Here is a 280,516-nt window from a genome sequence, read left to right as displayed (position 1 = left end):
TTTCTTAAAATCTACCCTTTAAATGTTTTAATAATCGAGAAATACCTACACTTTGCTGCAGATTTTTCATTTATTATTGCTTTCGTCAAAATGAAAAGCAGAAAACTTTTTAATGAAAACCCGCATCGGAGGAAACCGGGAAAACTTAAGTGGGTTCTTCGCTAGAAAGACATGGGGAAAGGGCACACAGGCACACAAGCACACTCACACTTTGACAATTCCATCATGGCCGACGACGACTGACGGAGAACGGAGAACGACGAAAATGACGATGAAGAAGCGACAGGCTGTCAGCCAGAGTATCGAAGGACATAAGAGACAGAGCAATGGCCACGCAGCATGTTCGAGCTCGACTCGCTCTCTATCCCTGTCTCTCTTTCTGTCGCCTTCCGTCTCCCAGTTTTTCCTCTCGGTCTTCTCCTGGGGCCTTGGCTGTGAATTTCATCCACCATTCAAACTCGAGTTTTTGGCAAACACTTCCTTCGGGGTTCGAGAAAACGACCCTTATTCCCCCGGTCGGCCGGGTAGTCATAATTCTTTTTTTACTTTCTGACACGTATAAATCACTCAATTGTATAAAATTAAACGCAAAAAGGACGTCGCCGCCACTGCCAAAACCCAGAAAAAGGGCGGAGGGCCAAAATGGCAGTCAGTTAAGTAAGGCTCTCAGTTATTTAGGGCTGTTCGCTTTGAATAAAATAGTTCCGATTCGTGCGATCGAATAAATCAGTAGATTGGACACAGATATCTTAAAAATAATATCCTGTTCTCTCCTGCTCTTTTTTTCACAACGCCTGAATGTCCTTCGTTGCTGCTTTAGATATGGCAGCTTGTATCCACATTTCTTGGCAGTTTGGCATCAAATCGCAACCGAAATTTTGCAAGTTATTGGGTGGGCATCGAGATGAGCACACATCAAAATAACACTTTATTCGTTTTACTTCTGGTTCTATCAATGACAGAATATTTTTTAAAATTGTGCCAAACAAACAAAATAAATTCGATTTCTGAACACAACCGCACACAACCCTAACTAATATTATTGAAATCATTCAGTATTTTTTTTTTTTTGTTTTTTGAAACCATCAAGCTGCAGCAAATTCGCATTAAGATTAAATCAACCAAAAGCAAGGAAGTTCATTCAAAATAAAACTTGGTTATAACGAAATAAAAAAATTTGACAATATAAAACAACCATACTATGTGACACCATTCTACACGATATAATCGTCCTATTTTGATTAATTCCAAATCGAAATAACATGTAGTCAAGAAACTGGTGAACCACATTATGAATAAAGACAACATAAGTACATTTTATTTTCCATTTATTTTCCGATTATTTCTATGGCAACGATATCCAGTTGTCCGATTCGATCATTTGCGACTTACATATTACACTTCCATGCAATAAAAAGTAGATATTTTATGCGTTAGAGTATTAGTGAACAAATAGTTTTTGCGTATTAATAGAAACTAGCGAGATTATTATCAATTTTTAAAGAAAAACAAGAGAGAATGCTATGATCCAGTTCCCCGACTATCAGATACCAGTTACTCAGCTAGTGAAAATTTTAACGCAAAATTTTATTACATTTCTGTGGCAGTTGAAACTTTGTTTCCACACACGTAAACAAATAATTTGGATGGTTAAACTTGTAAATTAATTTAGTCTATATCACAAGATCATTTCGATATTCCCCAGTCTTTTTTGAGTATTTGTAAGTCTCATAATTCAGGCATACCATATTTAGTAATTTTAGACATTTCTTGCACTTCCGTCTGCTGGGTGGTTGCTGCTTAACAGCCATTCCATCCAATATACATAGATAGACTAAATACCGCTATGCCGGGGCCATCACACGGTATAATAATTTGATTTGTGATCTTTGATAGCGAGCATGAAATATGGAAACGGGGCATGAGTTTTGGGGGGAAGGGAATGTCCTTACTGCTGCGCTGGCGTCGTGTCATCGTCATCAGCATTAAAACGAGCGCTGGGTGTTTTCGTTCATTTCCAACTCCAATCCGCAACCACCTCCTGATGTCGCATTTACAACCCTTAGCGCGCATAAATTACTTTTATTACCTGTCAGGGGTATTTGTACTCTCCGCCACTTCGTTCCACCGCTCTCCTCTGGCCCTTGTTTTTTCTCATTTGGTTTTTAGCCATATTTTAATTGCGTATCGTACCATAACTATTTTGCACTTTGTGACAGCAGATTGAAGATATTTATTAATATTAGATGCGACAGGCACACACATACATATATACCATTGGACACTGTCCTGTCCCGATCCCATTCCAAATCTGTCTGTCTGTGAATGTTGCCCCAAAAGAGTCGCATAATTCCGGTTCCATTAATTCTATTTTATTGCGTCACAGATTTTTAGATGATTCTGCCGCTGTGAACGCGACTATCTTTCGGCTTCCCCTTTTTGCCATTATTATTTTACTGGCCGTTGTTTTTGCCCGTTCCGGGTTTTGTTTTGTTTGCTGCACTTCCATATTTCATGTCATTTAAAGATGTGTAACCAAATTAAGCCATTTTTTCTGGCCCTTTTCACAGACGTCATCACTTGCATGGCTTACGCATAACGGCAGGTCGAAGGGCGAAAGGGACGTCGATGCTAGTTGAACTCTTAGTTACAATCATTAATAAAATATCATTATAAAATATCTTTTCCAAAAATTCTTGACCTCTCGAAAATTATTCGGTTGCCTAATCTGAGAAACTTTGATGTATCCAAGGGATGGACCCTCTGAATGAGATATAGATCCTACACAAGGCCCAGCAACTCCACTTAAACTGGCAACGGTAAGGAAAAAATGGTCTCCCTTTTATCGCTGATTTAATATAGCTATTAATAAGTCTTTTGTAGCATCTCGCTATCGAAAAGTTAACCTTCAGCGAAAAGATGGGGACGGGCAAAGATGCCAGATACAAATGAAAATCCTTTACACATAAAAGGAACTGATTTACCTGCGATCACAGTGACAAGTTAATTTTATCTGGAACTCCCCGGCAGCGGCAGGTTGCAAGTCCCATTGGGATTTTCTGAATCTTCGATGTTTCCTTTCTCTGGCGCACCTCCATCTTCAGCTTCATCTTCATCTCGTGGGCTCTGCACATGGCGCGGTCTGGGGAGGACTTTGATAAATACCATGACAAATTCAAAACTGTCAGACGTCGTTTTTCAAATCGTAATTGCATTATTATCGAAGGCCGACGATGGAGAGGAGAAAGGAACGAAATAGAGGATGAGTTGAAGGAGGGAGAATGGAAATGAAATGATGATGGGAACAATTGCCGTATTAATCTCACAAAATGTCGCCCAGAAGAACCTGGTAAGGAAGATGTCGATCCAACATGTGTTTGGCATAGGACTTTCTGAGCCTTCTCTGTTTTCCCGTTTGAATAATTGAAATGTCAGATGTCGTCATGGTAAAACTATTAGGGGAGCTAGATATGGAGTAAGGGCAAAAAGTCGCTTGAGTGTTCACTCAATGGGGCGGAAACAGGTAGAAGTATTTCCTCTACCGTTTATTCAGTACGAAGATAACTATATTTCCCGAAAATTGATATACATTCAACGACAGAATTTGATTTAAAAAAATTTTAACTAAAAAACCTTCAAATTATCTCACTAAAAAGAATTTTAAAAAAATTCTTACACAATTCTCGCAATTCGAAACCTAAATAAAAATCGTGGTTCTTCCCCCGCATAAACGAAAGTCCTCATCTCCTGCGATGTTGCTTCGAAAGAAATCATATCATATCAGGGATATCGTGTCAGGGACAACTTGTCACCCCCTGCTAACGATGTTTTGGTAAGGTCGAGTTTTCAAGTTTTGACTCTTCTGAAAAATTGTTTCTTCATGTGACTCAATTGTGGAGGGAAAGTTGAAAAGGTAGAAAGACAAAAAGGTCCCAAAACGCAGATACTCGAGTTCAGATGCAAATATACCTACAGCTTCGTACATGTACATGATGCAAGCAGCCGAGCTAGATGGTTGCCATTTTGTGTGAGCGAGGTTGCAAGTGGAAATCCTTTTGGCCGAAAGGAGGCAGCAACCGACCTGATTGGTCTTTGCTCTGGCCAGATTCCGTCAGCAGCACAACAACAGCTTCCAAGAGGCAACAACTTCGGGGCAAACGAAACCGAAAAGTTGCTGAGACATGAAGTTGACAGCTCAATGCGCTCGAAAAAAAAAACTGAAACTCAAGCCAGAGACCAAACACAGCAAACGAAGAGGGACACCAGCACCCAGTGCGAAAGGGAGAGCAGGAGGTGCACTAGCACACATGGACACGAGCATTACTAAGCGAACTGCATAAAGTGCGGGTATCGGAGTTGAAACAATTGAGGACAGTGCTATAGGTCCACCTGCTGGGTTCAGATGGTTTCCCATGCATACATATGTACTTTCACATATCCATACACGCAAAGGTGGATCCTCGCTGTATATAAGAAGCAAGTTTGTTAATGGGACGGAAATAGTCTGAATCGAAATATTTAATTTGATATATTGTGCCGGTCGCAGGAAAGGAGGTCACAATAAAAGAGAGTAAAACTCCTCGCTACTGAAAAACGGCATTTACGTCAAGGCAGGCAAAAATACTGGTACCGGAGTGTGTACATATGTATGAACATACATATGTATATAGTAGCTCTTATTCATTTAAAGCCAGTTGTTTCAGCTCACAAAGCTAAACGAATCGCAAAACGAGCTTTCTTCCCTCCCCTCCAACAAACCACACCCATGCCCTATGCCAATCCAATCGACCCCGAACCACCCTCTTCCCAACCAACATCCCCTTCACTCAGTGTTGAAGAAGAATCCATCAATTTTTATGTTGCCCTCGGTCGACATTTTTGTCAATTTCGTTTTGCTGTGTGCTCTGTGCCTCTTTTTCTGTCTCTCTCCCCCCCCCCCCAACCCTCTTTGCCCAAGCTCTCTTTAAATGCAAATCGAAGCCAGTGTCTCACACACGCACACAAAGAGGGTGTGCTTGTGTGCGTTGGTTCAATGATTCCACCCCTTTTCCCATTGTTCTGTCCATCAAGAAGAGCAAAAAGAAGATGAAGAAGAAGCAGAAGATGCTGCCCGGCAGCAACAACAAAATGCCGTACACTTGAGATAATGCTGCTGTTTTGGATAGTTTCTTTTATTATTGCTCCCTCTGTCTCCGATGCATTTGTTGCTGTTGCTGCAGCTTTCCTCATTGTTGTATTTTCTATTAATGTTGTTGCTATTGCTATTCTGCTTCGTTCACGCTATTGTTGTTGCTATAAGTAATGTTCCTTTTTCCTAACTGTGGTGCACGAAAAGAAAAGTCTTATGAAATCAAAATATGTATGTATGTATGTATTTCTGTGCCGAATTATATCATTTGTACGTTGTTCACGTGGGCCACTTTACCATAGAATGAGAGATCAAAAGATGTTTATTCCATATGTTCTGAAAACGGATGATACATAGTAATTTTTTTCGGTGCAGCTATCGTTGTCTCCGCTTCGGCTTGGTGACATTTGCGTCTGCTGCTCCCCCTCATCATTGATCCCTCTTTGCTGCTGATTCGTTGCTGCTACTTCTCGAAAGCGTCGCTACGCCTTCACTCAAATTGTTGCTGTTTCGCTATCCGTTGCCCGTGCCCTTGTTGCCTGCGTCCTTTACTTGCCTTCACTTCACTGGCGTCCAGTCCCCTCCTCCAGTCGTAGGTGCCGACCGCCATCCGCCCTTTTTTCCAGAGCCATGGCAGTCGGCAGAAGCACCTAGCTAAGTGGCCAAGACCCCTACAGCCCCTACAGCACCCGATCCCACGCCCACCACTCGCCATGACCTCTGACCCACAGCAACCCTTCCCACCCAAGGCCAGTCTCGTGAGCTGTATCTTCAAATTTTTGATTGATGTTTCTTTGCGGCTGAAGACGAAGCACCGATGGAGATTGTTCTAAAAATGAAGTCAAGCTAAAAAAATTGTTAAATTTTCTCATTTTTAAATAAGCCAAGGATTTGGTGCGGCTTGGTGAAAACTCGTCTCAACTATTGAATAATCCTTGCAGTTAAAACGGGCCATATCATTACACTTGATTAATGGAAAAATGTGGCTTTGGTAAAATTGTATTTCATGCATAATAAGCAATTCCGTGGCATCTGGACGTCAGTTTCAGCCGCGTACTGTACTTGCAGCATTAGAGCAGTATAGCTAATTGAGTTGCCGCATAAACCACGCCATGCGTTTGGCTAATTTTCAAACACAATTTTCACTTAACTACACTTAACATAAATTAACTGGAAATCATTTCTTTCAAAATAATTCCGAGTTGCATTCGCGCATGAGACGAGGCGGAGGACGGGGAAGGGCATCGCAGCAGGACCAAAGCACTGCAGCCGGGGCATACATAAGTGGTAATTGCCATTAACGCGGAATAATTTTTCGAAAAGGCAATAACAGCGACAATTTCCAGCACGCACGCATCGGGCAGCAAAGTGGCCCCACAACACCCGCGTCACCCGAACTCCGTGCCCCCATTCCCCCATTCCTGCATCCCAAGTCCCCAAGCCGGGCAGTTCGATTCGGTCAGGACACAAATTGCAGGACAATCATCAGCGTCGGCGGCATAGAGCGTTGCCCATTAGCTGGCGCAACGCATAAAATGCACTGCAAAGAGGACCAAAAGGATTTGCGGGCACGGCGCGGGGCAGCGTGGTAGAGTGGTCGCGGGGTAGCGGTGGTGTCGCAGTTGAAATCCACTCAAATGAATTTGTATTTGTTTTAGGAATAATTTTCACGCCGCGCTTGCTCACACAGAAAGGCAATCAAAAATTGTTGACCCAGGCAAGTGGACGGAAGGAGTCAGGTCCTTTTGCTGGATTTTTATGTGGTAATCAACATCGGATTGTGTCGGATGTTTGGAGTGCTGATATGCGTGTGGTTTCGATGTGGAGAACCGTGACTGAGGGGTGTTCATCTGCCACCACCCACTGCCAGATCCCGCGACACAGCAGTTTATGTTCCGTCCTGAGGCTTATGCAATTTGGTCGAAATGTTTTTCAACGCCTGTTAATTGGCGGCATCAATTTCGATAGCCAGTCCTTGTTGTAGACGGAAAGTGGAGGCAGCCATTGGGGGTATACAATAGATGGATGGAAGGGTATTAAAGTAAGTTGGAGCCACATGAATTATGCAGCGAGCTGGATTATATGAGGGCGATACGCGTGGCAACTTTAATAGTTTCATATAATTGACTTCCCCACAGAGAGTGGAAGCGATAATACAGTGGTAATTCAAATATTTGTAATATGTAGTGTAGGGAGGGGTTCTAGAGTAAACGTAATTTAACTAAAAGAACTTGCATTAATTATGTTTTAATTTTGAAAATGAACTTGGGCAGGATTACCACAAGAGCACATGTAGTTAGAGATGAGTCAGAGTCAAATGTAATTCAGTTCATCAAGTTTCGGATCGAAGGGCAAGGCTTGGTCATGGCCAGTAGATAGGAACATACATATATACATAGTACCACATATGTACATATACATACATATACTCATGTATGCTTGATGTGCTGTGCAATAGGTATTTCACAGTCGATGCATTTAACTATATTATATTTATATTATATTATATTTACCTTTTTCCGTAATTGGATATACTGTTTCACATCGTCATAGAGTCCACTTGGTGAACCGCCATCTCCAACATTCCTTCCTTCATTTGCGCTTATACGTAGCCATTTACAACAGTTTTCTTATATTTTTTGGGTTCAGGGAGATCGAAAATGTTTGAATTTACTGGAACTCATCATGAGGGCGAGCATTATTATTGCGCCGTTCATAGGAAATAACCCAAAAGCAAGATCGGCAGCACAGTAAAACAAAATAGCTCTGAGGAATGAATTATGACAGTTCTAATTGACTGAAATATGGTGCGATGGCTGTTTTCCGTCATCTTGAACTGCTTGGGTCTGGTTGAGTGGCGGGAGGGTTGGAATCTTTTGGATTGAAGTGAGCAAACGAGCATCTTACCAGATACTTTGGTGCACTTTCAGTTCAGTTGCGTTTCAGCTCGAGTTGATTGGATGGATGGGTTTTCTTCTCGTCTTCGTAGTTCGGAAAAATCATACTGGGTGGAGGAAAGTCTGCTGGCTCAAGTGGATCTTTTGAAAACAGAACCCAAAAGAGACGGCGACAGGCGGACACTATTTCATTTTCTTTTCCCTCTGCCCGTTTTTGAAGTGCCAGTTTGTGTATCTGAAAGATACGCTTAGCAAGCAGGCGCGCTCACACAATAAAGGCAAGGAAACGCCAGGCGGTGCTGCTTTTGGGATAAAATGAAAGAAATGGATTTTTGACAGATTTATGACTATCGAGCCGTCTTCATATTTTGAATTATTGCCATCGAAATAGACGAAAAATTCGTTTTTCTCTCGCTTCACTTCGCTGCGGTGTGCCTTCGTTTGGCGTCGCTTTCCGTTTTGGAAAACAGCCTCCTGCCGTTCTGAAACAATTCACCGCACACACATTCGGATTGGGTTTTGGCAGCTCTCAGCCGTCGACTGTCCTCGAGCGCAGGACAGGAAGAAAGGATGTTTTGGCCTTCCTTTCGGTTATATTTTTTGATTATTTTTCGTCCTTGTCGTTTTTTGTTCGCTAACATATCTGAGACACTTGAAGGTTCCGTACGTTACAGTTGCAGCTGGTTTTTATGCTTTCTGTACTAAATGGGGTCGAAAAATACCCGCCGATATTGCCGCGAAATGAAATTTTAACGTCCAGAGATAGTCCCTTGTTCCAATTATATAACTTATTAAGGGGAAAAATCTGTCATTGCGTTGTAATTTTACACCTTATGCGGTTCTGTCAGATTTTGCTTTGCATTCCTGGCACAAATGCAAACAAGTCTCTCGAGCAATACTTTCACCAGCTTCCCAATTTGTAATGAATGTATGTACATAAATGCTTATCCCTGGCCATTTTACTATCTCTCCTTGTTGCGCTAACTATCGGCGATCGAGCGTATCGACAACTCCTTCTGTTCGTGACGATCTCAAAAAACAACTTGCAATGCTTGTTCGGCTCCAGAAACACACAATACAATTTCGTTAGAACCGTAACACAAACATCTAATCAAAGAATCCAAATCAAAATGGGATTGATAAGCTTTCGGCTGCAATTCGTACCTGCCGGCTGGCGATTGAGAACCGAGAATTAAGTAGCGCTAAGAAATTAACCCGCAGGTCCTTTAGTTCCACGATACAACAATACCATAAACAAAGCCAATTTGGAGGCGGTCAGAGATCGAACAAAAATGCAATCCACGCGGAAAGGGGATAACGCCAGCACAGAAGCAGCTACTTTAAATGAACAATTTTATTTTTATCCCGCTAACAAATCTTGCAAGCGAATATTTTACAATTGGTGCCCCCGCCAACTGGGTCCCACTGTACCGCCTCACCCCTTTCACAGTGCGCCCCCGATTCAAAGTAAGCAGACGGAGTTGCGGCTGCAGTTGCAGTTGCAGTCCGAATAGCGAGCGCATTTAAGCAACGTTATTGGTAAATCGTGACTGTAGTTCCATGAAACTGATATCGAGCAGCAGCCTTTGAGGCGGCGGCCGTGGCTGCCACGCCCCCAGCGGCCAGTGCGCTTGATGTGGCGCCCCCACATCCCGTTTCCGCAACCCCACATATAACTCCCTCTCCCCACCACCGCTCAAACAACCCCCTTCCACTTTCTGCTTAGGCTACAGTTTGTTTGCCTTACAAATTAAATGAAGTGCAAAATGCTTGAACGAACAGTGGGGTCCATAACGGTCCACCATGGCCCCCCTCTTATGTATGCATTTCGCCCCCAAACCTCCCCGTTTCGAATGCACTCCCCTCCCCACCAAGTCAATGCATCGATTGCGCGATCATAAATTGCCCGCTTATAATGTCAATACTTATGGATTATTGTCTTAGCTCGCTGGTTGCCTATGGAATGCTTCTCCCAGGCTCCCAAAAGAACTAAGCAATTGTTTATTTTCTAACAGTAGACGGAAGTGGAGTACCTTCACTTTGCAGCTTGCGGTTGTGTATATATGTATATGTATGTTGCTAATTCCAACTCGGATTAATTCGAATTACAGTTATGCAAGCAGGCCAAAACAAGTTGCATGTGCCTACATACAAATGGGGATGGATATCCCAGATCCATGGTGCCCATGCACAGATATGGCTAGAATTCATATTCGATTACGACGATCAGTAAGTCTGCGGCTGAATGTCAGTGGTTGTACGAGCAGTCGCGGCCCGGATTGGCCTTTTGCCGGTTAAATAAACATGGCCAAGATCTGTCGCTGCTCTCTTGTCGTCGCCAGTTGACCTGTAGCTGCTTCTGTTGCAAATGTTCCTATCGTCACACACTCTTGCTAGCTGAGTTTCGTTTTTGATCACCGGACCCGGGTGCAGCAGGAATTTCGCTTATTCTCGTAGTCCTCGTCGTCTGCACGGCCCAAATGGCCCTGATCCCCGGCTCCCGACTATCGACTCCCGACTCCCACCTTCGCCTGGCCCGTCCCACTGCCCCGCCCAGGGACTGATTTACGAGCCGAACTGGCAACTACTGCTGCGATGCCAGTAACGATGCCTTGGTCATGATCGCGGGGCAGGTCAGTACCATTACTTTCTGGCCAATTCGCCATTGTTACAAATGCTAATTTTGATATTTTTGTATTTAAATGCACGGGAAGCAGGCGCTGAGACCAACTCGGCTTCAGCATCAGCAGCTGTTTCTGCCAGAAGAAGCGTGGATAAAACTCTATCTTTTATCATAACCTGTACGCCGGAGTTTCAAGTGCTGTTGTTAGAATATCCATTTGAATACAACTCCGCCTAAGGTTTTTATTTTTTGCTGCATTGATATTTCTGTTTGTGTACTTTCCTGAGAATGTTTCGTGAAATCTGTTGTTACTTATATGTGTATCTATCTATCTATTGATACCTTTTTAATGCCTAAAAACTTTAATACATTTCGGAACTAAACGCTTTTTCTTAAATTATCACCCCAGGAAGAGTATCCAGTTATCATCGATTGAACGAACACCTTGCCAAACGCTTCAGTATTTTCTAGTTCATGGGGCAAATGGGGCATTGAATTTCATATCGCAGCTCCAGCCCAATGCTTGGACCCTGGCAGGAGCGATCTCCAAATTGCATTCACAATCGTATGCGTCCTCGTCGCTGGTCCGCTTCTGCAGTCGATTGCTGTGTAATGGATGTTATGTTCTTGGCGGCGATCGCATGACAGGCGCATGTTGCAGCCGCTGGCATCCGCGCCATTATGGCCAAGAGTCGCGAGCTGGGAGTAGCCCACCGTGGCCCAATGCAATGCACATTCCCCAAAAGCGTGTAATCAATAAACAACGAGAGCCATCGCCATCGGAGCTTCTCTCTCTGTCGCACTATCTGGGCGTCTGGCTTCTTCGGGATCTTTGGACAGGATAGGATGGCCTGGACCTATGGCATCTCCCATCTGGCCGTGTAACCTATGGGAATGCCGTGGCGATTGCGCTCGATTGTATCTGCTTCGCCTTTGGTTTTATTTTAGTATTCGTGCGCGGATAATGATCCATTGTTTTCATCCTGAACTTGTTTAAAATGCACCCAGTCCGCGGAACCGCGCGAGTATTCACTCCGCTCCATCTCGTTTTTTGGCTGCCTCATCATCGTCAACGCGTCGACCATATCTGGAGCTCCTAGTGGCCGAAATGAGATCCGAAATACTTGGCCTTTACCTCAGATCGGTTAATGAAAAGTTTTTTCTGTGCGGAATACATTACCTGCGCCGCGATCAGATGATGTCTGCAAATGTCCTGCTAAGGAATACTATACAATTATCGAACTATTTCAAGAAATCCGATCTGGGTGAAGTATTGATGGTCATCGTCCCATTTAAATTTGTCCCAGTCAAAATCAGCATAAAAGCCTTTGCCTTTGCGGTTGAACTTTCTTTGAAATGATCTTTCACGGAAGACCGAAATGTGTTAGGACATGTAGGGATAAGTCATCACGACCAGAGCTAAAACAATTTTGCAGTTGGGGGCCAATAATTTCAGGAATGGATACAAACTAAATAAATCACTCAGAAGGACAACACCCCCAGGTGCCAGAGGGGATCCACCCCGTATTCGGAATCGGATTCGGATTCGCATTCGCATGTGGGGATCGTGCAATACTTGTTGGCTGTCATGATGGGCAACGTTTTCGGTTAGCCAAGCAAAAGAGGCAGGAGCAAGAGTGAGTCCGGCCTAAATGACCCATTGTGTGGAGCTGCCTCGCTGGCCCCTGAACAATTGTTCTGCCTGACTGACATGGGGCTGGGATGCTGTCGTTGTTCTGTTTCGATTTGGGAAGAAACAATCGATCGTTGGGTCTGAAAGCGATCCTGTCGCTGCGACAAATATCACGCATGAATATTTAAAAGTATCTTTGTTCCGCATAAAACACAAAGGTTCTTTTAAATTTATGGGCGTCAGTAGGACCCGATTTTGTGGAATGAATTGTGTGGTCAGCAGGGCACGTAACAATTCCTAGCAAATCAGTTATGAAGGGTCTTCAGGGAAGCGTGCACCCGAGGTCATTTGCTTGAAAATTCGGCACGTTCGTTGTGATTTACTGCAGATAGAAATCCCGCTCTATTGATTAAGGTGCAGTAAGTCTCGATGTCCTATCGGCGACGAAGTCGTTAATCGATTATCTTGCAATCGCTAAAATTGTTTTACTGTCCAAAGCTCTTCCAGTCAATACGTAGGCCCATTTGGCGATACGGATAAGGATTAGCCAGTTTTATGTCATTCCACAATTCTTCCTTCTGTTAGCGACAATAATGATGTTGATAATAATTGCGCATGCGGATTTACGGCACAGACATGAGTCTTACATCGTAAATCAGTCATTAGCTATCAATTCCTATGATTGATTTACACATTGTTTTTGATCGTTATTGATCACATTGTGTTCGTCTTTTTTTTCATATAGATTAGATTAATATTATTTATAGAACTTAGAAGAAATATTGATAAAAGCTTTATATTAGATCTGGTTAGTTTCACTTCGTCAGCTAATCAGTAAATTTAGTATGAATTTCATAATCGGAACATTAGGCTGCAGAAAGGCCTTGCGGAAGGTCGTCTTTGAATAAAGAATAAGATGAAACTCATACTTGAACCGCACATCGGATTTTTTGTTTTTTTTTTTTGGGATTCTGAGAGTTTTTAGGCTTTCTTTTAAGCATTTGGACTTAATAATATAAAAAATTAATTTTTTTGAAGCTCGATAGCAAGCAATCCCACGTCACACCCTGTTGAGATCTTCTTCCAATCAGGGGCAGCGCTATGTTCTTCCGTATCACTTTGATTTTGAAGTAATTATAGCGTCTTAATCAGAATCAACCGAGCTTCTGGAAGCTCCCCAGTCCCGATCGCGATCGCGTTATAATACACATGGTTAAAGTCGTAGCAAACTATAATTTAAATGTTCATGCGCATGCGCTGTCAATTCAGCGCAGTCAGGAGCAGCAACATCAAGATCACAACAGCAACAAGTCTTTTTAATGGCAACCACAAAGATCCAAGTCCAGGGAAAAGAAGATCGGGCGGTACGGAAATTTAAATACAACAAATGCGACGGGGGCATACGAAAGCGATGCAATGGCGCTAAATCAAGCGATGAACACGAAATTGCCATAATGACGACACCAGCGGCATTGCTGCGCGGGATCTGGATTTGGGAGTCCTATGGGCCGACTCAAATTATATTGGTAAATTGCTAGCGCACGCTCCAAGCCGATGAACATTTGTTGAGGACTCGCGGGCTACTTGCAAAATTACCATCTAAAGTTATTGCACATGCTTGCCGTGATTGGAGCGGCACAGAAGCCGAAAACGTTCATCACAAGTGCAAATTTGTGGGAGCACTTGGCCAAGTGGCTTGGCTCTTGCAGCTAAGGAGTTACGACCAAGCTGAGAATCGATGTGTCCACATATGCGGCAACTGATGGCCGAACAAAGGTCTCTAAGGTCACGATTATGAAGCTTTCATTCAGAAAAGGAACATGAATGAAAGTTTCGTTTTCTTCAAGACCTAGATTATTAGAAGTCTAGATTATTAGAGACTGCAGTTCGACTTCTGTGTCATTATAACGTTCATTTGCCGGCGGCATTTCCAATTTTGCCTTCATCCGGCAATTTAAGTACTGGAGAATTTTCAACACATGGAAATACCCTTTGCAATTACTATTGATTTACCAATTAATATGTTGGTGTTTTATGATCCGTGATAAACGCGTTTCAATTAACTAATCTACATTTAAATAGAAAATCATAATATTTAAACTTTAATATTTCAGGCTCGAAATATGTAAAATATTATTGTTATTCTATCAAAAATGTGTTTGATTGAGGACATAGGTACACAGAAACTAGTAAGTTGGAACACGCTCTGATTTGCAATATTAAGAGAAGAATCTTGGTACGCGATATAAAACTGAACCCAAAAAGGGCGATATATAACACTGTAGATCAACAACGTAAGTATCAAGAGATTTGTGCGTTTTTTGATATCTGGGATGCCCAACGGGAGGCACATATGGCACCCGGATATTATTTTTCAGCCAGTGAATGTGGAAATAGCACATGAGGAAATGGACCGGGCCAGCAATGTAGACTACATTCAGCCATCACTGATCAATCAAGCAGCCTTTCCACTGCGTCTTCAACCCCTCAACCGTCGAAAGTAATTCAGAAAGCGGCAATAATGGCGATGTTCTTTCTATCCCCTGGTTGTGATTGTGGTAGTTCCGCTTTAGCTTATGCTGGTAATTCCAAAAATTGCCAAAGACCCCAAAGCGAAGGAGGAGAACTGTTTCCATTTATCTAACTGTCCCGTTTTGCCCCACCAATACATAATCTCTTAATAGTTGCATAAAAACTTTTATCTTGTATTTGATCACAATGTTTTCTTATCCAATTTTATATCTTTTCGCCTTGGCATGTGACATCCCCAACAAGGACTCGTGTTTTCGGGTGTAGGGTTCGTCCAGTTTCCGTTCAATCTCCGATCAGCAGATAGAACCAGTCTTTCAAGGAATTCAAATGGCGCTTTCTGATTTCTATCCTAAAATGGTAAAACAAAAAAACAGAAGGGAATTCTTAGTAAATCGTTTTTATAGAGCACAAATCTCTGTCTAATTTTGACTTATTTTAGATTTCAAACTCCCAATACAAATCTACGAACACTAAAACCATAATTAAAATTAAACAACTACCATTAAATCTTTCGTAAAACTTACCTTGAAAAAGTAGGCCTAAGGGCTTGCTGAAGGGCCAGTGGAACTGAACGTGGCAGGAATCATGCTGGGCCAAGATAGCACCCTCACTGTATCGAGTATTATACCATTCTGTACAGTCGTTAACACAATCGTCACAATCATCGCAAAATTTCCCAGTTTCCAAGGCGGATTCTTCTGTTTATACTTGTTCCTTTGTCCAGTTAAAACAAATCATGCCCGCCATACTTTTAAAGACAGATGCATCCAGTGGCTCTATCCGTGGCACTTTGACTTGAATCTCGGTTCACCAGGCCAAAGCCACCCTGAACTCAAAACCCCGACTGGCGCTGGGGGAGGGTGTTTAGATTCGGGGCGAAGGCAAGGCGCTGACAAACCAAAAAATGTTGAAAATGCGTTTTGCTCGAAACAACGAAAACAAGGCAAATGATTCGGTTTCTCTTTTCGTCTCAGCTCGCGGACTTAGGCGGTCTTCTCCTTCTTCACGCAGAATTGTCGCAAGGCCGCCAAGGAGTTCCCCCCGGCGGTGAGGTTCTCTGGAGATTCTGATCCTCCAGCAGCAGCTGCGGCTGCTAGCTTAGCTCTGGAGTTAGCACCGGCCCCACTGCTACCCAAGGAATCAAACATAGATGACAATGCGTTGAGGGAATCACTTGGAAACTTCTTTGTGCCTTCCGAACTCCCATCGTACGATTTGTGGCTCGAAGCGGGTGATTTAGGAGTAACTGATCTCTGACTCTCGGCAGGGCTTCGGGGAGGTAGCAACCTTGTCTGAGGACTTGCTGCCGAAGACGGTGTTTTTGGGGAACTCCTTTCCACAATATTATTGTTATTATTGGTGGCACTTCCATTTACCACAGCTGCCTCCATTTTGGATGTCTCCTCGGCTTCATTTGGCTCATCAACAAACTCAGACTTGATCTCCATTTTAACAGGTTTCGACTCCGCTTCCCTTTCTTGTTTTATTGCTGGCTTTGAAGATTCCTCGTCATGCCCTCCTCCTTGCTGCTGTTTTTCGGGAGTCGGTGCATCTAATCTAGGCCTGGCTTCTGCACTGCACTCACTGCCACTCCTTTCGCTGCTTGTATATCTATAGTGCTGATAATAGGGATCATTGGTATCAATCAATGGCTTGTTGTAGTCCACAGTTTCATCGATCCCCAATCGTTTCAGTATGCTGGAGGCCACGGGCGAAGTGTTTTTGGTGGATGAGTTGGATGGACTACTAGCTGGCAGGCTGGCGTGTCTGGGTGGCGTGTCAAAGCTGGTTGTAAACATCTGCTCAATGGCACTTAAAACAGACGAGGCACCGGCAGCCTTTGCGCTGCCGCCGTTCTTCTGCTCCACTAACTCTGGGGACTTGTTTTTCGCTAGGAGTTGGGCAGCAGCTACTTTGGCAATTTCTTCTGGAGCTTTTACCCCTGTAATATACTGTCGCATGCGTTCGGCAAAAAGGGCAGCATCGTTTTTATCGCCTCCACCAGGTCCCAAGCCTGGTTTTCCTTGCACCGAGGTTTTTTCGTTTGAATGATCTTCTTGCGTCGTTCCTGATCCGCCCTTCATTTCCAAAAGTTTGCGTACTGGCAAGGACTTCTCGCGCTTTTTAGGAGCTGGTCGCTTTCGTGCTCCCGCAGACTGTAGGAGCGGTTCTGCATAGTGGTTGTTCTTGGCCATGTGGTTGCTTAAATCACCCAAAGAATTAAAAGCCTTGTCGCACACTTTACATGTGAGGACAGCACTGAGAGTGCGACTTTCTTCGGAACTCAGACTGTTGTGGCTCTCCTTGGCATCTGAGTTGGCATTGGCATTCCCTGATTTGATAGATATACTCTGCTCCTGGGATAGGATATTCGTGTAGTGCTGGGTCTCCTGCATGTGCTTTGTCATTTCGCCAAGAGATCGGAAGCTCTCTCCACACCGCATGCACTTAAGGATCTGCATGGCCTGTTCCACACCCTTGCCAAGCCAAACGTTCTGGCCTCTAACCAATTTTCGTGGTAGTGGCGTGGGTGGATCCCCTCGATATTGGAATGCATTCTTGACATTTGCCGATGGTGAGTGATTGGAAGCGCTTCCTGAACTATGCTTTCGGAGGTTATGATTCTGCGGCGGTGGAGGTGGAGTTGGATGGTGGTGCTGCGGCTGAGGATTGTTGCTTGGCAGATTACCAAAAGGTGGTACATTCACGCCGCAATGCTTGCTGTCCTTCATGTGGGTGGTCAGGGCTTCCAGGGTAGGGAAACTCTGCTTGCACCACACACATCTGAACACCGAACTGGCCACACCCTTGTTTTGCCAGTGCGATTGCCAAATGTTATGCCTCGCTTTGGTCACTGCGCCACTACCAGCAGCACCGCCTCCGGACCCTCCTCCGGATTCGGAATTTTGGTTGGGTGTTGGTTGAACCGGACTTTTTGGCGGCTGAGATGCTGCCTGTGGTGTTGTGGCCTTGGAGGAGTGCATTTTTTCCTTGGTACCCATTCCACTCGCTCCACCCTTTACAATATCAGACATCTTTTCCAGCGGATCCACAACCAAATCATTTTTGCTATTCCAGTCAGGGAATTGACCCGCTCGAAAAATATTGGCGGCTGCCACAGCGGCAAGATAAGGATTAACTCCTGGCAACAGTTGACTGGCTGAGGGTGAAGCCACGGAATTCGCGGGTGGGCTGTCTGACTTGAACATCTTCTTAACCTGAATGTGACCAAGTTGAGGCTCCGATTCGTGACCCCGTTTCCGGGTACCTACAGAGAGATCGAGTGGATTGTTGGCACCGTCATCGAATTCCTCCTCCTCGCCCTCAGAGGCAGGTGGCTCAGCCGATTCCGCCCTTCCATAAAGATTGGTGCGAAAGTCTAGAGCCTCCGAGTTATTACTCGATGCAGTGGGCGAAGCCTGTGGGGGAAGCTTAAATGGAGCCGCCGCCTCATTAGCGAGTGGGAGTGGCAGCCGTGGACCCGCCCCAGCCGCTGCAGCAGCGGCCAAAGGGAATCCATACTGCTGAGCGGCTGCTGCCACCATGTGCAGGTACGCCTCCATTGAGGGCGGCTGGGAGGGCAGGGACTGCGGAACTGCTGGAAATGATGAGTGCAGAGTGGTGGGCCCTTCTCCGGGCATCACCCCGGTTGATAGAGCGGCTGCGTCCAACCGATGACCTACTCCGCCGCTGCCAGCACCACCACCATGTTCCGAGGAGTTTGAGTCGTGTGACGGACACCGCTCGCTGGAATTCGCCGACTCAGTGGAACGTGGTCGAGCTGTGGGCAGAGCTCTGCAAATAAAATAATGGTGATTAATGATTTTAATAATTAATTTGAAGTTCAGTTATTAAATTTTACTTTAAAAATATAACTCAAAATAAATAACTCAAATAAGTTGCAATAACTCAATATTGCAATAGCAATTGCTTAAATAAAAGCTTAAGACTATAGTACGGATCTAAGTCCGCGCACCCAGGATTGATTATGCCAACATAAGAACTCCTAAGAACAATAGATGCTTATTATTGCAGTAAGTGGCATGATATTTGTTGCACTATAGGAAGTATTGATTAATATGGAATTCAAAATGAAATTACTGATGGGGGGAATAATACCAAACAGAAGAATAGCCATCGAACGAAAAAAAAAACGAACGTGTAACGCATCAATAGGGGGTTTTACTTTTCATTTTATTATTCGCATTCGCCGCATTCAGACAATTAAGCTAATCGTTTAGACCTAATCAGCAATCTATCACCTCTGAATATCTGAATTAGAAAACAATTTAAACGACAGAGCTATCTCGCCCCTTTTCGCCAACCGCCTTTGACTTTCGCAGGCCAAACATTTCTCCGGATGAGACCGGTAGATAAGCAATCAAAAGCATTGGAAATCGTTATAGTGCGGTTTACTATTTATTTGGCTTCGCTCTGTGCTAAATCATTCGCCGGCAAGGGGAACCTACAATGCCATCAATGGCAAACATATGTCAACATTTCGATTTGTTATTCAAATTTCTGAGCGCCATAAGGCAAACCCGAATAGAAAAAATAAAACTCTTGCGCACGCAGATGTGTTTTAGTCGGCAACACACACACACCCCCCTCCAACATGGGTAGTAAAAATCCAAATGAAACAATGGCGATTAATTCGAGACTTTAGGCGTGCGTTATGAGCAATGCCGATCATAATCAAAAATCGGAATCCGAGAAGAGATTCAAGTATTTGACAAACTTGGAGGCAATTATCGTTTGGCTGACCGACCACAAATTCCTCATGGTTTGAATAAATTAATTGGGCTGTTGAAAAATGTGCATAAATAGAGATGGAATAAACAAATTTTATTGCCCTCATAGCAGAGAAAACAAAAAAAAGAATAAGGAAAATAATTTGCCATCAGAGAAACCGAATCTTTAAACTTTATTTCCTACATTTGTTCAAGTGTGTAACATTCAAATCAAAACCACTTATAATTTTTATAGCACCGATTGTTTGCTTAGAAAATATTTCACAGAAACATAATTCAGCGGATTCCGTTTAGCTTATTTTGAATGATTGTCTGATTAACTTTGAAGTATATGCAAAGGTTATAAATTTTTGATGATAGCTCTATATAATAACTTTGTATTTGTGTGTGGGTGCGCATTGTGCTTTGCTGATTGGGTTTGCATTTGAAACGGACGGAAATAACCAAACTTAATCAATATTTGAACGTGAAAATCAGCCTGTAAAATCTGCCTAAGTTGGTCGAAGCGTCGAATATCAAGTAATTGTCATGTGCTATTGTGTGACGAGCGATCGTTCACCGAAAAATGAAATTCTTAACCGGCATTAAGTTGTTTGATTCGGAGGAGTTTTGTCACTGGGCCCTATCAGAAAGTCAGTGTTTAATTGATGGATTGTTTACTAACAAATCCGGCCTAGCGCAATATTGATGATATCTTAAGGAACGTCGGAACAAAATCTGATTCATGTGCAGCTTATTTTGAACTCAGTCACCTGCCAGGTGACAGTTTATCAAAGATAGTTATTACACACACCGCGCAATCACTCACCGCTAATTAGCTATCCAGATTGCAAGGGGCGATTGAGCCCGCAAACAACCCATTTAGCGGCTCGTTTCTCCATTATTTTGCTTGACTAGTATAAAATACTTGGCAACGAGTTTTCTCCGCCAGCATATCATAATCTGAAATCTCGTTATTCGATTAGGCTTAAATCAAAATGATTTATACGCAACTCCAGCAAGTGCAGTTAATTACAAGTTGAAATGTCTCATTAATAATCGAGAGAGTTGCATATTGATATGCACCCGTAACGCTCAGGCTAACTAAAATAGTGGGAGTACACCCATTGGTGTGATATGGGAGAGTTGGTTGGACCTCAGGTGAGAATATAAATAAATATGAGTTGACCGATCTGAATTTTTTTATAGTAGAATTATTGTTTAAAATGTTTATTCCCTAGTATATTTTTACTATATACTGCGAAATGAAGGTTATTAATAACAGTATATCTATTTGTGCCGAATACAACACACTGTCCCTGTTAAAGCAAATCTAAGGCACGACAAATCCGTTAAGGTAGCAGAGTAAATATTACTAAACATACACATGCACCCGGAGATACAGCCACACGCACACGCACACGCCAGCGGCAAATTGTGAACATAAATCTCTCCGGTAATAGGCGCACACGGGGAAATTGGAGGGGGTGGAGAATGGAAAAGATGGCAAGCAGAGCGTAGCGTATTTTGAGTTTTTCACTTTTTCGCATGATTTATTCAATTCGACTACGTCATCGCCTTGGAAAATCTTGAAAATTCGTGTGTATCTGCATGCAAATCAAACGAGAGCGAGACAATTTGTCGCACTTTATTATTAATACTCCAGATGCACCCCCGAATACCCTCGCCCCCGCAAATATAGTGTCATAAAACCCGTTTTTAGCCTTCAGTTAATTTGCTCAGACTCAGGCTCACTCGAGTGACTGTTCGAGAGCGAGTTCGAAAAATATCTTGAACTTGTTTAATCATAATTTCAGAGAAACCCAGATACAGATACACAAACGCTTACCCCAAGTTAGTATCCCATCATCGAACTATGGCGATTTTTCTGTTATTTTCGGATTTCCCCTGCCAGCCACCCTTTTCAAATCAAGTTCTGCTTTTCCCGATCCGAGGGTCTGGACTCGTAGTCGTGAACTCAGTACTCTTGGTTCTGCGGGTGGGTGTTGTGATATATGGGCGCGCTATTGGCGAGGCGCTGAATTTATAACGACAGGTGTGCGACTACGCCGAACCGCCAATGCCAATCATCAAATGCCATGAAATCATAGTTTCTTGATATATTTATTTGGCCGATTTGTGGTTGAGAGTCTGCAATACTATTTCAACAAGTTCGGCTATCAGTTCACAATGACAATGGTTTTTGATTTTGATTGAAAACGTTCTATATTCAATATATGTCGTATATACTTGGTATATATAATATTCTATTTAACCAGATACTTGAACGCACATAAAAAGCAATTGCAAAAAAATAATATTAACTGAATGAGATGAATGTAATTATTTTATATGTGAATATTTTGAGTATGGCCACTTTTAGTTAAGAATTCAATATTTCACTATTTCATAATGAAAAACACTTTGATGCACTTTGGTAGTAAAATCTCAGTTCGTTTATCCTTCATACCCAGAGTAGTCACATTTTTGAATCCCCCGAATAAGGCCATGTGAATCTTTTTCTTAATTCTACATCTTTCACTGTTCTATGGAAATAATCTTCCATATAACACTTACCCGGCATTTAGCGCCTGTCTGTAGATCTCGAGCATCAGAGCCTCGTGTAACATTTTTAAATTTTGCTGAATTTTGACGGTTTGCTGGAACTTGGATGGTTTGCTCTTTTTGGAGCAAACAACGAGGATTTTAGTTGGATTTTGGAACTTAACTTTAGTTTGACACAATGATCATATAATCTATTGTTTTGCACTTGGTACGTTGTAGTATAACTTGTTGTTGTTGCAGCGTATAACTGATTAATTTATATTTTTTGGATTTTGTAATTTATAAACTTTCGTATGTCAGACAAAAAATGACGTTTCGAGGCGTTTGTATTTTTAATTCCTAATTTGTGTTGATTTAAATTTAATTTATTAATTGCATTGAATCGTATACTTCGTTAAGGTTTGTTGATTTAAGTAACTGGCTTTACATTATGTATGTAGTGTAATTTTGGTGAATTAAATACCGTTTAATGTAAATATTTGCAATAGTTTATCTTTAGTTTTGGTAATAAATATATTTTTGTGGTATATTTTGTTTAGCTTGTGGTAGTTTTACGTATACTTTGTTGAACCATTTGTAGTTGTATGTTTCTCGTATGTTTCAGTCTTGATCGAGCATTTGCGTTCGAGAGTATCAAACCTCTGCTTCTTTGACTAGATATGATGGCGGCCTGGAAAACACTCGTTCTATCCTCCCCCAAAAACGCGTTTTAAACTGAGAATTCACTGTTCTGGCGGAACCGCGGGTCGCGATGCGTGCGTCTTCTCATCCGGATTCGTCGTCACTACTCGAACGAAAGTCCAAAGGCGATTGAATCCCGCTGGCCGGGTTCCTTCGTCACTAGCCTCTGCTGCGGTGCTCTGCCGGTGCGCTGCTGCTGCGCTGCCGTCGCTGTCAAGCTGACAAACAACAACAACGGGGCGCTGCTGCTCTGCCTTCACTGATTGATACGGATGAAAAAATGAAGCGACGCGACGGACGCGCAGCGATTGGAAGCTGCGCTGCTGTTGACGAGCAAACACGAAGCCCGCGTTTTGGCGACGGCAATTTCTGATTCGATTTTGCGTTCTGGCGACGGCTGCGCACTTGTGTGTGTGTTGTGTGTGCCGTGTGTGCCACCCACACCCTTGCAGGACAAGCTGGCTGTCAGCGTGATTAAATGTGCTACTCTCTCGCTCGCACTCGCCGGCACTCGGCTAACTAATTACCGTACGATTTTTCCAAGTGCGCCGAGCTTTTTCGCACGATCGTACGCAGTAACGGTTTCTTGTCGACTGACTGACTCTTGGCGAAAAGAACCCGAAACCGATGGGTAGCCAAAAGAGAGCGCGAGAGAGAAGAGAGAGAGAGAGCGACAAGAGCGCAGACTTTCCCCTGTGCTGGCAAGTGAACGCTTGGAACTGAAACAGGGGAAATCGCTAGGGAAAGAGATAGCGTTGTGGGACCGCTCCGTCTCGCTTGCTCCGAAAGTGTGTGAAATCTGTTTTGTCGTTTCGTCACCCTTCTTTTGTCCTATTCCGAATCCGATTCCATCACAATTAAGATTTATGACAGTTTAACAAAAATGCTCTCACTCGCATGCGCCGTCCTGCTCGCAGCCACTCAAACTGTGTCGGTCCCTGCTCTGTTTTTATTTCTTTTCAAAATAAACAGTAGTTGTTGCTCTCTGAGCTTTTCGCCCTCGTCACTTTTAGCCTCTTCCCTCTCGCTCACCTTCCTTCATACCCTCTGCTGTCAACTTTTGTTCGCCTTTCTGCAGCTTCTTCGTGGATCTCGCTTCTTTTGTTTCGTTGCATTGCTGTGCGAGCGAGTAGGAGAGTGAAAAAGTGGAAAAGTGGTTTGGGGCAATTTTCACTTGAAATCAACCCATTCCACTTTTCTTTTTGGCTGCGAAAACAATTGAATTAGCGACACTCCGGCCGTTCTTTCCTCTGAAAATGTGCCAAAATGCCGCGATTTTATTAGTTTTCATGGCAAGGTGTCAATGTTTGTGAATGCGTGAATGTAAGGCTGTGTAAGAACATTGATGTACATATGAAAGTATAAAGCCGAATGAAGTACAAATTTGGTTTAATAAGTGCCTTTATACAGTCTAAAAGATGACAGCATTGAATACTATTTAAATACTAGTATCATTAATACTCAAGATCACGTCTAATAAGTGCATCTACAATATTTTTCTTTGTGCCGACCCTGGTTACCTTAAGTTTATATATTGCATGTACTTTTTCACATAAATTGACAAACGTATAAAATAGTAACTTTCGATACATTATAATACATTACATTATAAAACATTATATACATTATTCTATAAAATTATCAACCGGTAACCGAGCATTGCCTTGATTCCTATGCATATTTACGGAGACGACTACTGAATCAAAATTTAGTTGCGAGGAGTCCACGAAAGGTGCCCCTACTTAGCCCAAGGCATTTTAAGCCAAGGTTAAACTTCGCTAAAACCCACCTAAACTGGCCAGTCTCCAAATGGCGTAATATCCCCTGGACTGATGTGTTAAAAATAGTGCTATTTGGTGGAACTGGTTCATATGGTTATATCTGACGACCTCCAAACACCGAGTACCACCCAAAACACCCACTGAAGACTTTCAATCACGGTGGACCTGCAATACTGGTATGGGCTTGTTTATTTTTTACAATGGTATGAGTCCATAACATATGATTTATGGTATTATAGACCAAAACGCATGTGTAAATATACTAAGGGATGTCTTACTGTCATATTCTTATTATAATATGCCCTTAAAATGGAAATTCCAACAGAATAATGATCCGAATGGCAGAAGCAAATCGGTTAAGAAAAGGTTCACCCAAAATAGAATAGATGCAATGCCGTGGCAAGCACCATCTTCCGATTTAATCCCGATTGAAAACCTGTGGGGGGACATTATACAATATGTGACGAATAATTCCCCGACGTCTAAGGCTCAGATTTGGCAAGTTGTGCAGGATGCATTGGCAAAAATTCCCCCCAAACGTTGCCAGGACCTGGTGGACTCCAAGCCGCGTAGGTGGTGGCTAACAGAGGCTATCCAACACATTAATAAGAAAAACTGTTAGTTTTAAGTCAAATTGAATTTTGTTAATATTTTTTTATTGCACTGCTCTTTCAGTGAACACCAGAATATCTGCCTATTATGTTGTTTTGATCTATATTTTAGAAAACTATTAAAGAAATAAGTGTGAAATTTTTGTTGAATTGTTGGAAATTAAATACCTAATGATATTATAAAAAAAAGCCCATCAAAACTGTAAATCATAGGATTTTTCTATATTAAACTCGCAGGTGCAAAGCACTGCTATTTTTTATGAACACAGCTGTATATTGATTTAAGTCAGAAGTTAGCATCACAATAAGGGAGACATGCGTTAGTGTAAAGTACATGTACATACATACATACATATGTACAAATAATATCTCTTTAATTTTTTGCCAGTTTTTATCGATATTTATAACTTTGGTATGCAATTAAATTCCTTGAGGCTAATTAAATTTCGTTTTGCATATACAATATTTAACCATACCAATTTTTGTTTCGACATATGACTCCTATTATAAAGGGTGTTCATTCTATTCTTTGATTTAATGATGACATGATGATTTGGTTTGCATATTTGCGCGTAAGTTTCATTAGTGGACGAAAAACCCACACTATCAAAATCCGAACTTAAAATCTACCAATATTTGACGAATGCCTGGTGGAGCCATAAAACTCGAAAATGGCGAAAAACTCGCTCGTTTTTTTCTGCTTTTGCCGCTGTTTTTATTGTTTACTGAGTCTTCATCCAATGGGAATCCTCGCTGCACTTGTTGCTCCCAGAACGGGCTCCGTTAAAGGCTGAGAAACGAATCGTAAAAGATTTAACGATCCACCAATTAACCGATAATAATCAAATCACGTGGATCCACTCAAACCTAAAGAAGAGGTGCTGGGGCGGGAGCATTGCTTTTGGGGCTCCAGTATCATCCCCATCTGAGTCCTCTTGGTCTCCGTGGTAATAAATACTTTTACGATTCTATAATTTGATTTGGGAATTTTTATTAAATATTCTTTCTCCTGCCTTCACTGTGAGAGAGATCTCTTCGCGATGGGTCATCTATTGATTTTGCTGCGCCCCATTAATTTTTTATGCTTTCGATCATTAAAATTCGTTTGATAAATTATTATGTGGAATTCGAATTCACTAAAGCTACAACAGCATTCGAGACTATTGTCACGCAGAATGTCCTGCAGTATGTGCTTCCTATGCATTTTTCTCATTTGCACTATGCTAATCGTATAGGGACAATTAGTTATTAGTGATTTTATTTTTATTATTTGCCTTTTTATTATTGGCCACTCCTCCCTCTAACGTCAACAAAACACCCAAATGCTGTCACGCCATCAATGTTAGAAATTGTTTGGATTTTCAATATTTTTTAATCTGACCGTTTTTTTTTTGGCATTTTATCCATATGCCAAGAAAATTTTTAAATATTTTCCTGAACGATTCCTACTGACTTATGAATAATAATAAATGATATAAACTCTAAAAAAAAACAATTTTCATCGCTTTCCTATCTAATAGTCGAGGAAATCGACCATATCATTTTCCACTGTTAATTGAACACTATGACGCAATCCAAAAGTGGCAAAACGTCAAATCAAATAATGGACAATTAATTAGAGGAGCGTGAACAGGCTATCATCTGCTTAACCACTCAATAAGTATGCTCTGAATGGTGTAAGGAAAGCTTAAAACTGCAAATATTATATTATGAATATTTTTATAAATTATCAAAGTAGGTGGCGAGCTGCAGTCATCAGTGTCCGAGTGTCAACGTTTTTGTTTCCGTTCATTTCGGTGGCTGAGCGAGCGGATGACAACTCAGCAGATGATCCCAAATACACCTACGGACCTACAAGATATATGTACATACATATGTACAACTGCACAAAGATATAAGACAATTCGCCCACGAATAGCGTCATGATTTATTTGCAGCGGGTACGATTCTGCTTAAGATTTTGATCGCCGCAGTGCCTCGGATTTATTTTTATAGGCAGATTTCATGGTGCAGAGGGATTAACTCTTTCAGCCAACGCCATCCAATTTTGAATTATTAAGAGTTGTAAATCTCGACCAAGAAATATCAGCTTAAGCTTGAATATTACTTCGATGAGCTACGAAATATTCGGAAAAATTCACACATATAATATTATAATCATCCATAGAGCGATCCACGTGTTGAATGGACGAAAACATTTTCGGTCACTTGATAAACTTATGTATGTCTCCGTTTTATTGCGAAACTCGTCTGCGATTGGCTGTGGCAATATTTATTCATTCCATAAATCAATCAAATAAATTACAATTAGCAAAGATCATAAAACTGAATAGCACAAAGAGCGGGGCAACGAATAAATTCAATACGAATGTGAGAAATCAAAAAGCGCAAGCAAGAAGAAGACAATCGAAAGAGAAACACATTAAAGCTTCAGAAGTTGTTAATTATAAATGTGAAATTTATAGCGCCACTCTCTGCCAGAAAAATTCCACAAATTGATCATTAGAGATCTTAGAGCGACTCTTGATGTCAATTTGAAACCGAAATCTGGTTTCTCCTCCCGGTTCGTCTTAATCAAAATTTTGAATGGAACAAAAACAAAATAACAACATTTACTCCGTTATACATTTGTTTGGATTCCTATCAGTGTCATCAATAGGTAATTAAACAATATGTGTAAAATATGTTAAAAAAAAAAAACAATGGATAGAAGAGGGAATCAATCGAAACATCGAAAGCAGATGTAACGACTAGAATGTCGGCTGATGTGACATTGCATAGAATGCACAATTTAGCTTTAACTGGCCTCTAAATAATCGGCACAACATCAGCCAATACTGCCACGAGTTGCGACAAAAAATTAAGGATAAAATAGTACGGCCCTGTTCATATATTTAACAGCTTGGATTAACGGCTCTACAGCAAAATATGGTATCGACGCTTCCGGAAAATAGTTAAGCCGAAGTCAACAAAAAACCAGGCGCTGCAAACTTATGAGCGGTTCTGTTAAGCTCTACTGGATCAATCGACAAACTGGGCGGTAAATTAAACGGCATCAAAGCCGATGGCTCTTACAGGGCGAGGTCACCGCACCAGGGAAATGGAGTTTAGGACATTCCGACGTTTCATTTAAAAGTGGACTTGAAAGTTATCGACTCGCTGTTGAGCCTGGCAATGCCAAGACAACAATTTTTACTTGATGGAAACGATCTGTGGTAAGGTAAAAGCATGATTATTATTTTTAATTGTATGCTTTCGTGCGGAAGTATATATTGTGCAGGTTAAAATGCTAATGTGCAGCTAGGGCTAGTGAAAATCTTACTTAGTTACAATATTCTATTACAATATTATAATATCTTAGGTTACATTGTGAGATATCAACACAATGGTATGTTCGCCAAAACTGTATTTCCACTCCTATGCCAGAACTCACACGCAGCTCCAAGAGCCCGATCACTATCCGCATCAGTAGTCGCCAATCAAAACGACAGCATCCCGTCCCAATCGGCATCCACATCCTCGATGCCAAGCGTCGATGGGATGATGATGTCGGCTGCGTGCTGCGCCTGCGCCTTTCTTCGAGGTCTTCGAGTAAGTTGGCTTTCAGTCAGGTTTCTTTCGGGACTCGATTTGGATGGCATTGTTATTGGGCCAAGCGTTATTTATGAGCTTCATTATAAAGTCGCCCATTTTATTGGGTCGCCCTCGAATAAATAAGGTTCAATAAAGTTGTTACTTTATATTGACACTCGCAGGCGGCAATCGCTCGTCACATTCTGCGATCGAGCCCTTCCTGTGCATCTTCGGCCTGCTGTTTATTTATGTGAAAGTCTTGGGAAAGTATTTCCCCCTCGATTCTGATGCTGCCCGATGTCGTGTTTAGTGTGGTCGTAAAATCTCAAAATGTCTCCAATATGTTTGGCTTTTTATCAAAGCCCATCTGGTTACGCCCCAGAATCGGGCTTGCTACGCATGTACAAATGATCATCGACACATGCAGGTCCGATCTTTACGATCGCGTTCAATCTGCTTGGACAAGCCAGAAATAAAAATTGTGATATGATTTTATTTAGTGCTCGCTCGGCTTTATGATGTGTTCCCTCCTCCGAACTGAGTATGTTTTTATGCGATAACCGTCTTGGCCCGGTTCGTTGACCAAAGTTACTAAACACGCAGAATGAAACATAATGATTTTATGGTAGATAGATCAGCAGCATTAAAAAAGTTAGCTGTCAATGCCTAAGACATTGAAAACCATAATAAAACATATAAAGGGGCTACTTATGAATGTATAGTGTGGGCTATTTAGTATGATATAAATAAATATTTAAAAAGTTCAAAAACTTGAAAAAATGTATACAATTTTGTAGCACGAAGTTGGTAAGAGCTACGGATTGCTTTCATTGCCTTTTGTGATTTAAGGATTGTAATGATAGATAGATCAATAGATCGTTGCAATAAATAAAAAATATTTAATTGGTTTTATGGGTATATTAACTATGTGCTGAGTTCACAATTTTTGTTGTACTGTTGTTTGTAAAGGGAATCAAATTAACAAATTCTATCAAGACATAACTGTTTCACAATACGCCTTTCTTTCCGATGTCGAAACGTGCTATATGATCCAATAATACACCAGACTTAGTGGATGTAATTTTGACGCCTCCAGTCGTGGAGAAGTCGGGGATTGTCCATCCATCCAATCCCCCAATAGCGCCGCCAATTATCGATACGACGATGTCGAGCAAGGGAAAAACCATCAGGCTTGGGACCCGATACCGTCGTTTATAACTATGACCTCAGCCAGTGCGATTCGGCTTTTGGGCTGTTCGGTCAATGTGCTAATAGCGCCAGATGCAAATCCAGTGGCGTGGAGCGATGGCTGCCGGATCGAAGGTCGGATTGGATAGAAAGAGTAAAGGTGGCCACCCCATTTTCCCAATTCCTCGAGCGCTGGGTGGGTGCGTGGTGGGCGGTGGGTTGTGGGCGCCAGCGGAACGGCAACGGCTCAAATGTGAAAGCGGCGTGAAACCCTTTGATCACCGCTGACTGGCCTGACTGCCCTGACTGGCTAATTGGTCCGATTGTGGGCGCTGCCTCTTTGTAATTGATAACATGCACAGGTATATCTTTATATGGCATTTGCCAGCGGCACATCCATCAACGGTCTTAGCGCCTTAAACCACTTAATTTGCCTCGTTTGTTTTGGGGCTCCGCTCCTCAGCTGTTTCTTTGCCTTTACTGACCAGTGGCCAAAGCCTGGCGAAGGTTTACCGCTGCTGACCGCGCTTTGCCGCCAGCAAAGGCCCATTGATCAATTGTGAATTTGGCAATGTGCCGCGCGCAGGCCGGTTTTGACGGATTAATTCTCGATTCGGGCCTAACTCGCATTATGATGGATGGTAGATGGATGGATCACCGACGATCGCTCTTTCATTCAACAAGCTTTGGTTTTCGTCCGCTCGGAAAATTGATTGAGCCACGCGTTCTCCTTTTCGCAGGTGATATTCTGGGCTTCCATAAAAAACGGCGCTAGTATTTCGATTTCTCCGGCCGGCGTTCCCCTGCTTCCTGCTTGATTGATGTCTCCACAAAGAAGGCAAGTGCCGAGGCAGGTGAGTTTATAAAACAAAATTAAGCAAATAAACTGTCTCGCTGTGACGCTGATGTATGAATGGGTTATTGTTTTAAGGTTATGCCTTGATTTGTGGGCGCACATATAAACAACACGGAGCTCTAAGTGGGTGGTGGTGGTGGCAGTGATCAATTGACCTGGGCCATTCAAATACAATTGAAATCGGAGGTATTAACCAGTGGTGTTATTTACTGCTGTACCCGTGCTGGCATTCTCCATAGATTTATGCGTTCTTTCCTTTTCAGATTTCCGCTTTGAATAATAAAATGCTTAACTAAAACAAGCAATTTAAAGATTTAAATATATGGTCAAGCACATTCACCAAAATATACCTAATTACCGATATAACGCATAAAAAACAAGAGAGAATGCTATACATAAAGGAAAGACGGAAGAGTTTCCGAATACATAGGTATATATGTATGTACATATATTCTTGATCAGGATCACTATTCGAATACTCCAAGACAATAAGTTTGTGTAAACGATTTTTTATTTTGCTATTTGACTTGGTTATTTCTGTAAATAAGCCAATAAAAAGCCGCAAACAGCAGGCATGCTCCCAATTTTTAAAAATGTTTTCACTTTTACCCTTTCCTTAATTTTATTGGCAATTTATATCAATGTGCGACCGGCTGAGTAATAGGTATCTGATAGACGAGGTAATCGACTATATCTAAAAACAAACTTAAAAGGGCGAAGAGAGTGATTTTCTATTTCGGAATCTAATAGTTTCTGAAATTCAACGCTCATGTGATACATCAGCTCGTAATGGGATTTTCCTACCTCAAATCGTTTGCGGGCATTATGAAAAACGCCTTTCAAATTCATGCAGATTGCTATGCGGCATTTCAATTGGCTGCTCCCAAATGGATCGCGATGGGTGTTCGACGATTTGATGGCGTTAATTGGCCAGGCAGAATCCCAATCTTATCCGGAGAGTGCCCGCCAGGTATTGATTGCTGATCTGATATATTTATTTTCACCCGCTTGCGAAAACAACAAACATGCAAGTGTTTAACGTTTTAGTTAGCTTCGTGTTTTATGCGCTTTTAATGGGCTTGAGCTCTAGTGACTCCCAAGCGAGTGGCCCCATCCTTTCTGGGGATGGAATTCAAGAGTGGGCCATAAATACCAGGAGCATTGCTCATAAATCTCTCACTGATTCCGCTGGCTAGCGGTTTAATTGGGTGCTTGGCATCTTTCGATATTTGTTTTGATTTCAAGAGGCACTGCTGCGCATCTCGGGGATATTATATACCAGCTAGCATTCACCATTTACCGCATACAAATACACTTCATTCGCATACCAAGAAATGGGGCAAATGTGTTCTTGGCCCCCACAAATCAAAACATCTGTCAGTCAGCGCTCGCAGCCTGACAACAATGTTGAGATACAAATTATCTAAATTGTATCTGTGCAGAGCAAATGCATCTGGTGGATTTGTTTGTTTGTTTCTACTTGGATTTGCTTGGATTTTCTTCTCCCGTCTTCTCCCCTACCACTTCCCCACACAGACGTTGACTTCTTGATTGGCCCAGCGCTGAATTTGCTGTGCCCCGTCGCGTGGCTTTCCATTTTCCTCTCTAACTTCCCGATCTCCAGCAATTACTCAGTGCTGGCATTTCAAGCCGAAACGATCTCGTGGTGAGAGATTTCAATTTAAACATTAAACTGACAGATTTATCAGGTATTAGACGATACATGCGTCAACACTGAGCTATCGTACTCTCGGCCCTGAAACCTCGATTTAATTCTTATTTGGTTCTAATTCCAGTTCTTAGTTCCAGGCCCAGCAACTATTTAACTAATATGTAAGTAGTCACACTGTTAAATGGACGAGAGTGCGAATGAAAAGTATTCGGTGTTGTGATTGCTAATCGCATCAAAATGTAAAATTCTGTTATAGATATGTTGCATTTCTTTTTAACTTAAAGTTGATTAATATCTAAAAATTCAACGAAAAAAGATGTGCACGATGTGGCAATGGTAACGTTGATTTTCAGTTCTAGGACTCACTATGTGTGAAGTAATAATTTGAAACCTCTACCACTCCAAATCAAATCATCGCAGTTAACGAGTGATAGTCTTTACTGGTATGCAGATAAGGACACTGACCGTTTCACGTTTTGATCGACGATTTGAGGAGCACGACTTTGTTTTTGGCAAATGATCGAGGCAAAAAATAGGCAACTGGACTCAACAAGCTTACTCACGTTGTTGTTGTTAAAGCGCCTTAGAACTGGCCACTTTCTTATATAATATAAGGAAACTAATAAAATCGTAACTTTAAAAATCGATCCGCTAAAGGAAATGACATAAACGAGCATTCGAAAATTGCTCTAACACTAACCCCATCACAAATCCCCAAATACCCTGTTGGCACACTGCCTCTTGATTTCTGTGATGAAGTGGTTTGCCGACCCACTTAGGTGGCTATCTGAATCTGTGGGTCGGTGAGCGGTGAGCGCTTAGCCGCAATCGTCACCATCCATCAATCAAAAGTGCTGCCGCATTTCCAAGTGACTGACTGGTTAGCTGGCTCCTTTCCCGTTGCGTGTGTTTGGATGACGCAGCGCAGTTGCCGGCCCCCTTCAGGCGTAGGTTCGCGGCATAATCAGTCGGAGGCCCTCCGACATTTGGCCAACTGTCGACCGATCGATCAATCACCCCTCCATCAGTTGAAACATCAAAAAAGAGAGCTGAGTTCTTTTTTTAACGCGTCTTACTTTTTTCCGTGATGTGGTGGAGAGTGTGGCGTAAAAGTTTTAGCTCAGTCCGTTTTTCAATGTACTCGTTGTCGAGTATTCTGAATTATTTTACAGAATGCTGTGAAACGTAATTAAAATTATGCAAGGAATTGGCCTAGTCCTCCTGTCTCCCGCATGAAAGTCTAGGTCTTTAGACTTTAAAAAAGCTAGTATGTTGTGATTAGGCACTAATTTCACAATCCGCCACAATCCGATAACTTTCATGCCTACAACTTTGAAAAATGTTCTAATCTCTTTCATTTAATTATTCGTATTGCCCAATGGGAACAACTATCTATTTATATCATCAAGTCTCAAGGGGTGGTATAATTTTAGTCAACAGTTTCACTCACAGCAATTCGCGTTTAAGCTAACATAGTGTAACACAGTGTCACTGGTAAATTAAAGGTTAATGTCAAGCCTTTAAGTGCCCCTCAAAATAAATGAATCGGAAAATGTTGAATACATATTTGAAACGGCGTTTGAGGCCAATGAGAATAATTTCCCATGTTGCACACATAAAATAAAAAATTATTTCATTCATTTTTTGTTTCGGCCTGCTCTGTACCACTTAAAATGCAAAGGAACAATTTATGAAAGTATAGGAGAAAGTGGAGAGGAAACAAGGACTAAACACACGCACACCACCTGACTGATGGAATAAATAAATGAGCAGGGAGGGCTTGCGCACCAAGAAGGAGCATAATTTTAAATTTGTATTACCACCCAGAGCCCAATGAGGAGCAGCAACAAAGGAAACCTGAATATTTTTCACGCTTTCCAACTCCCAAGCTCCCCAATCCGGCGTACCGCCACCTTCCACAGCTCCCATTTGCTCTCTAAATGAAATGCTCAAGTGTGCAAGGAATTCTGATTTTTGCCAAATATCCTCCCTCACGTCGCAATAGGAATTTTCCCCTCCACAATTCCGTTCGTCATGTAGATCGCTTGCAAATCAATTTAATGCCAGTCATTTCGCCGCTAAGTGGGAATTTTTTGAAATTTCATCAAAACCCGCTCCTTCCACACGGACTCTTTCCCCATTTGCCGCATTTCTCAAACATATGCTGCTCCGGGGAATTGGCTGCACTAAGGTACTTTTCCAGCGACGAGGAGACGCTTTTCGCATCTGAGCGTAACACATTTGAATGTAAATTTGCTCAGACGCCGTTGCATGTCCATGAATTCTATCCGGCCCGCCCGTCCTGCCACAGGACCTCTAACTTGCCCTTCGCTGTGTTCGGGCATGGAGGAAAACAAATATTGTATTAAAATGCTGGAAGGCAGCTAAAACGCATAATAGTAAAATTTTACGATATTGCCGGCGTGAGGAAAACACGTCAGGCAGTTAGTCAAATAACGTAGCAAGAATATGTAGCTGCTGCCCGGAAAACGCGAAGAAAAGCGCACACAGAAGGACAATGAAAGTTTATATGACGACTGACTGGAACTGACAGCACGATCCGAGCAGAGAGTTAAGGTCGGACATAATACATATGTATGTATGTATTGTATATGCACACGTTTTCGGATTGCAGAGCTCAACAGAAATCAATAAAATAGAAACTCTTATTTTCTGCTAATAGAAATACCAATAAGATAGGGTTTGTTTGAGAATTAAAAAAATGTAGCATCTCTAGATATTAGGTATAAAAACCCGTCTTCTTTGACCATGGCTTCACCATAAGCTAATAAACTATCGAAATTTGGCTTTGGGATATGTTTGCTGACACTTCAATCTTACACATAGAAATTGGGGATCGGTTGGCAAAGTCCGGGGCATATGTTTAATTCCCATATTATATGCGTTTCACTTAACAGGGTGGTTGCCACCGTCCGTGCAACTGGGAAAATTGAAAAAAGGTTCGCTTCTGGAAAGAAAATCGAATAAAATCAAACGCAAAACAGGCGAGAAAACATTGTTTTTGATAGAAAAAAAATCGAACATATCGTCGTCGGTGGGGGAGTGGCCGCCAATTCAGGCGAAACGCATTACCACACTCCAGCCCTATAAGAAAGTCCAACTACAGGAACTGGACCCCAACCATTTCAGCTGGGGCGTTAGAGCTGCACAGTATTTTATTGGGCGAAAATGATTTTTTATTTTCAATTTTCTGCTCAGTTTGAAAGTGGAAGTAAGTGTATCGTGTTGGACGAATGGCGAAGGCAATTTGATTTTGAATACGTTATGAGGCGCAAAAATAAAAAGAACAAAGTGCAAACAATTCGGAAGAACCGTAAAAATAAAGCCGAAATCGAACATGGCTTGAAAGCAACAATTCCGCAACCGGATCGCCGGGATAAAAGGGTTCTCCTCCCCTCCCAGTGGCAATTTTCTGATTGTTTGGCAGCCGCACTAAAAACTAATGATTTTTTATATGTTTGTTCAATGAATCGTGCAAGCAAGCATCAAAGCCCTTTCGAAACCATTCAAAACAGGATCTCTCTGATGATAGTGCACCTATTGGGAGGAGAATTACGAGTGCATATAAATTGGGGAAAATTAAAACGTTTGCTGGAACCAACAACCCTTTTAATCTAAGTACAGCCAGTTTTTTACAACAGAGTCGTTGGGCTGAAAAGTTGTCATACTGAGACGGCAAATGTTAACTGTTTAGCGTCATTAAATCCAATCCTAGTTTTCGATATCAGCTGATGCTATCGACATATGTAAATAGCTCCCCCTTTGCTTGCTTGTACAGATAGATGGTTTTAGTAAATTTAGTAGATTACCGTTTCGTCAGCATCGGCCCACTCACTAATGCCTGGAATCTGTAGTTGTCGATGCTAAGGCTTTTGGTTTTGCCGCTTCTGAAAAGGAACACAAATCACACGAAATGGCGAGCTCTTCGCGAAAAACATCTGACGCGATGGCGAAGGACTGAGTGGGGGAAATAATGGTATTTTTGAAATGGCCCCATATTGCACTTTACCAATAAAAGGGTGGTGCGGGGCACTGAGGGCAGAAGGGTCGACTGACAGTCGACTGACTGCGTTCGATATTTTAATGGGCCAGACGTCATTTTGGGGCCCGCCATTCGGATCCTGGCCGCCACCAAAGCGCAAAATTTATGACAACATAACGAGCCAGACGTTGGTCGGCGGGGGTGTGGCAAATCGGTGGGAAAGGGGAGAGGTGGTGAGAGATTCAGCTTGCATTAAATGCGACGTTTGGAGTCGAAAATAACAATAATCATAATTAAGGATATGCATATGCACATTCCAGGACATCCAACTCCAGTGTCCTGCTGCACGCAGAAAAAATCGAATTGGGTATGAAAAAATTAACTTTTTCTGTACAACTTCCTTAATATTAAGTAAAAATCAAATATAAATTAGTATCACTTTTTTGACACGAAACTATAAAAGTCATCCGAGATATAAGGCTATTCTAGCATTAATATCGAATTTCTAGTATCAAAACTTTTCTTTACACACTTAACTCTGTTTAATTAGGCAGCATTACAAACTAAGGAGACTAATAAGATCAGCGGGGATCTGGTAGTAGAGTCACTCAAGTAAATAGTTCATCCGCACTTGTCTTCCTTTTCTCCAGTGTCTGTTGATCCTCTCGTGGAACGGTGGTTGGCCAGGGGTGGGTGGTAAATCGATCCATTTACAACTGCGAATGCGAATCCGAATCCGAATCCGAACATTCCGCACGAATGATGATGTCCCTGTCCTGCAGTGTCCGCAGTCAGATATCATTGAATAATGACTGTTAATACCCTTCAATGTGCGCGGGCTCTGTGCATGTCCCTCCTTCCGTCTCTTTCGCCCATCCATTTCCCGTCTCCCTCTCCGACCGAGGCAGTCACTCTGATTTTGCCCATTTCCAATCTGATCTGCCATCGCACCGAAATGAAGTGGATTTCAATGCACTGCACAGCCAAGTCAGCATGGCCTGCGAAGAGGCTGAAACTGAGATGGTCCGTGGACAGCGGGCGGAGGGGAAAGGGCGAAGTTCGTGAATAATATGCGAATTGGGCGAAAAGTTCGATTAAGCATAACCCGTCTGTTTACGGTATTGCAGCTCTGTTAAAAAAAAAACTACTCTTATTGTGGGTACGGTACCCGGAGTGCGTCGTAGAAATTTCAAATGTTAATTTAAAAAGTGTGTTTGTCATATTGTTAAATAAAATAAGTAAAATATCTAAAGCAATAAGCAACATATTACAAGACAATAAAATGAAAAAATTAAAAGCTTGTTAAAGAGTTTCTGCGTGACAGTTGCGGGAGGCTAGTGGGCGATAGAGTGGGCGTGGCAACGTTCTAAAACAAAAATGCGCAGGCTAGATATTATTATTCTGCATGATTTTTTTTTTCGACTCGGATCGACTCGGCTATTGATCGTGATCAAGAATATATATACTTTATATGGTCGGAAATGCTCAATGGCCGAGTCGATCTAGCCATGTCCGTATGAACGTCGAGATCTCAGAAACTTTAAAAGCAAAAAGGTTGAGATTCAGCATACAGATTCTAGAGAGAAAGACGCAGAAGTTTATTGACCAATCTTGCCACGCCCACTCTAACTCCCACAAAACTGCCACGCCCACACTTTTGAAAAACGTTCTGATATTTTTTCACATTTTTATTTGTCTTGTAAATTTTCAAAAAAAAAAGAAAAACAAGATTTTTCAATATCTTTTGTGCATTCCCACTAGTACGGTTAGGTGAGTTAAGGTGTCTGATAACCGTTCAAAAAGACTATATAAATGTTAAGTAATTTCGCGTGCTTCAGTTTTTTTTTTTAGATATGTAGATCAAGTAATGTGGAAAAGTGGTTGTAAACAAATTGAATATTTTAAAGCATTTATTGGGAAAGTAAAACAATACAACGAACTCTATTTGATGATATTTTGTGTGTGTACATTTGTCGTGAGTATATTTGAAATTATTTAGCTATACAACATTGGTATGAGAAATAGCATATCTAAAGACTTTGAACATAAATGAGCTATCACGGAGTAAGATTTTTCCGAAATTTCCCGGAAGAGACATTTTGCTTGCATTTTAATCGGTCACTCTTAAAATAACCCTTTATTGTCGTTGGTTGATGAAAGTTTCTAGACACGTTTCATCGACTTAATCATTCTGACTAATAAAGGCGTTTGCTTCCTGGATCGTCTTTGCATAGCAAAAAACCCAGGATTTGGTTAAATCAACATATATCAGTATGTAAAACATTTTATTTTTATCCGGAACAAACAACGAAGTGCAATGCCGACAGCTTGCACAGAAACGAATCCGGGCTCAACTGCTGTTGGGTCCATTGGCAACGACAATACAGAGTCACAGGAGTCACTATCGACTGGAGTTAATAATCAATCAATTTAATTTAAAAATGCACTCAAAACACCGCTTAGTAAAAGCATCAGTTGCGAGCCTTTTAATAATACATCAATAAAAAAGCGTTTAGGGTTCCAGACTGATAGAGTCAATAAGCGTATCTGGTAGTCTTCGTATAAAGCCAACCCTAGGTAAGGAGTGCTCAAAGTTGAAAATTGGTTTTAATTAAATCGAATTCAGTTTTTTCCGTTTTTCGTTTGCTACTCCCTCCACGCTGCACTTTCTGTCGTTGGCGTGGCTGCTCTTCATTCGCACCCGCCTTTGCATGCGAATGAGGCAGGACTGAAATGAAGTGAGTGAGTGAATCGCAACTGATGGCGGATGGGGAAGTGGACGTCGACATGGCCATGGACAGGATGTGGACACAAACGCATGTTACGCTGACGCTGCGAATTGGATGCTCCACAGTGGGCGCCACAAGCCCCATCGCCGCCCCTTTGATTGAAATGTTGTCTGGCACTGCAGCAGTGCAGCAGTGCAGCAATGATGCGAGAAAGCGGGAAAGGGGTCTTCAAAACAGTTGAAATGTCGGCTGTTTGGCATTCTGTTTTTTGTGCTCATTGCAACAGAAAATGTTGCACCAACCACGACCCACGTTGGTGGGTGATGTATGGTCGGTCAGTTTGCGGACATATAGTGGACACTTGGATTAACATGACGTAATTGATGCGGGAAGTGTTGAGTGCGTGGCAGCTGACAGGGCTTCTTCCTTTTTTCGCCGCGGACACGTGGAATGGCTGGAAAAGCTCTTTGACAAAATTGAAAAATAAAAATTGAATTGTAAAATTGTAGATAGCGTTTTTTACTCTGTACTAAAACAATTGTCACAATATAAGCATTTATTTCATGCTGAATGCCATTGTTCAGCGAACTAATTCTTTTAAGAGTCCAGTCCTGTTTTTCGACCGACGGTTCCACTTTTTTCCCATTCCCTCCTTCACCGGCTTTCAACTTCCAAGGCAACATTTCGTGCGGTCGTGTGCACTCATCATACTTGCAACCGTCGAGCTGGGGTTTTATCGATGCCCACCTGACCGGGGGATGGCTGCATTGCAAATTTTTGCAGCCGAACACGCAACGTGCATTTGGCAGTCGGAACAGTACGATGGAAAGGACGACGGCCAGGATGTCCTGAGAGGGGCAGCCAGACGCTGCCAATATTGACTGAGCCAGAGTTCTCGCTTCAGTTCCCTCCTTTCTTCTCCACATATAGCGGTGTGAGTGGGCGTGTGTGTTATCCTTGCATTGCGATGCGATGCGAGAGTATTTTTAATAAAATAAACCCAGAAATGTAATCAACATAAAGGATTTCACAGAGCATACATGAAATTTTCTGCTGCTGATGCTAGCATGGAAACGCTTAACGAGATACCACGTAGATATCATTGAAGATGTCCACCCCGTCTTCATCTTACTGAACTGCACAGTGGAACAAGCTAATTCCAAAAAGCAATTGCCTAATTTTTTAAATTTTCCGCCAAGGAATACAATTTTAAAAAATTTCAGATGCTGCCTGCCATTCAAATAAAACATATCCCTTTACCATGGTTGTGCGCTATCTGCAGAGGAAACACAATATAATTTGTTGTCCAAACCAATAGTCAATGTAAATAGTCATAACTCGTCGGATACAATAGTGTATTTGTCTGTAGAATAAGTATAACTAGCCGATTTAATCTTGGGAACTTTTGAAACCAGAACTTTTAAAACCGAATTGAGCATTTGATTTAAAAGTTCATAAAAATACCAACAGATGATGGTATTTCCAAGCAGAGAACCATTTACTTTCAGATGGGTATAATGGGTATCAGATTGTCTAGCTGTTCGACCTTTGTGAAATACATGTGCAATTATCGTGACTTGAGATGACCTGACCGAGGACCAGACAAGCGGTAATACAATATTGCCGGGTGGATCGCATGCTGATGACAGTTTATTAAATCGATTACTTTCGGTTTTTGATATTCTAAATAAACATACTTTTTCTCTGAAATCTCAAAGTGGGTGCGCTGGAACGGATTCGTCCTGGCGACTGACCACACACTGGGCAATCATCGTTGTTACCATTGTTGTAGCTGGCCATTGATAGGATTCTGTGGTAAAAAATATACAGACTCGTATTAACGAATCCTTCTGAATAGCCTTCCTTCCGTTGCTCCCCATTGTCATGCCAGCGTCAGCTGCAGCACAGGAAGCATCGTCGAGAAGATTAGCTTAGTGCTAATCAAAAAAGATGGAAAACATTTCACATTTTGCATTAAATTGACTTTGCAATTGACGGCGTTAGGCAAGTTGCATCGTGAGATAAAATTTACCTCTGCGTAATTCATGCATGGCGAGAGTTGGAGGTAGAGGTTTAAGGTATGTTGTCCAGATTTCCAAGCGTGTGCCCAATTCGAATCCATGTTTGGCCTTCTGATTTTGACAACTGGTAAACTGAGTCATACAGATAAATGGTATAATGGATATCCAGGCTCGTGAATGCTCGTATTAATTTGACATGTATGTCGACCGTTTATGTTTTGGTTAGGTATTTTATTGTCGTTATTCAAGAAGTTCCATTTGAATAAATACTGTATAGAAGACCCCTTATTGGTGTGTCGTAGAACCAAACCCAAAACCAAAATCGAACGCTGCTGTCTTTCTGATCTAGTGCCAAGGATTCATATGCGCGGATCTGCACCGAGCCCTTTGCCCAAGTGGCCACATGTGGTGCATTCTGGTATTCGCATTGCATGTGGCTGACATTGTATGGCGGCACTGCGATTGCGTGCTCATGATGTGAAGGTGGCTTCACTGCACCTCTGGATCTCTCTGATGGTAAAACGCTTCTGGGTTGAAACTGCAACAGCTAAAACAAGAGCCACAACAACCTCATCAGCAGGGGTACAAAACCTACAAGCGCACAAACTAGAAAACAACACGTACAACAAAGTCCGGCCAATGTGAGTGCCGATAATTTAAACGATATTATGAGTAATTGCAACAGTCGCGGGAGCTGGGCAATAGCTGCAGGAACTGAATGAACTGCAGATATTTCTTCAGCTGGCGGCTACTCGACAGTCATGCTACATTTGCCTTTCTCGTCGAGAGTAAGACCAGCGCGAATTCATCTATCCGCATCAAAATGACCCGCGCAGAATACCCATAAATTGTCCAGCCTTATATGCTTTGAATTGTGAAACGCAACTGGCAGTTTGATGAAACTCATGAACTGCACGTTAATCATAAACATCTTGGCAAAATTAAAGGTAAACGAAGAGGGTGCAGTAGGTGGTCTTTTTTTCACATTCCGTTGACTTCAGGATGATTTTTAAAGATCTTTTCATTCAGGTCCAGGAGCAATCACATGTTTATGAAATTAGGGCCTAACTAGTATCTATTTTTGAGGATCCAAGTGACGTTGCGTATTCCATAAACAGATAAATACCCTTTTTTCCCCTTAACAAGTGTGTTTAAAATACTCTTCTTTGTCGAAACCAATATCAATAACATCAAAAAATAATATGATAATATAATAAGCGATACTTGAGTCCGAGGATAGTTATATTAAGTAATTACATTTTTCTGCTTGTGTATTATGTTGGTACTCCTTCACAGTGTGTTCTATCACAGCGCCACCAAGCCTCTTAAATGTATTCATCTGCGCAAATATGAATAATTGCACACTCGTATTTATATCTGCAGGGGTAGTGCCTACCCCTGACATGTGTTTCTATCGGGCATATAGACGTCTAATTGATTGTGTTTTGCAATTGTCTGGGGTCCAGTACTGCAGTTAAGCGGAATGTCAATGCTAATAACAATAATCGTCATGTAAATTGCTTTCATCTGGCTTGTGCCCCCACTTATTTCCTTGGACATTTACAATACATCAGTAGACTAAACAATTTGACTTTGTCGTATTTATGAGCTCTTTTGGGCACCGAACTGGTTCTGGAATCGATGTTCCGATTGCTGGAGCCTTTTTGGCGAGGCTTGAGGAAGGTAAATTCTACGGCTTCACTGCCACTTGACATCCCCTTGCTGCATATATTTTTTTAAAGTGCCCGTTTTTCAACATGGTATGATCAATTTTAATTTTACTAGATCCGTATTTAAACCCCAAAACCACTATTCCGAAATTGCAGTTTCTCTTCTTCTATTTGTATTAATTTGCAGTCCGACTTAATGTCGGATTACTCTGCGACAGGCGTTTGACTGCGCTTAATAGCTTTCGGCACATGTGTAGGTATGTATTTGATGTAAGAGATACTCGGGCCAAGCGAAAAGTACCGTGAACAAATATATACATACATAAATCACAAGAAGAGCAGGCCACGAAGTGGGGTAAGGGATAATTCATTGAAGACAACATTCCCAGTTGACGGTAAATCACTCAAGATGACATCTATCGATGGGCCCCGCCAGATAAGAAGTGTTTCGTCTCGTTTTCGCACTTTTTACAATCAACCCGGGCCTGCAAGCCAACCAAAGGAAACGACGACGAAGCCCAAGAAGATGAGCAGTGATACTTTCAGTGAGGCAACAGTGAAAGAGACACAATCATGAAAGCTGCCAACTTGACGTCAGTGCAATTTAAGGCACAACTTCTGCCGAAATGTCGAAATCGAAACGAATCTCCGGAGACCGAACGAACCCCAAACCCCTCTAATCCAATTTGATTCTCTAGCTGGACTGGGCCGCTTACAGAAGTCCAATGACGTACTGCGGCCCACATCGATGCTGGGACTAACTTCGACATGGCCACAGTGAGTGTGAGGTATTAAAATAAAAAGTATATATAGAAGTAAATTCTAAAAATTAGGACTACATATTAGTCCTAGCTCATCTGAAAAACTTGGTTTTCATAAACAATTTCAGTCATAGAACAAAAAATGTCTATGGTTTAAAGTTTTTATAGGTGAATAGACATATTTAAGCAGTCACAAATGGCTGCCGAAATAGCACCCTTTTGTTGGGTGACCGAATAACTTAAGAGGGTAGGTGAACTATAATGAAACCATTTCACCCAAAGACAATTAAATGACAAAACTCAATAGTTATACACTACGTTTTCTGTTTTAAATGCTTATAACTTTTTTAATCGGAATGCAAATTTATGATTGTAGTTCACTCAATAGAGGAACAGAAAACGCGTTTAAAATGCTTGAATGCTTAAAATTGTTCTGCGAACCTTCGGGACGTCTTCCTATTTAATTATTATTATTTGGATTTGGATTTTTGTAGTCTTTAAACGAAACTGTTCTCCTGCCCTCAGATATAATAATTATTTACATTTTTATATACTTCCGACGCACATGACATGTGTGAAACTTTTAGCTGAACTTGAGATAGGTGATTTATTGGCTGCGAAAAATGAATCGAAGTTGATGGCAAAGACTGAAATTCGGAGTGAGGGTGAAGAAGAAGTCATTTGGAGAGTGAATACGATGTGTAAAAGCTGACTGAGTGCCAAGGTGATGCCATCTCAACAGATGTAGATGTGGGGATAATGCAAAAAAATTGAAACGCCAAAGTGGAAGAAGAGGGAACCGATCCAGGCCTAAAGAGCAACTTCGATAAGCGTGAAGTAGAGCCAAGATGTCGAGGGGACCGTGATATATCACACGCAACATTAAATCAATCCCGAGGAATTGCCGATGCCAATGCCAATGCCGAGGACTACAACAAACCGATGATGGTCGAAAATCGCCTTATTTCTTTTTTCTTTTCCCGCGCTTATCTCGTAGCTGTCGCTTCGACAATTTACTGGCCGAAACGCCGAGGGAGTGGTACAACAGAGAGGGAAGGCCTCTGTACAGTTGACTCTCACTTATCTGACGGATTCCTCGATATTTTCCTCACATGCTCAGTCGACAACATAACTAACTTTTCGTGCCTTTCCACTTTTGAAAGCTCAGCAATCCATGTGGGGTGTTGGGCTGTAGAGGCCGTTTGGGGCCCGCAGCACCACAACCCTAGAAAAACTGAACGAGAGCATGAATAATATTTATGAGGATGAAATGTTCCCAAATGCGACATAAATATGTCCGCAACACCCGCACATGAGACGAGTGCCAGCCAGAAATGCGTTGAGCTGCCGAGAATCGGGGTTTCAGGTTTTTAGGATTGGACCATCGCCAGTGAATCCGGGGATGTCTTCCCAGGGGTGGGCCAACGAGGAGCGTTCTGAAAGCAATGGCAAGTTGTAAAGCTTTGCCAGCGGGTTCAGCGGGACTAAGTGACAGTGCTGGGAATGAGGCGCATCACATGTGCAGTAATTAGGAACTGGATACGGGGCGATATGGTCCTCATAAATTTGGATTTGGGTTCATAATGGGTTTCAACATTTTATTCCACATTATTGAGGCACCCATACTTACTCCTGTCCTTAAGTCAACACGTTTTCATTTTTAATTGCTGCAGTAGAGAGACACGGGGTTTGCACAAAATTTCCAAAAAAAAAAAGCAAAATGTCTGTTTGCTATGGGCTGAAAACAAACACTTCTGTTCTACTGGCAGACAACAATCAATAACTTTTTAAGGGTTGCTATAGAAAAAACCTCGACCTCGGGTAAAACAACCCCCAAAAGTTGATGGATTGCTGTCACCAGAAAGAGGAGAGATGCAGCATAATATGGATGAACACAATATAGAATTAGCCCAGAGTTTTAGCCTTTTGGAAAATGGCGTTTTTAACAACATACCAACAGCAGAAAATTCTTATAGATAAGCAAAAAACGAATTCGGTAATAGAAATGTTAATAAAAAAACAAAAACATAATTATTTTTGTTATCGTTATCCATTTTTTTATAATCGTTTAAAATTAGAACGCACGTTTTTGTGTACCTCGTGGTACATGTGCTAAGATAAATGTTAATACAAAATCAAATTCACTTCTTAACGTTCATTCTTCGTTAGAATACATTATTTGCCCGAAAACCCCGATTTTATGCAGCAACAAAATACTTTCAGAGATGCGTTTGCAAGTCACAGCTGGCGTAGAACCACTGCATTTATAAATTGTCTCGTTTAAGAGATTGATAGCCAGTAGCCGAAGACTGAAGGCTAGAAAGCTAGGCTTATGTGAAAGGAAATGCAGCGATCTGTCCGTCTGAATGTTCGTTCATATACGCAAATTAGAGTGTGTGTGCGAAATAAAAAAGCGGGCAAACATAAATCATAACGATATCGACCAAAAGTGGCAGTCCCACCGCACGCAACGAAGACGCTTGACATGGAGTTCTATGGAGCTCATGGGGCGGCTGCGTTTACATCAATTAATGGATCTGTCGTACCGGGCGTAAATTTGTCGCCAGTCGGGCCAGTATTCCTATCGACTGATCCCCACGACCATGTCGGATCGGAAGTCTTAATGCCGATCCCAGATTGACTTGACCTCCTTGTCAATCAAGTCCGATCACTTTGGCAGACATCGGAATTCGCTTCAGCACCGACTTCGACTTCAACTTCTGATTCCACATGACTGGGCACACCTGTCATAATCAATCACAGCTCGCACCGCGATTTGAATGCATCAATTATCATTTCGAGCTGGACCGTGTGAACAATCTCTTGATTTACACTCCGCTTCAACTTGTCTCGTCCGGAATTCGAGTTGTAACTATTGATGGACTCCGTCTCCGAACAGGTATCAAGCAAATTTAAAACCTGAACCAGTTGGAGTATATTGGCTTACAGTAAGATTCAGCCAGGCGATAAATCTTAAATCTGAACAATGAAACGAAGAAAATATATATATTTTTTTTATTTGCTAATTTGAGCAATCGTAATTTGTCAATTTGTCAATTTATTTGTGATATCCAAATTATAATATTTCTTCTTTTATCTTTAATATCCCAATAGTTGCAGGAACCTTTCAATAAGAACGGGTTTGTCTGCGTGAAGGTACATAACTACTGGGTGTTATTCAATGCATATTTGGGCTGTAATTTGTTAAACAAAAAGTAAAACTTTTAATTTATTGCGGTGATTGATTGTTCCCTCTGTCAACTTGTACTTGACTCGTCTTCAAATCTTCTGCCATTACAGATACAAGAGGATGAATACATAGAACTGTTGTACAGTTCTTTGGTCCTTCTCTGCTCAATTCTTTTTTCGCAGCTGGTTGACAAGAAATTTATATTAATTTATTACAGTTCAGATGACAGAGAATTAAGCGTCAGACAATTTATGGCCTTGATGCCAGCGTATTAAGCGGGCCAAAATGTGGGTATGGGACAGAGAATCATTTATGTAAATATCCATATCAAGTGCGCCTCCTTCCCCGACCCATCATTTGGTTAACGCTGAGTGAATTTATTTATTTTGCCAGGCCACACCACAGCCATAAAGCCTATCAGTCAAGATGTGATCTATCCTAAGCGACAAGGACAAGAGCTACCCGGTTCCGGAGACAGAGAAAGCGTGAGGAAGCCATTCAGAGACGGCAACATTTGTTGCGACAACTTCTTTCTTTCTTTTTCGTCAGCGACTGTCGCCAACTGTTGGCACTCGTTCCGAACAGTCCTCTCATTCCACCACGCTCTGGCATAAAGTTGTCGCTTTATTTCGGTACAGTCAAACGCCACTCAAAAGACACGGACTCACACACGCGGTGGTGCTGGTGTTGGTAGCATCATCATTAGCAAAAGAGCTGTTGGCAGCTTTGTCGCAGCCTCAGCTGTCAAAAATTGATTTACCGTTTTAATTTCAAGTTAAAAACCTGTCAAAAATAAATCATTCAATCCACTCGTCTCCATTGCCAGCCATCCCGCTCTTCCGTCTAGCTCTCGGTGGTGATTCCCTCTCTTTCTTTGCATTTTAACTCATAAGGCAGTGACCCAGTTGGCAGACTCTCCCCATCTCCCGTCTTTTTGCGCAGATAGTTTGCGCAATTCATTAAGAAGAATCCGAAAATGGGGATCGGCGGGGGCTTGTTAATGTAGAGCATTCTCATTCATGAAACGGTCGAGTGGTCCGCCTATCTAATTGAAGTCATAGACGACTCTGACACTTTTTAATTATGTCACTTACTCTGCAGCCTCGGTCACAGGGGGTGAGTATTTTGACTCACATGCTAGAGCTTTTAAAATTGCGGGTCAGGATACACCTTACTTAAAAGGATGCAACTAAGTTGGCGGCGCATCCAGTAAATAATAATATAAAAATAAAATAATAATAATAATCTTAAATAAAAAAATTTAAGAAAATTAAAATTTCTATTTTCATATGGTATATCAACAATGAAATAGATGAATGGCAAGAAAAATAGAATATAATTAAGTATATATATAATATATATATATATACATATAAGAATAAAAATAAAATATAATATATAATAATAATAATTGTTATTCAAGAAATATAATTGATGGCAGCTCAGAGCTCAGGCTGAACACCAAGAAATTAACCATAGTTTTGCATCGATCCGAAACACAAAACTGAGACTTCTACAGCGATCCACAGGGAATAATCTTAATTTGAAATCAAAAGTCACGATACAGGCACTTGCAGAGACTCGCTTTTAAATTGGATTAGAAGTATTCATGCGATCTTTTGGCACTGGGAGCTTGAAAAAGAGCTGGTAGAGCTGGAAGCACGCATAAAGGGACAACTAGCGTCATCCAACAATGAAACTTCAACAAGCAACAACCGAGAAACCACAAGCAGCGACAACTACGACAACAATCGAAAAATGGATGAGCAGCCGAGGTAAATAAATCAAACTGATTTATAGTCACTCGAGGAGTCCAACGGGCTCGAAACAATGGCAGTATTGAAAAAAAGGGGTGTCAATGTGGTGGGAAGTCCACGCGTGACAAATCAAATGAGAGGTGGACGGACAGCGAAGTAACGTCACTAGGGGACCTGCCAAGCCAACTGCAGGATGCACTTGCCGAATTGGTTGGCAAAAATAAGCACGGTGACTGATTAAATTGCTTCGAAGTCCGGCAGCTTGATGGTGACACATCTACAACCACTAAATGGTGGAGTTGAACTGAACTGACTGACGTTGGTTGGACAACTGACAAATGCGACTGAAAAGTGATTTACATATAGTAGGTGAGCGAACCAAAACGTTTCGAAAAGTCATCGGCTCCATACATTTGGGGTTGATTGCTCCTGGGGCAGCTATATATATATATACATATATATTTATATATTGTATACTAGATTCGTCCAAAACAATTAAAGTATATACATAGATTCTTGATCAGGATCAATAGCCAAGTCGCTCTGGCCCTGCATCTCCGTCCGTATGAACGTCTCAGGAACTATTAAAGCTAGAAGGTTGATTTTAAGCAAATAGACGTTTTTGAAAAATGTTTTTATATTTTTATTAGTCTTGTAAATTTCTATGGTTTTGCCAAAATAATTGTTTTGCACGTGGCACTTCAACGCCCACAAACCACCAACACCTGCTAGCTTTTGTACATAGCTCCTGTGATCTGGACGATTATATGAATGGACAGTTCCATCGACCCGGCTATTGATCCTAATCAAGAAAATATATATGGTGGGAAACGCTATTTTCTACCTGTTACATACTTTTCAACGAATCTAGTATATTCATTACTTTAGCGTATATATAAAAACGGAAATGCAATTAACCATACAGAAACATCAAAACCTTTCACGATGCTTAGTCTAATCTTTCTAGCATTTAAAGTGTTAGAGATCTGACAGGCAGTCTATGTAGGTTTGGAAACTATTCCGCTATATCCTTGCACTCCGTTGTTCAATATCAGTTTCAATATCAGTCAGAAGACAGTTCCTATGGCTGCTCGGTAAAACCGTGAGTAAATTTTTTGTACCTAACTATACTCCCAAGGTATAAAAAGAATGCACATCTTAATGTCACGTAGAAAGAAAAGTTGATCTATAAAAAAAAAATTTTTTTGTGACCATCACATAAAAATGTGATCTTTTCTCAAATTACTTCCTGTGCATGGGCACATTTTTAGGTGCGGAAATTAAAAATTACGAAATATTACCGTAGTTAAATCTACAATATTTGTTCCTTTGCCAAAATGCGCTACATTTTGTTCGTCTTCTCTGGTGCTCGTCGTATCTTTGTTGCTGTGGCATTTATGGGAAAATCATGAGGTTCCCTGCTGCACTTGCTCAGAAGCCAGAATTGTTCCGCAGTAAATGGTCTGTTTGGATGTGGTTCCCAAAAAGTCCAAACACACAGATACCACTCATGGCCATTCCGCAAAACGCATTGGGGGTGTGTCATTGGTGCATCCGTGGCTTGGTAGAGGAGCGTTTTGTTTTTGGCATTTATGCATGCCACTAAATCTTGCTCACTCACTCAAATGTGTTTCGGTCTGGTTTTTCGGTCCGTGCCCAAAGGATGCTGCCGAAATTAGCTTAAAAGCCGACTACAGAGACTTTGGAGCTCCCAATGGCATCCGCATAAATTCTCCCCGCATACCCCAACCTTTGACCAAAAAATCAAAATCGAGTGCAACGCTTTACCAACTCAATCACCCTGGCTCTGGTAATTATTTTGTGACGCCAAATGGGAGGCTTACGGCCACGGACTCCCTCCTGAAGCCCCCGGCCTCCTGGCCACAGGACTATGTTCAGTCCTTTGACCGGCAATCGAGTTTTTGGTGCAGCTGATGCCGCCGCAGTCGACTCGTAAATATGCACGCATGTCCGGGTCCAAGTTCCAGGGGGGTTGGGCGTCTTTCGGTGGACTGGAGTGGTGTTGGAGCGCGCAGGCCGTACCGGGTGCAGCTATTTATGCGCTTTATGCATCGTGCGTGTCCTGCCCATTTGGTCGCCGTTGTGAAATCTGTGCGCCAGATAAATTCCAAGCCCAAAAGGTTCATGAAAATGCAATTTTATTTTCTAAAAACATAGACGCACATTCCAGCGCACTCGGACGGCCGAACACATGCCGCCCACAGTGTACAGAAGGTGTCCTCCTGGCGGGGAGTGGGAATCGGATCGGATGCAGAATTGGATTGGATTGAGTTGGGTGGCTCAGTTGTTGTGTTGACCAACGCCGCTGTTGTCCAATCGGGTATGAAATGATGCGTTTTAAACCAGGACGACTAATCGGCAAAGTCGGATTGGCTTGGTACGGTGGGTGTATTCAAGAACTTGTCAAGTGGAATTTGAAGAAATACTGTTATATACAACTGAATCGAAGCTCACAGTACACGAATCAGTTCATTAGATCTTTATTTATTTATTCAAAATTTTATATTTATATAAATAGCTTAAATACCTTATATCCTAGAGCTTAATGGCTTGCATAATTCCCGATCCACCGTGCTTCATTTGCTGTGGTCTCCGCAAAGTCACCAATTGAGTGCAGCTGGCCGGCGCGCTACACGATTGACGATTGGAACAATCCTGTGAGCCACAACACACACATGGGGTAGGCCAGGACACTCCTCTGGTCATCATGGCGGCTGCGTTGCCGGGCTCCTAAATATCGACAATCAATGACAGTCACTTGTCCTGCAAAATTAGATTTACGCCATGGAGCATTTTCAGCGCTTTATGGGCCAGTGCAGTGGAGTGCGGCGGAGGCGAGCGACAACAGAAGAGGACAATTCCCAAGCGAGGAAATTGGAAAAACTGCTAAAGGATCTGGTCCTAATTTCATCCTGGTCCGCAGTATAGTTGCAGCATTTGCGAATTGAATTCGATTGGTCGAAAGTCCGGGAAGGAAGAGTATGAACAACGGGCTCGGACCCTTTTGCGACGGGGAATTGCCGGGTGCGTTAAATTGAATTTGAATTGAATCCAGCTAGCGGAAGACAAAGCATATTTCGTTTAATTTTGCCAGACAAAAGTCCTTTGTAACGTTATGATTTCGTTATATCTCTTCCTTTGCTATTTTGGCTGAGAAAATTGCACATATAGTTGGAAAGCATCTTATTTCTAGTGTCTTTGCTTGTACCACTATCAAGTGTCCTTGTTTTGTGTGGAATCCTAGAGCTCTATTTAAGGTATTAGCCAGAGTTATGAAACCGCAATACAAAATGTGGTTCTTGTGCTTATTCCATTGAAAAGATCAATTCGTAAATCAATAATGTTGTTGATGCGTATACTGTTTACAGTCTCAATTTCATGTTTTGTATTATAAAATTGCTTACAGATATTACAGATTATTACAGATAATTTACAGATAAGCCTGTATAATTATCCACACATGATAAAGACGTAAAACTAATCTGGGTTTATCGTAGCCGTAAATTAATACATATCCCTTTTTTTCTGTCTTTGCTACTCTTTTCAATTAACTGTGTTCTCCAATCGCATGGAAAAGTTAACCATGTGGCTGCACTTTGTTTTCTTTTTAGACAACGTGTTTTAATGGCCCGGCAACGGCAGCTCACCCAGTATGCCGAGCTCCCATGGACAACATCCCGAGAACGACTACATCAACAGAGCTTTGACGGCCTGTGACTCCGGATTCATGGTTTCAGAGCTTCGGTGATTCGGTGTTTCAGTGTTTTGGTGTATGGGTCCCATTTAAAATCACTTTGCGGCTTCGCCCATCCCGCGCGCTCTGCATAAATAAGCGGCATTTGGGTTGAGGTGGGTCTTGCCCCTTACATCCCGCCACCTGGCACCTGTCGTCCCTTTGGAGGACTCACTTGCATCCCGTCATTTGCTTATCCTTTGGACGGACTTTCCGCGTTGATTGATGGCAACTTTTGGAGCCTGGCGAAGACTAAGTGGCCCGATGGTTTCCTCCCTCGATAACCTTTATGGCTGCGGTTGGTGCTAAGTTATGACGTGTTAATAATGGCGCATAAGCACAGAAGTTGTGGGCGTCACCTGTCTGAATTTAAGTGACGCATGCGAGGCCGAAAGTCGATTCATTCATCGGAGCAGCAGTAGATGGCGCACGCGAAATTGATTGATTGTTAATCAGAAACTGAGTAAGCCACACAACTGAAAATTGACAGAATTTAAAAAAATATTACCAACTTCAATTGTCTATATAATTCATATTTCAAAAATATATGATAAATGATATAGGAAATGAACGCTTTAGTAATTATCAGGCCCTTTTTGCGAAGTAAGTCAGCGATTTTCGCTTGCATGCTACAGCTAGTCGCTCCACGCCCACCAATTCTCATCTTTTTAGAAGCCTGCACAATGAAGATCCGAGATGCGATCACTAAATAGTGATCCTCTGGTGCTGTTCGAGCATTTCAAAATATTTTAATCGTGGATTTCAGTGGATGTGAAGATTTATGAACATAATAATAACAAATTTGCTAATTGATTTATTGTCGAGTGTATAAACACCATTCGCTTAATTTATGCCGCTGCCGTCTGAGTATTCCTTCCTTTTGTACTTCCTTTGAACCAGCTCGGAGTCAGCGAATTTATGCACTGGAGGAGCAACCAGTGAGCTAAAGCAATCAGGCCGGGCATCGAACGACGAGCACTGGGCGCGCATTTTGGGATGGGATGATGTACGACGAATGTCCTGCTACAGTCGCAAGCACACACACTCACACTGGTGCACAAACCGTTCATTATAAAGGAGTCAGGTCGTCAGGTGAGCTGAGCGAGAGACAACGCAACCGCAGGCAATCACTGGCAACAGGCAACACAAATTAATTATTAATCAACGGGAGAAGAAGCATCTGAAGGAAGTGGGGACCGTAACCCTCCCCTTCAACGCTCGATCCGCGATCGTCCAGCCACGAGAGTGATTTATGCCCTCAAGTCTCTGCTCCCAGAGCTAACGAATCTCAGAAAGCCAGCCCCTATCCAAGCCCCAATGCCAGACCGAAACCAACTGACAATGTTCCGGCCAAGATGGACGATGCCGATGGACGGCGATGGAGATGAAGACTAAGCCCAAAACCAAGACGAAGACGAAGGCCATGCAATCAAGCCCGGCCAACACTCAGCGGTAGATCGCACACAAGGTCAAGCACTCAAGCAAAAATGCCGGTGCTTGATTTTTAATTTAGTTTTAATTTTTTTTATATATTTTTTAAATACTTGGCTTTAAACAACATATGAAGCGATTAAATTAAACAGATTAACTTACATATAGCATTTGGGTATGGGAAAAACTTTTATTGTTATTATTTGCCATTGACTTATGGATTACCCAGATTTTTTAGAATGTAGGGAACTTTCATATTCTTAAAACGGGGATTTTCTTTAGTTTTATTATTGCGTTTTATTAGCAGATATCAATTTAATTCAATACAAGAGAGAAGGCTATAGTCGAGTTCCCCGACTATCAGATACCCGTTACTCAGCTAGTGTGAATCCAAACGCGAAATTTTATAATTTTTCTGGAATATCGGTATCGATATTGGGAAATAAAATGAGAACAAATTATAAAATTGTTCAAAAGTGTAGGCGTGAGCGGATCGGCGGCTTTTGGGCGTTAAAGCCATGGCAAACATTTTTTGCAAATCGATAGAAATTTTTAAGACTTATAAATTTATGGAAAAATTTCGAATTTCGAAATTTCGTTTTGTGCGGCTTGTGGGCGTAAGCCACTAACATGGGTCAACAAACTTGCGCTGCGGCTTTGGGTCTAGAATCTGTATGCTCTCTCTTTTATAGTTCCTGAGATCTCGACGTTCATACGGATAGACGGACATAACTATATCGACTCGGCTATTGATCCTGATCAATAATTTATATACTTTATATAGTCGAAAATGCTTTCTTCATCCAACGAATCTTTTGTAGTATACCCTTTTACTGTACAAGAGCGAACGCTGTAGTCGTGCTCCACGGGGTGTACGAAGGGCACAAGATATACTTCATTTGATTAAAACTGATTCTACATTCTTATCTAGTACACTTACAATCTAGTATACTTACATATATTTACTGTCCTGATGTAGGGTAGCGATGACTCGTTTTTCTCGCTTGGTTTCGGAATCTGACTAAAATATTGAGAAACTGTAATATATAACCAATATTTTTCGTTGGCTATAATGTCTGCTGCAGGGCGTCCAGCAAGAAGACTTCGCCGCTCTGTGAGCCTTTTGGTTCCACCCATATCAGTCAGCCCCCAAGTACGTCAGTCAGTCAGCGAATGGATGTTGTCCGTTGGTCCGGAGTCAGTCCGCCCGTCCGACTCTGACTGCCCATCGCACATGCAATGGCCGCAGCATTATCATTTGGGATACTCAGATCTTGGCGTGTCGAATTCAGCTTGCGGTGTCCGGGGTCCGCGCGGCGGATTGTGGAGATGGTATGGGAGGGCCTCAAGTTGCAACACAGACACTGGGCGAATCAGAAATGCCAGAATTGAAATCGCAGTTTAAATCATTTCTCGGTGGAACTGCTGCTTCTTCAGCGCCTCCTCGCCTACATGGTGCCCAGTCACAATCGCCTCAAATCTCGAATAACAAATCGCATAATTACGGGGAAGCGGCTGTCCATTGCGTACCCTCTCGCTCCCACTCTCTGCCATCAGTGCGTCCCGCTCTAGTCTTCTGCCTGGCAGCCAAACGAAGACGAAGGAGCGAAGGCTCGAGACGGCGATGCAATTCGGATATGAAATATTTTAGCTAAATGGCAGCCGAAGAAACAAAAATGTGGGATTGAAGCGTATAAATCAGCGGGTATTCGCTCCGTTGCCCTCTGGAGCCCACCTCTCATTTCGGTCCTTTGGATGCTGCATCAATATGTGGATGTGCAGCGGCTGTGTGGTGTCTATGTGAAGCATAAAATCAACCTGAGGCGATAAATCGAAAAGATTTTGCGCTGAACACGCAATTAGTTCACCTCTAGTGGAGGATTCCAATGACATGGAAAAATGGTTTTGATTTCGCAATATAAATGGATTTGCCTTGTGTCCCCGATTTCTATGGACACAACTGAAGGCAGAATATGTGTGAAATGTTTTCTTTGATTGGTGAATTAACATTCTTTTCTTTCTCTATCTACTATAATATACAATATTTTTTATTTATTTTTTTTTTAATTATTGCTCTTTTAAATATACGAACCAAACACACGTTAGAAAATATTGATATTTTCGGGACTTTACGTTGGACAAAACCAGACACTGCTATTCTTATGAACAGCATAAAAGTTGTGAATTTGCTCAAGAATTTAAGCAGAAAAGGATAACATGAAAAACTATTGGGATTTTCTTTTTATTCCTATATACACATTCCATTTTACAAAAATAAGTGAAATAAAAAGTCGATTCCAAAAAGGGAAAATACCTTTGTATTTCTTAGTTTCCCTCGCACTGCTATTTTATTGAACACAGCTGTAAATACATACATATCTGGGACACAAACGATGAGACACAACTGCGAAACATATTCTACACCTTAAAATATTTAAATAAGAAGTAAAAAAGAGTTGAGTAAAAAAACTAGACAGAACCGATCCAAATATTCTTTATTAAGATCAATAGCCATCTCAATCTATCCGTTCGTATTAACCTCGAGACCCCAATAGACCTTAACCGTTAGGAATTATAGCTCGATAAATGTATATATGAAAAAGATCACGAAGTCCAATCAAAAAAAATTGTAAGTAAATTACCCCCTAATCAGAAATCTCTGGTGTTTTTCGAACTTAAAAACCACTCAAATATTCGAACTTCTCTCTCTCAGTTGCACAAACGATTTCGAATTTCGAACTTCTTGTGGGAGAAGCAACTCGTCGCGTGCGTCGTACGCTTGCTGGTGAAAAGTGCGCTGTGAATTATGTTTTATTATCTGTGTTTTACAGTTTGTTCTATCGAATTTAAATGAAAATACGCATCAGCAACAGTGTTTAAGCTCTGCTTTGATGAGAAAAAACTATTTCCTCTAATCCAACCTTGCTACTTGCACTCCGATCCACAGGTTCGTAATATACATATGTATACCCCAAAATTATAAAATAAAATGAACATATTTATGTTTCGACTTGAACTAAGGTAAATACTATGGAATTATTGTTTGGTAAATACATTTTGGTTGCTTTTGGCCATTAAATTGTCATTAATTAAAGGTTTGCTTGCATACCGACAAAAATCAGCTGTTTTGCGGTTTGTAGGGTCAGTGGCGTACATCTCAAGAGGGGGTTAAAACATTTTCGTGTAAGCTAACAACTTGAAAGAATCTATTAGTGGTTGATATGGTACCTATGTTTTGTGAGTACGTTTAAGAACTAATAAATAAATATTTCGTTGTTTATTATTAGCGAAATGTTACCATATATTTTGTAACAATTTCCTAGTTCGAGACCCTCATCCGAACGCCTCTGTCCACAGACTGTTTTCGAAAATTCGACAAGCGAAAGAGCAAGAACAGTTATTGTCTCGTGAGCACAAGAGCGCGACCGGTTTCTGTTTCGCTCTCGCATGTTTGAGTGATTTCGAAAGATGGATGAGTTACTTCGAATTTTATGGGAGAAACAAATTTAATTCCATTTGTCGCCATTTCTGAAAAAATTAATCATTTTACAAATTAAATCGGAAGAAAATAAAATGAAATAAAAAATAAAGGTAAACCAACAATGCGTCGACGAATACATAGTAACGAAAAAATTCACTTTTGTTAAGTTTTTTCAAACATTTAACGTACATGTACATGATTTAAAATATTATTCTTTGCTATTCAAAAAATGTTACTAGGATTGCATCTCCCTAGGATAATATATTATTAAATAAACAATTACACGGAAAACTTGTTTTTTTCTACACCTATTACTTGTTGTTTAAAAAGGACATAGAGAGAAGAGTTGGTCCGTTTGATGGTCGAGACTTCGGAAACTAAAAAAGCCGAAATTTTTAGCTATCAAGGTTTTTGCAGAATGTTGCCGAGCCCACGTCAACGTCCACAAAACCGCCAAAAAATTTACTCCCACACTTTTACAAAATGTTTTCAGTTTTCTGCCCTTATAGTAAAATGGTATACTAGATTCGTTGAAAGAATATATGTACATATTCATAAGTAGATATTATTATAGATGATACTTATGTAGTAGCTCATTTTCATTATGTGTTATCTATAGGAGCTGTATTTGCTATTATATCAGGTTTAATTCATTGATACATATGTATCAATATATGTACATATGTATCATTCATTGATAGCCCAGTCGATCTGGCCATATACATATGCCCGTCGTTATAAACGTCGAGATCAGGAGACTAAGCATACAGATTCTAGAGACATTGTAATAGAAATGTCAATTGCCAATTTTTATAGATTCTTTGTACCAAAAACATTTTGTTTACGCCCCTCCTAACTACCTACAAAACGCACAAAACGGCCAGGACAACATATTAGAACAATTTTGTCATATCTTCTCATTTTATTTGCCAAAATCGATATAATAAATATCGCTATGACAAAAAAATGATGACATTTAATCTGATAGTAGTGGAACTTGACTATAGCATTTTCTTTTGTTCTTATTTTCCCTTTTTCTTTCTCCAACTTTTATCAATATGCAAAAACAATTTTTTTATGTATGTAAAAGCTATAAAACATAAAAAACAAAATTTTTTAAGGAATTTCCTTGTTTCAAAATGTTTTCATATATCCAAACTATTTCTAAAAGGAGCCCTAAACATAAACGCAAACATATATCCTCTTTGGTCTATTTGGAAATTAATAAAACGGACTTTTGCATGGAACGAATTTAAGCCAGCCTATAGTCAAGGTACAAAGCTGGTAAAAGTGCGAATTAGAATTTTCAACATTTTTCTGACATATCGATCGAAAGAAATATAAACTAAGTAGTAACGGGTAAAAATATTAACCAAAGATCGGATGGAAAATAGTTTGGCCATAAATACATACATACGTATATACAAATTGGAAGGTAAGGTGCCCTGTAAGCCGATGAACATTTGAGGAGCTCATAAAAAATGACTTAAAATTAATGTATTGAAATGTATTCGATTGGTAATCGAAAACATTTAAATTCTAAATTGCAAAATTTGTCGCTGATTTATTGTTTTGTAGAGCAGCATTTTTACGAAACTTCTGCGCAGGGCCAGTTTCCGAACCAAAGTGAATACAACAATGAAGAAATGGCTATTCCTTGTCTCACTCACTCACCAAACTCCATTGAAATGTCACTCAATTCCGTGTCAGATTGGCCACGCTCACTGGCCATCGTTCCTCTCAGAAGTTAGGAGTTAGTTAATTCAAGTTCTGAAATTTTTAGAAATGGAAGATATAAGATAACATCTTAGTTAGTTGAAAAAAATAACAACATAATATAAAATAATTAGTTGAAAAATATAAAAGAAAATTAATAAAAATAAAAATAAAAATTAATAGAATTTTATTTCTACCAAGACGTTATCTTCCATGTACTTTCGCAAAGGACATATCTGTTTAAACGACCCTGTCAACCATGTCCTTCATGCTCTTTTCTATTTTCAAAATGTATCCTATGCCCAAGACATTGACAATAGCAAGGACGAAAAGCGGACAACAAAGCAGAAGCGAATCAGAAACGCAAATAATATAGGATAACAGGAGAGCTGCGAATCCTGGAAATGCCTACAAGAAGGGTGGTGTTTTTAGACGGGTGGATGAGGGCGCCCCTCGGTAGACAATTAAAAATATATTTAAGCTGCCAGAGGTCTTGGGTCTAAACTTACTAAATGACTGACAAGTCCGTTGCCTTCGAAGCAAAACACTGCCCCGAAAAAGCGGGGCTGTTAAAAACAAGACAAAGGGAATTTTAAGAAAACTTCCCTCGCTTTTGTTTTTCCCTCCAAAGCACTCGTGTTTTTTTTTTTTCACCCACTCCAACTTCTCCAATCCGTAGCAAAATCAGTTTGAGTTGTGTGATTGTGTACGTGAGCATAACGGTTAAGGTGGCCAAGACTGGGTGCAGTCCACCCCAATGGCCACCCCCTGTCAGAATTGATTGATTGAATTGCCACTTTATGAAATTTGTGAGTCTTCGGAGATGTGCGTGGAAATTCGTGTTCTCGTCTTCGCCTTTCCTCTGGGGTGGATCCGTACGGTGGGTGGGTAGGGGTTTTTCTTGGGCTGGGTGGCTCTCCGAGGGTTGTTCCTTCTGATTTGTGTTTGTGTGCGCGCTGGCTAACAATTTGCAGCATAAAATACATAAAATTATGTGCAGCGCTGAGGCGGCCATTAAACTTGATAGATTTATGACGGACAGCAGCAAGGGAGCCGTACAAAAACAAAGCGAAAGTGTCTGAATGGGGTCTTGTCTTTCAGGCCAACCCCCGTGCAGATATAAAGATAGCTGATTAAAATTGCAAAATTGTCCAAATGAGATTTGGCGCCCAGCGGATATTCTGGAAAATGTCAGCGATTTATATATTTTGTTGCCTTATACATTTTAATACTTTTATATATTTACGATTAGCTTTAAGATTATAATTATATCTTGATTTAAACAGAATTAATATGAAAGCATATCAAAGCATATTACTCAATTATACACCAAGATTTTTTTTTAGAGAACGTGCAGATACTGGTAATGCTACACCGATTCTCACACTTACAAATCCATGCTCATTTTCTTGCGGTCAATTGTTGCCTTAGCCACAACATTGATTTAAATAAAATCAAAACATAATCTAAACAAGCCTCTAGACATGGGATTTGTATTTTCGGAAGAGTAGTGGGTATTTAACAGCCGACTCACTTGTTTCTTATTTTATACAAGGCAAGTGAAAACTCTACAGTCGAGTCTCTCGACTCTCAGATACCCGTTTCTCAAATAGTGGGAGTCAAAGCGAAAAAATTTAAAATTGGCCAAGTAAAATAAAAAAAATGCACACATTTTTTCAATGATGGAAATTGACAAGACAAACAATAAAAGATAAGACACAACAAAGTATGGTCGTGACAGTTTAGTTTAGTTTCTAAAACGCGGTTGCACAACGTGGGCGCCACTAGAATTTGGATGCTTTTGGCTTTAATAGTTCCCGAGATCTCGGTTACTGATCCTGATCAATAATTATGGACACCTTACAGGGAATCGCTCCAATTCAACAAATCTAGTATACCCTTTAACTCTACGAGTAACAGGTATTAAAATCAATGAACTTGAATCTCCTTGGGCTACTTCTTGAATAACCGTAATGAAAAAGCATCCAATTTAAATGCAAAATGAAATGGAGTGAAAGGCTTATTAGAACAGATGGGCGAAATTAAGAACTGGCCCAAATAAATGAAGTAAGATATCTAGAACCTATTTCTTTTTTTTTCTGGAGCTGGCAATTACAAAATGATTGAATGGTAATTTCGGAGGAAATGTTGGTTTTTGCCTTTTCTGTTTCAGGTCTATGAGGCTGTTCGGGTGCGTATGTTTGGAACTGGCATAAATTCCCATTATTTATGGAGGCTGCCCCTGTTTGTGATATTTTATTTCGCGCAAGGCAAGCGGAGTATAATTTGCGCCCAAAACAAACAACACTACAAAAAATGCCGAAACTTAACAAAGAAAAAGCGTCCTGAATGTTTGGAATTAATTGCCCAAGCTCCTCCAATCACAAACAGAAAAAGAAGCTAAGAGAAAGGGAGAAAAAATTGTTTTAATTAATAAAATTGAATGTGTGCGAAAATTGAAAGGATTTTTCCGGCCCCTTGGTGGTGCTGTTGTTGTTTCTGCGGCATTCATCTTCGACGCTCATTCGCAGGCTTTCCTCATTGGTCTCATTTTGAATGCAAATGATTTATGCCAGAAAGTGTCCTGGCCGAAGAGTCGGGGCCAAAAACTGGATTAGAGGGTGCCAGCGTCGGCTCGTTTTGCTTCACACCCCCTAAACTTTTTCGCCCATCGCAAAAGAGCGGGCACAGCCGGCAAAGTTTTAGCCCCAAACTTTGGAGGTCGCCTACGATTCCTCAATAGCCCGAGGGGTATGTGCCGTTAGAACCGAGTGGGCGAGGGGAGTTTTTAAATATTTACTCAACATCCTATTATCCCCATGCGGACTGGGCTAAGGACAGGCAGCGGACCACAACCCGGGCTTGTATCAACATTTAAAACGATAAACTTACCACATACACAGACACCCGACAGAGAAAAATGCAAAAAGGACGAAGGACACGTCTTGTCTGTCACACCAAAATGTCACCGCGGGGTGAATTACTGGCAAACCAAGGGATAAAAATGCTGAACAACAAAAATGTGCGAATGTCGGAAAAATACTGTTGGGCTTGTAAATACCCTTAAGTTTCCCTTAAAAATTTTTTAATAATATTTGAGCGAAGTAAGCTTACATTTAAACAGTAATAATATCATCATACATAATATCAACCCTACATAATCTACCTGACTTTATTTTCAGTGTATTCAAGTTTTTAATCGCTGGAAAGATTCCACTAAAAAAAGGCACTACGTCTATGTGTAAGCAGGACGACATCAGAGCGGGGCACGCGCCTCTCACATACAAACGCACAAAAACACACTGGGACACAAAACAAACAACAATGTGATAGACAGAGCAGGCCAGAAAAAGACACACATAGCGGGTGAAAGGGACAGAGCGACAGGGGGAAATGGGCCAAGCGTGTGAGTGATTTATGGCGCTGCAAGTGACGAGGACGAACCAGAATTCTTCAGGATAATGCCGACATAACGAGATTGTTGTATGTACACATTTTCTCCTTGTTTGCGCCGTCGGTTCGTTGCCGTTGTTGGCTTTCGGATCCGGATGTTCTGGAAGGAGGAGTTTTTGTAGGTGGAGTCGTTTTACGTTGTGTGTACACATAATGACACTTTTCGCTGAATATTCCCGCTCTGTTGTTGGCGTTGCGCACTGCAAATAGGGGCGAGATATATGTATGTATTTATATGTACACATGTGTATATATGAATGTTTCCAGCCAGTGGCGATGTGTGTAACTTGTCAGTTTATTTAACCTGACTGCGTCTGTGGGCGTACTTGAGCCCAAAGGACCTTCAATCAAATCCGTAATCCGTACTCAGTACGTTAATGAGCTTCTCATTAATTTGTCGTCCACAAAGGCTCACCTGATATTTTGTTTATGTCCCCAAGCCCATCGAATTGTGCAAGCCCATCGGAATCTGTTGTTTAAGCTGGATCCGCGCGGGTAAATAAATGTAGGTTTTGCGACATTGAATTCTTTGAATAGGGCGTCATTTGGTAAGCGAGGCAATAATTATTTATCGCATTATTTATGAAAGAAAACCACTTCTTAAATAGGTATGATATACTAAAGTATATCAATTCAATGAATTGCAATCTTTTAAAGAACGTTAATCTTGCGGAAAAAATGACCCATCCTATTGTCCGGAAACCTGTCCTTTTTCTTATTTTCCAACACTGTTATAAAGCTTTACAAAATACTGTTTAGTTTTAGGCCAAAGTAATAATACAATTACAATATAATTTAAATTTTCAACTATACCGCTCCTTACATTCCCCAACTATGATTGATAACACATAGTTCATTCGAACTGTTTTCAGTTATAGCATTAAGAAGTTTAGATAACAATTTGAAATTAATTTTAACTTCTGATATCAGACAAATACATCTTTTAATGAGATAAAAAAAGAGTCGATAGCACATTTACATAAGAATGTTTTGATATCACCTTTTGTAACGAAAAATTATATTGCTCTTATTCCATAAATACAATATATTAAACTTAATCATTCCCAACGCTACAATAGAAAACTAGACAGAATGCTATAGCCGAGTTCCCCGACTATCAGATACTATCCTGAGATAGTGTGAATGTAAACGAGAAATTGCATAATTTTTCTGGGATATCGACAGACATTGTGGAATAAAATGAAAAAAAATTTTAAAATTGCTAAAAAGTGTGGGCGTGACGGTTTGGCGGCTAAGGGCGTTAGATTACTCGTAGAGTTAAAGGGTATATTAGATTAGTTGAAAATTATGTAACAGACAGAAGGAAGCGTTTCCGACTATATAAAGTATATATGTTCTAGATCCGATCCACTCTTGAACCAATTTTCGAAATTTTTTTGTCTTGTAAATAAATTTTTTCTCATTTTATTTCCCAATATCTATCGATATTCCAGAAAAATGATCAAATTTCGCGTTTGGATTCACACATATCTGATAGTCGGGAAACTCGACTATAGCATTCTCTATTGTATTGAATTAAATTGATATCTGCTAATAAAAGCCAATAATAAAACTAAAGAAAGTCCCCGTTTTAAAAATATGAAAGTACCCTACATTCTACAAAATCTGGGTAATCCATAAGTCAATGGCGAATAATAACAATGGACGTTTTTCATATGATTTTTGAAGCCGTATATATATATTCATATGTTTTTAAGTATTTAATAAATATATAAAAAAAATTAAAATTAAATTAAAAATTTAATATCTCGGGTGTGCCTCTCGTTAAATAAAATGGTACATGCACTAGATTCGTTGAAAATGAAAATGGTACGGAAAGCACAAAAGTGTCCTAATCAGATGATATATGAAAGTATTTGTATACATAGTAACACGGCATAGATACGTTATTCATTTCACTGTTTTTGGGACTCCGCCAGTGTCCTTCTTGTCCTGTGTGATATATTTTTCATAATTCCTAATATCCGGCTGAAAATAATTCTAAATGTTAAGTAGAAATTATTTGCAAAACTTTTAGCTCCAACTGCTTGTTGTTGTAAATTTACAACTAAGCTGAGCAGGCGGGCCATCGGAAACCCGAAGCAGGAAAGGAATACCCTGCCGACCACCACCTACCACCCCAACACTCTTCAACCCCCACCGACCGCCGACTTACGTCGATACAAACAAATTCTCATTAATGGCGAGAGAAGGCTGCTGTAGATGAAAACTGAACTGAGGTCTGAGCTCACCCAAAAACAATACACTGAAACTCTGAAAGGGTTTTAATGTAAATGTAAAAGTTTAATTATTTAAGGTGCAATATAATTGCAATTAAATTCCTCGAAATACATATATCTTTCTGCGAAGCCTACCATAGCCCCAATTCGAAAATCTATTTTGCTGACAGCTCAAACTGATTTCTTTCAGTCTGCCCCCAGCGAAATTTTCGGTATTCAAATGAGTCGGACTTGGGTTAGCCAGAGAGTGTGGGAGTGGTTGGTGGTGAAGAAAATATGATTTTGACAGAAAACAACAAAACAAAATCCATAATTCAGGATAAAACATAATTCCGCTCAGAAAGAGAAAGGGAGAGAGAGAGAGCCTGAGCGTGAGTGGGATGGACATATCCCACGCAGATGCACAAGAAAAAGGAAAAGTCTGCATGAAAAGCGTCGAAAAAACAACATTTTGAATTACGGTACAATGGCGGGAAAAGGCAAATGAGCACCCTTGAAAGGGGGTAGCGGGGTCGGGCGACGAAAGGGCGGGGGCGGAGCAGAAACAGTTATTTATTAAATCCCTTTACGCGTTTTTATAACATTTCGAAAATGTTTAAAATGTGGAGACGTGGACGGGGGTATCCATTCGTATTTGCAAGCATCCCTCTCCGGGAAGCGATGTCTGCCTGCCATCGGTTGATTCATGTCGGTGCCAGAGTGTTTGTATCATTAAATTTTTTTGCAAGAAAGCAAGACAATTTATACAGGAGCAGCAGAAAACAACACGCATGATAAGCGCGACAAACGAGCGCGGTCTTAATCCCTTTTGGCAGAAAGATCTCATATTTTTCTAGTTCGTAGAAAACTCAGGAGAGAACTCTATAGTCGAGTTCTCCGACTATCAGATACCCGTTACCTAGATAGCGGAAATGCGAACGATAAATTTCAACTTTTATAGATAGATATCTAATTGGTAATCTAATTGGAAAGAAAGAAAAATAATAATATGAAAAAAAAAACCGAATTTTTGAAAAGAGTGGCCGTGACAGTTTTGGAAGATTTGTGGACGTTAGAGTAGACGTGGCCAAAATGTTTTTGGTATACCGAAAACAATTGGTTGGATAAGCAAAAAAATAGTACAAAAATCAAAACATTTGTTAAAGTGTGGGCTCGGAAGTTTCGCGCCAATTTCCGAAATTACAGCGTATGTACATGCGGACAGACAGACAGACGGACGCTAGTGATCCTGATCAATAATATAATAATATTTCCTTTATAGAGTCGGAAGTTCGGAAGTTTTTAATTGTCATCAAAGTCTTTAGTTAGCAATCCTTTTGATCTAGAAAAGATTTTCATATATTAGTAAATATGTAATAGTCTAGTTTTGATATTCATTCATATTTTTATTAGTCTTGTAAATTTATATCGATTTGCCAAAAAAAATTTTGCCACGCCCACTCTAACGTGCAATATTTTCACGCCCACACTTTGGAAAAATGTTTCGAAATTTCTTCGCCAATTTCTATCGGCATAACACAAACACTTTGGACACGCCCCTTCTCACACCTATATAACGCCTAAAACGGTCACGCCCACAGTTTTAAACAATTTTTCTCATGTTAACCTTTTTTATAATTTTCTCATTCCCCCATATCTATCGATACCCAATAAAAATGATACAATTTCGTGTTCGCGTTCCCACTAGCTGAGTACCGGGTATCTGATAGTCGGGGAACTCGACTATAGCATTCTCTCTTGTTAAATCTGTATATACATATATATAATTTACATATGGTTGTATTAATATTTTAAATATCTGAATTTAGAATTTAACGGTATTCAAGTCTCGCCTTGTTTCCAGATTTTAAAGCCTAATGATACCTATTAAGAGAACTCCGAGATGAAATGGGTAGAAGTTGGAGTAAAATGAAAATGACAGCACGGAAAATAATTCTAATCTGCTCATGAATATTCCGTTTGCATTTTCATTTTCCAAAAAGGACTGGCCAAAGCGTAAGCCATCAACAAAAAGGACAATAACAGGAGCGGAGTAGCAGAGACGGTGTAGGGGTGTGGTTTTTGAGCTGATGCGTAAGCCAAAGAAATACGACGACGTCACTGAGGGAAAAGCGTGCTGGGGTTGTGAGGTCGGAAAAACAGACGCAGGGTGAAGCAGTCGACTAAGTGTACAATGGGAAAAAATATATATATCCCGGCAATCGTTTGTTATTTTATTTTATTGGAGTTGGGCCCACTACACTGTAAAAAAGGCATTAAAAAAGGCATTATACATAATTTGGGTTTTTCACTTGCTCAGTTCTGTTGTTGGTCGTATACAAAAAGTAACTAGGAAAGGAAAGTAAATCCAGGCTTTCCTGTTAAACCAATCTTAGACATATAATGCTTTTTTGGTTACTTATTCACGAATTAAATATTAATAATAAAAGTCGTCAAAGTCTTTTCCATATTTTTATTGCTTTTGTAAATCTGAAATGTGACATTTCTTAAAGCTGTATGGTCTAGTTCCTTAAGCCACAAGCTTTCATTGTCCTCGAGAACGCCTTTGCTTTGCTGGCCATGTTGTTTCTCTCAGTGCCCCGCTCCACGTCCCCCCTCCGGAACTTCGCTGATGGGCAGTCGTCGTTGAAGTGCCGCAGTTGCCAGCTTCATCGTCATTCTCGCTTTGGCCGGCCCTGGACGCCATCGAAATTATAAACTTGGCTGTTAAAGAAGGTTAAGTGATAAATTAACGCCACTGCCCCGGTCTCCGCCAGCAATGTTTTTTGCTTTCTGCTAGGATTGGATTGGAGTGGACTGTAGCTTAGAATGCGAAGGGGAATGCCTTTTGCACGAGTGCACTTTTAAGTTTATTGTTCTTTTTAAAAAGAAACGGGTGACCAAAATGAAGCTCATCTTGAATCGAATAATTACGAAAAGAAGCTATGACATAAAACCAAAGTAAGGTAATACGTTCTATTAATGGCTGTACCTATTGTCCGAGCCTAAGGAATATTTGAAAAAGTGTCCCTAAAAAACATTCATCACAAAATGAGGATTTTGCATATAATACATACAACTAATATAAACTGAACTATCAGATATCCGCTTCTCAGCGTGTGGGAGTGCAAACGAGAAAGTTTAAGTTTAGCTTTTGCGTTTTAATACAAGTTAGCAAGAACAATGTTAAAATGGAAAAAATAAAAAACATTTGAAAAGAGTAGGCATGGCCAGAACAAATATTTCCTAAAAACTAGCTTCACACGAAAAATTATGGCAACTCTGATTTGTTGTCGATAGAATAAGCGAAATGTGCTCCTGCAGTATACGTTGCTGCTTCTTGTATAGCTTGATTATCTTCTCCTTCGTTTATTACTACAACGATGTAGTGGTCGACAACATAATCTTCGAGGAGCACCATCTTGTGGAAAAATACTCTGTGGACACGAAGGGCTGTCGTATGTTGACTATGGTTCCCAATGAATACGACGTAATGTTCCTGTGGCGCGGCCTTCGTAGAGACTTTTGCGCCAGCAACCTAAACCTGACGTCCTTCAGCAATTGCACCTACAACTACCTGAGGACGGAAGTGAACATGGAGTTGGCTAAAGCGAGGTTCGGCGTCGAGACTTTGGAAAGTTTTAAGTGCATGTATTATGCCATGGAGCGACACACCGATTTCGACAATCGCTACTTGTATAGTCGGGAATTCGAGTTGCTAACGGATGGTAATAATACAATTGAGCCCCATGCGGATATCATAAGGGCTGAGTGCTTTATCAACGCTACGAGCATCTACAACGGAGTTCATTTTTACGTTCATCCGACCGACGAATGGCTGCGCACCGCCCAGGGTCTCCCACCTCTGAAGCTGGCTTCCGACGTCGGCAGTTTGTCAGTGTTGATCGTGGGCCTAGATTCTATTTCCCAAATGCATTTCCACAGGAGCATGGCTCGCACAGCCAACTTTCTGCTATCACTTCCGCACGTGGAACTTAAGGGGTTCAATCGGTTGGGTGAGGACGGCTTCGATAGTCTGATGCCGTTGCTTAGCGGTCTAAGTGGGCAGGAATTGAAGGACGTTTCGTCGAACCTCAGCAGTCTGGACAGCTGTCCTTTTATCTGGAAGGTTTTCCAAAAAGCCGGCTACGAAACGGGCCTGGGAGAGGACAACATAGACAAGAGTCTGTTCGTGAAGGGGTTTCGTAAGCCGCCAACAGACTTTTACTTACGGCCTGCTCTTCTAGAGATGTGGCTGAAAACGAGAACGGACGGATTATTTGGCACACACTGCAACGAGAAGGACAATTACGCAATGGTGCTTAGGGAGTTCTTATTCAAGATGCTTCCTCATCATACATCGCACAGGTTCTTTACGTTCCTTTGGTGGACCCAGGGCATCGATCACTTGTTTAACTATGGACGGAAACTGGACCAACCATTCCTGAAAATGTTCAAAGCCATAGGACGGAGTGGTCTGCTTAAGAACACGGTGCTTTTGGTGGTTTCCAACCATGGGTTAAATAAAGGCCGATTTTACAAAACCGTGCAGGGCAAAGTGGAGGAGAGTCAACCCCTGGCGATACTTTGCTACCCCAGGTGGCTGGAAGAACGATATCCGCAGGCCATAGGCAATTTAAAGAGTAACAATCGTCGTCTGGTCACCGCCTTTGATTTACATGCCACTCTCCAGAACTTACCTAACCTGACCTCCCTGGAAGATGAGCAACTGCAGCAGCGCAGAGTGGATTTATGGGCAATGGGGAAAGACATTCCGCGAGGAATAAGTCTTTTCTTGCCCATTCCAGACCATAGAGACTGTTTCTTGGCCGCCATACCCACGGCGAACTGCCTGTGTCAGCAGCCTAGAAATGTCTCGACTTCAGATGGCTATGTTCAGCGGGCAGCCCGTCTCATTATTCGAAACCTCAATAAGATGATCCACACACACACTCCGCCTTGCAAGACTTTATACCTGGATCGGGTATTGACTGCCGATAAGTGGAGACGCATCGCAGATGAGCATCAGTCGGAATTTAGGGTGCGACTGATAGCCACTCCTGGCGAGGGTCAGTTTGAAGGAATCGTTAGGTATACAGGATATAAGCTAGCTGTAGACGGGCATATATCACGCGTTAATGACTATAGAAATGGCTCGCAGTGCATTAGGAACTACTTGATTGAAATGTATTGCTTTTGTCCTTAAGCCAACACTTATCTCATTTCAAATTCTTTTATTTATAACTTGTAAACTAATATTACATTAATAGTTTTTGGCAATATATTCGAGTTCAGATATAAAATAAATCGCCAATAGATCGAACGTTTATGCTTTATTGTTCCTTGGCGTCAAAGTCGGCGTTGTTAAGGTTGAATATATTTCAATTTAAATTTGCGTTAGTCGACTCTGCATGTGTAATCCAAAATCAATTGCTCTGTTGTTTTCCCAAATCTTAGTTTCAGAATGGGAAATTCGTAGAGTGGAGGGTGGTTGCCAAGGCTGTGGAAACTACAATATATAGCCATTTCCCAATTTTTAGTTTTTGAGCCAGCAAAACAATTAAGGCCGGCCGATAGTGCAGGGCTCATTTTTGAGAACTCTCGGCTATTTACATCGATTGTTTTTACAGAGAATTAATACATACAATATAAAAATGCCATCAACATAGATCTTTCTAATGTTTGAATACATATATATATGTATATATATTTATATATTTATATATTTATATACATATATTATATTTATATACATATATTAATGATATTCTTGACCGTGCCATCTGTCCGCTTGAATGTTGAGATTAAGCAGGTTTGTTTTCAACTTTAACGCCTACAAACCGCCCAAAACTGCCACGCCCACTTTAGAAAGAATTGGTTTGCCCTACACTTTTGAACAATTTTTAAATTTTTCGCATTTTCACTAGCAGAGTAATGGGTATCTGAAAGCCGGGGAAATCGACTATTCCCTAACGTGTTTACGCATTAAAATCGATTGAAATTGTCTTATTATGGCTTTGCTTTTGGTCCTAACTCCTTTCTGTCTTATTTATCCCCATTAACATTATCCTCTTCCTTAGAATGACATCATTAGCCCATCTGGGTGAACATGCGGGAAAGCTCAGTCAAATTTCCGATACAGAGAATTTCCCAACATCTGTTCCTTACAGAAACCATGAATACTAGGCATTGGTTTTAATCTGATGATTTATACAAAATTAAGGTCGCCATATAGTCGCATTAATTACGCCTCATAATGAGTGATTTATGCGAGAGCTCAGCCTTGTGCGGCGTCTAGCATCAGCGTGCATTATTCCCTTTCCAGACCGCCACGTCCTTCCTCACATCACAACCTACCGCCGTGATAAGAAGTGTTCTGCCAACGCCTGCGGCCAGAGAGTCACATTAGCACAAATGCCCGTAATTATGCTTTTTATGATGGCACCCACGCCCCTCTCCACCCAGGTCAGTATCCTCTTCGGCCTAGTTGTATTTGTGGTGCTGACTCTCTCTAAAAAAAATGGGTAAAGATTTTACGCCGTTTTAATTCCTCTTTTATGTGCAGCCGGCGTCAATTAAACAAATATTTATAGAATCTTTAAAATGTTTTTGGGACTGATTTATAGCCCTTTTGGCCAGTACGCAAACCAGCCATAAGTTTCTGCACTTGACTTTCGATGATTACCTTATGAACATTTGCATAAGCTAACATATAAAGTGTTATATTTTAATATATAGTGTTAACTATTTAATTAGGATAATTTAGAACGCCTTTATTTACAAAAATTTGCGAAAAGTTTTATTTTGGTAATCAAACAACAAAAGCCTCTTCAAAAAAGTCTAAAGCTGTCTATCAAAGTCTTTAAGTAAAAATTCGGTGAATGCTAAAAGTACCTGCAATAGAAAGGAAATGTTTTCTTCAGATAGCTTTAAAAATGGGAGAATAGTTTCCGTAAGAACGTGCTTGACTATCGATACTGATAAGGTGTGTACTTGTAGCTTTTTATGGTCGCAACAGCCTCCTTTAGTTCGTTGCAATCTACTGGCTGATATCGGTATACCCTCAGCGAGGGTATAAAAATAAGGACATTCCTTATTTTAACGTCTCTAAATCATATTTATAGGTCTCTAAGAGCTGTCAGGTCGTAAAAACGGAAACGATCCCCACCCAATCCTAAAAGTCGCCATTGAGTCGTAAATTTGGTAAACGCGCTTAAGTGATTTTCTTACTAAAAGCCAGCGGGTCACTGCGAAACGATAAAAATTTACAAGATTATTAAAAATATGAAAAAATATCAAAAAAATTATTTTTAATGTTTCTGGAAACTTTATGTTGAACTTATTTTTCTAAATTTTATAGTTCCTGAGACCTCGACATTCATACGGACAGACGGACGGACAGGGCCAGATCGACTTGGCTATTGATCCTGATCAAAATATATATATATATACTTTATATGGTCGGAAACGCTTTCTTTTGCCTTTTACATACTTTTCAACGAATCTAGCATAAACTTTTACTCTACTACTAACGGGTATAAGAAGTAGTCGTAAGCTACACCTTTATTCAGTAGTACTAATAATCTGTAGTATTCTTGGGCTCATCTCATGAATTAATCTCATGGTTAATCTACAGCGATTACAAATATGCCATGCGTCCATTAAATAATTACATCCTTTACAATTTCACCGCCATGCCATTGACATTTAATATAATGCATTTCCTGACTGTCTCCAAAACATTCGGCTGATGAGCCACGCCGACAGATTAGGGAAGAGAATAATAACAAATTCCATATCATATTTACGGCCAATATCAGTCGGACTCACAGGCAGATAAAGAAGAGGCAAAAGCAATCAGAACTCTAAATCTGATGTACACCGCTAATTGCGCATAGATTACGAGATCCCTGTGCGATACTACAGGCCAAGCCGCCCCATTGCAAGACAAAGTATCCGAGCAACTTGGCCAGGAAGGGAGCGCGGTTGAGTGTTGGCCAGGAATCAGCTCAATGAAAAATTGCGACAGAGACAACTCTATTTGGCCAATTCGCAGAGGCGCGTTCGAGAGACTAGGGATCGCCAAGACCATTGCATATTTATTTCGAATTGACCCATTTGGTAATATTCATAATTTAAATACATACGTACGAAGGCCGCTTCGTCCAAGCCGCCTTGGTTGTTCAGCACCAAAAGCTAGATAACTTCTCGCTGCCAAGATCAGTTTTTAGTGTGGTGCCATTTGAGTTTATTTGCGACGGGTTTTCTGTCATAAGTTGCCGCCAAATTGTTGCATTGTACCTGCTGCGAGACGCAGGGAAATCAGATTTAAAGATCCCACTCGGCCAGCTTGTAACTCAGAAACCATTAAAAGCGTAAGATACTTTATGAATTCGTCGTGGGCCGAGATCAGAGTTTCTGCTTCGCACAGATCGAGCGGCTTGAAATATGGCCGTTTAAATGTACGATCATTCTTGCCTTAAATGCAAACTAGCCCGATCCCCCGCTAAATTATTGTTAACGATTTGCACTTAATTCCAGTCGTACATTTGGTTCAATTTCGTTGTTTGCCTGGCCTTGACATCGCCAATGGCTCGCTCGTTCGAGGATAGATTCGATATGTGTATCAGGATGATATTGACGCGATTGAATTGTTTTTCTACTCGATTGATCGAAAATGGTTTTTATTCTATAATATTCAGTAATTTCCGTTTTTTTTTTTTTTGGAATTTCTTTTAATATATAAAAAGAGCCAAAGACTCCTCTGCGACCGAAACAAAGAACTAATTACCGTCATTATCGGATTAATGCAATCGATTAGCATATTCTCGTTTACGATGTGCCATAATTTACGACGCCGAATTTATTATTATTGGCATCTCCGTATTTCTCCTCGTCAGCTGCCAGGCATTTTTAATTTCCAATTGAGTTCCCCCCTCGCTGTTTTACAGTCGCCGGCAAGGAGATGCGACATCATCGCAGATGCCATGAGGACTCGGGATCTGGAACCAGGTATCATGAGTCTGGGTTGGTCGGGCGGTACCTGTTGAGTGCATAGCGATTCGCTGGACGGTCATCAGGCTTATGTGGCATATAATTTTTTTATTTGGTCCGTTCATGAAAGAGTGGTCGTAAAATTTTTTGATGACGTTTGTCAAGCAGCAAGGCTGCCTGTATGGTAATGAATTTTTGCATTTTGTACCATTAAATCGATATATTTATGACACTCCACTTAAGCTCCATCAAATTAAGTATTTTTGACCTGTTTTCGTTTTGTGGTTTATTTTTAGACTTCGGTTAAGTGACGCCGAAGAGAATCATTTGGAGTAAGGACCGTAAATTTGTATTTGCAAGCAGTCATACTATACATTTGAGTTAAACAAATTGACAAAGACGTTCACTTTCCTCATCTATTCGATTTGCAAAAAAGATATGCCACGTTCTTAATGTACACAGCGTGTTTAGAATTGAATTATACGATTTTTAAATACTTTAAAGCGCAAGGCGTATCATTTTACCGGATAGCGTTTACATCAAGAAGGAATACATGTTTGAAGAAAACTGTTTCAATCCATCACGATTTGTATGCCAATACTCATACTTTTAATTAAAGACTTTGGTATCCACTCAAAAGGAACGTCCCTATCAAGTCCACCAGCCCACTTGGTCCACCAACTTGTCCACTCACGGTGCAGACTGTTTGGATTTGACAGCAAACGCTGTTGTACAGTATGTCTACATTTTTGTCGTTCCAACTGACATCGACGGCTTGTTCATTCAAACAGCCATTTGCTCCCCCCCGTTTCGTACATATGTGTGCGTTATTTCGGGCTTGTGGTACCAAATTGGGTGATAACTCCTTTTTAATGGTTGCGCTTTGCCTTGCTGGCTTGTTGCTGTTGTTCAACGTTCTTTTCTATTTTTATTTTTATTTGTTCCGCTTAAACTCAATTTTCGAATCAAACAACCACGAGGATTCCTCGTGGCTCCCATTGGCATCGTCGCGTACGATTTTCTTCCTCAATTGTGTTGTGCAGTGTTTGCCGATGATGTCCTCGAACAACAACAGCATTAGTGTAACAACAGCAACAATATTGTCATGTTATTTGTTGTTTTGCTATTTCCCCATTGCTTTTATTGTTGTTGATGACGCAGAGGCTGGCGATGTTTCTGGTGCGGATTTCCTTGGATATGGTTTGGTTTTGGGCTTGGGTTTGGGTTAGCGTTAGGGCTGGCGCTTGAATTGGCGTCGCCCGTGTTGAACGTTGTCACAAATGCAAATAATGGGAAATTGTTGCTATTCAGCACTGAAACTGCTTTTACGATTTAATTCCTAAATAAAGCCATGGCGACTACCACCATTATCGATATCGCTTAGAGGATCCAATCTACTCTCCGCTAAAAAATATCAATTTAAACACAAAATGCTTAACACACGATTAACCACCAAATATTTGCCGTTAGAAGTTTCCCGGGCGCCACACCTTCAACTAATTAACGCCATAAAATTGCCACTGCTGTCAGAGCTACATAGGCAATATTTTTGGGCGCCTCATGTGCTGCTGCCAGCATGTTAATTGTTAAGCAAATGTTCGCTTATCACTCACAGCACCATCATGTGGGGTGGTGGATGTGGCCAATATGGCCCTTTCTTGCTAGACGGATGAGGGCGACAATCGCGGATGTTCGGTATGGCCCACCCCCATATAAGCCCTATCGTATGTCCCGCATTCCCACATGGATCCATATCGCCCGGCCGTAGAAACGGTAATGGGAACGAGGCTCTGCGTCGGAATTGTTATGTTTTTCGTATTTAACCTCAGACATGGGCCTCGTTTGGATAAATTCCCGCCAACTGCTGCCAGCGATTGGTGTCGCTGCAATTGTGCGCTAAAATTATTAACAACCGAGACGACAACACAGCAGCAGCACAGCGGCAACATTGGAGTTCCGTTCCTGGCGTCAACGTCGACTTCGACGCATCGTTCATCGCGCTCACATGTGGCGGAAATGACACTTTTACATTTAGCATCTCTGAAGGGCCGGAAAGGGACAGCAGGACACGGAGAGAGAGAGAGAGAGAGAGACAGCAGCGACAGAGCGCTTACACGGATGCAGCACAGACGCCATAAACTTCGTTTCTGACAGGCCGCAACACACAGGACACGCGGACGACTGTCGGATACGTAACCTGAAGCTCGCAGAACAGGACGTGAGTTACGGACACGGCCATGTCAACGCTGCGGTGGCCATGACTGTTGTTGTGACGCACGGTCTGAGGACTGCTGGAGCGAATCTCGAGCCAATAAATGAAGCGGAATTAAAATACTGCGAGTTCATTTAATGCTCCCTTGAAGAGGAGTTGGGTAGAAGGCGTATGACAGGACTGGATCACTGCAAATCGGTCGAAATTTTTAGGCGTAATCGAAAAGCATAAAAGCTTCCACAAAAACACATATTTGTATAAAGCATGTAGTATAAACCCGTTACTCGTAGAGTAAAAGGGTATAATAGATTCGTTAGAAACTATTTATCAGGCATAATGGATCATATATATGTATATATATATTCTTGGTCAGGATCAATAGCCGAGTCAATACGGCCCTGTCCGTCCGTATGGACGTCGACATCTCAGGAACTATAAGAGATTGTATTGTTGCCACGCCCACACTTTTAAAAAAATTAAAAATGTTTTCCCCTTTTATTCCCCAATATCTATCGATACTCCAAAAAATATATATATGAAACTTCGTGTTCGCATTCCCACTAGCTGAGTAATAGGTATCTGATAGTCGTGGAACTCGGCTATAGCATTCTCGCTTGTTTTGTTTTGGTGTGCAGATTTTTGATTCCGAATTTTGTATTTTGTTTCCGCAGATAACCATGAACGAAGACCATCTCGAGGACACTCATCTGTGCATCAGGTGCAACGCAACTATACTTGGACTCTCAAAATATATTGATCATCGAAAACGGAACTGTCTTATAACAGGAAAGCAAAATGCTTCGCCAAAAACCGATGGACGAACAAGAATCTCTGCTGACACTCATGTTTCGGCGACGCTTATCAGTAGCAGTAATTTGGATCATTCATATGATGGCTTCCATTTCACGGAACCGGAGGCTCCAAGTAGTTACCTTCGCAAAACTGCCGCCAGTCATGGCGGTAAGACCTCAAAGTCCTTGACTGAAGCCTATGATCTCCCATACGAACTTGGAGCCGATCTCTTCTTTTCGTCCCTACAACTGCAGAGCGTCGCCACGGGTGGGAAAATAGGATCGGTACCCCGTCAAGAGCGAAGCAAAGATGAGTCCTGGTCCGCGCCAGCTGGCGATCCCCTACTGAAAGCAGTGAGGGAGAACGATGAAACTGTCTTTAAGCCGCTTCACTTTGACCATGAGTACCCAGAAGCGAGTGATGAGGAGGATGATGAGGATGAACACGAGGAATTTGATGCGGAAGAAGATGAGGAAGAGTACGATGCAAGGCGTCACTCACCGCCCATTGTGCCCGCCAGTCACACAGGTGGTAAGTGGAAACCAGAACAGCGGCCGCAGCTACGACATCCGCATATAGAACGCCTCTCGCCAAGTTGGGATGAGCCCCCCGAAGAAAACTACACTCACCCTCCAGCGGACCATACCAAGGGCAAATGGGTTCCGGGTAGCAAGCAGTTGGAGTACCGCGAAAATTTGGATCTTACCAAGCTGGACCAACCGGGAGCTAGTTATTGGTGCAACATTTGCTGCAGGCGGCTGAAAAGTCGCTTATATTATAACCAACATTTGAGGAGTGGCTATCACATCAAAAGAGCTGAAGCAGAGTGCGAATTAGAGCAGGCTACTCTGGGCAGGGAACTTACCCTAAGCAAGGACTTCTCAATAAAAGACGATGCGGACAAAAATGAACCAAAGCCACCGAAACGACAGAGGAGAGCAAATCTTCTGCGATGCGATCTATGCCGGCACACAATGGCAAGGCATTTGATTGGCAAACATTTAATTTCCCATTATCATTTCAGAAGACTCCAACAGCAGAGTCGAATTAGAAGACAAGCTTGCTTGCAGGAAATACTTAAGCACATGGGAAGCATAGTGAGGCAATCTCCATTTCAATGCATGCCTTGTCGATTCTATGCCAACACTGAGGAGACCTTTCTTTATCATTGGAAATCCCACGAGCACTTGGAGTTGACCAAGAGACTGGGGGGGACTTTTTGGTGTTCCTTTTGCCAGTTTAACTCGAACACCAATAATTCCATGTTGCTGCATTTGTTGGATTCCTCCCATAAGGAGGTGCTTTTAGCCCTTAATAGATCAGTTCCCATATGTATCGCCCAAAGAAGACGGATCCAGTGCTCTAGGTGTGGAATGGAATTTTTGTACAACATCCAACTACGTCAACACTCGATCACTGAGCATCCAGGACTTGCTCTTACAGGGACTGCAGCCGATGAATACCAGAGTAGGTTTCGATGCAATTTGTGTGGATCCTCACAGAAATCTCGCTTAGCTCTTCAACGCCATAAAAAGCACAAACACCACTTAGCAAGGTATTTTTGTGCCATTTGCCGTTTGGAATTCGACAACTCTTTGGATGCGCGTCGTCATAGAAGCTTGGTGATACATAAGCAAAAAGCCCGACCCCAAACGTCTATTCCACAACCCGAAAACGAAATAGAACATATGCTAAGAGAAGTCCTAGAGGAGACAGTTCCTAGTCCACCCGCCAAAAGAAGTGCGGATGTTAACGCAAAGTGCTCGAACAGCAGAAAAACGATTGAATCGTCCCAAAGATTAGCCCAACATCAAGCAGAAGTTCATTCCTCGGATAATCATTTGTGTTTGAGCTGTGGAATAAGCTTTGAGTCAGCTCAGGCACTCGGACGACACACCCGCAGCTGTCAACCCCTGGCCAGCACATCAACCCCCGCTGATCTATCACAAGCTCAAAAGAAATCAATGTACTCCTGCGATCAATGTCGCTTCCAATCTCAATATGAGTCCGATCTAGTTTATCACCGCATTTTTCACACACGATCCGGAACAATAGGGAAAAACGAGGTTCTTCAGTGCCCTTTGTGCCCGAAGAATTTCAAAAAGCACTCGCTTAGGGCTCACCTAAGGAACCATACAAATGAAAAAATTTTTGAATGCACTGAGTGCCTTCAGAAATTTGCTAGAAGACACAACCTTAAGAACCACGTAATCACAAAGCATGCCAAAGTAGGCGACAAGGAGAAGAAAAAATATGCTGCGAAAGATGTTGAACAATCAAAACCCAAATATCAGTGTGGGACATGTGGAAAATTACTGGCCAAAAAGTGAGTAGTATAACATAATGTTCAATAATGTGGCTACACTTTAACTTAACTTAAACTATTCGCCAATTTATTGGTATATTCCTGCACTTTGGCAACCCAAACAAAGACCGCTAATTAGAAATTCATAAGAGCCGCAGGCTTGTGACAAGCTGCAGCGGAAATTGCTGGTCATATGTATGAAAATGTCACAAATTGTAGTATTTTCCAAAACCCGCCCAAATAGTTTGCATTCGAATAAGTCTTAAATAAGCAACAAGAAAGTCGAGAAGAGTGCCGTTAGTAAAAGCCTGCAAATGAAAACCCTGCTAGCGAATGGGTTGCGTTGGAGTAATTAAAAATTCCTTGTTGCAGTATGTGAGAGTAAGTATCCGAAATAATACAACAAAATATAACTCATTAAGTGCTGGGCATTCCGGTCAAAAAGCGCGAGGACACCCCCATGCGTGGAGAGCAGCCACATGGTATTGGTATGCCCTGCGCTTGCAAATCAAGCTTGCGGCTATTTCACCAAAAACTGCAATATCCCCACTCCAAGAAATGAATATTTGTACGGGTAAGGAAATAAGGAAGCGGAAGGAAAAACATTTTTGGTCGGTTGTAATCCCGTACTAATCCCCTAGGGCGCTCAAACAACATTATTAGAATGGCTGCATCTGCGTGTCATTTGAATACCTAAGTTTGGATTTGTTAATTGTTAAATTTCGTAATAAGCATGACGGTGTTTGAACTCATCAACGCGTATCTGAAAGTCGACCAAATGATTATAGCGTTCTCTCTGTTTTTTTTTTACTAGTATTACCAAAGACCCTAGTTATTCTAGTGTCTTTGGTATTACCGTGTTTACGTTATCCTTATACGCACTAATTAATTCATATTATGATTAATGTTAGGACGTGTTTTTTAGAATTATATATCTGTTATTATATATCTAATGACATTTGCCCTTAACATTCTCATCAAACGTGTATTCTGTCCTCCTTATGTTTTTTAAGAGCGGTTTCAGATTGTACCACAACATCGGAAAACATAATGCTATCCCTTTTAGTTCTCGCATACACTTATTTTTCCCTCTCGTAATGAGATCTCAAAGGAACCTATTAGCACTGGCGGATCCTAATCGCATCGTCGAATTCCGCTGCTCTTCATAACTACTCATAACTTTCGAAGTTGTTCACTTCGCCTTTGCCAACTAATTCCTTAAGCAAACATTAAGTTGAAGTGCAATCGGGACCAAGATGGAAACGGGAGACCAACCTCTCCGCTGGGGTTGAGAATTTTCCACTTTTCAAGCGATTATTTGAAAAATTTATTAAAATGCTCATTTGAAGTTATTGTTGTGCTCGCTTGATGTAGATACTTTGCTTTTACGACTAACGAGACCAAGTGGCCAGCAAAGCTGCCGGATGGTGTCGCGGAGTGGAGTCTCTGAGCTCTGCATCTTTCAGTACGCCTCAGTACGCCAGTGCCGAATGCGATGGGAGGCCACGGGGACAGGAAGGACGACGACATCGTCAGTCATGTCAACAGCGGAGCGCTACACACGCTTCCGGAATTTCAGACTCCAGCTAACTCAACTTTTACGGTCGTTCCTTTTAGCTGGCAACTCTTGGAGATAAAAGTCCTAAGGATGGGATATCACAATTCTAAATAGACTGACAATACGACTTCGAATTTCAATTTTCCAAGTTACTTCTTGCTCTTACATATTAGAGTATAAGCACATTTCAATTTCATAATAATGTACTAAAATGTAATTTGTTCATTTTGTAAATAGCCCCGCTTCCAACTTGGATTGTTTTCTAATTGCTCAAAGATTTTCAAATGCGATTAGTTGAAAACTTGTACTCTATTATTAAAATATGCACCTATGTTGTGCAAGGACAAGTGAGAAACACAATTCCTCCTCGTGTCACGTTTCCATCGCCGGTTGATATCCTTTGCGACTTCTTTCTCCAGTGCCGAGTTGGGATGGTCCTCCAGGAGGCGGCGGCTGAAGTTTGAGGCGTCCGCTGACGACGTCGTCGCCATCGCCGCGTCGGGCAATTCACTTTTATTGAAATAGCGTGCAATGTTCTGTTGGCTGCCTCTGTGAGTCGGACTCGAATTCGGATTTGAAGTCGGATTTGGAGTCGGTTTCTTCCCTCTCCCTCATCGTCGTGTCCCTTGCCGCTCTGCCCGCTTCCTTCTTTCTCAGTGTGCGCTTTTCTTCAGTTCTTCAGTCCGTCCTCCTTTTTCCATTCGGTTTATTTTTGTATTTTACGTCATTCCTATGGTGCATCATTCGTTTGCCGGCAGTTGATTCTGTTGATGGCACAAAGTGCAGTGCAATTCATTTTAATGGTCGCCGTCGTCCTCCAGTGATCCCAACCGCCACCACCCACGTCCCGTACTCTCCCCAAGTTCCATCACTTGAGAGTCAATTTCACAAACTTGATTTTCCATTTCCAATGACGCCAGACCGCTCCATCCGAGGATTTAGGGATTCTGCTGCCACATTGCATTCATTCATTTTTATGAATCTGCGAAATTGAGTCGGACATTGTTCGGTTTGCGGTCGGAACGTGTTGGCACTGGAACGTGTTGTTCGAGTCCTCGGTTTGATGTCTCAGTCCCAATCACCCACCTTACTGTGGATTCCATCTGGTTGTTGATGGCCATTGGCAAGTGTTGTGAGCTGGCTCTTTCAGCAGTTGTTTTTAGTCCTAACTGATTGTTGGTGCTAGCCAACGAGTCATTTTGGAATTTAACACTTCAGAGCGTGCTAAGTCCTAACTGAAAGAGAAGTAACTAAGAATCCACCATACATTTTCATAACGCTCACAAAAAAGCCTCTTTATACGATTAAAATAATTAAAATAAGTATCTGAGTACGAGTATAGTAACGTCATAGAATGTCATGCCCACATTTTTTACAAATGTTTGAAACATTTGATTCCACTTATATACGAAAAGAATATTAAAACTTGACTACAGGGGTTTCTTTTGAATTATATTACATTACAATAAATCAAGTTGGCGAGGCATTCCTTTATACAGTTCTCTCTTAGTAGCATTAGCTAAACCCGTTACTAGTAGAATAAAAGTGTATACTAGATTCGTTGAAGTGTAGAAGGAAGCGTTTCAGACCATATAAAGTATATGTGAATATTCGTTATCATGATCAATAGATCTCGGGAACAATAAAAGCTAGAAGGTTGAGGTTAATCATACAGATTCTATAGATTTGTTGACCCATGTTGCCACGCCCACTCTAACGCCCAAAAACCGCACGAAACTGCCACGCCCACACTTTTGAAAAATGTGTTGATATTTTTTCACATTCTTATTAGGCTTGTAAATTTCTATCGATTTCAAGAAATCTTTTTCCCATGCCCACTCTATCGCCCTAAAACTGCCATTTGAGAAAAAATTGTTGGGATTTTTTTCATAATTTAATTAGTCTCTTACATTTCTATCGATTTGACAAAAAACTTATTGCCAGACCCACTCTAACGCCCCCTATCCGCCAAGCCGGTCACGCCCAAACTTTTTAAAAATTTTAAAATTTTTTCTCATTTTATTCCTCAATTTTTATCGATATCCCCGAAAAGTTATGAAATTTCGCGTTCGCATTCACACTAGCTGAGTAACGGGTATCCGATAATTTGGGATATCGACTATAGCATTCTCTCATGTTTAAACTGAGAGTATGCGGTTAGTGATACTGACCAAAAATGTATAAGCTTTGTAGGATCACTGTGATTAGTTAATTAGAAGTCATAAAAAGGTATCACTGAATAGTCAGTATATCTAAGCAGTTATCCCGTTTATTGCCGACAATCCGCAAATACATAACCATTGCCCGTGCCGCAATACTAATCCAAACAGACGAACAAAATGAACATTTAAAACTTCGAGGCTTAAAAACAAGGCAATAATAAAGCCAAAGAAAGTCAAGAAAATACACACACGTATCGCTAAAAAGGGGTTAATACGGAGCCGGCAGTGTGGTGCTAGACAAGTGCAAGGGTGACATTTAACGCTAATTTCCTGCAACGATTTTTGTTTCGCTCAAGTTTGCCAGATAAGCGCCGAAGGGTCTTCCAAATGAGGGAATAGAAAGGAAAGCACTTCCCTAATTACACATGGTATATATGTACATGTTGCCACGCCCTCAGGAGTGTGCTGGGGGTGCAACGTGGCAACTAATTCCACATGCAGCACGGGCCGAGGCATCAAATCCGGCTAATATCGCGCCAGCGAGAAACAACTCTCAGCTTCAGTGGGCCAGGACAAGAGGCAAGACAAGGACTTACGTACACATTACATGAGAAGAACAGCTAAGAAAGGTTATGGTGGGCGTGGGTGGCCGTCTGCCAGTGATGCTTGGTGCTTATTTAAGGAAAATTGCAAATAAATGCACAAATACAACATGGCTCAAAAGGTTCTGGTTTCACGTAAGCCTTTGATAAAAACTTTATTTTTATTCTTAGCAAAGTATCCAGTATGATGTTAAGATACCGTTTTTAATAAAAACTGAAAACTTTTGGTTTAAGAAATGTTGCATTTTCTAAACCCTTGGTATTTGTTTTTTGACGAAAATGCCATGTGGCCACAACTAGTGTGTGCCCACTTCTCGGTGACTGACACCGGAAGCCTTCACCCCATGGCTTGACTAACGCCCCGCGGCCCCGAAGTTTTCGCCCAAAAGACAAGACAAGACAAGAAAGACGCTGTCATAAATATTTATGCGAGTTTGGGGAACAACAATGCGAGCGCGCCTGGGCAAACATTCAGCTGCGCCAAACTACACATGCGATTGTCTAAGACAGCCAAAGACAGGAGTCCTTCTTGGAGCTGTGGCTCCACCGCACTCCACCTGCCAGCCCCGAACATCCTGCATCTTCGTGCAGCCGACAATGAGGAGCAGGATACATTTCGCACCTGCCGCACCCGTGACATGTTGGCTCAGCGATTTCGTTGGCGACGAGAGGAGCATCCGCTGAGGGCATGAGCATCTCTCTAATGGATGGCGTGCAAAAGTTGACACAACACCCGGACAGAGCTAACGCTTTGTCCTAGCTTGCAGATGCTGCGCTCCTCCTCGGCACATGGCGGGGGTGTTGATGACAGCTCCACCCTAGCCCGTGCCACGCCTGGAAAGGAGCGTTGAAAAGGGCAAAGTTTTCATCGCAAGACGTTCTCGTCAACTAATCGGCAACGAAGGTGCAGGATATGGCGTCCTATCTCAGGGAGATTCGCCTTTGAACAGCTTTTGGAAATTAAGCCTGGCAACGAAGCTGGCTTGGGAATATATGCGAATTATATGTGCACGCCAAACTGCAGGCATTTAATGTGTAAACTATTTTAAGGGACTGCTTGAGTTAAGGTTTCATTGGATGGACGGGGGAAATATTTAGAAACTTAGATTACATATGTAATATACGAGTATCTAACGATTTATATGTTTTTCGCTCCGATGGTAGCCTGATATGTGGAGTAAGCTATAATTGAATTGTTTCGAGAACAATGAGCTAATCCAAATGCTGCAATCCAGTTGAAACCGTAATGTTGAGCGGTCTGGACCCGAGAACATTTCTTCTGTTTTTCTGTGGGCGGACACACGTATTAACGAGACAGACGGTTATGGCTAGGGAAACTCAAGAACTTCCCGAGAAGAAAATGCATTTGAGGAAATAAAAGTTAATGTCGGAGGTGAAAATACAAATGGAAGCTGGGAAAACGAACCCAGCAAAAGATAATTTTGTTCGTTCAGCATTATGTTGGGGCTATTCCCTCCCCGAGTCCGTTTTGCTGGTCCCATTATCCCTGCAGCGGTAGCAACAGAAACAAGACCAATTTACGGCTAACCGTGCAGGTGAAATGGCATCCTTTTGTCAAGTCTGGCACAACCTTCAAGGAGTAGCGGCCTCCCACCATCTGACATCCCCTCCAACTCCACAACCGAGCTCCACAGCTCTGCCTCCTTGCCATGCTGTTGTGCCAGAGTCGTTGTCATTGTCGTTGCTATTCAAACTCCATACAAAGTGACATTTCACATATCAACGACGCCCCTGTCTTTCCCTTCCTTTCAAACTCGCGATGGCATCATTACAAATGCATGACAATGTTGTCTCTCCCCCTTCAAGAGAATGCCGCATACACCCAAATCCGTTGCTCGGGTTTGTCTCGAAACGAGAACTTAGATTAAAGATTGAAACTTTGTTAATGTCGCGCGTTATTAAGAGAAATCTGTTTCCTCCTTGAATACGAAATGATCTAAGCAAATTACTACGATGCATGCCGAGAGGAGGCAACACAGTTGAAAAAATACATTTTAATATTTTTATACTAGTAATAGCTAAAAGTGGCGATTTTAAAGCACTTTAAAGCACAGCTTTTTAAAAATGGAACCACTACAGCCACTTTAATCACCCAAAAATTCTGTGCCGGCTTATTTGAATCCTGATGTTGCTCCATTTCGAAGCGCTAACTAGGAACCAGGACTACCCTCAGCTGTTTCGATTAATTAGACGTAATTGATGTGCAGAAACTTTTGCCTACGAAAGTTTGCATTTTTGTTTTGCGGATCCTTTTGACTTGGCTGCGGCTGGACAATCGTGGACGTGGCATGAAACTCGTCTGGTAGCTTTTGGATTTGGATACGAACGTGCCTTTTGTCTTTGCCGTCCATAAAACGTGACTTTGGTGCGAATTACTTTTCCTTGATTTAATGTAATTAAAAAATTTACGGTTTCTACAAAACAGTGGGAAGGGCCTACAAATCTGACAAACTACTTACTACTCATGGTCAGAATTAAGGTGATTTGGTCCCTAATCTACATTTAAAACTTTTCCAGGTATTCCCTTAAACTTCATGAGATTAGCCACTCGAAGGCAGTTGAGCGCAATTATCTCTGCCATTTTGCGGACTGCTCATATGCAGGGCGAACCCCGGAAAGCCTGAAAACCCACTTGGTCTCCCACTCCCAGGAAAATCACAAATGTGCGCGGATTAACTGCAGCTATGTGGGAAAGAGCGAGCTGCACCTAAAAAGGTAAGTGATTAACAATTAAATTAAGGTTAAAAATATCAATCTATTCTGCATAAATACTAGTATTACATAAGCAAAACATGGCACAGCTTTCCAGATTTTATGTTTTGTTAACAAGGTAACAGAGTGATGCTGAAGTTTTTTGCCAAATGTGAAACTAGGAATTTAATTCCGTTTTGCCCAGCAAACATGATGTTCCACCTGCATATCTATTATTCCCACTAAATGCTCCACAAACGCACTTTACGAAAGCGAGGTCTCCAAGGTCCTGGAAAACGAAGTCGATCTATTGCGAGTATTAATCTTCCGATACGAAACAGTCGGGTTAAGACAATTGCAGGTATCAAATTAAACGAGCGACATTATCCGCACGAATTTGCGTTTATTAAACCAAAAAAGCAACAAGAGCAAGAATGTCATCTATAATTGCGGACTTTGAACAGCAAATGCATAAATTGATGGAAACTGGAAGGGCGCATTTCCAGTTGGAAGAGAAACGTTGAAGGAGGACAGTCGCCAAAGTCGCAGCTCCTTCGTTCCCTACATAATCGTGACTTATCGATCGCCTTTGATATGCACATTGAATTCTTTTATATTTCTACTGCTCCCCGTTTGCCTGCGGTCCCGACGATCAGCTCAAGATCGAATTGCCGGCAATATGGTAGTGCCACTGTTGGCAAGCCACTGTTCAGTTGGCCGTCCCAGAGATGACCGTGAAAGGAGGAAAGGGACGAATCGAAAAGGTCTGCAGATTGCAGGTTGTAAGGCGTTTTGGACAAAGGCAAAAATGAAGCGGATGGTTGGTAGTCGTCGGCTTTCCGATCGTTTTGATGGGGACAATGACTTTTTTTGTATGCAACCGCTGCACAGTGGTCGAAAAGACTTATTTACCCATTTAAAATTCATATGTATATTGAATTTGGTTCAGTAGAGTGCATACACATGTATATATGCAGCTATAATTTTACAAACTATATTTAAAATGGTATCAACATTTTTCGCAATAGCAAAAGGGTATACCAAATTCGTTAAAAAGCAGGTAACAGTTGTAAAGTATCATTTATTGAAAAAGACCGCATTGAATATATGTATATATATATATACATATGCGTGGATTGTGATTTATATTTGTATTGTATCCTTCTATCGTGTGTGGTGCTTCTAATGCGTCTTCCGACATTAGCTCAATTGGTGTGCTAGAAATATTTTGGAAATTCGAATTATTGCACCCGCTGCCTCAACTTGCAAGAATGCTTTGTGTAGTTGCTAACTAAATATTGTGCGGAAGCTTCACTTAGGGTACATGGAATAAGGGAAACTTGTATTAACTTCACGCAAGATTTCAATTTTTCGCAAAATCTTCATCTAAACACAAGCCAACAAGCGCTGATGTACAATATTTTGGTTTCCTGCTTTGTATAAGTTACTTGTAGTTGATGAGCTCTTCGCACGACCTTTGGTCTACAATGACCCGCACTTTTCCTTAATTAAATTTGCTTATTGTCGATATATTATATATTACTTTTCGAGCTTCCGGGAGTTAATCATCGTGCCTTATAATAAGTATCTTCAAATATCTTCCTTATATTTATTATGGATGTTTTTTGGTCAAATTGCTCAACGCTCTAATCGTTATATCATATGTAATCATAATTATATACACTAGCTTCCAAGGCACTAAATCTATATAGGAAAACTCTCACCTTTGTACCGACATGACTTTTAAAGAATGTTAATTTAAGATTACCAAAGTTATTATTAGGTATAAAAAACTGTAGATTTTACATACTGTATTAATTGTATTAAAAGTATTAAAAGTCCGCCGAAAATCGGGTCTTGCGTAAATCTTGCCCAGGAATCCAGTCACTGAGACAGAAAACTGTTGTGATGTGCTTAACTCACATCCGAGATCTTCAATTAGCTATCGAAAGGCAGCGGTGGTAATCCTGGAATTTCAAAGCGCAACCAAGAAAGCGATCGGTCGGCAGTCCCGCCTTGGATTTGCAAGCCGCGTTTCGCGGCTTGGTCGACATTCGACAGAGGTATATAGGGGAGGATGAGGGCGGATCGTGGTGGAAAGCCTCCTACAACTGGCGGTTCGATCTTCAAGCTCCATTACTCGCCGCTAATTAAGCCTACCGAGTCGCGCATGAGTCGCGTTCATCTGTTTCCCTTGGTCTTCGGACTTCAGTTTATTCAGTCGAAGCTTGAGATTTCACACAGATTCCGATTCCAGCAGCCCGGGCCCACAAAAAACATTGGCAATTAATTGTGAGTCCTTGGTTTGGACAGTAGCTGATAAGTGGAGTGGACATCCAACACACACATATGCAAGGATGCTCCCTTAGTGGGCTTCTGGGGAAACAGCTACAGAAGTATTGGGCATAATTGAAGGTGCGTAACTAAAGTCGTGTGAGTGCGGGAATATCTTTTTTTCTTGTAGAGCCTATTGGTACATTAGCATTCGGACAATCTTTAAGGGAAAATAATTTTAATATTTTAGTTATTGCAAGCAAAACGATTAATGCTTTAGGACAATTAGTCCTTTAGATATGTTTCATTTTCATTTTCGAATCACTGTATTTTGCATGATTGAACAAATCTTTGCCTCATTTTAAGATATTGTAAAATGTTTGACAATCATTTTAAATAACGCTTTTCAGAGCGAATGTTATTAGCTATTTTCCTCCTTTCTTAAAACACAGCGATAGAACAAGAAAATGAAAATAAGAATTAAGAATGCCCTCTCAGATGTAGCTCTTTGGCTAGTCGACCTGGCCAGACCGCTCGATTGGCCAACATAGGCTTCCTCTTCTAACCGAAAAACTGATCACCATCTAAGACAACCGGATTGGCTGAGCCTCTTTTTTTTCTTCTTGAGTCGAAAGGCAATTGCCAATTGCCAACTTACTCGTATTTTGATTTCGAGCGTGTGATTCGAATGCGAAATTAGCAATTAGTTCTGACTGCGGTGGCGGGACAAGCCGCCACTGGAATTTACTGCCTAATCAAGCGTTAAGATTTTAAATATGGCTTCGCTCAAGTTTATCCTCTGTTTTCCCGCAGGCACCTCAAGTCGGCTCATTCCACGGAGAAGAATGGTGAGGAGTGGTTTTCGTGCGATCAATGCGATTTCAGAGCCCGCATCAAGGGTCACCTCCGTCGGCACTCGTTGCGCCACTCGGGCCAGAAGCCCCACCAATGCCCCCACTGCGACTTCCAGTGCAGCACCATAGATAACCTACGTAAGCACATCATCAAGACGGGAAAGCATCCCGGCATGTTCATTTACCACTGCGCTAAGTGCTCCGATGAAGAAGCCGGTGAAATATTTAAGAGCAACAGCTACAAAGAATACCAGCACCACTTGAAGACTCACAAGGCTGGCTGAGAAAATATTTTAGGGAACGCTGTTTAAATTTAAATAATAATAGATTTTATCAACATCCTAATATCCTTTCATTAAACTAAAACATGAATTGATATTAATTCTAAAATATTCGTTTGAATACAGAACTGTTAAAGAAACATACAGAAAGAGATTAATTTATGCATGTTGGAAAAAATCCCAGAAATCTTAGAATTATACAACCCTTAAAATTATAAAAATATTAATAAAAAGTTGGCGATTAAAAGGCATGGCTTTATCAAGAACGTCATTGGTTGTACATAAATGTATATCACACGTGCATTTGGAATTTAGGAAAACTCACATGTATCAGCTATCAGCAGTTCCATCTTAATTTTTAGATGTACATTTTTTTAATTCCTTTAGTTTGACCGAAAACTGCCTTTCGCTTGGAGCATTCAGTTAAGCCAAACAGGTTAAACATTAAAAATAAAAAAATAAAACATTAAATATAAAATATTCAGTTCTTTTTGATAAGAAATTCTTATTAGTTGCGCCACCTAATAATGTTCCATTAAAACAAAATAAAACAAGAGAATGCTATAGTCGAGTTCCCCGACTATCAGATACCCGTTACTCAGCTAGTGTGAATGCGAAAGCGAAATTTCATGATTTTTCTGAGATATTGAATGGGCGTAGTACTACTATTTCTGCAAATCGATAGAAATTTGCCAGACATTTGCCAGACATATAAATGTACATACTTTTCAACGATTCAGTATACCATTTTACTTTACAAGTAACGAATATAAAAAAGGAGAATGGTTCGGTCGATCTCCCCGACTAAAAGATAAACGTTACTCAGATTGTGGCAGGCAATTAAGAAATTTTAAAATTATTTTCGCAAATATCACAAACAAAAAAATTAAAACATTCTTTACTGTTGGCGTGGCCATTTTGTTGGTACATATATGATAGAATTGCTTCTATATGATAGAAGACAAATACTAAGTACAACAAAAAAATGTTTATAATCGCACCTACTGTAAATGTTAGGAGAAAGAATTTAGATTCGACAAGCCGATTGCTTTTAAACTATTTGCGAACGACTATTGATACTGGTACACACATATACATATATTGATATATATACTTCATATTGTCGGATACCTTCTTCTTGATACATACTTTTTAAATAATCAATTATACTCTTTAGCTCAACGAGTAACAGGTATAAACAGAGATGCTATGGCTTTTTCCGTTAGTCTTTTTTTGTGTCCGTTCGTATGATCGTCGGGATCTTGGGAACTATAATTATATTCCAGATATATATGACTATAATGGACATGGCTATATTGATTCGGCTGTTGATACTGATTACGAATACATTCACGATCGGAAACACTCACTTAAAGATTTTGGCGGCGTTCATACGGACAGACAGACAAACATAAAGAAATCGGCTTGGCAAGTGAACCTGATAAAATGGAATGGAAAACTGTTTCATTATGTGGAGCAAAATTCCTCCTTTTATACTCAGTGCCACCTAGCCCATGCTTTCCCCTTCGGAGTAAGAAATGGTATGAAAATCGGAAATCATAAAAATATAACTTTTTAAATTTCAGGCTTTTAAAGCTTTTTATGTCCTTAATAATATAACAAATTTATTATTAATATTCAATTCAAAATTATAAACATTTTGTTTTAAATTATTGTTTATTGTTTCTCAATGTGTGAAATCAATGTCGAATGCCTGAATTGTATTCGATTTTTTGTAAGTAATGTGTTTTTTTAGCGAGCCGCGGACTTTCCAGTTCGATCGATATACCTAAGAGGATTTGAAAAAGCCTCTAAGGATAAACAGAAATTACAGTTATGATTGGAAATGAAATTCTCGCAGTACTCTAGGTTGAATACAAATAATAATCCTTCGATAATCCGCCATACACCAAGCCCTCAATCATTCAGTGCAATCCGCACTAGAAGCGTCCTCTTATAAGGCATCAGATATTGAGGTACCGAATCCAAAGGTCTGTTTGATGCTATGCCAGTAATATCGGTACCAGTTTGTCTTCATCGCATCAAATTCGGACGCGGGTATCCCGGTCTGCTTGAGCGACATCATTGTGCTGGATGACTGCAAGGAGGAAGCGTTATATTTGAGGTAAATATTATTTTGGGATAGCACTGAAAGCATCATTCTCCGAATGTATAGCGAGTAACGCTTACAAATTAAAAAAAAAAAAACAGGCATACAAAAAAATCCTTATTGGTTATAGTCAAGTCAGGAAAATTAAGCTTAAGGAAGGATCGCAAAACTTAAAATTAAACAAGGAAGAACGCTATAATAGAGTTCCCCGACTATAAAGAAATAAATTAAGTACAAATTGTGTGGTCGTCACTCTGGGAGTATTAATAATATATTTTAAAAATGAGATAGGTAAAGATGAATATGCTGCATTGCCTCCGAAAAGACGGCTGACAAACGAACATCGTCCATTAAATTTACTAGTAAGAGGTAAATAAAGTACATTTCCTAATTATATATATTTGACGTTCGATAGAAATTGGAACGGCAAATAATAACACGAAAAAAATTCAAAACTTTTTTCAAAATTCATAAGGACAGACAAGGCTAGATAGATTTGGCTACTGATACTGATCAATAATACATATAGCGTCGGAAAAGTTCACTTCATCCTGTTAAATATTCTTCAACGAATCTACTAGACCATATTTCTCTACGGGCATACAGAGTTTTTTATCCGTTTCATCCTATTTCGCAGAACCCTTACTTCAGGAATTTATTTTTAGATTAGATTCGAGCTTTTACATCGTTTTTAACCAAATTTGCTGGTTTCCATCATATAATGTAATTAGGTATTAATAGGAATTTAACCTGAATGTAAATTTCAAAAATGTACTAAACCAAAATCATTACATTCATAAGTTTAAATCCGACGTATTGTAACGAATTTAATTTTTTTCTTAACCAATAAATAATAAATAGACAAATCACAAAGTTATTTTTTTTTCATATTACTATTTTCTTTGTGCACATAAAATTTTGTAAATATTTCGAATTTAGAGGCCCGTAGGAATATGGTCTTATACGCGTTATTTATTGACTGATAAGGAGTACTACATTCTTTGAAAATTATATCGTATATTGTTAATCAGGATCACTAAGCGGGTCAATTTAAAAAAATAAATAATAATATATCTAGTTTTCGTTGTCCTAGTAACTTACAGTTTCTTCCAGCTCTATGACAACGTTTGAGTAGTGACCAGATGTCCAGTTTTTCAGACGCCAGCTCTGCTGTATTTTTTTTTCAGGGACGAGCTCTTCGAATTTTCCGAGCACATTGCCTCCGTAAAGAATAAATCTACAATAAAAGACAAAAGATTACTTACCATAAAGAAGTGAAGACAAGGGCGAGGGGCGAAATTTATGGTTATTCATAACAAGATTACTAAATGACGACACAAACGGTCCTGATGTGATGGTAAAATAAAACGACCAGGGACAAAAACTTACTCTCCACCGCGCACGGCATCTACTTTGGCAGGTGCCCTCGTAAAGGCAGTGACCATTTCTGGCTTTGTGAGAGCGTTGTAAAGGTCATTGGCGCTGCAGTGAAATTCTTCGGTCATCGAGAGAGTGCGAACGTCCAGTTTACAGCCGATGCCAGAGTTCTTCAGCCTAGGAGCCGCCACCGAGGAGTTTAAAGCGATATTTTGGGCTGCATTACGGGTATTGTTGGCATCCTTAAAATTCGCCACAGTATTTCCCGCTCCGGCCTCGTCGCCCTTCTTTGGTAGGATAAGGTTCTTGGAGTACTCCTCCTTCAACTCTCGGATGTAGGAAGCCAGTTGCTGCCGCACGCGGTCTCGTCCCACGTTGTACATGAACTGTTTCAGGGTCTCCGACTCGTCGTTGGACTCGTCGATTGTCACCGTGATCTCTACGTCGGCTAGTTCGTTCTCCTCGGAGAGATTGGGAATGGTTAACTTGCCCTTGTGGATCAGCTTGCTGTTCTTTAGGAGCTTTCCAGACCACTTGAGCACCAGCTCCCACTCGTAGAAAAATATGAGCTTGCCCTTGCGATTGTTCACGGTGGCCTCCCCGGAGCATTTGTCCACGGAGTCCACGGCACACTCAATGTCGCTTTGCCCTGCGTTTTGAGAAGTTTACTTTTAGGTTAGGATATACCTAAAATGTATGTTCTACACTACTACAAATTCTTATATACTCGCCTATTTTGAAATCCTGAAAAAGCTGATGCAGGCGGTCCTTGGACCATGGCGTGGCGTTCTTTTCCGTCCAGTGCCAGTTGTTCACGTTGGTGGCGTCGGGCCGCTCCTCCACAATCCAGCGCGGATCTCCTTCTCCCCACTTGGCCATCGCTTTCTTACTGTAGAATTGTATGAAACTGTCTTCAATTTTATGAAAAGATGGAAGATGTTGGTTTACTTTTGATCCGGCAGTCTTAGCTTAAACTAATTCGGACAATTACTATGGCCAGCGAGTGGAATTTTCTAGAATTCTGCGGTTCAAAATAGGGATGTAAAAATTATCGATGCCAGTGCACACATATGTTGGCAGCGTTGCCACCAAGTCCGAGGTGTTTGTGCCGTTAAAAAAACGAAATGATGTGTAAATTTCCTGACGATATTTTAAATGGAGTTATGACGAAAGACGTATTCGTTCAGTGAATTTTTTAACAGATTTAAAATGGACAGTAAGTATTGGTGGTATTGTATTTTTTTATAACAAGGTTGTTTTAATGTTATATTTTTATGTACGTCCAAAACTTTAAGTTTATGTTTTTAACTTGTAACAAACAATTTTCGAAATGGTAATAGCCGATTCCCGCAAATCACACCATAATGGATGTAACAAAGTTGTTTTACAGCTTTTCAAGCTATTTGTCTTGAAATAGATAAGGTCTGCTCTAATCTCTGAAAAAGTGTACCCCTAAAAATATTTAATGTATTGTTGCAAGTAAATAATTAGCCCTAATTTTTTTAGTTCTACTGATTAAAAAGTTCTTACGTTTGGTTACAAGATGCAGTGGCATCAGGATATTTTAAAAGTGGCCACACAGAGCTCGCGTAACACCCAGCTTAAGTCAGCATGCACTTGTTATTTTTCAGTTGTTTACTCAACCGATAGCTGAATTCAGCACATCCCTAGTGGAGAGCTGAAAGAAAATGGCGATAGAATTTTTTTGGTGTTGATTTGTTTATTATCCGTTCGTCTTTGATTGTTCAATGAAAAGCCTTAAAAATTAGCCAACTGCTGGTGAAAAATGTACAACTAGAGTGTGTGTCGTGTGCGCGAGAGTGTGTGTAGTAGCTCAGTAGCTCCGCGATGATTAGCGCAATGGACAATTTCGACAACAGATCGTACGGTGCCATATCAAAGGGGCGCAGTGAATTCTCAATGCCAGGTAAACAGCAGATACTTTTGCTGGCCCGAAGGATATAGCCTAGCATGAACAGAATACGAATCTTTGTATTGATAAAATTTTATTAAGATCACAAATTGGGATACCCACAACTACAAAATAAGAGAAGCAACAAGCAACATTTGTATGTATAGACTTGTGTGCTAGGTGAAATGTTAGTGCACATATGTATGTATATTATGTACATATGTACATTGCGTTCTCGTTTTTGGCCTTCGTCAGAATTAAGTCCGAAGAGCTTTGGTAACGCTAATAAGCCAATTTGCACAATTAGCAATCCATTGTGGTTTCGACAAGTGAAAATTGTTTATCGGCCTAAGCTAGTGACGTAGCCTACAAGATGCTTTCATCGCATCGCAAACAGCTCGTGTATGCACGTGTGTATGTGTGTTGGGCGCGTGTGCCTGGAATGCTGCTCTGGTGTTTTTTATTTTTACTGTTGGTGTTGCGATACAATTTACAAAATGCCCAGAAACAAGTATATGAATTTATTATTGATTCGCATCTCGTTCTTGCAGAACTTACACCGGAGCAGCAAAAACTGCTGATTGAGCTGCGACGCAAGAAGCAGGAACTTTTACTCGAAATACAGGTAATTGACCATCAATATATACATACATTTTTAATTTTGGAAACAACGATTTAAGAACATATTCGTATACACTTGTAGTATACAGAAAAACAATTTCGTGATGTCTTTTTGTCTGGAGTTTTTGCCAGCTTCTTTTTAGGTGATTTGACAGAGAGGGAGCAAAGACACTAGACTTATTCCAGAGCCTTTGTAGGGAGGGCTTGACGGGCTCTGAATTTTTTTATATGAACGATTAATCTTAAAATATATAAATTTTAATAAACCGATAATAAAAATGATGGTAAAATTATTGTTGGTGCTAAGAATTAATTTAGCAAATAATCGAAAGTAAATATCCCAAAAAAAAATACAATAAAAACATTAAGAAGAGAGATAGTGGGCAAGAGAGTCGATTTTTATGTTGTTGAGTAGCATATGTGCATTTATATGTATTTATAAAATTTTATGAATACCTATAAGCCAGACCAATTTGGTTTTTTTTTCTACTTAGGTTGTTTTTTAACTCCTTAATGCGGGAAGATTTGTGATCTGGCGGCTAGTGGCAAGTTTAGCTATTTATGTTCGTGTTGCGATCGTGACTAGTTTTCACTTTGTTAAGACTTCTTTATGTTCAACAACTTTTTTAAAAGAAATATATATTTTAGTGCTCATATCATATCATACCTGAATACAATGACCATGGTTTTAACCCGCACGATCTACGATTGAAATAAAGCATTTGAAAATGAGTTGTTAAACGCCATATAGGCTTTCTCTGGTGTCTTTCTATAAAAAAAATCCAAAAATACTTGCTAGGATTTTAATATTTTTTGTGGTTAAAATTACCACTCACCAGCCCCATTACAAGTGATAATTTTGGTAGTGTATTTAAAGTCTTGTCAAGACATAATGTTTCAATTACCAAATCTGAATTTGAACTGAATTATTCACTCGAATTCCGAATATACAAATAAAATAAAAAGAAAATGTTTGTTCAGTCGAAACAAACTGTCCCTCCGGAATTCCCTCAGAATATTCAAGTCATCGCTCCTGTGACGATCGGTTCACCAGAATAGTAAAACTGCTGTCTTCCAACAGCGAACTGGAGATTTTTTCGCGTGCTGTAATTGTGGTTCTTCGAGTCGTGATCTAAAGTGAACGAATTTTTATTTATTGGATTTTTAACAATTGCCGTTTTGTCATTGTGCTGATATGTGCAAATGCTTGTATCGTTAGATTGTGAGAAAACGCAAAGGTGAGTGTGCTAAAAAGTCAATTATAAATTTGTGTGTGGTACGATACTACCAATTTAATTATCAATTGTTAAAATAAACGTTTGCTGAAATTAATAAAAATATTAATATTTTGCTAGTACAAGTCCTAGTTAAAGGGCTTTTATTTATTGATAACTTTAATTTAAAAAATGTATCTACCTTAATAATGTTGAACTACTTTTAGTGTAAGGATCATGTGTTGTTATCGGTCAAAATTTTCGTATGCACATCTGCACCGAAATGGAAATCTCATATTTTTTCTGATTCCCCCGAATTTCCGTTGCTTTTTTTTCCTAACTATCGGGCTTTATTATGTCTACCTGGATATGCAATTGACACATCGTCCCCTACCTTTCACTCTTCTGTTCCCCGACTACCTGGAGTTATAATTTTTAGCTCAGCGCAAAATTACCTATTTTTTTATAGAATTTATAGAATGGATATTTAAAACCAGACAGAAGAATAATAAAAGTATTTAAACCCCTTAATCGTAGAGTAAAAGGACATACTAAAGCAAGTATATTGTACTACATATATGTAAAGTATATACAACTGTGCATGTTTCAATGATATGTATATAGACATATATTTTAAAGAATTTATGCCATTAAAACTGGTTTTATCCCATTTAAAATAATTGGTATATTTGTAATCAAAGGCTTTAAACTAATGGATTGCAATGATATGTTTGGTGTTTACACTTTGAATGCGTCGTTTGTGTGCACAGAAATTTCGAAAGAAAAATACGCAAATGTCTTCTTCACTGCGTTGCGGTCTTCTGACTGAAATCAACAAAAATCACAATTCTGTATATTTTTTTTATGTTTATTATTGTATTTACTATTATTTTTGTATACCATGGGAAGGTGTTGGGAAATTGTGAGGTAATCAAATATTTTCTAATTACTTTGATTTGTGTGACTCATAGCTGATAGTGCATTAAAGTAATATGGCTTTATGTAGGTAAATTATTTCCGATCCCAAAACAATTTTTTATTTTAATGCGAGTGGACTTCCCTCCTTCCCCTAAGTTCGATCCTGATAAGACTAGGTGTTTTCAGGCCAATGGCGGTCGTGTGCTGATAAGTTGCTGTTTTTGGGCAAATATTCAAGCCGGGGGAAAGCACATACATACATACATACATGCAGAAGTGCTGGGAGAAAAATTTACAACTTTGATGGGTAGCGATAGAAATTGGCAAGGATTTTTTTTAAGGTGTGTTCCAATTTTGTTTGCATATCCAAATAAATTAAATATTGAACCCAAAAAAAAATATTTCTTTCAAAGTGTAAGCGTTATCGTTGGTTTGTTTAATCTCAACTTTTTAGCTTCTATAGTTCCCGATTTCTCGGGCTCTGGTCGCGCACTTTATTTTCAAAAACGTTACGCCCGTCGTGCTCTTTTATCCTCTTAAAGCCACTTGTTGTGAGCGTCGTTTTAAAGCACACAATTTGCAATGAGAACATTTTTCTCTCTTTATTTTAGATCAATAAAAATTGCGGGAGAGTAGTTTGCATCGAACTCTTATATGCAACTCCTATACGACCGAACCAAAACAACTTGTTTGACGTCTCCCTCAGTCTGAGTCTGAGAGCCCTCGCAACATGTTGAGGTGACGGATACGGAACCGTCGGAGTGCGCGGCCTTTTAAACTGAACCTGAATATTAATTTCTTTACTTTACTCTTTTCGTTCGCATTCTTTCCACTTCTCAAGTGCCAACAATTTCATGAATCACACACACAAAACGTGGAATGAAAAATATATTTTAGCTCGCAGCTTCTGTTGTTTGTATTGGATGAAATTCCAAGGCTTTGCTGCAAAAATAATCCAATATTAATATTTAATAATAACCTTTGGTTTGTTTTCGCTAGCCATGTGTAATAAATAAGTCGGCTCATATGGAAATATTAAGAGCAAGCAGATAAAAGTGTCATCTTATCTTATCTTATTGTGTGTGCCGATAGTGAAAAAAACACGTCATTACACTTTAAGAGAATAACCATTTTTACCCAGAAGTCGCTTGGCAGCGCAAATTGCAATAATTTGCAGACTGCCATTTGAATCAACGGAATATTCCATGTAAATATGCATACAAAAGTTTCAGCTCTTTATCTTGTCCAAGCAATTTACAAGTACAAAACAATGCGCGTCACTTATTACTCATGATGTATATATATGTTTATATATATATATATATATAGATTGATATGTTCAAATGCCCGCTACACACCCAGATACATACATACTAATGTATTTTGTTTTTCTCATTCTTTGTGTGTTGACAATGTGAAGCTGCAATCCGTGATGTCGCTACTGTGTAGTTTATCTGTACATACAGCTCGTTTTGTTCGCTGATTTGATGGCAACCGGTTTTCCCCAAGTCCACGTTCTTGTCAAATTTTTGGTGCTGCCAAAATGATTTTGGCATATTAATAGAAATGGACTCACAAATGCTAATCAAACAAATTAAAACATTTTTTATAAGTGTGGGCGTGGTAGATTAAATTTTAGGCAGTTTTGAAACAAAATAACGTTTCTAGAATTTGCATACATAGTCCCAACATTCTTACTATTCTAGTTCCCGAGATCACAGCGTTCATAAGCACAGACAGACAGTCATGGTCAAATAGCCTCGGGTAGTGATCCTATTCAAGAATATACATACGTATATACTTTAAAGCAGTCGTTTCCACGCAAATATGTATAATGACAAGTAATGTAAGCCTTATGATCATTTACAGTGTCCATGTGCGCCAGAGCGTCGTCACAGAAATGTAAATGTAAATTGTAAATATATTTGGGCCTATTACGATATACTTTGATTCAGCTAAAAAAAAAAAATTAAAAAATACCTTTGCAATGAAGCACAGTGGTTCATCAATAATGATTTGGGGCAAATTTCCATATTAGTGAGCTGCTCCATAACATAGAGTCAATACCATCCCAGATCGCTATCTATATGTCAACATTTTTAACGTGATGTCTTACACTTAGACTTACGTTAACTAGACGTTAACGTTAATAGTTACCATATCATATAGTTGCAGATTCTCTTGTTTTTTATTAGAAAGTGATACACAACATTTTTTTTTCATTTTATAATTTCTTCAAGGCTATGCAAGCTTCTGCTTGCCGAAGCCACTTTCTTCTGGTTTCCTTTTTTTTTTTTTGAATGCGAGCCTGCCAACGAAGCATGCCAAAAACACTCAGTCCAACCGGTCAGAAAAAGGGAATGGTGGGGTTGAAAGTCCCCTGGTGTTGCAAACATTTTTGCTCTCCTCGGTAATGGTGCCAAGAATGCAAATGGCGCGCTCTGCCAGCCTGTGTCTATTTTGGGACATTGTACAGTACTCAGCCTGTATTCCGGCAGTTTTTTGTACATCTAACCTAAAATAGTCGGGAGTCTGAATTGTGCGGCGAGTAAACTTTGAGTTTCACCGATTAAAGGGAAACCCGAAAATCAATACTTGCCTTTTTGGTTGAAAGTTGAGTTATGCGACCGTGTATCAACAATTTAGACATGACTCTTGCGGAAACGTTATCTTCGTGTTTATAATAGAAACTAAATATTTTGTTATGCAGAGGACTGCAGGAAGTACTGCAGGAAGCCTCTGTAATACAGTAATGGGAACAATTCCAATGCTAGTTTTATTGAAACTCTTAAATATTAAAACAAGAAAGCGAAATTTTATCTTTTTTTTTTTGGGGTATCGATAGATATTGGTAAATAAAAGGAGAAGACTGAGAAAACGACAGTGGCCGTGACAAAGTTTTTGGCAAATCGATTGAAATTTACAAGACTAATAGAAATGTGAAAAATTGTCAACACATTATTCAAAAGTGTAGGCGTGGCATTTTTGTGCGGCTTGTGGGCGTTAGAGTGGGCGGCGCAACATGGGTCAACAAACTTGCTCTGCGGCTTTGTCTCTAGAATCTGAGAATGGCGGAATGTCAACCTTCTAGTTCCTGAGATCTCGACGTTCATACGGATAGACGGACAGACGGATATCGCAAGATCGACTCGGCTATTGATCCTGATCAAGAATGCATATACTTTATATAGTCGGAAACGCTTCCTTCTGCCTGTTACGTTCTTGTCAACGAATCTAGTGTTGTACTTTCTACAAAATATTTTAAATCTGTATTCACAGAAACTGCTATGAATCTGGCTCACTTAAGACTAAGGTACCAATACAAAAATTTCCTAAACGGAAAATAGTCTTGAAATGTGTAAACTAAATGTACCTGGCAAATAGTCCAATTAAAAACCCATCCATAACTTGCCTCCTTTAAGAGAAGGAAGCGACTAAAATAAAATAAAAGTTGCAGCCATCCAAACCGTTAAGTGGAATACACCCATGGTAATAATCCATAGATGTGGTTAGTGGCGATATTATAATAAAGAGGCAGCAACAGCAGCTCAATAGGAGCAACAGTCACTGCGCATGCGTCCATTTAAGTTATTGGGTCATCCGACTGCAGTGCAAGCATTTCTATCTGTCCAGTCGCTTTAGTGGCGTTACATTCTGTAGTTTCGAAAAGCTTTTTTTTTTACCATGATCATAATTGGTTTTGTGTGTCTGTTCTCTTCTACAGAAACTATTTCGAATTTCATACCGCTACGATAAGGCAACCCCTGCATGAACTCTGAAAGCGAGAATAAAAGGGCATTAATTGTCAACAAGCTTGAACAATTCTATTACATTGTGTTGAAGTACCCCTTGTTTCCTCAGCTTATTGCTGTCCCTGGTCGCAGGGTCCCATATTTTAGCGAAAATAATATCATTTAAAATTAAATTAAATTACAATTCTCATTCCTAATATAAATATACAAATACACAGTATACAAATACAAAAATACGAATAGAAATATAATAAGCTCGATACATTATATTTTACGGGTTTTTGTTGGACTGACTGACTGACTGACTCCACATTAAACCTCACTATTTTTTTTATTGATCGGGTAAAACTGGCGTTAGAACAAAACACAATCTATTAAATCGTCCAAATAAGAACATTGACTTCTTATCAGAGCAAGTTTTAAACCCTGTATAAGCAGTATTCGCTACTTAAATGTGTACATATGATGGGTGACATCTGTTTAGTACTTACTTAGCATAGGCGATGACATGTTATTGACAATGCTGTATAAAGTAATCACAACTTAAAATAATAATCTTAAATAAACAACTTAATAGAAAAATCACGTGTCATAACTTCAAATCACGTTTTTTTGTACCGATTGCAGATAATTAAATAAATTTGCTAACTAACACGTGATTTTTGTATAATCTTAAATTGTAAAATAACTTCGTGGAATTTTATATTTACAATTACATATTGGGTTTTCGGATTGGGAGTGTGACTTTAGTTGCAAATTATAAAGTGCACTTGCAATTTTTTTCCTACATTCTGATTGCTACCTCGTTCCCCATCCTATCACATTTAGAAATGCAAGTTGGTTATTTGTTTATTTTAAAATTTAAAGGCTCATTTAAGCATTATATACTTTCTTTTTTTTGCTTTTGCTGTCCAGTTTCTTAAAAATTCAGCTGAAACATCTACAAATACTAACTTAAAACGAACTTTATGAAAGCCATTTATGTAAAAAACTAAACAACAAAATATTGCCCAACCCGTATTTGTTCATGTACCCACCCATGTACCCACTATTGAAAACCAATAAAAAGTAGTAGGGAACGAAAGCTAAGAGGCTTTTACTGTACCATGTTCGAAATCGCGGTTTTGTATGTCAAGGGTTCTTTTAGGGTTTTGAGCGCTTTACGAAATCCATGCTCTTCATCCTAAAAGTCCTCGATTTCGGGTTTCCCTTAAACCAAACAAAGCATACCTGGTTGGAATACGTAAAAAACTACCATAAGAAATAATATATAAGAAGAAAGAAATAATAATATAATAAGAATATTCGAATTTTCATACGGACTTATAGTATAGTAGTGGTTGCTGGGAATAAGAATTACCCAGTCCAACTGGCCTTATTCGTTGGTTATCCCAAAGGTAAACTAGCGACACAGTACTGTTGTTCATGCTGCTCCTTCCAGGTCGTTAGAATCCCAGACACTTCTTGCAATTTCTAAATCCAAAACATATGCTTCAGAACAAACTCTGAACAAGCTGTCAGCGTGGACGCGGACCGGCTGCCTTGGAAATCAAGATGTATTTTTTGTGAGGGTCCCAAACAAATGCGCTCCTGCATGATATGCGCAGTTGGTCCCTGAGAATACGGCGTACTCCAGGACCTACACTGCACACGTGTTTTGACTTTAAGGAAAGACAATGGCCTTTCGGTTTCATGTTTTTCTCTCCTAGTTAGGAAACCATAAAATATTCAATTTATAAAGAAGTCGAATTAACGTGTATATTCCAGCAAACAGTAGTCAGGAAGCATTGTGTAAAAAAAAAACATAAACATAGAAACATGCAACAAGTCAGACAAAAGAACCAAAAATCAACCAAACCGAAAATGGCAGAAATTCCACCGCTGGTTATAATAAAGGGAGGAGAAAACCGGTCTTCCGCGTTCAAATGACTCCGGCCAACAGCATTTGCAGACAGCTCACGTCTGAATAGCTAGAATAAGACCAGCGGAAGCTGATGGCTGGGGACCGGGACGGACTACAATTATGTGATCCTTGCCTTGTCTCGACTCTTTGTCTTGGCATCACTTTCAAATGTACAAATTTAAAAAGTTTTCTACAAAAATACGCAGGGATTTAAACATTTTTGGATGAAAGTTATTGAGCGTTTCGGAATGTTTTTTAATACGAATGGGTAATATCGATATATTTAAATAAATGTGGTATTCGACTAACATATATTATACATCCATTAGTAATTAATTAATACAAAAATGGATTTTTTGTAGATGGTAACGTTGTGTATTTTAGAAACTGGGTCCGTATTTTAACTATTAGTCAGCCCGTTTTCCAGTAAAATGCCGGTTTATCAAATAGGTTTTGCCAAAATATTTCCAACGCGTAGACGATGAACCCTATCGCATTGACCTACATTATTATGAATCGAGAAGTGCTAGAACAATAAGCTGTCAAAAACTGAGTCCAAACGCGAAATACACAGTTACCAAATAAATACAAAAACGGCTTTATACGCAATACGATCTATTCAAAAGCACTTTTGTTGTTTGGGAGTACCTGTTGCTACTACGTCGATACACTAAAAGCCACAGAACGTAAATAGGTATCTGCGGGCGCAGTCAGTCTCAGGTCGGTAATATTTTTGTAGATTGGTCACAATACTCTCTAAATTCATTGAAAAATACATAGCTAAAAACCTTTCCCATTGCCATTTTAATAAAATGTGGGAAATGTCTGCAGAAAAGAAGTAAGCAAACGTGCCACCACCAAGTTGATTTTGTAAGAACATACAAAACTAACGGAAATCCAGGTAGATTTGGGTACATGTCTTGCCATCACTGATCGCATTAATTTGATGGTTGACTTTGTAGATTGTGTCGATGAAATTGGCCAATAAACAATATACACCAAGAAAGAATGCAGGAAACATGTGTTGAACCCACCCAGACCATTGTTTTGAAGTAGCTTTGGTTCATAGATGGTGATCGCAATCCTTTAGACTGTATTGTAATTTATAGGAAAAGCTGGCTTACCAACTGACGGTTACCTATTAAACTATAACAAATAACGTATTTGCTAGCCAGCTAATGGAAGTGCGATAGAGATTGAGATATACGAGCAGCTGCTGTACTAAAGAGACTCTAAATGCTTTTGGTTACCGTAAGGAGTAGGACCTTTTCTTTTACACTTAGTTTATTTTGGGAGGTTATTAAAATGCCAATTTTGCCTTACTAAATGAGTATCGGGTATGAAAACCAAAAACACGCCGAATTGTACTTGTAAATTGACTACCTTAAGAGGTTGGACCGAAAAGATCCCCTTAAACTTAGATCTATAACATTTTCAGCGGAGAACCAGAACCATGGAGAGGCATGCTTAAGGTCCGCATTTTTTTCCGAGGAAGTGAGAAATTGTGCAAGAAGGATGGCATCCCTCCATCAGAAGCGTCCCAGCATAAGTAACTGGTTCTCCTCGCTTCGTCGGCAGCCCAAAAACAAGAAGTGCTCCCCCGGCTTGGGAGGAAGTGAAAGTGTTGGCAGAAAGCAGCCATTGCAGAGGAGCTGCCTTGACCTATCCACGACGCGAGTTGGTTGCGATGGTTGTGTAAGTTTGGAGTTCTTTCAATCGGAATCCCCTGAAAGTCGGCGAAGCAACAGCACTTTCTATGTCAACACCCAAAATGTATCGTCTGCTGTTTTTAAAGACAATCGTCAGCCTCTATTGGAAAGGGGCAGCGGTAGTGATAGTAGCCCTAGCAGCGTTTGCGTTCGATGCTCATGCAATTCGATAACGAAAAGCGGGGACAGAAATGAAACACCTACAATGGCCACGCCTAAGTCGGACATTAAGATCGCGCTGAAACCTCCACCCAAGCCCCGCTCCCCTTCCATGGCTCCCTACACTAGTGTGGCTACATATAACATCACGAAATTAGCGCCGGACAGCCCACCCCCCGCCAGCCCCACATTAAGCACTCAAACCGTAAATTGCAGCGATGTAACCACGAAGGTCACAGAGGTACAGCGCCTACCCTGCGATGAACCCAACACTGAACTCATAAGCAAGCGAACGGAGTACAAGCACACAACCATCACAACAACGACAAGAACATTAATTGTGTCGCGACCCGTGGAACTGCTTTTAAATGAAAATGGCGAAATAATCGCAAGGCGATCCCCCCGCAAATCGCGCTCTAATTCCCTGGGCCGCATGCTTGACGTGCAGAATGAAATTGGAACTGGCGGGTTGTTTATGGAAGCGGATCCTTGTTCGAAAAACAGTTTACCGCCTCCACCCTATATCGACGATATGCGCTTCATTGATGACAGCTCCAACTCACAAAGTGAGTCCGAGCGGAACTCTAACATACACAAAACCAACAAATATACTTCAAAGAATAATAACAACGACAGCAAGCGGGAGAGCCAGCAATCGAATCTGTGCGAGAGTTGCCGCATGCTTCTCGATCGAAATTACATAAATACTGAACAGAGTGACAATCTAGTCATCCTCAGGCGACCATCAAAGGTATGCAAAGTGGGGCAACACCGACTTACATTTTACAATGTAAAATGTTAAAAATGGGATTTTATTGGCTATATTTTTTAATGGCGTAAAGAATGATTTTTCCTTGTACTACCAAAGAGACTATAATAACAAGATGAGTAACGCCATACGATTTTTTTGCTCCCCTGGCTCTCTCGAATTTTTGTTCAATAGCGAGAGAGCGCAGAGCTCTACAGCTAACAGCATTGCAAATTTGACAAAATATGCCTTTCACTTTACAAGTTCTTAGACTTTAAATCTATATTATTTTTGATTAAATGGTACCATGTAAAATATTCTTGTTTTGCATTTCTTAAGGCAATGACATTATTATTTGAATAAAGCTTAGAAATAATTATAGCCAAAACTATGTGCATAATATCACTAAATAAATTTATAATGAGACTATACTAGAATAATTGTTATTAGGATGAATACTCTAATGACAATTATTCTAATAATGCGACGTGTGAAAAATTAGAGTACTCATTGTCTAGTAGACATCAATTCTTAGGTGCCTATGACTGCACATCGTGCAACATCAATAAAATCAATCATGCCCTAATAAGGTCGCATATTTTTATTTATTTTATAAATATTATTCTAATGTCTTTGGTACTAATATGTTTTACTTTGAGTTCAAATAGATAATAAATTAAATAAATTTATAACATTCGATAGTACATCGTTAAGAACATATAGATCAAGCCTCTATTTTTGGGACTTGAAACGTTTGACAGTATGTAATTAAGCTTTGTATAGTGGTTAGCTGGATAAACTTCCTAGCAAAAAAGTCGAACAATAGTGCCGTATGTCAAAAATATTTTCGCCACGTTCCTCAAAGTTTTTTATTTCGAGAAGCTTTATACTTTTATATAATTTGCAGGAAACTAAAAGATGGTTTTAAATGAAATAATAAATAGGCCGACAAATAAGTTTATAGTCTACAAAAATATTATTTTAACAGAGCTTCGGATTTTATAATGTGTAATTTTTTAGTTTATTCGCTCATTTGCATTTTTACAAAATATTTTCAAAACAACACATTCGTTAAAAAGTGTCGTCACCGATTTAAACTCATTAATATAGAATTTGTTTCAATTTAAATTTTAATTCGATAGACTCCAAATAAGCCATTAATAAAGAATCTGTTTCAATCTAAATTTTAATTCGATAGACTCCAAATACAGCCTCTGACCTCATCGTGAATCTTAATGATGTTAGCTGGGGTCGTTGAAATAAGCAGAGCGCCGCTGCGTAAGAATGAATAATATACTTATAGCCGTTTACATGAAGAAACTACTAATTGAGGCGGTTAATTTACATATCTCCTTTCGATTCGATACTTATACCAAACACTCCCTCGAAAGTCAAAATGTCATGATGGGTCTGGTCTGTGAACAACTACTGGGAATTCAAATATTTCGGTCTTGTAACTCTGTGATCATTCATGCGTTAGCACAATATAAACTTACTTTGCACACATTCATTTTGGGGGAATCAAGTTGGTTCCGCTTCTTTGAGTGTCAATCTAATTGTCATTCCGCTTGGAATAACACTTGACTCTTTTATACATATGTTATTCTCATTACAAATTCTTTACGAGGGTATACTAAATAATGTAGGAAGGAAGGAAGGAAGCGTTTACCACTCATACGCTAACAACGCCCACAAACCCCAAAAATCTGTCATGACAACAATTTTTAAAATCCCTAATTGTACCCGTTACTCGTAGAATAAAAGGGAATACTAGATTCGTTAAAAATTTAGCATGCAGAAGGAAGCCTTTTCGACTATCTAAAATATATATATTCTTGATCACACTTTTCAAAAGGTGATATTTTTTCACATTTTTCTTAGTCTTGTATTTTCTATCAATATGCAAAAAACTTTTTGCCCATTCTAACGCTCTAAAACTGCCACGCCCTCATTTTTGAAAAATTGTTTGGTATGTTTTCATCATTTCATTAGTCGGAGAACTCGACTATGGCATTCTCGCTTTCTTTTATTTTACTCCATCCGGCAGACACTGGCAAATTATGAAAAAAAAATGTTACATTCATTAACATTAAATTGCCTATTTTAATCTAAATTTCATTAGTCGTGTTTGACTTGTAAAAAATATTATTATAATTTGTACAATTTTTATTATATAATTTCAGCAAATTAAAGATGAGTTGTGCGAGGTTGTATCGGAAATGGAGGCGCTGGATGTGCCCGAAGACTGCAAGCATTCCAATAAAGATAAACAGATGTCCATTGGCCGTAAAAAGTTTAACATGGACCCAAAAAAAGGTAATAAATGGTTGCAAACTAACTGGAAAAAATATTTTTTGAATTATTTTCAAAATATTTTCGGAATCTAGTTCCTTGAATAAGTTATTTTCAAGTCTGGCTTAACGTAGTCGTAAAAATGTTACTGGTTTTTATTTAGCTATTCAACATTAATCTACGTGTTAAAAATCTTTTAGAAAAATGATAAAAGTATAGTTAAAGCTCATTGAAAAGAGAAACCGATATTTCTCGTCACGACTGCTAAAGTTCGATCCAAATTTATATCACTTTGGGGAAGGTATTATGCGCTGCTAGCTTGTGGAGTTAATAATTGTATTTGCTTAAATTAATTACCCGTTGAAGATTCTTCGTCGAAAAGTATATAACAGGCAGAATGGAGCATTTCCGACAATATAAGGAATATATATTCTTCATCAGGATCAATAGAATTTCTAGCCATGCCCTTCTGTCCGTATGAACGTCGAGATCTCAGGAACCATAAAAGCTAGAAGGTTGAGATTTGGCATACCGATCCTAGAGACATAGACGCAGCGCAAGTTTGTTGACCCATGTAGCCACGCCCACGCTTTTTAAAAACGTGTTGATATTTTTTCATCTTTATTAGTCGTGTAACGTTCTATCGATTTGCAGGAAACGCTTTATTCTCTGTTAGATACCAACGAGATTAGATTCCAACGAATCTAGTATACCGCTTTACTATACTCTTAATATATGCAGTTAGTTAACCTATATTTTAATATTTTTACTATTTTGTCTTATTTTTTTAGGCATTGAGTATCTCGTTGAAAACAGGCTGCTACGTCATGATCCCCAGGACGTTGCCCACTTTCTCTATAAGGGAGAGGGACTAAATAAAACAGCCATTGGTAAGATATTGCAAATAAATGTGATGGAATTCCCAAGACCTAGTGGCCTTCGATAAGAAAACACCATGAGACACTTTTAAAATATACTTAATTCTAGGCGATTACCTCGGCGAGAAAAACGATTTTAATGAGGATGTGCTTAAGGCTTTTGTGGCGCTTCACGATTTCACCAATCTCATTCTCGTACAAGCCCTCAGGTAAGGTGCCCGACAACCACATTATTACCACAATCTCTAATAGCATTGTTTCTCTTATTTCGTTTTCCTTGCTACAGACAATTTCTGTGGTCGTTTCGCCTGCCCGGCGAGGCACAAAAGATCGATCGCATGATGGAGACCTTCGCACAGCGCTACTGTCAACTAAATCCAGATATATTCACCAACACGGACACATGCTATGTGCTCAGCTTCGCAATTATAATGCTAAATACCTCACTACACAATCCATCTGTAAGCACTTTAATTTATTGGGATACAAGAATAACTTGTCTATTTCAATTCTTAAAAATTCGGCATCATTTTGACTAAGACGCAGTAATTATTCTAGAAAAGCAGAACACCTTTCTCCACTATATTTGACATACATATGTTTTGATTAAAAGGTTTTTTATTCGTTTTACATCAGCATTTATAAAATGAAGTCTAGCCTTCTTTTTTTATGTTTAATACAAGTTACAATTCTGTTTTAAACAGGTTAAAGACAAACCCACCGTTGATCAATTCATATCGATGAATCGTGGCATCAACAACGGCGGAGATTTGCCCCGTGGCCTGCTGGAATCCCTTTACGAGTCAATTCGAACAGAGCCATTTAAAATACCACAGGATGATGGAAATGATTTGATGCACACCTTCTTCAATCCCGACAAGGAGGGCTGGCTGTGGAAGCAAGGCGGCAGGTAAGTTGATAAATAATGCCAAGATGGTTCCCTGACCAACGAATTGCTTTTACTCTTTTGGCTAAGATACAAATCGTGGAAACGACGTTGGTTCATTTTGAACGATAATTGCTTATACTATTTTGAATACACAACGGATAAGGAACCACGCGGAATTATACCGCTGGAGAATATATCGGTGCGCGAGATTCACGATCGCAGCAAACCGCATTGCTTTGAGTTGTTTGCGACGGGCGGTGCTGATATAATCAAGGCATGCAAGACTGACTCTGAGGGCAAAGTAAGTACACAAGATAAAAAAAAATGTACTGCTTAATTAGTTATATTTTCATATTTCAGGTGGTAGAGGGCAAGCATACGGTGTACCGCATGTCCGCTGCCACGGAGGAAGATCAGCAGGAGTGGATCAAGCGTTTGACGCAGTCCATAAGCCATAATCCGTTTTATGACATCCTGGTACAAAGAAAGAAAAAGGCACTCAGCAAGAGTTAATACTAACAAGCAGCTCGGCGAATCTTTTGTCTTGGATCTCAGTGAAACTCTGCTACTCGCTTGTGTTGCTCTCTACCCCTTTTTACACAAGTGCAAATGCATATACCAATTATATACGTTGTTATGTGAGAGTATTTCCATGTTGAACCAATGCCTGTAATTGTTTTACCTTCCGCATTGGCACAATCCCAAATAATGTCTTTGTATTTTGTTTGATTGACTCGAAACAAGCCATCACACGCCGACGCACTTTGTCTCTATTGTTGTGATATAACTTATAAAAAATTAGCATAACCAAAATTAAAATAATTTAAAATGGCGTAAAGTAGAAATACACATTTATTCACATTTCATTAGTGCAAATTTTAGTTTAGTTTCATTATAGACATAAGTCTTCGAATATGGGTTTAAATTTGCCTTTTATAGCCTAAGTTGTCCCACAACCCTCTATTATTAAAAACATATCCCAGCCGCCAAACGCTGTTCTTTATCTATATGTTTATATATTTGATGCAAATGAAAATAGCATACAAATGTTGTTTGACAATTGTTGTAAAAAAATTGCTAACAGCGAATAAACTTTAAAAAATTTTTAAGAAAAAATTGTTAAATTAATAAATGCAATTCTTAAATTAGTTTAGACGGCAAATTATGTTCTTTCTGAGAATTTGGACTACGTGACATAGTTTTTATTGAACCAAAGATCGAATTTAAACTATTATTACTATCAATACCAACTTTCACCACAATACACACTTTTTATATGTTGAAAAAATTTATTATAAAATATATTTTATTCAACGTTTGCTAATTTGAATAAAGGGAGACAGGCCAAGCGCAACATGTTTGGCAGAGTAAAACGCATGCAATAACTGTTTAAAAGAATGTATAAATTGCCCGTTGATGTGTAAGCAAAAAACTATAAGTCAAAAAATCATCAAACAAGAACTCTGTTGCCAGCACTGATTTTATAGTAGCCTAAAGATGCTATTAGAAAATAGTTATAGTAAATTGTGTGTCGTGGCGCTGTGATATCATTGATAGGAAAGAGCTTCTGTGTTGAGACTGAAAAAACATTGATCGCTTCACATTTAATTGTTATTACTCTTGTTACATGCGTTGACTGGCACGGCTTACTGACGTCTAATCTTAATGAGTTTTCAATTATGAATTATTTGGAAATTGCAGTACCACAACTAATTGCAATATTATAAATACTTTAGTTTGATTTGTACATATACACTGCTGTGCACTATCCATTTCGTATACAGAAAATAACACCTTGTCTTGTACATAACGTACAAAATTATTTAAAGTGGTTATCCTATACGGGCAGTTAGTCCCTTTGCTAATCTCAAGATTGTGCGTTTTAGCATTTCCAATATAAAGAAATAAAAAATGTTTATGTATCGTGATGTTGAATATAAAGGACGGCGGTAAATATAGTGTAGATTAGTACTTTGTATACTTTGCTTTAAAACTAATTACATAAAATAATATTAATATATCAAAGAATATTTTATAAAGTTTATAAAAAAAATTAAAAAAAAAATATGGGCTTATTTAATTTAAGGGTTTTAGAAATATCTGGCTTATGTAGTCGAGTCGAGTCTACTGAGGTCGGAAATGTGACCCCTGGGACTATGCTGAATATTTATACTCGTTACTCGTAGAGTATTAGGGAATACCATATTCGTTGAAAAGTGAGTAAAACGTAAAAGTAAAAGGCAGAAGGAAGCGTTTCCGACCATATATATAAAGTATATAGCCGAGAGTCGACCTGGCCATGTCCGTCTGACCGTCCCGTGCGTTTTTTGGATTAAATTATTGTAGCTGTTTTGTCCATTTTTATCGATATGCAGAAAACATTTTGTCCATGCCCATTCCGACGCCGAAAAACAGACCAAATATATCCCGTCCACACCTTAGAGCATTAAAATTATTTTTTCCCCATTTTCTACTGATGTTCCTTATAAATGTTGAAAATTGTCGGTCTCACTTGATTAGCTGAGTAACGGGTATCTGATAGTCGGGGAAGTAGACTATGCGTTCTTCTCGTTGTCTTTAAGAATCTGGGTTCTGCTGCTGTTTCACAACTGTTTATCCTTTAATGTTTTTTTGTTGGCATTTTGCAGATATTGTGTGATTTTCTTCTGATAGCATTATCTTACATTTGGCCATTCCTGCCCTGGATAGCCATGAATTATCGTTTTCCCTTACGTATCACGCTGGGTGGTCTTGGTGAGGCATTTTACAAGAGTTGCCTTTTAAAGACGCTACTGAAAAGCATTGAAATGTATATAACAGAATATTTTTTATCAGAAATAAAAGTCGATTTGTTGCCGATATTTCAACGTTCATACGGACAGACGGACATGATTGACTCGGATATGTGGTCTTTGCGTTGCTTTGTGATGTAACCAAGCGAATCACATTTGCGCCGAGACAGAGACAAGATCCCTTTTAGTCCTATCTCTCGTGTTGAAGGCCACTCAGTAATTAAATGATTAAATGATTTTAAATGGCTCCCACTTTCCGATTACTTCTTTTTGATTATGTCTTCGTCTTCAGAGATGGCACACTGATTATGTTGTGTTGACTTCCTGCCAACACTCTGCAGCTTTCCTGCAGACCGGATCTTTGTGACCAAAATTTTTTTTATTTAAGGAAAGACTTTATAATCTGAGAGATCTAGCGGCTAACTCAGAATTGGTTTTACAAAATGTATATTTGCTTGAATGTCCAACCAAAGGTTTCCAGATTTATGGTATTACAGTGGGCGGCGTTCCCGACGTTCCCACGACGATTGTTTGTACCTTCTTACGCAACAAGAATATTGTTGCGTTTTCTTAGTGTCCAAAGTTCGAGGAACTTCCGTTCGACTTCCTTGGCATTGTCTGACGAGATTCATAGGTGACCCTGGGTCGGGTCATATCTTCCTCGTTACTCACTCGGTTACCGCTTACCGTTTAATTTCTTGGTAACTCTTTCAAAGGACATATAAGATTCATTAAAAGTATATAACAGGTATAATTAGGAGTTTCCGACTATATAAGGTAAATATAAAATATGTTATCCTGCCCCGCGTCTATGTAGGAGGCGTGGCAGGTTAAATTGTAGTCCAGCGTCGTTAGCTGCTATCCTTGGAATTCTGCAGTGGGACTGCAATTGGTGGTGACCAGTCTTCTTATGACGTTTATGCTGGAGAGTTTACTTCCTCTCTAATCACCGGCCTTGTGGCTCGGCAATTATATCAATAATAAGACAAGGTTTTTACGGCTTAAGTCGGAGCAGTGTTTATTGGTCAAGCGTAAGCTTTCGTATCTTAGACAGCACCGAAGTACACAATATATTGAAGCACAAGTCTACCCTAGCTCCAATGCATCGCACCATAAAATCGGCATTTCATGTATTGCAATTTGTCACTCCCGGATAGCTCGGGGTGCTGAACTAATTTTGGGCACTTCAGAATTGTTTGAGTGAATCTACTTAGGTGCAAGGATATTATTTATGTAAAACTACTTAGTTGCCGAATCAGATATATCGAGTGTTCTTTTCTTTTTTTGATCAGGATCAATAGCCGATTTTTACACAACGTTTCTATACAAACTAGTCTCAGTTTTCTGAAAATTTCGTAAAAGCTGTTTTGCGTATATTTTTTTGGAACCGGCTTCGGAACACTATAAAAATAATCGAAAAAAGAAAAATGAAAATGTGCCTTGGTTATTTTTAATCATAAAGTATAATATACACCAGTTTTACGAAAAAATATGGTTTCGCTTTTAATTTGATATATTATATACATAGATGCCAATGAAATCGTACTTTCATTCTTTCTGATCATAAAGTCCTCTAAATACAAACCAGTTTTTGACAACACGGAACGTTTTTATCATGTATAATAGATGCCACAGAATTATCCTGTAAATTATAGATAACTCCGTATAAATGCAGTGATCAACTGCGCTAGCATGACTTCCCGGTAAGTACAACAAATTAAGTTAAGTACAATTATTACAATGGTCATTAGTATGTAAAGTGTAATGTTGTTTTTTGAAATCATCACAACAATGTGATGACAACAATCAATTGTGTTTTACAATTTTTTTTTTTGTTATATTAAGTGGTGTGTATAGTGGTGTCAAATCTATTTCTGGTTTTAAAAGATTTTCACTTAAAATTATAGTTTTGATTTCTATATTGAATTGGGTTAATCTTATCATTTTGTTTGCTTTTATTTTTATATTTTTAATTGAATTTTGTTAGGGTTAAGTCCAGGTTACAATTGTGTTTGATTCTATTCTATAATTTCTTTCGTGTGCACTGGCTTCAAATTACAAATTGTTTTTAAGTATTTAATAATATTGGTGACACATTTTATTTCTTTATTTTCGGCATTAAATTAAAATATGATTGTGTCTGTGTAATTTAACTGATAGCCGTTGGAGTTCTGGGCAACGGATTATTTTAATTGTGTTTATTAGCAAAAAGTGAATAGGTATGTGGGTTATGATTAATAAGTGGTTATCATTATAGTTATCCAAGTGGACGTTTTAATGTTCGAAACATTCTCAAGTTTGTCATAGTTTAGTAATTTGGGGTTAAACAGTCCGAGTCTGGAAAGCTGCATAGCCATTTCCAAATCTTCTACGTAATCCGTAAACTGCATTATTCGAATAAAAGGACCGTAATGATGCTGTTGTTACTTTCATAATTCCGTGTCTGTTGCATTCCGTCACTTACCAATAGTATAGCGTAGTTGAGTTCATGTAATTTTAATGAGCTATGGGCGTTGATGTCAAGTATCTTCTGTATTTCTACTTGTTCATTATCATCTAGTGTGTCAAAGAGATATTGAAAAACTGAGCCCACAATGTTAATAAGTCCCAGTTTGTTTCTATGTTGCAGGGTTAATTCGACTAGTTCTCTTTTAATTTTATTGTATAAAAATTTGACCTAGGGTGGTGCATGGTAATCGGTTCTTAGCCTGGACTGGCTTATCAGAAAAAGGTTGGTGTCAATATTATTAATTTGAATTCGTAGTCCACGAACCGCTATGATCAGTATAAGCAATAATGTTATCAGATGCCAGGTGCCTGTGAAATTGGAAGTTGAGTATGTATTTTTTTGTGTTTGTGTTTTGTCGTAGTGAGTAACTCTATTTCTATTAGTGATTTTGTAAACCCTACGTTTATTATATTCTGAATTAGTAGTTGGCTATTTGGAAAGAAGTGATTTTCTTTAAATAATTTTGTAATTTTCTGTATACCTGGGTGTAAGTTTTTTATGTGATTGAACTATGATTTCTTTGAATTCGGCGTATGAACCAACGTTCTTCATCTGCGAATTGTATAGGTAGTATAAATAATTTCTCTGTGTGCTCTTTGAATAATTTCAAAACCTACATCGCTCTCAATATAAATGGTAATGTTATCAAGAAAATTTGTTTGGCCTTTTCGAATGTCATTACATTATATTGAATTGCGGTAATGGAGTTACGGAATATTATTGATTGTAGAGCATTATTTTATTTATTTTTAAAGGACTTAATAAAAATGATTATTTGTTTTTTGAATTAATTTATTGGCTTTTCTCTTCAATTAATAAGGTTTCTATTGTATTCTTCTGTACTATGTTGGTATGATGATTTTCTTCAATTTTAACTCTTGATAATGCATCGGCAACTGAATTTTCCTTCCCTATAGATAGAGATTGAGAGCTATTTTTTTAATCTAGCTCTCTATCTTTGTAACTTAGCATTCGGTTCCTTTAAGGTATGAAGCCATCTAGAAGGTTGATTGTCGTCCTAGTAAATAATATCGAAATGTTTTAGTGGCCCCACCTATGGCGAGTAATTCTTTTTCAATAGCACTGTAATTTAATCCGTTTTCATTAAGTGTTCTGCTAATAAAGGATATAGGATGACCATTTTGAGATGCTGCCCCAAGGGCTAAATTGCTGGCTAAATCTGTGGTTAAAGTACATTCTTTTTCGAAATCGGGTTATTGGAGAATGGGTTCTCTAATTATCAAGGCTTTAAGTCTTTTGAATGCTTCTATGTAGTCAAGATTTAAAGTGTTTTTAATGCTTTTCTGTAGTCAAGATTTTCATTTATCTTTGCTCCTTTTTTTGCTCCTTTTCTGCGTAATTTGGGATAAATTAACGATAATAACCGGTTAGTCCAAGAAAAGCTCTAATCTCTTTTATTTTCTTAGGAATTGAATACAAATCTATGGCTTTAACTTTAAGAGGACTTGGTTTTATCCTACAATATTAGGGGTTACGATGTGACCAAGAAAGTAAGCTTCCTTTTTTAAGAATTCACATTTATCTAGCTGTAATTTTAAATTTGCTTCTGCAAGCTTCGAAAAACTAATTGCATTGAATTTAAATTTTTTGGGTTTTGTTGGGATGCATCTATAGGCTGAACCTTTTTGTGGCCAAAATTAATAATTTCAAACAGGAGAGAGATATTTAGTATCTGTTTTTTTGGGGGCGTGGCACCGCCCCTTATATATTATATATATATGTATTGGGTTACGTAAGCCCATATCTTTTATGATACCAAAAAAATCATACTTTTATTCATCTGCATATAGCTGGAATGGCCTGTGCTTCCATCGAACCCATAACTAAGTAGAAATTAGACTCTTGATTTTCCATTATTTTCAAAATAACTTCTTCTATCAAAGTTAAACTTAATAATTTAATAGTTCCTGCCGTTGATTTTACCAAACTTGACGCCTTTCTTCTCTGAGTTCTTTCACTCGATAAGTTATAAGACATTGACGGCCGTCCTGTCGATCGGCGTTCGATTTAGTGCTATAAAAAACGGTCTCCAGTTTAAGCCAACTGTACTTTCATTCAAATAGCTTTAGATTTCTTTTGCAAGCAGTCCACTTTTGCGACAATCTGTAGCAAAAGTTTTGGCAGTGTTTTTTTAAACTGTCCTCATTCGCATCAAATACTGAATCAGCTATTAAGGTTTTATGTATGTATGCCCAGTATTGTCTTCCCTTTTGCACGCATTTGAGAACGTGCAATTCCGACCTAAAAAGGTTAATTACAAAAAAGTGCGCAAAAGTGCACTTTAAGATTACATTGAAATGAACAAGAAAATTAAGATCATGTTTAAATCTCTAGTTAAACATTAGTTTTTGTTTCAGCCAATACACCTAAATGCGCTATTTACAACACTCAACAACAGGGACAGCCACAAAAAATTCAACAATTCCAAAACACAAACAATCCCTTACAAACTGGTCCCTTTCGATCCCATTATCACTTGTTTAATAATAACTTTTCTTTGTTTCTTTTTTATAAACTTAAAAGCGATTGTGTTGCTTGTTGCACTCCGAACAGATGTTTCCTGGTACGCAACACTAAAGTCTAATCTTATACTAACATAATGGCGTAATCAAAACTTAGTATTACGGACTTTTAAAAAGTGGATTTTTGGTCACAAAATTGTCAGCCCATGTTGTGGGAATGGATTTTTTTTGAATAATAGGTTTTGTAATCATGTATTGGTTGGGTCTGAAATAATTAGGTACCTGCCACATAGGTTGGTTGTTAGTCATCTGCTGTCTATAGGTGGCTCTAAATGGTTGCGTGTATTGATTAAAATTAGGTTAGAAGGTTGGAATTTGTGTGATTTAGAATTTTGATTAAGAGTTACGTTTTTATTACTGTTTTCTGAATTTTTTATTTAATTAAAAATTAATATGTTCTTCATAAATTCCCTCATTTTGTGCAATAGTAATTAAAGATCTTAAGTCTGTAATATCATGATGAGCTAAAACAGTTCATAATTGTATTGGTAGTTTTCTAATCAGCATTTTAATAGCCTGAATATAAATAAGAAATCCGGTTGGTTACTTTCCAGGTGTAATTAATCAACAATTGACGTCTTTTTTTTTGCTTCTTCGCAGGGTTGCCTGAAGTTCTCCAGTAGTTTGTAGTTCGCTGTTTGGGGTTTAAATTCTGAGATTAATCCGGATGTGAGGCCGATCTTCGATGTTTGGAAGTCTCAAAGATCGTGTTACTTGTCCGTCCAATTTCCTTTCGATGGCTCCAAGTATTGTAGAATCCTCTGTTGCCGCACATCATTGGTTTGGTAGAGTGAAATTACGTAGTCCACTCTGCTGAAGAAGGTGTGGAGGGTTTCCGGATCACCCTTGAATGTGTAGTGTGTAGTAAAACAATACAGTTCCCGATAGACAAACCTTATGAAGCTTGCGCTCAGCTGTGAGATTCTAATTTAGGGTCATACTAAATGCAGTATTATGCATTGGGAATATAGTAGACGAGATGCGACCCTTATCAGCTGCACACGGAAAGTTTGGGGATAATTTGGTTATCGTAAATAGTGACTATCAGCTGATTGTGTTTTTCGTCGATGGTCTTGAGTTCCCGTTTTATTTATTTTCTAATAAAATAGTCGTGGAGTCAAGTCGTGAAAAGTTTGTGTCGTTTTAAAATTATAACCTGAGGGCGTGGCGTTTTTAGTGCTAAAGGATATTATTAGAGTAAGTTTTCCTCGCCAAAATCTTCGCTTGGCGCAGCCATCGCGCAGCAGTGCCACCACCCAGACCCCAAGGTTTCACAGGTTAGTGAATATCGGGAGGAAAATTGATCTCTTAGTTGACTTTTTAGGTGGAGCACCAATGAAGCGCCCTTCCCATCGAGTGACCCAAGAAGAGAAAGCAACTTCAGCGGGACCGCAGGCGCCAAAAAAACGAGACCCTGGCGACCCTATTCAAATTAATTGCCACAAAAAAGTATAATTAAAAGAGAACCTCAAAGTAAGGTTTAGTGCGCGGGATAAAAGGGCGGGGTTATGAGACATGAATACACAGAGAGAAGTTCATGAAAAAATAAAAATCGAAAATGTATATAACAATGCTCGATCTACTATGTCTGACCTCACCCTACTTCGGAAAAATGTAAAATTACCGAACTGCCATTCTGCACTGAGAGAAATGAGGTTATATTTCTAATTTATATATTATAAGGTTTTACAATAAGATATAAAAATGTGTAGAAGGCTTAGTTTACATAACTTTTGTATTTGTTTTAATTTTATTTAAATTGAATTTCTTTAAGTATTTAATATATTTTTTTCTTAAAGTCGTTTGATTCGAAATTCGAGTGAGATATATATGTGAAAGTATTCGTGGAAAATGCCACGTTTTCATTTTATCTTATCTTTCATTTTAGCTTATCTGCGCCAATTTGAATGAGTTTTATTTACATAAAAAAAATTGAAATTGAAATTAACCCACGAAATACACTGAGAGAAATTACGAAGAGATATCTGCTTATAAGCGAACAAAATTTTATTTTTATTATATATTTACTTATATATATTTATTATATATATATATTTATTTATTATATATTAATTAGGCTTTGTGCCAATAAGTTAGGAAGCAGCTTAAAGTTGCCATTTCGCATTTGCAGCATATTTGGAATTTCTGAATTGTAATTGCTCAGACTGATTTGTTTATGGAACGTAAAATGGTTGAGGAGAATAAGGAAGAAATGATGGGACAGGTGGCACGAGCATACGGTGCAGCCTCCAAGAAGCCCCTGGAAGTTTTATAGACTTCCTTGATTTCTCTATATGTTGTATGCATTTGTTGGAATACCAGATGTAAAATGCGTACTGTGTAAAAAAAATTGGCGTACAAACCAATTAATTCTATGTATTTTTATGTGTAAACGATTTAATTAGTCCAAGAGAAACTCCAAGAGAACCCAATGCGTGCAAAAAACAACAAAGCCCTTTATTGAATTTATTTATATTTAGTAGTAATGGGAAAATAAAGTTTCTCCTCATATATTTACATATGTACTCATATATCTTTAATATATCTTCATATCATATATGATGATATCTTCATATCATATATCTTTAAGGTAAATAGCCTAGAAACACACCAATTAATTAACTTGGGTATCGTTCCACGAATTTTGCATACTTGATGTGTATTAAGGTGTATTTGAACTCATTTAATGATATTATTTGTGATGTAACAACTTCAAGGTAATTTCAATTATTCCCCTAAATGAAACTAAAAACCTAACGACAAACCGCCACCAAAAAAAGAATATTGAGAAGAGAACTACACTGAAAAACTGAATTATGGGAAAATTTCAATAAATAATTTCTTCCTTCTCTAAAATATATTTAGCAAGCAGTGCTCTTCGCTCTTCTATTTAATTTTAACATTCTTGAATAACTGTAATAAAATTTTTCCGAAATTACGACAAAAACAAAAACCCGTTGCCGTATTTACTTAACATAATTTAGTTTGTATTTATTTATGTACTTTTTTAATTCATATGTACTTATTATTAGTTATAAATATTGTTATTAATTACTAGAATGCAAAAAAAAAGAATTTCTAAAAACTTTAAAACTGAACTAGGCTTATGTTTCTCCGGAAATAACGCACCAAGGGCCACTAGAGCCATGCTCTTAAGGATAGTGGTCATAGGTAGGGTAGGGCAATCCGAGAACACGATTACACCGGTATTTCGCTAGCAAAAAATTCTCATGCTTTTCCTCCTCTTCTAGAACTGTCTTTTTCCGAATATATTAATTTGCTTCCTCTGATTTTGTTTACTAGCTCCTATATTCTTTTGTCGCAAGCGCGCTCAATTCTTGGTCTTATACATTAATGTCTGTAGCGAAAAGGTATTTGTACAAGCCAGACCACACCCAACGCCATGAGCTAGAGCCGTATTCTAAAGCGTGCACCCGCCAGAACAGGTTTCCTTGCCTTCCATCAATTTATTTCCTTATACGTTACAAACGCCATGATGTCTTTTAGGTGCCGACGATGTCTTTTAAGTTGTTGTCGCTAAGCGCAACGATTTGGGGTTGTAATTTTTTATTTATTATATTTTTTGTTGGTTTTTATTTATTAAAGTTTTTAGAGTTTACGAGAGTTTTCAGGGTATAATCTCTTAGAATTTTAAAACGAATATTTAAAATTTTTTAAATTGTAAAAATTGAATTTTGTAATAGTTTTATTTTATTTTAACTTGTTTTAACTTCTTGTAGTCTTTATTTCTTTATTTATCGTTTTAATGTATTTGGTCTTATTGGATTGTTTAATTTTATTCTTTTTTTTCCCACATTTTGTTGGACAACCGAATTGGATTTATAATCCAAGTTGAAGTTAAAGAAGAGTCACAAATCGTGTTGCGTAATTAATTGCGAGAATTAAAATTTAATTTATTTTCCACTCGTGGTTCTTTTTATTTGGATACTTTTTGTTATATTTTCTTATTGAATCAAATAAATGTCTCGTCAGTTAACTAAGGACATGACTGAGAAGAAATATTTGACGAAGGTTTTATTAAACTTCTTTATTCGGATATCAGCTTAAGACTAGAAATCAAATGTAAGCGAGATTGGCGAGTAATCTCAATGTTTAAAAAATATTGTATTTCGGGAGAGCTCTTGGATTGCTCTTGGATCCTTAAGTTTAGAAGATTTAAAGAGAGCAGGCAAAGCTACTTAGGTCGGGCTTTAGGATTTGTTTACAAGAACGGCTAAGTGCTGTTTATTAGAATGTTTATTGGAACGTATACTGCGCATACGCATACTTCATTATTCGAAATAATGAATTGGCCGGTGTGGGTGGCGCAAAAATACGTCACTATACTACGTTGAAAAGTATGTAAGAGGCAAAGGGAAGCGTTTCCGACTTTATAAAGTATATATATTCTTGATCAGGATCAATAGCCGAGTCGATCTAGCCATGTCCGTCTGGCCGTATGAACGTCGAGATGTCAGGAATTTAAAATCTAGAAGGTTGATATTAAGCATGCAGACTCTGGAGACATAGACGCATTGCAAGTTTGTTGACCCATGCCACGCACACTCTAACGCCCTAAAACCGCCCAAAAGTGCCACGCCTACATTTTTGAAAAATTGTTGGATGTTTTTTCATAATTTTATTAGCCGTTTAAATTTCCATAGATTTTTGCCATGCCCACCATAACGCTTTCATCATTTTCTTGGATATCGATATATGTTGGGGAATTAAATGAGACAAATTTAAAAATTGTTCAAAAAAAATTTTTTTTGGTATACCGATAGAAATTGCCAAGACAAACAATTAAACGAAGAAAAATCAAAACTTTTTTAAAAGTGTGGGCGTTACAGTGGGTTACAGTATCAAAACATTTTTTTTTTGGCAAATCGAAACCGCACAAAACTGCCACGCCCGCACATTTCAAAAATATGTTAATATTTTCACATTTTCATTTGTCTTGTAAATTTCTATCGATTAGCAAAAAAAATTTTTGTCACGCTCACTCTAACGCCCTAAAATCGCACAAAACTGCCACGCCCAAAATTTTGGCATTCTGAATAGCTGAGTAACGGGTATCTGATATTCGGGAAATTTTACTATAGCACTCTCTCTTGTTTTCATTATAACGCCACAAAAAATAATAATTAGGGAATTGTTTATCTGGCAAGTCAACCAACAAGAAAAATACGTTTAATTTTTTGGTATTTAATAAATATTTATTCCAAACATGTTCCAATTTTTGTACAATGCATCTCAAATTTGTTATATCCTTGCTGAGCTATGCAATTTTTTGAGCTGCGATAGTGTTTAGTTTTGCTTCGGTCTGTAGGCGTTTGATATTGGTTACTGTTGCATTTACTCGTGGGCTCATTAATAATAACTTTCCCTTAACAGCTTATATATTTAGTTACGCTTTAACAATTGCGATATATTCGGCGATAGTTAGCTATAGTATCTTGCAGTATTATTTAGAGTTTATCTAGTGTTTCTATTTAAGTTGTATATATAAAAACAATATTTCCATATAAAACTAATTACAATTAGGCGTTTATAAGTATTCCAAATAGTTCGACGTTCATTTAATTACCTGACTTGCCTTTAAATGAAGTGTTGATTTAGAAAGAAATCCGATTTATTTACAAAATTCTAAGTGGTAATCGAAGCTAATTTCAGTGCTATGAACCGACAATGGATGTCATTTGTCCTTCTCTATATTTACACATTTATATACGGTTTCAATGGCACCAGGTAATAGTGCGGACTTCTCTTTTTCTTTTTAGTGATTTCATCTGTGCTTCAGTGCTTCATAGTTATGAAGTAATGCATAATGTGTAATCGATGACCCTTTCGAGAACAGGTCACAGCAGATCTTATTTAAGCTTAAGCTTCTTTAAGCTTACTTCAGATACAAGTGCTTTTAATTGGCCTTTGACACTATATTAAGCTAAATTCATGTAAGTGCGGATGTGGCATACATATGGATAAGTTATATACGCTTAAACGTTTATTACGGTACCTAGGGTAATTGCTTGTTGAGTTCTTAAAATATCCTTGCTATTTTGGTAAGCCGCAGCGGAGTTAGAGAATAAGATGTTGATTAGGTTGCTGCTCGCAGGACCCGCAGCACTTCAGCTTGTAGCGATGAAGTCGACACAAGCCCATGGCCCTGGCATTACGGCAATAACGTGAGGAATCCCGACATAGCTGGGCTGGCGAGGACGACACTGCGGATGAGAAAAGGATCCGTCAGCGTATTTTCAAAACATTGTAAAACGTATGAACAGAAAAGCGGCGTATCAGGTCACATCATAGTGGAAAAAGTAGCCATTGTACATTCAGTACATTCGTTTTTCATTCACATGGATTTACCTGCGTTGCTATTATTATTGTATTTTATTGTTTATTATATTGTTTCTTTAGATGCACAACAATTTGTTAGTTTAGCACGTCGGGCAAGTATAGCAAGTATAACAGACTGAGGGACAGACAGACAGACATGGCCAAAATGACTCGGTTAATGATCCTGATCAAAAATATATGTATGTTTTTACTTTATAGGGTCGGAAAAGCTTTCTTCTACCTGTTACATACATTCCAACGAATTTAGTATACTCTTTTACTTTAAAACTTTAATTCTACTAGTAACTCTACCATTTCGACCGTTATTTCGATACTCACGCTGCGCCTGGCATGCCGGACTTTTGCAGACCTTCATAACCGCCGGGCGTGGCTGGTGCTTGCACACATTGCCGGCTGGGCGGCGACTTCCGTACCAGACGCACTGCAGGATGCGGTACTTGATGCCCTTACGGCCGCACGGCGCATTGCACTGGTAGGAGTAAAGGAGGCATTAATATTTAACACGGCTAATAGGTGATCCAGGACCCACCTCGGACCAAGGCTCCACGCGCCACACTCCCTCGCATCGCTCATTGTAGCATTCCTGTCGCATCGCAGGTCGCTCGTACTCGTCGCAGATGCTTCCTTCCGTACCGTTGGGGTAGCGGCACGTCACTTCGCGGCGCTGCATGGCCGTATTCCTTCCGTGGCAGTGGGATCGCTGGCAGGGAGTCCAGTCGCCCTTGCTCCACTGCGGGCATGCCTCGTTGCCGCAGCTCTGGAAAAATTCGGGCAGCTCCAGGCCGTGCGCGAAGCATTCTGAATTATCCACGACATTGTTTTCGGTGTCGCTAGTACTGCCGGAGCTCGTGGCTTTTGCAGCTCTCTGGCAGCTCACCGTGCGCCGCTTTGGGAGTAGAGGAAGAATGACTTTTATATCTTTATTGTTTCCTCCCGACAATGAAATAAAAAGCATTTTGGCACGGGATGGGGTCTTGTGACTTTTGCTGTATATAATTTTGCTTAATTTAGGAGGCCTTTGGCGGTGGATTTCAGAGTACTGTGCAATGTGATAATTATTGCTTAAGCGATCTTGGGACGCGTTCCTGTTTTATGATATCTTTACTGCAGTGGTATATACAATAGTTTTGCTTGAAATTAGTCGGCTAAATATCCAATAATATTTTATGTTCGACATATTTATATACAGAAGCAGAAGCAGTAATAATAATAATTTAAATTTTTATTTGATATACATCAGACTATATAGCTGTTTCCCTTTTTTAATGCCGCTTACTAAAGACGTGTTTTTCTTTTTTGACGACTGTTATTTTTATACCCGTTACTCGTAGAGTAAAAGAGTATACTAGTTTCGTTGAAGCCGACCGTATAAAGTATATATACTCCTGATGAGGATCAATAGCCAAGTCGATCTGGCACTGTCCATCCGTCTGTCCGTATTAACGTCAAGATTTAAGGAAACCCGATTCTAGAGACATAGACGCAGCGAAAGTTTGTTGACCCATGAAGCCACGCCCATTCTAACGCCCACAAACCGACCAAAACTGCCACGCCCGCACATTTGAAAATGTGTTGCTATTTTTTCATAATTTTATTAGTCTTGTAATTTCTTTCCACGTACAAAACGACCAAAACGGTCACGCCCACACCTTTAAACAATTTTAACGATTTTAAACCATTTTTAAATTTTTGGTCATTTTATTCCCCAATATCTATTGATATCCCAGAAAAATGACGAAATTTCGCGTTCGCATTCACACAAGCTGAGTAACGGGTATCTGAAAGTCGGAGAACGCGACTACAGCATTCTCTCGTGTTATTTTTCGATTATTCTTATAAGAGCTATATTATTTATTGGTCTGATTCAGCCATCGGCGACCTACATATCTACCTGCAAAAGCGAGAAACGTTAGGGAAAAGTTTCATGCATAGCCATGTTACTGGCTGACTAGTTGCAAGGGTATTAACAAAGACACTAGAATAACAAGATGTGTAACGCCACACGATTTTTTTGCACACGATTTTTTCGGGGTGGCTCTAGAGGTAGCTCCCCTGGCTCTCTCGAATTTTTGTTCAAGAGCGAGAGAGCGGAGAGCTCTACAGCGAAAAGCCGACAACTCTATGTGTTCACACGTATGCTCATGCATTGTAAATTTGACAAAATATGCAATTCACCTTAGAAGTTCTTAGACTTGAAATCACATATATCACACGTATTGTTTCAGTCTATTCTTTTTACTCACACAATCAAGCAAATTCGATTTATAGATTCCTTACGCTCTCAGCGTACGCCAGCGGACAGAGCGCAATTTTGGCCGTCACCAAAAAAAGTGGCTGCATAGTGCAAAAACAATGTATGGCCGTTACGCATCTTCTTATTCTTGTATTGGTATTCTAGTGCTGGGTATTTAACAGTCCTGACAGCCACTGCACCCATTTCACTTACCTGCAACCCACTGCCGGCTGCTCCACACTCCTGCGAACACTGGGACCATTCGCCCAACATCCATCTGTAGACGAAACCGTCGTTCGGAAGGCTTGGCACCGCCGTAGTCGAAGCTGCAGCTCCCGTTTCCCATCGAGCGTGTGGCATGTGTGGCGGAACATGCGGAACATCCGCTTCCGGACCGGACTTCGACGGCTCATGGTACTCTGGGTCCGATGGCGAATGCAATACTTCTGGGGGAAGCTGTTCTGCCGGAACACGCTCCGACTCGTCCTGGTCAAAGTCTTTGCCGCTTAAATCAATGCCGAACTTAAGCGCCTCGCCTTGAAGCAAGTGCTGACCACGAGAGTCTTTAAAGCGCTGCAGCGGCCATAGCAACTGTGGGCGAAATATCATTGGTTTTGACATTGGAAAACGTATTGTAGTTCACGGGCCCAAGCCAATCGTATTTTATTTGTTCCATATGCCAGGCTAAACTTCAGTGCTCGACAGCCACCGCGTTTCCGTTTCCGGTTTACTGAATCTACTGCAGCGCTATGCATGAGGCGCTATGAGGAGGTACGTAAATGCTTAAATGTTTTTGGATGTAGGGGTCGGGGAGAATGGGTATGGTTTCATTCATGCTCACTTAAATTAACATCATCAATTGGTTCACGTTCACTGATTTGCAAAGTCCGATTATCCACTGAGCTTGCGAACAAAGTCAGCATATCCTATATCCCCTCTCTGATTACCCCTTTCTGTGAGTACTTTGCCGTCATGCCAACTCCTCTAAAATTTTTACTGTATAATGTTCAGGATTTCTTGATAAGAGTTCTCTTACTTTTGTTAATTATCGAACTGAAAAACCATTGAACTATTGAACGGCACAGTAAATTCCATTTTTAAGTGCCTGAAACCCTTATCATAAATTGTCTTTTGCAGTTCCCAGTGAAACATTTGTCAAACAACATGTCATATCTCTGGCCGTTGGCACTTTCAGTTGCCAGGAGTCGGTGTCGCAGCAGAGTTGGGTGGGAATTAAAGGGTTTTGCTGGGACAGGGCCGCACAAAGATGATTTGCCAAGCGTCATTTGCAAGCGAAAAAAGCACCTATTGTACATTGCTTCTGTCGTTGCTGCATTGTTGTCTGCATATACAGCGCTATAACTTGCTGCACCACTTCATCTTTTGCTGCCCCAAAGAAGTAGGCCCTCACCGACGCCCCAGTTAATGTTTATTGTTGTCACAGCAGTCGTAATTGTTGGTGTTATTCCTGCTGCTGGTGTTTGGATCTTGCCAATATTACATACTACATTCTGTGGGATTACCATATCAATTTTCGGAAATACACTGAAGCTTTGAATTTGGGTATTAATATATAAATATTAATAATATATAGAATTATACTAAAAATGTTCTTCGTTGCCTATTCGGTCACAGGAATTAACTTACTTTTAATATATGAAAAGCTAGCATCGGACTGCGCACATTGTTACATATAAATTCTTACGCCTGATATGCGAAACCTGTCACTTTTTTACTGAAGTACCCTCTGGCTGACCACGGATGCCATGGGCAACAATACTCTATGATGTCAAAATATGTAGGATTACATACAATTTCACTTCAAATGTGTCGTGCTGAGCGCACTGTCTGCAAATAAACAAAATCAAGAGGATGCTGGAGTTCTTAAAAGGACTCCGGTTTATGCAAATGTAATATCGCGGTCTAGCGCCTTTCCAAGCAGACCCTACGTCCTCTAAATTTCTGGGGCCAATATAGGTAATACAGGTCGTTGAGCATTCCTAGCAGGACCAATAGTCCCGGTTTAATAATGAATAGAAGGAAAATTAAATATTTTGCCCAGGCAATAAATTGTATTCCAAAGCTTATCAGAGAAATGAACAAGTGCCATGTTTCAGGTTTCCATTAATCCATTCGTCACAGGATGAGCTCTTAATTAAATGCATAGAATTTGCATTCATAGTTGTAACAGGTGGGTCACGGATGCCATGGATAACAATACAATAACAGGAAGTCAAATCTATTGACAGAACCGAAAATATCTTATTTAGCCGATTTTTTTATATTATTTTGTTATGATTTTTTATTTATGTATCCTACTAATTTTATTGCGCTTTATTCAATAAAAGACCTCAACAAACCACAATCAAGCTTACTTAATAGGCAAGCTATATAAGTGCACCAACTAGGCGCGCTTCGTCACTATGGGCGCGCTTCGTTCACAATTATTTTTATTGCTAGACCATGTAAAAGTGCAAATAGCCAAGACTTACACGCTTCATATTTAAGAGGTCAGAGCAAGATTTGACATGCCTAGCCCACTGAAGATATAAGCTCATAAATATTACAATTAACCAGTTCGCAAAACGCCGCATATTCTTGCCCGCAAATTGATTTATTGTCACCCATTAGCTGGCATATGTGGCACAATGGGTGCGTATCTGTTGGATTTCAAGCACTGAACATTTTTTGTGGTATACGGTTGGTGGTTCGCCGCGAAAACTCTCATAAAATATGCTGGCAAATTGGTTTTAATGGCGCCATCAGTTTGTAAATACTAGACTCAGCATATTCCGTTTATCACACCCAGAACAATGACACACTAATTAAAGTGGTAATGTGACTCTTTTAGGTGATCCCTTGCTATGTTAAATATATAATTTTTGTCTAGACTTAATGAACAGACTTGATTTCTAGGCGCCTTAGTATTAGTATAATATTCATAAGCTTTAAAGTTCGACACGCTGCAAGCGACAGTTCTCAATGAAAAAGTAATTGCCTAACATTACATTGAATAGCTTATAAATGAAGCTAAATTTTCTATTGAATTTTATATTTCTCTCTGCGATATCTTTTGGTAATAATTAGTATTGTTGTAATTCGTAGTATTCGTATGAGCATTATATAAGTATTATAAGTAGGTACGTATGATAAGTTAGTATGATGTACTCCGACCCATAAAGATAGCAGATTTTTGTTGCCTGTTTTCTAAAGTATGAATTTTTTTTTTATTTTTCCGGTTTCTTATTTATTATGCCAATTTCTATCGGTTTACCAATGCTGTCATGCATTTGTTCATTTGCACTAGCAGTACCTGAGTCGGGGACTTCGAGTACAACTTTGTCTCTTGATTTTCATTAAAGTTATCGCCATTTTGACTTTTTAAGCGATCATCTTTCGTTATGTGGTAATATTTTGTCGTGATTTTTAATTGCACAATTACCAAGGCGCTACTAAACATATTGTGAGAATATATGAGAAATAATATTGTAATTGGCATTCAGACCCGGAAAGCGTAAAGCGGAAAATGTTGCACAGTGATGGGGCTTTACCAACAAAAGAGAGTTTGGGGCACAGCCAGCTCAGAAACATTTACGGGCAGTTGCCGATTACACTAATGTACGTTGCCGGCATATAAAACTATAGCAAGCTAACGATCAGCTTGGGTATAAATATAAGTTTTTTTTTTAAATTATTTTTGTAAATTATGTGTTTAAAAAGTATCAATATATTCATGTTGACTTATGCATTTATATCGTGCAAGGATGAAAAACCAAAACAAACTTTCCGATAAAAATGTTATTTATTCTTAAGACTGAAGCTGGGTATGATGTTTTTCATGACGTGGCTAAATATTTGATAAATAATATATATTCTGATCATTGTAAGTACCGAACTTCACTTAATTAGAACAGAATTACAATTTTTAAGGGTTGTTTTTTGTTTGTTTAAAAAATAACAAATACATAGAACATAAAATGCATTTCCCATAAAACATATGTTTTTACACATATCGATAAAGATAAACAAATTCTACAATCATTAATTACTGAAATGAAGTAGTGGCATTAATTATATATAATAACGACAGGGGAATTATAAAAAAAGGGTATAAAAAATGCAAAAAACAAAAGATAAGCATTCCTTAAATGACAAGCGCGCAAAAAGTTCTCTCTTTTCAGATTATTAGAAAGAAGAGAAAATTATTATAAAAAAATTCGTAATTAAAATTATTTGGTACCAATTAAATTCCTCAACGCTAAGAAAATATAAAGTTTCAGATAAACTGTTTACGCGCTGGGAGTGGAGTAAAAAGCTCGTTTTCGAGTGGAATCAGGCATTGTGGTGGTAATTGTATAAAGTTTACCTACGTTTTTTTGTTATGTTTACGGTATATTCGAAAATGGTTCCCGTAGTGTTATTTTTAGATGTTGTATGTGTTGTACAATATTTTCACAGGGCCCCGAATAACGGAACAGTAAAGAAATATATTTATGTTACGATTTTCAAAATAGAAAGACAAAGTTGGTAAGTTATTGTTAAGAGTGGGAAACATAAAAACATCACTAAAAAGCACAGAACGAATCGTAAAAATAATTTGAAAGCACGCCAAGCCTTTGATAAAACATATCGTGTTTATAATATATATATCACTTAAGGCTTAATAATTTTATTTGGTCGAATTGGCGGTTAACTCTCTTGTACCCGGTAAAATTTGAATTTGTTTTATTTCGTTAGAAAGCATTCACTGTTTTTTCATTGCTGAACGTTAGATTTTATTAAAGTTATTTTTTATCGCATTTCACATACAAATAAATACATTTTGATTAAACAGTCGCACCATCTGTCGATCAATAAATAAAAATGTACAACGTAGTGCATTGAATGGTGTATTTAAAATTTGACGTGCTATAATTTTTTTGCGGTGGGTTTACAGAGATGTATTTAATGTGATTTACAGATACCAAAATGTGTGTGCACTGCAGAATTCATTCAATCAAAGCAAACAAACCAAATGTACCGAAAACATCGAATGAACGAAATGACCCTAAACAAAAACAGTTGCCATCAAAATGCGAGATTGGTCAAATAAAAACGAAATATGGCGCACAGAGTATTGCCGGATACTGAAGTAATCGAATCAAGCAAGGCTGGGGGTGCAAAGGGATGCGTCTCACCTGGAGATTGCTAAGCAGAGCCTGGAAATATGGCATAGCCAGCAGCGTCCTGGTGCGACTACCGCCGCTACTGGCACTCGCCGGCTGTGGTATTCTGTCCTCGGATTGCACTAATTGCGAAAGCTGCAGATGCCACCCTCACAGGTAGATATATATGTATTGGACGGGGATTGGGTTGGGTTAAGAAAGAAATATGGCGAGAATAGTTATTAAGTGCGGCGTTATTTATTAGCAATATGTTTCGACTTAAAGTTATGGATATGAGCGTAATATATTATGGGAGATTGTGCTGGGCGAGATGAAGTCAGGTTTGTTAATGGGAACGGGGGAATACTGTGGAGCTGTTAAAACGGTTCAACCTGAAAGCGAATGCATTAAGTTCGGAAACAAATGTATTATAGATATATTTACATAAACGTCTGCATAAATATCTTTAACATTTATACAACAATATACGAGTATGAAGTAGTAAAGCAGACAAACAGAGATTTGACCAGGTTGACACAGCAAGAAAGTTTTGCCAATTAATACCTCAGCTTTTGTTGTAGTCTAGTTTACGCTCACGCAAACGTTATCTCTATATGGTCATATATATAGTCATACAGATACAGAGACAGCCACATAAAAATCTGACAGTTGGCAAAGATATTTCTTTCGTTTATATGAGGAAAACTATGAAATCACGAAGATGTTGACACGGGACAAAAGAAACCGACTTGAGTGCATACACGACGAAATTGTGTAAACATTAAAGGGGGCAACGTTCCAACATATTTAAAACGTAAGCCCGGCAATGACGTTGATCGAGTGGGATAATCATAACGTTTCCAATACTCACATCGTCTTCCATAATGCTGCTATCCGCATGCTGAACTCCATCGGACTTGGGTCTCCGGCTCCGTTCCCTCCCGTTCTGCAATCGCTCCGACTGCTGCTGCCTGCGACGCGAACCATGCTGTTGTGCCGAACTGGAAAAATGTGGAGGAAAGCGGCATAAGATGTACGCTATTAGACGAGGCTTACAGCTCAGTCTTTGACGTAAAAGATGTCAAATGGGAATTTCCGTGCACAACCCACAAGGCCAAGTGGGTATATACGAGATCGCAATATTTAAAACAGTTCTGAACTATAGTTTTCGAGCATAGAAGGTATATTAAAAGCAATACAGCTTGAAAGGTATAACAAGAAATAATAAAAAATAACGTAAGTCAACATATTAAATATATTAATATTAATTTAAAATGGTAATTATTTCTTTATATTGTAGAAAGCAAACAAGACCGGAACGAAAAGTAAATGATTGCGTCGAAAATAAAATGAATTTCCTTTACTACTTACCAATTTACATTCATTAGGTATGTAATATGTAATATAACCAATATGTTTAAACCCTTCAAGCCGTATGGCTTTAATATGTCTTGTTGTTGTTTACAAACAACATTTTTAGGTTATTTATTTTTTTATTTTCGGTTATAAAAGGTTATTACAATTTTATTGCATAAAGTCCAGTCAACAACACTTGGATGACGCATTCATTAAGTAACGTGAACCTAGACGATAAGCCAACTTTTCTTGTGACCCTGACCTAAGAGGTACAAACCATTTGGCAAACCATTTAAGTAACCATATTTTCTCGAAAATCTGTTTGTATGTAAATACTTTTTTACAGATTTTGTATAACTACTGCAAAACTTTTTTTTTTGAAATGTATGTAATAGTTACGTTTGCTTCCGTTACCGCCGACCCTGTGTATATTTTATAGTCAAACCCTTTTGACTAAGTAAAAAACAACATCCAAAAGTTTTAATATCAAAAAAGTGTTGATGCAATAAAAAATGTTTTTTTACTTGTCTACATATAAATACAATATAAAGAATTTAATCGATTGGTACGCTTTCTGAAAATATTTACTTGGTAAATGCAAAGACACTAGAATTCTAGAATTATTCTAGTGTCTTTAAGCCATGTCGTTAGACTTGATATCGGGAAATCCACAAAAAAAAAACTTTTTTCCCTAGCTATATCCTTTACTCGTAAAGTTCTGTACTGAATTCGTTGAAAAGTATATAACGTTTTTTTTTTTTTTTTTGATCAGGAATACTGCCACGCCCACACATTTGACATTTTATAGTTTTTCATATTTTTATTAGTCTTGTACATTTCTATCGATTGGGCAAAAACGTCCACAAACAGACCAAAACTGCCACGCTCACACTTTTGAAAAGTGTTTTGATTTTTCTCAGTTATATTGTTTGAATTTCAATCGGTATACTAAAAACAATTTGGCCACGCCCCTCCTTACACCTACAAAACGCCCAAAACGGGCACGCCCACACTTTTGAACTTTCGTATTTTATTGCCCAATATCTATCGATATCCCAGAGAAACTATGAAATTTCGCGTTCACATTTCCACTAGCTGAACCCTTTATGTGTTCTTTTTATTAAATTAAATTGTGTCGAATGACATCTATTCATTTCTTGCACTATCTACCAACCACATCGTGTTCTCTTCGAGTTTCCTGACCATTAGATACCCATTACTTATCTAGTGGAAGTACGAAGAAATTGGCAAAACCAACCAGCCAATCTGGAATCTGCCTGCCTAGTCACAACGTTCTAGCTTTTATAGTGCCTGTGATACACAGGCTGAGGGACATGACCAGATATATTTTATATGCTTGGAAAGGCTTCCTTCTATCTGTAAGTTACTGTTTAACAAAACGAGTATATCCTTTTACTCTACAAGTAGGGCATAATTATAAAAAAAAAAGCTTTGCCGACTGATCCATGACAGATTGCTTGCTTACCCGTTAACGTGGCTATTAGGTCCCACCGCAGTGGAAGTCCCAGTTCCATCAGCGGACTTCATATCCGCAGAGGTGAGAGCCTCTGTGCCACTTTTCTCACGCACCAATCGTTCTGAAAAAGCGATATAAACGCGTTACTTAGCCAAAAGAGTATATCAAAACCAGATAGGATAACTAACCAGTTTCCTGTTGTTCCAGCTCCTCAATCTGCTGTCCTGGCTTGGCCTTCACTTCGATGCTTATTTCTGCGGAGCTGAGACCGGCGTGGCAGGAGTACACCCCTGCATCGCGAAACGTAATATCAAGTATACGCAGGGCTCCCTTCTTCGACACTTTGTACTTTCGCGAACGCTGCAGCGGCTTGTGATCCTTGCTCCACTTGATCTTGGTGCGGTTGTACCGCTTCACGGGACACTTGATCTTTACCTGGGTGCCGAAGAAAACAAGTCCAGCGCCGCCCACTTTAAGGGTGATCTTGGTCTTCTTGGGGTCGTGCTGGATGTGTGTTGAGTTGTTGATCTGGATGACTGGCTTGGGATCTTCCGGCGGGCAGGGCTTCACATTGCAGGGCTTTTTGTCCGCCGGCTTAGCACTCGGACACATCGATTCGGGTCGTTCGATCTTGTGCTCTTGCGCCATTATCTGCTTGCACTCCACCTTGCGATCCTTAAACCCATAGCCACACGTATGGGAGCACTTGCTCCACTCACCGACTTCCCAACGTACGGGGCAATCGAGAACGTTGCAGTACTGCCGATCTGCTGGTGGTGGCTGTGGGCACATACTGTTCGGCACCACCATTGTGTTGTCCCCTCCGCGCGTAACCTCGTGGATGCACTGCACCTCGCGGGTCTTGATGCCAATGCCACAGCTCTTGGAGCAGGGTGTGTAGTCTGAGTAGTTCCATCTGGGTGGGCAGGGACGGTCGTTGCAGGTACGAACCCTGGCCTCCGGCTTGGTTTCCGGGGAACAGAGAAAGGGCGACACCACCCTACCATTATCTTCTCTAACGCAGTTGATTATCAGTTCCTCGACACCGCCGAGACAGGAGGCACTGCAGGAGGTGTATCCCTGTTCCCGCCAGACATACGTCTTACCCGGTTCCGACACACCCACTTTAATGGAATCACGGGGGAACTGGTCGTCAAAGCCGTGGGAGGGTAGCATGCACGGATCCTCCACACACCGCTCTACTTCGTCATGTGGCTTTTTTCCCTCGCACAACGAATCATTAACGGTGGCCACCGTTCGAGAGTATTCAAGGAAAATCTTGCAGTTGTAGGTGCGCCGGCGGATTCCTTCCCCACAGGTAACGCTACATGGGGACCACTCATTGTCCTTGATGTAGCTGTGTATAATAAAAAAAGAAAATCAAAAATAAATATTTAGGTAATTTCACATTATACCATCAAAAAAGGATGCCGCTGGGAAGAATGAGATACCCGTTAATCATCAAATAAATAAAATATATACAGTATTAATGAATCGGCCTTCCAATAGTACATTTTTATACAACAGAGCGCGCTATAGTAGACTATAAAAACGTTAGAAGTTAGAGTGGGCGTGACAAAAAGTTTTTTGGCAAACCGTTAGAAATTTACGAGACTAACAAGAAAAACATCAAATCATATTTTAAAAGTGTGGGCGCGACAGTTTTTTGTGGTCGTTAGAGTGAGCGTTTCAAAGTTTTTTTGCTAAACCGATAGAAATTTACACGACTAACAAAACTGTGAAAAGGACAGACGGACATGGCTAGATCGACGCGGCTATTGATCCAGATCAAGAATATATATACTTTATATGGTCGGAAACGCTTCCCTTTGCATGTTACATACTTTTCAACGAATCTATTGTACCCTTTTACTCCACGAGTAACGGGTATAAACATATATATAGTATATAGTGACGTATTTTTGCGCCACCCACACCGGCCAATTCATTATTTCGAATAATGAAGTATGCGTATGCGCAGTATACGTTCCAATAAACATTCTAATAAACAGCACTTAGCCGTTCTTGTAAACAAATCCTAAAGCCTGACCTAAGCAGCTTTGCCTGCTCTCTTTGAATCTTCTAAACTTAAGGATCCAAGTTTACAATACAATATTCTTTAAGCATTGAGGCTTATTATTCGAAATAAAAACTACAAGAAGTTAAAACAAGTTAAAATAAAATAAAACTACTACAAAATTCAATTTAAAAAATTTTAAATATTCGTTTATCTAAGAGATTATACCCTGAAAACTCTCGTAAACTCTAAAAACTTTAATAAATAAAAACCAACAAATAATATAGTAAATAAAAAATTACAACGCCAAATCGTTGCGCTTAGCGACAACAACCTCGCTGAAGCCCGTCGGCACCTAAAAGACATGATGCCGTTTGTAACGTGTAAGGAAATAAATTGATGGAAGGGAAGGGAACCTGTACTTGCGGGTGCACGCTTTAGAATCCGGCTCTGGCTCAAGCCGTTGGGTGTGGGTATAATATACTTGCCCTGCGTATATGCGTCTGGAATCTTCATATCTAATATCTAATCTAGAGATATAATATCTCTAGCTTTATTAGTTTCCGTTATCCGTGAAGCGTTGATACGGACTGACATCGTCAGATTGACTCGGCGGTTGAACTTGATCAGAAATATATACATATTTATAGTCGGAAAAGCTTCCGTTCGGTTCCACCGCCCTAATGGTTACAAAATACGGCTAACAAATCCGCTGGACAGAATGGCGATGCGGTGCCATCTGGATGTAGACATCTTAGCATGATGCCCTAAGTGGGCCAGGCTGCGCAGACAAAAAATAATACCATGGACCATGGACAAAAAATAATAAAATGTTGAAACTTCTTGTTCACACTCCTGCTAGTTAGATATAGGGTATCTGATAGTCGAGGAATGCGAATATAGTGTTCTCTCTGAGAGAGTGTGTACAAAAAAACGCATCAATTTATTTTATTTTCATATTTTCCTTATCACTCGGCGTTACTGAATTTTCAGCGCCTGTTACATTTATGACATTTTTGTTATTATAGGCCGTGCTACTCAAAATCTAAATTGATTTATTTTATTACATTTACTTAGAGATCTTTGTTTCTTATTTTTTCTCAGTGCTGATTTCGTAATCGTCGCGGCGCGTAGGCTAGGATATTCTTTCTCTAGTTTTTCTTTGTTTGGCTGACTGGCGCGCTGCCATCTCTAAGCTTTTTACGGCCTTTTTTTTGCAAAACCGGCATCAGAGGCCAAGGTTTTGGTGGCGGCACAATGTCGCGCCTTTTTGGCGGCGCCAGATTGGCACAGTTTAAGCTAAGCGAAAATTTTGGAAAACTATAAGTACACCGCATTTTTGTTACTCTTTGGAAAAGGTCACGTCGGTGTTTAAGATATTATGAAATTATTATATTGTATCATTTTATCGGAGAAAAGTAATACATACTACTTTCCGTACAACATTCTGCATTTATATTAATAATACTACTAATTTCCGAAGAAATTAGAAAAAAAATCGATTAAACTCGCTGCTTAGAAAATTTTTATTTTGTTTTTTCATTTTTAAAAATATTCAAATCGCCAGAAATACTAGTAATAATAATAATAATCAAGGCAAGATTCAAGATTTGAAATCGCCAACGCAATTTTCATGGACCTAGTACCCCACTTTGGTACGTAATCAAGTGGTATAACAGGGATCTATAGTATGAGCTGTCATTTAATACATCGCCTGAGAAATGTGCACGCGGCAATAATCGGATAAAAGCACTTGACTTTGACCATTTAATACAAATGATTTCCTTTGTTTTGCTAAATAATTATATGTATACTGTGTATACTACAATATGTACTTTCCTGTTGAGGTGAGTCTCCAATATGTCTGGAAAGGCTTAACTCTGGAATTTGTATCGTTTTCGAATAAATACAATGTGCACGTTAGTTGTCATTAGGGACACTCGCCGAACTTATGTACAATCTACACCAGTTCTGGTTCAGAACTCTTTTAACTTAATTTAAGGTGTCAATAATGCTCAAAGCCAAATTTACAGTTGGAATATGTCAAGTGGTGCCTTTAAGATAATGCTCCAATCTAAAACCCCAAGTAGGCAAAGTATCTCATGTCCCAAAGGACACAAGTAATCACACCAAGGCGTGCCACCAGTTAAGCATGTACAATATTGATACTACAATCAATGAATGATACTAAAGGTCACAAATTTTTAGTTGTATATTAGAAAAATCTAACTTCGGCAAGTTTAAACAAAATATTTCCAATTTCTATCGCTATGCCAACAAAATTTGGAAAAATCTTACTAGCACTCCTGGCACTCAAGAAAATCGACCTTAAAATAATAAATCACCCCATACTCACGTGGGATCAAGTGATGGTCCCTCTGACTCGTCCTCTCCCCGATTGAAATTATTGTTTGAATTTCCGTTCATTAGATGCATGGTGCGCGGCTCATCTGGGGCTTCCTGATTCAGTCGACTCTGTGTGCGATGAGCGTAAAGCAAAGGTTGATCAGCATATGACAATCCTTCGCCATCATCTGTATCCTGTCCCGATTCCAGGTCGTCCACATCATCGCCCTCATCATTTTCGTCCTCGTTGTCTTCATCTGCATCCGAGCTGTCCAACTGTCGCTCCGATCGCTAGGTTGGAAGTTTTAGCAGCCGATTGAAAAAGAGTCGCTAAGCTTTCTGACGGACTTACTTCGTTAAGTGACCGGCTGCTGCCTACGATGATGGTGCCACCAACTTTGTTCAACGATCCGCCGCAATGAATTCCGGTGGAGCACTGCTGCATGCTGCCCGGCTTTGTAAGTGGATCACACTTCGCGCTCAGGCTGCCGTCTGTCGATTTGCACTCGACGCCTCGCATTTGTATACCCTGTCCGCAGGAAACCGAACACTGTGATTTAAAAGAGGGAGGTGTGGCTTCCGTGAGCATTTTAAATTATTTCAATACGCCTCTTTTCGCCATCACAATGGATGAGCCGCAACATGACAAAATTTGCTTCTCCTTAGCAAATGTTTTCAGTGACGTGGCTCACAAACGAAAAGCCAAATCCAACTAAAGTCCCCTATACTCCCTACATTCCCCTTCTTCACACACAGTCATTTAACCACATCGCAGTGCCACGTGCCCGTTACAAGCATACAAATGCCAATTCCCATATTGTCTGCGTTGCGTCGTGCCACGGGGCGTATGCGTAACGATGCATCCGCAGCTTCATTGTTATAAATTCAATATAATTCTTCTTTCGTTGCCCGTTTTACTGGATATAAACGTTAACTTGTTATACCTTTTACTCTTAATTGCACTAAGGTTGTCCCAAATTTAAAGAAATCTAACAGTAGCAGGCGTTAAATACCATTCAGAAAAAGTCTTTAAACAAATCAATTGAGTAACGTAAAAACTTAACACCCCAAGCGGTCCTCATAAGTTCCCCTACGTAAAAGAGGTTTTGGCTTGTTGAGCCTAATAAAGTAGAAGTACAAAAAAACAAAAAAACACATTGAAAATGCATGGTAACAGGAGAAGGAAGCACGTGAGGTGAGAATGGGAACTAAGGAACAAACTTAAGCAGACACCCGGTGGCAACGAAACTGCCGCTGTTTCATACTCAGGCCATTCTGTCTAGAGGCGAGCAGGTTATAACGAGTCACAAAGCAAAGTAATATCCAGTGCGGAAGAAGGTAAGAAAAGCTTACTCGAATTTCAAATACTATGGGAATATTACATATATATAGTAATTTTTAATTTTGAAAAAATGTCTGCCCAGGAAGTCTGAACAATTTAGAATTGGTAAAATTAATTAAAGATTAAATTCAAGATTTACTCCTTTCATCTGCATCTCAACCTTCTAGCTTTTATAGTTCCTGAGATCTCGACGTTCATACGGACAGACGGACATTGCTAGTCGACGCGGCTATTGATCCTGATAGAATATATATACTTTATATAGTCGGAAACGCTTCATTCTGCGTATTACATACTTTTCAACGAATCTAACATACCCTTTTACTCTACGAGTAACGGGTATAATTTGCTAGATCAGCTTGCAAACAGCATCTTCCAATCATAGACACATATCCGGTGCATAAAATGAGAGACCTCTGTACGCTTATTCTGACATAGTCAAGGTGCAAGGTATAGTACTGCGGTCCTGCGCCTAGGTTTGGCTCCTACAGTTTCTTGTGCAGCGCTCAAGGCGTGTGGTTGTTAGACAACTTGGTGGGAAATAGGCTGAGATCCAAAGTACTTACACCGGTCCAGTCTTCGACCTCCCAGTGCGGACACTCCTCGATAATGCAGGTCTCTTGTGTTGGTGGCTTGGGTGTGCGGCACATGATATCGGCCACCTGTTGGAAAAGACAGAGTATAAATAACACGACAATAACGTGTTGACGCTCCCCACCATTGCCGTACGCAAAATCATCGGTGACTTTGTCAACACCACATGACCTTTATGGAAGCTATTCCTAACACTCACCCTCGTCTTGATGCCGTTCGACTCCTCGGCACAGACAACCATCCGCTCACGGTAGCCGTGACCACAAAGGCGGCTGCAAGTGCTCCAATCGTCTGCTATCCACCTAAGAATTTAAAGATGTTAAGTACAATTGGCGAACTAGCTGCACAGAAAATAAATGAATAGTGGCCATAAGCAGTCAATGGCACACGATAGGGTGGGGAAAATAAATGGTTAGGACAGACGGACAGGGGCAGTTCGACTCGGCCATTGATCCTAATCAAAAATAAATATTCTTTATTTTGGTCGGAAACGTTTCCCCCTGCCTGTTAAATACTTTTCAACGAATCTACTCAACGCGTAACGGGTATAAAAAGTATCGCATCACTTATCCAAATTCAAACCTAATATTTAAATCAGACAATCCTGTCCAAAGAACTCGATATTGTTTTAAAAATTTCGAATATGGTGCTTTTTTAATAAGTTTATAACCAGCAAAGATATTACTTACCGGGGAGGACAACTGTGTGTATTACATTGTTCCACCGACGCCTCCGGACGATTAGTAACGCTGCAGAGCGTATCATCGACATCGGCGTTGGTTAGGCGATTCCTGCATATTGGACGGGACATTTTGTAACCTGTGGCATAGGATGAACAAAAAAATCCGTGGAGACCGAAAAAACGGAAAGCGAAAAGGGAAAATTTGTTAGTGAACGATAAAACTCGTATTATTATAATTTTTTTTTTCTTTTCATGTTCAATAAAGGGAGTAGCTTATAAGGGAAGGCCCACTTTTATATCAGCATTAGTATTAAAGTCATTCAAAAAAGATAGCGTTCAATATTAATAATTTTTAAAAGATTAAATAAGGTACGTATAGTAATATTATTCCCGTTACTTGTAGGGTAACGTTTGTTTCCGACCCTATAAAGTATATAAAGTATACGTATACCACAAGCCGCCCAAAACTGTTACACTTTTTTAATTCCGTTTATTATACCCGTTACTCGTGGAGATTCGTTAAAAAAGATGTAACATGCTGAAGGAAGCGTTTCCGAATATATAAAGAATATATATTCTTGATCATGATTAATAGCCGAGTCGAGATCTCAGGAACTATAAAGCCTAGAAGGTTGAGATTCAGCACACAGACTCAAAGACGCAGCGCAAATTTGTCGATCCATATTGCCACGCCCACTCTAACGCCCCAAAGCCGTCCAAAACTGCCACGGCCGAACTTTTGAAAAATGTTTAGATTTTTCTTCGTTTTGTTGTTTGTCTTGAAGCCACTGAAGCCACGCCCCTAGTTTCACCTACAAAAAAGGTTACGAATTTGTTTGCATTTTATTCACCGATATCTATCGATATCCAAGAAAAATTATGCAAATTCGCGTTCACATTTACACTAGCTGAGTAACGGGTATCTGATATTTTTCCCAATTTCTATTGATCTGCCATAAAAATATTGAAACTTCGCGTCCGCACTTCCACTAGCTGAGAAACTTCCCTTTCTTGTTTTCAAGAAAGCACATTTCTACAAGAAAGGGTAATAATTTAAACATTTCTTAATACTGGTACTTCACGTATTTATTGCCGTTCTAAATACTTTTTACAGTTGTAAATTCATTAGAAAATATAAGCTTTTGATTCTTTTGCGGAAACAATTGATATAAAAAGCCTAGCTCAATTTATTAATCCTAAGTGATGAAAACTCACAGTTGGCAATAAGATGAAAGATATCCCAGCTTTGAGCCCCTCTAGTTAGAAGCGGAAATTCTTCGAAAAGAATGAAATAAAGTCGTACCGACATTTGATAACCTGTCACGTATAAAATAAAATAATAGAATAAAAAAATAATTGCAGTTGTCCAAACAGAAATGGATAATTGAGCCCAATTGAATTCATGAAATGTGCAAGAGGGGTACCCAGCGCCAAACATGAGTAAAAGCATTTCGATGTTCTTAGCAACTCCTCCCTTTTAGCCTGAGTTGAACCACACTGTGACCCTTAATTAAAGGGTGGACCAAGCGCTGAAAATCCCCTAAGGACTCCATATACTCAACAGTGCACTGCAGTTAACATTTGTCACTTAAATGTTAAAAACCAAAATAAAGTTTACACAAAATGTGTAAAACATACACATCGTAATTACAGCCGGTCAGAGCCATCATTGACTAGGTCACTGGAGTATGTAAGTTAACCACCCGGAACGACACTAGAAATAGAACAAGAGAAAAAGCTAAGTTTATTTCCCCGACTATCAGATTTCCCCGTTACTCGCCTAGTGGAAATAAGAAGTCGAAATTGTATCATTTGGTATATCATTCTGGGATATCGATAGATATTGGCGAATAAAATGAGAAAAAGGCAATGCATTTCAAACAAAAACAGGAGAGAATGCTGTAGTCAAGTTCCCCGAGTATCAGATACCCGTTACTCAGCTAGTTGGAATGCGAACGCGAAATTTCATCATTTTTATATTGATAAATAAAATGAGAAATAACTTACAAATGGTTTAAATGTGTTAGCGTGACCGTTTTATTGGTGAAAGGATGGGGGTAGCCACATTGTTTTTGGTATACCGATAAAAATTGGCCAGATAAGAATTGGCAAATAAAATTAATATAAAATTATGAAAAATATCCAAAAAATTGTCAAAAATGTAGGCGTGCAGTTTTGGGTGGTTTGTGGGCGTTAGAGTGGGAGTGGCAGCATGGTCGTAACCTCCAAGCTTTTATAGTTCCTGAGATCTCGACGTTCATAAGGACGGACCGACATACGGACAGATCAAGAAGATACGTATATATATATATATGTATATGTAAACAATGATGGTCATGGCAGCGCGATAACACATGCGGCAACACTGCAGGAAACTATCGATTGGATTTGAAAAGCAGTTGGCTGCAATGATCGAAGAAGCAGTTGCAGATCTTGAAGATAGATTAAAGTCGTCAAGTATTTAGAAGTCGTCGAGGACTTCAGAGGGTCAGTCGTGTCGGAGGGTCAGTCTTCGCCAAGTAGTCAAGTCGTGAAGTTGCAGAAGAGAAGTCGAAAAGAACGCACATAAGACAAGAGTTGTGAAAAAGCGGATAAGTCGGTCGGAAACGATTAGTCAAGTCGGACAGTCGTTGACAATGGAAGCATTGTTGCGTGAAGTTCAGTCTGTCAAATATTACACATGTGTTAATTCTCATAAACTTAACTTTGTTATAATAAATAAATATTACTTTAATATTACAAATATTAATATATATGGTCGGTTCCTTCTGCCTGTTACATACTTTTTACCAAATCTAGTATACCATTTTATCACTCTTTAACATTTATTTCAGCACGATTTATTCAAATATTTATTCGCACATCGATGTTCTATTAAAGCGGGCATAATGTATGCATTTATTTATTAATTTATAGCCTTACAGCAGCTCAAAGAAGCTGGGGTCGGAAAAATCGAAATTTTGAAATTTGAAAGCTGGAATCGTTTGCCCATTTTTTGCCCATGTTTGCCCACCAATTAGTTTTTTTTGCCCACGTCCAGTTTTTGAGATATGAATTTTCGAAAAAGTTCGAAAATTTTCGAAAATCAAAAATTTCGCTTTTTTCAATTTTTTTTTTTAATCGCAATAACATCGTTTGTCCACCCTTTAGAATTTTGAAAAAATTTATACTTAGAAAATATAAGGCTTTTATGTTTACCTCGGTCTATTCAGAGAGTAAATCGTTTTCCCATCTCTTAAAACCAAATATTATTAACAAAAAACGTTTGCCCAACCATTATTATTAGTTTTCATCGTTTGCCCACCCTTTAAAAAACCTTTAAAAAAAATTTTTCGATTGCCCACATTTAAAATACATCCAATTTCGTTAGCCCACCTCTTTAAAATAAAAATTTCCAATAAAAAACGTTTGCCCACCATTTAAAAATAAATAATTTCGATTGCCCACCTTTTAAAACTAAATATTGCTATTAATCAATAGCAATCGAAATTATTTATTTTTAAATGGCGGGCAAACGTTTTTTATTGGAAATTTTTATTTTAAAGAGGTGGGCTAACGAAATTGGATGTATTTTAAATGTGGGCAATCGAAAAAAAAAATTTTTAAAGGTTTTTTAAAGGGTGGGCAAACGATAAAAACTAATAATAATGGTTGGGCAAACGTTTTTTGTTGATAATATTTGGTTTTAAGAGATGGGCAAACGATTTACTCTCTGAATAGACCGAGGTAAACTGAAAAGCCTTATATTTTCTAAGTATAAATTTTTTCAAAATTCTAAAGGGTGGGCAAACGATGTTATTGCGATTAAAAAAAAAAATTGAAAAAAACGAAATTTTTGAAAAAATTTTCGAAAATTCATATCTCAAAAACTGGACGTGGCCAAAAAAACTAATTGGTGGGCAAACATGGGCAAAAAATGGGCAAACGATTCCAGCTTTAAAATTTCAAAAATTCGATTTTTCCGACCCCAGCTTCTTTGAGCTCCTTACAGCTGTGTTCATAAAATAGCAGTGCTTGAGACCTGCGAGTTTAGGATAAAAAAATCATATAATTTACAGTTTTAATGGGCAAATTTTTTTATAATATCATTGGGTATTTAATTTTAAACAATAATTTCGAAATATAGATTAAAAAAACATAATAGGCATAAATTCTGGTGTTCACTGAAATAGCAGTGCTATGAAAAAATAAGAACAAAGTTCAGAACGAACTTAGTTTTTTTTTAATGTGTAAATTATCTAATTATCTAATACTTGGTTGGATAGCCTCTGTTAGCCAACACAGGCTTACACCTACGCGGTTTGGAGTCCGCCAAGTCCTGGTGGGGGGGGGGGGAATTTATATCATGCATTCTGCAAAACTTGCCATATCTGAGCCTTAGACGTCGGGGAGTTCTTCGACACATATTGTTTAACGTCCCCCTACAGGTTTTCATTCGGGTTTAAATCAGAAGATGGTGCTGGCCACGGCATTGCATCTATTCTATTTTGGGTGAATCTGTTCTTAGCCGATTTGCTTGTGTGTTTCGGATCATTATCCTGTTGGAATGTCGATTTTAAGGACATATTCCATTCAGTACATAACAGTAAGACATCACTAAGTATATTTACATATGCTTTTTGGTCTATAATACCATAAATCATATGTTTTGGACTAATACCATTGTAAAAAACAATCAAGCCCAGGATGTTAGGTCCACCATAATTAAAAGTCTAGTGGGAGTTTTGGGTGGTACTCCGTGTTTGGAGATCGTCGGACATACTGTCGTACCCATCAGTCCAAAGGATATTACTCAATATCCCAATATGCCTTGGGCTAAGTAGGACTCCTTGACTTAAATTTTGATTCAGTAGTCGTCTCTTAATAGTAACGTCGCTGATTCCCAAGTTCAGCTCAGACTTTATATCCCTAAAGGATGCAAAAGGATTGACTTTGCTGTAACGAACTGTGGGCCTCTATATCCTCTATATCTGTGGATTTACGTATGGTACTACGGTTTTCGGGCTTGTATTCATATTTATTGGCATCGGATACCATTTTGGCATAACATTCAAGGGTTTTTTGGATGTCCTTATATGGTTTTCCTTCCTTTCCTAGCTTAAGAATTAATATTCTTTCTCCTCGGAGCAGTGCTGTCCTCTACCCACTAAAATAGATTTTTTTATTTATTGCTCTTTTAAATATATGAATTACCTTAACCAAACACACTTTTTAGAAAATATTGATAATTTTGGGACTTTATGTTGCAACGTTGTCCATCGCGTTGGACAAACCAGACACTGCTATTCTTATGAACAGCCTAAAAGTTGTAAATTTGCTCAAGAACTTGAGCAAAATACCTTTGTATTTCTTAGTTTCCATCGCACTGCTATTTCATTGAACACAGTTGTATTGTATATATCAACTTTCGATTGGTGTATCAATCGTTACGGTCTTACAGGCCCAGCCGATTTTTATTATTATTAAGATTTATTCGTGTGGCACCTTTCGCACACTCTTCTGCTGCGCTTCGTCACTACGTGGACTGCCGTCTACAATGAAGTATGACAATAATTAATATGTTAACAGCTGAACATTTTAAAACTTTTATTTTTAAACGCCGTTACTACGTTTTAGGACAACAAATCATTCGTATTAAGAACCATTTTCTGTCAACTTTATTTCACATGTAAGCTTTAACCAAGAAGGCCATGACCACAAGCTGAATAATAGTGCCAATAAGTTGTTCCACCATAATGGAACATGGACATACGCCTATTTGCCTATTTGGCAAATATAAGTTTTACATATATTTTCACGAAACACAATGTGGAACAAACGATTTTAAAGAAAGCAAAAATACAGAGCAACAGTATATTTACAACCACATTGTTGTAAATAAATACTTTAATTAGGCTAAAACTTTTAAAAAGTCCAATCCCATATACAAAATAAACTTATTTAGCAAAGTTTAAAATGGAATGATTAATTTTAAACAAATAGTTTTTCGCAAAAGATAAATGAAATGGTATTTTAAAATTTGAAAAAAAAAAAAATCAATTTTCAAGATTAATTTGATCAGCGAGGTGGGCGGTTGAAACCTGAGCACTGAACTTACCGCTTCCACAGGTTACAGAGCACTGCGACATCGGTGCCATCTCCCAGTTAAAAAGCGGTTGGGAGCAGGAGTTTCCATCTCCGCCGCACACTCCGCAACCGTCGATTTTTTTTGTAGATCCGATTTTTAAATCGCAGCCAACACGCTAAAAAGAGATGGCAAACAACTGACGTTAGATTGGGAAAGGCAGAAACGGAAACGGTAAACCAATATGTCAAAAACGTGTAATCCGCTAAGCGGCATCAATGGCTTTACTCACTAACTCTGCGGCAGTCGTTACTAAAAATGGAAATCAGTGCACAGCTTGGAAAGAATATAGCCTTTTTCCGATCGCTCTGTTTTCATTTGGTATTTAAGTAAGCTTATTAAATTATAAAACAAAACAAGATCTACTCAGCTAATCAACATTTTTCAGGAATATCGGTAGAAACTTGGGAAAAAAATTAATTTTATTGCTCTAATGTGTGGGCGGGATAGATGCAAGATGTTTTTGCAAATCGATAAAAATGTACAAGACTAATAAAATTATGAAAAAATATCGAAAAATGGTTCAAAAATTAGGCGTGGCGCTGCTGTATGTATGCTGTATCCAAACGTTCTAGTTTTTATAGTTTCTGAGATCGAGAAGCTCATGCAGACGGACATGGCCAGATCGGCTATTGATCCTGATCATAAATATATTTCTCTATATAGCCGGAAACGCTTCCTTTTGCCTGTTACTTAATACTTTTCAACAAATCTAGTCAACCCTTTAACTCTGCGTATAACGGGTATATTTCATTTTAAACAAACGTTATGCTACTGAAATCTAGTTTTAGGAATAACTTTTGAACCGAGCGTCGGATTTTAACAAAAGTGACATGAATTTGTTGTGTGTAAGGTAACCCCTTACCAATCCCAATAATGCCAGTTTGCACTTTTACACCGCCTTTTCTCCCGAACCCTATAGTTGTTTAATAAAAACCGTTTCATTCGTCATATTTGGAAACGTAGTTCGTACACTCTGAAGCGCTTCGTCATTGGACTGCCATTCACAGGTATATACGTATAACATAAATGATATAAATATATGAACACAAGTCCACATAATGCCTCTAGCGGTTGCTGCATAATTCGGCGACGAATAAAAGAAAAAGTAAACCACATAACATATTGGCATTTATTAGAACAAATTGGAGGTGCATCGACAAGATGCCTAGCTCTTGCATCCGCACCCATGCACACAAGTCTATATGCATATCAAGTGGAACTGAAACCGTGACGAAACACAAACAGCCAAGTTTGGTTGCCGGTGCTGTGGCTGTCGCCAATTTTGAATAACATATTATTAGTTGTAATCCTGAGTCTTAGAAATTTAAGAGTCAAATAATTAGTTGCCTAAGACGTAAGCAAACCACAGTTTAAATACCGGTAGACCAATTGACAAATATTAGTTCAGGTATAGATGACTCTACTCATCTGCTGTCTTCCAATATATTTACTGACACTGTTGTAATACGCCATGCTTAAAATATTCCGGCTTTAAAAATATTTGTTAATACTAACAAAAATTGGTTTGCAAAAAGGCAATTTAATTCCACCACGCAAATGTACCCCGTACCACAGGGTGCAGTTTTGGCTGCCGCTCTACTCAGCGTTGTCCTGGTCAGGCTTTATTGGCATTTAAATAGTTTAAATTTGAGGGCAGCAGCAAAACAAGAATTACCCTACCCACTCTTCTTGGTTGCCCTCCTTATGATTTATGTATACGCCGGAGCATATCACTATAGGCTGAATGGTACCTTTTTGTGGCCAAAAAGCCATTTTTTAAAAGTCCGTAATACTAAGTTTTTTATGCCATTATGTTAGTATAAGATTAGACCTTATTGTTGCATGCCAGAAATTTAAAAAATCACGTACGGTTAAGATATCAGCTGTTTAAAAGAGCTGTTCGGAGTGCCGTACAAGCAACACAATCGCTTTTAAATCAATAAAAAAGAAACAAGGAAAAGTTGTTATTAAACAAGTGATAATGGGATCGAAAGGGGCTGGTGTTTGTGATTTTGAATTGTTGAATTTCTTGTGGCTGTTTAACTAGAGATTTAAACACATGATAACATGATATTCACCTAACTTTATCATAATATAAAGGTTATATATTAAACTTTTTAGGTCGCAACTTCAGGTTCCCAAATGCCTTACCAAAGTAGAGTAATTTCAGCTAAAAGGAAGTCAAACAAGGCTGTTGCTGAATCTTTTCATTATTTTTTTTATTATTTTGGTGGTTATTGTTTGTAAAATAATTTAACATGCAAATACCACGCCCACAATTTGTGGTATCACAAAAGATATGGCCTAGTGTAACCTAATACAAAAAACAGAAATATCTAAATATCTCTCTCCGTTTTGAAGTTATTAATTTTGGCGACAAAAAGGTACCATTTTGTCTATAGTGCATAATGCACAAATACGCAAAAGCCCTTTCCATCGGTAAGGCCTTGTAAGAGTAAGTAGCATCTTCGTGATTACGCCCAATTCTTCAGGACCACCTACAGCACTGTGTACCTAATTTATCACATAGCGCTAAGGCGATGGGCGGCATTTGAAGAGGAAGGAGGGATCGACTGCCTGACGTCTTGACGCCCCGACTTTTGTTTTCAATAAACTGTGCCCAAATATGTCTCACCTGACACTTTCCTTGGATACACATATCTAGGCTGCCGGAACGACAACGGGTTCCGTCTTGCACCCTCGCAGACAATTGCACAATGACGCTCTGCTCGTCGTAGTGCTCCGCCTCCTCTGCATTGCCGTCTCCAGTCTCCCGCGAAATGTCTTCGACAAGATGTGCAGGATGTCCTCTACGAATGGAAAATATTTGCATTATGATTATTCACTTATCGGATGGGAATGCGGCGCTTGCGAGAAGAAAGACTAATAATAATCAGGGAATAATAATCCGTTGGAATTTTCCATTATGTTTATTTGCATTTTTGAAGTTTTGTACTCTCTATACTAGTTTCTGGCATGCCCACCAATATCAAAACAGTTGTGTTAAAAAAATTCGTAATTATTTAAATACTTTTAAAATACTATATATAATATTTGAATAAATAAAATAGTCAGTTTATATTGTAGTCACTTAATGTAGCAATGTAATAAGGCGTAGACCATAAGACCGAATAAACATTGTCGATTGGAAGAGACAATTCCCAAATTTTTGTTAATTCTCCCATTATTTTTAATTGCAAACTTTCGGTTTATTCATCAAAATGCAAGCAAATAGCTTAAAGTATAGTTTAGCCATAACTAACATGCCAGCACCGACTCTGTTTGAATCATTGGAGACTTAAGCTTAATGGGCGGCAAAGTGTTTGAGCTGACTGAAGATTTTAGAACTCCATAGCAAACCATTTTTATAAGCAACGCACAACGCACACCCACCTGCATGTAAGCGCGCAGGGCTCGACGTAATCATAATGCGGAGTCCACTTGTACAGGGTGCCATCGTATGGAACATCGTTGTAGGCGGAGCATTGGCTGGAGCGGAAGTCCTGCTGCTCCGGACAAGGCTGCATGTTGCAAATGCGGTAGCGGGTGCTCTCCCCGCGACAACTGCCAGGACTGCCGCACCTACGCATTTGATGCATGATGCCTCCGTCGCAGGTGCGCGAACAGGTTGACCAATCTGACCAGGACGACCACTGGCCAGGTCCACCGCCCGCGCCACCTCCTCCTCCTGCACTTTGGACCTTCGATCGCTTTTGTTGCTGAAAATGAGCAGTTGCATTTGTGGATTTAATGTTCTGTGCAGTGTTAACAGAAAAGCCAAAACTACTTACTTCCAGTTCATTTTCCAAATCGGATGCTGTGTTCCACGTGTCGTCAAAAGCTTGACTTGCATTTAGCTTTTTTGCCCAGGCGGCCTGTGTATCCAACAGGCATAGGGTGGTCTGATTAAGGAAACGGGGGAAGCATTAGTAATTAGCACACAGTAAAGGGTATATATTACATAATAATACAACTTGAATTACTCTAGGTCTCGAACGCCATCCTTAAATATTAATTTTAGAAAATTGAACTATCCTTATATTATCAAAGAGATGATGGGTATAAGATAGTCGAGATAATTTGTTCCGTTTTGTTATATTACCCAACATGCCAGGTAGTTTTCAAACCAGAATATAAAGCCTTGTCTATTTCCAACAGCAATCAGAGGTACTACATTACGGAAAGGTGACGTAGAAGTCGGGCAAATTTTAAACAATACTTGGTCATGGTTAACAACGTCAGGATTGAACAGGGACAATCCAACAGACGGTTAGAATGTCAAAGATGACGGGGGTAAGAAACCCGTTAGTACGTGTGTATATAACGTCACGCCAGTTATTTATTCAAAGCGACAGCGACCGGCGGCGCAAAACGTCAATGATCTAAAACTTTCGTGTGCGAAGTTGCAAAGGCTGGGGCCACAAACATAAGGATGATTCAAGGTACGTCCCTTTAGGGTTGTTTGGCTTATACAATGGCTAGGGCGATGTCGAGCCTGTGTGGCTATAGCCACAACAGTCAGCCGGCAGCTTCCAAAACGATGACTTGACAAGGGATAGATGGATGAACTGAGTTCTGGGATTTTGGGTTTCAAAATTGATGGTTCTGCTATGGCATTGTGCCACTGCGATCTGTTTTTTGACTTTGAGCCATGTCTAACCTGCCCGATTGTCTCGGCTTGTCTATCCATTTGACTGACGTTACTCTGCCATTCATTTCAGACTGGAACACTTAACGCATATGGCAAAGGTCAATTGTCATAGCCCACATCCCCTTAAAAAGTAAAAAACATCAGGCTTAGGTTAAAACCGAAACTTACGCATTGCGTCTGTCTGTCTTTTTGAATGTCTTTTTTTCTAATACCGTTTAACGACTGTAAGTGACCAAGGACTAAGCCTTTGTTAACTGTTTCCGGCCTTATATGGAGACTGTCTCGACGAAAGAATTAATAAGGCTTCGCTTTGACCTCGAACTGTAAGCTGGCCGCTGCAGACGTAATTGTTTGGGTTGACTTGAAATGGAGTATAAGCGTTATGCTTAAAATCTACCCTTGCGGTAATGCGATTAACGGATTCCATAGTAAACTGACACGCCCACACTATCACACTACCCGCTGTTCAGCTAGTGGAAAGTGCGAACGAGAAATTTCAACATAGTTCTGGAATATTGATTGAATTTGAGAAAAAATAAAAGCAACAAGAATATTTAAAATTATTCACAAATGTGGATAATTAATTGGTTAATGGAAATGCGAACCTGAAATTTTAAAATTTTTCTGGGATAACGATAGATATGGGGAATAAAATGAGCAGAAATTTAAGAATGATTTAATAGTGTGGGATTGACAATTTTGTTGGGAAAAGACACAAAGGAGTGGACGTGGCAAAAAGTTTTTTGACAAATCGATAGAAACTTACAAGACTAATAACTTTAATCGAGTTCCACGACTATACCCGTTACTCAGCTGGAAGTGTGAAAGAAAAATTTCAAAATTTTTTGAAATATTGTTAGAAATTGGGAACAAAATATAAGTTTAAAAGTGTGGTCGTGACATGCTTGTTCAGTTTGTGGGCGTTAGAGTAGGCGTGGCAAAAAGTTTGTTGGCATACCGATAGAAATTTTAAAACAAAAATCAAAAAATATCAAAACATTTTTCAAGTGTAAGCTGACAGGTTTTTGCGGTTTGTCTGAGTTGAAATAGGCGTGGTAAAAGATTTTTCGGCATATCGATAGAATATTACGAGACTAATACAAAAATCCAAAAATAACAAAATATTTTTATAAGTGTGGGCGTGGCAGTTTTGAGCGGTTTGTGGGCGTTGGAGTGACAACATGGGTCTCCACCTTTCAGCTTTTATAGTTCCGTTTACATGTTACATAGTTTTCAACGAAGCTGCTATGCCCTTTTATTTTACGAATAACACAGGTGCAAAGTCAAAATATAAATGGGGATAATAATCAATGTTGATAAACAAAAATCTGAATGTTGATATGTGCAAAAAACTTCGACCATAAATATCTTCGATGACTTTATGGGCAGTAGAATCGCTTAAAGGCTTCGTTCTGTAGGACAAACTTTTATTTGGGTCCTTTGCATGTCAATAGGTAATTTACAAGAAAACAGTATTATATTGCAATTGAAATAGATGCAGGCCATACCGACTCTTAAATCATTAAAGATAGCTTACTAAAAATCAAACAGTATAGGGTAAATGTGAAATTAAAAAAAAAAAACACTCAGTACTAAAATAGAACGCCATAGCAAAACTTACATATATAAGTTAACACAATCACAAAACACCCGAAATATAGTCGTAAGCCTCAAGTGCTTTTCCCATCTATAGATCGAGCTTTACCTATAAGAAACTGTAACTTGTTAAGCTTTAGAGATAAGAACTCTTGCTATACTTAAGTCAGTCGATTTTGGAAGATTAGAAGCGTCGGTCATCGCCACGTACTTACTATTCGTCTCATTAAGTGCAGATAGCGCAAGCCCTATTGTAATTAATAAACTTACGCTAATAAATATATGGAAAATCTACTAAAATGATAATTGGCGCCCAAACGGATATAAAAACCTACGATAACTGAATAATTATAAATAAATAACAAAAGGAGGATCCGGAGACAAAATCAGCGGCTTTGGCTAATTAACTCTAACCTAAGAAATAAAAATTTCGTGATTACATAAAATATAATATTAATTACTAAGACCATCTACCTTAAAATTGTTTGTTAATCACTATTATTATATTGTAAGTATAACGCTTATTGAACGAATTAAAAATATTATTATTATTATTATATTATAACCTATGCAAAGAGTATTGATAATAAAAATACATGAGTGACAGTGATAACCTTTTAGACAACCTAGTGTCAAGCTTAAATAAATGGTCAGCGCACCAGGCAAGTAGGCAAAACAGTGCAGAAAAAAATAATAAGTCATCAGATAATTGGTGGTCAAAAACAAAGACAACTAGCGAAATGGAATTTGAAGCTCAGTTAAAAGCGATCGTAGAGAGTGCTGTTGCCGGTGCGCTCGCAGTCCAAAAACAATCATTTGAAAAGCAATTGCAGGAGATGAATGAGCGAATCGGGAAATTAACAGTGAACACCCCAGAGGTGGAAACTTATGTAGATGCTGAAATTAGACCAGGTGTTGTCTGTAGCGAGCCTCTAGATATAATTAAATCTCTGCCAGATTTTGATGGCAAAAGTGAAACATATGTGTCGTGGAGAAAAGCGGCTCATGTCGCTTTTAAAGTTTTCAAAGATTACGAGGGAAGTTCAACATTTTACCAAGCTCTTGGTATTATGCGAAATAAAATAAAAGGTCCAGCGAATACAGTATTGGCTTCTTTTAATACTCCGTTACATTTCAAAGCAATGATCAGCCGTCTTGATTTCACATATTCTGACAAAAGGCCGATCTATCTAATCGAACAAGAGCTATCAACTTTGCGACAGGGAGACATGACTCTTACTGAATTCTACGATGAAGTCGAGAAAAAACTGACCCTACTTACCAACAAGACAATAATGACATTTGATAGTGCCTTGGCGATGTCACTGAATGAAAAGTACAGGACGGACGCGTTACGTGTATTTGTAACCGGAGCTAAGAAATCGTTGAGCGACATTCTTTTTGCAAAAGGTCCAAAAGATTTACCAACTGCTCTCGCTTTAGCGCAAGAGGTCGAGTCGAACCATGAGCGTTACCAATTCGCCCTTATTTATTCTAAAAATATTGGAGACAGGGGTCAGAAAATCGAACAAAGGCACAGCGATAAGGATAGAAACTCAATCATGCCCATGCAAACTAAAAACCCATATTTTAGCAAGCGTCAGGTGCATACTTATGATAACCAGGAAAGACAAGATCCAGTCCAGTTAACAAATCCTGATGTATCCATGCGATCTAGAAGAACTGGAAATTTTGGACAAACTCCATTTCCGACTCAGGGAAATATTTGGCCATCCCAACAGCAAAATTCTTGGCCATCTCAACAACAATATTCTTGGCCATCCCAACAACAAAATTCATTTCGAACACAAAATCAATTCGCATCGCAACCCCAACAGCAAAACACAAGTCAGGCTCAGGGACATTTTGGGTATGCGCAAGCATCAAAAAGACCAACGAGTGGCAGTGCAAGGTTTACAGGGCCAAAACAGCAGAGGATCAACTACTTACCTCATGAGAAAGGTCAATGTGAGGAAGATACAGACGGTTATCAAAAGGAGGCAGAAGCGGAGGTTGATGATTATGAGGACGAACTAGTGAATTACGATCATGTTCATTTTTTAGCCACAAATCCCTGCTACCGTACATAGAAAGAGAGATAGCAGGGAGAACCATAAAACTTTTGATTGACACCGGGGCTTCGAAAAATTACATACAGCCCCTCCCTGAATTAAAAAACATAATGCCGGTACAAAATAAATTCACGGTAAAATCGCTTCATGGTTGCAACACCGTCAAACAGAAATGCTTTATTAAGCTATTTAACACATCTGTTCAATTCTTTATTCTTCCAAGTCTCTCTAGTTTTGACGCAATAATAGGACTTGACCTTTTGAAACAGGGAAATGCAACGTTAGATTTTAAGAACAAAACGTTGAATATCAACAATGAAGTGGAATCTATTCAGTTTTTGAGATGTGACAGCGTAAATTTCACCAACATAGAGAATATTGTGGTTCCAAATCAGATATCTAATAAATTCCATACAATGCTTCGAAACCGATTGGCCGTCTTTGCGGAACCGGAAGAAGCACTGCCGTATAATACCAACATTGTTGCCACAATACGTACTGAGGACGACCAACCCATTTACTCAAAACTCTATCCGTACCCCATGGGCGTATCGGATTTTGTGAATAAGGAGACACATGCTTTGTTAAAGGACGGAATTATCAGGCCCTCGTCGTCACCTTACAACAATCCGGTTTGGGTAGTCGATAAAAAAGGTACAGATGAAGAGGGAAATACTAAGAAAAGGTTGGTTATAGATTTTAGAAAACTAAATTTAAAAACAATCGACGACAAGTACCCTATACCAAACGTAGTATCCATCTTGTCAAATTTGGGAAAAGCCAGATTCTTTACAACCCTTGACCTTAAATCGGGGTTTCACCAAATTCTGCTCGCAGAAAAGGATAGAGAGAAAACTGCCTTTTCAGTAGGAAATGGAAAATACGAGTTTTGCCGTTTGCCGTTTGGCTTGAAAAATGCCCCAAGTATTTTTCAACGTGCTATTGATGATGTTCTTAGGGACCGTATAGGAAAGTCATGTTACGTTTACGTTGATGACGTAATAATATTTTCAAACGGAATTGAGGACCACGTAAACGACGTTGCTTGGGTACTAGACAGACTGTCTGGGGCAAACATGAGGGTTTCTAAAGAGAAATCGTTTTTCTTCAAGGAAAGCGTCGAGTATCTCGGATTCATGGTGTCAAGTGGAGGTATCACAACCAGTCCTAGCAAAGTAGAGGCTATTCAGAAATATAATCAACCTACTAATCTGTTTAGTGTTCGATCGTTTTTAGGGCTAGCAAGTTATTACCGCTGCTTTATTAAGGACTTCGCCTCTATTGCTAGACCACTCACTGACATTCTGAAGGGTGAAAACGGAAAGGTTTCCGCAAGCCAGTCTAAAAAGATACCAATTTCTTTCGATGAAAGACAATGTTCTGCTTTTGAGAAGCTTAAAAATGTTCTTGTCTCCGAAAATGTAATGTTATTGTATCCCGATTATAGAAAAGCCTTTGACTTAACAACAGACGCTTCGGCTTTTGGCCTGGGGGCAGTCTTATCACAGGATGGCAAGCCTGTTACAATGATTTCGAGAACTTTACAGGATAGAGAACTTAATTTCGCAACAAATGAACGAGAACTTTTGGCCATCGTTTGGGCTTTAAAGTCTCTTAGGAACTATCTATATGGTGTCAAAAACTTAAACATTTTTACAGATCACCAGCCGTTAACATACGCCGTGTCAGATAGGAATCCAAATGCAAAAATCAAGAGATGGAAGGCGTTTATAGACGAACATAATGCTAAAATTTTCTATAAACCTGGCAAGGAGAACTATGTTGCCGATGCACTATCCAGGCAGGCTATTCATGTCCTAGAGGACGAACCCCAGTCAGACATTGCAACAATACATAGCGAAATTTCATTGACTTTTACAATCGAAACTATCGACAAGCCGGTTAACTGTTTTAGAAACCAAATTGTGATAGATGAGGGCACCGCAGACTCAACTCGAACTTTTGTTATTTTCGGAAGCAAGACAAGGCATCTAATACAGTTTCTAGACAAAGAGACCTTAATCGGAAGAATTCGTGATGTGGTTAAGCCGGATGTAGTGAATGCGATACACTGCGAATTACCTGTACTAGCTTTCATTCAAAACAGTCTTGTAAATGACTTTCCAGCAACAACCTTCCGACACACTATGAAAATGGTCAGCGACATTTTTAATCAAACTGAGCAACGGGAAATAGTGTCTTTGGAGCACAACAGAGCGCATAGGGCAGCACAGGAGAATGTAAAACAAATTCTTCAATACTACTTTTTCCCTAAAATGTCACAAATAGCCGCTACCTTTGTTTCTAACTGCTTGGTTTGTCAAAAAGCCAAATACGACCGCCATCCGCAAAAGCAAATCCTCGGGAGAACACCTATTCCGTCACATGTAGGCGAGACATTGCATATTGATATATTTTCTACGGACAGGAATTACTTTTTGACATGTATTGACAAATTTTCCAAATTCGCTATTGTGCAACCAATCGGCTCTCGAACGATAACTGATTTAGAACCTGCAATTATGCAACTAATGAACTTTTTTCCCCATTCAAAGACAATATTTTGTGACAATGAACCGTCCATAAATTCCGAGTCAATCAAGTCACTTTTGAAAAATCGTTTTAATGTTGACATAGCGAACGCACCTCCACTTCATAGTACCTCAAACGGACAGGTTGAAAGGTTTCACAGCACGCTTTTAGAAATAGCTCGATGCCTGAAACTTGACAGTGGAATGAATGATACAGTCAACCTTATTCTTCAGGCAACAATAGAATACAATAAGACGGTGCACTCAGTCACCAATAGAAGACCGATCGACATTATTCATTCAACTCCTCCCGAATTGGCTAACGAGATAGTAGAAATGGTTAACGAAGCTCAGGAAAAACAGCTAAGAAGAGAAAATGTAACAAGACGAGACAGAACCTTTGAGGTGGGAGAAACCGTCATGGTAAAACAAAACAATCGCTTGGGAAATAAACTAACCCCACGGTATAGGGAAGAACTAATCGAAGCAGACCTCGGGACAACGGTCCTCATAAAAGGGAGGGTCGTTCATAAAGATAATCTACGCTAGGTTTAGTATTTCTTTTCCTTTTGTGACCATCGCCAAGTTAGCAAAATACAAACGTGAAATCTGAACACTAGTAAAAGAGTTTGCAAACATTTTTCAATTAAATATTTGTCAAATCCTTCTTATTTAATCTTTAAACATTTTGTATTATTTCCGCTTCATCCTCTTTAGAAAATTTTAAAGGTATGTGATGAAATGCTAGACCCGAATGATTTGAAAACTTAAAGTCCACGCAACCACAAATATTTCCTGAAACTACCATAGAAAATAAATGCATTACCAAAACGGCATAATAACAGTATAGCGCACTCACTCTAATTAGATTTCAAATTCCCGATTAAAAAAAAAATAAAACACTAATGTTATCAATACCCTTTCCTGATTCTGTTCAACTAAATAGGAAAATCAATACTTGCAATCAATAAGCGTTTTACTACATACTTTAATATCAAAAATATCTGAATGAACTTTATTATAAAATTATAATTGTTATACTTAATTATTGTCAAAACTTTAGTATTAAAACTGTAACTACCTCTTAAGTAGATGAGAAGAGTAGAAGAGGGAATTAAGATCTATCAACGTAGTATCTGCTAAAGACGTAAAGATGCGGCAACTATTTCTGCGCCTGGGTACTGAAACGACGAACTGAATAATATCTGCCATCAGACGCCAACCAGAGTGCGTTCAACACATACGTTTTGATGGTCAACTAGTTCAACCAACATCAGCATCATCGTCGTCAACAAGTCGACGGTTACAATAAAGATTTTTTCCAAGTTCGCTACGATCATCTCCAGAACCTTGTTGCGAACCCATGACATGGAGAATCAGCAGCATTTACGAACTTCTCGGATCATCCAGACACGCAGAGCTGCCTTCCCTTCGATGGTTTAACGCAGTACCAGGTTGGCAGTATGGGAACTTAGTGCACAACCAATGTTACCCGTAAGATCCGCTTTCAAATAGATTTGCCAATTGTAAAAAGTCTGTGGACAGCCTTCGTCTTAGAAGGGGAGGAGTTAACACAATCACAAAACACCCGAAATATAGTCGTAAGCCTCAAGTGCTTTTCCCATCTATAGATCGAGCTTTACCTATAAGAAACTGTAACTTGTTAAGCTTTAGAGATAAGAACTCTTGCTATACTTAAGTCAGTCGATTTTGGAAGATTAGAAGCGTCGGTCATCGCCACGTACTTACTATTCGTCTCATTAAGTGCAGATAGCGCAAGCCCTATTGTAATTAATAAACTTACGCTAATAAATATATGGAAAATCTACTAAAATGATAATTTATACATATATATGTAAGTTCCACAGAATGGAAAGGTCATCCCTTACATAATGGCCTCATTCTTCAGCTAACCAACTTTATGAAGTTCAGTTTCCATGTAGATTATTTTAATTTATTATTTCCTTAGAGCTTATATATTCTATATATATATACATATATAGATATAGAAACGAATAACTGTGTTTTTATTTTAATGTTAATGTTAACTGCATCTTTATGCTATCTACAACTCCTCACTATCATTAATACTCCTATATACATATGTATGTATCCATGTTTTAGCCCGCCCAACCTAAAAGCCCTTACCACGCGACCACTCGCCAATGCCATTAATCATCTGTGCAAATGGTACAGCTCAGACTTCAACTCTCCAACTTCTTCGAGTACTCTTAGGAAACACTTACCTTAAAAACCTGTCAGCTACGCCTAGGCCATTAACACAGCCGCACACATCGAGAAAAAACACGCAAACAACTGGCAAACAAATATCTCCCGGGAAAACATTCAGACAAATAGTGGAAACCTAGAACGGACTAACGGCACACGCAAAGGCTAAAGACCTGGCACCGAAGTCAAATTTAAGTCATATAAACCGCAATGAAAATATGTATAAAGCATTTAGAAGAGCAAAAATAAAAAAACATACTACTCGTAAAAATAATTCCACTTCAAAAGACGGGATAACACATTTCCACCAGCTGTGTAACGGGTATCTGATAGTCGGGGATCAACTCTCTTTTGTTTTTAAGGTTGATTTTACTTTACGTTTCAGTTTACAGAAAATAAGAGATATTATAAATATGGTCTTGAATGTATTAAATAGGATACATACAATATTAAGGATACAATTGCACTTAAAATTTATAAAGTAATAAAAAGTAATATGAAGTATATATGTTCTTGACCAGGATCAATAGCCGAGTCGATCCACCTGTCAGTCCGTCTGTCTGTTCATCTGTATGAACGTCGAGATTTCAGGAACTATAAAAGCTAGAATGTTAAGATTAGGCATAGAGGCATGAACGCAGCGCAACGCGTTTGTTGACCCACGTTGCCACGCCCACAAACAAAACTGCCACGCGCAAACTGCTGCAAAATGTTTCGTTATTTTTATTGGTCTTGTAAATTCCTATCAATTTACCGAACAACTTTTTGCCACGCCGAATGACACAACCACACTTTTGAGAAATAATTTCACTTATGGGCGTAAATGCTGAAAAAATTTTGTCCACGACCATAATGCAATAATTTTTCGGAGAAGACGACCATTTGCATTTAATCTGTTTCTTTTTGTACTTAAATTCCAATTTTATCTGCAAAATCAGTGTAAATCATATTTCAGAGTAGGATTAAATCGGGACACCTTAACGAGTTCGTAACCATAGCAACAGTGCGCACTATGTATGTATGTATGTTAGAAAATGTGTTTGTCGATGGTAACAAACACCACTGAACTTATTCGGAACTTAAGACTGAATGAATACAGAAATAGAAGATTTAACAAAAACTATGGAAAGAATAAAAGAGAACTAAAATGTAGTTGGAAACTTTCTGAAAATCAGGAAACATTTCATACATTAATAATTGTTAGACAATGTGGAGTCCGTTTTTTTCTTTCCAGCAGCCTGCACAATAAAGTGGCATTTGACTTTGATGCCATCTAAGTAAGGGGCCGCTAAACAAGCGTTAAAGATTCAAATTTATTAAGAAGTAATGCTGGTTCTAACTTTATTGTCACTCGACTCAATTAAACAAAATTCAAGTGCCATCGATAGTTATGTACCGTTTACAAAGTAAATATGTAACAATGTATGTATGTAATGTCCCAGTTCAAATGATTGCCTTTCCCTTGCCAAGACTTTACCCATATTGATTAGTAATTCACATCTATATTTAGACGAAGGGTACGGCTTTGGCTTTTTGGTGAAAGCTTCCTGAGCAATTCTTATGTATCACAACTATACTGGTACTGCCAGAGCAGGAAGTTATAGCCCTATATTATATATATATTCGCAACCCTTAGACCTATACATAGAGAATGCTATAGTCGAGTTCCCCCACTATCAGATACCCGTTACTCAGCTAGTGTATATGATATGAAGGATATCGATAGATATTGGCAAATAAAATGAGAAAAAAATTAAAAATTGTTCAAACCGGATCAATCCGTCGTGACCGGTTTGGCGGCTTTAGGGCGTTAGAGTGGGCGTGGCCAAAAAATTTTTTTTGTTAATCGATAGAAATTTACAGGACTAATAAAAATGTGAAGAAATATCAACATACATATTTTTCAAAAATGTGGGCGAGGCAGTTTTGTGCGGTTGTGGGCGTGGCAGTTTTGTGCGGTTGTGGGACACATGGTTCAACGAACTTGCGTTGCGTCTTTGTCTCTAGAATATGTATGCTTAATCTCAACCTTCTAGCTTTTATAGTTCCTTAGATATCGACGTTCATACGGACAGACGGACATGGCTAGATCGACTCGGCTATTGATCCTGATCAAAAATTATATGGTCGGAAACGCTTCCTTCTGACTGTTACATACTTTTCAACGATTCTAGTATACCCTTTTACTCTACGAGTAACGGGTAAAACAACTTACTTTTACATGAAGGTGGGAGCTTATCATGAAACATATACGACACCGAAGTGGTTGATGTTTCGACTTCACGAAATCCGTAACAAAATGTGTCAGGACCAGCATAAATCGAAGAAGAAACGAAAGACTGCCAAGTTTTAGACAGCTTGTGGCCGTGTCCAAAATTATTTTTTTTTTCAATCTGATCTTTATGGGGTAGAAAAGGCGCTTTTTCCGAGTAATAGCTTTAAAAGTTAATATTCTACTAACTCTTCAGTTCTTAATTTATAATAATTAATAAGGAAAAAAAGGGGATTTTTTGAATGATACAACCAGACGATGCACTTCACCATTGCAATGCATTGACTTGATTTGATAGTTCACTTAGTTCAATATAGTTGTAAACTCTTTATTATTTATTATTATTATTATGTATAAGTGTTTTTCACATAAATTGAATAAATAATATTAATTTTCAATGACAGCATTGTATGAAATAAATTCATAACATTTTTTTTTTGTGAAGCACCTTCAAGAAAATTTAAAAAATCACCGATTGAACTAAATGAACGACCTAGTTCGACATAATACTTTTTGAATGCAAAATATGGATTTCTGATATTTTCAGCACCTAATTACTAATAAGTCCTCAAGGTTACAAATATTGCACTAATATATATTTGTAATATTGTGGAATATTTAAATTACCATTAAAGTTTTTCAGTTAACTTATTCAACAAATTGTTCTTACCACAAACAAAGCGGCCCATATTTTTGGAGACGTCCAGTTCATGTTCACCGACATTTTTGTCTCGTAATCATGTTTTCTTCTGCAACAAAGTATAAGTACAATTATTTCAAAATATAGACATGTACATCACTAAATATATACACATTTTTTGCTGGTCAAATTTGTTAACATAATCCCAAGGCCCTATCCCGAAAACGGCCTTAAATAATTATTAAGTAAAACGACACCTTCTAATCTAAACAAGAATTAAATAAGCTCCAACATGAGGTACATTTCATTGATGGACTCGGCTGGACTTACTTTAAATCCCTTTTGAATGTTGGATATTACAACTAATGTAAGGGGGAAAAACTTGACGTATGGATTTACAAACATGGCTAGATCGACTAGACTTTTGATGATGATTAGAAAGATATATACTATATAGGGTCGGAAACGCTTCATTTGACCTGATACATACTTTTCAACGATGCCCGGTTGCCCTTTTACTCAACGAGTAACTGTTATAATTACAACAATAATTATAAAAATTTAAACTCAAATAATTCAAATATTTCTGGGCTTTTTTCGGAAGCCTGAGAAGAAAACGATGTTGAAGGATATTCTCCTGTGCGATAACCGCTTCAACTGTAATTGCTTTTATCATATGCTTCCGTTGTTAATTCCCATTAATTATAAACTGTGACAATCTCTGCTCGCCGCATTGCAGTTTGCAGTCCCTGTAGAGGGTACGTATGTTCGTTTAGAGAACAACCATGTGAGAACTATAAATTCAATAAGCAAGCATCAACGGGGGACACGTGAAAGTCAAAATAAGGTTAGACAATAAAAAATGAAGAAGTTTCTTTTTCGATTCAAAGCACATATGCATGTACATATATGAGTTTATATAGGTAATAATGTTTGCCTAACGACAGAAATACGACACAAGACACGCTTTTTACAGAGCAAAAAGATAGCAGTAACTTTTCACTAACAGCCAAAACTTTTTGGTTTCAGCTAGCAACGCCTTCTAGATGTAACTATTAATGACATATGCAATATAAATAATAAGTGCATGTGATTCGCTATAAATTATTACTTGCTACTAAATATTTTGTGAGTTATTTAAAGTAAAGGCACCCGAACACAATTTCAAAGGTCAATTTGTAAACAGTTGTTAGTCATTTGACCCATAAATCCAATAAAAGCCAGATTTCTATAATTCTATAATCAAGCGATACAGTTTTATTTGTTTTTTAATCAGATTTTCTAACTAAAAGCTAGATCGACTACCAAAAAATAGATCAATTCACAGTCGCCGATATCTGGAGCCTAGCCGTACCCAGTCTTTTTCACATCCTCGCTCCTTGAGTGACGTATAGGGATTTGTCACTCCACAGGCACTCTCCAATTGCAATGGACCCACACCGAAGACAGCAGATGCTGCAAGTATCATGACCGAAATAAGCTTCAACACTTATACAGGGTGCGGCAGCATAATATTATTTCTTCAGAACTCATTGAATACTATTTTAGGCATCGGAAAATATTTATGAGATAAAGCGCTCTGGAAAGTGTTCCGTCAAAATAAGTTACGTTCTGAAAGTTCCTGCACTATCGCCATCTTATACGGATGAAAATGAAGATCATCATGAAGAATTCTTCTCACAGAACGATCGGATAGTCCAAAGGCAGATCCGTGTTTGGACGCAGAACGCCGTGGGGATTGCAATATTGACGCTCGTACTGCTTCAATGTTCTTAGGCGATCTAACGGGTCGAGGGATTCCAGTTCATCGTTTTGTCGCACTTGCAGTTTGCCTGAATGTAGTGACCCATGAAACAATTGATTTGCGGTCTGGGACGTGAGCCAACGGAGCTAAATTAAAGCGATACCGAAATGCACGCTGTGCTTCCCGCCGTGCGGGAAAAACTTTGCAGTAACCCCTCTTGAATGGGACCACTATCGCTCCGCTATGACATCAATTAACTGAATAGCGTGCATTTTAAAAAAAGGAAGTTATGTTGCCGCACCCTGTATCTTCAGCAGCAAGATTGTTTCGCGATGGTACAGCCGAATGGACCAACGTACAAAATATAATGTGTTCATTCGGGTTATAATACCTCCTGCTTTCTAGCAAAATGGTGCTGACAGTTTGGAAGCAAGAATTTAACGAAAAAAAAGCAAGAGAGAAAATCTGTCCGTATGAATATCGAAATCTCAGGAACTATAAAATCTTGAAGGTTTAGATTAAGCATACGGATTCCAGAGACAAAGACGCTGCCCAAGTTTGTTTGCTCATGTTTCCACTCCCACTCTAACGTCCAGAAATAGCACAAAACTGCCACACCCGCACTTTAAAAAAAATTGTTGATATTTTTCACATTTCTATTAGTTTTGTAAATTTTTATCAATTTGCAAAAAACACACCCACTGTAACGTCCTAAAACCGCTAAGCCGGTCACGCCCATACTTTTGAAGAAATTGTAAATTTTTTCTCATTTTATTCCCCGATATCCCAGAAATTTCGCGTACGCATTCACACTAGCTGAGTAACGGTTATCTGATTGTCGAGGAACTCTACTATAGTATTCTTTCTTGTTTTCAATTTATTAATCTACATCTGCTTGTATACTTGAAGTTGAGTATAGCAGAATTCTTCTTGTAGTTAAATTGTTATACTCATTAAAACTCGCTTTGTCACTTTGAACCTTCTGATAGAAAGCTTTGAGTCCTTCCAATTCCACCTGCCAAGCCCTTCTCAAATTGATAAAGATGTTAAAAAAAAGTTCTGGGTGAAGTGACCACACGGGTACGGGTACGGGCAGGACTTGACGGCAGAATCATATGAACATCCCCCGGTCAAGACGTTTTCCACATTGGCTGAATTTTCATTCATACCTTGGTTTTTTATGCACCCGAACCATACAACCGACAGTCTGTTCGGCACTTTACACTGTCGCTGACTTTTTGCAAACTTTTTCCGCATTACCTTATTCACACTTGTTTTAGCACCCCACGCTCAACAAAAATTGTTCTTGGATGTTTTACAATTTACTTAAAAAGCACGACGACATTGTGTGAGTCGTCGGAACCTTTTTATGCATTTGCCGTTTATTAAGGAACTGTCGACATATGTGAACACTTATGTACATTGCTTGGTTCCCGTGTGCCGAGTTCGGATTGGGCCTATTAAGCTTTTGTGTCTCATTGTGTGCTTTACAAAAATACATTGGGACCGGGCATTTCGTATTCTTATTAAATCTTTATTGGGATTTTGTCCGAAACCTAAAATATGCACTCTTCGACGGTACACATATAAAGTTTCCTATACTTTTGTTGGATGTTATCGGACTTCGTACATGGATTGAGTTCAATTACTAATGGGGGTTGGGATAATAATGTAAAATCTAGCATAACGATCCTTGCTTTCGATAACTCTTAATTTTAGTCTTTAGGACCCAAAAGAAATATTGCATTTTTAAAAGCACTTCGTTCGGCAGTTTTTCTCTCAACTCAAGTCTTTACAATATAGAAGCTTAATCAAGTGGGTCTACCGACCTATGCTTCACAAACCATGCAAGTTATAAGAAAACTGAATAAAAATTAAAAGTTTAGTAGGATTTTTGTATGTAGACAAGTAAAGTTGTCAGACTTACGGCAATCAGAAATTAAATGGCTTGACTCGCTCATCTAATAAAAATCCAAGATCCATTTTCAAGTTTATCGGAAGCTTCCACACTCAAACTAAATTAAAATTTAGATTGACGCAATTGCCACTCGTTGGACAATAAGTATCGTTTTAACTTTTCGTGCGACAAAAACGATGGAACATGCTTTTCCAAAATGATGCATTTGACGGTTTAAGAGTATTTTAGGCTTATTGCTCCTTTTTCTGCGTTGTAGTTTCTAATTATGATTTATATAATAGTTGGTTTGCCTGTCGTTTTTTATAGAGCTTTGTTTATATTACTTTTGGTTTCATATTAAATGTTACATTTTATTGAGTAATTAAAATGTATGTTCTAAGTAAAGAAAAGAAATAAAACATATAATTTTTGTCAGCATAAGTTAATTTTTTATTATTGAAATTATATTATTTCGATCATATATATCATTTCACATATTTTGTAAATTTCTAGTATTATAATTTTTCACTTTGTCGAAAACACAACATAAAGTATACTTTAAATATTTCGGCTCAAATTGGTCGGTAAACGTTTAACTTTACATTTTTTGAGCAAAAGGTGACTGATAATATTTGCAAACGGTTTTAAGTGGATAATCCTAGACCACTTAATCACGTAATTTAACTGAATCTTTTTGAATATTTGTTGCTTTCGCACTACAACAACACCGTCGCGCACAAAGCAATACATCAACTGTGCAACGTGAAAGTCCCCAATCACTGAATTTTCCTTTACCGTTAGCACAGCCCGCGAGCTCGGAAAATCACTTGAAAACTGTTCGCCCGCGTCGTCATCATTTTCATTTGCCGGCCGTCTTCGCGCAGCAACAATGCTGCCGAAACATTAGAACGAGCTTGACTCAAAATGCGAGCAACAATGCTGCAGCAACATTGGAACGAGTGAGTTTTTGAATTCGAGTGAGGTGAGTTCTGGTTGGTGAGGGGTAAGTGAGGTGAGTTCTAGGTGGTGAGGGGTATTGTTTGAGTGATTTTTTTTTAATGTGGAACACAATAATGAGAAAAAGAAAAAGCTCTTTTCTTTCCCGAAAGCTGTTAAATTCAGCAAGAGAGCTATTCTACAGTTTGAAGCAGCTTCACGAACCATTTCTATATTTGATGCGTGGGCACCGGTGGGCAAATATGTACGTGGTTTAATTTTTAAAAATTTATGGAAATTTACAAAACGAATACAAAAATCAACAAATATCAAAACGTTTGTCAAAAGAGAGACAACATGGTACGTGTATGTAAACAAAGCATTATTTTGGGCGGAAAGGTGTTTGGCTATGGTTTAATTAAAAAGTTTTATTCAAAATATACCAATTAGGCGTTCTGTCTTCCCCGGGTTGAAAATATTCAACTGTTGTCCTCCTTTCAATTGACCAATATCTCTAGTTCCTGGTTAGTTTTCCACGTTTTTTAGAAAAAATAAAATATCTGATATAAGCGGGATCGCAAGTGGAGAATAGGGTACAGTAGAGTAGAGTTTCCAAGGCTGCTTTATCAATGATACGAACCTGAACTCAGAGGTGACATGAGGCCGTCTAATTCGAAAGTTTCAAGTGACGCTAGAGCAAAAGGAGAGAAGAGAGAACGCTATAGTAGAGTTCCCTGAGTATCAAACACCCATTACTTATCTAGTGTGAATGCGAACGCCATATTTCATAATTTATAAAATAATTATCTTGTTGTTGGCAAATCGATAGAAATTTACAAGACTAATAAAATTATGAACAAATTTGGAAAAATGGTTAATGGTGCGGTTTTAGGGCGTTAGAGTGGGCATCTCAGCCTTCTAGTTTTTATAGCTCCTGAGATCTCAACGTTCATACGGATAGGCGGACACATGGACATGGCTAGATCGACTCGGCTATTGATCCTGAGCAATATGGTTGGAAACGCTTCCTTCTGCCTGTTACATACCATTCAACGAACAAACGATATCCTTATACTCTACGAGTAGCGGGTATAATGAATACCAAAAACACTTACGCCATGACCTTCCACCGCATTTTTTACAAATTTTGAAACTTCTTGTCGGAAAATTTGACTTTCGGATCTCTTGATTTTTTTCGTTTTATTATTTGTCTGCCAAATTTCTGTCGATATGCCGTGGCGTGACCCACTCTTACACCTACAAACCTCAATAAGTTTTCAAGCCCACAATTCAAACCTTTTTTTAATTCCTACCGCAACGCCAACAAAATTTTTAAATATTTTCCTAGAGAATCGCATTAGCTATGTAATGGGTATCTAATAGTCGTAAAAATCGACGATAGCGTTCTCGCTTGCTATACTTTAAATATTACTGCGTGCGTAGAATTTCGAAATGCCGTTTGATCGAAACTATCATAAGTCGTTAACTTTAAAGGCTCGGCATCTATGAGCAAATGAGAATATAACTAGCTTTCACTTAAAGTTTATTTTTCATAAGATAGTTTAAGCGATAAAGAAATATATATATATAGATTAGATTATTTTTAAGAAAAATAATTTAGAAGAAATTTAAGCGGATGTATGTAAATTAATAATAGTGCTTAGCAATATTTATTTATGGCTATATAAACAACCACGATTTCGACGCGGAAAATTACGTGGAAAATTACGAAAACGTCATTCTGTAAAATAAAAGTTTAAAAACTATAAAGTAAACATGCAAAATAACTATCTGATGAATCTGTCACGTGAACTACTATCGATCAACTACTGGTTCCGACTATCGAAAATATCAAGAATTGTCCCAGCTCTATGGTCGCTGCAGCGCCTCGCTCTTTCCTGTCGAAACGCCGTTGAAAGGCGTAGTGTTTTTTTGGTCCGCGAGAAAATCTCCATACATCCAAAATGGTAGGTGCCCAAAGTCAGAAATAATAGCCCCATATCTACAGAAAAGGCCTAGAGGCGACCTGCATTAATATCTTTAATGCCCAGTGCAAAAAGTGCAGATGTCTCAACCATTACTTGGTGAAATGATGTGTCCACATATTTTCACGTTTGCTTGTTGTGTGTGTGTGCATTATGGTGAAATGCAAGACAAAGACTAGGAATGACGTATGCAATTTTCTATTGAAATTTGGCTAGAATGTGATCCTGTTTGGTGCTTGTTGTGAAATACCCAAGGAATAGATGTATATTGCTATATTTATCGATGCCCATACTCGCGAGTGAGTGATTTGTGGTTTTTAGTTCTTATCTAACCTCAAAGACCTTTGCACGACTGTGAAGACTTAGTGTGTGTATGGACGCCATTTTTAAATCAGCACTGTGTATAGATCGAGTGGAAACTCGTTATAATATGTACATAACGATGCCTTATTTATTTTACAGGTCAACTTCACCGTCGACGAGATCCGTGGCCTCATGGACAAGAAGCGGAACATCCGCAACATGTCTGTGATTGCCCACGTAGACCACGGCAAGTCCACTCTGACCGATTCCCTTGTGTCGAAGGCTGGTATCATTGCCGGAGCCAAGGCTGGTGAGACTCGTTTCACTGACACCCGCAAGGACGAGCAGGAGCGCTGCATTACCATCAAGTCGACGTAAGACCAGTCATGTTCCAGCACCCACGGCTTTTTTAATCCGCCTTTCATTATTGCAGTGCCATTTCCATGTACTTTGAGGTGGAGGAAAAGGATCTGGTGTTCATTACCCACCCCGATCAGCGCGAGAAGGAGTGCAAGGGTTTCCTGATCAACTTGATCGACTCGCCCGGTCACGTTGACTTCTCCTCGGAGGTGACCGCCGCCCTTCGTGTAACCGACGGTGCACTCGTTGTTGTAGACTGCGTCTCCGGAGTTTGTGTCCAGACCGAAACCGTGCTGCGTCAGGCCATCGCTGAGCGTATTAAGCCCATCCTATTCATGAACAAAATGGACCGCGCTCTGCTTGAGCTGCAACTAGATGCCGAGGAGCTGTACCAGACCTTCCAGCGCATCGTCGAGAACGTAAACGTTATCATTGCCACCTATAACGATGACGGAGGACCGATGGGTGAGGTTCGCGTGGATCCCTCTAAGGGATCAGTGGGCTTCGGTTCTGGGCTTCACGGCTGGGCGTTCACCCTCAAGCAGTTCTCTGAGATGTACTCCGAGAAATTCAAGATTGATGTTGTCAAGCTAATGAACCGGTGAGTCATGTCTCAAGTTTGTTTGTAAATGTTTTCAAACTTCTACCACAAAACGTGTGGCGCTTAGCGGGCGGCTTCTTGAAAGACATCTCCGCAAGGAAAGTCCTTTTAGAGTCTCTCGTGCTGACGGCGCCACAAGTGGACCTTAAATAGAAGAAGAATAAACTTTCGGATGCTGTTTAAACGCTGACTCGGGACCGCTTTCCTAATGTTCAAACGAGTCATGTTAAGGCAGTTACCTTACACTAATTATTTTTAAATTGTATACAGAAATCTTTTATTGTTCACATAATTTCTTCATATATCTGAAATCAATTGTTGTTTGGCCTCATATTATACAAATCGATATATTCGGACGTCATTTTTGATATCTAAGACTTAAAATTTATAAATCAAATTTGCAACAAATTTATTGGCTGAAATGAATCATTTTGTATTATACAAAATTTCCAGAAAAATAATATTAATTATTTTTTTAAATAAGCGATTTGAACTGGTCATTAAGCATTTCATTAAGTGATAAGTAGTTAATAAGAAATATCTGAAGGCACAATTAATCGTTCAACTTCTTCACAGATTGTGGGGTGAAAACTTCTTTAACGCCAAGACCAAGAAATGGCAGAAACAGAAAGAGGCTGACAACAAACGCTCGTTCTGCATGTACATCCTGGACCCCATCTACAAGGTGTTCGATGCCATTATGAATTACAAGAAGGAGGAGATAGGTACCTTGCTCGAGAAAATCGGTGTGACTCTGAAGCATGAAGACAAGGACAAAGATGGCAAAGCTCTGCTGAAGACTGTGATGCGCACCTGGCTGCCAGCCGGCGAGGCTTTACTTCAGATGATTGCTATTCATTTGCCGTCGCCAGTGGTTGCCCAGAAGTACCGCATGGAGATGCTGTACGAAGGTCCCCATGACGATGAGGCCGCTATCGCCGTTAAGTCTTGCGATCCTGATGGTCCTCTAATGATGTACATTTCTAAGATGGTACCGACCTCTGACAAGGGTCGCTTCTATGCTTTCGGTCGTGTGTTCGCCGGTAAGGTGGCCACCGGGCAAAAGTGCCGAATCATGGGCCCCAACTACACTCCCGGCAAGAAGGAGGACTTATATGAGAAGGCTATTCAGCGCACAATTCTCATGATGGGTCGTTACGTCGAGGCCATCGAGGATGTGCCCTCTGGCAACATTTGCGGTCTGGTCGGTGTTGATCAGTTCTTGGTTAAGACCGGTACGATTACCACCTTCAAGGACGCCCACAACATGAAGGTTTGCAGCGTTTTTCATTTTCTTCTTTTTTTAAGCAGCATACAAATTTATTATTGACTTTTAAAATTTTTTCGTTTTTAGGTCATGAAGTTCTCCGTGTCCCCTGTGGTGCGCGTGGCTGTTGAGCCAAAGAACCCCGCGGACTTGCCTAAGCTGGTGGAGGGCTTGAAGCGTTTGGCTAAGTCCGATCCTATGGTGCAGTGTATCATCGAAGAGTCCGGCGAGCATATCATTGCTGGTGCCGGTGAGCTGCATTTGGAGATCTGCCTTAAGGATCTAGAGGAAGACCACGCTTGTATCCCACTGAAGAAGTCTGATCCCGTCGTCTCCTACCGTGAGACTGTGTCGGAGGAGTCCGACCAGATGTGTCTGTCCAAGTCGCCCAACAAGCACAACCGTCTGCTGATGAAAGCCCTACCTATGCCAGACGGTCTTCCCGAGGACATTGATAACGGCGATGTGAGTGCCAAGGATGAGTTCAAGGCTCGTGCCCGTTATTTGTCTGAGAAGTACGACTACGATGTGACTGAGGCCCGTAAGATCTGGTGCTTCGGCCCCGACGGAACCGGTCCGAATTTCATCCTCGACTGTACCAAGTCCGTGCAGTACCTTAACGAAATCAAGGACTCTGTTGTCGCTGGATTCCAATGGGCCTCAAAGGAGGGTATTTTAGCCGACGAAAACTTGCGCGGTGTCCGCTTCAACATCTACGATGTGACACTTCACGCTGATGCCATCCATCGTGGTGGTGGCCAGATCATTCCAACCACTCGTCGTTGTCTGTACGCTGCCGCTATAACCGCCAAGCCGCGCCTGATGGAGCCTGTTTACCTGTGCGAGATCCAGTGCCCCGAGGTTGCTGTAGGAGGAATATACGGTGTGCTCAACAGGCGACGTGGCCATGTATTCGAGGAAAACCAGGTTGTGGGCACTCCCATGTTCGTTGTGAAGGCATACCTGCCCGTCAACGAGTCATTCGGTTTTACCGCCGATCTGCGCTCTAATACCGGAGGACAGGCCTTCCCTCAATGTGTCTTCGATCATTGGCAGGTGTTGCCTGGCGATCCGAGCGAGCCCTCAAGCAAGCCCTATGCCATCGTCCAGGATACTCGTAAGCGCAAGGGTCTTAAGGAAGGATTGCCCGATCTATCCCAGTACTTGGACAAGTTGTAAAGCACCACCACCCGATCCCCCACAACATCCAAGTGCAGCTGGCTGAGCGGAAAAGCATAGAAAAATATGGAGTGACCGAATTTAACATCTTTATTCGGCAAGGCACTTGAAACATCGCCTTTGGTCAATGTTTTAAAACAAATAAAAACAATAAAAATTTTGATGATTATGAATTGTATAACATTAAATCAAGAATAAATCAAGTAAATGATTTAATACTTATCTTTACATAAATCAGAGCGCCGCTATGTGACTGACACGAGAATTGATTTTGGTTTAATTTTGTTTGCGAAAAATTTACAAATTATGCGCTCTCTTGTGTCCTTGCCATACATTAAAGCGATTTGTCGGTGACGATACCCATATACACTGGAATACGTGAATAAAGTTAGACGCATATTTTAGTTTTTATTACTTAGTCTGGTCGTCCATTTGTGAAAATAATGCAGTCAGCCGTTCCTACCGCGCCGGTGTGGGTTGAAGTCCTTGCTAAGCAATATCGCCGTTTAAGTAAAATGAATATTAACTCGATATCCGACATGACCAACAAATTTTCAGAATGTCAAGTACTAGAAATTTAGGTTTTAAGTTTATTTCTGCACTGATCTATCTATTTATTTGCTCCATTTTTGCTGATAGAAACTCTTGTTGAAAGAAACACTTCTTTGTAAACAGTCAACGACGATTTATGCTGCGCGTGTCGAAAGATATCGATAAAATATTTTGGTACATTTCTGATATCCCTAGATTTGTGAACGTTTCTCTGTCATAAACAAAAGTTTGCTTTCGTGTTGTCGGAAAGTCGGTGATAAGTAGGTTCTCTGGTCTCTGGCATGGGCATTTTCATGTGTGTTTGAGATAAAAGCCCATTGCGAAATTAGAATATTCTCGGACATAACCGTTCAAAGCCGATGGTACCGTGCTTTAAGTGTCGCCGCGGCGTCTGCCATTCGTGGACCCCCTGCCCTCTTCGCTTTGAGTTTTCTATTATTAGCAGCTTTTCGCTTCGAAAGACTTCTGTTTGACCATTTTGTGAGCCGACAGCAGAAGCTTCCGAACAACTCCAGGCAGTCGAAAAAGTCGGTTCGCCTTGTCGGCAGTTAGTGCATGTGTCTGCATTTGAAAAAATCGATGCCAGACTGCAGAAACTTCATTGAGAACGAAAAGGAGTGAGAAGATGAAAGCCAACAGCAGTAAGTTTTACTGCTAGACAATGTGGCCCTCGATTTTGTGCGTATATGGATGTAACAGTTACTGTAAGCGTTAGACATTAACTGATAACACCGGAAATGAATTTTTCCCATATTAGGGTTTTTCCCATTATACACTATTGACGCAAATTGGTCGAGTATGATTTTTGAGGCAAGCTCAGTTGCTGTTGCAAATGGTTTTCAATTGACCAAAGACGAACAAACGTGTTTTTACATGTACATACATATGTATGTATACATGTAGCCAGCCGTACAAGGTGTGTGTGTGTGGGTGGAGGTTGACGAGAATGCTTTGTGAGAGCGCCTGACTGGGGGGGACCCAAACTCTTCGCCTAGACCCCAAAGTGTATAGAAAATATGAATGAAGATGAGGCAGAGTGCGAATAGTGAGCTTCTACACTCTTCTCTCCCGAGTAGATGTTGTCTCGTTCTCCTCGCAGCACTTCATTCTCAAAATCGTTCTCCGCGAAAAATCAATGCATAAAAACGGTGAACGGTGAACAGTTTTTAATTGCCCGGAGTTGCGCGTGTGTTTACCTTTTTTGGTGTAAATGCCATAAGGATTTTTGTGAAAGGATGAAAAATGTTTAAATGTGTGGCATACAATGACAATGTACTTATATATTCACACATTCATATGTGAAATAGCAGTGCTAAGAAATACAAAGGAATTTTTCCATGTCCCTTTTTGGAATCGACTTTTTATTCCACTTATTTTTGTAAAATGGAATGTGTAGATAGGAAAAAAGGAAATCCCGTTAGTTTTTCATGTTATCTTTATTTTATTTACATTCTTTAGCAAATTCACAACTTTTAGGCTGTTCATGAGAATAGCAGATTCTGGCTTTGTCCAACTTAAAGTCCCAAAATTATCAATATAAGTTCAAGCAAGTTCAATCCTTTTGCATCCTCTGGGGACATAAAGTCTGAGCAGCACTTTGGAATCATCGAAGTTACAATTCGGAGACGACTACTGAATCAAAATTTAAGTGCTAGGAGTCCACGAAAGGTTCTCCTACTTAGCCCAAGGCATAATAAGGAAAGGTTAAAGTTCGCTAAAACCCACCTATACTGGCCAGTCTCCAAATGGTGTAAGATCCTTTGGACTGATGGGTCAAAAATTGTGCTATTTGGTGGAACTGGTTCACTACAGTATATCAGACGACCTCCAAACACGGAGTACCACCCAAAACACCAAGCCAACACTTTCAATTATGGTGGACCTAAAATACTGGTATGGGTTTGATTTTCTTTACAATGGTATTAGTCCAAAACATATGATTTTTGGTATTATAGACCAAAAAGCATATGCAAATTTACTTAGTGATGTCTTACTGTCATAAACTGAATGGAATATGCCCTTAAAATGGACATTCCAACAGGATAATGATGCAAATCGGCTAAGAATTGGTTCGACCAAAATAGAATAAAGATAAGGCCGTGGCCAGCACCATCTTCCGATTTAAACCCGATCGAAAACCTGTGGGGGTACTTTAAACAATATGTGTCAATGAACTCCCCGACGTTTAAGGCTCAGCTTTGCCAAGTTGTGCAGGATGCATGGTAAAAAAGTTGCCAGGACCTGGTGCACTCCAAGCCGCGTAGGTGAAAGCCTTTGGTGGCTGGCAGATGCTATCCAACCAAGTATTAGACCCTAATTAACACATTAAAAAGAAAAACTAAGTTCGTTATAAGTCAAGTTGAACTTTGTTACTATTTTTTTAGAATTTCTGCCTATTATGTTGTTTTAATATATATTTCGAAACTATTAATGAAATAAAAGTGAAACATTGTTGAATTGTTTAAAATTAAATACCTAATGAAATTATAAAAAAAATGATCCCAAGCTCTGCTATTTTTATGAACACAGCTGTACGTCTAGTGTTAAAATTGCAAAATAATATAGTAGTACAATTCTGAATTTAAAACTAGATTGGGCGTAAAAAAATTTTATTTTTATACATACATGTATTTGTCGGACTAAGATATGTACAGCTGTGTTCAGAAAAATAGCAGTGCGAAGGAAACTAAGTAATACAAAGGTATTTTTCCATGTCCCTTTTCGGAATCGACTTTTTATTCCACTTATTTTTGTTAAATGGAATGTGTAGATAAGGAAAAAAAAGAAAATCCGGTTAGTTTTTCATGTTATCCTTCTTTTATTTGCATTCTTGAGCAAAATCGCAAGTTTTAGGCTGTTCATAGGAATAGCAGTGCCTGGTTTGAAATGATCATTATTTTCTAAAAAGTGAGTTTGGATAAGTTAATTTATATATTTAAAAGGGCAATAAATTTAAAAAAAAAATAAAAAAAATTATATTTTAGTGGATAGAGGACAGCACTGCTCCCAGCAGAAAATAATGTAAATTCATAAGCTAAGAAAGGAAGGAAAAACATAAAGGGACATTCAAAAAACCCTTGAATGTTTTCCAAAATGGTATCCAATGCCATTAAATATGAATGGAAGCCCGAAACCCGTGGTACCAAACAAAAAACCACAGATATAGAGGATCGACGCATAGTTCGTTAGAGCAACGCCTATCCTTTTGCATCCTCTAGGGACATAAAATCTGAGCTGAACTTGGGAATCAGTGACGTTACTATTCGGAGACGACTACTGAATCAAAATTTCAGTGCGAGGAGTCCACGAAAGGTTCCCCCACTTAGCCCAAGGCTTATTCAGGCAAGGTTCACCTTCGCTAAAACCTACCGAAACTGGCCAGTCTGCAAATGGCGTAATATCCTTTGGACTGATCGGTCAAAAATAGTGCTTTTTGGTGGAACTGGTTCACTACAGTATATCTGACGACCTCCAAACACCGAGTACCACCCAAAACACCCACTGAAGACTTTCAATCACGGTGGACCTAAAATCCTGGTATGGGCTTGTTTTTTTTTACAATGGTATGAGTCCATAACATATGATTTATGGTATTATAGACCAAAACGCATATGTAAATATACTTAGTGATGTCTTACTGTAATATTCTGAATATAATATGCCCTTAAAATGGACATTCCAAGAGGATAATGATCCGAAACGCAGATGCAAATCGGCTAAGAATAGGTTCACCCAAAATAGAATAGATGCAATGCCGTGGCAAGCACCATCTTCCGATTTAAACCCGATTGAAAACCTGTAGGGGGACATTAAACAATATGTGTCGAAGAAGTCCCCGACGTCTAAGGCTCAGATTTGGCAAGTTGTGCAGGATGCATGGGCAAAAATTCCTCCCAAACGTTGCCAGGACCTGGTGGACTCCATGCCGCGTGGGTGTAAGGCTGTGCTGGCTAACAAAGGCTATCCAACCAAGTATTAGGCCCGAATTAACATATTAAAAAGAAAAACTAAGTTCGTTCTAAGTCAAGTTTAATTTTGTTACTATTTTTTCATAGCACTGCTATTTCATTGAACACCAGAATTTCTGCCTATTATGTTGTTTTATTCTATATTTTCGAAACTATTGAAGAAATAAAAGTGAACCATTTGTTAAATTGTTTGAAATTAAATACTTAATGATATTATAAAAAAAATTTCCCATTAAAACTGTAAATCATAGGAATTTTTTATCTTAAACTCTCAAGTCCAAAGCACTGCTATTTTTCTGAACACAGCTGTACATATGTAGATTGGTTTTTGGTACTACGTGATCTCGAAAACCTTTCTGTTAAAATTATACATTTTATGCTAATCGTAAATCAACCTAGGCAGATTATGTGCAAGCATATTTCCATAACCACTTAACCCTTACATGGACATATTTAAATTAACAAGCGGCAAGTTATAGCGGCAAAAAATAATCCTAGAACCTGTTTAATCCTTGCAGGAAAACCTTAAGATGACGAATTTAAGGACCTAGAAATAAAACTGCGAGGAAGGTCGAGCAAAACCTCCAATCACTTTCACTCATTGCATACATGAACATTAAAACTGCCGCCGATAAAGCAGCGTCGCTGACTGGGAAATTGTAGTTATCAAAATATCCGACATCAACAAAGAAACCACTGCCGACGAGCTCTACCGCCGATGGTTTAATGAACATCCCATAATGGCAGCGGCACATGAATCGCCTAAAGCACGCGATTCGACCAACGTCGAGACTGAGCGGACGTTTCAGCTGGAGGCAGGGCAATCCTATGACACAATGGCAGAATCTCATCGCGCATTCCATTCCCTGGAATTGGAGGCGGGAGCGGAGGTAGCCGTAGATGCCGCTGTTGAAGCTGACTCAAAAAGACAAAAGTATGTGAAACAAATTTTATACGACCTTGATGAGCAATTATGATTTCAAAACTTTATCAATGAAGTGAGCTAGTTTATGAAGTAATCCGAGTCAATAAAATTAAATTGATAAGGCTTAATGTTGTTGCTTTTAACCTCAGTAACCTAAAAGCTTACCGCCAGAGGCGTCAGAACCTGGTGAATTTCCAAGTCCGTATGTCCGTGCATCTGCCAGATTTTGTGAACTATTAGAGCTACGCAGCTAGTACTAGCATGCTTTTTCTTGTGATAGCTGCACAGCATTAGGTTTAAAACATTGTCTATATTTACCCTAGGGGCCCACAAGTCAGTCAAAAATAAACAATAAAGCCGTTATAAGCGTGAAATTAAATAACTATTTCTATGCAGCGATAATCAACTGCAGTCGTTGGAACCCATTTCCTTGGATGACATACCCGAACCAATAAAAGTCCTCGACGAGATTATTTCCGAATTTGAGGAGGCAGCAACGAAACCAGTGGCCTTGAACTGCAATAGTGGCGAGAATCAGTCCGAGGACGATGGCTACATGAGCCTAAGTCGCAAGAAGTAAGTAACAGACTAGTTCATTAGTGCCAACATAAAAACACATGCAACATAGTTAATAGTTAATATTATAATAACAATAATTACCATACAATGCCATTTATTTAAAATTTTCAAGTGTGCCACGGAAAAATGTATCGTTTATATCTAAGATCTGTGCTGAAGTAAAATAAAACGGACATGACTTCGGACAGCTCAGAATCATCATAGTGATGATTATTAATTAATTAATTAAATTATCGATAAACGGGTATACTAGATTCGATAAAAAGTACATATATAACAGGTAGAAAGAAGCTTTTCCAATATATACATATATATATATTCCTGATCAGGATTAATAGTCGGATTTGATCTGGCCCTGTCTGTCCGTATGAACGTCGAGATCTCAGGAACTATAAAAGCTAGAACTAGAACGTCATACAGCATACAGATTTCGAAAAAATAGACGCCATTGTTGTTGACACATGTTACCACGCTCACAAGCCGCCAAAAAATGCAACGCCCATTTTTCTCATTATATTCTTCAATTTAAATAAAATTAAATTTTTCGTTCTCACTTCTATTTGATAGTCGGCGAAATCGACTATAGCGTTATTTTTTGTTTTATAACTAGGATCATTAATCATTAATCATAATCTGGCCATGTATGTCGGCCTGTCCGTCGCTGAGATCTCGGAAATTAAGCATGTATATCAGGAAGATTGCTGTGATTTGTCATACGAATTTTGTAATGCTTTGATCCTGTTAAAATTTGTCAATAAAATCTGTTGTGCCTATTTTAATGCAAAAAATCCCTAGTCTGTGACACCAAATATTTCTTTTCAAAAAATATTATTATTATGATTATTTAAGTACTCTTCGTCCGTTTTCTAAAAAACCCTTAACTTTAACATAACAGCATGTCCAAAAAGGATTCCGAAGATGTGCCCCAAACACCCAGCACAGACACTGTGCCAGAGGGAAGCTTCAACGAAGTGGATGGTACGGCTGAGAATCTAACTAAATTATCTGAGGTTGTACACGGACAGGAAACTACATCGCCTCTCATTCAGACAACGCTGGTGAGTTTAAGGAAGCTCCACTGCTTGCAACGCAGCGAATGGGACACCAATTAACTAACCGCAAAACCTTTTTCTACCATTATTCCAGCCAAAGGCTAGAGGATCTAGCTCAACTCCTGCCGTAAGCTCAAACTACTCTAGTTTACCGTGCTGTGGTGTCAGGGCTTCGAATTTGGGTGGAGTTTCTGCTGCCAATTCATCAAGTGGATTGTCAGCCATCCGGCATCCAGGCAGCTGCAACGGGGGTCGCAACGCACTGGGCATCGACATTAGCGCTGTTCATAACGCTGTTCTGCGTGGTAATTTGGCGAAGCTGCCGGAACCATTCGTCAACGAACATCCAGTGACGATATACCCAGGTCCCTCTTCTAAGACAGCCGTGGGGGAGGGAGCTCGCTGCAAGCGACTACTCAGCTCTGTCGAAAAGCACAAGGAAGTGTGCCACATGCTAAATCCACTATCCAGCGGCTCAAACTCTTCGTCCGGGGAGGCTTCGCCTGCTGCGTCTCACGTCAATGTGGCGAAATCAAAAGCTGCTGCCAGGGATGACGAATATTCGGAAGATTCGCTGGAGGAGTCAACCATCTCTACTGAACTTACACCCGTTAAACAGAACGGAGTCGCCTGGGAGATTCACTTTAGAAACAGCAAGAAGAAATCCAGTGGCTTCAAAAATACGTCTGCATCTAAAACGGTATAAAAAATAATTTTCACAAAAGTTGATATCACGACTTTTGTATGTTGCAGGTGCGATCGTTAATAGTTTTTAACATCGTTAAGGTACTTGTGATTAGGCAAAAAAAAACGTATCCCCTGTTAAAGCGCGTTATAAAATGTTTGCAAAATAAGTGTCTTCAGGAATTGAAGACTGCATTTCAATTGCATTGCAGTCGATCTACCCACGCACGTCCGTCTTTTAGCCTGCCCATATGAACGACGAATGTTTGTAATAGGCATGAATATATAATTGCGCCTAATTAGTAAATGCTTGCTTCAAGATATACTCTTTTCTTTCTTTTATACTCTCTTCTGTCATGACTAACACTTTTAAAAATGTATTGATTTTATTGTGCTTCATTAGTTCTCAATTAGAGTTCACAATTTCACAAATGATGTAAGCCCTTGATGTAAGTTCGTGGCCAATCTAAGAAAAACATTCGCTTTCCTACTTGCAAATCGCCGCCCCTCTAGTGGTGCAGCGGGTATCTGATATTCGAAGATCTCGACTATAACGTTCTATCTTGATTTAAATACGAGTTCCTATCAGTTTACAACAATGTTCATTAATTTTGAATTTTAACATTTATATCAACAGAAAAGCAACAATTTAGACGACAGTTTCATGTACAACGAAAGAAGCATGCTGGGCAAAGGGACTTTTATTATCCGTCGCTCCACAGCCAAAAAACCGCCTCGTGTCACAGATGTATTTTGTATACCAAAGCCACCACGTTCCTCGTTGGCCGAGGGAGTCGGGCCAGAGACCAAAGTTGGAGCCGGGGCGATCAGTAATGAGTTCTACACAAGCGATAGCGAGCAAAGCGATGCCACACCCCTACCACCACCGCTGCCACCAGCTTCACCTGACATAAACTTCGTGTACAAGGAGTGTGAGGCTAATGTGGAGCATACACGCCGGGGATTGGAGATGGTCGTCGCACACCGAGCGATCTTATCTCTTGATATCGAGGCACCAGAACAACTTGGCTATTGCAAGCCTGTGAAGAGTAAGACGGCGATGCTAACAGAAAAGCGCCTGAGTGCCGAGTCCATGCCGGACAACACATCCAGCAGCGAAGAGTTCGAAGAGGCTCGTCTGAACGGAATCGGCAGCTACGAGTTGTATGGTTACAACGGTAACGGTGAGTAAAATAAAATCCACTAATTTGTTGTTTTCACAAATAATATCAAATTTAAATTCTATCGAAATTGCACACTTTATCTTCACAAATTTTTGAAATAATGCGGTACAAAACTTTTTTCAATGCAGATCAGCGAGCTTCCAATGCCACCACTCCGCATACAGATTTGGCCCCAACTCTGGAGGAGGACGAAGAACTTTCAGATTTAAGCTATGGGTGTGCTCCACTGATGCAAATAGAGCATAACATCAGTGCTTTGTTGCGTGGAGACCTTCCAATTATCGGCCAACCGGCTGAGAGGAAAGGAGGTGGGCTTACTGGTGCCGCAACGACAGCTGCCGAGCAGCATGCAAAGCGGGTGCTAGAATTTCGACATGGCGTTCACAAGTCTGAAAGCGCCAAGGAGATGCTGCTGTCACAGATGCCCAGTTTGGGCCCACTGCCACCATCGCCGCCGAATTCCAACCCGGATTTATTTGACTACAATGCCCCTCTTCCACCGTCACCGGTGGAGCCGCGAAAGCAGCTAGAGCTCCCTGTAGTGCCGAATGCCCCTCCCGCGAATCGGGGCACTACCGTAGTGGAGGTGCATGCCACCGCCTCTGGTACGGCGGTGCACAGTAGCAACAGCCACACTCGCCGCAGTCGGGACAATATCGCCTCTGTGCGTCACTTTACCGACGAGCTGCCACCGCCTCCAGCGCCTTCCCACCAATCGGCCAGCTTCTTAGAGGGCAACGGCGGACCACCTACGGTCCCCCCACATCGAGTGACTGGAGGTCATTCGGCTAATACAATGAAATCCTGGAGTATCGACTCGCAATACCGCAAGAAATCGCCAAAGCTATTTGGTCATTATAGCAGCGGTGGCAGTGGGATAACCACACCCACTGGTCTGGGACCGATTGCTCCACTGCCCCCTCCACATTTCGACGGAATGGCAGGTGGATCTGGGTCCTACCATCGTCGTTATATTAACTATGGCACCAAGCGCAGCCTAAAGCAGTCGCCGCGCGAAGAGCATCGCCTGCAAACCTCATGTAGTCTTCCTGAAACGCCAATTTTTGCCAGAGGGTGAGTAGTTACATAGAAGTTAAATAAGACCTAGAATAATAACAATGTACCGGCAGCTGTGACATACCACGTACCCCATATCGACGCCAAAATGAGCCCCTGCCTGTGGTCAGTGGCTCCCGCACAGCGCCCAGATCGAGCACATCGAACAGCATCAACATGGGCGCTTCAATTTTGGGGATCGGAGGCAAGTAATATGGAACATTTTAGAAGTATGCTCATAAATGGTAAAATAACTAAAGCCCAAATTAAAGAATTCTTTAAAAGAGTAAAGAAATATTTAATTGGCGACATTCTATAGCTCACAAACATTTTAAAAGGTTTCTTTTAACCTTTTGTTATATGAGGTTATGAAATGTTTATTCTTCTGCGCCATCTTCAAACTTTCTAGTACATATTTCTAATTAATATTACGATTTTTTTTTAATGAATAATGCTTAACAATTATGCCAAATTACAAATTAGAACATTAGGCCACACCAAATTGTACTTAAGGACGTCACTTACACTTAATACCTATAAGCTTTACAAATGTCACACACACTTTGTGTAAAACTAAAAGCATAAATTTAATCAGCAGTAAAATTACCCCTATATCGATCTATAATTCCCTCCCAATACCAATTTTAACCAAAACACGCAAAACGTCTTTTCTTCAACTACCCTTTCCAAAACTCAACAGTTGGTCCCTTCCCTAGTTTCACCTTAGTGTGGGAATAGTACTTAACCGCAAAAGCCTATTTTCTCTGAATATTCTAGGAGTGGTAGTGGAAATAATTGAACCATTTAAAGCCATTAAACCGGAATATCATCCCAAGATATTTTAAGCTGTGATGCAGCGCAAAAAACCTTTCCAAAAAAAAACGAATTTTCATTTGAAAATTGGAAGCGATTTTTAATAAAAATGATATTATAACTAAAAGTACTATTCTACTCTATTATTTTACAACTATAGTTGTACTCTACTCTATTAGGTATAAAAAGTAATAATATAAATAAAAATAATTTACTTTCCCTTTATGTTGTTGTTGATTATCTTTCGTACCAAGTAACACGATATTAATTACTTTTAAAGCCAAGTGAAAATAGTTGGTATCAGAAAGTTTTGTATGTTGATGCTGCTCTTGATACTGGTTATACCCGTTGCTCGTAGACTAAATAGGGTATATTAGATTTGTTGAAAAGTATATAATAGGTAAATGGAAGCGTTTCCGACGATATAAAGTATATATATTTTGATCAGGATCAATAGCCGAGCCAACCTGGACATGTTCGTCCGTATGAACGTTGAGATCTGAGGAACTATAACAGCTAGAAAGTTGAGATTAATCATTCTGCTACGCCCACTATACAATCCATAAAACTCCCAAAAATGCCAGAACCACACTTTTTGAAAATGTTTTCATATATTTTCATTTTACTGTTTGTCTTGCTAATTTCTACCGGTATTACAAAATTTTATTTTGCTTGCCACACTCCCTCTTCTAACGCCAACAAACCCCCAAAAAGTCAGATCACCGCTTGTCTTTTTTTTTTCTCTACTCCACAAAACGCCTAAAGGTACCGCTCTCACCAAAAAATCAACGGTATCCGGTTTTTTTTAATGTTATTACTTATCTTGGTAATTGAAATGCCAAACATTGCCATTTTATAAAATATTTAGATTTTTTGGATAAGCATGGTATAAAAACTTAATTCGTTCAATCAATCCGAAGTCTGATGTTTAAAGCAATATGTAACACATATTATAGGTTTTCATTTACCGCCCAAAAATACGGTTGCGTTCCATTAGCGTTAAAAAATGTGTAAAACTGATTTAACCAACTTTGAGCTCCGTCAGCTTCAGACCACTTTCGGTTAAATTTAAATGTTTTCATTTTACACAGTGTTATTATATTTCATACCCTATCAATAGGTGGTAACTATGGTACAGCCCAAATTTGCCGTCAGCGCTCAATAAATCATGCCTTGGCCTCCAACGAAATGCTTCGCATGACCGGGGCCCCGGCTCGAGGATGGTATCCCAAGCAACGGGGAATGCGACCCGTCTCCACCGAGAACATAGATCGAATGGCTTCCATGCGGGTGTGGGACAATCCGACGGTCATGTCGGGCACCGGACAATCTCGTAAGCCTTTAACACTGCCACCAAATCTTACACCTTCCTTCTTGAATAAATCACCCCGCGAGGCTCTACGGCGTGTTACTAGTTTGCTGATAACCAAAAAAAGTAAGTACGTCTGAGGTGAGCAGATTAAATAATAAGGCGATATTCTTGTACCTACTAGAAAACAGCAAAGATCGAAAACATAAGGCGTACTGCGATCAGCTTATGGATGATAGCAACAGCAAGCATGTCTATGAATTTGAATCGGGTAAGAGTTTAAAACGCATATCTGAGAAGTACACATATCATTGAAGTTACGAAAATGAAGCAAATTGCGTAAAATAATTTATATGAAATTGTTTGCTTCAAAATATTGTCACGCTTACTTGACGTCCCTAACGCTAGATTAAATTTAAAAATTTTGGTTTAAATTTAAATGAATTTTTTAGCAGATACTCGTAGGTAAAGCTTGTGTGCAATTTAAAAGCTCCCTCTCCTTAGCAGGTTCTTGATAGTTAATCGGTAGCGTTAACATAAATTTGAAAAAACTTTTCAAAAGACTTTAATTTTGATACCAAACACTTTTCTAGGATCCACCACGCGAAAGGATACCAATCGCAAAGACAATGGAGCCTCGGGGGCGACCACGAATAACAAACCTAAAAAAAAGGGGCTTTTTAAATCTCTTTGGAAACGCTCCAAAACGGTCTCTTTAGATCAGTAAAAATCCCCTCTTGGATATACCCCTTGTTTTATATACACATACATATGTGTATAGTAGCATCGAAAATTATAATAACCGTGCATTAACTTCTATCGGGTCGAAACCTGCCAGTTCATCTTTGCACTCACCTAGTCACTCACCTGCTCATTCGATCAGCAAAGCGCTTGTGTTCGTTCGCCTTGAAAAAATACATAAAATTTCGTATTGGTCATACAGTAAGAAGACAATTGGAAAATTCAAATGCACAAAAGCCGTGAATCGTAAAGACTGACAATGAAAAAAACGCTAAGAAAGATAAAATTAAATTTAAAAAATGGCAAAATAAATAAAATGAACCTAACAAATACAAACAAGATTTCACTCCTACAAGTCAAAGAAAATAAAGTGTAAAGTGAATGTGCGGTCAACACTCATCTTTTAAAATACTATTAAAGCAATTACTGTAGTTATATGACCAATGATCGAATAACCAAAATCTAACCGAATACACGCAGCATTGTGGCGCAACAAGAAATTTAAAAGCACTGAATTAGTTTAAATCTGTATACATACTCGTATATGTATGAGGAATATATATAAATATATATATTATATATATATATTATATTATATATTATTATATATATTATATATTATATATTATATATTATATATTATATATTATATATGTATATATATATATATATATAATATATATAGTTTGGACTACGACTAAACCGTTTAGGGTTCTAGGCAAGAACACTTTATTTCTTACATCAATTTAAAGTTGTGCAAGGTATTTAAAGGAGCTAGAAACGGGCAATAAAATGAGATATTTTTTTTATCTCATGTAAATTATTAATCGAACATCTGCCACGCCCCAGAGTGCAACACAGGAAAATCAAGTTGAGATTATAAAAAAATTCTTAAAACTGATACGTATAGAATTTCCAAAAACTGAAACAGAATGAAGTTAAACCCTCCACATTTTAACGAATGTTTGATAATAAAAACAAGATCGAGAGTAATTTAATACATAAAAACTTTAAACTTATAAAATGCTCAAGACGATTTTACCAGAGAAAGCTTTTCTCAAATTTTGAGCAAAAATGAAGTTGAGTGGTTGGAAAGGAAAATTGCAATATGTAAACGTTTACTAGTCATTAAATATAAAAAATGAACCATAAAAAATGTATAAGAAAGATAACATATTTTTTATTAACACTCAGTGGATGCCAAAAACATAAATATTGGAATCATTTTATCAGCGGGAGCTGTGGCACTCAAAAACAAGATAAAATTATTATTAACGAATTGTATTACAGTTACAGCTATTACATCCAAAATGCTTTTAAGTCGTTGAAGGCAGTTGTTTTCAGGGTATGGCCATGGATTCAGAAGCGTTAAAAAGATTTTTATGGGACCGCTTTTTTTATCGCGAAACAAATTACAATCATGTTCTACCGAATTTATCAAAACAAATTAATGTTATCAGCGACTTAAAAGTATTTTTTATTTATTCCGTTCAATGAACTAGTGTTATTTGATATAGGAAGTTAATAATTTTTATAATTAACTATTAAGTTACATATACATATTTGTAAAATTAATTAATTTACCATTATGATATATATTTTTTAGAAAAGTAGCACAAAAGAAATAAAAATGACTAAAAACAAATATAATCCACGGCCCTTGGGTATTTAATATATACAAATATTGGATTTCTTGGCAAAGGCGAAACTTAAATGGTTACTGAACATACGTACAAGGTATTGTAAATTAATAAAATCGACATTCTAAGATTAGTAAAAGAATTTAAGGGAATTTTATATTTTAAACCAAGGTCCAATAAAATGTGTGAGCAAAAACAAAAAGATGGGAAAGTCCTTAAAAGCTCTTTTAAAACAAAATCTAAGAATCTTAGCAATCTTGAAAGTTTCGAAAAATGTTTGCTTTTACACTTTCTTTGGCACTTTGACAACTCAAAGCTCAATATACGATATGCCAATTTGTAGGTGGTGGTACGCCTATTTCTACCCGGATTCGTTATTAAAAAGTACTAGAAAATCAAAAAATTATAAGAATGGGATTCCGGACAATAGATCCAGTTTTTTCCGAGACGACCAAATAAAAAGTACAGATCTCTATCCGCATACTTAAACTGCAATGCTGACTGCTTTTTGCACAGCATTCATTTATGTAAATTTGAAGTGTACAGTGGTACAGCGTTAACGCACAGGATACGAAATACTTTGAATGACATATTTTTAGACATTTTTTGGGATTTATTATACATTTTCCAGCACATTATTCTGGTTTGTGCGTGTGTTAATAAAACCAGATAAATATACAATACATAAAGAAATATATTATATCTACAATTGAATAGGACACACGCATTAAATCAAAATGGATCAACTAACTAAGCTAAATTAAAAGTATCAGTAACGTCGTTTGATTTCCACACACCTTTCATACCAATATGCTATGACCACAAAAATAACAAAACTCAAATTGCTTGACCTTTTGATTTCTTTTTTTAACATTGTAGGTAGTTCTTTTTAGACAAAATAAGCCGCTTGGTTAGCGTCAGTTGTGTGTATGGGAGGTTGTTGTCCGGGAAGGTTCTTGTTTAAGAATAAAAAATCTCTACCGCAGTCTATGCCATGTAGCTATATTCATCGCCCGAGTTCGCCGTTCGCTCAATATATTGTTTGTCAATTAATGACTCCACGCATTTCTTGATCATTGCTATGTTGGGAGTAAAGCTAACCTTCGATAAAGAGAGAACCTAAAGAAAAAATACATCATGTAATTTTAATTCACAGTCAGGTGTTTTAGATATTACCTCTTGTATTAAGGCATTGTGCTTTAAGACTTTACGCGCTTTCATAATCCTTACAATGGCGGCTTGTAGAAAGAGTTTTCGGTCCTCATCTACCGAGTTAATTGTGTGCTCAACCTACATAAATAACGTCGTTAGAAAACCAGGTACCAGGTAACCAGGTTGAAATCGAAATGCCTTACCTCCTGTGGCGTTTCTTTTTGCAAAGCCGAACTTATTTTAAACTTTGTACGCTTATTTGTGTAATCCAAATTTAATTCTATTCGAGTCTCACCGGCGAGATTCTCTGAGCTGGCATTTAAAAGCTTTGACTCGATAATAGGCTGCATGTGCTTTTGAAACGTTTCGTCGTTTAGCTGTAAGGTGTTCTGGATCTCCCGACAACTCAGACTATCACAAGTCTCGAACAGCAGTATTATCGCCATCTGGTATGTTTGCATAGTCACGATATAAGATTTTTTCAAATGGCTCAACTTTAATTCTCCATGACACATGTGATGTAGCCAAGTCAACTTCCGGCCACTAAATAATTTATGATAGTAATCCTCGAACTGAAAAATCATAACAAAGGTACAGTACACGATTAACGTATACATTTAAAATTTCTGAAGTACCTTCGACAAAGTCACACGGTTTAAGATGTATTTGGACCAAAAGAAGTTGCGTTTTGATTTGGTATGCTAAAGTACCTTTATTGAAATAAAGATACTTTTAACTTTCTATATGTCACACATTTCAAGAGAACACCTTACGATGTAGTCGTCGATTTGAAGGAAAGTTTTTTACATAAAGGTTTTTCTGTATTTATTATTATATATTATTTGTATTTATTGCTGCTTTAAATATTTATATATGTTTCTGAATATTGTTAAAAGGCCTCTCTTTAAAAATTTGACTAAATAAAGAAAGTCTGAAAAAAATTTTTTATAACTTTGGTTTGTCAAAGGCAGCTTCTATCTCGTTTTAAAATAAAATATATACATTTACGAAAAACGTACCATTTTAATAGATTTTTCAAATTCCTGTGGTACTGCAAATGGTATAACTTGAGTAGATCCCAAGGGCCACGCGCCCGCCTGCAGTACCTTAATGGCAAGGTTGATGCCTGCATAGAAATACACATACATAAAAATAAACTATCTTTAATGAATATACATTTTCCGTCTCACCTAAGTCCACATTGCTATCCTTAAGGTGAGTATTAAACTTGTTGTTCAGATCTACTGATACCGATATATCCGTAAACATGCGATGAAGTTTATTGGTAAATTCATAACCGCAGGCTTGCTGTAAGTATTAATAAAAGAAGATCTATTTAAGCTAATGTAGTTTTGTAAAAGGGTCATAACAAATTAAAACAGCATTAAAAATAAATAATTCACATTATTGCAGTTATTCACTGTGAAGTACATTTTAGACTAGCAGACCACGCACCTTCAAACGATTGATCATTCCCTCCTCCGCATCCATGCTCTGACTTTGCTCGTGGATTAGGCGCTTGGCTAACAGTCGGCTATAAAACTTTTGATACACATCCTTATCCTCGATATATTTAAATATGGTTATGTTGTTAGTAAGCTTTTGATCGATCTCTGCCTCGCAGGTCTTAGACTTTTTCAGTAGCGTATCACAGTATTTCGCCACATACTCGGCACTACGGCAAGGCTGCCGCTCGGTTGGCCGGCGATTGATAACGCTGGCGCACGCCTTGTCTAATGCGCTCAGGAATAGAGAATCGTTTTCGAAGACGTCTGCGATCAGCTCTTGGTACTTGTGATGTACCTTCAACATATTCTCTACGAACGCAATATGGATGTTTTCGCCCTTCAGCGCAGATACGGTCTGCAGACCTTCACTTTTGATGTGATCGAGGAAGGTGGTTATGAGCTCAGACTTGAGATTATCGGGTATGGGCTTTAGTACGACGTACATGTTGCGTAAGTCTTGGCGCCGCTCCTCTGAAACCATTTCGCGGCACTCCGAGTAGATGAAGCCCAAACGATCGTTAATAAACTTCTCCTCGCACTCTTTACGTAGTTTTGGCAGGGAACTGACGTGTAAAAACTTTTGGGCTCTCCGGCTTTCATATTCCAGTATCCGGATAACCTCCTGCATGTACTCCGACACTGAGCACCGATGGAGCAACTTGTTAGCCTCGTCTGTGTAGTAGGCGCCACTGGCCTCCAGCATGGGGCCTTCAAAGAGTTCCTGGTAGAGCTTAAGCGAGCCTGTTTTCTTATAGTCCTGTACCTCCACGAAGCTGTGTATCACTCCGTTGATAATTTGCACGCGATGGTGATCCAAGGTGCCATTGCTAGCTCTGTCTGCGGCAATGCCCTCGAGTATGTGACGGACCAGTTCGCTGGACAAGTACTCAATCATATACAGGCGCCAAATGTCTAGACCTAGCTCGCCAATCTCCATCTGCTCCGCAGCATCGCTTGACAGATTACCGTAGAACGATTCCGTATCGGTAATCTTTTGTTTCTTGATGTGTTGTTGATTCAGGTAGCTAAAGGAAATTAATTCCAACGATCATTGAGTTATTACAGACTTCGATGCATTCTTACATGTACAATTGGTGCAGATACTTGATACCCTGGCTATATTCCATCCAGGTGATGTAGTAACGCTGGAGAAGGTCTGGGCCACCATTGGAATGGGAGCATTCTCCCTCGATCAGCACCTTTTTGGCCAGCATCTCCTGGACGTGCTGCTCAAGAAAGTGTTTTGTTTCGCCATAAAGACGATCAGCCATCGGTTCCGGCTGCGCCACGCACAGTGTGTAAACGTCGCTATATGTTAAAGGAATGTGATTGGAAAGACAGATGTATTAGTGCTCGTTATTTTAGAAATTTTATTTTGGCAACTCACGCTTCACACATATATACGAACAGTTGCGGTCAGAATAAAAGCAGCCTGCGTTACACTGTTTTGATTATTAATTTTAAAAAGATACGTCATCGATCTATTTAATATTTACTTGAACTTAGTTTAACCTTTAAGCGGTCAAAATATTTAAATTCAAGCTAGAAAACAGGCATTTATTATTAAAACTATGATTGCATTTATCAAGATTCTACGACATTTACCAAATCATTTTCGCCTCGCTAGCAGCTATATTTGTGAATTTTGCTGTTGAATAAAATATATAGTTGAACCGCTAGGTACTAGTACATTCATAGTTTACCAACTCAAATGCAAAATAATGTGATTGAAACCATTACTTATGTTGGATTAATTTAAAAGTTAGTTAGTGTTATTTGTGTTTCTTCTGAGTTGGGTAACTTTGTAGTCTCTAGTGACCTATCACAATATCTCTCTCCAGGCTGTTTAATACTCCGACCGTTGCCAAGACGTACCTGAAGCTAGTATTCCACACCGAGCGCTCCACTTTGGTGAGCGTTATCACCGACTCGGCGATGCAGCGCAGGCGCGGCCAAACATCGACAAACTCCACTATTTTGGGCTTGAGCGACATGTCAAATGGGTCTTAGTCCTAATCCGTGGTCCGTCTGGATATGGATTTGGAAGGGTTTTCTGATGGGACAGGGTGCACGCTAATTAGAACGCCGACTGATTCTGCCTTCGCAAATATAACAATGGGCGACCGAGCGACCCTCATGCGTTGGCAGAGACCACTTCTGCTTTGCTTTTTGGCATAATCGCTTACTTTTTGCGTGGGGGCCACCAGGCAAATGGCCTTGTCCTCGAGCAATTGCACAGCAGGCCAATTACCGCTTGATGGATCGTGGAGGGGCGCGCTTGCGACCTACTCACCTGCTGCTTAGCTACGCTATTTACTAAATAATTACGCCGAGAATTTAGTTATTTTTGCACTTTTTTTTTGGTATCGTGAAATGGTTTGTCAGACGAAGACGATATCGATATAATCTATCGATATTTGAACTCGACAAAAAATTCGATGTAAAAAGAATGTCGTGTCTCCACTACCGAAACGTTTGCTTTTGTTTTGATCTTAATTTATTGTCAACGCCGATCCACTGAACAAATTTTTTACCTTCCTGCCTAAAAACTGGCCAAAGCCATTTTCTTAAAAAACTGTAAGTGCACAAACCTAAATTGATTTCATATGTGAACTGTAATAATGTTAGGATTTTTTATGATTTTCGTTTTTTTCGATTGCTTATACGTATTGCTATTGCTCTCGAGTGCCAACCTTTTTGTTCAAAAGAATATACATTTTCAAAAGATTTCAAAAGTGAGTTAAGGGTTATGCCTTAAAGGTAAGTGTATGATCTAGAAGAATGATCCATTTTGTACAGACCGAGTTTTAAAGGTCTAAACTGTTAAGTGCCTAGATGTGGCTTTCGAAAAGGCAAACAGAGATACATACAAAAAAATACAAATACAAAGAGATAGATACAAAATAAATACATGTTTAATTACTAAGAAAATATATAAAGGCTAAGATAAACAAACGAAAAAACCATTAAGCTTAAAGAAACAAAAATTTACAAAATGTATAGCTCAAAAAATCAGAAAGTCTCATATTTGTCAATGGCTAAGATCGTTGAGCGCCAAATTTTTTTAGTTGTCTGTTGGTTGTCAGTCGATTGGAACTTTTTTATCCACCAAACCGGAAATTTACTCCAAAGAATAAATTGGAGCCACATCCACCGTAGCCGCCGGTGATCAATACTTGCAACCTTCCATATGCGCCAAAAATTGGCACATCGCCTACCACTATTTCCAGCCTTTGTAGCTTCCAAAGGCCATCCACACATTTCACTTTGACCTATCCAATGTAGCAGTCGTCGATCCAAGTGTGATACCATATACTGATGGAGAAATGGATTGAGATGTAAATGATGTAAAAAATAATTAATATATATACCGAGAATTATTTAAAGAATTCGGACTCCGATTTACCAAAAGGTGTGATGTTCTAAGCATTTCAAAACATTTAAATTTTTTGTCTTTGTGTTCGCTTTAACATTGCTTACATTTTCAGTGTTGTGAGACGTCGGTGGTTATCGACTTTAGTGTTTAGAGCTGTGGCATGGGGGGTACTCCAGCCTGAGGAAAGCCTGAGCCATCAGCACGGCAGACGTTTTGTATTTATTTCTTAATCGTTATTTGGAGGTGAATTCCAAAAAATTAAATAAACTTCAAATTGCACGGTATCTTAAAAATGTTGTAATTTCATTATTTGTGTAAAAAGTTTGATTACAATTTAATCCACAGTTTTCGTGGAGATATAATTTTTCTGTGACTACACGCTTTTTACATGCATTGTTTTCGAAACTGGGATAGACAACAGCCAACATATGTAGATACATGTAAATTAAAATTTAAAATTTATTTATCTTATCTTATCCTTAATTTGAAAATGTTCACAATCTCGTCCGGACTTAGACTGATTTTCTAAATCTAAATCCTAATCCACTCAACCTAGAAATTTTTTAGAATTTTCTGGAACTTCAAATATGTTTAGGATAAAAGCTTTATACTGAAATTATTTCACAGCATTGTGAAATTGAAATTTTCTGACTGGTGTTTACTTTAAGTTTGGTTATTTATCTGCTGCTGAGATTGGAGTTTTGAATTTGTATATCAACATGTACGTGGACAACTTGTATATGTCGCAGATCATTTAAATGTAACGACATTTCTAGTAATTGCCTTTTCTATTCTTTTGATGCGCGGCAGAGAACCGTTAGAGTTTCTGGTCGCGGGTAGGAGCGGGTGCAAGTAGATTTCTGCAGGAATAACGGAAGCGTACAGAAAAATGCGGTGTGCACTAGTGCGGACTGGAGTGGGTCTCCAAAATGTGTTGGCAATGCGTGTAGAGTTAAGAATTACGCGTAATTCGGATTTTGTGAAGAGAGATTGGGTCAGTTAGTGATCGATCGTTGAGCAGAACAGACATGTCTCGCTCACGCGCCAGAAAACGTTATGCAACAACGAGAATAGTGAAGAGGAAAAAGAGTGTCCTGATGACTCTTCGACATATACAAGATTCCGACGATAACTACAAATATTAATTACTTCGCTCACAGAACCTGTTCCAAGTTGTACGGTACCTTAAAAGATTTTTACTTTTATTATTTATTTATGTAAAAAGTTGGATTACAATTTGTTTTTCACAATTTTTGAGAAGACAATTTTTCTTATATATGTCGGCGAAACAGGAGTCTCATCCATATTATTTATTCACTTCGCGATTTTGTACGTCAGCGCAGCAAGTTCCGATCGACGTCAGCAGTCAAACTTCACTGAAGGGATCTTCTTACATGTCCCTTCTTCATCATATTCTCTAATGGCTATACACACTGACGTGTGCCACATTGTCATCTCTCTCTAACACACTATTTATGACCACTCGATCGGACCTCACTCAGCTGCAGAGGCTGTTCGTGCCTCTGCCGCAGCGCTCGACAGAATTTTACCGCAATATTACAATTTCATCAGAATATGAAATCACAGAAGGAATTTCTGGAATGCGAAGAGTCGCGCTCCGACACGGCCTTCCTGACCTTTCACACGTCCTCGTGTGCCTAATCCACCAATCAAGTCCAAGTCACACAACTTCGTCAACTTAAGAACAATTAATGACAACAAGTAATAATCAGTAATTATTTAATTGACAATTCATCTCATGACTGATTTTTCTTTTACAAAGACATCTCCAATTTACATATCAAAACTTCAAACTATTTACATTTTCCATGACTTTAATTTCTCATAATAACATTGGCGTGTCTTCTCTCACACCCAATCTCTTGACCCCCGCCATAACACTTCTCGTCCCTGCGAGTTAGCTGTTATAGTGCAGTCATCATCACTTGACCCCCGCCATAACACTTCTCGTCCCTGCGAGTTAGCTGTTATAGTGCAGTCATCATCACTTGACCCCCGCCATAACACTTCTCGTCCCTGCGAGTTAGCTGTTATAGTGCAGTCATCATCACTTGACCCCCGCCATAACACTTCTCGTCCCTGCGAGTTAGCTGTTATAGTGCGGTCACACGCCATTCTATTCATAACGTTCGCCAAATGTTTCCTTTCTTGGGACACAGATGCACGATCACTAGTGCCATCTTTAAACTCTTTTCTCTCTTGGGACACAGATGCACGTTCACTAGTGCCATCCTTCAACTCTTTTCTCTGTTGGGAGTCACCATTACATTCATGCGAATATTTATATGTTCGCTTGATAACTAACGACTTCAAATTGTGTCGATGACCATCTAGTACATTAATCACTCGATGATACTTCTCACTTAACACATGACCTCATACCGAACTACTCTACATCCTTTCGCATGTTTTCCTTGCTTGTACGCTCATTTGTTTTCAACCTGCCCATTTGCTCTGCTGGCATCTGTAGCTATTGAAAACAACTCAATCCTGTTTGTTGAACAAAGCTCACGGAACTTGTTGCTGACAAAGCTTCTGCCTTGATCCACTATGATGCGACTGGGAGCTCTAAGGAAAGACATACTTGACTCTTCTATAGAATCCGCTGGCCATGTCTAAAACAAATGAAAAAAATATTTACCACACCGCAAACGATCTATTTGATCCAAAATCAGTAGCAATGGAAACTGAGTCGATATGGGCGCCCTTGAACACTTTTATTTTTATTACTTAAACGAATTTCCAATGCGCCTTATTTGGTATCCCAGTTACGAAACTATCGGCATACTTTTCCAATATATTTCTTAATTTACATTTATCATTATCGCTTACTTCTGTATTGATGTCAAAAAGTTTTTCCAAACTATTCTCATGTGCATTATTTTGAACGGCATTGATAACTTTGGATTTGTACATGCTAAATTTATTAGATTTAATCAATAAAACGAAACCAAGCTCTAATATGTCTTGGCCAATCATTATGTCGTACTTTAAATAGTTGTCCACTACAACATGAAACAAAATTTCTAAATTCAATTGAGACATTTGGACTGTTTATAGTATTTGCAAGTGGCTCTTAACTACATTGTCACCAATTCCTCTTAAAACAACTAGGTTATTAATTCTCTTGCCAGCCAATTTGTTACTTAATTTATCCTTTATTAAAGAACATTCGGCGTCCGAATCGAAAAAAAAATGGAAAGGGCTCACCCAATTGAAAAACACAGTCCACTTGGCTCACTTAGTTTCGCACACGTCAACTCGCTTTTCGATGTATTTGTTGTGGCCTTTGGGACATACAGACGCCACATGTCCCATTTCGTCGCATTTAAAACATTTTATGTTCGAACGATCTTTTAACCCAGGCGTGTTGCTTTCGCTGTAGTTTCTTCCTTTTGTGTTTGATGTACCTTCCTTTCGAGCACGGCATTCGGCGAATTTGTGGCCAGCTTTCCCACAAAAATGGCACATGGTCTGCAACTGCATTCTTAACTTTTTTTCTGGGCCAGAATCATCTTCGTTGTTACGTTTCTTGAAGGCGTAAGCTTGCAGTTGTTGCTGAAGCTCATTGCGCGTAGCCACATTAGTCGTAAACACCCACAGCAACAACTTATTATCGATTTGTGCCATGTGAGCCAACGCTACCGAAACCGCAATCTCCTCCAAATCCTTGGCCTTCCACTTAGACAGCAACAAGGTGACAATGCGACTTCCATACTGGGCAAAGCTCTCTCCAGGTGTTGGACGTCCGTTCAAAACGTTCATCAAAATAGCAGCCGACGTCTCCATTCCTACGAATCGCTGTATGAACAGTTCTTTAAACTGCGGCCACGTGATGCCAGCGAAGCATATCTGCGACAGCCATTGCGATGCACTGCCTTCTAATGCTTTGCTTAACGCTATTACGAGTGCACTGCCTACAAGCGCATTATCTGCAAAGATTAAATCCACGGTGGTGCACCATGCAGATGGATCTGCTCCAGCGCTGTCAGCGCAGAATTTTGGCAGTGCGACGTGCAAGGACTTTTCATTTGACGCCGATGCTCTCGGTGCGTGCATGGTTCTTATTATCTCCATGAGGTTACGGTTTTGTGCCTCCAACGCAGCCATATACTGATCAGGTCTGGTCTCTTGTGGCGAAGGCGATCCCACTTCTGATGTCGGCGAAACAGGAGTCTCATCCATATTATTTATTCACTTCGCGATTTTGTACGTCAGCGCAGCAAGTTCCGATCGACGTCAGCAGTCAAACTTCACTGAAGGGATCTTCTTACATGTCCCTTCTTCATCATATTCTCTAATGGCTATACACACTGGCGTGTGCCACATTGTCATCTCTCTCTAACACACTATTTATGACCACTCGATCGGACCTCACTCAGCTGCAGAGGCTGTTCGTGCCTCTGCCGCAGCGCTCGACAGAATTTTACCGCAATATTACAATTTCATCAGAATATGAAATCACAGAAGGAATTTCTGGAATGCGAAGAGTCGCGCTCCGACATATACATGTATGTATCTTCGCTGTTGTCTAGCACAGTTTAGAACACGACGGATGTAAAAAAACGACGCTAACTTACCGACGCTAATTTGACGCTGATAAATAATATTGAATGTAAATACATATTCCGAATCTGGCCAAAAAATTGTTTTTCTTTTTTTGTGTTTTTTGTGTTAAAAAATATATCTCATTTGAGGTAAAGCGGAATTCGTTTCATTATTGTGTAATTCGTGGGAAAATTGTAAGGCTTATGCAAGGCACTTCTGTCATATGGGAGATCTTAAGAATGTTATCAGCTAACACAAAAAGTGTTTCTCCAACGGCTTTGACAAATCCTTATCCTTTCCTATCGGTCATTGGAACGACCAAAATTTTTAGATGCCGTCAATGTCAAAACATCCGAAATTTAAACAGATATGCTTATTGATAGGGATTCTCTGGAAGGTCCTATTATAAATGTGATGATTGTATACAAAACTAGTTTTTATTACAGACATAATTAGGACAAGAGAAAGACATTTTATACACATAGACGCAGCGCACGGTTGTTGATTTATGTTGGCACGCCCACTCTAATGCCCACAAAGCTCCCAAAACTGGGCAATCGCCATTGTACAATATGATCGAAAATATTTAGTGAATATATAAGTGTGGAGAAGTTTTATTCAGTTAAATCAATTAAATATATATGAAAGTATATAAATATACTCGATATGGCTGTTTTCGATGATGGTTTTATCCCCTTAAGCGGCACTCCGCATAGTGACGAACACCCCATGAGAGATTGAGAAGACGACTATTATATAAACACCAATAGAAAGGTATCGCAAAAACTAAAGGAATTGGATACCTAGGCCTTGAAAAATTATATTTGATGATAACACGTCGCTGCGGGAGTCCCCCAGGGAAGTGTCCTCGGCCCTCTGCTCTGCAACTTATGTAGTTATGATATGCCGCCGCCGTACGACAGCAAACTTGGAAAGTCCATGCTGGCTACATTTGCCGATGACGTGTGTCCCCACTTACATGTTCCGAAGTGAGCTTTCTGAAGTCATACAAGACTATGCAACAAGATTCTCGAAATGAGCCAGGCGCTGGAATATTTGGGATAAAAAGCAGCAAGTCGACAAACGTATGCTACGCTCTTAAGCGAAACACACCACCAGATTTTTATATTAAGGAGGCCCTAATACCTCACCCGAACGCAACAAAGTAGCTTGGAGTAACTCTGGATCGCAGACTCACATTTTCTAAACATATTACGGACTTAAATACACGAATATGTGCTAAGATGGCGAAACACTATTGGCTACTCCGGTCGCGCAGTAAATTGTCACTATCAAATAAGGTGACTAAAAAATGATTATAGCTCTTATTTGGAAGAAATGCGGGTACGGGTGCCAAATCTGGGGCTTAGCTTGTGACAGCCAAATCAATAAGAACCAGGATATCCAGAATAGCGCTACGAAATTGGTCACTGCTTGCGAGTGGTATGTGAGAAACACAACCCTGCACAAGGATTTTATGAAATAAGTATTTGATGAAATAAACTAGTACTCAAGTCGCTACCATGAAAGGCTTAGGCGCCACAAGCGACCTGAGCAATACTCGCCCACCAATGAGGCCTAACAAAAGACAACCGAGGGACCTCATTCTCCGAGCCCGTCGTCGTAGAGCCCGTCGGCGAGTGCAGACGTGTTTCTTTTTTAGCTACGAATAGCAAGTTCTAAAACTACAACAGTGCAGTGAAAGTTGAACTCAACTTCGCACAACTAACAATTATTGACTATAGTAGCTATTTACTAAAATAAAAAATTATTCCATATTGTTCTGGCAATTGTATTATTTGGACTTAAAACAATAAATCAAAAATACACACGTACTCAGCGGCAATGTGAACAAGACGAGCGGCTTTTTTTACAACGCAATGCATACTTTGCTTTCGTCTCGAGCACCCTCACCTTCAACTAACTCGAAAATAAACTTTTGCGAGCCTACAACGGCAATGAAAACTCTGCTATCTTGGCATATTTTGCGACCGAACAACCCAACAAAACAACAGTTAAGGAACCAAAAAAGACCAGACCAACCCCTATTGTATATTCATACGAGAACAGAGTACAAACGCACTCGTAAATAAACTAGTTGCATTGGTTGGTGACAGCAAATTCCACATTATTCCGCTTAAAAAATGAAATATTCATGAAACAAAACTACAGATTCTGTGAGAAGCAGACCACCGTATAGTGACTAAATACCTAAATGAAGCCGGTAAAAACCACTACACATACCAATTAAAAAGTTGCAAAGGGCTACAGGTAGTACTTAAGTGCATTGTAGCAACAGTGGCACTTCTTCAGACGTCGGAGGGAAATAGGGTCGACAATATCATTCGCCAACGTGTTCGGGTGGGCGCTAAGTCTGTCGGCATATCGGCTGCTGTGGAAGTTTATTTGGTCTCCCAACGGACTCTTAAGTCCCTTTCAATAGCTCGGTTGCTCACTTACCAGGGTAGCCCAGATGCATGTCGTGCCGCTCGCGATTGTATTACTCTAAGCCTATTGAGCTGAGTCTTAGAGGCTGTTGGATGGCGTAGGTCAGTGTTGGACCTTATATGGCTTTTATTAAAAGAGCCTTAGTTGTACTGCTTTTGTAGTAGCGACTAAAGCGGTATTGTTAGAAAGCTCCTAATAGGCAAACTTTAAGAAGCTTGCGCTCAGCTGTGAGATTCTAATTTAGAGTCATATTAAATGCAGTATTATGCGAGATGCAACCCTTATCAGCTGCACACGGAAAGTTCAGGGATAATTTGGTTATCGTAAATAGAGTGACTTTCAGCTGATCGTTATTTTCGCCGATGGTCTTGAGTTTCCGTTTTATTTATTTATTCTAATAAATGAGTCGTGCAGTCAAGTCGTGAAAAGTGGGTGTCGTTTAAAAATTATAACCTGCGGGCGTTGAATTTTTTTGGTGCTGAAGGATATTATTAGAGCGGAAATTTAATCTGGAAAAATCAAATTCACTTAAAGCAGCCATCGAGCTACAGCGCCAACGCCCAGACCCCAAGGTTCGACTGGTGCAGTAACAGGCGGCAGTAAGAGAGAAAAGAACCGAGTCAGGCCGTCTAGTGAGCACCCTTCCCATCGAGTGACCGAAGCCTATTTATGTGTATTTAATTTGATTGCTAAATGTATTAATAAAAAAGAGACCAAAGTAAGTTTAAGCAAGCGGAGAAAAATAGCAGGGTTGGGAGACAAAAATACACTGGAAGAAGTGTCCGATGAAGTAAACATGGAAAATGGAAAATACATATTAAAATTATTGATGAACTCTGTCTACATCGGAAAAAAAATTACCGAGCTGCGAATCTACGCTCATGAAAATTGTCTGAACAATTTTATTTTTATATTATATATTATAATGTTTCACAATAATTCGTGAAAAAATGTGAACCCTAGAAGGAGACTTAGTTTAATTACTATTGTATTTTTAATTTTATTTAAATTGAATTCTTTTTAGTATTTAAAATTTTCTTATATTATTTAATCTAACCTAATCTAATTATTTTCCCAAGACAAATGCGTTTTCAGAGAGTGCGCGTTTAAATTTTAAGGTTAACCCACTCTCTTACATTTCATTTTTTATTTATCTAATAATTCATGAAACAAGAATATACTGAAAAAAATAACAACACTGGAAAAAAAGAATTATGGTGTGCTCTTAGCATCTACATGATTATACCTTTCTTTATAACTTTTATACAATTTTTTTTAATTTACAACAAAAAAATATTTCCATATATTTCCCTAACCTACTTTAGTTTGTATTTATTTAGGTACTTATTTAATTTATTATGTAATTATTATTAGTTATTATAAATATTGTAATTAATTATTAATCACCAACATGAATACATGAATTTTTAAATATTTGAATACTGAACTCGGCTGATGTTTCTCCGGACGTAGGGCACCTAAGGGACCACTGGAGCCATGCTCTGAAGGAAAGTGGGTAGGAAGGGTAGGGCAAACCGCGAACACAATGACACCGGTGTTTCGCTGGCAACAAATTCTCATGCTTTTCCTCCTCTTCTAGAACTGTCTTCGTCCGAATATATTAATTTGCTTCCTCCGATTTTGTTTACTATTCTTTTGTCGCAAGCACGCTCAATTCTCGATCTTATTCATTAATGTCTGTAGGGAAAAGGTATTTGTACAAGCAAGACCACACCCAACGCCATGAGCTAGAGCCGTATTCTAAAGCGTGCACACACCAGAACAGGTTCCCTTGCCTTCCATAAATTTATTTCGTTACACGTTAAACTTTTCAGCATCGAAAACATTGCACAGTCATTTTTCTAGACGTATTGCATGCATTTAACAGCGTGTGGCTGGATGGACTTTTGTTTAAAATAACCAAGCTGTTGCCCCAAAATAAAATAAAACCTCGTTCTCGAAGTAATTAACATTCAATTTTAAATGAAATCCCTCCTTTACGATCTTAAACATTAAGCATATCTATTCGAGAGGTCGCGACGGAACTCCTGGCTATGTGCTTTGATTGGCGCTGCTGCAAGTTATTTTTAAGGAAGCAAAAGGTCAGTCGCACAAGGGAGCCACCTCGGTCCACTTCTTCTTACCATGTTTATTAATATCCTTTCCTTTTTCTTATGTATGCCGATGGTGTAAGGACATTTTTGGCCCTTCGGACTGACAATCCGATCAAGACAGCTTTTAAAAAAGCTGATGTGATAACTTAAATGGCTCCAAGTGTCGCTCCAACCCAATACACGCGACACACTCTTAGCGGGTGCTTATCTTCTGTACCCAAACCTTAACTTTTTAATGATATTTAGCCCATAGTGAACAAAGCCACAGGGATACTTGGTTTTATAAGATGTGGTCAAAGAAATTTGATGATCCTTACACAACTAAAGCCTTAATCGTTTCGCTAGTTGCCTACTTCAAGTCCGCAAAATGAGGTTACTGGAATTAAATATATTCAAAAAACATTTACTATGTATCTTAAGAAGCATGAATTGGGACCTCCTTATTGTTGCCAATCTCAATTCTAATTTTAAATCTCTGTAATCAAAATATGAGTTGCATGACTCCTTACAGAGAATTATGATTTAATGATATAATATAATAATATATATATAATAATATATAATATATATATAAATATACTATGATTTATCTCAAATTTACCTCATTACCTCGTTTTTTATGCACCGGAAATGTGTATTAAATGTGAACAAGGGGGTAAAAACCCCATAAGTCTTTGTCTTAAATAATTTTATTTATTTCTCTAAAATTTGCTATATTTGGTAGGTTTTAAATAATTTATATCTTAGTTAATTTATATTTAATGAAATAAAACCTTATTTCACATTAAGGTTCCATGAAGAAACCAACACAACGACCCAATCTTCTAAAATCATTCAATAAAATGTATGTTTTAAAAATAGTTCATAGTGTTTTTAAACTGTGGAATTTCGAGCTAACCCAATCATTTGTATAGTGTTTATTCATCTTGATTGTCATGCCTTAAACCATCAAAGCAAAACTTACATAATGCAGTAAAAAAAAACTGATGGACAAACGCATTCAAAAGATTTTAGGTCAAGTTCCTTGTTTATTTTGCAACTTTTGATAATTAATTTCGTTTGTTTGCTAAAATTCGTTGCAATGTTTTAAAAAGCATGCAATGCTAATAAGTTTGTTTTAATTTAAATATTTCTATATATATGAAGGTATAATGTTGGTTGACGACGTCCAAGAACGCATTCTAAGGATTATATTTTTGTTCTTTGATTTCATTTCCATTTTTATATTTAATACTTTTTTACTAATTAATTGTAGTATCTTTTGTTCTCAATTTGGACTGACACGTGGGTTTTAGTTGTATATGGTGGGATTTGGACTCTCAACTAATATAAATTCTATATTTCTATAACTGCAATGTTATTTATATCGTAATTTTGGTTTTAACTATAATGCGGATATATATATTTTACACATTGAGATGCTAATCTGCACATCAATTAGCTGCAAAGCGAATCACTTAAATATTACAGAGCTTCGAAAATGTCAAATTTTTTTAAACGAACTATGGTTTAGAATAACTGAAAATACTAAACATACAAAAATATACTTAGAAGATAGATATATTTCTTGTTTTAGGTACACAGTTTACAAAAGCAAATCTATTATGTTAACTAATTTCGAATTTTGCTTATTTATTTTATTAATCATCTTGCATGGAATATCACACGAACACTGAGGCAAAACCTAACTTATTGCAAAAATAATTTCTTCAAAATAGTTAACTCTTGTTTTTTTAACACGGCCACTCACACGCATACACATCCACTCATCCTAAATGTTCACAAAGAATGAAAATCATAAATATGACAAGCTTACTATTCTAGCAAAGACTGACATTCTGCCACACTCTCTTGGCCAGCACTGTCATTTCTTAAGCTTCGATCTTGGTCGATTTCCAACGATTGCTCTGGGCCATTCATCTTCAGCAAGGGCATTTTAATGTCTGAGGCCTCCAGTTCGCTTGTGGATTCTACAGCAGATGAATCCTGCCCATTGAGCACGACTACGCCGGATGCTACCGGTTCAGCACTCGACTGGGACTTACCCTTGAAGAAGAGAAGAATATTTTGTATTACTATTCTCTTATATTACGTGCAATTTAAAACAAGGGAGAAGGCTTAAGTCGAATTTCTCGACTATCAGAAAAAAGAAATTTTAAAAAGGAGAGGGCGGAAACAAAAATAGGTAAGATTAAGCTGCAGACTGTATAGAAACAAACGGGCCTGGTTTTAAAGTCTAGAAATTCCATCTCTTTAGTAATAGCGCTACCGTTGGACAACCGCAGGATGCCTTCATATGTTTGGGCTTGCATGTACATATGCATGATGTACATATAGTAGTCGCCTTCGCATACTCTTCTACGTGTTACGTGTTGTCCACAGCAAAATAAAATACGTGGAAAGAGTCGAATTTTTTAAAAACTCAAAATGTTATGTTAACTACAATAGTGGAATAGCAATTATGTAAAAAGGCCTACCTTTTTTTTATTAAACATACGTAGATTTAATTAATTTTGAAATAATTAAAAAAAACAATTGAGACAAATAGCACAACAATAAGTTGGCCAAGCGTTTTTTTATAATTCTACTATTAAAAGATAGTAGTCTTCTCTGAGAAGACAGAAATGACCTCTAATATGTCATTTTTTCAAACTTAAAAAATTCTCTTTTAAATAACAGTGGAGTCAGTGGTCGGCAAAGGTGGTCCGGGCCAAGCGTTGCTTCGCCCGTGGACGATACACCCTGCCCCATAACATCCTAATCTCGGCCGGGTCGACACGTCGTCCGTTGGCAAGGAGTACACAGGACGACGAAGGCAAGGCGTTGCAGGAGAAACGCCGCAGGAGCAGCGAGATCACCGGAGGAGTCAGTCATAAAACAGTAGAATAAATCGACTATAATAAGAACCATTTGCTTCAACTCGCGAACAGAAGACGGAGATCGGTACGATCAGAAGCCAGAAGAAGCAGCTACACACGCGCAGGAGAAGGAGCTCGAGCCAGGAGAAGCAGGTTGCAACCGCAATACGGGTACAATCGCCGGATCCAAAGAGGCGATGCACGGGAGGCAATAGGAGCGAGAGCCCCAGAAGACGGAAGCCGACGACGAGTGGGTCGTTTTCCACTGACAGCGTGGAAAAGGCAGGGATGCAAAGTGGTGGTTCCCAGCATCGGGAGCAAGGATGACACCATACAGCTGCTGTGGATGTAAACTAAGCAAATAGAGATGGTGGACTGCAGAACGGAAGGCGGGAAGTTAAAGGGCGGTCAGTGTAAACGGTGACTTATGGACCTCGGACTTATGGACATCCCGAGGCAGTCAGTGTCAACACGCGAGGAGCCGTACGTACGCGAGGATAGCCGAGGAGAGTACCGGTCGAAACGGAGTCTGAAGGCGGAGGAGTAGTGATCAGTCAGCCAGACCGCGCGTGGAAGAAGATAGTGAGACGGTCCGTTGAAGGAAGGAGTTGGGGAGTGAGAACACGCGGATAAGGAATAAACAGTGGAAGCGTCGGGCAGCAAGAGGCCCGCAGGACACGGAAGACATAGAAAATCAGTTCGTTACAGAAGTCAAGTGAAATGTAATATTTTCAGAAATAAACGTGGACAAAGCAAAACTAATTGGTGGGCAAACGACTCCAGCTTTCAAATTTTAACAAGAGAGAATGCTATAGCCCCGACTATCAGATTACTCAGCTAGTATAAATGCGAACCCGAAATTTCAAAATTTTCTGGGATATCGATAGAATTAGTAAATGAGAAAAAATTTAAAAATTGTTCAAAAGTGTGGACGTGCATTTTTTGTCCGCTTTGTGAGCGTAAGAGTGGACTAGCAATAAGTTTTTTTGGCAGATCGATAAAATTTTACACGACTAATAAAAATGTGAAAAAATATTCCAAGATTTTGCCAAAGTCTGAGCGTGGCAGTTTTGGGCGGATTTAGGCGCAAGAGTGGGCCTGGCAAAAATATAAAAAAAATATTAAAGAATTTTGCCAAGGTATATTCGTAAATGTTTCGAGCGGTTTGTGGGCGTAAGAGTGGTATGGCAACATGAATCAACAAACTTTCGCTGCAACTATGTCTCTGGAAACAGAATGCTCAATGTCAACTCTCTAGCTTGTACAGTTCCTAAGACGGGCGGACATGGCCAGATCGATACGGCTGTTGATCCTTATCAAGAATGTATATACTTTATATGTTCGGAAACACTTCCCTCTGCCTGTTACATACTTCTCAACGAATCTAGTATACCCTTTTAGTTTACGAGTAACGGGTATTGCCTCGGATAATATCCTCATCACTCCGCTCCATTGCGTAAGCTATCGCTCCACAACTGAAGCGGCGATCGTATATTCGATATTTCCAAACCTAGCTTCTTTAAGCTTAAGATATCTGGCTTTATGAAAATTCATAACCCTTACCTGCAGATAAAATGTCATCAGCTGTCCTTTTCCCTTGACCGCTACCAGGCCACGCTGAAGGAAGGTGTAACCAAAGAGCCGTAAAATATTGCACGTCTCTTCCGTGACCTGAATGGCGCCCGCCTTTCCTGTGCTTTCCATTCGCGATGCCACATTCACCGTATTACCCCAGATGTCGTAATGCGGTTTACGTGCGCCAATAACGCCAGCCGTGATCGGTCCATGATTGATCCCCATCTTAAGGACGAAGTGGTTAAACGACTGCTCGTTGATGCTTTGCAATGCGTGCTTCAGTTCCAGTGCGAACTCCACCAAAATCGCTAAGTGAGACCACCGTTCTGTAATTGGGGCGTCATTTCGGACAGTCCTTTGCACATTTATCCCACTGGCAGCCATATATGTCGAACCAATAGTTTTTATTTTGATGATGTCTTGGAATTGTGGCAGCTCCAACAACTAATACATGAGAATTCTATTAATTTCTTGATATCATATTTAACAAGAAATATGCTTCGGCATGCTCATATACCCTTGCAGCAATTAATTTTTCGACTGTTCCTACTGCAACTATATGATATAGTCGCCCATCAAATTGAAATCGAAAAAATATAAGATCAAAATAGTGTCATATACCGAGTTAGAAGCACGAAACTCTGATTCATTTTCTATTTTTATTTTAAATTAGTTTTCAAACTGTTCCTTCGGAAGCTATGATATAATCGCTCGATGCTATTCAAATTAAAACCGAAATGATAAAAAAACGAAGAATATTATAAAGTGATCCGATCCGACTAGTCCGACTTACATATACACACTTCCTTTTGAAAAAGTTTCATTCCAAAGCTGTACGACTAAGAGGCTGGGTTGCGTAGAAATACATGAACGGACAGACGAACATAGCTATATCGACTTCTGACTAATATTTCTCTGCAGGGGTATAAGAAATAATATGAAAGCATTTACTTACTGCATCAAAATCTGAGATGACCTCATTGAGAAAACGTAAACATTCCAAGCCCTGGTTGTTTACTGTTTCTTCGGAATAGAAATCTGAAAAAAAAGAGCGCAGATAGTTATTTCCCTCGTCATTAACTGCCGGTTGTGCACACAGCTGCCAGATTCAGACAATGCGTTTATATCTATGTATGCCGTAAGTTTTAGCAGTTATCCAATTAAAAAAACAAAAAACAAAAAGGACCTGGAATTGGTAGAATAAACATTGGAAAATATAACTTGTGTTATCCCGTCTATGGCTTTAGATTTATTGTTTTACAGGAATGGAATTCTGTCCAGTGGCAAAATAAATTATTCTTGTCCGAGGATCTTTAGTTTATTATATCAAAGACATCACAATAAGTTCAAACAATTAAGATTGAATTCTAATTTCTTTGTCTGCACTTTATATTCACAAAGTTAAGATGTTCACTTTTGTCAATATGACGCTACGGACACAACGGGTTCTTGTATTCTCCGAGTCACTCCCGGTGTCAGTCCGCTTATTAACAATTTAAATTAACGACCTTCCCTTAGTAATAAAATTAAGCTGCGTGTACTTATGTACGCAGACGATATTAAATTATGTCTCCACAAAAGGATATTTCTTGCTATTTGGGCTTACAATCCGATCTAGATAGCTTTCAAATATGGTGCCGTGATATACGTTAAGCTTAAATGGATCCAATTGTAAAGTTATGACCTTTGTCGTATCAACTCACTCAACACACGACTGACACTCCAAGGGGGTGCAAGGGGGACAGAATTATACGGGTTGATGATCTTGGTCTTTTTCTGGACCCTAAACTAAAATTTCCAGACAATATATCGACTATTATCAATAAGGCTATGAGTGTGCTTGGTTTTATAAAAAGGTGGTCAAAGGAATTTGATCATCCTTACACGACCAAAACCTCATTCATTTCGCTAGTCCGTCCGATTCTTGAGTATGGATCATCTGTTTGGAGTCCACAGTACGTAGTTCACTCGGACCGCATTGAATCGGTCAAAAAAAAAAACTTCTTACCTAAATTGGGATGCAAACCTTATTTTACATCCTTATTCCAGTAGACTACTTTTAATTAATTTACCTTCCCTAGCTAACCGTAAAACGATGCTTTGAAGAGTCTTTATTTGTATGCTTATTTGTGGTGAAGTTGATAGTCCGGACTTGGTAGTCGGCTCTACTTCTCTGTTCCAAGTAAATTCACTAGAAAGCCCTAATCGTAAATCATTGTAGATTTAATATAAAACACTGTAATCTGTATTCTTGACTCTCTGCCGCTCTTAAAGCTATCAATTCTATCTTTTTGAACACATAATTAGATCTTACTAATATTAATAAATATTTTATATTTAATTCCTCGTTTCTGTGCTCTTTTCTGTAACGCGTCTATCTTCTCGCGAATCGAACCGTACGATACACGGCAGCGCTCGGTCGGTTGGGCGGGAGGTGTGGCAGTAAGACTCGCGCGCCAAAAAAAAATATGCCTCAGTTCAAATGAGGTGCATAAGTTATAAGTAAGGTATTGTGTGTTTCTAACTCTCGAAGTTGATAGATAATCGCTGAAGTGCAATTGTTTATATGTGGACTTTTTAGTTTTTTATTAGCTTAATCTCACCAGAAAAGTTCGGCATGCTGGCAAATAATACGCCCACTTCAGCATAGCTCTGGGAATAAAGATCATCATGAGAGCGTTTAGTGTTCTTCATGAAGTGCTCTGCCACATGAACAGGTAAGACATTGTAGACCAAAGCCTCATTTCGCTGCCTCATGTCGTTTGCGGTCTCCTTTTGCTCAGCCACCTCGGTTTTCCACTTGAATATTACCCTATCCTCGTGGTCCATCTAAAAGTTTCAATAATTTGATATATCAGGCGCCTTACTTTATATTACACTTACGTGTCTTGCCAAGGTGCTTAACGCCAGAGCAGCCACAAGCAAAAGTCCTGAAGCGGCATATCGCGTAGATATAATACTAATTATGTTTAATGAATAATCAAAAAACCAAGAAAAACAAGTAATTTTGTATAATTTTTTTAGGAAAGCATCTTTCTCAAGTCTAAACTAACTTAACTTACGGTTGATGTTCGAAATCATCCTCTAGAGCATAAAGATCCTGCATGATGAATATATTGAAATAGCAATGCAGAGCTTTAAAGAAAAAAGTAATTTATTACGATGTAAAATTGTTGCGCCTTAATTACAGTTACCTGCAATGGACAATAGTAGCAAAATCTTTGTGAGATGAGTAAGTTGGGCAATCACGGCAATCGCAATTAATATGAGTACTCCGAAGTTACTTAAGTAGGACGGATACAGAACTCGTTCCGTAGGCACAGCATCTCGCATTTGTTCCACAAACGATGCGGGAAGTAGGTGCTCTGCGGTGACCATCCCCTCCACCACCAAGTTTATATCGCTTTCTAGGCTAGCCGTTACATTGAACTCGCTTTCACTCACAATATGCTCGGTACGCACGAAGGTGACGAAAAAGAACTGATGAGGAAATGGAAATTAATGTATGGACTGCACGTCATGGCAAAAACTCTTTGAAATTAAACATTTGCAAAAAAAAAAATGAATGCAGTCATTTTCAATTGACATTAGGTTTTTTTTAAATAAATTAAAATATTTTTGGGGCAAATATGTAAATCAAATAAAAATACGTGCTATGCGAGGGGTAATATTCTTGATCACGATTGTTAGTCAAGTACAACGACATTATTTCAGAAATTTAAGTACCCAAATTTCAACGACAATATTTCTTATTGTATATTTTATTTATATTTATATTTCGCCCACAAGCTGAAAAACAATGTCACTTGTAAACTTAAAATAAAAAGTGGTGTCTGTGAATTTATATTTATTTTTCCAATACGAACGTATGTGCGAAAGAAATTAACGGATAAAGTTATGAGTGTATAATGTATTTTTCCAATAGTTCCTAAACGATCCAATATCCAATTTGAATAAAATTAAATAGAAAATGCTGCCCCCGAAATTTAAATGACGTTGATAAAAACAAGAAAACTAAAACGCCCTACTCCGCTGACGATAGTGACCAAGAATATTTGTATACATATATGTACGTATCATTGTGGGGTTAAAACATCTTGTTTATTGCGTTTCACGCATTGTAAAATTTAATCGACACATTTAAAGTATTTGCATTGCAATATCTGAGTGCATAGCCCTTTTTGATAAAAGCACAAACTAACCATGTCGATTACGTTACTGAAGCCAATGGTGAGTGCAATAATTATGGCTGCCAGCTCGCGAACAAAGGTTATGTCATTGAAGCGCTTGCTGACATCTACAAAAAACTTGGGCAGCATGCCGCTAAAGCTCTCGGCAAGGCTGATCACTACCAGCATTGCGATCGGCACCAACGGAGCAGCTATATTAATGAAGTGGAGTGTAGATCTCGGGAGAACTAAGTATGAGTACAGCACATCAATGCACTGCACTAGAAGAGCGGCAAGAAGTGGAAGTGAACTGTACGGCTCTCTATATACGGCATACAGTTGCTCCAGCTGGGGGTTTTTGAAGCGCAAGAATATGTTAGTGTCCTTGGTTAGGTTTCTAGAAAAAAAGTTGATTTTTAGTTTCTCCAATATATTTCGTCAAATTACTTTATTCGTAATGTGCTAAAGTATGTTACGCTATAGTAACATGTACTATATATACGATATACGATATATATAGCAAATATTTGCTTACTCATGTCCGTCGCGCGTTACCAGCTCATCTTTCAGTCGTTGTTTAAAGTTCTCCAATTTCACCTGCTCCTCTTCATCTGCAGTCACTGCAATCCCTATTTGGTGTCCATTGGATACAGAATTCTGCGCCAGGAGCTCTTCGTCGTCTAATGTGGCATCGTTGTCATCTTCATCTGATACAATATCGGTCGTCGATCCATTAGGATTGGGGTGTGCAATTTCAGCCTGGGTTTCATTTATTTTTTTGGCACATGGCGATGCAAACTGGAATTATTATTATTATTATTCTTAATCGGCTTTCATTGACTTATAAAACTGTGTTATATATAAATTACATTACATGCAAATTTCACAAATTATTCATATTTTTTTGATTTTTGTGAACGTCAATAGTAGGCAAACGGAAATCAAAACATTCTTTGAACATTCTCTTTTCCCTAAATCCTTGCAATATAAAGAATTTTAACAATACCTAACAGTTAAAAAACAAAGGTAATTTAGCATAAAAACACCTAAAAATATCTACATTATTAAATCTCATCATTCCGAACTTTGTGGCTGTGCTATAGGTCGTTGAACGTATTTGTGGTTATGGTTTGTATCAGAGTACCAAACGCCATTTCGGGTAATAAAACCATTTAAATGTTGAAAATATATCGACGCAAGTGTAACTTGTATTTCTAGCTTAGCTTCTAGCTGCTTCCAAATAGCTATTGCTGAATACATGGGAATAGAGATTTGTGCTGTATGTTGCTAGAAAATCAAATTCCTAATGATTTTTGGATATTCGAACTATTTATTCCAAATAAAATAGATTAAGGACTGGAAAAATCTTTGGTATATCTTGCTTAAACGAGCCTAAATTAAAGCTGTATAGCCCATAAATTCCCAAAGGCGTAATATTTCACTTTTAAAAGAAAGGTTCCGTAACAAGTAAAAATTTTGTGTTAAGCGCGTCGAGGAAATACATTTTCAGAGCGTACTTTTTAAGTCATTTTTACATGTACATATTAAATAGAACTTTTTTAAGCTGAGCATGATAAGAAAATGAGGAAGGAAGCTATTGGGTTGGTAGCTCCCATGAAAATATATTAAAAATCCTATGCTTCATTCAAGGATCCTTTTTTCAAACTCACCGCTTTAACTACTTTGGTGATAAAATACGTCTTTAGCCCAGCAATACGCAACAACTCCTCTCGTTTCTCTCCAAAGGCGGCCTCCACTTCGAATTCGCCGTTCAGAAAGGCAAGCGTTTTGTCCGAAATGTGAACGCGTCTGAAAAGGTAATCAATTTAAGTTTGTAAGAATACGTTAATATACAGGTGTAAACAAATGAGCAATAACGATGGCTATTATAAATATGCATTTTGAAAGTATGCCTGACTTACCCAGCCTTTCCGCTCGATTCCATTTTATTAGCCAGCTCTACGTCCTTAGAGTAAACATCAAACTGCCACTGTCGCTGCCCAAGAATTCCAGCGAGCACGGCTCCAGTGTGAATGCCTACTCGCATGTCAACAGGTGAGTTGGCCTTCTGCTGCACATACCTTCAAGCACACGGAGAGAGTAATAAGTGGCTGATTCTTAGAAGCCCCAACTAGCAAAAGGAGCGAGCGTGGTTAATTATTAATAATTGAACAAGCGCGGATTCATCGTCACCTTTCGCCTGTCAAGCTGTTTCCCACTTTCCCTAGGGAAAATCTACAACCGCTACTTACTTAATGGCCTTCACCATGGAGAGTCCCATGTGCACACACAGGACGGCGTGATCTGGACGCTCATCAGGGGCACCGCTAATACAGTAGTAGCAATCGCCAAGAATCTTAATGCGCAATTGTTGATATTTCTAGAGTAAGGCAATTGTGGTTTAGTTTAGGTACGATCACAAATTAACAATCAATAAATCAATAGGCTTATTTTCATATAAAATCTAGTTTGTAATTCAGTGAAATTAAAATTCTTAATTAAATTTAAACAGTTTAAGTCATCCAGAAAAACAAAATAATGCTATAGTCGAATCATATTCCCGCTACTCGCACTTTCTGCCAACGAGATAAAGATATGCAGGCGACAAAGCAACTTTCAGAAAGTGCACACCAGCTCTACTTGTAGCGCGGGTAATTAATGCAGTGGGGTCAACGACTATTTCTTTTGCCCTAAATTAAGAGGATAGGATCGAATGAATATAGTCTTTCATGTGATGTATTTTTTCAATGTTGCTGTTTTTTAACACTAATTAATACAATTTTAAAATTTTATTTCTTGAACAGTTTTGTACAGTTTCTGGACTGATTACTGAAGCTTTCATCTTAATATAATTCAACCAAAGAGCAGTTCTGGCTGTCTTTATTTTTATACCCGTTACTCGTAAAATAAAAGGGTATACTAGATTCGTTGAAAAGTATGTAACAGGCAGAAGGAAGTGTTTCTGACCATATAAAGTATGAATATATATTCTTGATCAGAATCAAAAGCCGAGTCGATCTATCCCTGTCCGTTCGTATGAACTTCGAGATCTCAGGAACTACATATAAAAAAATTATTGTTTGGCTTGCAAGTTGAGATTAAGTATGCAGACTCCAGAAACCCATGTTGCGACGTCCACTCTAACGCCCACATATTGTTTCATAATTTTATTAAGGTACAAAATTTCTTTCAATTTGCCAACAACTTTTCGTCACGCTCACCCACTCTAACGCTCAAAAACGGCGCAAAACTGTACGCACTTTGGAAAAATGTTTAGATTTTTCTCGTTTTATGATTTGTATTGGCAGTTTTTATAGGTAAACCAAAAACCAAATACACTAGAATAATATTATATTATAATAATAATATTCTAGTGTCTTTGCAAAAACACTGTGGCCACGACCTTTCTTTCTTATTTAAAATTTTTTAATTTCTTTAACGGGTATCTGATAGTAGAGGATCACGACTATAGCATTCTCTCTTGTTTTAACTGAATTGATTTTATTATAGTTATTTATAAGATTTAAAAAAATTTGCAATTCAAGGAGAAACAAAGAAAAACAACCTAATTTCCACTAATTTCTGACGTTGTGGATTTTTGACCATTTTGACATTTGAACCATACAGAAATGATTTATAAATCTATTACTGTCTTAAAAGTGTAGTCTTGTGACTACAACTTGTACTAGGATAACACCATAAATTTTAACTGTTCAAAAACATCACATTTAATTGTATATTTAACTGTTTAAAGAATTAATGCTTTCAACATGCGTTTGAATCGCCCTTTATCGGAATTCTGAAATGGTATATACCAAGGTTTTTGTTTAATTTGGATCAACGACTATTAAAAAGGTGTTTTGGCCAACGAACAGAGTTCCTTCTGTGTCTCATTACAATAAATTATACAAATGTGTATCCCCTTTTTTTGTATATCCGTTAATCGTGGATATACTAGTACACACTCGTAGAGGATGTAATAGATAATTTGAAAAGTATTTAACAGGTAGGAGGAAGCTTTTCCAACAAAATAGAGTACTTTTAATAAAGTCTACTACATAAGTCAATCTGACCATGTCTTTCTGTCAATATAAAGAATCTGTCTCTTTTTAATAAATGTAAGCGACTGCATACTGTTAAAAAGTTCACGTTATGTGGTTTGTAATATAATTTAAGAAGAAAAACTTTTTACGTGGTTTAGAAATAAACATTAAATATAATGAACATAATACAAAATTAAATGACAACGAGGTTTTAAAATAATCAAAATCATTAACAGACAACAATTTTATATTTTGCAAATTTACCTCAGCAAGTCTGTCGAAACGTGCAAAGAGCTCGTTAAGCATTTTTACCAAATCTTGCGCACTATATGTGGAGGAGATGGCGGTAAAGCCAACGATATCCGCATATAGAATGCTTGTTTGAACAAAAAAAAAATAGGAAAAATATTTTGAAATTTATTTGCAGAGGCAGTGTAAGTAAAATAGAGATTAAATAAAATACTGACACATTTGAGAACACACACAATGAGAATTAAGAGCTTAGGAAATGTAAAGTTCATATTGAGGAGCGTGAAATACTTTCGATGAATGAGCTTTGCGAGAATATAAAAACGTTGTGATATATTTGATTAAAATAAAATTTGGTGGTAATGGACATATAGTATTGTTTTATATTAGCGACAATGAACAGGTTCTAAGCGTTTTTTATCAAGTTAAGAAAATTCTGTTTTATGTACATTTGTATGTATATTTGAAATATTAAAACGAATAACTAAGAATTTTTTATTTTTACAGCTTGAAGAGTCAATCGATTTAATGCTTACCTTACATTCTCGTGCCGACTCATGTAAATTTTTTTAAAAGCCTCGGAACTGGATGATCCCAAATCTTCCCGCATCTTAATAGCCACATGCTTTGGCAGCACAGACAATAGCAGACGCTCCTAATAGGGGCAAATTTTATATTTCATATCCACGGTCAGTAAAACAGAATGCAAACCTGTTCGGCCGACTGTTCCTCTATGACCATTTTAACTTCAAGGCTCTTTTTGGCCTCGAGAAAGGCTCGTTTCTGCTTGGCCTCACCCATAAAGTAGTACAAAAGGCCTATCAGCGCTGCCGTGGCTATCAAAACTGCATTAGCCGCTAATTGGTTCGAGAGCAGCGAGTCCCAGTGAGAATAACCAACAGGGAGACTGAGGCAAATGAAATATGTGATACATCCAATCGACAGACCAAGAAAAATCAGCTGTAATGGCAGCGTCACATAGACCAAGAAATTTAGAAGGATGGCCCAGCCAAGTAGGTCCCTGAAAGCGATGAAGAAATTGAAAGCACACATGAATTGCTTCTTGCCCTTTGTATAATTGCAAAATACACTTTGTGGAGTCCTCCAGTATTTATCATTTTAATTGTAATAGCTTACCTTGGAGAAAAACTAGGCTGCAGAATAACATAAACGGTAAAATGAAGAATGCTTAATAGCCACAGTGCCCGTGGCACAATAATCAGGAGTATTTGGTGGAAGCGCCTCAGTGCCGGTTTATCAGAACGGCGTCCAATATGAAGGAGCGCTGTCAATGCCAAGTAAGCTAACAGCATACAACAGTTGATCACTAGAATATGGAATAACATGAAATTATTTGATATAACTTATTTTAATTATTGTAAAAAAAACACTTATGCTTAGTTCCAACTTGTTGGTTCTTATAGTTACCGAGATCTCGATGTTCATACGGACAGAGAGACGAACCGACTCTATTAAACAAAAAAGTACGCAGTATCATTCTGGGCGTAAACAATATTTAAATTAAAATCAAGAGAGTACGTGAATGTTGGCAGATTGACGATTTTTCATTTTATACCTAAATAAGTACTCTGTCCATCCAAGCTTATAACTGAAGCTGAAGAAAATTTATTTTTGGACATATATAAAAATGAATAAAATAAATTGATAAATTGATTCCAACAGGAAATTACACGACTGTAATCATTTAAAAAGTTATTCTTATAAATATACATTGTCAGATATGAGGTATAAGTTATGTACACATCCATCCGACAAGGTCTTTAACGCGATACTAATTTCTTTAAACAATTTATTTCTATTCATAGCTCACCTCTCGTAGGGGCCGACTGATCCCAGGGAATTCCGATGGTCCATATGTTAAACAACGCGGCCGCAAAGACAAACCACTTCAATCCACTGCGGCGTTGTTTGATGGAGTAGTTGTGGTAGAGTTCGTTAAGCACGTGCTGCGGCAAAATGACGACTCCCCCACCGGTGATTCCCACGCCTCCGGCCACATCGCTGTCGTTTTGCCGCCGTCGAGATGTTGTTTGACGCTGCGAATGCGATTTGCTTGTCGAGGCGATCGTTTTCTGACCGTTCTCCAAATTTGCTTCCATCTCGTTTGTCTAACTTCTAGGATGTTATTCGTTGTTCGGAGAGCTTATTTCGTATTTGTGGTTTAGTAATAAAGCGACACCATGTCCTTGGTTTATTTGTTTGTAATGTGACAAGAACATAAAATAGTTCACTTGTCTGAATCGAAGCACTGCAAGGCAAAATCGAAATACAGGGACAAAGTATAAGCAAGTAATCTTGACACTTATCGGTGCATCCTCCGTCCACTCAAATTAAATGCACTGCGGAAGCGTCCTTGAGAGAGAGAGAGCGGTGAATATTCTCATATGTACAACTGTTAGAGCACGAAAGTGTGTGCTTACCTGCATATGGCTGTACCGCACATTTATTGCCGTAATGGAACTGTTCAATGACAACATAAAAAACAAAAACATTATAAATATCAAATGTTGCCTAACCACTACAGATAAGTTGGTTATCATATTGAAATTGTTCTGTTAAAACTCGTGATCCTTTTTTGCAGCATTCGACACCATAGTAGACCACGGTAACTGTAATCAGAAAATTTCGTCCGCTCTCTCGCTGCTCTCTACCCCACCGCTGCCTCTTTCTCTTCATATGACTACCTCTTCATTTCCCCATTGAGAAATATTCGACTGACAAACTAAGTAACACACACCTCTCGTCCCTTTTCTTGTGGAAAATCACTTTCTTGTCTAGGTATGCGCGTACATGTGTTTCTCCTCTTTGTGTGAGTTAGGCTCAGTTTCTCAAGGCTTGTTTAAATGCTCTATTTGATTTCATTTGTATAACAGCTCGCGAGCGTGTGTACCCTCTGCCTATTGCAACAAACCCTCGTTTGCTTTAAATTTGTATCCCAGTAACTAACAGCTCCAGCATATAAGTCCAAGATATTTGGAAGTTATTGATAACCGTCCGCCTTGATTACTTCCTTAACATACGTTTGCTATGCTGGTTATTTGCTTTTTCGATGTGTTAAATTTTTTCTGCTAGCAAGTTTGCACGCAAGACACCGAGCAATATCCTTCGACTAAACTAAGCCGCCCCGATAAACTTGACTGATTGTCGATTTCAGCCTCACCAGCAAGGACCTCCGTTATTTCATGTTTAAACGCTCAGAGGTCGAACGAGAGCAAGCTTTTTCGGCTGAAAGCTCGTTTTTGCGCATGCGATCGAAGCAATGCACTGATAACGGTACAGCTGGGCTATCCTGATAAGAGTCCCTTTGCACAATAGCGTATTCAGAATATTACCGGAAGAGCATAAAGTTAATTAAATCTCATTAAGGTCTCCCGCCAATAGGCAACCACTGACCGATGAAGAAAACGTCATGAATGCAGCTGACCTTAAAATGAGTGCAGCTGCTATTTGACAGCGCCTGTGTGAGTGTGTCGGGGTGGACTGCACTATGGGAAACCTAACCACTTTTTCTGGCCAAAATTAATAACTTCAGAACGGAGAAATTTATTAGGAAAAAATTCGACAAAATTTAAAAATTGTTCAAAAGTGTGGACGTGGCCGGTTTCGCGGCTTTAAAAATGCTTATGTATGGCAATTTATATTTTTATCGAATTTTGGGTTGAACATTTTTTTTGCTTTTGCCACTCACTTACTCATAATGCAAGCCACACTGATTAAATGCCTTACAGAATGTAAATAACGCTTCAGAAAAAAATTGGTTAATTTTTCATAGTAGAGTTCTGTTGCATTTATTGATGTCCACTAAACATAGTATACAAACATGAGTAAGAGATATTTACGTTATACTTTTTATACATTAGTAAGTAATTTGGGGACCAAAGAATTTTATTCAGAATAAAAAAAAGGCATTTCCAAGTCTATTTTTCTAAATGTTATTTTTTAAATACCACAAATTATGAATTTAGTAAATAGATCCGTTGATTTTTTTCCTTAAAAAAATCTACTGATTTCAAATCAAAGCCCGCCTCAACGATGTAAAAAAACTAGTAACGATGACACCTTTACTGCTCTGAAATCATCTTTTGTGATGAAAATATAATTTTGTTCTGTTCAAGAATATAGGTATCTTCATTGATATGTACGTGCTTATCTACGTATATAATTCTTTGCTGCGAACTTAGACATTAGAGCATAACTGATTTGAATTCAATCTTTTTTGTGCGTTCAAGGGGATTTCAAAATGGTTGAGAATATTAACCTTAGACCAGTAGTGCCCAATTTCCTGCGTCGCGGAAAAATCTGTTTTCTTTAATTATTGGTCGATATATCGCCTTAGAATATCGTGTCGAAAGTTTCAAAAGCTAATTCTCGAAATTTTGGGAGATGCCCTTCGGATTTCGGAAGTCATACTTTCCTTGACGGCAATCTTTAAACCATGTTTGGTTCTATATGAAGTAAAGACTTTTCAATACAAACGAATGCCTCGTTCCTATAATTATATTTTAGAAACAAGAAACAACCCCAAAGCAAGGCTAAATGGAATAAACCCAAAATTTTACAGACGATGAAATCGAAAACCCGAAACAAATCACCCACCTGTAAAGCAAACATCCGTTGTCCAATTTTATTAAATCAGCATGTTTTCACGTTCCAAGCCGACACTCACAAGCTCGAAAGCAAAAGTTTGAATTTCAATAAATAAAATCTTAAAAATCTAATAGCGCTTGTATCCAAGAGCGAATGCACTTCACTCCAAAAGCCAAAGACACTAGATTATTCTAGTGTCTTTGCAAAAGCCCATTAAAATTTTACAGCCCAAAGTCCATATTAAAAAAGCTCGAGACCGAGGATTGATCGTCAATCAATATAGATCAATAAGTGGAGTTTAGCATGAGACCTAAAATTAAATGTTGACTTATGAAAATTGAAAACTTGTAATTATATGTATGTATAATAGCGTCTATGTTCTTCGGCAATGGAATCTCAGTCCTAGTGTATTGTTTTCCTTGCCAATAGCCTAAAATATTGTAAAATTTTAGTGAAGCAGAAAATTTACCAGCTGCCTGGTAGCGCACTCTAATTCTTTTTTCTATTATACCGATCAAGGGACGCAGACAAGGCCACTATACATATGTATGTATGTACGTACTTATGCGTGCATATCTGACTACCTGAAAATGTTTTCAGAGGGGTGAGGATTATTTCCGTCGGTTTTATGTGTTTGATTACATACATATGACATATCTTTAAGATATTATTTTTAAGATCTTGTAGACTGTGTAATTTACAAGGAAATTGATTGATGTAATTTAATAAAAAGCTTGAATTTTTTAAAAATGACGATATGTGTATATATATATATATGAACATACATGTTTGTGTGTTTGTTTATTTAATTTTTAGGAGTACCGGATCAAAAAAAAAACTTAGAATTGGGAAGGTGTATTACACGAAAAATCACTCAGGTCAATGAGAAAAACAAGGATAGGAATGCATTTGAATATTTTACCTGCTATATTTGTGTAGCCGCTAAATAATAGTTAAAAGGTGGCAGCCCTTTTTAGGGGACCGTTATTTTGAAATATTTGTCACTGCTATATTTCATCTCTTTAATATATTAAAATAAAATTGTAAAAATCTATCAGCATAAGCTAACTCCGAATTAAATAGAGAACGGGTGATAACGATAACAAACAAAGATATGTTTTCCGGAGGCGGAACTATCGCAAGCGGACTACCGACGTCTACCAACACTACAGGGCGGCGCTTTAAAAGCCGGTCCGACGCTCACCGCTCTCTCATTCGGCGTTTTTCTTTGTGACTGTGTGGACGTTCTTAATTGTACGGCAAAATCTCCAGCAACCAAGCTACTTTCTTAGCAAAGCTACTAAAGAGGAAACTATATTGATAAAATTTCGTTCTTTTAAAATCTTTGTGCTGATATTTAAGGCGTGCTTGGTGATCCAAAAACCCTCAGTTACAACGTGTTTTCTCGCTTCGCGTTTGAAAAGTAATATCTAACAGTAATTCAAAATGGCTGATGTGGCTGAGCAAAAGAAGTGAGTACTTTGCTTGCCTTGTTTTCGGACGTTTGTGGATTTTGTTTAAGCAATGGACTTGTAGCGAATTTTGCTAATGAAAATCTATGTTATTTGCCGAAAAGATTTGGAAATTTTCTTTTGAATTCTGTGTCTATATACGCAAACCGCTTGTTGGCACTAATGTAGTTGTCTCGTTCCCGCCAAAGGCAAAACGGTGTGCGCGCAAAAACCGACGCCGTTTAATTTGGCGCGGCGTCATGGTGCCTTCTCGCTCTTTCTCCGGCCGGCAAACAGCAACGATGAATTATTTGTGTGTGTGTGTGTAGCGGCGGAGTAATGCGTTGAGTGTATGCGGACGACAGGCCAAATGCGCAAAAGTCTATAGACATGTGTGTGTGTATGCGTGTGCAGCATTCAAGTTGCCGCTCTTTTCTTGTGCTGTTTCATTTCATCTGTCTGTGCTACCTCGTATGTTGCTTTGCTGCGTTTCTCACCAGACATCAAATTTCGAGGCTTGCCTTTTATACCCATTTGATAGCTTAAAGCTCGAAGCTTGAAATTAACAGTATAAATTTTCACGCATATCTATATTGGCATTACCAAAAATACTCCCTCTTTCCCTATCGATGAACACTTATGTATATATTTTTTTTAAGTAGTTATTATATGTTGCAGCTTATAATACATAACAAAACAAAACTCATGCCTAAGGCTGTTCCGGTTTTCTTTGAAAGACGCAGGTTGTATGACGTTATGCTACTGTTTGTATCGTTTGGACCGTTATTTTTGTCGTTTAGCGTTGCTACTTTGCAACTCTCTTTTTGTTCGCCCTATAGAATTCTATCTACCTCAGATGGCGAGTATCTGTTGGTAGATGAGTGCGAGAGAAACGACTATATTGTCATTAATCCCATTAAAACTGGTTTTTATTTCTATCTTTGTTCGTTTTAGTTTAAACGGGTCTCGCTTTTCATTTTGCACGTCTGCAAGCGTGTTTTTGGTTCTACCCTGTTCTCATCTGTTGGTAGAGAGCACTGAAATAACAAATGAATATATGCCATTTATATGAAAAAGAGCGTGCCGCCTAATCGCACTCACCTTTTCGCGCTTCCTTTTGCGTCGCAGCTTGCACGAGTTGTTGATCCCATTTTTGAAAAACGCCGGCAGATGTAACAATGCACTTTTTTTTTAGTTTTAATTCCGAACGTCCTGGGGCTCTTATGAATAGAAAGTGGAGGATGAAAACATAAACGTTACCTACCGGCGCTATATTGAAATTTTTCTTTTTTTTTTTTAAATTCAATTAATATTTAATTAATTAATAATTAATAGTTTTAGTTTTTGATAATTTTTAATTGATTTACTGTTTAGAGTTTTGTATGTAGTAGAATGCTATGCATACGAAGTTCAGTTCGGCCACCTTCGGAAAAAATTATAAGTGCATACTGACTTTCGTCTCTGATTATCACCCACAGTGAGACCCCTGTTGTCGAGAAGGTCGCAGCTGAGGAAGTTGATGCTGTGAAGAAAGATGCAGTTGCCGCCGAGGAGGTAGCAGCTGAGAAGGCGAGCATCACAGAAAACGGTGGCGCCGAAGAGGAGAGCGTAGCCAAGGAGAACGGAGCCGCCGACAGCAGCGCGACCGAGCCCACCGACGCAGTCGATGGTGAAAAGGCGTCTGAGCCCACTGTTTCTTTTGCCGCCGATAAGGATGAGAAGAAGGACGAGGATAAAAAAGAGGATTCCGCTGCCGATGGGGAGGACACCAAAAAAGAGAGCAGCGAAGCTGTTCTACCTGCTGTCGAGAATGGCTCCGAGGAGGTCACCAACGGTGACTCAACAGGTATGATGATATCAATGATATCAATGCCAAACAAATTTTCCACGTTCATGTTCTTATTGTTCAATTTTTATTATCGCCTTACAGATGCTCCCGCCATTGAGGCTGTAAAGCGGAAGGTGGATGAGGCTGCAGCCAAGGCAGATGAGGCCGTCGCCACGCCGGAGAAAAAGGCTAAGCTTGATGAGGCCAGCACAAAGGATGAGGTTCAGAATGGGGCCGAGGCTAGCGAAGTGGCCGCCTAAGGGAATCGCCCGCGGAGCAGCAAACTCAGTAATCTACTTATTAAATACTTACTAACACAAAAAAAGCAAATCACAGAAATTACGGTTCTACCGCCAGGAACCCGGACTGTATCCATTTTCCGCTCTTGTGAGCGGGTGATACGTGGGTGGCTGCTTGGGTGGCGGGCGCAATTCTCCAATAACAATCCGGCAATGGGAGCGTAGTTTTATAGCGTACCGGTTCTCTCTCTCTCTACTAACAAACAACCTACCAACCAACAATACCGGCAACAAACGAAAACAAAAAATCCATTATTATTTAAAAACTTACTTAAAATCTTAACTTTAAAGCAAAGTATATATATATATAAAGCGAAGGATTAAGAGAACAATATTAAGCGAAATTAAGATGCGAGACCCTCTATGTTTTAAGAATAAAAGTTGTAAACAAAAGCGTCAAATTTAATAATTGTAAAAAAAAATACGAAGCGAATGAAACAAATTGCAAACAAAATCTTTAAGTAAGAAAAACATCAAAACAATTACGGCAAAATAACATATGTAATCCTTTACAATTTTTAATTTTACAACCGTATCTTATTTTTGAGTATGAATATTTATATCGAACAAAGTAAAACTAAAAATTCAGTAAAATGTAACAAAAAGCTGCCAGCAACAACCCCAGAAAAATGTATGCCAACCGGCTAAAAAAATACTACCACATAGAAACAATAAAAAGTACGAAAAACAACTTTTACAGCAATACTCTGAAATGTTTATTTTTAAAATGCTTTCGAAATCGTACCTTTTTTATTTGTAATCAAGGTACCACCTATTTCACATTCCCAATTACATTTTATTTACTTGTCTAAGCCTACGAAATAGTCTGCGACGAAACTCTCATTAATGTTCAATGTTTAACAACGATTTAATGGGCAGGAAAGGTAATGGCCAGTAAATCCAGCATTCAGCAAAATCAAGATTCGAGATTATTAAAAAATAAAATGAAACGTAAAAATTAAAATCAAACTGTAAGCGTAACTTTTATTAATTTGAGCATGTTTGTATTCGCACAAATAACAGCTGTCGCCAATAGTAGAAATTATTATTTTCTTGGTAGGGTGCGGTCCAAGTACATATTAGTGGAAAGTAAACTATTTTAGGTAATATGATTTCGACACAGAACGTTACAAATAGTATTACTATTTTGCCTACGGTAAGTTGTTTTTTTTTTTGTATTTTTGGACTTTCGTTTAATTTTAATCAGAAAATTTAATATTTGATAATCTCTTGACTCATGACATTATATCCCATATATTTACGTCAATTAAGAAGCCTGTAAAACAAACACGGCAAATCTACAGTTCACACTTTAGCTAAAATTACATGAAGAATAAACTCCGCAAAATTTTATTTCATTTCATTTATTTCACGCTTAATGACATCCAATTTTTTTTTATTTTAACCTTAACAATAATAAGAGTACAGGCCAATAATTAAACCTTATCTACTTAGATATTAATATCAATATGAATAATATGATAATGAAAATATTATACCGATTGGGAAAAAAATTTTATGTAATTGAAAAAAAATCTAAGCACTTAAAAAAGGCTATTATCTAAAAATTACAATTAAGGTGGATAGGTCAAATCATTTATATGCTGGTGCACAGCCTCTTGACATTTAATAGAGAAATTTTGGGACAATCTTATTAATCTATTATAAACCACTTCAATATTGGCTCGGTTATGTAAATGAGCTGTTGAGTGATGCCAAGGGTGATTAAAGATTAGTTTTAATATTTTGTTTTGTCTGATTTGTAGCAGGTTAATGTGACATTTGGCCATTTCTGACCATACTGGAGCACCGTAAAAAGATAGTGCTTGGAAGATTGACCTGAACAGAACATTTTGTTTTCAATGTTTTATCTGGAATTTATGTTTATAAATGGATAAAGCGAGCAGATAATGGCTTTAAGTTGTTCGATTGTGTCACTTATGTGATCTTTGAATTTTAGCCTATTGTCTAACGTGATAGATACCCAAGTATTTGACAGTTGTTTCCCAGTTGTTTCTGCAAAATTAATTTCGATAAATCTCTGGGAAGTGTTCCATCTTCCAATCCTTCTGGATACCAATTTATACTAGTCTTTACCCTATTTTACCCTTTATCCGTAGACAAGATTATTTGAAAAGATTTTATCAGGTAACGTTTTTTTTTTTATTTTTTGTCAGAATCAATAGTCTAGCCAAAAAAAATAAATGCCAAAAATCTTTATCAAAGGTGTGGGCGCGCGATTTTTTGTCGGCTTGTAGGAGTGGAAATCTTTTTAAACATGATTGATTTTATTCATAAGTTTGCAACGCAGGTAAGAAAATATTTACGTACTCATATTATTAAGCATGTATTTTATAAGATATTTTGTCGGCCGTATGAACGTCGAGATTTCAGGAACTATAAAAGCTGCGTTGAGATTAAGCATACAGATTCTAGAGACACAGACGCAGCGCAAGTTTGGTTTGTCTTGCCAATTTCTAGACTATAGCATTCTCTGTTGTTTTTATGTTCAATTTATTTTCCTTCGCAGAGCATATTGTCATGCCCACAGTTTCGACATTTTTTTGGGGTCTTTTTATTTCACTGCTTGTTTTGTTAATTTCTATCAGTAATGCTGCGTTAATCGTAGCAAATCGTGGCCAAATCTTTTGATTTCGTTTTTAAGTCTGCTCTGGTTTTTGCAAAATGTTTGCTATTGGAATGTTTTGTAAACAGAAAACAGCTATTTAACTGTTTTCCAAACAATAGAGCAGCCACCTTCCTTACAGTTTTAATTCCGTTGTTCGCAATTACTTTTTTACTGGACATTGTCCATTTATGTAATTAAATTAAATAGCATTATTTACGATCAGCACGTTTGTCCCTCCTTTAAATTTATTAATGAATTCTTTTATATATTATACAAGTGTTTTACTTGCCTTATTCGTTTCACCAACAGTACGGCAACCTTCGCGATAACTTTTGGTGACGTCTTAATCGAAAATTGTTGCCGACGGCAAAATATCGTATGTCAAATCTGAGGTCAGAAAAAATTTTTCTAAAATAACTAAATGTCAGAATAATCTTGTAATGGTGTGGAATAAACATCAATAGACCACGTATTTCCCCTTAGTAAATAAAATCCTATTTGATAGAAAACAGGCATTTACTTTTCATTACGGCCATTCAAAAGTGCCCGTTTTATAAATAAAAAAATTCTTACGATTTTGCGATTTTAAATCGAAATCGTAAAGTTTTTACGAAATTTATTATCGGATCATGTTATCATGCGCCACAAGCCAAAAATTAAAAAAAAAAAATGTATTTGTTTTTCATTTTATTACTATATTTATGTATTGTGTATTCATATGCCTGAGGATTTGGAAATGTCTAATTTGTACTCCCGCTTGCTGAGTAACAATAGCTGAGTGCTATAGTACTATCTTTTGTTGTGTTTACTTTGACCTAAAGTTTATTTGTTTGTCATCGTGAATGTATATTAGTTGACTTCGCACACTGCAGTCCATAGAGATGCATGCTAAGCGTCAACCTTTAAATTGTGAAACTTAATAATTAAAATATTAAAATACTTTGTCATATTGACGTTCACGAACTTTTGTGTATTATTTTAATACGGAATCGACTTGGAAAATACCAGAGAGATACGATTTAGATAAAAAAAGGAAACACATTGAACCAGATGCCAGCAACAGTTGTATCATTCAGCCCGTAGTTGAAATTCAGTTCAAATTTATTATGCAGTTCGATTCATTATTGTTTTAACATCCCAATTACAAATTCGAGAGCAGATCAAAAGTGTTGCAGTACCCCTTAATAACAGATAAAGTAGCAAATCGAGTAAGAGAGAGCCGAATATCGACTCGACTCTCGCAGCTACTGCTTCACCAAAACTGAGCTTTTCTCCATGGCGCCGCCGATCAAAGGCGGCGAGTGCTAAGTAGTCGAATCTGAATCGTTCTTGTGAGTAGGCGCTTTGAAACCGTTAACGGAGACTGCGTATATACTCAATGTTATTTTATATTGCACTATAATAAAAACCACGTGACGCCCAATTCACCGCAAAAATCTGTTTTTGAAGTGCTGCTGTCAGACACCGCTTATTTGTCGGTGCCTGGCTTCCAAAATTAAATTACCAAAATTAAAATACCATAAATAAATAAGAAAGCGAAGGACAATGGCCACCAACCTGCAAAAGGTAAGAAAGGATATTCGAGACTGGTATCAGTGGCATCGCCTAACAATGCTTCACCAAGGTTTTAAAAGTTTGTGTTTCGCCAATTTTGCCCCTTACCTTTCGTACAATGCTCTGTTATTGTTGGGGCTTTACGCATTCAGATCGTTGCCCAATTTCGTATGTATGTTTTTATCTTTATATTGTAAAGGTATGTGAATGTTTGTACATATGTTTGTATGTTTGTACACATTTTTTAGCACGTGACGAAACTTGAACTTCAGTCTCGGTCGCCAGATGGTAAAGCTACTTACACGCACTTACAAACATTACAATGTTTATAAAGACTTCTTGTCATTTGCCTTGTCGTGTGTTAACGAAAGTATGGTTCATTGGCATGTTATCGCTAAATTAAGGTCTAGGTAGGAAGTATATTGTCTTTAAGTACCTGCCTTATAATCAACACAGCCTATTAAAAAATAAATGTTTTGCATTCCATTTTTCATTTTTGCGGTTCCACGTCGATTTTTAATCTCAGAAAATTTTTGTTATCGCCTCGTGGATCGCTCACTTATTCGTGCATTGCCGTTACCAATCTCCTTTATTGACTTATCAGTACTTTTTATACCCGTTACTCGTTGAGTAAAAGGGTATACTAGATTCGTTGAAAAGTATGCAACAGGCAGAAGGAAGCGTTTCCGACTATATGACGTATATATATTCTTGATCAATTTAATAGCCGAGTTGATATAGTCATGTCCGTCTGTGCGACGTCCGTATGAACGTCGAGATCTCCGGATCTCGGGAGATTGAGATTCAGCATACAGACTTAAGACATAAAGACGCAGCGCAAGTTTAATGACCCATATAGCTACGCCCACATTTTTGAACCATTTTTCGTTATTTTTTCATAGTTTTATTATTCATGTAAATTTCTATCGATTTGCCGTAACACATTTTGCCATGCCCTAACGCCCTAAAGCCGCCAAACCGTTCACGCGCACACTTTTGAAAAATTTTTAATTATTTTCTTATTTCATTCCCCAATATCTATCAATATCCCAGAAAAATTATGAAATTTCGCGTTCGCATTCACACTAGCTAAGTAACGGGTATCTGATAGTCGGGGAACTCGACTATAGCATTCTCTCTTGTTTATATTCCGATTTTGTATTGCGTGCGCCGCTTACTTAAAATTTAACCGTCCTGGCCTACAAGTTGTGCGATCGAATTACATAGTTTAGCTATACATTGTTACTAAGTAAGGTGGATTGTTGTCATTGCGCAGTTAACATCCCAATGACGGTAAGATCATATTTCCCACATTTAACTAAATTATCTTTATAAGTCCCTGTTATTGATATTGCGCAGCTACATGTACATACATACACATCTTACATTTCACATACCCACTTCCCGTAGAGTTCTATCGCCCTGTCGTATTTTTAACTTAACCGCAAATCCAACGTGGTTACACCAAGAATCGAGGGAGAACTTATTGGGAAAGTTAAATTATTGATGCAGCCGAAGAATTTTACTTACATATGTGTGCACAAATAGACAAAAAGTATTATATTTATCATGCTGATACATGGCAAAAATATATTGGCCAAGTACAATTTGGGGACCGATTATGTCCATGTGGCGCTAGTATGGTTAAAGCGAAGACAATAGACTAATGCGTTTCAATTACTTTGGCTAAAGTAGTGTAAAAGCAAAATGGGTTTAAGTTTTACTTATTCAATGTACCAGTACCAGTACCAGTTGCCAGTACATATTGGCAAATACTACAATATTTTTCTCAACTTTATTAACATGTAATGAATGTTATCACCGAGAAGTGAAGCTCGTGTTTAATAACCATCTTTTACCTGTTGCACTTCATTTAGGTGAGAAACCTGTTTTATACCCTTTGCTTGTAGGGTAAAAGGTAGGAGGACGTCTTTCCGACGGTCTGAAGTGTATTTATACATAAGAGGGTATACTAGATTCGTTGACAAGTATGTAACAGGCAGAAGGAAGCGTTTCCGACTATATAAAGTATATATGTACATATGTATATTCTTGGTTAGGATCAATAGCCGAGTCGATCTAGCTATGTCCGTCTGTCCGTCAGTTCGTCTGGAGATCTCAGGAACTATAAAGGTTTGAGATTCAGCATACAGATTTAAGAGTCAAAGACGCAGTGCAACTTTGTTGACCCATGTTTCCAAGCCCACTCTAACGTCCACAAGCCGCACAAAGTATTGATTTTTTTTCACATTTTTATTAATCTCGCAAATTTCTAAATTTCAAAAATTTTGTCACGCCCAGTCACAATTTTTTGAAAAATTTTTGGATATTTTTCCTTAATTTTATTGTTTTGAAAATTTCTATTGATTTGCCAAAAAAACTTTTTGCAACGCCTACTCGAAAGCCCCACATTTTTAAAAAATGTTTGGATATTTTTTTTTTCATAATTTTATTAGTAGTTTAAATTTCTATCGATTTGCAAAATGACTTTTTGCCACACCCACTCTAACGCCCTAAAGACGCCAAACCGGTTACTCCCACACTTTTGAACAATTATAAATTTTTTCTCATTTTATTCCCCAATGTCTATTTAAATGATTAAATTTCTCGTTCGCATTCACAATAGCTGAGTAACGGGTATCTGATAGTCGGGTTACTCAACTATAGCATGCTCTCTTGTTTTAATTAACATCAATATCCTAGTCGATCTGGCCATGTCCGTCTTTCCGTCCGTAAGAACGTCGAGTTCTCAGAAATTATAAAAGCTAGAAAGAAGAGATTAGACAGATATTCATTTTTTGTGATATTGTTTGGCTTGCAAATTGCTATCGGAATACAAATTTTGCTATACATTTTGGACATACCCCTTCTAACGGACACAAACCGCCCAAAACGGCCACGACTAAACTTTTAAGAAATTTGCACCGATTTCTATTTGCAAATCGGTGCAACTTCTCGTTAGCAGCTGAAAAAATGGTTTTTATAAAAACTTAAAAGCATTTCTCGAAATCAGTTTTTTTGACAAAGCACATCTCATAAAAAACGATCAAGGCATTTTGAGAGCAATCAAATGTTTTCTATCATTGGCACGTACACACCACCATTTAAATTAAGATAATATTTAACTTTTAGAGCCATCAAAATTAATGACATAGATCGCAACTTATGGAAATTACTTTACTTTATTTCTTAAATAACCAAAAGCTTGAAAGCGAGTGGACTAAGCTCTTGAGCTACCAGGTTTTTCCAACTTAAGTTGGCCAATGAATAAAAAGCTTAATAATATAAGGTAAAGTTGGACATGTCTAAGTACGTAATTCGTGGTAGTATTACGTACGCATTTAATGAAAATATTTTTTGAATCTTAGGTTGAGACAATAAATTAGTTATTTTTAAAAACAAATCGATTTAAAGCATCTAATAGAAACCATTAATGTGTACACATATAATAAACATTTGTATACAAAACGTCAAGATCCCTGAATTAGATAAGAAGCTTGCATCTGGTTGCAGTGGTCGTTTGTTTTAAGCCTGGGCAAAGTTCATTCAAGCAGCCGTAAAACATTGAGCATGAAATTGTAGCTTTGTAAAACATATAATACCTAAAAATTGTTAAAATGTGGCAACTATTTTCAAAGAAATAAGATTAATACGAATAAAACAGATCAAGTAAGCTGAGGTCGGAAAAAATTCCAATTTCAAAAATTCCTTTTTTCCGACCCCAGCTTCATTTGGCTGATTAAGACGACCTCATTAAAAACATACGTACGTAGTGCGCAAAACATCCATACGTACGTTTCACAGCTTTATTTTAACATGCTACAAAATTACTAAATCATTACTAAATTAGTTTCAGTTTTATTTATCGTTGCATTCTGTTTTGCCTAACTAAAGAAATAACAAGAGAGAATGCTATAGTCGAGTTCCCGGACTTACAAATACCCGTTACTCAACTAGTGGGAATGGGAACGCGAAATTTCATAATTTTTCTGGGATATCGATAGATAATACTGGGGAATAAAATGAAAAAAAAATTGTAAAATGGCCTAAAAGTGTGGGCGTGACCGTTTTGGGAGGTTTGTCGACGTTAGAGTGGGCGTGGCAACATGAGTCAACAAATTTTCGCTGCGGAATCGCTTTCTTCTGCCTGTTACATAAGTAATCAACGTATCTAGTATACCCTTTTACTCTGCGAGTAACGGGTATAAGAACAACAGCAACAGCAAACAGTCTTGATAAGAGTGTGTGTGGTGGGGGTTTTCTTGTAAATGTTCGATGTGTGTCAAGATGCGTGGAAACTTCCATAATTGGCTTGTGAGGGTACCAAAGAATTATAAGAACATTTGTTGTACGTCAGGTACACAATTCCAGCTATTTTACCTGCTACCCTCATTCTTCGCTATTGCACGCAACATATGTAAAAAACCAAAGTAGTGGTTTTGTTTGGTTTCTACCTAAACGTTGGAAAGGTGAGGACGGTGGGTGGGGACTGCGTCCTTAGTTCGTAGAAAAGGAACGTATACAGCCGCCGAGAGAGCGAGAGCGAGAGCGGTACGGGATTTTTATTTCTGTTTCGTCTGGGTCTTGGTTTTGTAACGATGAGTCAGTTTGTTTTCGTACGCCCAGCTGGGAACTACTAACTGCTAAGAGCTCAACGAAAAGACTAACTGTGTGCCTTCGCTACATTTTTTAAATTTATATAATACGATTTCTATCATATAGTACATAAATATTTGGATAAACTACGCGTAGCATGAAACAGCGAAATCTTAGGAATAATAAAGCACTCAAACGCCTCCAGCAGCCAGATAATAAAAATCTAAATTGTTGCTTGAGTAAACGTTGCAACTATGAAAATATCTGGCAGCATTTCAATAGCAATGTAGGCCATTTTTTTTAAATCATATATGTATATATACAGACATATTTATGTATATTTTATATACATATTCTATATATATATATATATTATATTCTATATATATATTCTCGATTTAAATATAGAGCTTTAAATAGTATTACTGTTTTAGCCATCGCCTACCTAATCAATATTAATTTTGTTGGTAATCTACCCCTTTAAGTGCATTTGCATTTTCTTTCATGAATTGTTTTTACTATTTTTAGTAAACCACTAGTACCGGGCAGAATTGTTTTAGTTTATTTCTATGCCTCTTACTCTCTATCTTTTTTGGGATTCTCTTTGTGATTCTCTTTCTCTTTCAAGTATCTTCTAAAACACATCCCTCCACCCTCTCTTTAATACCTAGGCCACCCTTGAGGAAATTCGACATGCGGCCGCGCGTATTTGCCGAGACTATCTAACTGGGCCCTGGAAAGTGGTTACTCCGGAGAGTTTGGTAGTGAAGCGCATAAGGTAAGCCCTCTAGTTCATTAAATATAAATGTATTGCCTTTATTCTTGTGTAGTTGTTCCAATAGGATAGTTAATCATAAGGCTCCTTCATGTATCTAATGAATTTAAAAGGGAAATGTAAATTGTTAGAAGACGGAAAAGACTCTGCTGCATCACAATATTTTCAAAACTCCTTTCTTGCAGTGGCGGGCTGTCAAATTTCTTGTATTACGTAAGCCTTCCCGATTTAAATGACTACGATGAGCTGGACGAACAGAAACAGCAGCAGGAAGACATCATAGGGGCCACCGCAACTGTGACCAATAGAAGCGGAGTTTTCATACACGACGATGAGTCGGCTGCCAAGGCGGTGGGCGTAACATTGATGGCGAGGGAATTAATAAATAACGATGACGTCGCCGACGCAGCTCCTGGCGCCACACAAGCACACAAACGTCAGCGATGCGATAGTAATAGTCGCGAATGCAGTTCTTCGAAACGATTGCACGCCCCCAAGCAGCAACCCCGTGAGGTAGGTCATCCACAGTACCTGTTACCCTCTTTGAAAGCTAATCCTTGATATACACCCACAGGTCCTTCTGCGAATATATGGTCAGACCCATGGTGATCACGCCCTGGAGAGCATGATTACCGAGTCCGTGGTTTTCGCCCTTCTCAGTGAACGGAACTATGGGCCCAAACTGCACGGAATCTTTCCGGGCGGACGTATTGAACAATATATTCCGGTATAGTCAATAAGCCAAAAAAAAAAATGAGCAAAGCTTAAGCAAGATGTATTTTTCTGCGCATTTCTGTTCTTAACAAGAGAGAACGCAATTATCGAGTCTCTCGCCTATCAGAAATTTTCAATTTTGGCAAATCGATAGAAGCATGCAAGAAAGATAATATGGAAATAACTTTAAATTATGGTCGAGATTAGAAAGCTGCGTTTCCAATAAGTTTTTGATATTCTTATAGAATTTGGCAAGACGTGTTTTTGAGCGTTAGAGTGGGCGCGGCAGCATCAGTAAAGAAACTTGCGCTGCTTCTATGTCTCGGAATCAACCTTCTAGGCTTTGTAGTTACTGAGATCTCGACGTTGACAAAACAATAGACGATGGATATAGCCAGAACACCTCGTATTTTGTTCCTGGTTTAGAATATACATATATACTTTATATGTTCGTAAAAGCCTCCTTCTTTCTGTTACATATTACATCTAGTATACCCTTGAACGCTACGAGTAACGGAAAACAGAATATACGTTTCAAAAAGATCTCTTTTCAAAATAGTTTTAATTATTGTGTATCTATTCGTGGCTTCAAACGAATATTAAAACCAAACTACATTCGGCGTTCCTTAAAGAGTAAAGAGTAAAAGAGTAATAAGATCCAAATATTCAATAAATTTAAATAAACAGATATTAAATAAAATTTGCTTTATTTCCAATAGGCACGCGCTTTGACCACAGCAGAATTGGGAGAGCAACGAATATTAAAGAGAGTGGCTGAGAAAATGGGTGAGATCCACAGTCTTAATATACCCATGTCTAAGGAGCCCGATTGGATTTGGAATTGTATGCAGCGTTGGGTTTCCGGTTTAGAGAGCATTGTTAACGGCAGTGTCCAAACGAATCAAAAATCTTCGGTACTGAAGAAGCAAATGGAATTGATGCGGACCTTTGACTACGTTCAAGAGATGGCCTGGATTAGGTCGATTATCGATGAAGGAGATTATCCAGTTGTGTTCTGTCATAATGATCTGCAAGAAGGTAATATTCTGATGCGACAACCGTCAGCTGGTCAAAACGAACGGACCCCCCGGGAGTCAATCAGTAGCCTGAGGTGGGTTGAATTACACAAATTGTTGGCTCTCTGTTTAATCTATTTGAATACATTAAGGACTCCTAACATTTATTAAGTATTACCGATTAAACCATTTACAATTACCTGAAAATTAAATACAAATTGAAATTTTTTGTACTCGTTACTCGTAGTAAGTAAGGTTGACTAGATAGAATACAGATTCTAGAGGCAAAGACGCAGCGCAACTTTGTTCACCCATGTTACCGCGCCCACTCTAACGCCCACAAACCGCCCAAAACTGTCGCGCACACACTTTTGAAACATTTTTCGAAATTTTTTCAGTATTTTATCAGTTATGCAAATTTCTATCGATTTGCCGCGCCCACTCTAACGCCCTAAAGCCGCCGAACCGGTCGGGGAACTCGACTATTGCATTATCTCTTGTTTTAAATTATATTTATAAATTATATTAATGTATCAAAAAATTAAGGCCAACAAAAATTGCGATAAAATTTGAAAATATACAAACTTATTTAATTTACAGATCCAACTTCGACGAAACTTTGGGTGATAGCCTTGATGGAAATAGCAATATATCGGATACGGAGACACAGTAAGTATACCACGATCGTTCAAGAGCGAAGTCAACTGATAACCCGTTAAATTTTATTCAAAAAATCTTCGTGTCGAATAGCAAATCACGTAGCGTGTCGCCTTCACCATGCCCGGAGTTGGACACTACGAATGACTCAGCCCTGGATTCCAGCTTCATGGCCGATAATGAGCCGGATCTTATTATCATCGACTTTGAGTATTGTGCCTACAACTACCGTGGCTATGATCTTGCCAATCATTTTATTGAGTGGACTTTCGACTACACTAACCCACAGTTCCCTTACTTCTACCACAACTCCAGCAACTGCGCAACTGTTCAGCAACGGCGCGACTTCATTGTAAACTATTTAAAGAAATTTCACGATGACGAGAACTATAATATCACTGGCCAGGAGTTGATGAAGGTAGACGCTGAGATTCAGTTCTTTACAATGCTGTCTCATCTGTTCTGGAGCCTTTGGTCCGTAATTAATGTCACATCGGCGATTGAGTTTGGTTATTGGGTGAGTAATCTTAGAGTGGTTTTTATAAAAGGTACTTTTTTAAATGTTCACATATTTTCCAGGAATATGGTATTGCTCGAATTTTGGAATATCAAAAGCTAAAGGCAGCTTATCAAGCTAATTAAGACAAATATCTGAACCTTTATATAAATCGAATCAGAACCATAGTTAACTAGCCTAGACTTAATTGACCTTGCAATACCTGTCCGTCTTTGTCCGTGTCTAGAAATATTTTTAACTAAAAATGTTTGAATAGTTCATACAAAACATTAAATAACATCGAACTACTTTAAAAGACTATTAAAATTTGTAATAAATAATTTATTTTACATAATTGAAAATACTGCTGTGATAATTGCGTGAGACAGGGTACAGACAAAAACAACGACAACAATTTTACTTAGTTTGAATTGTCCTTGGCAATTTGCACGTACACGAGGGTCGTCAAATAATTCCAGGATATTTACTGATGTCGTTCTAACCTAAAACATAAAAAAAAGAATTTTTGTTTCTATTGCGAAATTGGTACGAAATTTTTTCTCTACCAGCAGATTCGATGAAAAGTATTACAGGCAGCATCCAACTTTAACATTGTAATAAACACAGGCTTGTTCCACATTTAAATAGAGTATATTCACAATTTTTGCAATTTTACCGTTTGCCACATTATATAATTTCTTTAGAGCAAAGTTTTAGCAGTTTTAGTAATCATTTTTACGATTTTATGAATTCGACATTTGTAAATGCCTTAGCCTTCTATGTACATTAAAAGCTGTTCCATTTAATACTTTTTTGTTTTTAGACTTAAAATTTGTTGATCATATTGTTAATAAATAAATAAAGGATACAGATATGTAGAGCCCGCTTTTAAGACATGGTGTTAATTTAATATATTTAAGATTGAATTCCTTGTATTCTTCACCTCGAATATGTTTTCTAATGCAACTAACAACCTATAGAGAATTCTATAGTCCAGTTGCCCGACTATTAGATAGCCGTTACTCAGCTAGTGTGAATGCAAAAACAAATGTGGGTGTAACCGGTTTGGCCGCTTTAGGGCGCTGAGTGGGCGCGTAAAAATGTTGTTTTGCAAATCGATAGAAATTTAAGCGACTAACAAAATTATGAAAAAATATCCAAAAATTTTTAAAAATCTGGTCGTGGAATTTTTGGGCGTTTGAGTGGGCGTGGCAAAAAGTTGTTTGGCTTATCCATATAAATTGATAAGACTAATTAAATTGTGAAAAAATATCAAAAAATTGTTCAATAATCTGGGCGTGGCAATTTTGGTCGGTTTTAGGTCGTTAGAGTGGGCTTGGCAAAATGTTTTTTGGCAAATCGATAGAAATTTAAGCGACTAATAAAATTATGAGGTAATACCCAACAATTTTTCAAAATGTGGGCGTGGCAGGTTTGGGTGATTTTAGGGCGTTAGAGTGGGCGTGCCAAAAAGTTTTTTACAAGACTGTGGGCGTTAGAGATGTCGTTGCAATATGGGTTAACAAGCCTGCGGTGCGTCTATGTCTCTATAATATGTATGCTTAATCTTAACCTTTTTTTTATAGTTCCTAAGATCTTGACGTTTATAGATAGAGAGACGGACAGATGGACGGACGGAACGACTCGGCTATTGATCCTGATCAAGAATATGTATGTATATATACTGCATATATATATATATATATATATGGTCGGAAAAGGTTAATTCTTTCTGTTACTTATTTTTCAACGAATATACCCTTTAACTCTATGAGTAACGGGTATAAAAAGATCGTCATGTTTGTTGCGCTATCTGTAATAATACTATTTTTTCTTCAAGTTCTCTTGATATAATGGCAATGGGTTTTAGATCATTGTTTGTAAATCTGTGAGATTGTTTTCCTGCAAGCTTTACATGCGGCTGTGTATGAACGATATCTATCTCGGGGTTAACATTAAAATATATTTAAGATATATTTATATGCTATGTCCGTCTTCATGTTATTGAACGCCGCTTTACAATATTTTTATAAACACAGAACTACCTTTTCCAAATTGTTCAGAGCCGCATGAGGGTTGAATGAAGCCGCATACTCTCGTCTCGCATTTGCATAGAGGATAAATGGTAACAAATCCCGCATTATTTCTGGATTGCCGCCTTTATGTATATTTTTATATATAAGAATTTAATACAACATCATATATATTTCAGTAATATAGTTCATAGAACGGCGACGTCGGACACGTCCATCTATTTACGGTGCTATCGATGCTGCTGCGGAAATAGAGATCACGACCCAGATATACATATATTTTCCACGATCAGACATTGTACACGATCCTTACAAGGAAGCGCAACCACCTCCTTCACGACGCTCACTTTGAAATAGTTCGCATAAATCTACTAGCACGAAAACAAGTTTGGTAGCAAGGCTTGACAAAGCGCTTGAAAAATTGGCAATCCAGCTACAGTTAAGAAAATTGAACACATTAGCTAGGGTGGGATATATTTAGACTGAACAATCTGGTTTACAACACAGATATGCGTCGATGACTCTTCTCTGTTTTTAAAAAATGTCATCAGCTGCAATAGGAACCACAATATCATCACATTAATGATTATCTAAAGACGATAGTCAGCGATAACGAAACCCAACTACTGTTTCAGAAACTACGATTTTTTGCTTCCAGTCATTTAACCATAGCCCCATCCGCCCTGCGTTTTTTGTAAGCTTCTGGAGTCACCGAACATTTTAAAGGCGGTAGAATCATCTCTTACAAAAGTACCTTAGTACGTCGTATCACTTTACTTCTCCCCAAGAGAGTAAATCACCTGCAGAACTTTTCTATGGTGCGCACTTTTTGAAAGTCGACCTGAAACCTAACACAGGCAGCAGTTAAAGTATTACCACAATCAAAAAGTATTTGCAAAAAATTTGAAAATTCCTGAATAGTAGATAAGAGCCCTTAATCAGTCTTATAATTTATATTCTTCAAATGTCTACAAGTTCAAGCGTGCAGACTTCGCTCATACGCACTGTTCGACGAAGGATCATCATATGATAGATGAGATGCTCACTCGAAGCCTAGACCTGAGAGGCGAGAATCAGCAGCTCTATATTCAATGGTTTGGTGGCAAGGGAGAGCAGCAAGATTATAAGCGTACAGATCAGTAGAAAGGCAAGTCGAAACGCTATGGACTACGGAACGTTGGCATGCACATCTCGAATCTTAATTTACCGCTGCAAACCCTACGTCGGGAAAATGTTAGAGCTGCGTAGAAGTGTGCACGGCTGTCGATGAAGACCTACAGTAAAGATCCCCAAGGATTCTGTTTGCTTTATATTATGCGCTCTTGGAAATATTGTACGTTGGGAATGCAAAATCAGCATGCTAGGATGAGTGGCGCTTAGATCAGTGAAGGGGCAAGTAGAGAAGTACCACAGGATCATTTTCTGGACAAGGTGATTAACGACTACTTAGCAACAGAAAACTTCGAAGTGAAGCCAGCTCCTCCAGTCGCAGCTAGTGGAAATGCACGCGCCTTAGGAATTATAAACCACACAACTAGGGCCAAAGTGTGGGCCAACGCTATGAAACTAGTCTGCTTTGTCAGAATAACGAGGTGAGAATGGCGGATAGCTTTCTCATGGCGCCCAAGAGGCTCGTCAACACGACAAGAGCAGCAGAAAGTACACCCACTATGTACCACTGGCATCCGGCAACGGATGAGTTTACTTATTTAACAAAATTAAATATAGCATACAATACTAAACCTTAATAAATTTAATGAGGCCTTCGACTCGAGACTTAGGGGTTAATTACTTCATATAATAAACTAAGCTTTTTGGACAATTTTGTAAATTTTTGAGATATTTTCACAGGATGGGTTACTTAAACAATTCGAAAGACTATGTGTACCAAATAATTGAGATCTAACTGAGTGCAATCGACTGCAGTCGTCGATAATATGGTCAACGGTGAGCTCGTCCCCGCATAGTTGGAAAATGTGTGAATGGCGCGACGGACCGCTCCGTGATATGGGGCTTGTAGCTTTTTTATGTGCGATTTAGCACCCCAACTGAAGATTGGCAGTCCGTAGTCAATTTTAGATAGCATTAATGCGCGAGTAATATCTATGAGAGTCCTTATATGTATATAAGAATATTTAGATGATAGAAATTTAATAATGTTAAATCTAGTGTCCAGTCGAACACTGAAGGACCGATTGGTCATGAAGGCTTCAATTATAAAGTCTTGGACCAATGCCCCAGCGCTCGAGTCTGCAAAGTACGGCGTGAATCCCCACGCGATCGTAGGCTCTTTCAAAATCCGTCGCCATGATAAAGATATGATTTTTGGTCGAAAGAGCGTTCGACGCGATGTGTTGGATACTCAATGACGCGTCCATCGTTGTATGATTTCTTTTAAAAGCAACTTGATTATGGGAAATTGGGTTGTGGCGTTTAATGAACCAGATAAGTCTTTGTGCTATTATTTTTTCTAGTGTTTTTCCTAGACAAGATAACAGAGGAATTGGACGGTAGCTGTTAATATCGGAGGTTTTTTTTTGGTTTTGAGATAGGGATAATGGTAGCCGATCTCCATGTATGTGGGTATTTTCCGGTGTTCAGTATTTGATTAAAGATGTCCAAAAGGTTTGTTTTTAGGTGGAGAGATAGGTTTTTGAGCATAGGGTATGATACTCTGTCGGTCCCAGGGCTTTTTCCTTTTGCTTTTGCTACTGAATTTTCTATTTCAAGCAATGTGAATTTGGAATCTAAGCATGTACGTAACATAGGGCTCTAAAAGATAACGATTTTTTTTCTCGTATATATTCTGTTGAAAAATGTTGGTCAGAAGAGTATTCAGCCAAGATAAGGCAAACTCTTTGGCGATATCAACTGATCCAGTTAGAGTACCTGAGTTGGATATGATATATTTGAACGGTGTGGGAGGGATGCCGGCTAGGCGTTTTATAACGGACCAGACTTTTTTTGTGGAGGATACTGGGGAGATTTTGGAAGTACATTTTTTTTTGTATCTGATAAGGTTTGTATCATTCATATTGGCTTTGTAGGACGAGAACAAGCATTGCTTTTGGTCCCTAAGCTGTTGAAGGTTAGCGTTCCACCATGGCACTTTGGCTTTGTGGATCACTCTTTTCGTTTGGGGAATGCTTCCATGGAGATTATCTGATATAGACCAGCTGCACATATCGGCTATCTGTGGAGATATCAGTGAGATATCGAAATGAGTGTGTTGTGAGTGTTGTGTAAGTGTTGTGAGTTGGAAGGTGAGTCGGGGAATCGTCGTTAAAAACAATTAGGGTGTTTTCAAGAATTACGCTTTCAATTTTTTTTACCCCTTGTGCTTTTTGCGGCGAACCCCATAAAGGACTCCATGAGTTTAGGTCACCCAGGAGTATTGTGGATCCATTAAGATTTTGTAGAATTTCTGATATGTCAGAGGATAAAAAGATTTGACTTGGTGGGATGTACGCGTTAATAATATTAATAACCTGTTCAAATTTAAGCTGCAATGCGGAGCAGAGTATGCTGGAGTTAATGTTGCGATATGTATGTGGGAAATTCCTTTTAATAAGAACCAATGCATTGTTTGGCTGAGGTGTTATAAGAAAAATTGTGGAAATAATCACTATATTCTTTGGGGCAAATAAAATTTGAAGAATTACATGGAAGGTTGGTTTATGGCAAAAAGCAATGTCGGGTGCGTGGTCTTTATAAGTAGTGTCAGTTCGTTGTAATTATTAAAAATACCGTGGATGTTCCATTGTAATTTAGTAATTGTCATGATTAAATTTGTTGGACTATTATTAATTTGTGGTGTGTGTGTATGGGTTTGTGCATATGAAAGTAAGGGTGAGAGGATCAGGACTAGCAGTCGGGATGATCCATAGTGTCATCTGAGTCTGTTGTCTTTGAGGTGTGTAAAGCCATTGATTCGTTTGAGTTGAATCTTGAGGTCATTAAGGTATTGTTGTCGTCGTTGTAGGTGGTTGGTCCTATTAGAGCATTTGCTTCCGCCCTAAGGGAGCGAGATCGTTCCATACATGTCTTCGGTTTACTTGTTGGGCTTAATTAAGAGAAATCAGTTTTGGCAGAGGTGCTTGGGGAGGAAGTAAGATACGTTGGTAAGAGCGGAGATTGTACTTTTGTCGAGCTGGATGCTATGCTTTGGTTTGCGACGGTCGAGTAGGTAAGAAGTGGAGTTAGTTGTTGTGTTTTGTTGTTGTTTTAGTATCGTGCGAGCTTCACGGAAACTGCATTTTTTTTGCTTGTTTTGATGTGAAGAAGTTGTTTTTGTGTTTGATATTGTGTATATTCGGGTGAGGAGGCTCGGTGTTCCCTGGTGCACATAGAAAATGCGAGCGAATGGCACCGGAAGGTGGGGGGTGAGACTGCATAATACACAGGCGGCTGGGTTCTTGCAGTGCTTTGATGTGTGGCCCAATAATTCTAATCAATTATTGTCTTGTCACTTACATCTCATGGGGTTGGTTATATATTCTGACCCCTTAACTGTGTGCCAGGAAACCGTTAGTTTACTGGGAAGAGTGAAACGGTCAAACGTTTCGAGAATTTTTCCAAATGGTTTGGGGGTGCCGTCGATCATTTTGGTGAACTTGAATACGCTGTGTACATTTTGAGATTTTAGTTTCCAACAATTTCGTTTTCTGTGAGTGTTGAGAGTGTAGTTTCCAAATGTTGCCAAGCCCATAGCTTGAAAAATATTTCGATATTTATACCCATTACTCGTAGAGTATAAGAGTGTATCCAAGATTCGTTAAAATTCTTTTGCGGCTCTAATAATTATTTCTGAATAGTCAATGATATTAAATTCTTCTTTTATGCAACGAGCTCATTCTGTTAATGTTGTTTCAACTATTCAGTTCGAGGTATTGTGTCTGGGGTCTGCGAAATGTAAAGTTAAACCACACCATTCTGCAAAGGATTTAAATTGAGCAGAGGTGAAGCTTTGTTCATTATCAGTCATAATTACTTTGGCGTGGGGAAATTGTTGAATTGTTGTTAATTCCATTACTTTATTCTCGATGTTTATGTTTTTATTTTGAATTTCTTTTACAACTAGGAGTTTTGAATACGCGCCAACGCAAGTAAAGCAAGTTAATTTTGGGAAAAGGAAATTTGTTAGTAAAATATGTTCTAAAGGTAATTGAATATGATAAAGATCTTCTAATGTTCAATGAATGCCTACCGTTATGTTTGGTGATAGATATTCTCTTAATATTCCTACTAAATTTTCTGTTGTGTCATATTCGATTGTATGTAGTGTCTTATCAAAAACTCTCAATGTACCTCCCCGTTGTTAATAACAATTGTTGCTGAAACTGATTTAAAGGTCTTGTATTAAATTTTCAATACTACTTTCAGCAGAATGCTGCGTATTTTGATTTGAGCTTGTAGAACAATCAAACTTGTCACTGCATATTTGTGATATTTATTTTTATTCGAGATAACGCGTCAGCTACGAGATTTGTTGTTCCTGGTTTACATGTCCTTTTCAATTTTATTCATGATCTTATTTTCGAAATCTTTTATTTGATTTGAAATTATTTTTAGATTATGAATTTTTTCTTTGTCAGAAAATTCAACGACGGCGTGTTCAGGATTTGTGCATCCCAAACTATTAGTTTCTTTGTTGACGGATAATTCAACGCTCAATGCTCAGGATTCTCTGATCCCAAGCTATATAAACTTCCTTTGCCCATTACCGTTTCGGTTTTAAATACTTTTTGTTCATTAACGTATTTTGTTATAATATATTCTTTTAATGAAAGAACATTTATTTCCTCAATTAAACACAAATCGTTTTTTTTTCCTCATTGTCATAATTTTCGATCTTTTCCTTATTCCCATTATGATACCATTTTTTGCGTCTATTTTAGATCCAATTTTCCTTAACAGTATACCCAATTAATATGTGGGATTCTAAACCTTCAATTTTATAAAATAGATGCTTTGGTTTAAATATTGTTAATATATGGGAATTTCCTTTTTGATATAGCAGGATGAGGCTCCTGTGTCAATTAATATTTTTAATTATTTTTCTGTCTATTCTGTAGGGTTCTGATCTAAAAAATGATCTTCATCAATGTTATTTATTCTCATTCCTTTCTGGGAAGGTTGACTTACGGTCCCAGTTGCTTCCCTTTTTAATGGGATTTGAGGTTTAGTTTTTTGTGCTAGGTATTGATTAAAATTATGGCGAAAAATTATTATTATTAAAGATTATTATGACTCTGTCTGTTATTATTATACCCTCGTTTATAATTATTACTCTGACGATAGTAGTTATTATTCACACGATATTCATACCTTATAAGACTATCTACCTGCATTGGTTCGGGTGGGGTTGTTCCTTAGAATTGTTATTTAAACTCCAATTCTTATTTTAATCAAAGTTCCCGTTTGCCGGCCATTTATTATTCTGATTAATATTCACTTCGTTGTAGAATTCTGTAATGCTTAAGCGTCCCTGTCGAAGGATGCTTAATTCGGATTCGAGAATATGGATTGGGGTTTTATCGTTATATATAAAAACCAATCTGGAAAGAATTGCTTGAAAGTTTAAAACTGTACCATGGTTAGTTAGAGCATCATGTGCTGCTCCCATGATAGAATGGTTAAAGCGATAAAATATTGTTCTCTTTGAATTTTATATAGGCTAATGGCAGTTTCTGCCGCTTCTTTCCAGCCTACATATTGGGTTATTTCACCTGTGAACTTTGGTTAGGACTTAACTACTTCTAGGGTAGTTCCGCATTTTATAGTTGGGTCAATTGTTTGGATTTTATAATCCTCCACTACATTTCTGCTAGCGTTAAACTGCCCTTATATCCTTTAAATTTTGGTAAATTTCTGGTCACTTCACCCAATTGTACATGTATTAATCGGTTAATTAATTCAGATTGGTGGCGCTGGATGTCCCGCCCGCAGAAAAGGTTGAACTTCCGGTTGCCATTGTTAAATTCAAATTTTCAAAACTAATTATTACATTTTCCAGATTTTTTGAACTTTATTAATTGTTACCAGTGATGTTGTAATGTTTATTTTAAGACTTTCATAGTATTCCCTGTAAATAGGTCTTATTTTATTAATTTATGTTATTAAAATAATATTATAATATTATTTTCTGAACACGATACTTTCCGTTTTAGTCTTCCTTCCGCTTAGTTGTGCTGATTACTTTCTGTTGGGGTCTTCCTTTAGGTTAATTGTCCTGTTTATTATCTGGTTGAGTCTTCCTCCAAACTATTTTTTGTATTTTGTTGTAGCGAGGGATTGTTCTCAGCTCTTCCTTCCTTCTTGGCGTTGATTTATTTTATTTTTGGAATATTTTTTGTTTATAGATTTTGATTTGGTTTTTTTTCTCTGTTTCTTGTTGAGTCTGATTGGTATTATTAAAAGTGTCTTGTAATATGTATTAAGTATTCAGTCCACCTTTTTAAATATTAAATTCTGAATTGGATTATTGCATTAATTAATTTTCCATTAAGTTTTTCCACGATCACTGTCACAGTAGTTAGATGTCGTAGAGTTAATGTGGATATTTTTTATTTTTCCACTTAAAATGCGAGTTGTTGGCGGCGGGAGTTCCGTTTTATATTTAACTTATTATCGTTAATATTTTTTAGAACTTTTGAAATATACCACCCACAATATATTGTTACAAATTCAAATAAAATTGTTACTATTTATTTATTTAATATTTATTCGGTGATAGACTTTTTCACTTATTCTACTACAAGACACTTTACTACTAGCTTATCTTTGATTTGAAGCTGTTTACGATCTCGTCGCGATTCAGACCGATCTTCCAAATCCTAATCCTAATCCACTCACCTCGGCCAGAAGCTTTTCTTTAGGATTTTCTTGAGCTTTCAAATAGGTTTAGGATAAAAGCTTTACACTGAAATTATTTCACAGCATTGCTTATTTTAAATTTGCTGACTGATGCAGTTTGATTGAAGCGCAATAAGTTGATCATGGCTTGGTCTCTAAGTGAAAGTTGTGTTTACTTTAAGTTTGGGTATTTCTCAGGTGGCTAAGTTTTGGCGACAAAGACAAGGGCAAAGGCAATGTTCAAAGACACTAGAATATTATTCTAGTGTCTTTGCAATGTTGCTGAGATAGGAGTTTTAAATTTGTTTATCAACTGGGGCAGAGTGCTAATTTATGGGTTGGAAACTTGCATACTTTGCAAAATTGTAATTCCTTGGGCTCTCCTTCAGGCTGGCGCTATTTAATGCTTTTAGGGGGAAATTGGTAAAAGGAGAACTACAATCCACGATAAAAGCGGAAAAGCTCTTGTAAAATCCCAAATAAGAAGACTTTACTCGTTGAGTTTTTGTAAGAAACTGATTTTATTTGGAAATATCTTCGGTTTAAATAGGTGACATGAGAATCGCATCTTAAAGTAAATGGCCTACGCAGAGGCCTACGTAAATAGTCCCCGCCTTATCGAGGTCCCACGCTCGGGCACATCTGCCTATCTTGAGCGGCGAGGACCTTATCTGTGGTCTCCCACTAAGGGACTATTTTAGGAGGCGGGGAACGATCTCAAGTGACTGACTCATGTAGTGTGCACTTAAATTACATGTTTTTGAGCAATGCACCCATGTCGCCTTAGATAACAAAATCCTAAATATAATTTATCGCTCTCGATTCATTTACATAAGATATGAACGGAGCCCAAAATTGTAAGTCTTTAAATATATTCGTGTTCATGTGTGAACATTCTGCCAAAGGGCCAGCAAAGCTGAGATGTACATTAGTATATTAGTTGCATTTATAACAGTAGTGGACTGTATTTATTTGATATATGTTCATTTATTTTGCAACTAAGATTTCAATGGGCCTAGTTTTTCTGGCTTTTAATTTTATTGGATTACAATTATGGTTTATATTATTTTTAATTCAACAATTTGTACTTAATTAACTTATTTTAAACATTTTGCTTTTTCTATGTAGAAGTACATTTTCTATTAGTGGACTGTATATTTTTATTTGTTATATTATTTTATTGTTTATTTACTATTGATATTTATAGTACTGGCAACGGACCTGCAAAGGTTATTGCTTGCATTCTTTGTTGCACAGCACATTTCCGTATGAAATATATTATTAATACTATCATTAGTATTAAAGCAATAATTAATCCAGCATGTCCGGAAATATGATGGAAATGTAAATCTTTCAATTTTTGATGGTTCTCTTTCATAAATTTAATTTCATTATTCAATCGTTCAAATTCCTCAGTATGATTTAATATTGATAGTTTCAGCGGATCCCAAATAATCTTCGGCACTCCACTAACTTCTCCTATATAAGGTGTTGATAATAATTCTTCACTTTCGGACTGAATGTTATGGTGGGCAACTAGAATTTTATCGTCGGTTCTTGCCGTACAATATGGCGCAATGCTTAAAACTCCTTGCTGAGGCAAATCAAACAATTCAATTTGAGAGCCAGTACATTGCAGACGGACTTTTGAATTCGCAGGAACCTTAAACAACCAACTACTTTTCTTTTCTAACTCTACCCAGTAACTTTTAGAGTCGACTACTGTTTTATAGATGCAGTTCGCCGCTTTATCTGGCTTTAGAGGCTGAATCTCACATGCATTATCATTCGCTGAATTCCAGGGCCAACTTCCTTTGCATATTCTCTTATTTAGTTGCCATTTCTGACATTGATTTAATGTGGCTTCCGTCATTATGTGATAGGAATCTATCTCAAAATTATAAATTAAATATTCGGACGTTGTATGCACCATTATTATCCGATCTTCATTTCGAATTGGCACCGGAATAAGCCTGAACAATTTGGATGGATGCCTGCTAAACAGAGGCACTTTTGCACTAATGATCAATTTATCGTCGATGAATAAACCCCTGGCTGTTAACAGTGTATACACCTCCTTAAGTTCCGTACCTGACCGTTTTCCTGGAAAATGACCTGGTGTTAAAACTTCTTGTTGGTCCTTCTCACTAACTATAGTGTATAATGGCCTTGAATTTAAGCATGCTTCTATTTGACATAAAAGAGTTGACATTTCTTCGTAAGTCAAAATAGTGTCGCCGATTATACGCTTTAAATGGTATTTCATTGACTTAACTCCAGCTTCCCAAATACCTCCGAAGTGAGGTCCTGCCGGGGGAATAAAATGCCAATCAATCCTGTCCTTTTCAAGCTGCGCTGCAATCGTTATATTTTCTTGTATTGCATTAAATAACTCTTGATCTAATTTTCTTGCAGCTCCTACAAAATTTGTTCCGTTGTCTGAATAGATATTGGAACATTTTCCCCGTCTAGCAATAAATCTTCTGAGTGCTGCTAAAAATGCGTCTGAAGTTAGATCGCTTACCATTTCTAAGTGTATGGCTTTGGTGGCCATGCAAACGAATACAGCAACGTATCCTTTAAATGTTTTTTGGCCACGATTTTTTGAACATTTAACATAATAAGGACCTGCGTAATCTATTCCAGTATTAAGAAACGGGAATGTCATCGTCACTCTATATTTTGGCAAGTTACCCATTATTTGCTGAGCTGTATTTTGTTTATACCTTGCACACGTTACACATTCTCTTAAATACTTTTTCAACGAATTTTTCAACCGGAAAATCCAATACTTTCTTTGGATATAGTTTCGCATTAGGTTTATCCCTCCATGCAATGTTTCCTTATGAGCATTTTTTATTAATAAGCTTGTTAGGTGGCATTTTTCTAAAATGATTGGATGTTTAACATTAAATTCTGCATTGGAATTTTGCAATCTTCCTCCAACTCTTAGAACCCCATCCTTGTCCAAAAATGGATTCAATGACAATATTTTATTATTTGTCTTGATTTCCTTTTTGATTTTAAGGCACTTTATCTCTTGCCTAAACTGGTATTCTTGTTGTTTCTTAATAACAACTGTTTCCGCTATTCTTATCTCCTTTACTGAAATAATTGATGAATAGGCTTTATTTCTTGTTTTCATCTGCACGAATCTATTTATGTATGCTATTATACGTATAAGTTTTTCTATACTGGAATACCTTTCTATTAATTCGTAAATAGGATCATCTATTTTGTCATTTAATACCGTATTTATTAAGACAGGTTCTTCTACAGACTGCTGCCGAGGCCAAAGTTCTTTTGGGTCTGCTAGCCATTTCGGACCTTTCCACCAAAAATCACAGTTGATCAACTGGTTAGAATCCACTCCCCTGGATGCTAAATCTGCTGGATTATCCTCTGACTTAACATGATTCCATTCAGTATTTTTTAATTTCCGAATGTCATCCGTTCTTCTTTTTATAAATTTGATCTTACTTTGACCACTGTTAATCCATGCTAAGGTAATCGTGGAATCACTCCAAGCATAGATCTCCATTATATTGTCAATTGATCCTTTTAGTCTTTGGATTAATTCACTAAGCAGGTGAGCTGCACACAGCTCGAGTTTGGGAATTGTCTTCCTATTTTTTATAGGGTTGACTCTACTTTTGCTAGCTATTAAATTTTCTTTATATTTTTCCCAATAATTTTTATCTTCTATGGATAATTCCTGATCCCATTCACTTTTATTTATCCAAAGTTTTTGAATAAAAAGTTTTCCTGAAACCGTGACTGGTGCCAACCATCCTAACGGATCAAATATTTTTGCTAGTGTTGATAACACAACGCGCTTATTTATATTTTTTGATTCATCATTACAATTTACGCTGAACTTAAATAAATCCTTTTGAGGTTCCCATTTTAGTCCTAAAGTTTTAACACATTCATTTTCGATAATATTGAGAACCTTATTGTCCCCTGTGTCCTCCACAGTGGTTAATATTTTGGAATTGTTGGAAATCCATTTCCTTAAGTTGAATCCAACTTTCTGCAATTCATGGGGAATTAATGTTATTAATTTATTAGCTTCTTCTACCGAATCAGCTCCAGTCATTAGGTCATCCATATAGAAATCATTCCTAATTATTGCACTAATAACTTGGTTTTTACATTTATCTGCAATATCTACCAGAACCCTGGTAGCCAAATATGGTGCAGATGCAGTTCCGTAAGTGACTGTGGTTAATTTATATGTTTTAATTTTTTCTTTTGGAGAATTTCTCCATAAAATATATTGATATTTTTGATCATTATTATCTATTTTAATTTGTCGGTACATCTTTTCAATGTCTGCCGAAACAACAAATTCCCATTTTCTCCATTTAATAATAATGTCAAAAATATCTTTTTGAACTCGTGGCCCAACCCACATTATGTCGTTCAAACTTTTGTTATTCGTAGTTTTTGCTGAAGCATCAAAAACTACTCTCAATTTGGTCGTAAGGCTTGAATCTCTAATCACTGCCTGGTGCGGTAAAAAATATTTGCCTTCATCACTCACTTCAATCATGTGTCCTAAATCCATGTATTCATTCATGAATTTAGTGTAGTCAACCTTAAGTTTTTCATTTCTTTTTAGTTTTTTCTCCAGATTCATGTAACGAGCTATCGCTTGTTTCTTTGAATCTCCTAAGGTGACATCCTCCTTGAATGGAATTGACACAATGTATCGCCCATCTGAATCTTTTTTTGTCGTTTTGATAAATTTATTTTCACAGATTTCAGACTCGATATCATCTTTTTCTTCTTCTTCCACTTCCCAGTAGCGATCTAACTCTTTTATTTCTATTGTTGTGGCTACAATGGTTTCTTTTCCTTTGGATTTTTTACATCCAGAAACTATCCACCCGAAATCAGTTTTTTGCCCAAGGAGACCGTCTATTTTTATAACTCCATTTTGCAGAATGTGAGTATATACGTCTGCTCCAATGATTAAATCAATGCGACCCGGTTTATTAAAATCGGGGTCGGCTAATTTAAAGTTCTTCCATTTTTTCTGATCAACATTAATCGTGTTGACTGGAAGTGCCTTCATAAGTTTTGGGAGAATAATTGCTTCAATTTCTAAATTTTTCGGAGAATTTCTTATCGAAATAACCGCTTTGTGCTTGGAGATGCACGTTCCTGTGGAAGATACTCCACTTATTTCAGTATGAGACCGAAATTTTTTCAATTTTAGAATCTGTGCAGACTCTTCTGAAATAATTGTGCTTTGAGAGCCACTATCAATCAATGCTCTTAATTGTTCAAAGCCTCCATACCTCGACTTTACTTGAATCAAGGCCGTGGCCAACAAGGCTTGACCTGTTGTTCTACACGTATTCACTTTTTCTGGATTATGACCTGCAAAGTGAAGTAACGTGTGGTGAGGTTTACGACAAGTCGAACAAAGCTGCTCGCTTATACATTTTTTACCAAACGGATGCCTCAGACATCTTAGGCAAATCCCATTTTTTCTTACCCAGTCAGACCGTTCTGCTGGATTCATTATTTTAAATTTATGGCATTGAATTAAATAATGCCCTGGTAGTTTGCAATATGCACAATTGTCACTATAATTTTTATTCTTGTTATTATTAATCATTTTCTTTACAGGTTTTACTTCCTGTGAGAATGATGATATAGAATTGAGCCTTTGCTCTAAAAAGTCCATGACATCAGAAAGTGCCTGTATTTCTTTTGTCTTTTTAACATGGCTTTCATATAAATTGAGTGATTCTTTATTGAATTTCCGAAGAATTATGTGAGCGAAAATTGCATCCACATCTTCTGGTAATTGTGCCTTTAATTTTATAATATAAATTGACTCGTTAATCGTGTCAATAAATGTCTTTATTTGCTTATTGGATTCTAAATTTAAATTTGGCATATCCATAAGCCTATTCATATGATCTGAGAATATGTTTCTTTTATTCTCATATCGCTTGGTCAAAAACTCCCAAGTGGCTTCATAATTTTCTCCAGAGCCGAGCAGTAAATGAGTAACCACATTTCTGGCTTCTCCTTTTAATGCTGACTTTAGATAATTAAATTTGAGAGAAGGACTGAGATCCTCTCTCACATGTATGAGCTCTGTAAAGAGTTCATTAAAAAGATCCCATTCTTTGGAATCACCAAAGAAGGTGGGAATCTGTATTTTAGGCAGGGTTGGTAACTCCTCCGCCTTAACAACCGTCGACATTTCAGCTTTATTTATTGTGCCACTGAGTCGACTATTAATGGCTGTAAGAATATTTTGTTTGTCAAATTCAAGTTCGCTAATTTCTTCTTCGAATAGCGAACTCTCAAAATGACTATTCACCTGTTCAATCAGGTTATCTATTTTATGCCATAAAAATTCAATTTTATTTTTCCTTATTTTAAGGAAATCTGGACTACTGTCTATTAGTTTAGACGTATCTTCTAGATATACTCGAAATTGGCCAACATTATTACGAAATGCCTGCTCTACTTTTAAAGCGTTGTTTTGTGCTATACCCTCTTTTTCAGGGTGACCACGCATTTCAAGGTTTAATGTAGGGGGAGGGTTTGATTTAGGGACAGTGTTTGATTTAGGGAAAGTGTTTTCTACCGACTCGCCCTTAATTTTTTCATTTTTATTTTTAATTTTTTCTAACACCATCATTATTAAATCATACTGCTTCGCGTTAAAATATTCATGATCGACAACGCCGATCTTTAACAAATTGCTATGATTAGCAATGAAACATTTTTGAAGCTCATTTAATTTTAGAATTTCTACATCTGTTAATGTTGGTTTTACTTCCAACTTTCTAATTTCCAAAATAATTTCGGACTGCTTCTTAAGGAATTGAATAGTCTTTTCTGACATCATTTTGAAAATTTTTTGTAATTTCTTAATATATATAGTACGTGTATATGTATTTTATATGTATTTATATATATATGTGTGTTTGGATAAACAGAAAATTCTTGTTTTGACTTAGCTGATGTCGTTGTTGTTGCTGCTGCTGTTGCTGCTGTTGTTGCTGCTGTTGCTACTGCTGTTGCTGCTTCTGCTGCTGCTGTTGTTGCTGCTTCTGCTGCTGGTAGAGGCTCCTTTGAATTTGACTTCCTTCTCTTCTTTAAGGCTCCGTCGATGTTTAAAGATGATTTTTTTTTTTTTTTGGCACGTTTTATTATTTTTGTAGTCCAGTCAGATTTTTTGTTTTTTAGCCATTTATTTCGGCATTTATGCTCTTTTGGCATATACACTGCACTCTATTTATGAGCTGATTTAATGCTATTAGAGCATTTATAAGGCACTGTTTTCAGGCACTTTTTATTTAATTTATGCTCTTATGGCATATACACTGCACTCTATTTATGAGCTGATTTAATGCTATTAGAGCATTTATAAGGCACTTTTGTTATGCACTTTTTAATTTCACAATTGCTGATGTATGGCCTCAAGCACGCCTTACCACAATTTATAATGGTACACAAAGCAACCTTTAGCTATAGACTATAAGGTGCTTGTTTTAAAACATAAAAGATTCTTTTGTATCTTTTGCTTTTTATATTTATACTCTGTTCCTTACCTTTGGTAGGGGGAAACAAGAGTTACTTATTTTTGCTACCTTTAGCTGTAAGATGCTTAAAGGAGCTGGCCTTTCTCTGAGTTCCTTACCTTTGGTAGGGGGAAACTGCAGAGTCGATTAAAGGCTCGATTGACCAAATGTAAAATCCCAAATAAGAAGATTTTACTCGTTGAGTTTTTGTAAGAAACTGATTTTATTTGGAAATATCTTCGGTTTAAATAGGTGACATGAGAATCGCATCTTAAAGTAAATGGCCTACGCAGAGGCCTACGTAAATAGTCCCCGCCTTATCGAGGTCCCACGCTCGGGCACATCTGCCTATCTTGAGCGGCGAGGACCTTATCTGTGGTCTCCCACTAAGGGACTATTTTAGGAGGCGGGGAACGATCTCAAGTGACTGACTCATGTAGTGTGCACTTAAATTACATGTTTTTGAGCAATGCACCCATGTCGCCTTAGATAACAAAATCCTAAATATAATTTATCGCTCTCGATTCATTTACATAAGATATGAACGGAGCCCAAAATTGTAAGTCTTTAAATATATTCGTGTTCATGTGTGAACAGCTCTTATTTTATTTGTCTATGTTTTTCCTGCAATATTTGGTGCAACATACACGCGACACTGTAATATTTACCCCTCAAATCAAGATTAAGGGGAATCGGCTTGAGGTTGATCATTTATTGCCAGGCCTTTCTTTTCTGTATAATAAAATCTCAGTTCGAGGGGAATCGGGTTAAATTTTGTTATAGTAATAATTTAAAATTTTTTTTTACGAACAAATGGAAAAAATGACTTTGCAGCACTTGATTTTTGCTAAAACAAAATCGAGTATTTCCGCATACAGTTATAGACAAACGGGCGAGGTCAGTCTTTGGTATAAACTTGCATCCAACCATTTAGCAAACAAATTAACTGATGCGTTGAAAGCCTATCTCATTGCACCAGGCTCAGAAACCGTATTCATTCGTAGGTAGAAAAGACCTCATACGATTGAATGCAAAGGGTGTATTTTACTAGTTAAAAATATGTTACAGATTTACATGACTGACAGTGAAAAGTTTTTAAGAATGATTTCTTCAAACTATTTCTTTTAAATTGAATTCTTTTATTATTTCATAAATAATACATTTAAATAAGGCAATTTGAAGGATATGAACGCATACAGCCCCTAAAAGGTGATAAATATATTAAAGAATTATTTAATTATTATATTGCATATATTGCATTAAAATTACTGGTACCTTTCGGGACCTTTCCTTCATTCCACTTTGGATTTCGATAAAGTTAATCCCCCAAAGAAAACGTAATTTATTTTTATTCATTTAATATTCAATAAATACAAACTATAAAAAAAATGCAAACAATAACTGTGTAATAAATGAAAAGAGAATGCTTTAGTACGCCATACTCAGATAGTGGAAGGGAGAGCAAAAAGTTTTTTGACAAATTGATTTAAAACCATATTTGAAGTGAAAAAACTGCACATTATTTAATGATATTATGGGTTTACGCAAGCTAATGATTCCGTACACACAAAGCGCAAATATGTAATTGTAACGCAAACACTATAAAAAATTTTATTTTTTGTTTATTTTAATTATTGTCGTGTCATATTTTATCTATGTGCCAAACCCACGCACATGTAACGTCCACAAACCGGATATAACCCACACTGTAAAAAAATTATTTTCTTTTTCTGTTGATGGCAATTCAATGATGGCAAACCATCTAGAAAAAATAATACCAGTGCACAACCATAATGAAACTTTTACTTACGTATACAAATACATATGATTTTTAAATCTGTGTTATGTTCCCAAAGGAATGATTTGATCTTACTTAACCCTTACATATAGTTTCAGTGGGAGTGGGGCCAATCAACACTTGGTTAGTACAATATGGGTGCAGATTTTGTCTACTTGTGAATTTATATGAAGGTGTACCGCTGGCAATTCTCCAAACTTTGGATTTCAGATATTATTCAGATATTTCAGATATTAAATTAGTATTAGACATGGGTGTAATAAAATGGAGAGCTATTGTAGTGGCGACTGTAGATGTTTTGTTAGATCACTCTGAAAGCTTACGCTGAGCTAAGGGATTCTAATTTAGGGTCATATTAAAGCATGTATTCTGGATACGCAGTAAAACATATGGATACTCTACTTGCAAACAAAGAGAATGGTTTTATGCAGCCCTCTATTGTGTATGCTCCTCTCGCGTTTTGGAGGTAGAAGTCTTATTGGACGCAACGCCAAAGCGGCTTTCCTTGTTTTTTTCGCCCCTCGATTTTTGACTACGTGTGAAATTTTCAATGACTTCATCGCAGTTTTTTTTTTTTTATTATTCGACTTACGGTAGGAAAATTAAAATCTTCTAAAGATACCACCTACCGTCCGTAGGTGGCAAGTACGATTCATAAACTATAATGGGATTATGCCTACGTACTAAAACAAAAACCTCTGCGTGCTCTTTAGTCCTTGCTTGCTCACCGGGACTGCCAGTGAAGGTATGACTTCGGTAGTCCATGGCCCTCATGGACCTTCCACCCTAAAGTCGACTTTTACGACAAGCCGGGAAGGCTGAGGTAGTATTCTTCGCCCGCCACCACACGGGACGACTGTTTGAGCTTAGCCACGAACTCTGTTGGCCATCTCGTCTGATCGGACTCGCTCCATAATCTTAATTATAAGGCTGTGACCCAGCTCCCATGCCTCGCTGTTCGCCAGCATAGCCGCGAACAAGCCACTAGGGCTGAACGGGGTACCTGCCAGCGACTTTAGCTGCTCCCACCTGGAGCAGTGCATTATCACATGTTCAGCTGTTTCTTCACGATCGACGCAGAACACGCATTGGGCTGACTCTACGTGGCGGAACCTGAGTAAATAGGCCCGAAAGCAGCCATGGTCCGTGAGAAACTGGGTTAGATGTTAGTCCAGGCATTTCTGTTGACATTCTGCCCAGACCGTCAACTCAGGGATGAGCTGGTGTGACCACCTTCCCCGCCGCGACGTTTGCCATCTGTTCTGCCACTCACCCAGCATCCACTCGTGTGCCTCCAGCCTGGAGCGCCACCCCGCATTAGGCTGAGAGCGCCGCGTCTTCGGATATGGTCCTGAAACCTCTGAAGAGCCTGAGGGCCATGGTCAGATGGGGTTGCCGCTCTCTTCCTTAGCTTGTTGGTATCAAGCTTGTAGGCGAGGCCCCAGATATCGCTGTCTACGCTATCCTGCAGCTCCTTGTATGACCGCGCTTTGGCAGCCGCAATGCCGTGCTTGAACTCTAAGCGTTTCCTTCTGAAAGCCTCCAAGAGCTCCTCGTGGTGGGTGCAGCCTCTGGCTCGTTGCGCCGTTCTCCGAGCCCTGAGGCAGTCAGACCGAAGTTGGACTAGGGTGGCACTCCACCAGTACATAGGTGGTTTGCGCTGTGCCTTATTTTTTCTTGGCATGGATGCGTCGCAAAGGCTGCCCAGCATGTTCATAAGGCCAGCCGACACACTCTCTGCATCCCCACTTGGGAATAGATCTGATAGGCCAGCATGGCCTCATCGATCTTCCTGGTGTCCCAAGCTTGCCCGGCGGCTCTACTCTGCCGTCTCCAGGCAGACCCTCCGGGGAGGGAATGAAGGAAATCAAAGCGTGGTCGCTCAGCGTTACAAAATCATAGACCATCCAGTTGTTGTTATCAACAAGCCCTCTACTGACAAAGGTAACGTCAATAAATGATGTACCCCTATCGTTGTTAAATGTCGGCTTTCGACCGTCGTTCAGCAGTACTAGGTCCAGCATTCCCATGACGTCTATCACTGCTCGGCCTCTGGGGTTGGATACTCTGCTGCCCCATTCCACTGCCCAGACATTAAAATCACCTGCAATGATCTTCGGGCTTCGCCCTCTCGCATGGTCCCCAAGCGCCTCCAGGAACTCCTCGTACTGGTCGGGAGTGTCGCTAGGCGGAGCATAGCAGCTGTACATATGCACGTGTTTTATCTTTGCATGTGCGATTCCCCGCATCGGTGATGCAGCCAGTTCCTGGACTTGGAGAAAGCTGCAACACTTGATAGCAGCTCTGCCTGACTCGTCTAGGATCATGGAGTATGGTCCCGACTTCATCGCAGTAAAAATACACATCTGCGTGCAACTGTAGAGCCCGCCACGTGCACGGAAAAGCTGAGCTTTCTCCGTTCTGCTGCTTAACAGGTGCAGATTGCGGGTCACCCCAAGTTGGTGTCTTTCCCAACTCCTTCGCAGATCTCCGTTCTCCCTTCTTGTCGGCGCACACATATGTACATAGTTTTATGTGGCGTTTCGGCAGCACGCATAGCATTTGTGTGCCGTCTCTGTCGCACACATCGGATAGGCGTGTTTCCTCACCTCATTCCAAAGATAAGCTGCTGGTTTTGACGCTACATACGCCGCACCTGAAGCAGCCATAACACGACTGATCGTGTCCAAGCTTGAGTATTTAAAATAGTTTTGGAGGTATGTGGTAAGTTTCTTAAGAATAGGTACTTATAAACTTATACGATCCTAATTTGGAATACTTTGTGGGAGATCTGAAATAAATATATTTTAGAATAGTATTCTAGTGTCTTTGGTCGAACATAGTGTAGGAAAGTCCCGCAAGCGTACCAGGGGTTGCGTTTCTTTCTCGGTTTAAAGCATTCCTTCGCACAGTGCCCTTGTAATTACGCAGCGGACATCTTTCTGTTGCTTTCATAAAAGATTGAGTTGATTTTTTGTAAACTTGCGTTTTCTTGCGTTCCCCTCGCTACGAATTGCAACGGCTAGCTCCGAGTTTTTTTCCCACCAAATTTGTTTGTGTTTTATTTGTTTTATTGCCTGACCAAAGAGAAGATAGGGTATCAAATTAGTAAGCTTTATTGCTTTATTGCTCCTTCGTCCTCAAACCAGAGCTCTTCCAAGAACACCGTTGCGACTCCCGGAAGCGCACGTCTGTTGGGACCGCTCCAACCACTGCCCCGTCAATGCTGCCCAAAACTGTAAAGAAAGTCGAATGAGATTTACCGAAAAACGGATTATTTAATTTAAATAATACATTGTTATTCAACGCTATGGTGAGGCTGCAATACTTCTCTCCACCGTGGAAGCTCGGTATTATCTCCATGATTCATAAACCTGGAAAGCCTGAAAAGAATCCTGGGTCCTACCGGCCAATCAGTCTCCTCTTTTCGATCTCGAAGGTGTTTGAGAGACTGATTGCTGCCCGGTTGGACAGGATTATGGAAGCGAAGGGTATCCAGCCCGATCATCAGTTTGGTTTACGTGCTGGACACTGTACGGTAGAACAACTACACCGAGTAAATCCTATCGGCTTTCGAAAACAAGGAGTGGAGTACTGCATTGCACTCTTCCTGGATGTACGTGAAGCGTTCGATCAGGTGTGGCACTCCGGTCTCCTGCTCAAAATTAAGAATACGCTCCGTGCACCATACTTCGGCCTCCTGAGGTCGTATCTTAAAAAGAGAAGATTTGCGGTACGATTGCACTCGTATCTGTCAGCCGGAGTACCACAAGGAAGTGTACTTGGTCCGCTGCTTTACTACCTGTAAAGCTACGACATGCCACGGGCAGACGTTAGCCTACCCGGGACGTCAATGTTGGCCACATTTGCTGACGACATGTGTGGCACCTAAAGGTCCTGCTGCAAACACGATGCTTCTGACGACATTCAGGACTGCGCATCAACATTTGCGGACGTTGGAACATTGGCATCAATGGTGACAAATCAGCGAATGTATGCTAAACACTGAAAAGGGGAACACCACCGGCTGTGCTCATCGATGGCACCCCTGCCCCCAGTCCAATTCAGCCAAATATCTTGGTGTAATCTTGGATCGGAAACTAACCTTATCGAAGCAAGTGAGTGTTAGCGCACATGTTAGCGTTATGGCGCCAATTATGGCTTGCGACAGTCAAATTCGTCGCATTCAGGCTGCCCAAAACGAAATCGCCAGGATGATTACCGGCTGCGAATGGTACGTAAGGAACACAACCCTGCGCAAAGACCTCAAGCTAGCCACTGTCTTCGAGGCAATAAACATACACTCCAGCCGGTACCACGACAGGCACTGTCCAAAGCTCGCCCACCAAGAAGGCTCCACAGGAGACAGCCGAAGGACCTCATCATACGGTTCCCCTTGACGAGAGCCAGGACATGATGATGATCTCGAATTGATATATTGTTAATTGTTATATTTGTTTTATTGTTTTGTTACAGCTAACTTTTGTTAGCCGGCGCTCCTGAAAGGGCTGAATTAATAACGACCAAGGTGACAAAGGGGTTAATAAAGTCTATAAAAAAAAATTAAATAATTTTATTCTTTATTTACTGTCTACAGGCCGGAAGCGTTTTCTCTTGTACTTCAATAAATAGGAGTTTTTATACCCGTTTATCGTAGAGTAACTACTAGATTCGTTGAAAAGTATGTAACAGGAAGAATGAAGCGTTTCCGACATTATAATGTACATGTATCTGTATTCTTGATCAGGATCAATAGCCGAGTAATGTCCGTCTGTCTGTCTGTCCGTATGAGCGTGGAGATCTCAGGATTAAGCATGAATTTTCTAGAGACAAACCCGCAGCGCTAGTTTGCTTCCAAATATTGAAATTTTGAAAATTGAAATTAACAATATTTGATGTAGTTGTGATTGTGATACGTCAGCAATGTGTAGGTGTCTTGCTCTTAATGTTTGGGTCAAATCCCGAATGATACCCCTGAGTGTACTAAAGAAATTTATATTTATTTTATTGGAAAAATTTTAAACATAAAGTGGGCTTTAAAACTGTCTTTTTATTCTGTCTTTTTTCATTCTTCTCTCTGTAAACTCTACAAAAAAAAAAACAAGGGAGAATGCTATATTCGAGCATATATGTATGTATATAAAGTCTTAAGCATTTCCAAGCTTATCAGGAACAAGCAATGATCTACTCCTGCCTTTTAGTCGATTATTATGTAGCGAGTTAACCAAAGTCTGAATACTAGCCAACTTATATTACGTTTTACATAATACAAACTATAGACCACAAATAATGTATAAAAATCTAGAGGAAAAAATTGTGAAGCTCTTGGAGTCATCTATAGTTTTGGCCTGGCAACGCTCACCCAATAAATTATTGAACCTGGATACAAAATTGGCCGAGGCATTGAGTAAAGCCAAAGAAGCATTCTCATTGGATAGAACATTACACCAATTTCGAGACCAGCACGGTGAAAATGTTTATCACAACTTCGATTTGACATATGCGGTAAGCACGACTAGAAGGATAATTTAAAACTTTAATATATATGGACTATAGGTTTTTTTTAATCTCGCGGAGCAATACGAACGGAGTGAGATGCACATCGAAGCCCTCAATACCTACAGCATTATGGCCAAAAACAAGATGTTTCCACACGTCAATCAGCTAAAACTAAATATGGGTAACATCTACTACAGCATGGGTATTTACCAAAAGGCGGTTAAAATGTACCGCATGGCCCTTGATTCTGTACCAAAGAGCTTAAGTCAGTTAAGGCTAAAGATCCGTGAAAACATTGGAATCCTTTTTATTCGCATGGGCTCTTATTCAGATGCTGCTTCTAGCTTTGAGTTCATCATGACGGAGCGGGCAAACATTAGAAGTAGCATTCACCTCTTACTCTGCTACTTCGCCTTGGGCGATGTGGAGAAAGTAAAGTTAGCCTTTCGGAGACTTTGTGATGTCCAAACCGAAGCAATAGAATCGGATATGGAGAGTGAGACGAATATCATTAAACTTCAACAGCAGGCTGAGCCGATTCAACAATGTGGCGAAATCGACGTGCACCAGACAACGAACAAGACACGAGCTCGGTTATAAGCGCAGAAGGTGGAGGTAAACCATACGGTATGGTCCATACCCGTTTCTCGTAGAGTAAAAGGGTATACTAGATTCGTTGAAAAGTATGTAACAGACAGAAGGAAGCGTTTCCGACTGATAATAATATTTTAACAATTGAAATTGGGTTTTATGTTTTATATTAAATCAGATAACAATTAACTAAACTTATTCAAACTTTTATAGAAATGTCTTAGTATAAAATGATAAAATAAACCAAAATGATTTGGTTTAATAAATACCGCAACCTTCTTACATTATACATTTAATTGGTATTTATTCACCTCTTTTACGCATGTGCTGCTTATACGTGATCACCAAGGCAACTCAACCAAAACAAAGACCAACCCCCAAAACCGTTCATATTGATTGAGAACCTTATTATACGCGTGTAGTGCGGTGAGACAAAAATGACTTCTCAAATAACTGCTAACGGAACGCAAAGATTACCGGAGCCTGTTTCCGAACATGAAGCGGTTCCGCCTCCCCCACCCACGGCGGCGGGCAGACCCAGACCCCCCACTTCACAGCTTTTTTCAGTGAGTTTTGAAAAAAAAAAAATTTAAAACGCTGTGTAATTTCTGTAATTCAGCGCGGCAATCTGGCCAGCAGTCGGGCAACAGGAGGCGATAAATCAGGTCTTGCAAGACCATCAACAGCAGTCCGGGCTGTGGGCTACGCTGCTAATTGCGAGTCTGCTCATCAAAGGTTCGAACAATTTTTCCTGGAGAAGGCGAAGCAACAAACGCTCTCGTCAAGAGCCGCTGTGGATGCCATAAAGGATGTAAAGTAAGTAAGAAAATTATTTTTAGAGGACGGTTGCATCAAAGGGGTTATCAAAAATCGTAAAAAAAAAATAAATAGAAAGGTACTGAAGTTAAAGGTATACTGAATCTATATTCATGTATTTATTCACTTGCACCTTATAAACTTACAAGCATACAGAGGTGGTCAAAAGTATTTACACAACGTGCTTTTTTTCTGTTGTCAATTGTCAAGAAGTGGAAAAAATAACTGTTCATGGGCTAAAAATAGAAGCATTAAACTTGTCTGTTGTCAGAAGTATTTACACACAATTTTTAAGCTTCAAAATTATTTGCACAGTGCAAATTGAAGATTAGTCTAGTAAAGTTCTAGTTGATGTTGATCGCTTAATTGGAACTTAAACTAACTGTTAACAGTTATGTTAATAGATAAAACTAAGCATTAAATTTGTAAAATGGCAAAAACAAAGGAGCTATCAGTTGAGCATCGAGCCGAGATTGTCACTAAAATTAAGGCTGGTACTTCTGCATCCAAATTAGCTGAGTTATACAAAATATCACGTAAAACTGTGTACAATTAGGTAAAAAAAAAGGACATTGGATTGGGAATTTTGGAAAATAAAAAGAGAACTAACCGAAAAGTTGCATTGAACCCAAGAGACTGCAGACACATTATAGGAGTTGTACTATATAATCCCACCATAAGTCCCGTTAAAATTGCCGCAGCATCGAAAAATTTAGTTAGAGAACATATTAGCGATAGTACACTGCGTCGCAGAATGAAGGAAGTTGACATCAACTCCTATGTTATTCGTGCAGTATTTAATATTACCCCAAGAAACAAGGAAAATCGTCTGGCATTTGCCTTGGAGTAAAAAGAGAAGCCTCTCGAATTCTGGTTTGATATTTTATGGACTGATGAAGTTGCGTTTCAGTTTCAGGGATCCTTTAGCAAGCAATTTATGCATTTCCCAATACAACTAAAGGGTAATGCCGTTCAGCCAATCAATCGGTTTGGTGGTGTCACGGTGATGTTCTGGGGCTGTTTAAGCTACTATGGGTTTGGAGACATGGTACCGATAGAGGGTACAGTAAATCAAACAGGATACCTCCATATCTTAAATGAGCACGCATTGACCTCAGGAAATAGACTGTTCTCCAAGAATGACTGGATCTTGCAGCAGGGCAATGCTCCATGCCACAAGGGCCGAGTACCAACCAAGTTCTTGAAAGACATAAATCAGGCGGTACTTCCATTGCTCATATTCCATATAAAATATTTCGTTTAAATTCAATAAAAAAGGCAAAAATGAATTAAAAAAGCTGTGTGTAAATAATTATGAATTTTTTAACATAACATAATTTTTAAACATAGTGGAATTTAAAAATGTTATTTTAATTCTGTCTTTTTTCATTCTTCTCTCTGTAAATTTTACAAAACAACAAGGAAAAGTCTTAAGCATTTCCAAGCTTATCAGGAACTAGCAATGATCTGATCCTTTTAGTCGATTATTATGTAGCGAGTTAACCAAAGTCTGAATACTAACCAACTTATATTACGTTTTACATAATTCAAATTATAGCCCACAAATGAAGTATAAAAATCTAGAGGAAAAAATTGTGAAGCTCTTGGAGTCATCTATAGTTTTGGCCTGGCAAGGCTCACCCAATAAATTATTGAACCTGGATACAAAATTGGCCGAGGCATTGAGTAAAGCCAAAGAAGCATTCTCATTGGATAGAACATTACACCAATTTCGAGACCAGCACGGTGAAAATGTTTATCACAACTTCGATTTGACATATGCGGTAAGCACGACTAGAAGGATAATTTAAAACTTTAATATATATGGACTATAGGTTTTTTTTAATCTCGCGGAGCAATACGAACGGAGTGAGATGCACATCGAAGCCCTCAATACCTACAGCATTATGGCCAAAAACAAGATGTTTCCACACGTCAATCAGCTAAAACTAAATATGGGTAACATCTACTACAGCATGGGTATTTACCAAAAGGCGGTTAAAATGTACCGCATGGCCCTTGATTCTGTACCAAAGAGCTTAAGTCAGTTAAGGCTAAAGATCCGTGAAAACATTGGAATCCTTTTTATTCGCATGGGCTCTTATTCAGATGCTGCTTCTAGCTTTGAGTTCATCATGACGGAGCGGGCAAACATTAGAAGTAGCATTCACCTCTTACTCTGCTACTTCGCCTTGGGCGATGTGGAGAAAGTAAAGTTGGCCTTTCGGAGACTTTGTGATGTCCAAACCGAAGCAATAGAATCGGATATGGAGAGTGAGACGAATATCATTAAACTTCAACAGCAGGCTGAGCCGATTCAACAAATTGGCGAAACCGACGGGTACCAGTCTTTAAACAACGAACCAGTCACGGGCTCGGTTATTAAGGCAGAAGGTGGCGGTAAACTGAACGAGACCGTAAAGTTTGCAGCCACAGTGAAACATCGTTATGTTGTCCAAGCACTTAAGAAAGACGAGCTGGCCGTATATAGAAATGAACGTCGTAATGCCGTTAAACGATCTATTACAATGATTGTAGACTTAATATCACCTTTTATCGAAGATAACTATAATGATGGTGAGTACGACTGAGATAAAATACAGCAGGTAGGATAAAACATAAATTCAGGGTATTATAATAATTATTGTTGTATAATTATACCCGTTACTCGTAGAGTAAAAGGGTATACTAGATTCGTTAAAAAGTATGTAACAGTATGTAACCCAGGTTGCCATGCCCACTCTAACGCCCACAAACCGCACAAAACTGACACGCCCACACTACTACAAACTACGACGCCCTCATTTTTGAAAAATTGTTGTATATTTTTTCATAATTTTATTAGTCTTGTAAATTTTAATCGATTTTCCAAAAAAAAACTTTTTGCACACCCACTCTTAAACCTAAAACCACCCAAAACTGCTACGCCCACATTTTTGAAAAAAAAAATGGTATTATATTGGTTTAGTGCGCTTACTGCAAGTTTAATATCAGGGCGCGTTAATACTGCTAACCACATTTAGGCATTGATAACCACATTGATATGGCACATTGAAGATTTCTTTCTTTTCGCCTTCGGTGGTGGGGGAAATTTCTGTTGTTAATTTTTCAATCGTGTTGATTGGCGTGTTTACGGGCTTGCAGTTTTGAAACGTTTCAGGACGTCTGCTATATAATTCGACTAGCCCATGGTAAACTCTGTCTTGCCTTCACTTTGTTTAAATTCTATGCCCAAACAATGCGATAGCTTGCTCAAATCTTTCATCTGTTTTTTGGACAACTCATGCTTCAACTGACGCAGCATTCGGGTGTCATTCGTCGCTATTACGAGGTCTACGGCAAGCGATACGATATGTATTCCGTTAAGATTCAAATCTTTGAGTTTCCTTTCCAGCATTCTGTACCATTTTCGTCCACTCGTCTTTAGGCCATATATAGCCTTTCTCAACTTGCAAACATTCTCGGGGCCATATGTATATCTTCTTCTCCTTTGCTGTCAATATTTCTTGGAATTCAGGGGGATGTTCTCTTCTTCGATATCTCCATTTAAGTAGGCGCTGTTGAATTAGAACTGATGAACATCCAATCCGAGTTCCGTAGCTAAGGTTTTTAAAAATCGTATGGAGCTCATTCTGGACACTGGAGAGAAGGTCTCGTCGTAATCATTGCCTTGGCATTGCGTAAGCCCTTTTGCGAGCAGGCGAGCTTTTCGGTATATATCTTTCTGTCGGGCAAATATTTTGTTTGTAACACCCACTTCTTTTCGATATGGTTTTTCTGACGATCGACAACTATCCAGGTATTGTTCTTTTTCAATGACTTTAATTTTACCATTATGAGCTTAGTTTGGGCCTTCCTGGTTTACCTGTTAATAGCTTCTTAGGTCTTCCGCGACCACGTTTCATCTCTGATTCAAGTTCCGTCTGTGTATCATCTGACTCAGAGTCCTCTGGATCAACTGGTCGATTGCCTTGTCATCTGGGTTGTCATTTTCTGCTTGATCGCCTGACACTGGTTTAAGGTCGATATTGATTAGGAACGTGAAACGGCTTCTTCCCCTTGCTTCTCCTTGATGCATATTTCGTAAACTGGTCCGTAAAAAGTGATTTTCAGGCTAGTGGTGAACTTGTTGTTTGGGGAGAACTGTACGGATCCACATCCTTTTCTTGGGTGGCCTCATTATTTGCCAGTCTGAGCTTTGATCCTTCTGCAGTCTCCAGGATCTGATGTTTTTCCAGAGTTAATAAAATCACTGTTTAAATAATTAGCTATGTTGATGTACATGTTATCAGTCTGGTTCTTTATTGGCTTTGAACTGCACTCAGCTGCACGGTGACCGACTTTTCCGCAGCTGTAACATTTGAACCTAAATAGGTTTAATAGGTTCGGTTTCTTGGGATTGTACTTCTTATGCACCAGTAATGCTCAAGGCGTTGACTCGCTTGTATTTCTATTTCTTGCTTCGTACTCGTCTATTAAATTTATTTTAAATGCCTCCGTTGAGATTAACGGGATACTGGATAGTAGCAAGATGGTTAACAGATGTTTGAGTACATGTCATATTCATGAGATCAACTTCTTTTATTTAGTCTACTAAATCTGAAATTATATCTATGTGACTTCTCATATCTCTGCCTGCATTCATTTTCAGTACAACCAGGGATTTCAACAGTGCGGCTTTAAGGCCCTGTAGCTATACAGCTATTTCCATAACTAGTTTGCAGTTCCGCAGTTCTTAGTATGCCTTATTTCCGATGTCGACATGGCCAAAATGAGGTCGAACTTAACCTTTTTATCTTCGCTTGAGGACTGCGCGAAGTATTTTTTGGGTTTTAAAAGAGTTCCGTTGACATATTTTCACGAATCGTTTTTTATCAATAATGCCTGCATTTGTATTTTCCAGGTGTCGAAATTGTCTTCGCGCAAGAGCTCTACTAGCAATACTCATTATACGCGCTACTCGTAGAGTAGGGTATGCTACGTTCGTTAAAAAGTATGTAACACGCTGAAGGAAGCGTTTCCGACCATATTAAGTATATATTTTCTTGATCCGTCGATACAGATTATAGAGACGTTGCCACGCAACAAAAAATGCGACGCCCATTCTAACTCTCACAAACCACAAAAAACTGCCACGGCCACACCATTAAGAAATGTGTTGATATTTTTTCATGTTTTTATTAGCCTTGTAAAACAGTTTGTTGGCAAATCGTTAGAAATTTACAGGACTAATAAAAATATGAAAAAATATCAAAACGTTGGGCAAAAATATGGGAGTTATAGTGGGATTGGCTACATAGATCTACAAACTTGCACTGCGTCTATGTCTCTTGAACCTATATGCTTAATCTCAACCTTCTAACTTTTATAGTTTCTAAGATCTTGACGTTCATACGGACAGACGGACATGGCCAGATCGACTCGGCTATTGATCCTGATCAAGAATATATACTTTATATGGTCGGAAACGCTTCCTTCTGCCTGTTAAAACCTTTTCAACGAATCTATTATAGTATATATATACCCTTTTACCAAAGACACTAGAATAACAAGATGCGTAACGGCCATACATTGGTTTGGCACTATGCAGCCACTTTTTTGGTGACGGCCAAAATTACTCTCTTTCGGCTCACTCCCGCTGAGAGCGTAAGAAATCTAAAAATATAATTTGCTTGCTTGTGTGAGTAAAAACAAGAGACGAGAACTCGTATAAGTGTGCGTGTTGTGCTAGAAGACGATTTTCGGGCCGAAATCAATTCTGATCGAAGAAACGAATTTACATGGTACATATTAGCAAAGACACTAGAATATTCTAGTGTCTTTGATATTAGGGTAGTTTTTGCTAATTTCCTAGCAATATGATAAAATAAAAAAATTTTTAAAAATTCGCGCCCTGACTATTTTAATTTTAAAGCTTTTTAAATTTGTTTGTTAAAATCGCCGCTCGAATTAGCTACCGTTTACACATTTATATTTATGTTTAATTCTAATTTGTCTCTCATCTGACAATTTTTTAAAAGCGAAATATTTTTTTTGAAACACTTTTAATGTTAATGTTACATCATATTAAGTCAAATGATTTAATAAATATACTAAATAATTAAATATGCAATTAAATTAAATTGCAAAAGTAATATCAAAGACAATAGAATTATTCTAGTGTCTTTGCTTTGTTCATATCTTGAGGCACGAAGTGCGGACACAAGCACTCAACAATCATTGCCTTATTAATTTTTCACACGACGCAAGCTGAATACTCTAATGACAAATATTCTTATATAAAGTCATTTTTGAAATTTATTTTTGTGATAATATGTACATAGATTTGGCTATTTCTAATCTATTTTCAAATAATAATAACGTTAAGGCAATGCAAAACAAGAATTTTTCGCATGGTGCCAATTGATCAAAAATAATATAGATTTAAAGTCTAAGAACTTCTAAGGTGAAGGGCATATTTTGTCAAATTTACAATGCATGAGCATACGTGTGCACACATACAGATGTCTGCTATCACTTTGTGCGTTGAAAAGAGCTGTTCGCTGTAGCGCTCTTCGCTCTCTCGCTCTCTAACAAAAATTCGAGAGAGCCTGGAGCCACCTCTAGAGCCACGGCCAAAAAATCGTGTGCCAAAAAATCGTATGGCGTTACGCATCTTGTTATTCTAGGGTCTTTGCTTTTACTCTACGAGCAACGGGTAAAAAATTTATACCACAAATGTGGTATTAAAGTAAATGAATTAGACTTCAAGTTGAAGTGAGAACAACGACATTATTTATTAAAATCTAATTAGAAACTAAGACTACCTATACTGTCCCGAACAAGCTGTGAGTCTTTAGCTGTCGGCTCTGCTGCCCTTGTTGGCAGAGGATCGACGTCGGCTTCGCTGTTCCCAATAGACCAACTGCAGTCTTCCTAGAATCCCACGGGCTGCCAAACAGATTCTTGGAGCTCGGCTTGTGCAGGTGTTCGTTGGTCGGAAACTTTTCCTTCGACCTGTTACATACTTTTCTACGAATCTAATATACTCTTTACCATTACATTATACATTACTCTACGAGTAACGGGCACAAAAAGTCATTTTCTAAATTCCACCATTCAAATCAGCTAATTTGACGTACATTCAAATATTGCTGATGTATATATTTTTTGTTTTCCAGGGTATAATTGGTGCATTGAAATCATTAAAACTTCAAATCTTGCATGGTTGGCCAACGAACTTGAACTTAACAAAGCCTTAGTATATCTCCGACAAAATGACGTTCATCAAGCAATTGAGACGTTGCAAATGTACGACCGCAAGAGTGAGGGATCCATGACCGCCAGCGCTCTGACCAACCTGAGTTTTATTTATATTAGTGTAAGTTTCATATGAAGTACAAAACAAGAGAAAAAGCTTTAGTCAAGATTCTCGACTCTCAGATACTTCTTACTTAGATAGTGGGTGTCAGGCAATTTAGTAGATAAAAAAGGTATACTAGCCAATTTAATCGAGATCTCGGAAAATATAAAAGCAAGAAATTTCAGACTAAGCATGTAGGTTCTAGTGACGTCACACGCAACGCTCAAAAACCGCCAAAAACTGTTATGCCAACACTTTTGTTTTGGATGTCGCAGCAGCAAGTTTGATCAGCAGCGTAAGTCAAAAATTCAAGAAGCTACCAATTCATGCAGTAGTCTCGGCGACTTGTTTTTGATTTCCAATGAATTATTATAAGTATTTGGTCGTTACTTGTACTTCTTTATCAATTTTTGGGGTTTTTTTTCCAATGCTTACAAAAATAATAAAACAAACTGAATGTTATAAGACAAAATTAGTTTGATAAGGAATCTTGACGAGTGATACACATATAAATGAATAATCATTGTTATACATGTTACTCATAGAGTAAAAGAATAGAAGAAAGTAAAAAGTAAGAGCAAAGTATAGGTAGAAGAAAACGTTTTTGACCATATGCAGTAAATATATTCTTGACCTGGATCAATTTTCGAGTCTGTCCGTATGAACGCCTCGATCTTAGGAACTATGAAAACTAAAATGTTGATTTAAAGCATTCAGCTTCATTGTGGGCGTTACCGTTTTGTAGGTGAAAGGAGGGGCGTGGCCACAGTGCTTTTGGAGTACAGATAAAAATGCACAGGACAAACAATAAAACGAAGAAAAAACTAAACATTGTTGAAAAGTATGTAACTAGTTTGCAGTTCCGCAGTTCTTAGTATGCCTTAGTTCCGATGTCGACATGGCCAAAATGAGGTCGAACTTAGCCTTTGAATCTTCGCTTGAGGACTGTGCGAAGTTATCTTTGTATTTTAAAAGAGTCTCGTTGACATCATTTAACAAATAGTTTTTTATTAATAACGCCTGAATTTTCCATGTGTCGAAATTGTCTTCGCCCAAGGGCTCTACTAGCACCATACATTATACCCGTTACTCGTAGAGTAAAAGGGTATACAACGTTCGTTAAAAAGTATGTAACAGACAGAAGGGACATATATTCGTCTGTCCGTATGAATATGCATGCTGAATCTCAACCTTCTAGCTTTTATAGTACCTCAGATCTTGATGTTCATACGGACATGGCCAGATCGACTTGGCTATTGATCCTGATCAAGAATATAAATACTATATAGGGTCGGAAACGCTTCCTTCTGCCTGTAACATACTTTTCAACGAATCTAGTATACCCTATGAGTAACTGGTAAATAAATCGAAAGATTTTTAAATTTTGTTAAAAATTTGCAGTTTGTAGGCGCTAGAGTGTTCGTGCCCTGAATGTGTTTGGTATTTCGATAGAAAAGTAAACATTTTGTATTATTTTTTAACTTTTTATATTTTATAAGTCCCAAGATTTCAAAGTTCACACAGGTGGACAGAAGGACATGACGAGTTCAACTTGGCTAGATAAAGAACATATATACTTCCAAGGGTGGGCGCGGTAGTTTGGGACAGTTTGTGATCGTTAGAGTAGGAGTGGAAAGTTTAGGATACAAGCATGCGCTTCTATCTATGTATATATCTGATACATTTCTTTCAACGAATAAAGAATACCCTTATACTTTAAGAGTAGCGAGAATTCCCGTTTCTGGCAGTTCAAAAGTACATCCCGCCACCTTTCGTGCAGATTTTACAGCAAAAAAAAGGCCAATTGCCAGCATTGCAAATGACAACGCACAAAGATAATACGAATGCACTTACTTAAAAAAAACTATCTGCTGATAATTCTTTATTATATCAACTCTAATTTAAATGTAATTTTACTCTAGCCCAAAGTTTATAGGTACCGTTTATTATAATAAAGTGTATGCCCTTTGTACTTAAAAACATAACGTATATTTCAGTTAGGCAACCTAGAAATGGCCTCCCATTGCGTTAACCAGTTACATGAAATAGGATCGCTAAAAAACAATGCGCCAGGATTGATCAACGCCGGCATAGTGGAATTGGGCTCGCACAACCTAATATTAGCAAGCGAACGGTTTGAGGGAGCTCTGCAACTTCAGCCGATGAACTTTGAAGCCAGGTACAATCTGGGCCTAGTGGCCTTGGCGCAGAATGATTATGAACTAGCCGAGGAGCGTTTCGAGTTGCTAAAGGAACAACTTATGTTGCCCAGCTCAGTTCAGCACAGTCATGTATTTTACCAGCTTGCCAAGCTGCAGGAGCGCAGATTGGAAAGCGGACTTATATCTAATTTTACGCCAGGGGCGGCTCTTCAAGCCTACCTTCAGGTAGTTGGCATTTCTGCCTCTGACATCGATTCAAGGCTGTTTGAAAAGGTCGGCTCGCTTTACGAGCAGATTCAAGACCATCAAGAAGCAAATCAGTACTATAACGAGGCGTACCGCATAAACATGAGCGACATCGGAATCGCAAGCTCAATCGGTTCATATTACATCAAGCTTCAGGCCACGGAACGGGCACTTTTTTACTATGAAAGAGCGGTATTAGCCGATCCTAATGATCCCAACCTAATGTTACGTATTGCCAGCTGCTTTCGCAACTCATATCTGCCTACCAAACAGTACCTCGGCCTTTTTCAAAAGATACACGCACGATTTCCAGACAACCTAACTTGCATACGAGCTCTTATGCAAGTTACCAAGTCGCTGGAATTAGGGGACCTGTATGAGAGGTACGCATCGGAATACACCCGTCTGCAAAGCCAACAGCAGGAACGTCAGAGCGAGCAGCGATACCAGCAGCAGCGATTCCCTTCAGCGGCAAAGTTTAGCAACCGCTTGCGATGTAAGTTTGTACATTTTACTCTGTTCCAGTGATTATTTTAAGTTAACCCTATAGCTATCAGACAGTCAAATGAAGAACACTTGAAAGAAGTTGGTGAAAATTTTAATAGCGTAGTCCATACTCAGAGCCCCTACACGTCCAGTAAAGTTTTGTCACACTGCTAGCGAATTTTGTATCCTATTATACTTTATATCATTACAGTTCTGCAGTTTGATCCTTTGGGACCTCCCGCAGAACGTCCCAAAACTGGCCGACCACTACAAAGCAGAGACGATGTAGATGACGACGCGGAAATGAATCCCGAAAGCTTATTGCCTATTTGAAGAAATCCTCTTATATTTGTAGACAAGTCTGCAATTGGTGCAATACTACACGAAAACAATAAATATTTCACTTTTCCAATATGCATATACATAAGCTAATCGTTTACATTTTGGATATTTATATTTTAGGTTTAACGTTGTTTAACAAATGTGTTTGGTATTTCGATAGAAATTGGCAAGGCAAATGTAAATATAGAAAAGTAAACATTTTGTATTATTTTTTAACTTTTTATCTTTTATAAGTCCCGAGGTTTCAATGTTCACACAGGTGGACAGAAGGACATGGCGAGTTCAACTTGGCTAGATAAAGAACATATAAGTCAACTGAGTTAACCGGACTGATCGTCCGCACTCCAGCACCTGTCAAATTGCTGACCAAGCATTTGGCCGGAAGCTATGAAGCTCTTTATATGTTAGCTTTTAAGTCAGTTCTTATTTGAGATCCAGTGAATAAAGAGCACCTACCAGCTCATAAGCTCATCTAGGCCAGAAGCCATCCTAATTCATCAATTGGGAATTATCACCTCCGATCTCCGGAGAAACATCCATCGGCGATCGGACAGGTTCCAGTGACTGCAGCGAGGAACCCTCTGCGGGGCTTACTTTTCTTAATTTATATACTTCCTAGGGTGGGCGCCGTAGTTTGGGAAAGTTTGTGGTCGTTTGAGTAGGCGTAGCAAGTTTAGGATATAAGCATGCGCTTCTATCTATCTATCTGTTACATATCTTTCAACGAATAAAGTATACCCTTTTACTCTATCGAACTCTAATTTAAATGTCATTTTACTCTAGCAGTTTATAGGTACCGTGTAATAAAGTACATGCACTTTGTACTTAAAAACATAACGTATATTTCAGTTAGGCAACCTAGAAATGGCCTCCCATTGCGTTAACCAGTTACATGAAATAGGATCGCTAAAAAACAATGCGCCAGGATTGATCAACGCCGGCATAGTGGAATTGGACTCGCACAACCTAATATTAGCACGCGAACGGTTTGAGGGAGCTCTGCAACTTCAGCCGATGAACTTTGAAGCCAGGTACAATCTGGGCCTAGTGGCCTTGGCGCAGAATGATTATGAACTAGCCGAGGAGCGTTTCGAGTTGCTAAAGGAACAACTTATGATGCCCAGCTCAGGTCATGTATTTTGTCAGCTGCAGGAGCGTAGAATTTCATCTAAACAGGAACAGCGCAATAATTAACCAATTAAAATAATTTAAAATAAAAATTGTATAAAATTAAAAATGATTTTAAGATTTTTCCCATAAGCCCTTTCCAGCAAACGAAAATCATTATTGTGCTTGGTTTTAAATATTATTTATTACAGTTAAGGTCAGGAATACACACATTTATATGCCCCAATAATAATGTTTAAAAAATATAACATTTGAATAGAATGTATACTTGTTGGTATTGCGTACAGGTTTTTGCCTTAACAATAGAAATGTCCTCTCTGACACCACCTTTTTAGGGTTAACACGGTAGCTACATTATAGAGATTAATTTATTTAGAAATTTTTTTTTTATTTTACATTTACATTGCTCAAACCAATTAAATAAAACACAAATATCAGCATACAAGAACCAATATCGGACACTTACAAAGACAGAGACGTAAAAAAGTTTTTAAAGAACCGTTTTATTATTCTAAACCCAATTGCGCTTGATGATTTCGATGACCCTCTTGAAAAAAAAACTAATTCAACTTCAACTAATCAATTTTGGCTTCCAATAATAAAAATCAATCTTAAATTTCTCTCTAACAATTTGCTGTCCATACTCCTTTGATTCGCAACCTGCCCAATTAAGCTGATGTCCTTCTATTAGAAGCTCATGTAACCGCGGGAGGTGGAACGACGCCTAGCACACAGATATGATATTAATACCACCAAAATTAATGCAGCTAAAGCAATTCCAACGGCAATGGGAACCACATCCGAAGTTTCCGAGCTATCGCAATCGTGTCCAACTGAGAAACCAGTGTCGTTGGCCCTCCGGAAAGCCTCCACCTGAACATGACTGACGCTGATCCAACCAATTAACTGCTCAGCATCGAGTGTCTCAGTCATATTTATCTTCTGAACACGAGTGCAGTGATACGACATATTTTCTGGTGTCTTAAACGCTCCGTCGCTCCTGGTAATAAGCTGAACCGTTTGATTTTCTGGAATTGGGGATTATTCGACACAGATCTGTCTACTATTTTTTATATTTTCTTACCCTTTGCATCTGGAAAATCCTCAGGCAGCAAAGCCAGATGAATTTGCATAAAGGAAAGCACAGTGGTGTCATTACTTTTATTAAAATACATAATTAATGATTGCTTTGATGTTTCTGGTCCCCAAATCAGATGAATAAACTGAGTAGTCTGGCTTTTACATTCTGCATCTTCAACAGATGCGTTGCTGGGGATGTTGTACAGACCGGTGGTAAAGTTTCCCTCTAAAGATAAAAGTCTTCGTTAGTCGGATATTCTTACAAAGATGCAAGTTTTTTTTAGTTATAATAATATATGAAGTTAGAAGTAAGTATAATTGCTTATTTAAGTACAAATAATAATTAATAAAAAGCGTTTGCCCATTAGCATAGATGGACAGACTATTCCAGCTTTCAAATTTCATAAATTCGATTTTACCGAACCCAGCTTCCTTGAGCTCGACTGGGAAACGATTTCTTCTACCTGTTATACACTTTTTAATATGTTAAATACTGGTTTACTGATGAATTATTTAAAAGATAACTATTATAAATGGTCCAAAACGGAGTGAAAGTTATTAAGTTATATATACGATGTACTACTTATGTAAGTCTTGATACACCATTCGATTTAAACTAAAAACAAAAGAGATACCCGAAGAGGTAACCGTTACTCAGCTAGTGTGAATGCGAACGCAACTTTTATAATTTTTCTGGGATATCGATAGATATTGGGGAATAAAATGGGAAAAAAAATGGTTTGTGGACGTGGCAACATGGGTCAACAAACTTGCGCTCCGTCTTTATCCTTACGTTACCCTTAGTGCATCATTAGTGCATCACTCGTTATTGTCTGAAAACTTGATTATCATTTCTATGTGTACAGTGATGTAAATATAATATATATAATATACATACATATATCCTTACATATGTACATCTCTTTTTAATCTAAACTGAAATATTTGCCTTATCGATTTCAGTAAGTTCATTAAAATGTTAAAACTGTGAGACGAGTTTCTATAAAATCTAATAGAGCCCATACCTCACCAATGCCGTAATTCGATCGCAATCTAAATATGGATTTATTTTCTTACCCCTAGCCTCATAGGTAAAATTAAGTTGTGCCGCCATTTGAAGCATAATACAAGAGGTATTCCAAGCCCCAATGGATGGTTGCGGATATGGTTGCGGGGCAATGGTCGTGCTTATCACTGGTGCGGTGGTCGATGGTGATTCCGTTGAAGGTGTGGTAGATCTCGGAGTTATTGTAGAAGTTGATCTGGTTGTGATAGGTTTCTCAGTTGTTGTCGAAGACGTTGAGATTGTTGAGGAGCTGCTGGTCAGTGGGTTTGCTTGTTCCAGAAACAAATCACTAACATTTTTACCGACTCTCGGCAAGCCAATAAGCTTTTGAGAGAACACTAAAAGAAGAATTTTTAAAAATATTAAAGCTTTTCTTTATTAAATCGGAATTTTCTTTAAATTGACGTGAAAAAAAAATTATTTATTAGAGATTCAAATGTACATATGGTTAGCTCTAATTGTATTTCCTTTGTTCTCTTATCAAAAAATTACCCTTTGTTATTTATATTAGTGAGTTTGGACTTGATGGACAATTTATTTCCGTTTTCAGTGATTTGTAGAGATCCTATGAAAATGGCCGTACCGTAACATATTGTCAAATATTTATACAAACCAAATGTATAAGGTCGAAATCGAATTTTAAATTCGGTCTGGTTATAGAACTATTTAACAAGATAAGATTAGTAGGAACACACTACAAATTAAAAAATAAAAAATATTTTCTGATTTAATCATTTATCCTTCTGTTGCTATGCCGAAACATTTTATCACGCATGCTATAAAAAAAAATGTTTTAAATTGTTTATTTTAATATGTCTCCCCAAATATGTAGGTACATACATATGCCCAGTCTAGCTCCAAGTCTTTGTTGTCTTATCCGCTTATCATAGTCTGATAGTCAGAGAACCGACTATAGCGTTATCTCTTGTTGTTATTTTATCACAGATTGTTTTTTTTATGTCATATATTATTTTGTATATACTATGTGCACAAATGTCTAACATTGGTATTGAACAAATGACCCAAAATCTTGTTATATGAATTGACAGATAGTAACCAAAAACTAAAGTATGCTATATGGCGGATACAAATTTAATATGATATGCCGATTTATACACCCATGCATATAAATATTTTAAGTGCATAAAATAAATATGGATGCATACGGTGGCGGATGACTTTATCTGCATACAAAACTGTAAATTGCCAGAACAAATAAGCGAAAGGGGTAAAAATGGATGTTCTCCGGGGCTAACGAACGTAAGCGACACCATTTTTCTAGAAGAGTTATGAAAGGATAGCCAGATTACTGAAATAGGTTTAAAACCCTTGATCTACGAAGGCAAAACTCGCAATTCAACCGTTTACACCTTATTACGCCGATAAGACACTAACGCATATGGCGACGTGAACGGCACCGGAAAAATAAATTATGTGCGATGAACAAACGACATACATATACATATAAAAAGAACTGCGATGTATTATCACATTGAACAAAGGCCTCCAATGCGACGCATTTCATTGCTGTTTTAAAAAGGGTTTAATTGGCTTGGCACTAACCTGTACTGCTTAGTAAAAATAACATTATTAGTAATGCCGAGCAGGTCAACAATTTGTTGGCGAACATATTGAATGGCAATCTCACTTAAGTTGTGTTGCAGTTTTTCTATACGTTAATCTACTACACTGACACATACGTTTTTGTCTCGACTGAGCTAGTTTTTATTTTGACCTTCTTCATCAATAGTGTGACCGAATTTCTAAAAGAACTAAAATTAGCCCATATGGAACCGTAATAATAGTACATGTCCACTACAGCAAGATGTCTATCGATATTTAATGAAACTTATAATAATAATATACCAAAAAATATATTCTTAATTCCATAATATAATACAATTAGTACATTTTCTTATCAAACATTTAATTTCTGATCAATCGAAAGAATTATATGTATAACATGTTATAATTTTATCACGGGTTTATATAACACAGGTTTATAACACACAGGGTTTATAACACAGTGGAAATATTTATAAATTAATTTCCATATTTTGAGTTCATTGACTTAATGAAAAAATGTTAGGTATTACCAAAGACACTATAATAACAAGATGCGTAACGCCATACGATTTTTTGGCACACGATTTTTTCGCCGTGGCTCTAGAGGTGGCTCCAGGCTCTCTCGAATTTTTGTTAGAGAGCGAGAGAGCGAAGAGCGCTACAGCTAACAACTGTATGTGTGCACACGTATGCTCATGCATTGTAAATGGGACAAAATATCCCCTTCACCCTAGAGGTTCTTTGACGTTAAATCTATATTATTTTTGATCAATTGGCACCATGCGAAAAATTCTTGTTTTGCATTGCCTTAACGTTATTATTGTTTGAAAATAGATTAGAAATAGCCAAATCTATGTACATATTATCACAAAAATAAATTTCAAAAATGACTTTATGTAAGAATATTTGTCATTAGAGTATTCATATTGAGGCGTGTGAAAAATTAATATGGCAATGATTGTTGAGTGCTTGTGTCCGCACTTCGTGCCGCAAGATATGAACAAAGCAAAGACACTAGAATTATTCGTTTATCCGTTTACACATTTATATTTTTGTTTAATTCTAATTTGTCTTTCATCTGACAATTTTTTAAAAGCGAAATATTTTTTTTAAACACTTTTAATGTTAATGTTACATCATATTAAGTCAAATGACTTAATAAATATACTAAATAATTAAAGGAAGTACAATAGAAATTATTATAACTACTGTAATTTCATAAATTTCATAAAAATATGATAACTGTTTATTGCAAAAGTCATATCAAAGACACTAGAATAATTCTAGTGTCTTTGCTTTGTTCATATCTTGCGGCACGAAGTGCGGACACAAGCACTCAACAATCATTGCCTTATTAATTTTTCACACGCCTCAATATGAATACTCTAATGACAAATATTCTAATATAAAGCCATTTTTGAAATTTATTTTTGTGATAATATGTACATAGATTTGGCTATTTCTAATCTATTTTCAAACAATAATAACGTTAAGGCAATGCAAAACAAGAATTTTTCGCATGGTGCCAATTGATCAAAAATAATATAGATTTAAAGTCTAAGAACTTCTGAGGTGAAGGGCATATTTTGTCAAATTTACAATGCATGAGCATACGTGTGCACACATACAGTTGTTAGCTGTAGCGCTCTTCGCTCTCTCGCTCTCTAACAAAAATTCGAGAGAGCCTGGAGCCACCTCTAGAGCCACGGCCAAAAAATCGTGTGCCAAAAAATCGTATGGCGTTACGCATCTTGTTATTCTAGGGTCTTTGGCGGAACGGTGGAGTTTTTTTCATGGGAACTTTTTTATTTATTTATTTTTCGTTATTTACAGGTGAATCCTTAAAAATATAAAAGCTAAATGTTTTAGAAAAGTTTGGTCTAACTATGTATGTACGACTTTATTTTATGGGACTTAAGAAGGTATATAAAATGTGCAACTAAAAAATATGTATTCCAATTTTTAAGGAATATCTCCAATCGGAGAGCGTGTTCCAAAATGTTCCCTAAACCACCTTAAAGGACGTTTGCTTAAGGACATTTCAGGAATAATTCAAACATAATATCCACACTTTTTGAAATAACTGCATATCAGAG

General features: G+C 38.6%; 14 protein-coding genes, 5 long non-coding RNA genes, 2 other non-coding genes and 3 pseudogenes across 55 annotated transcripts, besides 113 other annotated features; 13 read left to right on the top strand and 11 right to left on the bottom strand.

Moving 5' to 3' along the window:
* Window positions 1–1,510: 1,510 nt before the first annotated feature.
* Window positions 1,511–1,568: a mobile genetic element.
* A 12,976-nt stretch (window positions 1,569–14,544) lies between these two features.
* On the top strand, window positions 14,545–14,894 carry CR46424 (annotated as a pseudogene).
* Window positions 14,895–14,967: 73 nt separating this feature from the next.
* On the bottom strand, window positions 14,968–23,386 carry tsh (teashirt). Its single transcript, NM_078891.3, has 3 exons — window positions 22,121–23,386; window positions 15,338–18,608; window positions 14,968–15,162 (listed from the first exon to the last, which is right to left on the bottom strand). The coding sequence occupies exons 1-2, from the start codon at window positions 22,171–22,173 to the stop codon at window positions 15,797–15,799; spliced, it is 2,865 nt and encodes a 954-aa protein (NP_523615.2). The 5' UTR covers window positions 22,174–23,386; the 3' UTR covers window positions 14,968–15,162; window positions 15,338–15,796.
* A 1,087-nt stretch (window positions 23,387–24,473) lies between these two features.
* Window positions 24,474–25,458: a mobile genetic element.
* Window positions 25,459–29,665: 4,207 nt separating this feature from the next.
* On the bottom strand, window positions 29,666–32,489 carry lncRNA:CR44786 (long non-coding RNA:CR44786). The gene has a single exon (NR_124421.1). It is a non-coding gene; the product is annotated as a long non-coding RNA:CR44786 (long non-coding RNA).
* Window positions 31,203–31,491: a mobile genetic element.
* A 5,440-nt stretch (window positions 32,490–37,929) lies between the features above and the next one.
* Window positions 37,930–38,191: a mobile genetic element.
* An 11,027-nt stretch (window positions 38,192–49,218) lies between these two features.
* Window positions 49,219–49,321: a mobile genetic element.
* A 3-nt stretch (window positions 49,322–49,324) lies between these two features.
* Window positions 49,325–49,474: a mobile genetic element.
* Window positions 49,475–52,866: 3,392 nt separating this feature from the next.
* Window positions 52,867–53,936, top strand: lncRNA:CR44269 (long non-coding RNA:CR44269). Of its 2 annotated transcripts, none has more exons than NR_124419.1 (2): window positions 52,867–52,958; window positions 53,028–53,936. It is a non-coding gene; the product is annotated as a long non-coding RNA:CR44269 (long non-coding RNA). The 2 variants fall into 2 exon arrangements; NR_124420.1 differs by having other exon boundaries at window positions 53,028–53,838.
* A 177-nt stretch (window positions 53,937–54,113) lies between these two features.
* Window positions 54,114–54,587: a mobile genetic element.
* A 1,199-nt stretch (window positions 54,588–55,786) lies between these two features.
* Window positions 55,787–56,152: a mobile genetic element.
* Window positions 56,153–56,274: 122 nt separating this feature from the next.
* Window positions 56,275–56,337: a mobile genetic element.
* A 194-nt stretch (window positions 56,338–56,531) lies between these two features.
* Window positions 56,532–89,665, top strand: CG31612 (uncharacterized protein). Of its 2 annotated transcripts, none has more exons than NM_165400.3 (4): window positions 56,532–56,585; window positions 76,533–78,979; window positions 85,819–86,016; window positions 89,080–89,665. In NM_165400.3, the coding sequence occupies exons 2-4, from the start codon at window positions 76,539–76,541 to the stop codon at window positions 89,402–89,404; spliced, it is 2,964 nt and encodes a 987-aa protein (NP_724363.1). In that variant the 5' UTR covers window positions 56,532–56,585; window positions 76,533–76,538; the 3' UTR covers window positions 89,405–89,665. The 2 variants fall into 2 exon arrangements, with proteins under 2 accessions (NP_724363.1, NP_001163042.1); NM_001169571.2 differs by having other exon boundaries at window positions 56,532–56,733.
* Window positions 57,617–57,754: a mobile genetic element.
* Window positions 57,930–58,285: a mobile genetic element.
* Window positions 60,541–60,613: a mobile genetic element.
* Window positions 63,522–63,656: a mobile genetic element.
* Window positions 63,850–63,961: a mobile genetic element.
* Window positions 65,529–65,743: a mobile genetic element.
* Window positions 66,106–66,421: a mobile genetic element.
* Window positions 67,914–69,933, top strand: CG11630 (uncharacterized protein). The gene has a single exon (NM_136280.2). The coding sequence runs from the start codon at window positions 67,966–67,968 to the stop codon at window positions 69,859–69,861; it is 1,896 nt and encodes a 631-aa protein (NP_610124.1). The 5' UTR covers window positions 67,914–67,965; the 3' UTR covers window positions 69,862–69,933.
* Window positions 70,566–70,621: a mobile genetic element.
* Window positions 71,982–72,163: a mobile genetic element.
* Window positions 76,167–76,483: a mobile genetic element.
* Window positions 82,067–82,662: a mobile genetic element.
* Window positions 89,666–89,948: 283 nt separating the features above from the next.
* Window positions 89,949–90,051: a mobile genetic element.
* Window positions 90,052–90,638: 587 nt separating this feature from the next.
* Window positions 90,639–90,676: a mobile genetic element.
* Window positions 90,677–90,978: 302 nt separating this feature from the next.
* CG1416 (uncharacterized protein) lies at window positions 90,979–93,969 on the bottom strand. Of its 3 annotated transcripts, none has more exons than NM_165398.2 (5): window positions 93,837–93,969; window positions 93,620–93,777; window positions 92,901–93,537; window positions 92,613–92,748; window positions 91,064–91,499 (listed from the first exon to the last, which is right to left on the bottom strand). In NM_165398.2, exons 2-5 carry the CDS (start codon window positions 93,765–93,767, stop codon window positions 91,356–91,358), a joined length of 1,065 nt encoding a protein of 354 aa, NP_724361.1. In that variant the 5' UTR covers window positions 93,768–93,777; window positions 93,837–93,969; the 3' UTR covers window positions 91,064–91,355. The 3 variants fall into 3 exon arrangements, with proteins under 3 accessions (NP_610121.2, NP_724361.1, NP_724362.1); NM_165399.2 differs by having other exon boundaries at window positions 93,880–93,969; NM_136277.3 differs by having other exon boundaries at window positions 90,979–91,499; window positions 93,620–93,969.
* Window positions 93,970–94,512: 543 nt separating this feature from the next.
* On the top strand, window positions 94,513–111,938 carry step (steppke). Of its 4 annotated transcripts, NM_001273749.1 has the most exons (11): window positions 94,513–94,815; window positions 95,352–95,425; window positions 98,165–98,760; window positions 104,647–105,827; window positions 108,008–108,140; window positions 108,908–109,006; window positions 109,104–109,203; window positions 109,281–109,455; window positions 109,699–109,904; window positions 109,971–110,184; window positions 110,244–111,938. In NM_001273749.1, the coding sequence occupies exons 4-11, from the start codon at window positions 104,724–104,726 to the stop codon at window positions 110,394–110,396; spliced, it is 2,184 nt and encodes a 727-aa protein (NP_001260678.1). In that variant the 5' UTR covers window positions 94,513–94,815; window positions 95,352–95,425; window positions 98,165–98,760; window positions 104,647–104,723; the 3' UTR covers window positions 110,397–111,938. The 4 variants fall into 4 exon arrangements, with proteins under 4 accessions (NP_001260678.1, NP_610120.1, NP_001036375.2 ...); NM_001042910.3 differs by lacking the exons at window positions 94,513–94,815; window positions 95,352–95,425 and having other exon boundaries at window positions 98,256–98,291; window positions 98,553–98,760; window positions 110,244–110,725; NM_136276.4 differs by lacking the exons at window positions 98,165–98,760; window positions 104,647–105,827 and having other exon boundaries at window positions 110,244–110,675.
* Window positions 99,101–99,355: a mobile genetic element.
* Window positions 100,379–100,792: a mobile genetic element.
* Window positions 105,940–106,274: a mobile genetic element.
* Window positions 107,566–107,847: a mobile genetic element.
* Window positions 108,471–108,774: a mobile genetic element.
* A 460-nt stretch (window positions 111,939–112,398) lies between the features above and the next one.
* Window positions 112,399–112,453: a mobile genetic element.
* A 281-nt stretch (window positions 112,454–112,734) lies between these two features.
* Window positions 112,735–112,796: a mobile genetic element.
* Window positions 112,797–113,578: 782 nt separating this feature from the next.
* Window positions 113,579–113,799: a mobile genetic element.
* Window positions 113,800–114,406: 607 nt separating this feature from the next.
* Window positions 114,407–121,971: a mobile genetic element.
* Window positions 118,634–121,214: a mobile genetic element.
* A 92-nt stretch (window positions 121,972–122,063) lies between the features above and the next one.
* Window positions 122,064–122,840: a mobile genetic element.
* Window positions 122,841–122,927: 87 nt separating this feature from the next.
* nolo (no long nerve cord) lies at window positions 122,928–167,873 on the bottom strand. Of its 7 annotated transcripts, none has more exons than NM_001259199.2 (20): window positions 167,640–167,873; window positions 167,068–167,433; window positions 163,427–163,505; window positions 151,197–151,307; window positions 150,799–151,124; window positions 150,041–150,215; window positions 147,376–147,520; window positions 141,286–141,415; window positions 140,796–140,898; window positions 140,569–140,664; window positions 139,013–139,210; window positions 138,671–138,951; window positions 134,486–135,654; window positions 134,307–134,418; window positions 132,336–132,465; window positions 131,498–131,620; window positions 126,534–126,911; window positions 124,617–124,973; window positions 124,406–124,556; window positions 122,928–123,951 (listed from the first exon to the last, which is right to left on the bottom strand). In NM_001259199.2, the coding sequence occupies exons 3-20, from the start codon at window positions 163,478–163,480 to the stop codon at window positions 123,806–123,808; spliced, it is 4,185 nt and encodes a 1,394-aa protein (NP_001246128.1). In that variant the 5' UTR covers window positions 163,481–163,505; window positions 167,068–167,433; window positions 167,640–167,873; the 3' UTR covers window positions 122,928–123,805. The 7 variants fall into 7 exon arrangements, with proteins under 7 accessions (NP_001246128.1, NP_001036374.1, NP_001163040.1 ...); NM_001042909.3 differs by having other exon boundaries at window positions 167,833–167,873; NM_001169569.3 differs by having other exon boundaries at window positions 126,534–126,893; window positions 167,833–167,873.
* Window positions 124,210–124,336: a mobile genetic element.
* Window positions 125,450–125,900: a mobile genetic element.
* Window positions 126,055–126,469: a mobile genetic element.
* Window positions 133,597–133,919: a mobile genetic element.
* Window positions 134,010–134,060: a mobile genetic element.
* Window positions 135,866–136,190: a mobile genetic element.
* Window positions 136,263–136,423: a mobile genetic element.
* Window positions 136,604–136,689: a mobile genetic element.
* Window positions 136,690–136,768: a mobile genetic element.
* Window positions 137,161–137,227: a mobile genetic element.
* Window positions 140,151–140,347: a mobile genetic element.
* Window positions 141,012–141,146: a mobile genetic element.
* Window positions 141,773–142,207: a mobile genetic element.
* Window positions 143,006–143,143: a mobile genetic element.
* Window positions 143,160–144,079: a mobile genetic element.
* Window positions 144,204–145,261: a mobile genetic element.
* Window positions 145,265–146,669: a mobile genetic element.
* Window positions 147,953–148,150: a mobile genetic element.
* Window positions 152,653–152,831: a mobile genetic element.
* Window positions 152,837–153,269: a mobile genetic element.
* Window positions 153,685–160,097: a mobile genetic element.
* Window positions 160,782–160,830: a mobile genetic element.
* Window positions 160,988–161,259: a mobile genetic element.
* Window positions 162,131–162,660: a mobile genetic element.
* Window positions 164,891–165,445: a mobile genetic element.
* Window positions 165,605–166,008: a mobile genetic element.
* Window positions 167,874–168,681: 808 nt separating the features above from the next.
* Window positions 168,682–169,068: a mobile genetic element.
* Window positions 169,069–169,814: 746 nt separating this feature from the next.
* On the top strand, window positions 169,815–174,066 carry eEF2 (eukaryotic translation elongation factor 2). 3 transcript variants are annotated; one of them, NM_165395.2, is made up of 5 exons: window positions 169,815–169,940; window positions 170,421–170,635; window positions 170,695–171,222; window positions 171,799–172,495; window positions 172,577–173,829. In NM_165395.2, the coding sequence occupies exons 1-5, from the start codon at window positions 169,938–169,940 to the stop codon at window positions 173,666–173,668; spliced, it is 2,535 nt and encodes an 844-aa protein (NP_724358.2). In that variant the 5' UTR covers window positions 169,815–169,937; the 3' UTR covers window positions 173,669–173,829. The 3 variants fall into 3 exon arrangements, with proteins under 3 accessions (NP_724358.2, NP_724357.2, NP_525105.2); NM_165394.3 differs by having other exon boundaries at window positions 169,863–169,940; window positions 172,577–174,066; NM_080366.3 differs by having other exon boundaries at window positions 169,863–169,940.
* sncRNA:254 (small non-coding RNA 254) lies at window positions 171,279–171,309 on the top strand. Its single transcript, NR_002539.1, has one exon. It is a non-coding gene; the product is annotated as a small non-coding RNA 254 (non-coding RNA).
* Window positions 174,067–174,448: 382 nt separating the features above from the next.
* Window positions 174,449–188,173, top strand: CG2225 (uncharacterized protein). 7 transcript variants are annotated; one of them, NM_206020.3, is made up of 12 exons: window positions 174,449–174,480; window positions 178,707–179,122; window positions 179,510–179,689; window positions 180,588–180,750; window positions 180,839–181,444; window positions 181,498–181,530; window positions 182,066–182,612; window positions 182,741–183,686; window positions 183,743–183,873; window positions 185,602–185,916; window positions 185,975–186,061; window positions 186,384–188,173. In NM_206020.3, exons 2-12 carry the CDS (start codon window positions 178,929–178,931, stop codon window positions 186,515–186,517), a joined length of 3,336 nt encoding a protein of 1,111 aa, NP_995742.2. In that variant the 5' UTR covers window positions 174,449–174,480; window positions 178,707–178,928; the 3' UTR covers window positions 186,518–188,173. The 7 variants fall into 7 exon arrangements, with proteins under 7 accessions (NP_995742.2, NP_001246127.1, NP_001260677.1 ...); NM_001259198.2 differs by having other exon boundaries at window positions 174,449–174,861; NM_165392.3 differs by lacking the exon at window positions 174,449–174,480 and adding an exon at window positions 174,749–174,924.
* Window positions 175,522–176,755: a mobile genetic element.
* Window positions 176,867–178,502: a mobile genetic element.
* Window positions 179,940–180,120: a mobile genetic element.
* Window positions 181,938–182,001: a mobile genetic element.
* Window positions 184,821–185,142: a mobile genetic element.
* Window positions 185,128–186,130, bottom strand: asRNA:CR46066 (antisense RNA:CR46066). Its single transcript, NR_133092.1, has 2 exons — window positions 185,968–186,130; window positions 185,128–185,900 (listed from the first exon to the last, which is right to left on the bottom strand).
* A 107-nt stretch (window positions 188,174–188,280) lies between the features above and the next one.
* On the bottom strand, window positions 188,281–193,244 carry Cul2 (Cullin 2). Of its 2 annotated transcripts, none has more exons than NM_165390.2 (9): window positions 193,018–193,244; window positions 192,707–192,884; window positions 191,915–192,139; window positions 190,779–191,856; window positions 190,514–190,631; window positions 190,343–190,449; window positions 189,527–189,895; window positions 189,348–189,461; window positions 188,281–189,290 (listed from the first exon to the last, which is right to left on the bottom strand). In NM_165390.2, the coding sequence occupies exons 2-9, from the start codon at window positions 192,823–192,825 to the stop codon at window positions 189,159–189,161; spliced, it is 2,262 nt and encodes a 753-aa protein (NP_724352.1). In that variant the 5' UTR covers window positions 192,826–192,884; window positions 193,018–193,244; the 3' UTR covers window positions 188,281–189,158. The 2 variants fall into 2 exon arrangements, with proteins under 2 accessions (NP_724352.1, NP_610117.1); NM_136273.3 differs by having other exon boundaries at window positions 188,769–189,290; window positions 193,125–193,244.
* A 485-nt stretch (window positions 193,245–193,729) lies between these two features.
* On the bottom strand, window positions 193,730–194,354 carry lncRNA:CR43144 (long non-coding RNA:CR43144). 3 transcript variants are annotated; one of them, NR_124416.1, is made up of 2 exons: window positions 194,312–194,354; window positions 193,730–194,146 (listed from the first exon to the last, which is right to left on the bottom strand). It is a non-coding gene; the product is annotated as a long non-coding RNA:CR43144 (long non-coding RNA). The 3 variants fall into 3 exon arrangements; NR_124417.1 differs by having other exon boundaries at window positions 194,203–194,320; NR_124418.1 differs by having other exon boundaries at window positions 194,238–194,320.
* A 594-nt stretch (window positions 194,355–194,948) lies between these two features.
* Window positions 194,949–195,319: a mobile genetic element.
* Window positions 195,320–195,485: 166 nt separating this feature from the next.
* Window positions 195,486–198,732: a mobile genetic element.
* An 879-nt stretch (window positions 198,733–199,611) lies between these two features.
* Window positions 199,612–200,389: a mobile genetic element.
* A 24-nt stretch (window positions 200,390–200,413) lies between these two features.
* Window positions 200,414–203,165: a mobile genetic element.
* Window positions 201,083–201,371: a mobile genetic element.
* A 165-nt stretch (window positions 203,166–203,330) lies between the features above and the next one.
* Window positions 203,331–203,543: a mobile genetic element.
* Window positions 203,544–203,545: 2 nt separating this feature from the next.
* Window positions 203,546–203,874: a mobile genetic element.
* A 140-nt stretch (window positions 203,875–204,014) lies between these two features.
* On the bottom strand, window positions 204,015–219,392 carry Ac3 (Adenylate cyclase 3). Of its 2 annotated transcripts, NM_136272.3 has the most exons (19): window positions 219,274–219,392; window positions 218,674–218,713; window positions 218,064–218,605; window positions 217,370–217,559; window positions 216,944–217,253; window positions 216,769–216,887; window positions 216,248–216,359; window positions 214,193–214,320; window positions 213,863–214,021; window positions 213,611–213,749; window positions 212,476–212,738; window positions 211,974–212,337; window positions 210,966–211,251; window positions 210,834–210,906; window positions 210,655–210,730; window positions 210,375–210,600; window positions 208,727–208,809; window positions 207,760–208,215; window positions 204,015–205,384 (listed from the first exon to the last, which is right to left on the bottom strand). In NM_136272.3, the coding sequence occupies exons 3-19, from the start codon at window positions 218,350–218,352 to the stop codon at window positions 205,154–205,156; spliced, it is 3,504 nt and encodes a 1,167-aa protein (NP_610116.2). In that variant the 5' UTR covers window positions 218,353–218,605; window positions 218,674–218,713; window positions 219,274–219,392; the 3' UTR covers window positions 204,015–205,153. The 2 variants fall into 2 exon arrangements, with proteins under 2 accessions (NP_610116.2, NP_001014496.1); NM_001014496.3 differs by lacking the exons at window positions 204,015–205,384; window positions 207,760–208,215; window positions 208,727–208,809; ... (4 more) ...; window positions 211,974–212,337; window positions 216,248–216,359 and having other exon boundaries at window positions 212,359–212,738.
* Window positions 205,433–205,482: a mobile genetic element.
* Window positions 206,732–206,893: a mobile genetic element.
* Window positions 206,926–206,985: a mobile genetic element.
* Window positions 206,986–207,586: a mobile genetic element.
* Window positions 209,305–210,237: a mobile genetic element.
* Window positions 214,827–215,423: a mobile genetic element.
* Window positions 219,393–220,826: 1,434 nt separating the features above from the next.
* Window positions 220,827–221,154: a mobile genetic element.
* An 892-nt stretch (window positions 221,155–222,046) lies between these two features.
* Window positions 222,047–225,670, top strand: Df31 (Decondensation factor 31). Of its 3 annotated transcripts, NM_165388.4 has the most exons (4): window positions 222,047–222,094; window positions 222,203–222,312; window positions 223,770–224,137; window positions 224,222–225,119. In NM_165388.4, the coding sequence occupies exons 2-4, from the start codon at window positions 222,287–222,289 to the stop codon at window positions 224,377–224,379; spliced, it is 552 nt and encodes a 183-aa protein (NP_724350.1). In that variant the 5' UTR covers window positions 222,047–222,094; window positions 222,203–222,286; the 3' UTR covers window positions 224,380–225,119. The 3 variants fall into 3 exon arrangements, with proteins under 3 accessions (NP_724350.1, NP_001027388.1, NP_523614.1); NM_001032217.3 differs by having other exon boundaries at window positions 222,047–222,312; window positions 224,222–225,670; NM_078890.4 differs by having other exon boundaries at window positions 222,047–222,312.
* On the bottom strand, window positions 223,003–223,517 carry lncRNA:CR44993 (long non-coding RNA:CR44993). The gene is made up of 2 exons (NR_124415.1): window positions 223,393–223,517; window positions 223,003–223,328 (listed from the first exon to the last, which is right to left on the bottom strand). It is a non-coding gene; the product is annotated as a long non-coding RNA:CR44993 (long non-coding RNA).
* A 118-nt stretch (window positions 225,671–225,788) lies between the features above and the next one.
* Window positions 225,789–227,300, bottom strand: lncRNA:CR43148 (long non-coding RNA:CR43148). Of its 2 annotated transcripts, none has more exons than NR_048035.1 (1): window positions 225,789–227,300. It is a non-coding gene; the product is annotated as a long non-coding RNA:CR43148 (long non-coding RNA). The 2 variants fall into 2 exon arrangements; NR_048036.1 differs by having other exon boundaries at window positions 226,591–227,300.
* Window positions 226,790–226,867: a mobile genetic element.
* Window positions 227,301–227,898: 598 nt separating the features above from the next.
* CG2201 (uncharacterized protein) lies at window positions 227,899–237,747 on the top strand. 6 transcript variants are annotated; one of them, NM_001299196.1, is made up of 8 exons: window positions 227,899–228,613; window positions 233,869–233,975; window positions 234,158–234,485; window positions 234,547–234,699; window positions 235,406–235,797; window positions 236,303–236,371; window positions 236,453–236,876; window positions 236,939–237,213. In NM_001299196.1, exons 1-8 carry the CDS (start codon window positions 228,593–228,595, stop codon window positions 236,999–237,001), a joined length of 1,557 nt encoding a protein of 518 aa, NP_001286125.1. In that variant the 5' UTR covers window positions 227,899–228,592; the 3' UTR covers window positions 237,002–237,213. The 6 variants fall into 6 exon arrangements, with proteins under 6 accessions (NP_001286125.1, NP_724348.1, NP_001033932.2 ...); NM_165386.3 differs by having other exon boundaries at window positions 228,352–228,613; NM_001038843.3 differs by lacking the exon at window positions 227,899–228,613 and adding an exon at window positions 233,205–233,483 and having other exon boundaries at window positions 236,939–237,747.
* Window positions 229,621–229,742: a mobile genetic element.
* Window positions 230,572–231,279: a mobile genetic element.
* Window positions 231,281–231,374: a mobile genetic element.
* Window positions 232,292–232,338: a mobile genetic element.
* Window positions 232,503–232,714: a mobile genetic element.
* Window positions 234,946–235,178: a mobile genetic element.
* Window positions 236,022–236,211: a mobile genetic element.
* An 86-nt stretch (window positions 237,748–237,833) lies between the features above and the next one.
* Window positions 237,834–238,196: a mobile genetic element.
* Window positions 238,197–238,641: a mobile genetic element.
* A 1,243-nt stretch (window positions 238,642–239,884) lies between these two features.
* Window positions 239,885–240,171: a mobile genetic element.
* A 422-nt stretch (window positions 240,172–240,593) lies between these two features.
* Window positions 240,594–243,555: a mobile genetic element.
* Window positions 243,556–246,982: 3,427 nt separating this feature from the next.
* Window positions 246,983–247,016: a mobile genetic element.
* A 192-nt stretch (window positions 247,017–247,208) lies between these two features.
* Window positions 247,209–254,894: a mobile genetic element.
* Window positions 254,895–256,555: 1,661 nt separating this feature from the next.
* Window positions 256,556–258,902: a mobile genetic element.
* Window positions 256,662–258,435: a mobile genetic element.
* Window positions 258,903–259,387: 485 nt separating the features above from the next.
* Window positions 259,388–260,638: a mobile genetic element.
* Window positions 260,639–260,759: 121 nt separating this feature from the next.
* Window positions 260,760–260,904: a mobile genetic element.
* A 481-nt stretch (window positions 260,905–261,385) lies between these two features.
* CR42546 lies at window positions 261,386–262,195 on the top strand (annotated as a pseudogene).
* A 38-nt stretch (window positions 262,196–262,233) lies between these two features.
* Window positions 262,234–262,310: a mobile genetic element.
* Window positions 262,311–262,555: 245 nt separating this feature from the next.
* On the top strand, window positions 262,556–273,687 carry nompB (no mechanoreceptor potential B). Of its 2 annotated transcripts, NM_165385.4 has the most exons (8): window positions 262,556–262,752; window positions 262,806–263,002; window positions 264,561–264,786; window positions 264,859–265,579; window positions 270,163–270,360; window positions 272,355–273,248; window positions 273,303–273,389; window positions 273,450–273,687. In NM_165385.4, exons 1-8 carry the CDS (start codon window positions 262,624–262,626, stop codon window positions 273,569–273,571), a joined length of 2,574 nt encoding a protein of 857 aa, NP_724347.3. In that variant the 5' UTR covers window positions 262,556–262,623; the 3' UTR covers window positions 273,572–273,687. The 2 variants fall into 2 exon arrangements, with proteins under 2 accessions (NP_724347.3, NP_523613.4); NM_078889.5 differs by lacking the exon at window positions 273,303–273,389 and having other exon boundaries at window positions 264,838–265,579; window positions 270,163–270,362; window positions 272,342–273,248; window positions 273,450–273,659.
* Window positions 263,210–264,138: a mobile genetic element.
* Window positions 265,724–265,946: a mobile genetic element.
* Window positions 268,200–268,509: a mobile genetic element.
* Window positions 268,535–269,678: a mobile genetic element.
* Window positions 269,976–270,027: a mobile genetic element.
* Window positions 270,493–270,604: a mobile genetic element.
* Window positions 270,929–271,061: a mobile genetic element.
* Window positions 271,518–271,684: a mobile genetic element.
* Window positions 273,688–273,889: 202 nt separating the features above from the next.
* Window positions 273,890–274,030: a mobile genetic element.
* A 35-nt stretch (window positions 274,031–274,065) lies between these two features.
* Window positions 274,066–274,167: a mobile genetic element.
* A 135-nt stretch (window positions 274,168–274,302) lies between these two features.
* On the top strand, window positions 274,303–274,774 carry CR42545 (annotated as a pseudogene).
* Window positions 274,775–274,875: 101 nt separating this feature from the next.
* Window positions 274,876–278,590, bottom strand: Lamp1. Its single transcript, NM_136267.5, has 4 exons — window positions 278,418–278,590; window positions 276,866–277,192; window positions 275,793–276,014; window positions 274,876–275,736 (listed from the first exon to the last, which is right to left on the bottom strand). Exons 1-4 carry the CDS (start codon window positions 278,482–278,484, stop codon window positions 275,396–275,398), a joined length of 957 nt encoding a protein of 318 aa, NP_610111.3. The 5' UTR covers window positions 278,485–278,590; the 3' UTR covers window positions 274,876–275,395.
* Window positions 276,162–276,228: a mobile genetic element.
* Window positions 276,430–276,525: a mobile genetic element.
* Window positions 277,745–277,785: a mobile genetic element.
* A 360-nt stretch (window positions 278,591–278,950) lies between the features above and the next one.
* Window positions 278,951–279,446: a mobile genetic element.
* Window positions 279,447–279,652: 206 nt separating this feature from the next.
* Window positions 279,653–280,191: a mobile genetic element.
* Between the last annotated feature and the right edge of the window lie 325 nt (window positions 280,192–280,516).

The sequence above is a fragment of the Drosophila melanogaster genome, chromosome 2L, assembly GCF_000001215.4.
Source record: "Drosophila melanogaster chromosome 2L".
In the NCBI taxonomy this organism is placed as follows: Eukaryota; Metazoa; Arthropoda; class Insecta; order Diptera; family Drosophilidae; genus Drosophila; species Drosophila melanogaster.
The sequence above is the reverse complement of the archived record's forward strand: the minus strand, read 5'-3'. Positions and strand labels throughout refer to the sequence as shown.

Coding starts and splice junctions, on each gene's coding strand:
- eEF2 (NM_165394.3), top strand. Junction 170,636..170,694: donor TGCATTACCATCAAGTCGAC/GTAAGACCAGTC, acceptor TCATTATTGCAG/TGCCATTTCCATGTACTTTG. Junction 171,223..171,798: donor GTTGTCAAGCTAATGAACCG/GTGAGTCATGTC, acceptor ACTTCTTCACAG/ATTGTGGGGTGAAAACTTCT.
- Lamp1 (NM_136267.5), bottom strand. CDS start 278,484: ATGTTCGCCAACAAATTGTTGACCTGCTCGGCATTACTAATAATGTTA. Junction 276,015..276,865: donor TTTTACCTATGAGGCTAGGG/GTAAGAAAATAA, acceptor TTTTATCTTTAG/AGGGAAACTTTACCACCGGT. Junction 275,737..275,792: donor GGATTTTCCAGATGCAAAGG/GTAAGAAAATAT, acceptor CCCCAATTCCAG/AAAATCAAACGGTTCAGCTT.
- CG11630 (NM_136280.2), top strand. CDS start 67,966: ATGTGCTCCTGCAGTATACGTTGCTGCTTCTTGTATAGCTTGATTATC.
- Ac3 (NM_136272.3), bottom strand. CDS start 218,352: ATGGAAGCAAATTTGGAGAACGGTCAGAAAACGATCGCCTCGACAAGC. Junction 217,254..217,369: donor CAGCCTAGTTTTTCTCCAAG/GTAAGCTATTAC, acceptor CATCGCTTTCAG/GGACCTACTTGGCTGGGCCA. Junction 216,360..216,768: donor AGTCGGCACGAGAATGTAAG/GTAAGCATTAAA, acceptor TGTTCAAACAAG/CATTCTATATGCGGATATCG.
- tsh (NM_078891.3), bottom strand. CDS start 22,173: ATGTTACACGAGGCTCTGATGCTCGAGATCTACAGACAGGCGCTAAAT. Junction 18,609..22,120: donor AGACAGGCGCTAAATGCCGG/GTAAGTGTTATA, acceptor TTTTATTTGCAG/AGCTCTGCCCACAGCTCGAC.
- CG2201 (NM_001038843.3), top strand. CDS start 233,355: ATGAAACAGCGAAATCTTAGGAATAATAAAGCACTCAAACGCCTCCAG. Junction 234,700..235,405: donor GTATTGAACAATATATTCCG/GTATAGTCAATA, acceptor TATTTCCAATAG/GCACGCGCTTTGACCACAGC. Junction 236,877..236,938: donor CGATTGAGTTTGGTTATTGG/GTGAGTAATCTT, acceptor CATATTTTCCAG/GAATATGGTATTGCTCGAAT.
- CG31612 (NM_165400.3), top strand. CDS start 76,539: ATGAACGAAGACCATCTCGAGGACACTCATCTGTGCATCAGGTGCAAC. Junction 78,980..85,818: donor GGAAAATTACTGGCCAAAAA/GTGAGTAGTATA, acceptor AAACTTTTCCAG/GTATTCCCTTAAACTTCATG. Junction 86,017..89,079: donor AGCGAGCTGCACCTAAAAAG/GTAAGTGATTAA, acceptor GTTTTCCCGCAG/GCACCTCAAGTCGGCTCATT.
- CG1416 (NM_136277.3), bottom strand. CDS start 93,767: ATGGCCAAGTGGGGAGAAGGAGATCCGCGCTGGATTGTGGAGGAGCGG. Junction 93,538..93,619: donor TTTTCAGGATTTCAAAATAG/GCGAGTATATAA, acceptor CTCAAAACGCAG/GGCAAAGCGACATTGAGTGT. Junction 92,749..92,900: donor GATGCCGTGCGCGGTGGAGA/GTAAGTTTTTGT, acceptor CTTTTATTGTAG/ATTTATTCTTTACGGAGGCA.
- nolo (NM_001259199.2), bottom strand. CDS start 163,480: ATGTCGGTGAACATGAACTGGACGTCTCCAAAAATATGGGCCGCTTTG. Junction 139,211..140,568: donor AGGTCGAAGACTGGACCGGT/GTAAGTACTTTG, acceptor TTTAAATCACAG/TGTTCGGTTTCCTGCGGACA. Junction 126,912..131,497: donor CTCTGCTTAGCAATCTCCAG/GTGAGACGCATC, acceptor TTTCGCCCACAG/TTGCTATGGCCGCTGCAGCG.
- Cul2 (NM_165390.2), bottom strand. CDS start 192,825: ATGTCGCTCAAGCCCAAAATAGTGGAGTTTGTCGATGTTTGGCCGCGC. Junction 190,632..190,778: donor GAATGATCAATCGTTTGAAG/GTGCGTGGTCTG, acceptor TAATACTTACAG/CAAGCCTGCGGTTATGAATT. Junction 189,462..189,526: donor AAAAAGAAACGCCACAGGAG/GTAAGGCATTTC, acceptor TTATTTATGTAG/GTTGAGCACACAATTAACTC.
- CG2225 (NM_206020.3), top strand. CDS start 178,929: ATGGCAGCGGCACATGAATCGCCTAAAGCACGCGATTCGACCAACGTC. Junction 181,445..181,497: donor ATACGTCTGCATCTAAAACG/GTATAAAAAATA, acceptor TGTATGTTGCAG/GTGCGATCGTTAATAGTTTT. Junction 183,874..185,601: donor TTCAATTTTGGGGATCGGAG/GCAAGTAATATG, acceptor CCCTATCAATAG/GTGGTAACTATGGTACAGCC.
- nompB (NM_165385.4), top strand. CDS start 262,624: ATGACTTCTCAAATAACTGCTAACGGAACGCAAAGATTACCGGAGCCT. Junction 262,753..262,805: donor CCACTTCACAGCTTTTTTCA/GTGAGTTTTGAA, acceptor TCTGTAATTCAG/CGCGGCAATCTGGCCAGCAG. Junction 273,390..273,449: donor TCAGAGCCCCTACACGTCCA/GTAAAGTTTTGT, acceptor ATATCATTACAG/TTCTGCAGTTTGATCCTTTG.
- step (NM_001273749.1), top strand. CDS start 104,724: ATGGCATCCCTCCATCAGAAGCGTCCCAGCATAAGTAACTGGTTCTCC. Junction 109,905..109,970: donor CTGTGGAAGCAAGGCGGCAG/GTAAGTTGATAA, acceptor CTTTTGGCTAAG/ATACAAATCGTGGAAACGAC. Junction 110,185..110,243: donor AGACTGACTCTGAGGGCAAA/GTAAGTACACAA, acceptor TTCATATTTCAG/GTGGTAGAGGGCAAGCATAC.
- Df31 (NM_001032217.3), top strand. CDS start 222,287: ATGGCTGATGTGGCTGAGCAAAAGAA. Junction 222,313..223,769: donor GATGTGGCTGAGCAAAAGAA/GTGAGTACTTTG, acceptor TATCACCCACAG/TGAGACCCCTGTTGTCGAGA. Junction 224,138..224,221: donor CACCAACGGTGACTCAACAG/GTATGATGATAT, acceptor ATCGCCTTACAG/ATGCTCCCGCCATTGAGGCT.